This window comes from Salvelinus alpinus, chromosome 22 (genome assembly GCF_045679555.1).
Source record: "Salvelinus alpinus chromosome 22, SLU_Salpinus.1, whole genome shotgun sequence".
Taxonomy (NCBI): domain Eukaryota; kingdom Metazoa; phylum Chordata; class Actinopteri; order Salmoniformes; family Salmonidae; genus Salvelinus; species Salvelinus alpinus.
The window spans coordinates 15553091-15841448 of record NC_092107.1 but is presented as its reverse complement, the minus strand read 5'-3'; the positions used below and the strand labels follow the sequence as shown (position 1 = coordinate 15841448).

At 43.3% G+C, this 288358-nt stretch overlaps 2 protein-coding genes across 3 annotated transcripts; both read left to right on the top strand.

Moving 5' to 3' along the window:
- Window positions 1–91518: 91518 nt before the first annotated feature.
- Window positions 91519–232835, top strand: LOC139549117 (leucine-rich repeat and fibronectin type III domain-containing protein 1-like protein). 2 transcript variants are annotated; one of them, XM_071359255.1, is made up of 7 exons: window positions 91519–92657; window positions 174739–174936; window positions 212596–212664; window positions 220010–221383; window positions 225097–225752; window positions 231428–231481; window positions 231761–232835. In XM_071359255.1, exons 2-5 carry the CDS (start codon window positions 174872–174874, stop codon window positions 225659–225661), a joined length of 2073 nt encoding a protein of 690 aa, XP_071215356.1. In that variant the 5' UTR covers window positions 91519–92657; window positions 174739–174871; the 3' UTR covers window positions 225662–225752; window positions 231428–231481; window positions 231761–232835. The 2 variants fall into 2 exon arrangements, with proteins under 2 accessions (XP_071215356.1, XP_071215357.1); XM_071359256.1 differs by lacking the exon at window positions 212596–212664 and having other exon boundaries at window positions 91520–92657.
- Window positions 232836–268314: 35479 nt separating this feature from the next.
- Window positions 268315–271342, top strand: LOC139549116 (mRNA decay activator protein ZFP36L1-like). Its single transcript, XM_071359254.1, has 2 exons — window positions 268315–268479; window positions 268855–271342. The coding sequence occupies exons 1-2, from the start codon at window positions 268426–268428 to the stop codon at window positions 270001–270003; spliced, it is 1203 nt and encodes a 400-aa protein (XP_071215355.1). The 5' UTR covers window positions 268315–268425; the 3' UTR covers window positions 270004–271342.
- Window positions 271343–288358: the final 17016 nt, after the last annotated feature.

Below are 288358 nucleotides of genomic sequence, written 5' to 3'. Positions count from 1 at the left end.
AGTTTAGGGAATAATAACTATTGATATGGCGACAAACGGCTCCGATTCTCCCCATAATATGGAGCTAGAGGGTTTTAATAAAGCCATGGAGGCGCTGAAAGAAGCGCACCAGCATTCTACCAATTTGGCTCGAATATGGATAAAATTGGGCAACAATTCCCTGCTGACGGAGAATTCAAATCAAATAAAGATTTCGGGGAGGCAATTTTGACTTGGCACAAAGACATAAAACCAGAATCAAAAGCTCAACATACCAGCGTTTTGATGTCAGCATTCTATCAACAAAAAATACATCACGATAAACCCGGAATGAGTACCAGTACGCTGTCACAGAAAGATTGGGAACTTGAGGGTATTGATAGAATTTGCACTTCTGCTTTGATGGCCGGTTTCAACCCTGTGATCAAAATGGTAATGGATTCAAAACGGTAGTGGATTCAATTCAAGAGGATGTTTTGAGAGTGGAATATAACTCTGTTCACTTCGCAGATGTGCGAGGTGTTAATAGGGCCATAGGGAAAATCACAAACTATAGTTTCAATGGCCAAGATAAGTCAAAGAAACGTAGCGGAAAAGCATCAAAGCGTAGGGAGACTTTCACCTAGCGGTATATAGGTTCTGTTCGATCGATAAGTGGTTCATAGAGATTACAGTTTCTATGTGAAGGAAGACATATGAGATCACGCCTTACTTAATATTTTAGTAGAGGCCAGGGATCAAATATTGCGGATTCCTTGCGATGAGAAATTGGCAAAATTTGCCACAGGAAAAGGTATTTTGGGTTGAAGAATCTAGGCGAAATCCCAGGGGAATGGATTCTAAAAGGTAAAAAATTTACATTTTATGGCCAACCACTCCTCGCAAACTCAGAATGCCTTGTTTTTTTTTTATATCATGAGACATTTTATGTGGTTTTATTTTTAAATAGATTCACGTTTTATATTGTCTAATTCTGGAATAGATTTCTAGAATGGATGAAAGGGTGGAGGGGTCATGAGGAATTAGTACCAAACCTAAAATTAACTGGGGTCACAAGGAATTAGTATAGGGGTTACCAAACCTAAAATTAACTTACATTTTTTTATGTGGTGTGGTGGTTATGGAGAATCATGGGGAAGAGACCAGTGAATCGTTAGACTCAGTGGCAAGATAATGTCACTGTGTCTAAGGGTAGTACATGCTAAATAAAGGATGGGGTGGATGAAAACAAACATTTAATGACTGGAGTAAGGACAGTGGATTTACAATTAACAGGTTTGGTTTATAATTAATACTTTTGGATTGCTGATTAAAATGTAGCATAGTGAATGCTAACGAAATGTGCACTCTCTTTTCCAAAAGAGGGGGTTTCATTATTTTTCGTAGGAAGGTCCCCGGAGACTGTGGGGAGAGAGCAGTTAGTGATATTCGGCAGTTTTAAGTATAAAAGTATCTGGATTAGGCCATAAACGAGTTCCAGATAATAAGTGAGGCCTGTTCATGTGTGTTCTGGACCTACGGTTCACCAGCACGCACACACTATTTACTGGTTAAGAATGTGCGTTAGTGGTGTGTTGATACTGTGGGATTTATTGGATGGGGTCTTTTCAATCGGGTACGCAGAAGGATGGAAATGTTTTGAAATTGTATTTAAATGGTTTCTGAAGGACAGGGAAAGAAAAGGGAGAGTAAACATTTTAATGGTGTCGAATGCCCTGTATCCCGACTTTTTCTGGTGAGGCCTGATAAATTTCACAAGAAATTATCGGAACAGGGGGATTTAATTATAAAATGAATGAGAAACACCACTCTATTCAAATCGTACCATTACTTTAAGAGATTATTATTATTTCCGTTGGGAGTTATAAAGAGTTGTTATTCTAATTTGTTTATTTTTGATTTAACATGTTTTTGAATCACGTGTTTGAAAGGGGAAAATTACCCGTTCCCTGGGGTCCTGGTCTTTGGGTAAATATACAGAGGTACTGGGGGGGTCTGCGGTTGGTCTACACACTGCGAACAATTTAGACTAAGGATGCATTGAAATACTGATCTCCCATTACCAGGCCACTTTGGTTATTGAGGAGCTGGAATTTGAGTAAGTAAGCACTAAGGACTGTCATTTTAAATTTGGGTTGGATCATTTATAATATGTTTTAGTTATGACTTGGATACAGTGAGAGAGAGTTGCTACAGAACTGTGAGGGGTGGGGGGCGCTGCTAAAATGTATCTGGTCGAGGGAAGCTCCAGAAACCTTATCTCCAACTGTCCTCCTAAAAGGAGGTGGTTTGTTAGGGAATCACTGGATGATAGCTTGGGACAACCATGAACGTGTTTTTGTTCTCTTTCGTTTTACCATGTACTCAGAATTATGTTAGTCGAATTAATGAGGGGGGTGAAGTTATTAAATATGTACTTTTTTTTCTCTTTCCTTTTCAAGTCAATATGTTGTTAGGTTTTGTGGAACATGTGAGTGAACATTGTTCCAGAGGAGGGACTGTTGTATATTGACTAATTGAGTTGAGAATGTTTTGGTATGTTTATAACTGTAGCAATGCATTAGGAGTAATGACTAGTGTGTTATGGCTTAGATGTAATGATAGAGGAGTATCATTCCCAGAGACTGTATATTGTTACAGTAGATAGCTCATAGAAGGGGGAGGACAGCTAACTGTACAGTACACAATATGGGGGATTAATTGAACATTGCACATACCCATGGTGAGAATAGAAGAGATAGGGTGGCATTTCAGACACTATGAAACCTGTGACTCAGAGTTTTGTTAGGTTGGATATTATTCCCAACTCATTCATCTTTTTCCAAATTTCTAACAGCCAGCGAACACTTGACAGATTAATTGAAGGTGGTTATAGTCATGGTCCATGTTAGTAGTATCAGGGGTTACTTTAGTAGCATTGTTGGGATATCAGTTTATGAGTACTCATGCCTCATGGATTGGTAACTGGTAACTGGGAGATCGATGGGAGTACAGGGGTGGATGTTATATAAATGTCACAAATTAGTGATCTTGCCATAAGAGGAGAGTTTATGTTGTCAGGAAATGACCCATGTGTTGCAGTGTGTATATCCTCAGGTGAAAGCAGAGATAACCAAGGGCACGGGCTGAATTCTGGAGATTGAGTGTGCATCAAGATGCACCAGGCGGGGGTGTTGGGACGGCGTTGGTTTGGGCCACACACACTACTCCTTACAGCACCTGCAGCGGTAAAGATTGTCATGTCTCTCCTTGGGGGGGGTACATAGTTTTCACGTGAAGTGAGGTCCAGCTGCATAAAGGGGGAGCTTGAGACACCATGACAGAGGAAGCGGAGCAAAAGAGAGAGAGAGACTAGATTCCATTGTAAGACATGCAGATGGGTAGGGTCTGGGAGCTACTTTAAACATCATAGTTGGGTTCGGGTTAGCTGCTTTATTGGTTAATGCATCATATGATAGAGGATAGATGTTGGGGTAATTGTACTCTAAACAACATGTTGAAGTCATTGATGTGAAAGCATATACAATGCTGAGTTACCTCAAGAGGATGTAATGTTGATTAGGGATACACACTTGCATATCAGGTGACGTGCCTATCAGGTGTAATGGAGGAGATGGGGAACAAAGTGAAAATGACATGTCTTGGGAACACCTCTCGGAACCTGGGTCCGAAAGGGGAAGACTGGGCGAAAGCATGAGGAAGCTATTTTAGGGATTTCATTTTTGTGGAATCCAGCAGAAAAGTATCCTGGAGGCATAGAGTCAGGTGAAGGGAGAGTGGGAATTGTCATGGTCTCAGACTTTGGTTTTCATGCATATATAATTATGCATAGCTTATCACATTGTTAATTAAAACCTCTTTGGGCTAGGAGGCAGTATTTTGACATCCGGATGAAAAGCGTGCCCAAAGTAAACTGCCTGTTACTCAGGCCCAGAAGCTAGGATATACATATAATTGGTAGATTTGGATAGAAAACACTCTAACGTTTCTAAAACTGTTAAAATAATATATGTGTGTATAACAGAACTAATATGGCAGGCGAAACCCAGAGGACAAACCATCCAAAACATATATATTTTTTCAGCCTACCACTGTTTCCAATGGCTGTCATGTTTATTATGAGGTGAAATCCTCCCAGATTGCAGTTCCTATGGCTTCCGCTAGATGTCAACAGTCTTTAGAAAGAGTTTCAGGCTTGTTTTTGGAAAAGTGAGCTAGCATTTGTGATGTAGATGGGACCTTTTGGAGTGCCAACAGAAGAAGATCTTCAAAGGTAAGGCATTTATTATATCGCTATTTCTGACTTTCGTGGCGCACCTGCCTGGTTGAAAAATGTTTTTCATGCTTTTGTATGCGGGGTGCTGTCCTCAGATAATCGCATGGTGTGCTTTTGCCGTAAAGCCTTTTTGAAATCTGACACAGCGGCTGGATTAACAAGAAGTTAAGCTTAATTTTGATGTATGACACTTGTATTTTCATGAATGTTAAATATTTCTATTTCTGTAATTTGAATTTCGCGCTCGGCAATTTCACAGGATGTTGTCGAGGTGGGTCGCTAGCGGAACGCCTTCACCAGAAAGGTTAACTTCTCTAGGGTAGGGGGCAGCATTCGGAATTTTGGATGAATAGCATGCCCAAATTAAACTGCCTCCTCGGGCCCAGAAGATATGATATGGATATAACTGGTTTGGATTTGGATAGAAAACACGCTAACGTTTCCAAAACTGTTAAAATAGTGTCTGTGAGTATAACAGAACTGATTTGGCAGGAGAAAACCTGAGAAAAATCCATTCGGGAAGCAGTTTTTTTTGGTTTTGTAGTTTTCTATTCAATGCCATTACAGTATCCATTGACTTATTACTCAAATTGCAGTTCCTATGCCTTCCACTAGATGTCAACAGTCGTTAGAAATTGTTTCAGGCTTGTATTCTGAAAAATGAGGAAGTAAGAGCAGTCTGAATGAGTGGACCCTAAAGTGTCACAGAGCTTTTTCATGAGCGAGACCGAGAGAGTGCCTTTCTTGTTTACCTTTTATATTGACAACGTTATTGTCCGGTTGAAATATTATCGATTATTTAGGCTAAAAACAACCTGAGGATGGAATATAAACATCGTTTGACATGTTTCTATGAACTTTACGGATACAATTTAGATTTTTTTGTCTGCCTGTTTTGACTGCGTTTGAGCCTGTGGATTACTGAAGAAAACTCGCGAACAAAATTGAGGTTTTTGGATATAAAGAGACTTTATCGAACAAAAGGAAGATTTATTGAGTAAATGAATGTCTGCTGAGTGCAACCACATGAAAATCATCAAAGGTAAGGGATTAATTTTATCTCTATTTCTGACTTGTGTAACTCTTCTACTTGGCTGGTTACTGTTTGTAATGATTTGTGTGCTGGGCTATGTTCTCAAATAATCGTAAGGTATGCTTTCGCCGTAAAGCATTTTTTAAATCTGACACCGTGGTTGGATTCACAAGAAGTTAATCTTTAAACCTTTGTAAAATATGTTTTGTTTTCAGAATTTTTATAATGAGTATTTCTGTATTTGAATTTGGCGCCCAGCAGTTTCAGTGGCTGTTGAAGAGGTGGGACGCTAACGTCTCACGTACCCGAGAGAGGTTAATATTGTTATGTTTTGTGTGTCTTTTTGTTGCTTTCCAAGTCTTATGCTATCAGTCTCTCAGGAACCAGAAGGAGAAAGTGGAGAAACAAAAAGCATTCCAAGATGGCAGATTCAGCTGGAATGGTATTTTGTAATATGATGAGAGATGGAAATAAAATTGTGTATGGTGTGATATTAGAACAGAGGCCTTAAGTCTCTGAGTTTCTAAACCTCACGGTGAATGTTTGTTATCATTGTTTGTTCATTTATAATAATTTGCAAGTTTATATAAATTGAACATTAGGAAGCTATTGTTCAAGAGGGGGGACTGTTGGATTCAGGGTAAACTTTGAACATTGACACACTAAAGACATGAGAGATCAGAAGCATCGTATATATTGGAGTGAAAGAGACTGGTTTTTATATCAGAAGTTAATGGTTCTCTGTAGAAAGACAGATTGGCTGTGGAATGTGCTGGGTGGACGGGAGGGAGTCACGGGAGTGTGATAGGTGATACGGGAGGACATCTGTGGATTAGGCTAAGGAGGGGTTAAGGTCAGGAGGTCAGATCACCTGAAGGGAGAAATAACAATTTATTATCCTATTACCCTCTTCCTGTCGAACCATAAGATGTAAGGACTGGAGAGAAGGAGGAGTGTCTATAAGTGGAGTATATCTACTTGTGATGGTGGGAACATGTCTTGGTCTGAATTACAGCTGTAACGACCCTTTGGGAAGAATTAAACTTGGTTAAGCTTCTCTTGTGTCCGTGAGTAATTTACTCTGAAAAATTAGAACCTAATAGCTTTAAGCAGTATGTAGACGCAAGCCTTGTCTTTAAGATCCTGCATGGTCTTGCCCCTCCACCTCTATGTCGGCATGTCATGCTCAAGAAAAACACCTCCAGGACAACAAAGGCAGTAACTAGAGGGGATTGCGTTGTCCCTTTTGGACACAGTAAACTCAGTCAATCGGCTTTCTCTGTTAGAGCTACAATATACTGGAATGCAATCCCCATGGACTTGAGAAACTGCACTGATTATTGTACTTTTACATTTAAATTGATAACATGGCTCAATTCTACACAAACCTGTACACAAGTTATCTGTGGTTCCTCACATGTACAGTGCCTTGCAAAAATATTTATCCCCCTTGGCGTGTTTCCTGTTTTGTTGTATTACAACCTGTAATTTAAATGTATTTTTATTTGGATTTCATCTAATGGACATACACAAAAGAGTCCAAATTGGTGAAGTGAAATTCAAAAAATAACTTGTTTCTAAAAATTCTAAAAAAGTGCAATCTAAGTGTCACATGATCTATTCTGAAAGGCACCAGAGTCTGCAACACCACTAAGCAAGCGACAATATGAAGACCAAGGAGCTCTCCAAACAGGTCAGGGACAAAGTTCTAGAGCGGTACAGATCAGGGTTTTATAAAAAAATATCCCAAACTTTGAACATCCCATGGAGCACCATTAAAATCCATTACAAAAAAATGGAAACAATATAGCACCACAACAAACCTGCCAAGAGAGGGCCGCCCACCAAAACTCACAGACCAGGAAAGGAGGGCATTAATCAGAGAGACAACAAAGAGACCAAAGATAACCCTGAAGGAGCTGAAAAGCTCCACAGCGGAGATTGAAGTATCTGTCCATAGGACCCCTTTAAGCCGTACACTCCACAGAGCTGGGCTTTACGGAAGAGTGGCCAGAAAAAAAGCCATTGCTTGAAGAAAAAAATAAACAAACACATTTGGTGTTCACCAAAAGCCATGTGGGAGACTCCTCAAACATATGGAAGAAGGTACTCTGGTCAGATGAGACTAAAATTGAGCTTTTTGGCCATCAAGGAAAACGCTATGTCTGGCGCAAACCCAATACCTCTCATCATCCAGAGAACACCATCCCCACAGTGAAGCATGGTGGTGGCAGCATCATGCTGTGCGGATGTTTTTCATCGGCAGGAACTGGGAAACTGGTCAGAGTTGAAGGAATGAAGGATGATGCTAAATACAGGGAAATTCTTGAGGGAAACCTGTTTCAGTCTTCAAGAGATTTGAGACTGGTACGGATGTTCATCTTCCAGCAGATCAATGACCTTAACTTCTCTAGGGTAGGTGAGACGCTAACGTCCCACCAGGCCAACATCCGGTGACACTGCAGTTAGCTAACATTTTAAATACACCATTCGTTGTATTAAACATTCTTGTAAATACATGTATCTTACATCATTTAAAAGATGAACGTCTTATTAATCCAGCCGCTGTGTCAGATTTCAAAAAGGTTTACTGCAAAAGCAAACATGCGATTTTCTGAGGACGGCGCCCCACACACACAAGTATTACTAGCATTTTCCAACCAAGCATTAGCGTCACGAAAGTCAGAAATAACAATAAAATAAATCGCTTACCATTGAAGATCTTCCTCTGGTGGCAATGCCAAGTGTCCTAACTACACAGTGAATGTTCGTTTTGTTTGATAAAATCTATTTTTATAGCCTAACACGAAACATTTGTAAAACGGTTGCGTCGTGATTTCCCTCTCATTCAACTTTGGACAAAGCGTTCGTGGTAATTACACACACTAAACAAACGTTTATCCAGTAATGGTTGATTTCATTGCAATCCTCTGGTTGTTATTAATACAACCATACATGATGGCTCTTTTCCTGGGACGTATTGACCGAAACAAACCGATTTGAAGACACCAGTCAATGACCTCATTGCGCACCAATGGTAGGACCGGTCTATCGTTGATTGACTGTATTTTGGCCCAATGACCACTGATCATCTTGAAATCTAGCTTGGAAGATAGCCAATGAGCTGAGGTAAACGGCAATATGTAATGGTTATACGTTTGAAGACCAGCCTTTGTCGTAAACTCTGGCGTAAAAGAGGTTCATTCGCCATTGCAAATCCTACTTGACGGAGCCAAGAGTGTTACGCATAGCAGTACATATTCAATAGCATTTTCAACAAGTTTATATATTTAAATTATGGCGAATAAATCAGGAAAAGCTAAAACAAAGTCTAGGTATACAGATTTAACCCAAATTATAGAGGAAATTGATAGAGACAGCCCCCCATCTCACAGCTAGCCTTCAGGGAGCTGCTCATCCAGGAGCTTGCTAGCTACAGCAAGTCCACTGCAGCACCTTCTGCTCCGTCGACCAGTGGTGTTCACCTGCCCAGATTCATCTCTGCAGGCATGAATGTGCCTCAGGGCAAAAAGGGCACAGTGGGGAGGCGACGTTGTGCCCTTTGTCACAGGAAATGCCCCATCACCTGCACCACCTGTTCAGTAAGCCTCTGCTTTACAGCAGAAAGAGACTGCTATGGGCCATGGCACCAGGACTGAGGGCTGAGGGTCTTCACAATATTTATCTATTTATTTATTTATAAAATATACAATATTGTAAATAGAAAATGTGTAAATAGTTACCCTTGTTATTTGTTTGTTTATTATTTTTTATTATTATTATAATTTTTTCATATACAGTGGGGAGAACAAGTATTTGATACACTGCCGATTTTGCAGGTTTTCCTACTTACAAAGCATGTAGAGGTCTGTCATTTTTATCATAGGTACACTTCAACTGTGAGAGACGGAATCTAAAACAAAAATCCAGAAAATCACATTGTATGATTTTTAAGTAATTAATTTGCATTTTATTGCATGACATAAGTATTTGATCACCTACCAACCAGTAAGAATTCCGGCTCTCACAGACCTGTTAGTTTTTCTTTAAGAAGCCCTCCTGTTCTCCACTCATTACCTGTATTAACTGCACCTGTTTGAACTCGTTACCTGTATAAAAGACACCTGTCCACACACTCAATCAAACAGACTCCAACCTCTCCACAATGGCCAAGACCAGAGAGCTGTGTAAGGACATCAGGGATAAAATTGTAGACCTGCACAAGGCTGGGATGGGCTAATAGTAGTTATGCATGCTCAAGTTTTCTTTCTTTTTTGTCTCATTTCTTGTTTGTGTCACACACTAAAAATATTTTGCATCTTCAAAGTGGTAGGCATGTTGTGTAAATAAAATAATACAAACCCCCCAAAAATCTATTTTAATTCCAAGTTGTAAGAAAACAAAATTGAAAAAATGCCAAGGGGGTGTAACGGCTGTCGCTCTCCTCATCCTCGGATGAGGTGAGGAGAGAAGGATCCTCAGACCAAAACGCAGGCTTTGGGAAATAAGCCATCTTTATTTAACAACGATGATGGCAACACGAAACGAAACAAAACACTTTCAAACTACAAAATAACAAAACGACGTTGACGAGACCTGAACATAAACTTACATAACTAAACATAAACTTACGTACAGGTAACAGACGACATCGAAACGAAACGAACAACCGAAACAATCCCGTATGGTGTAAGACATAACACAGACACAGGAGACAATCACCCACAACGAACACTGTGACAACGCCTACCTAAATATGACTCTTAATTAGAGGAACGCCAAACACCTGCCTCTAATTAAGAGCCATACCAGGCAACCCAAAACCAACACAGAAACAGAAAACATAGAATGCCCACCCAACCTCACGTCCTGACCAACTAACACACAAAAACTAACATAAATAGGTCAGGAACGTGACAGTACCCCCCCCACAAGGTGCGAACTCCGGACGCACCAGCACAAAATCTAGGGGAGGGTCTGGGTGGGCATCTAACCACGGTGGTGGTTCAGGCTCGGGGCGCGGTTCCCACCCCACCATAATCCATCCTAACTTCCTCCCTCCAAGAATGTCCACCCTCTTTTGACCCCCACAAAATTCCCTTAACAACATATCTAATAGGGACAACCCCGGGACAGAGAGATAAATCAAGAAAGAGGGATAGATAAGAATATAGAGATAGATGAAGATAGAGAGGGAGATTAGGATAGAGGGGCAACTCCGGACTGAAAGGCAGCTCCGGACAGAGAGACAGCTCTGGACTGATGGGCAGTTCTGGGTATCCAGCCTTTTCAGGCTGAAGGGCAGCTCATGGCTGACTGACGAATCTCGATGCTCATGGCTGGCTGACGGCTCTCGACGCTCATGGCAGGCTGACGGCTCTCGACGCTCATGGCAGGCTGACGGCTCTCGACGCTCATGGCAGGCTGACGGCTCTCGACGCTCATGGCAGGCTGACGGCTCTCGACGCTCATGGCAGGCTGACGGCTCTCGACGCTCATGGCAGGCTGACGGCTCTCGACGCTCATGGCTCTCTGACGGCTCTCGACGCTCATGGCTCTCTGACGGCTCTGGCTGCTCATGGCTCTCTGACGGCTCTGGCTGCTCATGGCTCTCTGACGGCTCTGGCTGCTCATGGCTCTCTGACGGCTCTGGCTGCTCATGGCTCTCTGACGGCTCTGGCTGCTCATGGCTCTCTGACGGCTCTGGCTGCTCATGGCTCTCTGACGGCTCTGGCAGATCCTGTCTGATTGGCGGCTCTGGCAGATCCTGTCTGGTTGGCGGCTCTGGCAGATCCTGTCTGGTTGGCGGCTCTGGCAGATCCTGTCTGGTTGGCGGCTCTGGCAGATCCTGTCTGGTTGGCGGCTCTGGCAGATCCTGTCTGGTTGGCGGCTCTGGCAGATCCTGTCTGGTTGGCGGCTCTGGCAGATCCTGTCTGGTTGGCGGCTCTGGCAGATCCTGTCTGGTTGGCGGCTCTGGCAGATCCTGTCTAGTTGGCGGCTCTGGCAGATCCTGTCTGGCGGGCGGCTCTAGCGGCTCCTGTCTGGCTGACGGCTCTAGCGGCTCCTGTCTGGCGGATGGCTCTGTAGGCTCATGGCAGACGGGCGGCTTTGCAGGCTCATGGCAGACGGGCGGCTTTGCAGGCTCCTGGCAGACGGATGGCTCAGATGGCGCTGGGGAGACGGATGGCTCAGATGGCGCTGGGGAGACGGATGGCTCAGATGGCGCTGGGGAGACGGATGGCTCAGATGGCGCTGGGGAGACGGATGGCTCAGATGGCGCTGGGGAGACGGATGGCTCAGATGGCGCTGGGGAGACGGATGGCTCAGATGGCGCTGGGGAGACGGATGGCTCAGATGGCGCTGGGGAGACGGATGGCTCTGGCCGGATAATGCGCACTGTAGACCTGGTGCGTGGTGCCGGAACTGGAGGCACCGGGCTAAGGACACGCACCTTCATACTAGTGCGGGGAGCAGGGACAGGGCACACTGGACTCTCAAAGCCCACTCTATACCTGGTGCGAGGTACCGGCACTGGTGACACCGGGCTGAGGGCAAGCACATCAGGATTAGTAGGGGGAGAAGAAACAGTGTGTACAGGGCTCTGGAGACGCACTGGTAGCTTAGTGCGTGGGGCCGGAACTGGAGGCACCGGGCTAGATACACGCACTACAGGGAGAGTGCGTGGAGGAGGAACAGGGCTCAGGATACGCACTGGTAGCCTAGTGCGTAGTGTAGACACTGTAGGTACTAGGCTGGGGCGGGGAGGTGGTGCCGGAAATACCGGACCGTGGAGGCGTACTGGCACTCTTGAGCATTGAGCTTGCCCAACCTTACCTGGTTGAATACTCCCGGTTGCCCGACCAGTGCGGGGAGGTGGAATAACCCGCACCGGGCTATGTAGGCGAACCGGGGAAACCATGCGTAAGGCAGGTGCCATGTATGCCGGCCCGAGGAGACGCACTGGAGACCAGACGCGTTGAGCCGGCCTCATGACACCTGGCTCAATACTCAATCTAGCCCTACCAGTGCGGGGAGGTGGAATAACCCGCACTGGGCTATGCACTCGTACAGGAGACACCGTGCGCTCTACTGCGTAACACGGCGCCTGCCCGTACTCCCGCTCTCCACGGTAAGCCTGGGAAGTGGGCGCAGGTCTCCTACCTGCCCTTGGCCCACTATCTCCTAGCCCCCCCCCAAGAAATTTTTGGGAATTACTCACGGGCTTTTTTGGCTTCCGTGCCAGACGCGTTCCCTCATAGCTCCGGTTCCTCTCCCCGGTAGCCTCTGCTCTCCTCCGTGCCTCCAGCTCAGCTTTGGGACGGCGATTTTCTCCTGCCTTAGCCCAGGGACCTTCTCCATTCATTATTTGCTCCCATGTCCAGAAATCCTTTCTATCCTGTCCCTTACTCTGTTTAGTTTTCCCTTGCCGCTTGGTCTTAGCGTGTTGGTGGGTGATTCTGTATTACTAGCCGCTTGGCTCTGGATTGGTGGGTGGTTCTGTAACGGCTGTCGCTCTCCTCATCCTCGGATGAGGTGAGGAGAGAAGGATCCTCAGACCAAAACGCAGGCTTTGGGAAATAAGCCATCTTTATTTAACAACGATGATGGCAACACGAAACGAAACAAAACACTTTCAAACTACAAAATAACAAAACGACGTTGACGAGACCTGAACATAAACTTACATAACTAAACATAAACTTACGTACAGGTAACAGACGACATCGAAACGAAACGAACAACCGAAACAATCCCGTATGGTGTAAGACATAACACAGACACAGGAGACAATCACCCACAACGAACACTGTGACAACGCCTACCTAAATATGACTCTTAATTAGAGGAACGCCAAACACCTGCCTCTAATTAAGAGCCATACCAGGCAACCCAAAACCAACACAGAAACAGAAAACATAGAATGCCCACCCAACCTCACGTCCTGACCAACTAACACACAAAAACTAACATAAATAGGTCAGGAACGTGACAGGGGGTGAATACTTTCGCAAGTCACTGTAAGACGACAGTTGATGATAGTGTTTTTATTACAAATAAGTTGTTGTTATAAACATTTTGTATTGGATGTAATGTATTTTGTATTATTTTAGTGAGTATTTGAATTTGTATTGTGGCTGTGTAATTGCCCTTACCTGCCCTGGGACTACGGATGCAAATTAGCTTTTGGCTAACCCACATTTACAAAGTTAACGTAGTTCTTGTCTATTAATTTTCTGTACTATGTCATGTTTCATGGTCTGTGTGGACCCATGAAGAGTGACTGCTACTTTTGCAACAGCTCATGGGGATCCCAATAAAATACAAAATATATGGATGTTGTGTTATTGTAATATTGATTAATGTGCAAGTTCACTTCGAGAGTCTGGAGGGCGTTCATGGAACGTCTGGGGGTCTCGATCAGCCTCACCTCAGGTTTTCACCCCGAGAGTAATGGGCAGGTGGAAAGAGTGAACCAGGAAGTGGGCAGGTTTCTGCGGTCCTATTGCCGGGACCGGCCGGGGGAGTAGGCGGCGTTCGTGCCCTGGGCAGAGATGGCGTAGAACAAGCTCCGCCACTCCTCCACTAACCTCTCCCCCTTTCAGTGTGTATTGGGGTATCAGCCGGTTCTGCAACTGTGGCATCAGAGTCAGACCGAGGCTCTTGCGGTGGACGATTGGTTCAGGTGCATGGAGGAGACATGGGAAGCCGCCCATGGTCACCTCCAGCAAGCCGCGCTGCGCCAAAAGACCAGCATGGACCGTCACCGCAGTGAGGCACCCGGTGTTCGCACCGGGGGACAGGGTCTGGCTCTTGACCCGAAACCTGCCCCTCCGTCTGCCCTGCCGGAAGCTGGGCCCGCGGTTTGTGGGGCCATTCAAAGTCCTGAGGAGAGTGAACGAGCTATGTTACAGGTTACAGCTTCCCCCCGATTACCATATTAACCCCTCGTTTCATGTGTCTCTCCTCAGGCCAGTGGTGGTTGGTCCGCTCCAAGAGTCTGAGGTACGGGAGGCCCCGGCGTACTCCGTCCGTTCCGTCCTGGATTCGAAGCGTCAGTTAGGGGGCCTTCAGTACCTCGTGGAGTGGGAGGGGTACGGTCCGGGGGGGAGGTGCTGGGTTCCGGTGGCGGATGTGTTGGACCCTGAACTGCTGCGGGAGTTCCACCGTCGCCGGCCAGATCGTCCTGCGCCTCGTCCCCGAGGCCGATGTCGGCGCGCAGCTGGAGTCGGCTCCTCTCCTTGTTCGGGCGGCGTTCGGCGGTCGACGTCACCAGCTTTCTAGCCATCGCCGCTCCATTTTTCATTGATCCATTTGTTTTGTCTTGTTTTGCACACCTGGTTTGCATTTACCAATCACACTGCATGTATTTATTCCTCTGTTTCCCCTCATGTCTTTGTGTGATATTGTTTGTGTTACATGTAATTTTTGATGCGCCAGACTGGTGATCGTATATTCCGTGTTTGGTCACGAGGTATGTTTATTTCTTTGAACATAATTATTGTGACTGTGTGCGCGTTTTTGCACTTTTGCCAATTGGCTGGAGGTTGACGCAGTGGCGTCTGTCTGTTGGTTTCTCCTGCCTCAATAAAGTATGCGCCCGTTCACAACTCTCTGCTCTCCTGCACCTGACTCCGCTACCAGTACCCACACCCCTGACAGAAGCCTCACCTCCTCTCAATTAAGTATTTTTATTCCCTGTGTGACGACCCTCCCACTCTGTCTACCGTTTTGTCTCTCTTTGCTCTTGTTTCCTTATTAGGATGCCGGTGGGCGGAGTTGGGAGGGTCGTCAGCTACATGGGAAACACCTGGGCCCACTCTCCCAGGATAAATACACCACTTCCCCATTCATGGAGGAGACTCTCTCCATGTAGACACCTTGATAGATTCGGTTATGTTTCATGGTGCTTTTTGGTTGTTTGTTTTAGCATCTTTCAACACCCTGCATTATCACATTCATGCATGCAAAACATTCACTTACACTGCTGATTACACACACCATTGTATATTATACCTAGTTTCTTTATCTAATAAATATATTTTGTTACTCCTTATTTCCACGTGGTCTCCCTTTTGTTACGGGCTCTGAGCCGGTTCGTGACAAGTGGGGGCTCGTCCGGGATCATTGGGCGTGTTGGTTTGGGAGAACGTGGAGGTACGTGTTTGGTTTGCATGTTTTGTTTGAGTTTGATAGGCCCAGTATTGGTTGCCTTTGTTGTTTGGTTTGTGTGCTGCGTTGGAGAGAGTACATTGGTTAGTTTCCAGGGCCCTGCCCAGCCTGGAAACCCTTGTTCTACTTTCTGTTGGGACATCGGTCTGAGGTGAGTAATCCGCTGTGTACCTCAGTGGGAGATTTGGGTAGGGTAGTGGAACTTGCTACCTGGAGCTATAGCCTTTTACCCCTGATAGGCTTAGCGACGTGTTTCCTTTTTGGAATATGTTGGGCATGGTTAATGTTTGTTATTTTTGTGTGGTGTCTGTGGACTGAGCAGTTGTCTCGGGGGCACATCCGTGGCTTGGTGGAATCTGCCAGCGTGCTGGGGGGTTTATTACCTTGCCAGCGGGCTACAGTGCGTAAATACCCACCGCAAATCCGCACGAAGACTAGGGTTGAGTTATTGTAGGTTTTGGGGAAGCTCCGTATCTCATCTCTCTTCTGTGGTGCTCAGGGTGATTGTCATTTCTCTGGTGTGCTCAGCAGAGGGGAAGAGTGATAATATTTTTTTTTTTGACTATGGCGTCTTATGTAGATGAGTTCATTCGCTTTCCATCAGAGGAATTGTTAGAATTAGGTACTAAAGAACAGCTGTTGAAAATCGCTGAACACTACAAGGTTGAAATTAGTGATAAACGTCTAAAGAATTCTATTAGGTTGATATTGAAGGCCAATCTGATGGAGAGTGGTATTCTTGAAGTTATCACTGGGCCAGTCTCTGCTGAGGGGTCATCTCCCCGTAACGTTGCAATGGCCATTCCATCGGTTAGTCCTAGTAGTCTTCTTTTTGAACAGCAGAAAGAACTGCTTCTGTTACAGCTAGAGTATGATCGTGTAAAGTATGAAAAGGAATTAGAATTTAAACAAGATATGGAGCATGCTAAAATCAAGTTGCAACAAGAACGGATAGAGTTGGTTAGGGAAGGAAAGATCTCAGGGGAGAGTTTGTTCTGGGAAGGTGATCCAGATTTACCTAGGGGTCGTTCCTCTTTTGGTCGTGCCCCGGACACATTTGATATTGTTGGGAACTTACGGTTATTACCTCAGTTTAATGAAAAGGACCCTGAGACATTCTTTTCGTTGTTTGAGCGTGTTGCTGACGCTAGGAGTTGGCCTGATTCTGATCGCAGCTTAATGTTGCAGTGTGTGCTGACTGGTAAAGCGCAGGAGGCATATTCAGCTCTTACTGTACACGACAGTGCCTGTTATGATAAGGTTAAAACGGCTGTGTTGCAGATTTATGAGTTGGTCCCTGAGGCTTACCGCCAACGATTTAGAACTTTAAAAAGGGATGATAAACAGACTCATGTTGAGTTTGCGCGACAATTATCTGTACAGTTTAATCGCTGGTGTTCTGCCTCTGCAGTTGTTACTTTCCAAGGGCTGTGTGATCTGATTATGTTAGAGCAATTTAAGGACACAAACCCTGATCGTATTACCACCTATATTAACGAACGAAAAGTAAAGAATGTCGCTGAAGCTGCGGTTTTGGCGGATGAGTATGTGTTGACTCACAAAAGAGTCTTTGCAGAGCCCCGTATTCGGAATGAGTGGGGGCGTTCGGATAGATTTGGGCTTCGCTCACCGAGATATTTTGGTTCACGGGCAGAGTTTAATTCAACTCGGGTTGAGCCTGACTCCCGTGGTAAAGCTGACTTTGGGCAAGAGTGTCACTACTGTCAAGGTTCAGGTCATTGGAAAAACGAATGTCCACTTCTCAGATCAAAGGGTGCTTACGCTAAACCTAAGCCTACCGCGTTAGCTGCGCCTGTTCTACATCAGTTCATTCATGACTCATTGCCTCAGGTCCAGGAGCATGTGAAAGTACATATTGATCCAGACTATTTACCTTTCATTACGGAAGGTTTTGTGTCTATGTTAGGAAGTAAGGAATTAGTGCCAGTGAAGATCTTGAGAGACACAGGTGCCTCCGAATCGTTTGTGTTGGAGTCTGTGTTACCCTTTTCAGCTGAGACTGATTCGGGGAATAGTGTTCTAATTAGGGGAATAGGTTTGAACACTCTTTCAGTTCCATTGCATAAACTGATGTTAGATTGTGGACTGGTGAAAGGTGAGGTTGTTGTGGGGGTGCGTCCTTCGTTGCCTATTGAGGGTATCGACGTTATTCTTGGGAATAACTTGGCAGGTGAGCGGGTGTGGCCTGTCGCGTTTCCATCTCTAGTGGTTTCCACAAAGCCGTCAGTTGTTGAGATTCCTGATGAGAGTGTACAGAGCTTCCCAGAGGTGTTCAGTGCGTGTGCAGTGACCCGTTCTATGAGCCGTGGCGAACTGGTCACTGTGCCGACTAATGAGAAGTATGCCACTGCTTTCCCTGTTATTCCGTTATCTGTTAACCGCTCAGATCTAATCAATGCGCAACGGACTGACTCCACATTAGAAGAGTTGCGTGACCAAATTGTGCCTGTGGAACAGTTGGGAGATGTCGCCCATGGCTATTTTCTCCAAGAGGATGTCCTGATGAGAAAGTGGGTGTCTCATGGTAGTTGTTTTCTAGGGGAGGCGATTAGTCAGGTTGTGGTACCAGTAAAACTTCGTGAGTTGGTGTTGACAACTTCTCACAATGATGTTGCTGGACATATGGGTGTAGGGAAAACATACCATCGCATATTAAGACATTTCTTTTGGCCTAGATTAAAGAGGGATGTTTCTGATTTCATCAAAACTTGTCACACCTGTCAATTAACTGGGAAACCTAATCAAGCTATTAAGCCGGTACCACTGTTTCCTATTCCTGTACTCAGCCAACCTTTTGAGTATCTGATTATTGACTGTGTGGGTCCTTTGCCTCGTTCTAAAAAGGGTAGTAGTTACCTGTTCACTGTGATGTGTCAGACCACAAGGTTTCCAGCAGCCTATCCTCTCCGGTCTATCACGACTAAGTCTGTGTTAAAAGCTTTGACTCAGTTTCTGTCACTGTTTGGAATACCTAAGGTCATTCAGAGTGATCAAGGGTCTAATTTCACCTCTAATCTGTTTGGTCAGGTTCTCCAACAGCTCCATATTAAGCACAATCTGGCTAGCGCCTATCACGCGCAAAGTCAAGGAGCACTAGAACGTTTCCATCAAACACTTAAGTCTTTGTTGAGAAGTTATTGTACTGAGATGGATAAGGATTGGGAGGAGGGGTTGCCTTGGTTATTGTTAGCCGCTAGGGAGGTTTCACAGGAGAGCACCGGTTTTAGTCCAAATGACCTTGTGTTTGGACATAGGGTGCGTGGACTTCTATCTGTTCTTCAGGATGACTGGAAGTCTCCCGAGCCTCCTCAGTCTTTGTTATCGTATGTGTGTGATTTCCGGCGCCGCTTGTATGCCGCTGGCGAAATGGCTAAAGAGAAGCTATCATCTTCACAGGAGAGGATGAAAGGCATATTTGATCGCCGAACTGAGCCACGTCACTTTAGTCCAGGTGACCAGGTTCTTGCTCTGCTGCCAATTGTTGGTTCTCCTTTTGAAGCCAAGTTTCAAGGTCCATATACAGTGGTACGCAAGTACACTGAGCAAAATTATCTAGTTGCCACTCCAGAACGGAGGAAAGCACACCAGCTGTGCCATGTAAATTTGTTAAAACCCTATTATGCACGTTCCTCAGAGACTGAACAGTGGGAATCTATAGAGGACGGTAAACCTGTTCTTTTGGCTGAAACCGTTATTCCCTTGGATTCTTCTCAGGATAGGTCTACGAATGAGGAGGAAGATGTTCCTGGTCCCGACGATTGCATACTGCAGGGTAGATTGAAAAATTCAGAGACACTGGATAATTTGGGCAGCATTCTCACTCATCTACCCGTTGATAGGCGGGAAGAGATGGTTGGTCTGATTCGGAGATTTCCAGGTTTGTTTTCTGATACACCTACACGTACAAACTTGATAGAACATGATATTGACGTTGGAGATGCTGACCCCATTCGTCAGCGGTTCTATAGAGTTTCTTTAGAGAAACTGCATTGTCTGGATGCTGAGGTCAGATACATGCTGGAGAGTAAGATAGCAGAGCCTTCTTTCTCCAGTTGGGCTTCTCCCTGTATCTTGGTCAGAAAACCAGATGGAACAAACAGATTTTGTACAGACTACCGTAAGGTCAACAGTGTCACTAAGCCAGATTCATTTCCTCTTCCTTGGATGGAGGACTGCGTTGATCAAGTCGGGGCAGCTAGATTTGTGAGTAAATTTGACCTGTTAAAGGGCTATTGGCAGGTGCCACTGACGAGTAGGGCACGTGAAATCTCTGCCTTTATTACACCCTCTGGTCTGTACTCGTATTTGGTTATGAGTTTCGGACTGCGTAATGCACCTGCCACTTTTCAGCGACTTATGAACAGGGTTATCGCCGGTCTGACAGGGTGTGCTGTTTATCTGGACGATGTAGTGATATATGCAGATACATGGGAGGAACATCTGGCCCGTATTCAAGCCTTATTCGAACGCCTGGCTGCAGGTCACCTCACGATCAATCTGGCTAAATGTGAGTTTGCTCAGGCGACTGTTACATACCTTGGAAAGGTGGTTGGGCAGGGGGAAGTGCGTCCTGTTCGAGCTAAAGTGGTAGCTATTGATGCGTTTCCTCCACCAACTACTAAAAAGGAACTGATGCGTTTCTTGGGCATGATTGGTTATTACCGTGGATTTTGTAATAACTTCTCTACTGTGGTCGCTCCATTGACAGATATGCTGAAAGCAAAGGCTGTTTACATTTGGTCTTCTCGTTGTCAACACGCTTTCGAAGATGCAAAGAGGTTGCTTACCTCAACTCCGGTGCTGGCTGCTCCTCGCGTGGAATTGTCATTTACCTTGCAGGTGGATGCTAGTCATGTGGGGGCAGGGGCAGTTTTGCTGCAGGCAGATGTGTCTGGGGTTGAGAGACCTGTCAGTTTCTTTTCGAAAAAGTTTAACCATTATCAGTTAAACTACTCGGTCATTGAAAAAGAAGCGTTAGCACTCATCTGGGCGCTGCAACACTTTGAGGTCTATGTCGGGTCGGGAGTAGTACCTATTACGGTCTACACTGACCATAACCCTCTCACCTTTTTGAGGTCCATGATGTGTCCTAATCAGAGGATAATGAGATGGTGTTTATTTTTACAATCATTCCATCTCGATGTGCAGCACATTCGTGGAACGGATAACGTGATTGCTGATGCGCTCTCTCGTGCGCCCTGTTCCTGAATGTTTGTATGGTCAGGTTCTGTCTTTCCTGTCTATTCCGTCCTGGTCTGGGGAGTCTTCTTTCCTCTTAAAAGTTGCTTCCTATGCACTAATGTTGCTGAGGTCTGGGGAGTCTTCTTTCCTCTTAAATGTTGCTTCCTATGTATTAAGGTTGCTGAGGTCTGGGGAGTCTTCTTTCCTCTTAAAGGTTGCTTCCCGTGCACAAAGGTTGCTGAGGTCTGGAGAGGAGGTTGGCTGGGGCAAATTTGGAAGTGGGAACACGTAACCCCTCATCAATTTGGGACGCAAGTGCTGTGTCAGTTTGGGACGCAGAGGCCGGTATGTTGTTCCGGGGTCCTTGTTGGTCCCCGGTTTTATGGGGGGGAATGTGACGACCCTCCCACTCTGTCTACCGTTTTGTCTCTCTTTGCTCTTGTTTCCTTATTAGGATGCCGGTGGGCGGAGTTGGGAGGGTCGTCAGCTACATGGGAAACACCTGGGCCCACTCTCCCAGGATAAATACACCACTTCCCCATTCATGGAGGAGACTCTCTCCATGTAGACACCTTGATAGATTCGGTTATGTTTCATGGTGCTTTTTGGTTGTTTGTTTTAGCATCTTTCAACACCCTGCATTATCACATTCATGCATGCAAAACATTCACTTACACTGCTGATTGCTGATTACACACACCATTGTATATTATACCTAGTTTCTTTATCTAATAAATATATTTTGTTACTCCTTATTTCCACGTGGTCTCCCTTTTGTTACGGGCTCTGAGCCGGTTCGTGACACCTGCCCAATGCAATCGTGACGTAGTCAAGACTATCAATAATGGGTTTGGCTCCTGAGACCACTTGGAAATAAATGTTAATCACCAACGTTTTATTAAATATTAATAAAATAAAACATTGAGCTGACATTGTCTTTTTATCTATGCATTGTAGGCAGGCCCACATTATTTAAGCCAAGCAGTTTGCGTTGTTTTAATATTACATCCCTACCTTGAGAAATGCTGGTGCCTGAAAGTCTGACATAGCCTATTTAAAACAAGTTGTTGTTTCGTTTTGTTTAGAATTTGATTGGAATTATTTGTTCACTTTTTTTGTCTTATCAATAGTAAATTTCATCTTGACAATGTTTGGCATGTCCATGCTCAGCCATAATGCAATTTATTGCAGGCCTAGCCACAATGCTAGTGGATGCTATTGAAGCCATGCAATTACATAGAACAATGTGGACTATGACAGACTAACATTGGATTTGGAGTTGATTCCAAGGCAATACATAGAAGACTGTAAATACACAACTTGAAGCAACCACATATTTCACAATGGAGCATGCTCTGATTGGCCAGTAACTTGTTTATTCATCAAACCCAGCCCTCTCGTGCCAATGTCAGCAAGTGGGCCGATTGTTATAATAGTGAAAATAGGTCAAATATTTCTGACACACCCCTGAACCTACAGCTCTTCCACCTGCGCTTAGATTTACCATTGCGTTGGTTTGTTAAAATGGAGCCCTAAGTCTGTAGGCCACTGGTTTGACTCAGAGCTTTCTCTACCATTCCTTTGCACAAACAAAAGATGGCCCAGGCAAACAAGCTTCCATAATGTGTGCTTTGGGAAATAGACAGAATCACCTTGCGTACAATAAGAAGCCTATCATGCCAGGTACTAGGAAAAATCCCCCATTTAAAAAAAGGAGGCAATATGCTGCTGCTCAAGGCTGTGAAGTGAAGACGCTAAATCATCCATAGAAGCACTACTTGACTTTACTTACCATGTTAAGTAATGATGACTTTTCTCACTCGTCTCTGACTGTCTCTGCTTATGAAACTATTTTAATATGACAATAGAATGCACTCCTAATGCACACTAGCTGTCCTAATGCACACTAGCTGTTCTTTCCCCAAAGTGTGAAAATTGAAAACAACAGAACATTCTGTTTTCATGATATTACCTGGAGAAGAATTAGATGGCTGCAGAGGGATAAGTAGGGAAACTGTCAGATGCGGCGTGAAAAGTTACATCAATCCTTTTCAGATGGGAGACTTGATTTCAATCCCAAAGTGTGGTTTGTAGACCGGTTTCAACATGCATTATTTAATATGTTTGTTTAAAGGCTGAGCTATCTTTTAGTTTTACACAGTTGCAGACTCCCTTTGGGACCTCTGCTCTGTGAGCACTGCCCTACTTTCCAACGTTACTGAGCCAGAGAACAATAGCTTATGAGCCATGCCAGGAAGATCAGGCTAGGGAAAAATGGAGACTAAAGCATGGAGTTGGAAATGACACAGTCTGAAAACATGTGATCTGAAGTGGTGAGATTTCTCAGAATGTATGTCACACTTCAAATCTCTCATATGAGGACTGTTTTCTGCCACAGTGTCAGGTTCTAATTTGACAAAACATATCTGGAACTATAAAGACAGTCAGGAAAAACAAGGTCACTCAAAGACAAAGGCATACAGTACTTTGATCATGAAAAACATCCCAAGTATTGAATGTCCTCTGAGATATTCTACAGTAAGACAGATGCCCATCTATCCTACAGCATAACTGCTCTGTCACAGTAATGGTATGGAGACGTGACTAGAACTCTCGTGTTTTTGTGGCGCAGTGGTCTAGGGCACTGCATCGCAGTGCTAGCTGCGCCACCAGAGTCTCTGGGTTCGCGCCCCGGCTCTGTCGCAGCCGGCCGCGACCGGGAGGTCCGTGGGGCGACGCACAATTGGCATAGCGTCGTCCGGGTTAGGGAGGGTTTGGCCGGTAGGGATATCCTTGTCTCATCGCGCTCCAGCGACTCCTGTGGCGGGCCGGGCGCAGTGCGCGCTAACCAAGGGGGCCAGGTACACGGTGTTTCCTCCGACACATTGGTGCGGCTGGCTTCCGGGTTGGAGGCGCGCTGTGTTAAAGAAGCAGTGCGGCTTGGTTGGGTTGTGCTTCGGAGGACGCATGGCTTTCGACCTTCGTCTCTCCCGAGCCCGTACGGGAGTTGTAGCGATGAGACAAGATAGTAATTACTAGCGATTGGATACCACGAAAATTGGGGAGAAAATGGGATAAAAAATAAAATAAAAAAAAGAACTCTCGTGTTTTTCATTCTGTTGCGTTCCTCCATATCGTAACAAGAACAAAAACAGTCTGAAACTGTATGTAAAATACAACAATAACAACATGCTACTGCAGTTTGTACTCCTCCAGCGCTGATAGAATTTCGAGAGATCATTGAAATGTAGTGTGTCCAAGTTCAATAAAACACAATTTCCCCAGAAGTTGTCTGCTCTTGCGAGATCCAATCGCAGGGTTTTAGTGGGATTGTTCTAAGAACCAGCTGTATCTGATCTGATATCTCCCAATGACACGAGTTAGCTGAAGCTCTCTAGGGGCTTTCTCCAGAGTGCCGAGAGGGAAGAATAGTAGCGTGAATCATCCTCTTCATCTTGCAGTAAAGAGAGGTTGGCAGAGTGACAAGAAGAACTTAGTACAGCCATACTGTGGCATGCACTGCAGTGGCTTGCACATGTCTTTGTGCCCAATAGATTGCTTTTTAAAATCACAGGTAGAATACTTTGTGGAGGCCCTCTTGAGAGAAGCCGTCAAATGTAATGCTACAGAATATTGGACCAACTGGGTACATCCTATGTAGATGAATGATAGGTATAAATACACAGGGGATAATGGGGAAAATAGGAGACACCAGGTGGAGGGTGGAGACAAGCACATTTTGAAATGGATGCGTATTTGTCACACCCTGATCTGTTTCACCTGTCTTGTGCTTGTCTCCACCCTCCACCTGGTGTCTCCTATTTTCCCCATTATCCCCTGTGTATTTATACCTGCGTTTTCTGTCTATCTGTTGCCAGTTCATCTTGTCTCGTCAAGTTATCCAGTGTGTTTTACGTGTGTTACCAGTTCTTGTTTTCTAGTCTTCCTGGTTCCTACCTTTCTGCCTACCCTGAGCCTGCCTGCCGTACTCTGCCTTGGACTACGAACCTCTGCCTGCCCTTTGCATGCCCATTTGTTATAATAAATATTCTGAGAACCGAACCATCCGCCTCCTGTGTCTGCATCTGGGTCTTATCCTGAGTCGTGATAGTTTTACGATTATAAAAGCGGAAAATGTGTTGTAAAGCAAGGATATACCTGGTTTGCAAGGGTATACCTGTTCACATTATTGGCGTTCTGCAGCACTTATGTCACACCCTTACTCTTTGACCACAATAAGTAGACCCTGTTATATCATCCAGAGCAGTAACTGGGGTTTGAGTGTTAGTGAGGTCCGAAAGGGGTGGGGGGAATTTGTTGAAAGTTGAAGCTCATTTACTGCATTTCTATACAATTAAAAAACCTTAAAACGCTATTTGGAGAACACAAAAACAAGCAAAAATAACCCCAGCCATTATCACCTTGGCAGCTGTAAGTTCATTCACCTCAGTCGATCTACAAACACATAGCTTATTAGCTATACAATTGTAATAATATACCCCTGAAAGGGTGGAAATACACCAAAAAAATGGAGTTTCCTCAAGTTTTGATTTTCAAGTTTTACATTTTAATGTCACATGCACAAGTACAGCGAAATGCCTTTCTTGCAAGCTCCAAACACAACAAAGCAGTAATCAATAGCAATGTTGAACAAAAACACCATAAATATTTGGACATTAACCAGGTTATTTTTATTTTAGCTGTCTACCACAGCATACTGGAGGTGAAATTAAATAATTAATATGCACTGAAAGTGTAGACTTTCAGCTTAAATTTGAGGGTATTACATCCAAATCGGGTGAACTGTGTAGGAATTACAGCACTTTTTATAAACTCAGCATAAAAATAAATGTCCCTTTTTCAGGACCCTGTCTTTCAAAGATAATTCGTATATATCCAAATAACTTCACTGATCTTCATTGTAAAGGGTTTAAACACTGTTTCCCATGCTTGTTCAATGAACAATTAATGAAAATGCTCCTGTGGAACGGTCGTTAAGACACTAACAGCTTACAGACAGACGGTAGGAAATTAAGTTCACAGTTATAAAAACTTAGGACACTAAAGAGGCCTTTCTACTGACTCTGAAAAACACCAAAAGAAAGATGTTCAGGGTCCCTGCTCATCTGCGTGAACGTGCCTTAGAAATGCTGCAAGGAGGCATGAGGACTGCAGATGTGGCCAGGGCAATAAATTGCAATATCCATACGGTGATACGCCTAAGACAGCGCTACAGGGAGACAGGACGGACAGCTGATCATCCTCGCAGTGGTAGACCACGTGTAACAACACCTGCACAGGATCAGTACATCCGGACATCACACCTGTGGGACAGATACAGGATGGCAACAACAACTGCCCGAGTTACACCAGGAACGCACAATCCCTCCATCAGTGCTCAGACTGTCCGCAATAGGCTGAGAGAGGCTGGACTGAGGGCTTATAGGCCTGTTGTAAGGTAGGTCCTCATCAGACATCACCGACAACAACGCCTACTATGGGCACAAACCCACCGTTGCTGGACCAGACAGGACTGGCAAAAAGTGCTCTTCACTGACGAGTCGCGGTTTTGTCTCACCAGGGGTGATGGTCGGATTCGCGTTTATCGTTGAAGGAATGAGCGTTACACCAAGGCCTGTACTCTGGGGGGGGATCGATTTGGAGGTGGAGGGTCCATCATGGTCTGGGGCGGTGTGTCACAGCATCATTGGACTGAGCTTGTTGTCATTGCAGGAAATCTCAATCTCACACTGGGCTTTAAAGGGAAGACATCCTCCACCCTCATGTGGTATCCGTCCTGCAGGCTCATCCAGGCTCAACCCCCCAGCATGACAATGCCACCAGCCATACTGCTCATTCTGTGCATGATTTCCTGCAAGACAGGAATGTCAGTGTTCTGCCATGGCCTGCGAAGAGCCCGGATCTCAATCCCATTGAGCACGTCTGGGACCTGTTGGTTCGGAGGGTGAGGGCTAGGGACATTCCCCTCAGAAATGTCTGGGAACTTGCAGGTGTCTTGGTGGAAGAGTGGGGTAACATCTCACAGCAAGAACTGGCAAATCTGGTGCAGTGGTTATTCCCTCATTAGTTCATTTACAAGTAAGCAGATAAAAGGCTGATTGCAAGTGTGGAATTGCATTTGGAATATGTTGCTGTTAACCCTCAACATGATGTCCAAAGAGGTAACGCTGCCAGTGAAACAAGCATCATTAGGCTGAAAATCAAAACAAAACCATCAGAGAGATAGCACAAACATTAGGTATGGCCAAATCAACTATTTGTTCCATTCTTAAAAAGAAAGATGAGCTCAGGTGAGCTCAGGAACAACAAAGGGCCGGAAGACCACAGAAAATAACTCTGGTGGATGACAGAAGAATTCTTTCCCTGGTGAAGAAAAAACCCTGAACAACAGATGGCCAGATCAATAACACCCTCCAGGAGTTAGGCGTATCTGTGTCAAAGTCAACAATCAAGAGAAGACTTCACCAGAGTAAACACAGACGGTTTACCACAAGATGTAAACCATTGTTAAGCCTCAAAAACAGGAAGACCAGATTAGAGTTTGCCAAAAAACATCTAAAAAGCCTGTACAGTTCTGGAACAACGTCCAATGGACAGATGAGCCAAAGATCAAAGTGTACCGGAATGATGGGAAGAGAAGAGTATGGAGAAGGGAAGGAACTGCTCATGATCCTGCTCATGATACCACCTCATCTGTGAAGCATGGTGGAGGTAGTGTTATGGTGTGGGCATGTATGGCTGCCAATTCAACTGATTCCCCTGTATTTATTGATGATATCACTGCTGACAAAAGCAGCAGGATGAATTCTGAAGTATTTAGGGCTATATTATCTACTCAGATTAAGCCAAATGCTTCAAAACTCATTCACAGCGCAGATGGACAGTGACCCGAAGCATACTGCGAAAGCAACCCAATACTTTTTTAAGGCAAATAAGTGAAATGTTCTGCAATGGCCAAGACAATCACCTGACCTGAATCCAACTGAGCATGCGTTTCACTTGCTGAAGACAAAACTGAAGGCAAAACGCCCCAAGTACAAGCAGGAACTGAAGACAGCAGCAGTAAAGGCCTGGCAGAGCATCACCAGGGAAGAAACCCAGCATCTGGTGATGTCTATGAGTTCCAGACTTCAGGCAGTCATTGTCTGCAAAGCACTTGCAACCAAGTATTAAAACTCACAATTTAATTTATGATTATGTTATGTCCAATTACTTTTGAGCCCCTAAAATTGGGGGGTGATGTTTAAAAATGGTTGTAATTCCTACACGGTTTATACAATAATTTTGACAAAACCCTTAAATTAAAGATGAAATTCCACACTGAAAGCACATCTTGATTGTTTCCTTTCAAAAATATTGTGGTGGTATACAGAGCCAAAATTATGCAAATTGTGTCACTGTCCAAATACTTATGGACCTGACTGTATATACAGGGTCAGTTCCAATAGCATATTTACAATGTGCAGGGGTACTGGAGTGATAGAGGTAGATATGTATAAGGGTAAGGTGACTAGGCATCGGGATGTATGATAAACAGAGTCGCAGCAGCGTAAATTAAGATTGTATAATGTAGTCAGTATACATTTTTTTACCTTTATTTAGCCAGGCAAGTCAGTTAAATAACAAATTCAAATTTTCAATGACGGCCTAAGAACAGTGAGTTAACTGCCTTGTTCAGGGACAGAAAGACAGATGTATACCTTGTCAGCTCGGGGATTAAATCTTGCAACCTTTCGGTTACTAGTCCAACGCTCTAACCACTAGGCCACCTGCCGCCCGAAATGTGTGTGCATGTTATGTGTGTGTTTGAGTGTCAGTGTGTGAGAGTGTGTAGAGTCTTGTGAGTGTGCATGGAGACAGTGCAAAAAATAAAATACAAGGGTCAACTCAAATAGTCCATGTAGCCATTCTGTTAGCTATTTAGAAGTCTAATGGCTTGGGGATAGAAGCTGGAGGGTTCTTTGGGGAACCATAATGATTCAAATTACTCTTTCACCTCTTCAATGGTCCTTTACAGTTTACAAAAGGTTATTTTGTTCTTATGGTGATAATATGTAGGGGAGGCAGCTCATTAGAATATTTCGGGGATAACATACGTTTACATACACTCAATTAGTATTTGGTAGCATTGCCTTTAAATTGATTAACTTGGGTCAAACGTTTCGGGTAGCCTTCCACAAGCTTCCCACAATAAGTTGGGTGAATTTTGGCCCATTCCTCCTGACAGAGCTGGTGTAACTGAGTCAGGTTTGTAGGCCTCCTTGCTCACCCACGCTTTTTCAATTCTGCCAACAAATTTGCTATAGGTTTGAGGTCAGGGCTTTGTGATGGCCACTCCAATACCTTGACTTTGTTGTCCTTAACTTTGGAAGTATGCTTGGAGTCATTGTTCATTTGGAAAACCCATTTGCGACCAAGCTTTAAATCGATATAGGACTCGTTTTACTGTGGATATAGATACATGTGTACCTGTTTCCTCCAGCATCTTCACAATAACTACAACTTCCGGCGCCGACAGAGATGGCCGCCTCGCTTCGCGTTCCTAGGAAACTATGCAGTATTTTGTTTTTTTATGTGTTATTTCTTACATTGGTACCCCAGGTAATCTTAGGTTTCATTACATACATTCGGGAGGAACTACTGAATATAAGAGCAACGTCAACTCACCATCATTACAACCAGGAATATGACTCTCCCGAAGCGGATCCTGTGTTTTGCTTTCCACCCAGTACAATGGATCTGATCCCAGCCGGCGACCCTAAACAACGACGCCATAAAAGGGGCTAACGAAGCGGTCTTCTGGTCAGGCTTCGGAGACGGGCACATCGCGCTCCACTCCCTAGCATACTACTCGCCAATGTCCAGTCTCTTGACAATAAGGTTGATGAAATCCGAGCAAGGGTAACATTCCAGAGAGACATCAGAGACTGTAACGTTCTTTGCTTCACGGAAACATGGCTCACTCGAGAGACGCTAACGGAGTCGGTGCAGCCAGCTGGTTTCTTCACGCATAGCGCCGACAGAAACAAACATCTTTCTGGTAACAAGAGGGGCGGGGTGTATGCCTTATGATCAACGAGACGTGGTGTGATCATAACAACATACAAGAACTCAAGTCATTCTGTTCACCTGATTTAGAATTCCTCACAATCAAATGTCGACCGCATTATCTACCAAGGGAATTCTCTTCGATTATAATCACAGCCGTATATATTCCCCCCCAAGCAGACACATCGATGGCCCTGAACGAACTTTATCTGACTCTTTGTAAACTGGAAACCACACACCCTGAGGCTGCATTCATCGTAGCTGGTGATTTTAACAAGGCTAATCTGAAAATAAAACTCCCTAAATTCTATCAGCATATCGATTGTGCTACCAGGGCTGGTAAAACCTTGGATCATTGTTATACTAACTTCCGCGATGCATATAAGGCCCTCCCCCGCCCTCCTTTCGGAAAAGCTGACCACGACTCCATTTTGTTGCTTCCAGCCTACAAACAGAAACTAAAACAGCAAGCTCCCGCGCTCAGGTCTGTTCAACGCTGGTCCGACCAATCTGATTCCACTCTTCAAGACTGCTTCGATCACGTGGATTGGGATATGTTCCGCATTGCGTCCAACAACAACATGGACGAATACGCTGATTCGGTGAGCGAGTTCATTAGAAAGTGCATTGACGATGTCGTACCCACAGCAACAATTAAAACATTCCCAAACCAGAAACCGTGGATTGATGGCAGCATTCGCGTGAAACTGAAAACGCGAACCACTGCTTTTAACCAGGGCAAGGTGACCGGAAACATGACCGAATACAAACAGTGTAGCTATTCCCTCCGCAAGGCAATCAAACAACCTAAGTGCCAGTATAGAGACAAAGTAGAGTCGCAATTCAACAGCTCAGACACAAGAGGTATGTGGCAGGGTCTACAGTCGCGGACCAGGATGTCTTGCTCCCAGACAGACTAAATAACTTTTTTGCTCGCTTTGAGGACAATACAGTGCCACTGACACCGCCCGCTACCAAAACCTGCGGGCTCTCCTTCACTGCAGCCGAGGTGAGTAAAACATTTAAACGTGTTAACCCTCGCAAGGCTGCAGGCCCAGACGACATTCCCAGCCGCGTCCTCAGATTATGCGCAGACCAGCTGGCTGGTGTGTTTAAGGACATATTCAATCAATCCTTATCCCAGTCTGCTGTTCCCACATGCTTCAAGAGGGCCACCATTGTTCCTGTTCCCAAGAAAGCTAAGGTAACTGAGCTAAACAACTACCGTCCCGTAGCACTCACTTCCGTCATCATGAAGTGCTTTGAGAGACTAGTCAAGGACCATATCACCTCCACCCTACCTGACACCCTAGACCCACTCCAATTTGCTTACCGACCCAATAGGTCCACAGACGACGCAATCGCAACCACACTGCACACTGCCCTAACCCATCTGGACAAGAGGAATACCTATGTGAGAATGCTGTTCATCGACTACAGCTCAGCATTTAACACCATAGTACCCTCCAAACTCGTCATCAAGCTCGAGACCCTGGGTCTCGACCCCGCCCTGTGCAACTGGGTCCTGGACTTCCTGACGGGCCACCCCCAGGTGGTGAGGGTAGGTAACAACATCTCCACCGCGCTGATCCTCAACACTGGGGCCCCACATGGGGGGGGTTCTGAGCCCTCTCCTGTACTCCCTGTTCACCCACGACTGCGTGGCTATGCACGCCTCCAACTCAATCATCAAGTTTGCGGACGACACTACAGTGGTAGGCTTGATTACCAACAATGACGAGACGGCCTACAGGGAGGAGGTGAGGGCCCTCGGAGTGTGGTGTCAGGAAAATAACCTCACACTCAATGTCAACAAAACAAAGGAGATGATTGTGGACTTCAGGAAACAGCAGAGGGAGCACCCCCCTATCCACATCGACGGGACAGTAGTGGAGAGGGTAGTAAGTTTTAAGTTCCTCGGTGTACACATCACGGAAACTGAATTGGTCCACACACACAGACAGCGCTGTGAAGAAGGCGCAGCAGCACCTCTTCAACCTCAGGAGGCTGAAGAAATTCGGCTTGTCACCAAAAGCACTCACAAACTTCTACAGATGCACAATCGAGAGCATCCTGTCGGGCTGTATCACCGCCTGGTACGGCAACTGCTCCGCCCACAACCGTAAGGCTCTCCAGAGGGTAGTGAGGTCTGCACAAAGCATCACCGGGGGCAAACTACCTGCCCTCCAGGACACCTACACCACCCGATGTCACAGGAAGGCCATAAAGATCATCAAGGACAACAACCACCCGAGCCACTGCCTGTTCACCCTGCTATCATCCAGAAGGCGAGGTCAGTACAGGTGCATCAAAGCAGGGACCGAGAGACTGAAAAACAGCTTCTATCTCAAGGCCATCAGACTGTTAAACAGCCACCACTAACATTTAGTGGCCGCTGCCAACATACTGACTCAACTCCAGCCACTTTAATAATGGGAATTGATGGAAATTATGTAAAAATGTATCACTAGCCACTTTAAACAATGCCACTTAATATAATGTTTACATACCCTACATTACTCATCTCATATGTATATACTGTACTCTATATCATCTACTGCATCTTGCCATCTTTATGTAATACATGTATCACTAGCCACTTTAAACTATGCCACTTTATGTTTATATACCCTACATTACTCATCTCATATGTATATACTGTACTCTATACCATCTACTGCATCTTGCCTATGCCGTTCTGTACCATCACTCATTCATATATCTTTATGTACATATTCTTTATCCCTTTACACTTGTGTGTATAAGGTAGTAGTTGTGGAATAGTTAGGTTAGATTACTTGTTGGTTATTACTGCATTGGCGGAACTAGGAGCACAAGCATTTCGCTACACTTGCATTAACATCTGCTAACCATGTGTATGTGACAAATAAAATTTGATTTGATTTGATGTCCTTTGCTGTTGTTCTGGGATTGATTTGCACTTTTCACACCAAAGTACGTTCATCTCTGAGACAGAACGCGTCTCCTTCCTGAGCGGTATGACTGTTGTGTGGTCCCATGGTGTTTATACTTACGTACTATTCTTTGTACAGATTAACACGGTACCTTCAGGCATTTGGAAATTGCTCCCAAGGATGAACCAGACTTGTGGGGGTCTCCAATTTTTTTTCTGAGGTCTTGGCTGATTTCATTTGATTTTCCCATGATGTCAAGCAAAGAGGCAGAGTCTTCTTGGTTTGACGCTACAAGCTTGGCACACCTGTATTTGGGGAGTTTTCCCCATTCTTCTCTGCAGATCGTCTCAAGCTCTGTCAGGTTGGATGGGGAGTGTTGCTGCACAAGTCCACATTCAGAGACTTGTCCCGAAGCCACTGCTTAGGGTCGTTATCCTGTTGGAAGGTGAACCTCTGCCCCAGTCTGAGGTACTGAGTGCTCTGGAGCAGGTTTTCATCAAGGATCTCTGTGTACTTTGCTCCGGTCATCTTTGCCTCGATGCTGACTAGTCTCCCAGTCCCTTCAGCTGAAACCCATCCCCACAGCATGATGTTGCCACCACCATGTTTCACCATAAGGATGGTGCCAGGTTTCCTTCATACGTGACACTTTGCATTCAGGCCAAAAAGTTCAATCTTGGTTTCATCAGACCAGAGAATCTTGTTTCTCATGGTCTGAAAATATTTAGGTGTCTTTTGGCAAACTCCAAGCAGGCTGTCATGTGCCTTTTACTGAGCAGTGGCATCTGCCTGACTACTCTACCATAAAGGCCTAATTGGTGGAGTGCTGCATAGATGGTTGTCCTTCTGGAAAGTTCTCCCATCTTCACAGCGGAACTCTAGAGCTCTGTCAGTGACCATTGGTGTCACGAACGCCGCCGTAGTGGAAATGACCGGACCAAGGTGCAGCGTAGTAAGCGTACATTTTTCTTTAATAAGAATGTCGCCAAAAAAAAAAGAAACACCAAAAACTAACGTGAAGCTTACTAGGGCTATACAGGCCACTAACAAAGACAACTACCCACAACTAAGGTGGCAAAACAGGCTGCCTAAGTATGATTTTTAATCAGAGACAACGATAGACAGCTGCCTCTGATTGGGAACCATACTCGGCCAAACACACAGAAATACAAAACATAGAATGCCCACCCCACATCACACCCTGACCTAACCAAATAGAGAAATAAAACGGCTCTCTAAGGTCAGGGCGTGACAGTACCCCCCCAAAGGTGCGGACTCCCGGCCGCAAACCTGAACCTATAGGGGAGGGTCCGGGTGGGCATCTACTTCGGTGGCGGCTCCGGTGCGGGGACCCTCGTCGCCGACCCCGGACTGGGGACCTTCTCCGCAGGCCCCGGACAGGGGACCCTCGCCGCAGGCCCCGGACTGGGGACCCTCGCTGGAGGCTCCGGACTGGGGACAGTCTCAGGAGGTTCCGGACTGTGACCCGTCGTTGGAGGTTCAGGACTGTGGCCCGTCGTTGGAGGTTCGGGACTGTGGCCCGTCGTTGGAGGTTGCGGACTTTGGCCCGTCGTTGGAGGTAGCGGACTGTGGCCCGTCGTTGGAGGTTCCGGACTGTGGCCCGTCGTTGGAGGTTCCGGACTGTGGTCCGTCGTTGGAGGTTCCAGACTGTGAAACGTCGCCGGAAGCTCTGGACTGGGAACTGTCGCCGGAAGCTCTGGACTGGGAACTGTCGCCGGAAGCGCTGGACTGGGAACTGTCGCCGGAAGCGCTGGACTGGGAACTGTCGCCGGAAGCTCTGGACTGGGAACGGTCGCCGGAAGCTCTGGACTGGGAACTGTCGCCGGAAGCTCTGGTGTGTGTAGGCGCACTGGAGACTTGATGCGTGGGACCGGCACCGGTGGCACCGGGCTGATGACACACACCTCAGGGTGAGTTCACAGGACGTACTGGACTGTGGAGGCATACTGGAGGTCTAGAGCGCACAGCTGGCACCACTCGTCCTGGCTGGATACCCACTTTGGCCCGATAAGTGCGGGGCGCTAGCACAGGACGCACTGGGCTGTGCAGGCGCACCGGAGACACAGTGCGCAGAGCCGGCGCAGGATATCCTGGGCCGTAGAGACACACTGGAGGTCAGATGCGCTGAGCCGGCACCATCCGTCCTGGCTGGATGCCCACTCTAGCCCGGCCGATGTGGGGAGCTGGAATATAGTGCACCGGGCTATGAGTGCACACTGGAGACATTGTGCGCATCACTGCATAACACGGTGCCTGACCAGTCACACGCTCCCCACGGTAAGCACAGGGAGTTGGCTCAGGTCTCCAACCTGACTCAGCCAATCCCCCCGTGTGCCCTCTCGTGCCTGCTCCGCTGTGCCAACTTCTCGTACTGTCGCCGCTCTGCTTTCGCCGCCTCTATCTCCTCCCTTGGACACCGATACTCTCCAGCCTTTGCCCAGGGTCCCTTGCCTTCCAAGATCTCCTCCCATGTCCATTCCTCCAGAAAACGCTGCTCCTCCCGGCCACGCCACTTGGTCCGTTTGTGGTGGGTAGTTCTGTCACGAACGCCGTCGTCGTGGAAATGACCGGACCAAGGTGCAGCGTGGTGAGCGTACATGTTTCTTTATTAAGAATGTCACCAACAAAACAAGAAACACCAAAAACGAACGTGAAGCTTACTAGGACTTTACAGGCCACTAACAAAGACAACTACCCACAACTAAGGTGGCAAAACAGGCTGCCTAAGTATGATTCCCAATCAGAGACAACGATAGACAGCTGCCTCTGATTGGGAACCACACTCGGCCAAACACACAGAAATACAAAACATAGAATGCCCACCCCACATCACACCCTGACCTAACCAAATAGAGAAATAAAATGGCTCTCTTAGCTCAGGGCGTGACAATTGGGTTCTTGGTCACCTCCCTGACCAAGGCCCTTCTCTCCCGATTGCTCAGTTTGGCCGGCCGGCCAGCTCTAGGAAGAGTATTGGTGGTTCCAATTTTCTTCCATTCAATGCCAAGAGTGTGCAAAGCTGTCATCAAGGCAAAGGGTGGCTACTTTGAAGAATCTCAAATATAAAATACATTTTGATTTGTTTAAAGCTTTTTTTGGTTAGTTCATGATTCCATATGTATTATTTCATAGTTCTGATGTCTTCACTATTATTCTACAATGTACACTGCTCAAAAAAATAAAGGGAACACTTAAACAACACAATGTAACTCCAAGTCAATCACACTTCTGTGAAATCAAACTGTCCACTTAGGAAGCAACACTGATTGACAATAAATTTCACATGCTGTTGTGCAAATGGAATAGACAAAAGGTGGAAATTATAGGCAATTAGCAAGACACCCCCAATAAAGGAATGGTTCTGCAGGTGGTGACCACAGACCACTTCTCAGTTCCTTTGCTTCCTGGCTGATGTTTTGGTCACTTTTGAATGCTGGTGGTGCTTTCACTCTAGTGGTAGCATGAGACGGAGTCTACAACCCACTCAAGTGGCTCAGGTAGTGCAGCTCATCCAGGATGGCACATCAATGCGAGCTGTGGCAAGAAGGTTTGCTGTGTCTGTCAGCGTAGTGTCCAGAGCATGGAGGCGCTACCAGGAGACAGGCCAGTACATCAGGAGACGTGGAGGAGGCCGTAGGAGGGCAACAACCCAGCAGCAGGACCGCTACCTCCGCCTTTGTGCAAGGAGGAGCACTGCCAGAGCCCTGCAAAATGACCTCCAGCAGGCCACAAATGTGCATGTGTCTGCTCAAACGGTCAGAAACAGACTCCATGAGGGTGGTATGAGGGCCCGACGTCCACAGGTGGGGGTTGTGCTTACAGCCCAACACCGTGCAGGACGTTTGGCATTTGCCAGAGAACACCAAGATTGGCAAATTCGCCACTGGCGCCCTGTGCTCTTCACAGATGAAAGCAGGTTCACACTGAGCACATGAGCACATGTGACAGACGTGACAGAGTCTGGAGACGCCGTGGAGAACGTTCTGCTGCCTGCAACATCCTCCAGCATGACCGGTTTGGCGGTGGGTCAGTCATGGTGTGGAGTGGCATTTCTTTGTGGGGCCGCACAGCCCTCCATGTGCTCGCCAGAGGTAGCCTGACTGCCATTAGGTACCGAGATGAGATCCTCAGACCCCTTGTGAGACCATATGCTGACATGCACATTTGTGGCCTGCTGGAGGTCATTTTGCAGGGCTCTGGCAGTGCACCTCCTTGCACAAAGGCGGAGGTAGCGGTCCTGCTGCTGGGTTGTTGCCCTCCTACGGCCTCCTCCACGTCTCCTGATGTACTGGCCTGTCTCCTGGTAGCGCCTCCATGCTCTGGACACTACGCTGACAGACACAGCAAACCTTTTTGCCACAGCTCGCATTGATGTGCCATCCTGGATGAGCTGCACTACCTGAGCCACTTGTGTGGGTTGTAGACTCCGTCTCATGCTACCACTAGAGTGAAAGCACCACCAGCATTCAAAAGTGACCAAAACATCAGCCAGGAAGCATAGGAACTGAGAAGTGGTCTGTGGTCACCACCTGCAGAACCATTCCTTTATTGGGGGTGTCTTGCTAATTGCCTATAATTTCCACCTTTTGTCTATTCCATTTGCACAACAGCATGTGAAATTTATTGTCAATCAGTGTTGCTTCCTAAGTGGACAGTTTGATTTCACAGAAGAGTGATTGACTTGGAGTTACATTGTGTTGTTTAAGTGTTCCCTTTATTTTTTTGAGCAGTGTATAAAATACAAAAAATTAAGAAGAAACCCTTAAAAGAGTAGGAGTGTCCAAACATGATATCGTCTTGACTGCAAAACATTGCACAAAGTATATCACATATCAGGAAATCTCAGACAGCTAAAGTAATGGCACCAGATCATTTTTCATCCCCCCTGGTTTCAGAGAATGACTGACTTCATCTGTTTGTCTAGGGGAATCTGCACAATCATTTCAGCTCAACTTTTAAATGTTTCCAAAGAGTCCGTGGCACAAGATAAATGCAGTGGCATTCCTTCCGGTGCCATTGAGTTTACTTAATTGATTGCTCCCCCCTATTTGGCTAACTGAAACATCCCCATGTAATGTAATTGGGATCCTTCATTGACCTTCATCTTCTTTATTTAATTAACTATTTTCTTCTCTCCCTCTTCTTGCAATTCCATTTAACTCCGAAGACCCTCGACGGTCTCAGACATTGATGGGACCTGTAAGACAGACAGAGACTTAATGTCAAATAAGGGATATCACCTTGGCTCCTCGGTCCAATGTGTGCCACAGCCAGCTTGTTTGTCAGGGACCTTCTAATCCGTGAACGTCATCTATCACTTAGCCACGGCCTTCATGCCTGTCAAGAGCCAAAGTGAAGAGTCAATAGGCAGTCCTTGCTGATGTGGATAACATCCAATACATCAGGAAATAAACCACCTGGAAAGCATATTGAGAAAATATGACAAGCTCAATTTAACGTGTATTTCCTGAAATTATCACACAGTTTGGATAAATTAGAATTAACCAGCTTTTAAACATGTTAATTTTTGATGTGCAGACAATTACAGAGCTTGGTCCTTTGTAAGGAATAAGTCTATTGAGGGTTCTTAATTATAAAAGTAATACTTATCTTCATTGTGCTAAATATGGCTATAGGTGGGTTATGTTATGCTAATAGTGCTATTAGTCGACAGCCAGCTTTTAATATGAACTCATAGGGTTCTCACAGCATACTCATTTATTAACATACCCTCAACGCACCAACACACTGTTTGATAAATCTGCACCATGGTCTTACATTGGTTCTCTGGACCCTCACGGAAAATCACTGTTTTTGAATTAAGTTTTCACTGTAGCATTAGAGTCCATTGTGTTCATCTCTGCAGGATAATTGCTTTATGTAGACATAGGCACAGATAATATATGTTTGGTTACCTAGCAAAGACCGACATCACTGCAGGAATTTGCCTCAAGGTCTCCCCCACCATCTCTTTCAATTGATAATCAACTTACCAAGGCAGTTGCTAACTATTAATCTTCAATGGTAAAATTGGAAAAAGTTTAAAGATAATGACAATTTAGATAGTTATCACCTTGTGTAAAATTGTTGTATCAGCTTTAAAAATCGTTAACAAATCACAGCTTTGTTCAAGCTAATGGCATGTAATCTTTCAACAACAAAGAATTCAAAGGTTAAAATAACCCTATGTTTTCTCTTGGTTCCTGCCTACTGAACATGGCCTCATTTAGAAATTAATTGAAACGGAAAGTACCGTACTACTACATGAATTTGACCAATAAGAACATTCTCGTTATCCGTAAAAAAAATGGTTTGCTACATTTTGCTGACTTGTAGAACAATGCACATATAAGCAATGTCATTATACATATCATAAATTATTCACAAAATAACAGACTATTTTCTATTTGACCCTCTCACCTATGAATTAGTAAACACATTTGCCAGGCAAATGAATAATACAACATTTTGTAATGCACAGACACCTGACATCTGTCACGTGTCTGGGAAGTAGAGCGCGAAGTGCTCCAGAGGGTCTTGGCATACACCATGCATTAGTACACTGCAACATGTGATGTCAGGCCACTGAGAGGACAGAGTCACAAGAGGTGAGCCCTCAGGAGAGGTTAAAGAGCTTCACATTTGGGTAGTGGGCCAATGGATTCCCAATGGACACTACTTAACATGAATTTAAGTGAGTTCAAAGGTCAATAGTTCCAATCCAGTGCTATTCAGTTCAAGGCTTTATGCTTTGAAAGAAGGGTAGCACTTTATAAATACTCCACACAATAAAGCATTTATAAAGGATTAGTAAATTGTTTATTCATAATTTATTAAGCATTACTTCATTCATAAGATGCTTAATATAGGTTCTTATAAACTGTTTAAACGTTTTTCTCTAGTGGATTTTTATTCCTTCATTACTACTGATATGTGATTGAGGTAGAAATGTTACATGTACAGTATTACCTTTAAATGCTTCCAGTGCTTCAGTCTTTTAAATGCAGACTATTTTCACCCGTCGCTTTGTTTGGCTGAACCTTAACTGAGCCTTTAAACGTAAATGGGATAGTTCAGCTAAGTAATGTCTTCCGATAGTCTGTGGACTGCTCTTAATCTCTTGTGGACAGATTCTGCGTTTAAATGGGATGGAATGCATAGGATAACAAGCAGCAATACTTCTGGTGTTTGTGTTTTCTTCACTGATTATTTGGACATACTAGGATTGGGCAAAGGCAGTGCTTAAACTTTGACTGCGTCATGCATGGGGCTGAGAGTTTCCTTTTGTGAGGGTGGAGACTTCATAAACCAGAACTCCCAATTTTGAACACGTACTGTATGGACCTAGAATTTAATCATGCAGCTGACCAAATGACTCTATCTTAGTTCTGGGTTAATTAACCAAGAGTACACTTTGGTTTTCATAGAAAATTTCACTGCCAATAAACCCTTATGTTAGCATTTTCTGACTGAAAACGTTATTTTACTCAGCATAGAGAAGTTACACATCACATTATTACAGCACTGTGACTGTTATGGGTTACTAACATTTATAAATGTGGGAGTAATGATTCATGTATTATGAATAACAGGGGTGCAACTTTCACTGGGGATGGGGGGAGGACATGTCCCCCGCACGTTCTGAAATATAATTTTTGTCCCCCCCAGTTTTATCATTGTAATGTGATACAAAACGTGGCAAAGGTGTGCTTTAGGATCAACCGGACGCCTCCGAGCGGCCGGGTAGGCTGTTTAGAGTCCTTATTCGACTGGATTAAAAATAAATAAACATTGTCCCCCGCACTTCTTAAACCAAAGTTGGGCCCCTGATGAATAAACTATTTACTAATCCATTGTAAGTGCTTTATTACGTGGAGTTATTATAAAGTGCAACCAAAATAAGAGTGAATAATGGACTTTGCACAGCATTTGTTGATTATAGCCTGTGTGTCTGATAATATAACTAATTATAGACCTATACGGTGAAAAAGTCTTTAGAGCATGCTCTGTTGAAACTGACAGCTTGGTCAACCCCTGTGGGCGACTGAACAACTGTTTGATGCCAACAGACTGCATCCTTGTGTGAAAAACATCAAGTGATACAGTACGATTTGTACAGAAACAACACCAATGTGGCAGCCAGAGCAAGACAGAGGACAAACTCAAGGGGCAATGGGAGTGAGGCAATATTGTTTCATATGCCGGCTTAATCACCTCTTCCAATACCAATTAGTACGGTTGGTAATACAGTACACATCCTCATATTATTACAGAAAAGCTACACAACAAACTACAAAGAGTCATGAATTACTATCCTCTGTTATAGTTGCCCAAAATCTATTTTCTCATTGCCAAAATATATTCCTTAACGGTTTCCCTCTGCCAAGTCCCCGTTGATCCCTGCAGCCAATGAGGTTGTTGCTGGAAGCTAAAGACCCCCCCCCCCCCAGCATCAGAAACCTCCTAAGAACCACGCTGTTATCAAAGCTTCCTACTCAAAAGACCAAGGTATACCCTGCCCACGTTCTCCTTCACAAAGAAAAGACTCCTCACGAAAATCCCCTCTGGTCTGGTGAGGATGGTCTGTGTGTGTGGGCTGAGAGAGAAAGAGAGAGAGAGAGAAAGTAGAGAAACGTAAAGAGAGAGAGATCCTAACTGTTAAGAGTACGTCTCTGACCATTATTGCATAGCCACAGGGCTGTATGTTTGTTTTGGTATATTCATGCCTCAGACATTTTAGATTTTATTAGGATCCCCATTAGCACATGCCAATGGCGACAGATAGTTTTACTGGGGTCCGACACCACGAAAAAGACAACAGACAAAATACTAATATTTACAAACATTTAAAACGTTAACATGTAGTGTGTGTGTCTGCATCTATCAGTTACATGTACAAACCATGCATTAGGAAAGTATTTTTTTTCCTCATCAAACTACACACCATACCCCATAATGACGATGCAAAAAACATTTTTTCAACAAAAAAACGAAACAAACTGAAATATTCAGACCCTTTACTAAGTACTTTGTTGAAGCACCTTTGTCAGTGATTATAGCCTTGAGTATTCCTGGATATGACGTTACAAGGTTGGCACACCTGTATTTGGGGAGTTTCTCCCATTCCTCTCTGCAGATCGTGTTAGATGCACTATTGTAAGTGGTTGTTCCACTGGATATCATAAGGTGAATGCACCAATTTGTAAGTCGCTCTGGATAAGAGCGTCTGCTAAATGACTTAAATGTAATGTAAATGTGTCAAGCTCTGTCAGGGTGGATAGGGAGCGTTGATGCACAGCTATTTTCATGTGTCTCCAGAGATGTTTGTTCGGGTTAAAGTTCGGGCTCTGGCTGGGCGATATTTCCCGAAAGCCACCCCTGCTTTGTCTTGGTTGTGTGCTTAGGGTTGTTCTCCTGTTAGAAGGTGAACCATTGCACCAGTCTGAGGTCCTGAGTGCTCTGGAGCAGGTTTTCATCAAGGATCTCTCTGTACTTTGCTCCGCTCATCTTCCCCTCGGTCCTAACTAGTCTACCAGTCCCTGCCGCTGAAAAACATCCCCACAGCATGATGCTGCCACAAGGAAGGTGCCAGGTTTCCTCCAAACGTGACCTTTGGCATTCAGGCCAAAGAGTTCAAACTTGGTTTCATAAGACCAGAGAATCTTGTTTTTCATGGTCTGAGAGTCTTTAGGTGTCTTTGGGCAAATTCCAAGCGGGCTGTCATGTGCCTTTTACTGAGGAGTGGCTTCTGTCTGGCCACTCTACCATAAAGGCTTATTTCGTGCAGATTTGATCTCCACACAATCAATGACAGAGCTTGAGACGATCTGCAGAGAAGAATGGGAGAAACTCCCCAATACAGTTGTCTTAAGCTTGTGGCGTCATACCCAGGAAGACAAGGCTGTACTCGCTGCCAATGGTGTTTCAAAAAAGTACTGAGAAAAGAGTGTGAATACTTATATAATAGTGATATTTCCATATACATTTTTTTTTTAAATGGGCTTTGTCATTATTGTCACACCAGTCTTGGTTTTGGCTCCCCGTCCTGTCCAGCTCAGGCATTCGGCATCGCTGGCCTTCTAGCTGCTGCCAAACCTACTGCTGGCAAACGCCCTTCACTCGTCAACCCCGGACTTGTCTTGTCATCACTGCACACATCTGGTTCCAATCCGCACTTTATCACTGTATATATGTATATATGCCTTTTTGTTTATGAGATATATTTTGAGCACAACAGCGTTTGGGTTTCGTCCCGCTTTGGTCTATGGTGCTTAAATAAATTCAGTAGTTCAAAACCCGCGACTGCCTCCTGCTTACTCCTCTCTACACCAGTGACAGAATGACCGACCCAAGAAAACAGGAAGCAGCAGGACATCCCGACCTCTGTTGGAGCGAAGCTCCGCCACCATGACTCGTGCTTGGAGTGCCTCGGGACTGCCATGAACGAGGTGCATCGGGCCATACGCCAACTGCAGGCTACACCACCACCTTCCCAGCTTCCCGCAGTCGTTCTAGCCACCCCACCACCATCTACATCACCCGGACCGATTTCTGGACTGTGGCTACGTCCACTGGCTGGAACGACCAAGCCCTGTTGATGGTTTTCCGCTGCGGGCTACAGGCTGATGTCCAGACCGAGTTGGCCTGTCGCGATGAGGACCTCACGCTGGACCAGCTCATTACCATGGCCATCCACCTGGATAATCTCCTGCGTGCCCGTCGTCGCCCATCCCGGGGGTTCGGGTCTCTCCCAGGAAACTCCAGCCAGACTGAGCCCATGGTGGTGGGCACGACGCACCTCCCCTGAGTAACGTCAATGCCGCCGTCAACAGGGTCTCTGCTCCTAATGCGGGGAGTCAGACCACACCTGGAACACCTGTCCCAGAAGGAGAACCAGACGAGGAAGCAACAGGCCCGAGGAGTGCTCCTACACCTTCCCAGGTAAGCGTGGACATGCCTTGCTCCTCTCTGTCCACCCAGCCCGTCCTCCTCTCTGTCACCTTCCCTGGCTATCCTGGCCCCCCACTGAGTCTTGCCCTAGTGGACTCCAGTGCTGAAGGCAATTTCCTAGACCAGTCAGTGGCCTTATATTTACGCATTGCTCAAGTCCTTTTACAACCCTCTATCCCAGTCCTTGCCCTAGATAACCTACCCCTAGGAACAGGACTGGTGCGCCATACCACGATTCCCATTTCCCTCACAGTTACTCACAACCACCAGGAACGCATCACTTTCCTCATCTTAGACTCTCCTGCACACCCCGTAGTTTTTGGTTTCCCCTGGCTACAGTTGCATAACCCCAGTATATCATGGACAGAAAGGAGGTTGTTGGGTTGGTCACAGGAGTGTCAGGGTAGGTGTCTCTCAGTGTGCAAAAGATTCATCCATCAGACCATCTCTCTTTTTGCTGAAGAAGGAGGAGAGAGGTCTGCGCCCCTGTATCGATTACCAGACACTGAATAAGGCTACTGTTAAATTGTTATCCCCTGCCTCTCATACCAACTGTGATCGAACAGATGCACAGTGCTAAATACTTTACTAAATTGGGTTTACTCAGTGCCTACAACCTGGTGCGCATCAGGGAGGGGGATGAATGCAGGACCGCCTTCAGCACTGGGCACTATGAACACAGGGTAATGCCCTATGGCCTGACAAATGCACACTCGGTTTTTCAATCATTTATTAACAAGGTGTTTAGAGACATGGGAGTTTACATACACCTTAGCCAAATATATTTAAAAACAGTTTCACAATTCCTGACATTTAATCCTAGTAAGAATCCCTGTCTTAGGTCAGTTAGGATCACCACTTTATTTTAAGAATGTGAAATGTCAGAATAATAGTAAAGATAATTATTTATTTAAGCTTATATTTCTTTCATAACAATCCCATTGGATCAGAAGTTTACATACACTCAATTAGTATTTGGTAGCATTGCCTTTAAATTGTTTAACTTGGGTCTTCCGCAAGCTTACCACAATAAGTTCGGTGAATATTGGCCAATTCCTCCTGACAGAGCTGGTGTAGCTGAATCAGGTTTGTAGGCCTCCTTGCTTGAACACTCTTTTTCAGTTCTGCCCACAAATGTTCTATAGGTTTGAGGTCAGGGCATTGTGATGGCCACTCCAATACCTTGACTTCGTTGTCCTTAAGCCATTTTGCCATAACTTTGGAAGTATGCTTGGGGTCATTGTCCATTTGAAGACCCATTTGTGACCTATCTTTAACTTCCTGACTGATGTCTTGAGATTTTGCTTCAATATATCCACATAATTTTCCTACCTCATGATGCTATCTATTTTGTGAAGTGCACTAGTCCCTCCTGCAGCAAAGTACCCCGACAACATGATGCTGCCACCCCCGTGGTTCACGGTTGGGATGGTGTTGTTCAGCTTGTAAGCCTCACTATTTTTCCTCCAAACATAACGATGGTCATTATGGAAAGACACTTCTATTTTGTTTCATCAGACCAGAGAAAATGTATCCAAAACATACAATCTTTGTCCCCATGTGCAGTTGCAAACCGTAGTCTTGCTTTTCTATGGAGGTTTTGGAGCAGTGGCTTCTTCCTTGCTGAGCAGCCTTTCAGGTTATGTCGATATAGGTCTTGCTTTACTGTGATTACAGATACATTTGTACCTGTTTCCTCCAGCATCTTCACAAGGTCCTTTGCTATTGTTCTGGGATTGATTTGCACTTTTCACACCAAAGTACGTTCATCTCTAGGAGACAGAACGCGTCTCCTTCCTGAGTAGTATGACGGCTGAGCAGTCCCATGGTGTTTTTAATTGCGTACTATTCTTTGTACAGATGAACGTGGTACCTTAAGGCATTTGGAAATTGCTCCCAAGGATGAACCAGACTTGTGGAGGTCTACAATTTCTTTTCTGAGGTCTTGGCTGATTTCTTTTGATTTTCCCATGATGTCAAGCAAAGAGGCACTGAGTTTGAAGGTAGGCCTGGAAATACATCCACAGGTACACCTCCAATTTACTCAAATGATGTCAATTAGCCTATCAGAAGCTTCTAAAGCCATGACATAGTTTTCTGGAATTTTCCAAGCTGTTTAAAGGCACAGTCAACTTAGTGTATGTACATTTCTGACCCACTGGAATTGTGATACAGTGAATTATAAGTGAAATAATCTGTCTGTAAACAATTGTTGGAAAGATAAAGTAGATGTCCTAACCGACTTGCCAAAACTATAAATTGTTCACAAGAAATTTGTGGAGTGGTTGAAAAACAAGTTTTAATGACTACAACCTACGTGAATGTAAACTTCCGACTTCAACTGTATAATACTTTAAAAAATGACATTCTCCAATCCCCTCCTCACAGCTTTTAAAATTCAACACCCCCAAGTGGCAAACTTGATGGACAGTTTAACTGTCACTTAACCCGTCACACAAGCTATTTCAAAGAATACTAGACTGAGGTGCACCATTTGTAGTGCAACCATATAGCTCACTTTAAAGGCAAAGTTAAGCGAGTGAATCGTTGTGTCGTGGTACAACTCTGTGACCTTTTAAAATCTGACTTTTCCTCGTATTTATCTAGTTATCATCCAGGACATTGGACATTACAGTTGTGAAATGGAAAAATGTCAAGCTATTAATAGAGGGAGAGATGACTGACAGTGGGACTGGAGACAGCTATAGATCTGTCATGCCTTTCAACGTATTTAAATAATTTCCTGACATTTAAAGACGTGCTGTGGCCCTGAAGTTAAGAGGTCATTGCTTTTTTTTCTCCTTTACTCATCTTTTCCTACTCTTCAGTCCTGATTCTATTTGGTCCCTTTATTAAAGTGTTTTAGCTCACCGGCAGCCATCCAGAGGCAGGTAATATACAGAGTCCATTACTGGGCCAAAATGAATTTTGATGGTGTGAGACAGCGTTTTGTCAAAGTGGATATTAAAACCAGAAGGTATACTCGAAGCCAAAGAATCAGTAAACAGAAGATACTCTGCAGTGAGGCACAGCGTTGCCATGAAAAAAAAGGCGAGGTGTCCGAGATTTCTCTAGACATAATGTCAAACGTTATCGGGCAACTTGACAGAGCAGTCTATGTTCTAGTCTTAGAAGAGCAATATGGCATTGTTCAAACTGCTGAGGTCCCCTCATGAAGGCCAAAGAACATTATGGTAGACGTCCTCTACAGGACTGCAAATTGCTCCTCACAATGAAATACAGACATCTGTGCAATAACAAAAAACTGTGAAAGAGTGATAAAGTCTAGACAAGCTGAATGCCACTTCACTGTAAAAAGCAGGGCTGTTTAAAAGAGTACACATGAATCATTTCATAGAACTCTATAAAGCAGTTTTCACAGCCAGTCTTCGATGGAACACCAAAAAAATGGCGGCTCACTTTTGCAATATTTCAACCTGACTCCTCTACTTATGAAATGGTAGCAATCATAATGCTTGAATTGAATCTGCTATATTTTGATGATTACATCATATCTTATGTTACGTTTGACTGATGCCCATACAATACCAAAATGGTAGTGATACACTACATGGCCAGAAGTAGGTGCTCGTCGAACATCTCATTCCAAAATCATGGGCATTAATATGGAGTTGGTCCCCCCTTTGCTGCTATAACAACCTCCACTCTTCTGGTAAGGCTTTCCACTAGATGTCGGAACATTGCTGCGGGGACTTTCTTTTATTCAGCCATTAGAGCTTTAGTGAGGTTGGGCACTGATGCTGGGTGATTAGGCCTGGCTCGCAGTCAGTGTTCCAATTCATCCCAAAGGTGTTCGATGTAGTTGAGGTCAGGGCTCTGTGCAGGCCAGTCAAGTTCTTCCACACCGATCTCGACAAACCCTTTCTGTATGGACCTCGCTTTGTGCACGGGGGCATTGTCATGCTGAAACAGGAAAGGACCTTCCCCAAACTATTGCCACAAAGTTGGAAGTACAGACTCGTCTAGAATTTCATTGTATGCTGTAGTGTTAAGATTTCCCTTCACTGGAACTAAGGGGCCTTGCCTGAACCATGAAAAACAGCTCCACACCATTATTCCTCCTCCACCAAACTTTAGTTGGCACAACGCATTTGGGCAGGTAGCATTCTCCTGGCATCCACCAAACCCATATTCGTCCAGATGGTGAAGCGTGATTCATCACTCCAGAGAACACGTTTCCACTGCTCCAGAGTCCAATGGCGGCGAGCTTTACACCAGTCCAGCCGACGCTGTTAGGCTTGTATGCGGTCATGGAAACCCCTTTTATGAAGCTCCCAACGAATAGTTATTGTGCTGACATGGCTTCCAGAGGCAACTCGGTAGTGAGTGTTGCAACCGAGGACAGACCATTTTCTTACACACTACGCGCTTCAGCACTCGGCGGTCCCGTTCTGTGAGCTTGTGTGGCCTACCACGGGTGTGGCTGAAATCGCCAAATCCACTAATTTGATGGCGTGTCCAACATACTTTTCTATATATAGTGTTTTTTCTCACCCCATGGCAGGGCATTTTCTCCACTATTTTCTTTGAATTGTTTCACCAAATGGAATGATGTCACTTAATTTACCCGCAGGCTGTAATCAAGACACGCTTAGTCAGCGGAAGTCTGAACCCCAAGTCTGAAATATTCAACAGACATATTTTGAGGTTGTGTAACACTTTCCCAGGTAAAACCATGTTGGGACTCGTGAGAACTCAAAACATAGATTCACAACCTATAGGCCTCAGCAATAAAAGATACTAGATAAAACATACAGCGGACACTGTCACCAAATACATGCAATTGAAATGGTACTGTAGAGTTGGTCATCAACAAATAAAATACCCCCCATGCCAGTTGATAACCATCCTCCTTTTAGGACATCACATCTCCTTACACCTTAGACTATCACAGTGGCTTCGTAAAAACCACGTGATGAATCTGGGCTGTCCTGAAAATCCAATGGCGCAAGATATAGCCTAGTTCTACAGACATTTAGACTGCATTATCTCCAGCACTGTCTGCGAGGTCTATGAATCAGACATTTAGACTGCATTATCTCCAGCACTGTCTGCGAGGTCTATGAATCAGACATTTTCTGTTGTGACTGACTGTCCTCCACTGTGGCTTCACTTACACAGGGTTCACAGCCCACCGGCTCCTGAGGGAGTTGTGCCTCCCATCTGGAAAGGTCACAGCCACCACCAGTGTATCTCAATTATACAGCTTGGCCTAATAGCCTCCCTTGCGATGCAAAACACAATGGAGCATGTTCACTGTGCATTAAGCCCATGTTAAATATTCACAGGCTCTAATATTGTGCTATATGCATTTAATGTATAGTTGAATGGACTTTGTATACACATACAGTATGTCTATTGTAGCACCCTCTATTTGGTACCTCCCAGAATATGGCATGTCATATTCAACACCTCTCAACAACACCCCTCTCATGTGATTACATCGGAGAATGTTGGCACTGTCGTGACTCAGGTAAGTGCTAGCCTTTTCAGTGGGTTTCATTTCCTGTGATGTTGGCAGAAACACGAGAGACTTGGGTATGAAATCTCTCTCTAGTCGGCTTGTGAGACAATGGGAAGCACGGAGAAGAATCGTTTGGTGGCGGGTGTTGGACAGTTAGAGAAAAGAACACAGGTCTTTGTGGGCTGGGACAATAATGTCTCTCTGAGGCGATAGTAGAAAGGGATGGGAGTTCCAGGATTGTTGTCCTGTTAGCCCTGTGTATGGTGATGTGGGATGTCCCTGTGGGTGACAGTAGCCCTATCTCCTGCCTTAGAGGATCACAGATTGGGCTCTATTGGAGAGCAGCAGGCCCCTTGCGGGTATTTTGATGACTGGACAGGTGAATAAGCTGTGGACGAAGCCTGTTGCTACTTTGCATTATTAATCATTAGCAGCCACTGGGTCGTTCTGCTCTCAGGCAGGGGCAAGCAGACCTTCTGGGAGAGAGGAGACTGTATGTGTTTCTGTATGTGTGTCTGTGAGTGAGTGTGTGTGCATCCTCTCAAGTATTTTTAAACAGAGATCCAATTGAATAGCAGTATTACAAATTAATATCATATGTAAACTGTGTGAAATCCCGTTTGAGTATGTGGGCGTGTGCACACTATACACAGCATTGCATCTGAGCCCTGAAACCCGATACTGCAGGCCTTTTCTAAATATTTATCCAGTAATGGCCTCAGCTTTTAAATGAACTGAAATGCCTTAGCTTACGAAATTCCTTTGTAATGTACAGTAATTGGGTTAGCCTTTCAAGTCCTAATTCAGTTACCCAGACATTGACCTCCTTGAGCTTTGCTTTTGAAGCTAGCTGCAGACTGAAGGTTTCACCACTTCTCAACCCATCACTTGGTATTGCTATAGTCTGCTAATTACTTTGGCAAATGGTTTTGCGCTAATCTGCATGTGTGAGCATGCCCTCATTCCTGGTGCGCTTGGAAGTGTGGTTACTGCTGTAGGCAATGGCGGGTGAAACACAACACAGCTGCAGAGGTAACCTGTTATTGAATTAATTTAATTGGCCCCCAGTTCTTGGTTTAAACAGATGAGTTCACAGGACCATTAATGAGTTGATTGACAACAGTCAGATCAACAGTCAACAGTTGTAACAGATTGTAATCAAGGAGGAATGTTTTTTTAATTTTTTATTTCACCTTTATTTAACCAGGTAGGCAAGCTGAGAACAAGTTCTCATTTACAATTGCAACCTGGCCAAGATAAAGCAAAGCAGTTCGACACATACAACAACACAGAGTTACACATGGAGTAAAACAAACATACAGTCAATAATACAGTAGACAAAATAAGGATATACAATGTGAGCAAATGAGGTGAGATAAGGGAGGTAAAGGCAAAAAAGGCCATGGTGGAGAAGTAAATACAATATAGCAAGTAAAACACTGGAATGGTAGATTTGCAGTGGAAGAATGTGCAAAGTAAAGATAGAAATAATGGGGTGCAAAGGAGCAAAATAAATAAATACAGTAGGGGGATAGGTAGTTGTTTGGGCTAAATTATAGATGGGCTATGTACAGGTGCAGTAATCTGTGAGCTGCTCTGATAGCAGGTGCTTAAAGCTAGTGAGGGAGATAAGTGTTTCCAGTTTCAGGGATTTTTGTAGTTCATTCCAGTCATTGGCAGCAGAGAACTGGAAGGAGAGGCGGCCAAAGGAAGAATTGGTTTTGGGGGTGATCAGAGAGATATACCTGCTGGAGCGCGTGCTGCTATGGTGACCAACGAGCTGAGATAAGGGGGGACTTTACCTAGCAGGGTCTTGTAGATGACCTGGAGCCAGTGGGTTTGGCGACGAGTATGAAGCGAGGGCCAGCCAACAAGAGCGTACAAGTCGCAGTGGGTATATGGGGCTTTGGTGACAAAACGGATGGCACTGTGATAGACTGCATCCAATTTATTGAGTAGGGTATTGGAGGCTATTTTGTAAATGACATCGCCGAAGTCGATGATCGGTAGGATGGTCAGTTTTACAAGGGTATGTTTGGCAGCATGAGTGAAGGATGCTTTGTTGCGAAATAGGAAGCCAATTCTAGATTTAACTTTGGATTGGAGATGTTTGATGCGAGTCTGGAAGGAGAGTTTACAGTCTAACCAGACACCTAGGTATTTGTAGTTGTCCACATATTCTAAGTCAGAACCGTTCAGAGTAGTGATGTTGGACGGGCGGGCAGGTGCAGGCAGCGATCGGTTGAAGAGCATGCATTTAGTTTTACTTGTATTTAAGAGCAATTGGAGGCCACGGAAGGAGAGTTGTATGGCATTGAAGCTCGTCTGGAGGGTTGTTAACACAGTGTCCAAAGAAGGGACAGAAGTATACAGAATGGTGTCGTCTGCGTAGAGGTGGATCAGAGACTCACCAGCAGCAAGAGCGACATCATTGATGTATACAGAGAAGAGAGTCGGTCCAAGAATTGAACCCTGTGGCACCCCCATAGAGACTGCCAGAGGCCCGGACAACAGGCCCTCCGATTTGACACACTGAACTCTATCAGAGAAGTAGTTGGTGAACCAGGCGAGGCAATCATTTGAGAAACCAAGGCTATTGACTCTGCCGATGAGGATGTGGTGATTGACAGAGTCGAAAGCCTTGGCCAGGTCAATGAATACGGCTGCACAGTATTGTTTCTTATCGATGGCGGTTAGGATATTGTTTAGGACCTTGAGCGTGGCTGAGGTACACCCATGACCAGCTCTGAAACCAGATTGCATAGCGGAGAAGGTATGGTGGGATTCGAAATGGTCGGTAATCTGTTTATTGACTTGGCTTTCAAAGACCTTAGAAAGGCAGGGTAGGATAGATATAGGTCTGTAGCAGTTTGGGTCAAGAGTGTCTCCCCCCCTTTGAAGAGGGGGATGACTGCAGCTGCTTTCCAATCTTTGGGAATCTCAGACGACACGAAAGAGAGGTTGAACAGGCTAGTAATAGGGGTTGCAACAATTTCAGCAGATCATTTTAGAAAGAAAGGGTCCAGATTGTCTAGCCCGGCTGATTTGTAGGGGTCCAGTTTTTACAGCTCTTTCAGAACATCAGCTGACTGGATTTGGGAGAAGGAGAAATGGGGAAGGCTTGGGCGAGTTGCTGTGGGGGGTGCAGTGCTGTTGACCGGGGTATGGGTAGCCAGGTGGAAAGCATGGCCAGCCGTAGAAAAATGCTTATTGAAATTCTCAATTATAGTGGATTTATCGGTGGTGACAATGTTTCCTGTCCTCAGTGCAGTGGGCAGCTGGGAGGAGGTGTTCTTATTCTCCATGGACTTTACAGTGTCACAGAACTTTTTTGAGTTTGTGTTGCAGGAAGCAAATTTCCGCTTGAAAAAGCTAGCCTTGGCTTTTCTAATGTGTATATTGGTTTCTAGCTTCCCTGAAAAGTTGCATATCACAGGTGCTGCTCGATGCTAATGCAAAACGCCATAGGATGTTTTTGTGTTGGTTAAGGGCAGTCAGGTCTGCAGAGAACCAAGGGCTATATCTGTTCCTGGTTCTACATTTCTTGAATGGGGCATGCTTATTTAAGATGGTGAGGAAGGCATTTAAAAAAAATAACGGGATGACGGGATGAGATCAATATCCTTCCAGGATACCCCGGCCAGGTCGATTAGAAAGGCCTGCTCGCTGAAGTGTTTCAGGGAGCGTTTGACAGTGATGAGTGTAGGTCGTTTGACCGCTGACCCATTACGGATGCAGGCAATGAGGCAGTGATCGCTGAGATCTTGGTTGAAAACAGCAGAGGTGTAATTTAGAGGGAAAGTTGGCTAGGATGATATCTATGAGGGTGCCCGTGTTTACAGCTTTGGGGTGGTACCTGGTAGGTTCATTGATAATTTGTGTGAGACTGAGGGCATCAAGCTTAGATTGTAGGATGGCTGGGGTGTTAAGCATGTTCCAGTTTAGGTTGCCTAGCAGCACGAGCTCTGACGATAGATCGGGGGCAATCAGTTCACATATGGTGTCCAGAGCACAGCTGGGGGCAGAGGGTGGTCTATAGCAGGCGGCAACGGTGAGAGACTTGTTTTTAGAGAGGTGGATTTTTAAAAGTAGAAATTCAAATTGCTTGGGTACAGACCTGGATAGTATGATAGAACTCTGCAGGCTATCTTTGCAGTAGATTGCAACACCTCCCCCTTTGGCCGTTCTCTCGTCTGAAAATGTTGTAGTTAGGGATGGAGATTTCAGAATTTTTGGTGGTCTTCCTAAGCCAGGATTCAGACACGGCTAGAACATCCGGGTTGGCAGTGTGTGCTAAAGCAGTGAATATAACAAACTTAGGGAGGAGGCTTCTAATGTTAACATGCATGAAACCAAGGCTATTACGGTTACAGAAGTCATCAAAAGAGAGCGCCTGGGGAATAGGAGTGGACCTAGGCACTGCAGGTCCTGGATTCACCTTAAAGAGAGGCATGCTTAGTCGAGTGATCATAAGGGTCCAGTGAGTAGTGAGGTTGGTTGGGGTAACGGCGATTCAGACAGCTAGCTGAGCCATTGGTAGCAAGCTAGCATAGGATGGAAGTCTGATTTTAGCCACCCCGTGCGTTTCCGACGGTAGATTAGTGGGGTCTTGTGTGGTGGAGGGGATCAATCCAATTGGCAAAATAGATATAGTTATAGTGACCCAAGAAAAATTGTCCGATAGATAGACCTATTCAGATAGCAGCCGATAAGACGGCTAACGATTAGCGGGCCGCAGATGGGCGTTCAGGTAACGTCGCAACGAAAGTGCCAGTTGGATAACTCCCTCGGGCAGATAACGTCGGTAGTCCAGTCGTGAAGGCCTGGTGGGGCTCCACATCGGCAGTAAAACGGGTCCGGATAGGTGATTGTAGCCCAGGAGTGGCTGATGGAACTCTTCAGCTGGCTAGCTCTGGAATAATTGATGTTTGCTCCGGGATCGACGTAGGCCAATAATCACACGGATAGCAGCTAGCTACATGCGAGTTCCAGGTGTAAATGTCCAGAGCTTGCGGTTGAAATCCGGGGATATGGAGAGAAAAATAGGTCCGGCATGTTCTGGTCTGAGTCGCGTTGCACAAAACTGGCGATAGCTTTTCGAGCTAATGGATAGCTGATGACCACAAACCGTGGTTAGCTGAATACTAACGTTAGCCAGTAAACTGGCTAGCTTCTGGCTAGCTTCTGGTTAGCTTCTGGTTAGCTTCTGGTTAGCTTCTGGCTAGCTTCTATTGTGGATTTCAGATTTGAGGTAAATAATACTTTTAAAAAAAATAATTGGTGAGGCGGGTTGCAGGAGAGTGTTTTGAAGTTGAGTTTTAGGAAAATAAAATATATAAAAGATATGCGAAGAAAGATGTAAATATATATATATATACACGGGACACGACAAGACGAGGACAAAGGACGTCTGACTGCTATGCCATCTTGGGAAGAGGATAGAGGATTATACTGCTACTGCTACTGCTATCCTCTTATAGAGGATAGCAGTAGGCCTACACAATGGTTTGTTATTCACAGAAATATGAATGTTGGTAGTAATCTAAGCTATGTTTCAAAATGTTGCTTACAACCACACATTTGCGTAACTGTGCATAGCAATGTTCTTATTCAAATTTATACAGTACAATGCATAGTTTTCATTTTCTTTATCTTATTCTCAACAGGGCGAACACAACATTGCACTCAACAGCTAAATCTTCTCCATGAAAAGGTAATGGACTGACTGTCATGGTTAGTTGGCACAACTTCCAATGCTCTCTTTGAAAATGGCAACGAAAAATGGCTAAACACGGAAAATTATGATTATACATATTTTTTCATATTAGTGATGCTGTCCAAATCAGAGTGACAGGCATTGCAATGCCATAGTGATGTGGCTTTTCATATATAGTACTGCTTGTTGGAATGCAAAAGGACAATTTTGAAGGTTCTCCCAAAACCTTAATTGATGGAAAACATTAAAGTTGGGGGGGGGAATTGGTGTGAAGTTGTGGAAAGTTGAGTATGTGAGCATATGTTTTGCAACATACTATACATTTTTGCTTTGGTGTTAGTTCAAAAGTTGCTATGGTTTAAAATAAGCACTTTAATCACTAAATATCATGACCAAAGCAAAAGCAACTGCAGCAACAAGATGAGAAAGGAAGGAAAGGAAGGAAATCTCTCGAGTTCACCCACCCAACAAACACTTAAAAAATCAACAATGTCCATCTTTCTGCTCCTAGTTACCGATATCTGTTGTTTCTTCCCAAGACGAACCATGGAGGCCTGTGGCTGTAGCCCACGTTTTAACAAGAAAAAGGATGAAACAAAGAACAGTAAATGTCTGTAGGGGGCAGGTTCACAGGAGAAAAGTTGAACTTCCAAAAAACAACTGTAACGATGTACGCTGAGAGTCGGGAAGCAAGTTCAGGGAGTGAAAACATTTAATAAATAAATGAACAAAACAAGAAACACAAACAGTGCACCGACATGAAACAATGACGACTGGGGAAGAAACCGAAGGGAGTGACATATAAAGGGCAGGTAATCAAGGAGGTGATGGAGTCCAGGTGAGTATCATTATGCGCGTAACGCTGGTGACTGGTGTGCGCCCTAACGAGCAGCCTGGTGACCTCGAGGCCGGAGAGGGAGCACACGTGACAACAACAAACATTTGGCTCCACTTCATAGGGAATCTTTCCGTTATAAGAGCTTAACCCATTGTGTGGTGACATCCTAAAAAAAGTCCGAAAAATGATGCCTCAAACATGGTTTACTAGGAACACAGAATCAAATGATACTGCTGCCACAGCAGGCAGCAGCGTATTTACTTACTACTCATTTTCATTTTCATTCTAGCATGTTGGGAAGGGAAGCAATGCTCTCTCTGTGACTGTTTATTTGTGTCAATATACTGCGCCTTGCATAAATTGACCTAACCTGAAATGTAATACTCGTTGGCAGTCTTGTTTTATTAGTTTATAAATGGATTGCCTCTTCCAGTAGCTGGGTTTTAAATATGTCAGGAAGGGCAAATGTGTCTCCCTGTATTTCCCAAAGTTTCACTTGTACAGATCTGGGGTTTTTAGTTTCACTTTTACAGATCTGGGGGTTTTGTTTGATCTAAAATATTTCAAGGTGCCCAGAAATAATATTAAAGACAATAATCCATCTACTACACTTGAATAATTCACAGTAATAGCGATGCATTCAGCTTATTTTTGTTGTGATCAAGAGCTGAATATTCTCCTAACGGTGTTTGATTCCTCAGTTGGTGAACTTGAATAATTGTGAACTTGAATAAGTGAATAAGAATTGTACCACTCTATCAACCAATCTTTTATAGGGTCATGGAGAAATGTTAAAACCCCTCAGGTAGTTTGGATATAAATCCTTTATACATTTTTCAGGGAAAATAACATGTTCTTTTAATTTGAAGACATTTCTATGGTTATATTTGTCTCCATAATGGCCAAAGTGAGCGTGTGGACTGTTGATCTTATCAATCTTATGAGAGAAGATTATCTTAAAGATCTCTTAGATGGATTCTGAAGGAAAATAACAAATAGTAGCTCCTTTAGGAACATGTGGCCTAACTTCCCAGGCTGCCAAGGACAGGAAGTACATGGACGCTCTGAACAATAGCAATAAGGGAAATGATGAGTGGAAAGAAAAGGTAATGAATCCTTTCATTTGGGCTATTTTGTTGAGAGGACATTTTTCCCCTCCATATAGTGGTCATTTCTGTAAGTCCCTCAGTGATAAACTATGTAAGGAACCCATCTGGGGAAAGCTTTGTTGATCAACCAAAGAAATTGATTTCTTAATGATTTCTGTGAATGAACAACTCAAAATGAGCTTGCTTCATTGTTCATAATAAAGTCAGGCCCCCGTTTGTAGGAATATCAGAGAGCACTTTGATATACGAAGCAGATGAAGAAGTGTGAGAGGATTTTAATCTTGTTGTTGGTGGAATTATGCTAATGAGGTCAACATTTCAATGCTAGTTTGTTGAAAATCGACGTTTACGACTTTCTCATCTCCCTGTGTAGGAATGTATATTTTAATAATGAATGTTTGCACCGTTCATTGATCCCCACTTAGCTCCTCTCCTAATTTTCTCTGCCATGTGCTCATGGTCTTATTCACCCCAAAGATGTTTCACAGTCATTGCTGCCACGCAAGATGAATAGGCTACCTTGGATTTTACAGTGGCTTTAATAGTTGATTGAATAAAATGGTGTTTTACATGTCCCCAACCGATTAGTTTTTTTTTGTTCGTTTATTTTAGTTTTTTAGTTTATTTGTAACTTATTTTGTACATAATGTTGCCGCTACCGTCTCTTATGACAGAAAATAACTTCTGGACATCAGGACTGCGATTACTCACCACGGACTGGCAGAATCCTTTTTTTTTCTTTAATGAGTCTGATGAGCCCGACGCGAACGATATACTGCTTTCTCGGAAACAGGCCCAGATCTCCGTGATTTGCGTGAAGAGGCAGAGAATAAGGGGCCAGATGGCGGGGATGCCTTCTGAGAATTTGTAGGCGATCAAATAAACCCCCACTTCCTTCCATTCTGCTAGCAAACGTGCAATCCTTGAAGAATTAAATCGATGACCTATGCGGAAGATTAAACTACCAACGGGACATTCAAAACTGTAATATCTTATGCTTCATGGAGTCGTGGCTGAACGACGACACCATCAACATACAGCTGGCTGGTTATACGCTGTACCGGCAGGATAGAACAGCAGCCTCTGGTAAGACAAGGGGCTTCGGACAATGTATTTTTGTAAATAATAGCTGGTGCACGATATCTAAGGAAGTCTTGAGCTATTGCTGGCCTGAGGTAGTGTGGTCTACAGCTTATCATGAGATCCTCTATCTACCTAGAGAGTTTTCATCTGTATTTTTCGTAGCTGTTTACATACCACCATAGTCAGAGGTTGGCACTAAGACAGCACTGAATTAGCTGTATTAAAACACACACCCAGAGGCGGCGCTCCTAGTAGCTGGGGACTTTAATGCAGGGAAACTTAAAACCGTTTTTCCAAATTTTTATCAGCGTGTTAAATGTGCAACCAGAGGAAAAAAACTCTGGACCACCTTTACTCCACATACAGAGACGCATAAAAAGCTCACCCTCGCCCTCCATTTGGCAAATCTGACCATAGTTCTATCCTCCTGGATCCTGCTTACAAGCCAAATTAAAGCAGGAAGCACCAGTGACTAGATCAATAAAACGTGGTCAGATGAGGCAGATGCTAAGCTGCAGGACTGTTTTGCTAGGACTGGAATATGTTCCGGGATTCATCCAATGGCATTGAGGAGTACATCACATCAGTCATTGGTTTCATCAATAAATGCATCGATGACGTCGTCCCCACAGTGACCGTATGTACATACAGTGGGGAGAACAAGTATTTGATACACTGCCGATTTTGCAGGTTTTCCTACTTACAAAGCATGTAGAGGTCTGTAATTTTTATCATAGGTACACTTCAACTGTGAGAGACGGAATCTAAAACAAAAATCCAGAAAATCACATTGTATGATTTTTAAATAATTAATTTGCATTTTATTGCATGACATAAGTATTTGATCACCTACCAACCAGTAAGAATTCCGGCTCTCACAGACCTGTTAGTTTTTCTTTAAGAAGCCCTCCTGTTCTCCACTCATTACCTGTATTAACTGCACCTGTTTGAACTCGTTACCTGTATAAAAGACACCTGTCCACACACTCAATCAAACAGATTCCAACCTCTCCACAATGGCCAAGACCAGAGAGCTGTGTAAGGACATCAGGGATAAAAGTGTAGACCTGCACAAGGCTGGGATGGGCTACAGGACAATAGGCAAGCAGCTTGGTGAGAAGGAAACAACTGTTGGCGCAATTATTACAAAATGGAAGAAGTTCAAGATGACGGTCAATCACCCTCGGTCTGGGGCTCCATGCAAGATTTCACCTCGTGGGGCATCAATGATCATGAGGAAGGTGAGGGATCAGCCCAGAACTACACGGCAGGACCTGGTCAATGACCTGAAGAGAGCTGGGACCACAGTCTCAAAGAAAACCATTAGTAACACACTACGCCGTCATGGATTAAAATCCTGCAGCGCACGCAAGGTCCCCCTGCTTAAGCCAGTGCATGTCCAGGCCTGTCTGAAGTTTGCCAATGACCATCTGGATGATCCAGAGGAGGAATGGGAGAAGGTCTTGTGGTCTGATGAGACAAAAATAGAGCTTTTTGGTCTAACTCCACTCACCGTGTTTGGAGGAAGAAGAAGTATGAGTACAACCCCAAGAACACCATCCCAACCGTGAAGCATGGAGGTGGAAACATCATTCTTTGGGGATGCTTTTCTACAAAGGGGACAGGACGACTGCACCGTATTGAGGGGAGGATGGATGGGGCCATGTATCGCGAGATCTTGGCCAACAACCTCCTTCCCTCAGTAAGAGCATTGAAGATGGGTCGTGGCTGGGTCTTCCAGCATGACAACGACACGAAGCACACAGCCATGGCAACTAAGGAGTGGCTCCGTAAGAAGCATCTCAAGGTCCTGGAGTGGCCTAGCCAGTCTCCAGACCTGAACCCAACAGAAAATCTTTGGAGGGAGCTGAACGTCCGTATTGCCCAGCGACAGCCCCGAAACCTGAAGGATCTGGAGAAGATCTGTAGGGAGGAGTGGGCCAAAATCCCTGCTGCAGTGTGTACAAACCTAGTCAAGAACTACAGGAAACGTATGATCTCTGTAATTGCAAACAAAGGTTTCTGTACCAAATATTAAGTTCTGCTTTTCTGATGTATCAAATACTTATGTCATGCAATAAAATGCAAATTAATTACTTAAAAATCATACAATGTGATTTTCTGGATTTTTGTTTTAGATTCCGTCTCTCATAGTTGAAGAGTACCTATGAAAGAAATTACAGACCTCTACATGCTTTGTAAGTAGGAAAACCTGCAAAATCGGCAGTGTATCAAATACTTGTTCTCCCCACTGTATCTCGACCAGAAGCCATGGATTACAGGCAACATCGCAATGAGCTAAAGGCTACAGCTGCCACTTTCAAGGAGCGGGACTCTAACCCGGAAGCTTATAAGAAATCCCGCTATGCCCTCCGACGAACCATCAAACAGGCAAAGCGTCAATACAGGACTAAGATCGAATCGTACCACACTGGCTATGACGATTGTCGGATGAAGCAGGGCTTGCAAACCATTACAGACTACAAAGGGAAGCACAGCTGAGAGCATGAGCCTACCAGACGAGCTAAACTACTTCTATGCTAGCTCCGAGGCAAATAACACTGAAACATGCATGAGAGCACCAGCTGTTCCGGAAGACTGTGTGATCATGCTCTTCGCAGCCGATGTGAGTAAGACCTTTCAACAGGTCAACATTCACAAGGCTGCAGGGCCAGACAAATTATCAGGACATGTGGCAAGTGTCTACACTGACATTTTCAACCTCTCCCTGTGCGAGTCTGTAATATCAATATGTTTTAAGCAGACCACCATAGTGCCTGTGCCCAAGAACACTAAGGTAACCTGCCTAAATGACTACCACCCGTAGCACTCTGTAGCCATGCAGTGCTTTGAAAGGCTGGGCATGGCTCACATCAACACCATTATCCCAGAAATCCTAGACCCACTCCAATTTGCATACTACCCCAACAGATCCACAGATGATGCAATCTCTATTGCACTACACACTGCCCTTTCCCACCTGGACAAAAGGAACACTTATGTGAGAATGCTATTCATTGACTACAGCTCAGCGTTCAACACCATAGTGCCCTCAAACCTCATCAATAAGCTAAGGACCCTGGGACTAAACACCTCCCTCTGCAACTGGATCCTGGACTTCCTGATCAGCCGCCCCCAGGTGGTAAGGGTAGGTAACAACACATTTGCCACGTTGATCCTCAACACAGGGGCCCCACAGGGGTGCGTGCTCAGTCCCCTACTGTACTCCCTGTTCACTCATGACTGCACGGTCCGGCACGACTCCAAAACCATCATTACGTTTTCCGATGACACAACACTGGTAGGCCTGATCACCGACAATGACGAGACAGCCTATAGGGAGGAGGTCAGAGACCTGGCCGTGTGGTGCCAGGGCAACAGCCTCTCCGTCAATGTGATCAAGACAAAGGAGATGATTGGGGACTACAGGACAAAGAGGACCGAGCACGCCCCCAATTCTCATCAATGGGCTGCAGTGGAGTAGGTTGAGAGCTTCAAGTTCCTTGGTGTCCACATCACCAACAAACTAACATGGTCCAAGCACACAAAGACAGCCGTGAAGAGGGCACGACAAAACCTATTACCCCTCAGGAGACTGAAAAGATTTGGCATGGGTCCTCAGATCCTCAAAAGGTTCTACAGCTGCACCATCGAGAGCGTCCTGTCTGGTTGCATCACTGCCTGGTATGGCAACTGCTCGGCCTCCAACCGCAAGGCACTACAGAGGGTACTGCGAACGGCCCAGTACATTACTGGGGCAAGCTTCCTGCCATCCAGGACCTCTATACCAGGCGGTGTCAGAGGAAGGCCCTAAAAATTGTTAAAGACTCCAGCCACCCTAGTCATAGACTGTTCTCTCTGCTACCACACGGCAAGCGGTACCGGAGCACCAAGCCTTGGTCCAAGAGGCTTCTAAACAGCTTCTAACCCCAAGCCATAAGACTCCTGAACACCTAATCAAATGGCTACCCAGACAATTTGCATTGCTCTCTCCCTCTTTTACACCGCTGCTACTCTCTGTTGTTATCATCTATGCATAGTCACTTTAATAACTCTACCTACATGTACATATTACCGCAACTAACCGGTGCTTCCGCACATTGCCTCTGTACCTGTACCCCCTTGTATAAACTCAGCAAAAAAGAAATGTCCTCTCACTGTCAACTGCGTTTATTTTCAGCAAACTTAACATCTGTAAATATTTTTATGAACATAAGATTCAACAACTGAGACATAAACTGAACAAGTTCCACAAACATGTGGGGCGGCAGGGTAGCCTAGTGGTTAGAGCGTTGGACTGTAACTGTAACCGAAGGGTTGCAAGATCGAATCCCTGAATCCCCGAGCTGACAAGTTAAAAAACTGTCGTTCTTCCCCTGAACAAGGCAGTTAACCCACAGTTCCTAGGCCGTCAATGAAAATAAGAATTTGTTCTTAACTGACTTGCCTAGTTAAATAAATAAAGGTTAAAAAAAGTGTCTAACAGAAATCGAATAATGTGTCCCTGAACAAAGGGGGGTCAAAATCAAAAGTAACAGTCAGTATCTGGTGTGGCCACCAGCTGCATTAAGTTCTACAGTGCATCTCTTCCTCATGGACTTCACCAGATTTGCCAATTCTTGCTGTGAGATGTTACCCCCCTCTTCCACCAAGAAACCGGCAAGTTCCCGGAAATTCTGGGAGGAACGGCCCTAGCCCTCACCCTCCGATCCAACAGTTCCCGGGCTCTTCGCTGGCCATGGCAGAACACTGACATTCCTGCCTTGCAGGAAATCCCGCACAGAACGAGCAGTATGGCTGGTGGCATTGTCATGCTGGAGGGTCATGTCAAGATGAGCCTGCAGGAAGGGTACTACATGAGTTGCTGTTGTCAACTCTCTAGAGACAGCAGGAGCGGGAGAGATACTCTGAATGATCTGCTATGAAAAGCCAAGTGACATTTACTCCTGAGGTGCTGACCTTTTTCTTAGCCATCGTGCTTCTACACCTGCATTGCTTGCTGTTTGGGGTTTTAGGCTGGGTTTCTGTACAGCACTTTGTGACATCTGATGTAAGAAGGGCTTTATAAATACATTTGATTGATTGATGAGGGAGGAGGATGTTAATGACAACAAGCTCAGTCCGATGATGCTGTGACACACCACCCCAGACCATGATGCAGACCACCTCCAAATCGATCCCGCTCCAGAGTACAGGCCTCGGTGTAACGCACATTCCTTCGACGATAAATGCAAATCCGACCATCACCCCATGTGAGACAAAACCGCGACTCGTCAGTGAAGAGTACTTTTTGCCAGTCCTGTCTGGTCCAGCGACGGTGGGTTTGTGCCCATTGGCAACGTTTGTTGTCGGTGATGTCTGGCGAGGACCTGCCTTACAACAGGCCTACAAGCCCTCAGTCCAGCCTCTCTCAGCCTATTGCGGACAGTCTGAGCACTGATGGAGGGATTGTGCGTTCCTGGTGTAACTCGGGCAGTAGTTGTTGCCATCCTGTACCTGTCCCGCAGGTGTGATGTTCGGATGTACCAATCCTGTGCAGGTGTTGTTACATGTGATCTGCCACTGCGAGGACGATCAGCTGTCCGCCCTGTGTGGTGGTTAATTTCTTTACTATCAAATGAGGAGGGACAAACTTATCACAGCAGTCAGAGTTATACTTAAACTAAATCTTTAATAATAAGAGCTTTGCAATAGCAATGACTTTCAACGATTCACCATCTCTAATGATCCGTTGAGAGTGGCAAAACAAAAGTACAAAGGTCTTTTATAACCAGGAAACACCCCTTTCAACCTACATGACGGACAACAGATCCATAGAATGGTCACAAGGTTAAGATTTGTATGAAAGATATCTATAATACATAGCAGACAGCATCTGCTGTGTCAACAGTTTTCGTTGTATAGACCAGTGTCTGGCTCTCCTACTTCAAACAGGAACCGTCTCTTCCTGGTACGGTATAGAACAGAAACATTAACTCATGCTCTCTGGAATGCTCTTTAGGTTTAATCACCCAAAGACATTGATAATCTCCTCTGTCAGTGTTCTCATAGAGGCCCATCCTCAGTAGAACACACACAAAATAGTTAACAGAATACTCTATTCTGTCGAATAAAACAACCATTATAATGCAATACAGACATTATAACATAATCTTGCAATTTCCCTGACACCTGTCTTACAGACATTGCAATTTATTGCCCTGGCCACATCTGCAGTCCTCATGCCTCCTTGCAACATGCCTTATGCAAATTCACGCAGATGATCAGGGACCCTGGGCATCTTTTTTGTTTTGTTTTTCAGAGTCAGTAGAAAGACCTCTTTAGTGTCCTAAGTTTTCATAACTGTGACCTTCATTTTCGACCATCTGAAAGCTGTTAGTGTCTTAACGACCGTTCCACAGGTGCATGTTCATTAATTGTTTATGGTTCATTGAACAAGCATGGGAAACAGTGTTTAAACCCTTTACAATGAAGATCTGTGAAGTTATTTGGATTTTTAACAATTTTCTTTGAAAGACAGGGTCCTGAAAAAGGGACGTTTCTTTTTTTGCTGAGTTTATATTCTCGCTATTGTTATTTTACTGCTGCTCTTTAATTACTTATTATTTTTATTTCTCATTTTTATCCATGTTTTTTAAAACTGCATTGTTGGTTAGGGGCTCGTACTATTAGTAAGTATTTCACTATAAGGTTGTTGTTGTTGTTGTTGTATTCGGCGCATGTGACTAAAAACATTTGATTTGATGATTCTTCCAAAGTTGAACATGACGCCTCACTCCTGGCCCATGTCCAGCTCCAGCTTAGTCAATAGCTAAGCCAGATGGGTAAAGCATGTACTGCAGTTGTCAGGTCAGGTGGGAATTGATGAACACATCATTAATCACCCGCCGCCCACTGCTCACATATTTAAATGAGGTTTCATCTTTAAACCATTGAATCAATTTGAGAAACCATCGAGACACTCATTTATCAAGATAGAATGCCCTTCTTGCCAGAATGCTGTACATTGTTTCCCAATTGTTTGACCCGATTCAGGAAACTAAGCGTATGTCGCAAGTCACGACTTCACAGGAGAACTGTTGGAACGTAAAAAAATATTTTTTCATCAAAATTCATTTTTTTGCCAGAAATGCCTTCTCGAACATTTGAACTTTCATGTGCCTTAATATCAAACTTTTATGTAATCTGTAAATACGAATAAAATTGTTAAATTACGAGCCTAGTTGGTTTAGCCACAGAAAAGGTGAGTAACCTTCCTGCTAGCCATGATTGGCTGAGATAATGAGCGGGCTGGACATGCCAACAGATGGTCTGCCATATTGCACGCCTCTGTCTATTGGAGATGGTCAGTATGTCTAGTTAATCATGTAAAATGCTGCTTTTTTAAACGTATCGCATAGTAAAACTGCATAAATCTAATGTGAAGTTAAAGTGTACTGTTAGCTAGCTAATGTTAGCTGGCTGGCTTGCTAGCTAACGTTATGTGTATGCTCTCCACTTTCTGGAGGACCGAGTTTTGAAAACAGTGGAATTTGAGTATGATAGCTAAGGAGATGGAGAAAATACCAGTCTGGATTATATTGTCAAACTAACGGCAACCATGCATGGCATCAGACAGGAGACACGTCCAACCATGATGTTTACTGGTAAGATAGTGTAGCTAGCTACATTTTCAGATATTACAAGTTTCTCATTTTGACAGAAGGTGGTTTCATTTAGTTAGTTACCTGCACATTCATGTAGGGTAGTAACGTCATGAGTTGTGATTAAGGTCCATTGTTTAGCTACCTAGCTACATGTCTTAACAAAAGACTCCATGCAAATATCCATTTCAATAGAATGTCACTGCAACTGTTGATAGACGTAGTAGCTGGTAAATTCGCTATGGCTATCTACGATTTCATACCACGGGTAAGAAAGTCTAGCTAGCTACATTTTCAGATATTACACATTTCTAATTTTTACAAAGTGGTTTCATTTCAAGTGTACTGTTAGCTAGCTAACGTTATGTGTATGATCTTATTCTTTGTATCGCAGACACATTTGCTTGACTAGTTATAGCAATAGAACATGGTTGGTTAGCTACCTGCAGATTCATGCAGGGTAGGAACGTCATGAGTTGTGATTATGGACCATTGTTTAGCTAGCTAGCTAATACATTTCTTAACAAAAGACTCCTCTAATTTTGATAAAGTGTTTTCATTTCAAGTTAGTGTACTGTTAGCTAGCTAGCTAACGTTAGCTGGCTGACTCACTAACTAACGTTACATCATGCGTTGGGATTCATTGTTTACCTAGCTAGCTATCTAGCTACATTTCTTAACAAAAGACTCTCGTCTTAGTGTGCCAGAGTGCAGAATAACTGATTAATTTCTGAACGTTCAACACCGGTTGAATATGTCTGGTGTCAGTAAACATCGGCAACAAAGCAGAATTCAATTGTTGCCAGCAGCACTGTTACAGTCACCAACGCTCTGGATAACATGAAAACTGCCTAACCAGCTCTGCTAGAGGGAGTAAAATGGTCAGAGTGTGGTGTTCTCTCATTATGTGTCTGGAAGTAGCTAGCCAATGTTATCCAGTTAGCTTGGATGCTTGACTGTTGTTGTGAGGTCAGTTGTGAGGTCAGAACTTTCGGAACTACCCTATTATAGGCCAGAGCGTCCAGTGTGCGCTCTGAACGCGAAACACTCTGAATTTACGAATTAACAACCTGACAGCACAGTTACCAACGCTCTGGATAACATAACAGCCTAACAATCTCTGCTAGGATGAGTAATGTTCAGTGAGCTGTTCTCTATTTCTTAGATGTCTGGAAGTAGCTGGCAAGTTAGTACAGACACCACAGATCCACCCTCATAGAGACGGGTGGGGCTAAGGCTTAAGAGTGTGTGAACAATGCTGAATAAGTGAAGACAAAGAGGGGCTCTCCAGTACTAGTACCAAAACATTGAAAGACGTTTTTCTCAAAACAGAGTTTTCCAGTTTAAGCATAATTACTTTCCCATTGTTTCCTCAAATGCAGTGTATGATATACAATTTTTTTAGCTCATAGTCTCTACTTTTATCCAATGTAAACAACATAAATTCAAATTTAAGACCGAATCCAGGTGGTGAGTCACGTATGTCCTTCATCTTCTCTGCGTCTATGGCACATTCTAAGTACATTACAGCCACCTACAACACTTATTGAGGCAAATGGCTGTCAAGTTTGCAATTCCTCACTCTCTACACTACAAGGGGAATCTATTACACCGTCCCGAGGACAAACGTCTGCCACTCTACTATACATCCATGCAATGTTCAACAGTGCTGAAGTCTGTGTCCCTTTCTAACATGATGCAACAACTGTAATGTACATCTCCCAGCACCTCCCATGACTTTCCTCTCTATCTTGGCTATCGGGAAAATATGGCTATATTTGACTCACTCACTCAAAGGGTCTCCACTTCTGTCGGTCTATGGCCATCTTTTCCACCATACCCTAGCTCTGCTGATGTTGCTGAACTCTATGGTCTAAGTATGCAAAAGTAAGAAAGCGAACAGTGTCAGGCAAAGTGTCTGGTCTGGAGACACTGGTGACTATGCATGTGGATCCGTGAGAATAGAGGCTCTGAGGCAGTGGAGGCCAGGGTTGGGCTAGATCCGAATATAATTGCCTCTGACAATTCCCTATAAAATATGTCTGTACTGTGTTGTGGTGTCAACAAATTGCATCTCTGCTCTCACTGGATATATTCAAAGGTTTTAAAAAATTATCAGAAATAAACAGCACAATGCAGAAGGGTCAATTATCAATTTGCAACTCCCATGGAGAAGAAAGTGGCGTTCTCGGGAACGTTCAGTCAGAAAAAAAAGACTCTCTCGTAATCAAATCAAATTGTATTTGTTACATACACATGTTATTGCAGTTGTAGCAAAATGCTTGCGCTTCAAGTTACGACAGTGCAGCGATAGCTAACAAGTAACATCTAACAATTTCACAACAAATACCTAATACACACAAATCTAAGTAAAGGAATGGAATTAATAATATATAAATATATAGACGAGCAATGTCAGAGCGGCATAGACTAAGAAATAGTAGATAGTATAGAATACAGTATATACATATGCCATGAGTAATGCAAGATATGTAAACATTATTAAAGTGAAATTATTAAAGTGACTAGTGTTCAATTTATTAAAGTGGCCAATGATTTGAAGTCTGTGTATGTAGGCTGCAGCCTCTCTGTGTTAGTGATGGCTATTTAACAGTCTGATGGCCTTGAGCTAGAAGCTGTTTTTTAGTCTCTCGGTCCCAGCTTGATGCACCTGTACTGACCTCGCCTTCTGGATGATAGCGGGGTGAACAGGTAGTGACTTGGTTGGTTGTTGTCCTTGATGATCTTTTTGGCATTCCTGTGACATAAGGTGCTGTAGGTGTCCTGGAGGGCAGGTAGTTTGCCCCCGGTGATGCGTTGTGCAGACCGCACCACCCGCTGGAGAGCCCTGCGGTTGTGGGTGGTGGAGTGTACCAGGCGGTGATACAGCCCGACAGGATGCTCTCAATTGTGCATCTATAAAAGTTTGTGAAGGTTTTAGGTGACAAGCCAAATTTCTTCAGTCTCCTGAGATTGAAGAGGCGCTGTTGCGCCTTCTTCACCACACTGTCCGTGTATTGCGTTGTCCATGTTTACTCCAATGCTTCCTACAGTTGTGTCAAGTTGGCTGGATGTCCTTTGGGTGGTGGACCATTCTTGATACACACGGTAAACTGTTGAGCATGAAAAACCCAGCAGCGCTGCAGTTCTTGACACAAACCGGTGCGCCTGGCATGTACTACCATACCACATTCAAAGGCACTGAAATAGTTTGTCTTACCCATTCACCCCCTGAATAGCAAACATACACAATCCATGTCTCAATTGTCTCAAGGCTGGTCACCTCCCCTTCATCTACACTGATTTGAAGTGGATTTAACAAGTGACATCAATAAGGGATCATAGCTTTCACATGGATTCACCTGGTCAGTCTATGTCATGGAAAGAGCATTTGTTCATAAATGTTCTGTCCACTCAGTGAATATGACTCTGGGTTGGGATATCCAACCACTCAGCTGTGCATCTACAGTAAAGAAACAGTTGCTCACTGCAAAAACAGTTGCATTGGATCGCTCAGCCTCCGCCTCTGCTCTGAGAAGCTTCCTGTTGTCAGTTGCATCAGTCACATGCCAGCCCTGCTTGACAAAACCTTTAGAGTTTAGACAAATGCCTCTCTGTGTCACTGACAAAAAGCAGCGAGCTGTAGAACAGCGTTCTAGTCTTTAAATAAAACCACTCAGTGGAACAATTATTGTCTTCTACAATGAGACATTGTGGCTCTGTAATGACTATCTTAGAAAACACAACTTTTGCAGTCAAACAAGGAGTTATTAAAACACGGAACTTGGGTAAATGTGTATTGGTGCATGGTGCATTAAAGGAGGAATGCGGAAGTGAATGAGAAGTGATCTGAGAGTGCTGCGTCCGTGTGTGTGTGTGTGTGTCTGCGTCCATGTCTGAGCCGTGCGTGTGCGTGTGTGTATATACACGGCCTGCGAGAAAGTTTAAAGGTGTGGCCTATTCCCAGCTATTTGCAGATTATCAAAGGGGCATGGAGGGCGCAGGATCAGTTTTCGATCCAAGCTGACCTTCAGTCCTGACTCCAAGCTTTCACTCCCTCTATCTCTCTCCAGTAAATCCTCCACTCCCTCTCTCCACTCGAGTGGCTAAGGCCTAACAGCAAGAGCACATCCAATCCTCCTGGATCCTCTGGGTCAGAGGGGCTTCCCACTGCCATCAGAGCAGCTAAGCTTCTCACCGTCCTCAGAGGCTGCTGCAAAGCATGGGCCTTTATACGGAAACAGACGGAGCCTCTGACCCACATGGCACAGACACAGCATTATTAGATTGGAACACAGAATTTGATTGGCGTGCGGTTTGCCTCTAAGTTATGAGTGTCTGGCTGCACTCAGAGATCTGACTCTGAGGTCTCTCATATAGAAACCAATACTGTAGATGAGTGGAGGTCGGTGCTGTTTTTTTATGAGCATGGTCTTATTTCTATTACAGCATATTGGATGATTGTCATTCATATTCCAATCACCTGGCTCAATGTAACATCGATAGGTTTAGGCTACGACACATTACACTCAATTTTCCCATGATGGGAACATCATGAGGTGGCTACAACCTAGCCTATGAATGAAAAATGTAACTGTAGTTGCACAGGTCGAAATAACAATTTGACTAATCAAGGTGACAGACAGTGACACATCTAATACCACCTTGCACACTCATGCCTCTATCTAGCTGATCTAGGCTGTAATCTTTAGTCCAACAGTTGCAAATTTGAGTTTCTATTCCCCGTTTCGTTCTATTTGCTTCTGTTTAAGAAACCTTTTTTCAACAGAATCGGCTGAACGAATACACCCCTGATCACACGCAAACACAGTTCTCTTTGCTCATTGTATTCTTTCTCGCATCTACGCACTCTCCTCCTCTCACCTTTCTCCTTCACTTTTGGACTTCAGTGCACACCACAAAAATCCAAGCCAAACCTTCATATCATAACCGCTACACACAGCCTACATCATTGTCACCATATTAGCTAACGTCATAGTCAATATAGCTACTAAAACTAACATGTTAGTAAACCCGCTACAATCATGCAGTACAGTGTACAGTCAGAAAGGAGTTTAGCAGTTACACCGGCGGGCCCTGATGGCAATAAATTAATAAAACCAAAAGCTTACCTTGACTTGGAAGAGTTAGTGTTGGATTGCCATAGCCAGCTAGCTAACAAAAAATTCCTCTCTGTTTGACTCAGGTGTTTGAGTAGGCTAAACTAGCTAGCTGCATTCGCTAAGTAAGTGGAATATATATATGGCTTGTAGAAATCCCAACAGGATGGCCAGCAGAGATAGGTGGGATTGGCTGAGGGAAGCTGAGGGTTGGGATGTGGAATTGGAGACAAGTGGGAGTGGAGTTCCTGGGTGGGGGATAGAATGACAGTCAAAGATAAAAGTCAAACAAAAAGTCACGTGGGATCGCCCAAAAAAGATGGCAACACTTTATTGTGCTGCTAATACCCGCATGTACACAACCATTCAATGGTTTGGGGTCACTTAGAAATGTCATTGTTTTTGAAAGAAAAGCACATTTTTTGTCCATTAAAATAACAACAAATTGATCAGAAATACAGTGCAGACATTGTTAATGTTGTAAATGACTGTTGTAGCTGGAAACGGCAGATTTTTTTATGGAATATCTACATAGGCCCATTATCAGCAACCATCACTCCTGTGTTCCAGTGGCACGTTGTGTTAGCTAATCCAAGTTTATCATTTTAAAAGGCTAATTGATCATTAGAAAACCCTTTTGTAATTATGTTAGCACAGCTGAAAACTGTTGTTCTGATTAAAGAAGCAATAAAACGGGCCTTCTTTAGACTAGTTGAGTATCTGGAGCATCAGCTTTTGTGGGTTCGATTACAGGCTCAAAATGGCCAGAAACAAAGTCCTTTCTTCTGAAACTCATCAGTCTATTCGTGTTCTAAGAAATTAAGGCTATTCCATGTGAGAAATTGCCAAGAAACTGAAGATCTCGTGCAACGCTGTGTACTACTCCCTTCACAGAACAGCGCAAACTGGCACTAACCAGAATAGAAAGAGGAGTGGGAGGCCTTAGTGCTAACTGAGCAAGAGGACAAGTACATTAGTGTGTCCAGATTGAGAAACAGACGCCTCACAAGTCCTCAACTGGCAGCTTCATTAAATAGTAGCCGCAAAACACCAGTCTCAACGTCAACAGTAAAGAGGCAACTCCGGGATGCTGGCCTTCTAGGCGGTGTTCCTCTGTCCAGTGTCTGTGTTCTTTTGCCCATCTTAATCTTTTCTTTTTATTGGCCAGTCTGAGATATGGCTTTTTCTTTACAACTTTGCCTAGAAGGCCAGCATCCCGGAGTCGCCTTTTCACTTATAAAGTCCTTTTTACATGAGCAGATGTCACAAAGGGCTATACAGAAACCCAGCCTAAAACTGGGATTATAGTACATGGCCATCAAGGCCAGATTGTTCTTCAAGATGTTTAGTGCATAGATGACCAGCAGGGTCAAATAATAATCACAGTGATTGTAGAGGGTACAACAGGTCAGTACCTCAGGAGTAAATGTCAGTTGGCTTTTCATAGGCAAGCATCCAGAGGTCAAGACAGCAGGTGCGGTAGAGAGAGAGATAAAGTCGAGCAGGTCCGGGACAAGGTAGGACGTCCAGTGAACAGGTCTGGGTTCCACAGCCGCAGGTGGACTGGACAGCCAGGAGTCCTCAGGCGAGGTAGTCCTGAGGCATGGTAGTGGGGCTCAGGTCCTCACCGAGGGGAGGGAGATAGGGAGAGAGATAATTAGAGGGAGCTTGCTTAAATTCACACAGGACACCAGATAAGACAGGAGAATTACACCAGATATCAGACTGACCCTAGCCCCCTGGCACAAAGACGATTGCAGCATAGATACTGCAGGCTGAGACAGGGGGAAGTCGGGGGGACACTGTGGCCCCGTCCGACGATACTCCCGGACAGGGCCAACCAGTCAGGCCCCCACACCACTAGAGGAATATCAACAGACCACCAACTTACTACCCTGAGACAAGGCTGAGTATAGCCCACGAAGATCTCCTCCACCACATGAGCCCAAGGAGGGCGCAAAATTGGAGATCTGTGGGAGACCTTGTAGGAGATCTGTCGATGTGCCTTTGCTCAGGGCGTTGACCCTGGTTGCTTCTGTGGCTCGCTCTGGATGGAAGTCTGTTAGATGACTGAATGTAATGTAAATATTGAGTGGCTTCACTGCAAGTAGATTAGTATGTTTTTAATAATAAAAAAAAATATGCAATTTTTTTTTAAGTATGTGAAAGTTTTAAAAAATACAATGAGAAATATAGCTAGTTCTCTTTCTCTCTCTTGCTTCTCCTTCATTTTTGAATAAATTATTTTGTTCAAAACTGTTTAACTATTGTCTTTCTCTCTCTTTGAGTCAACTACTGGCCACATGTTATGCAGTGCTAGCTAGCTGTAGCTTATGCTTTCAGTACTAGATTGATTCCTTTGATTGGGTGGACAACATGTCAGTTCATGCTGCAGGAGCTCTGATAGGTTGGAGGAAGATGTTATAATTACTGTGTAAGTCTATGGAAGGAGGTGAGAACCATGTATTGAAGTCAACGTACCCAGAGGAAGATGGAAACTAGCTGTCTTCCGGCTACACCATGGTGCCACCCTACAGAGTGCTGTTGAGGCTACTGTAGACTTTCGTAGCAAAACTGTGTTTTAATCCATTATTTGGTGAAGTAAATATATTTAGTATAGTTTTATCTAAAAAAAAACTACTTTTTTTAATGTTTCAATTTTTTTTTTTTCATAAAATTCACTGAGGAGGATGGTCCTCCCCTTCCTCCTCTGAGGAGCCTCCACTGCTGTAGATAGGGCTGACTTTGACTCAGTACCTTGGCATACTAAACAGTTCAGGTGCATCATTGTAATGTATGAGACTTTCACAAAAACTGGTAGCAAAGGACATGATTCTATATTATGCTAATAATTCACATTTAGCTGGGGATCTTGGCAGAAATATATGCAATTAAACTCCAGTGAGACTAGAAAAATCCTGCACCAGTATCGGATATTTGTGCTGAGGCAAAAAAAAAGAATCCTGTGTTTAACTGTAAGTTAAATTACCCAAGAGTGTTGTTACAATGCCTTGTTACAATGTATATGCTCCATAAATTATTTAATTTGGAATCTCCCAAAAAAAGAGTATAACTCTGAATAAATAGTATTTGCCTCCACTAACATCATTCAATGCATAGTAAGGGTTGACAGGTTAAAGGTCAAATATCTTGGGAAACAAGAACCAATTATTTAACTTCATATACAAAGGACAACAGAGCTATAAGATTTCCCATTGCTCCTGCATTACTTTGCAACTTGGCCTCGCCAACCAAACATCCTCCACTGGCACTATAGAACTAGGCCAAACTCATCCACCCACTGTGGCATGACAGAGTTGCATGGATATGGCATGGTAGGAGGAACCATCCAAGACGGCATCAGCTTTCTGCTAACCTCCATTGAACGGCTGAAAAAAACTCTTTACTTCTAGGGCTAGGCCCCTTTTTTCTCAATTTCCGCCTGAATGACGTGCCCAAAGTAAACTGCCTGTAGCTCAGGCCCTGAAGCCAGGATATGCATATAATTGGTACCATTGGAAAGAAAAAACGTCCTTTGTGAAAATGTTAAAATAATGTAGGAGAATATAACACAATAGATATGGTAGGAGAAAATCCAAAGAAAAACCAACCAGAATAATTTTTTTTGAGAGTCCGTCCTCTCGGAAGCGCAAGAGAAAGGTCATATTGTAAAAAACTCCCTGGATGCAATTCCCATGGCTTCCACAGGGTGTCAGCAGTCTATGTTCAAGGTTTCAGGCTTGTAAATTCAAAAACGAATAAGAAATAACAGTTTTAGTAGAAGAACACAGTCTTGGAAATCCGTGTTTGCGCACGCCATGAAGAACTTGTTTCCAATTGAACATACTTCTTTCCGAAATAAATATTATTTGATTACATTTTAGAGTATCTGAGGAGTAAATAGAAACGTATTTTGACTTGTTGAAACAAGGTTTAGGGGTAGATTTTATGATTCCTTTTTCTGCAAGTTGATCGAGTGGATTACTCAAATCGATGGCGCCAACTAAACTGACTTTTTGAGATATAAAGAAGGATTTTATCTAACAAAATGATACTACATGTTATAGCTGGGACCCTTTGGATGAAAAATCAGAGGAAGATTTTCAAAAAGTAAGTGAATATTTAATCTTTACATGTGAATGTATGAAACCTGTGCCGGGGGAAAAATATTTCGCTGTAATAGCTACTGTAAATCGGACAGCAGAGTTAGATTAACAAGAATTTAAGCTTTCAGCCGATATTAGACACTTATATGTACCTTAATGTTTAAAATCCATAATATTTATTAGAATTTATTTGATTTGCACGCCCTCCAGTTTCACTGGAAGTTGTCCCGCTACACCGATCCTTATTAACTCTGCCGAGGTCACAGCAAAGTGAGCCATGGTCCCCCTCACTTTCACTCTTATTTTGTACACCCTCATCTCGCCTCATGAGAGTGTGGGTTCTTTAAAAGACGGACTCAATTTTGCTGTGGCTATGGAGAGAAATCCCACTCAGGCATGTGGGCGTTTGGGTTTCCAAATATATATTAAACACAGAAAGTATCAGGCTAGTCAGAATGCCGAGTCAAGATACCAAGTCAGCTTTGTTTCAATGTGGCTGGGTGTAAATATTGGGGAGTTGACACATTCAACCTTGTCAGCAGTTCAGTTTTGTCTCTGTTACTCACCCTAACACTCTCTAGTGTCAGATTTCACTTAGAAAGTGAACACTGAGCGCTCCAGTCATACAGACACATGCAATTTCCCAGGCGAATCTGCTCCCATTCATGTGCTGATACAGTCCGTACACCCTGGCAGTCAAAGAAAGAGAGAGGAGATTAGTGAACCGTATCTGCGGACTGCATAATTAGCCATCACCTTTACTGTAATACTTTCTTTATCGCCCTGCTCCTTAGCACTTCTTTTAAGCAGTGGTTTTGAAACGTGAAGTGTGTCTGGGTTCTTAATTTCAGGACGAGGAATCAAGAGAAAAGTTTAATATAAAATGGATGAGGTTACAACTGTGCTTTTCACTGTAGTTCATTCTCCATAATTGTGTAAAACCATATTTCAGTGTTGATGTGTTCCTAAGTGAGGTGACATTCTGCTATCAGCCAGCCTTATAAATCACGAGAACTGGAACGTGAGTAGTGTTTCAATTCACAGGCATACAAGTTCCTTATAGTATATTGAGCCAATGGAGGGCTAGCTAATGGGGTCTCAACTGGGAGATGCAAATAGTGTATAATTAAACACACAAAGTCATGGGATTTAACATTAGTTAACCAGTAGTACTGTGGGTCTACATGATAGGAAATCTTTGTGTAGAACATATTCTCACTCTACTGTACATTCCTACATGGAGCAGTAAGGCACTCAACACAGCAGACTACAATATGCATGGGGCATTTAGCCTATAGATGAGATAGGCCTTGTGCTAGAGTGTGATTTCCCCTACATAGGCCTACAAACTCTCTCACATTGCTAAAGAGTTAGACGTCCACTATTGAAATGTAGGCCCTAGGCTGCTATAGGCTACTTTACCCTCCACACTAAAAACATGTTGTTCAGAGTTTTGAAATTGTTATTGCTGCTAATGTCTACACTGTAGGCCTAGCCTAGGCAGCCGATAGTGGGCGCTAGAGGGTTCGAGTTGCACTATCATCTAGGATTGATGTGCATTCCTGGCAGTGTTGCCGACTTTGTCGCTATATTTAGCGAGTATTCAGACCCCTCTAGCGACACATTTTCAAAAAAGCGACTAGCAACTTTTTCTGGTGTTATTGTTGACTTGGAGACTCTGACGTGAAAGCACGTGTTCTTACTCTTCTCAACGAGCCACGGGTGCTGCCGTGGGCCCCACCCCCGTCCCAAAGCACTCACAGGCAGCCCAGTCCTCGCACAGCAGTCCCTCCCAGCTGCAGTCAGAGCAGTAGATGTTCACCCCTCCGAGTCCAGACTGCAAAATGAATCGCGCATGCGGGAAGCTGCCGCTGGCTGATCCTGCCCTGGTTTACATTCAGGGCGGGATGTAAATGTAAAAATATAAAATATAAAAATACGAAGTAACTCCGCCAGAGTGTCTCTTTTGGGTCACTTTTGCCGGTCCCAAGCTCGGATAAAGGAGGGTTGGAATTGTGACATAAAAAAAAACAAGAATCGACAGAAGTTAATTTGTAGTTCTAAACATATTTACGGTGTTTTTTACTCACTTTTTGTCTCTCCCACAATGTTATTCCTCTCTCCTACAGCGTCCATCATAATTACATGGACATGGTCGATTATGCAAATTAGGTAATGACGTCATTTAGCGACTTTTAGGACAGCCAATAGCTACTGTCCTTACTGAGGAGTTGGCAACACTGATTTCTGGTAATACACACGTGTCCCCCGTGGACCGGCTGGTAAATAAAGCATCCTCCACTCAGGCCGAAAAGGCATAATTGTCCTTCATAACTAGCTTTAGTAGGCGAGAAAAGGGGAAAAATGTGTACTGTCTTAATAAATTAAAGATTTCCACCACCGTTTTCGGATTTTCCTGTTTTTATTTTCGGCAGCTCGCCATTTAAAAGGTGGCTAAGGAGGGAAAATGTGCCTTGCAGCCTGAATGTAGTTACGGTTTATGTATGAGCCAGTGCACGGGGGACATGAGTGTATTACCGGGAAATGACATCAAACCTATACAACAGTGCAGATCTAGTGCCCACTATTGGCTGCCTAGGCTACCGTAGACCTAGTTGATTAGCCTACATGTCACATTGATTTTGCAAATGCCGTTTGCCGCAATTTGGCAACATAGCTACTAATATGTCAGTCTCTGCCATATCCCCTGTAGATCATTACAGTAACGTTATTGTCGATATCTTCCTTACCTTTGAATAATTTGAGTTGATTTCTTAGTAAAAAAAAATATATATTTTTAGGCTACCTTTTTCACTTCCTTTTTCTCCAGGGCGCCGGGGTGCCTTGCCGCGAGGGAACGCAATTGTCACTAGATACCACAGCCACAAAGTCATGAAATTGTATGTATGCAAACGAAAATGTGCTTTTTGGTATTCATTTAAGGTTAGGGTTACGCATATGTCTAGCTGTGTGGTTAAGTTTATGTTTAAAATCTGATTTTAAAGGTCAACTTCCCCTTAGAACTTGCCTTGGCAGCCGATAACCACTGGGAACACACTAGTTGTTTCCACGTCATTTCAATTAATTTACTTTGAACCAACATGGAATAGACGTTGAATTTACATCTGTGCCCAGTACATAGTGTATCGCTGCCTAGGCTACCTTAGAATCAACTTCCCCAATTTTAAACGGCCTACAGATATGTCGCATCGATATGAGTCAGAAACATGAATTTTAGTGTGAAAATGTGCCACAAAGTGTAAATAGGATAATTTTTGTCATAAAGTCAGTCTCGTCCAAAACTGTGTTTTGTAAGTGAGTTCGTAACGACTTAGCCTACTGGAGAGTTGGGTTTGGATTACAATCATGGCCACTTGCCCAGTGCCCACTAACACGAGAGAAGCAGCTGTGCTGATTGCTCTCTATCAACTGAGCTCACTCTATCCAATCATAGCAGCCAGAACTTCCAGACAGTGAGACAGACATAGAATTAGGAATTAGAACACTAGTTTGGTCATAAATCTTCTTATGATGGGATAAAAGGTCAGACATTTTGGTCAGGGAGATGGTTAACCAATGATTGCCAGATATTGGCAAAGATATTGTGTAAAATAATCAGTGTTGGGGAAGCGACTCTGAAAATATATTTTACCAAGCTACCAATTACTTCACACTGGAAGAAGTTAAGCTACACTAAAGACACCTTTAAGAAATATAGAGTTTTCTGAAAGATGCACTGTCACGCCCTGACCTTAGAGATCCTTTTTATGTCTCTATTTTGGTTTGGTCAGGAAGTGAGTTGGGGTGGGCATTCTATGTTTTGTGTTCTATGTTTTCTATTTCTGTGTGTTTGGCCGGGTGTGGTTCTCAATCAGAGGCAGCTGTCTATCGTTGTCTCTGATTGATGAGAACCATACTAAGGTAGCCTTTTCCCACCTGTGTTTTGTGGGTAGTTGTTTTGGTAAAATTCATTGGTAAAATTCTAAGAAATTTAGTTGGCCTAATTTCAGTTTGTGACAAAACAAGCAAGTCTAGTTTAGAGCACGTGTCAAACTCATTCAACAAAGGGCTGAGCATCTGGAGTGTCTGGAATGTCTGGAGTGTCCGTGGAATGAGTTTGACACCCCTGTTGTAGAGAATCATTGTACCATCTAAACCGCTGTGAAATATCTTTTCTAAAACCAAAGATGTTGTATTTTCAGCTGTTTGAAGCTGGTGTACCAAACCGAAAAAAACAAAACTTAACAATGGGAAGCATAGAAATAATGCACATAAAACAGGTATACCGCTTCTTAGACTTGCTTTTAGAATGACAGATCTATAACTCACATTCCTATGTGAATTTTGTCATGTTGAACAAAAAGTTAAATTTTGCAGCTTCAACTAAAGTTACTTGGAACAAAAATTGTTAATTACAAACTACTAAAATATCTTTATCTGAAATGTCAGACTACAAATTGCAAGAATAGATTACCCTGCAGTCAGATGTTAACAGAATGTGGGATTTAGCCTATTAAACACATGAAGTGAGAATTAAGCAGGTCCAATGCCAAAAAAGAAAGGAAATGACTGCCTACTTCACCCATATTTTACTTTATTTTTAGATACATCACTGCACTACATGGCAAAACAAGTAATTAACTAATGAACACTACCATGATTTGAATTTACTTCAAACACCAAGCTACTGCAAAATGTAATTAAATGACCAGTTGAACTACATGTAACTAGTTAGTTCACTACTCCCAAAACTGAAAAACAATGAATTTGAATAATTTATATGCAGTTATCTTTGTGTCACGCCCTGGCCTTAGTTATCTTTGTTTTCTTTATTATTTTGGTTAGGTCAGGGTGTGACATGGGGGATTTATGTGTTTTGGCTTGTCTAGGGGTTTTGTATGTTTATGCGGTGTTTATCTAGTCTAGGTGTTTGTATGTCTATGGTTGCCTAGATTGGTTCTCAATTAGAGGCAGCTGTTTATCATTGTCTCTGATTGGGAACCATATTTAGGCAGCCATATTCTTTAGGGATTTCGTGGGTTATTGTCTATGTGTAAGTTGCCTGTGTCTGCACTTTTCGTATATAGGTTCACGTTTGTTTGTTGTTTTGTATAGTTTGTCAAGTGTTCTTCGTTTTCGGTAAATAAATAGAAGAATGTATTACTATCACGCTGCGCCTTGGTCCTCCTCTCTTCCTCCATACGACGAACGTGACAGAATAACCCACCACAACCGGCATTATGAGGAGCTAGCTCGGCAGCGCGGCTGGAAGCCTGAGAGGCAGCCCCAAAAATGTATTGGGAGGGGGCACACGGGGGTGTGGCGAGTTCAGGTAGGAGACCTGCGCCAACTTCCCGTGCTTACCGTGAGGAGCCGAATATGGAACCAGAGCCAGTCGGGGTGGAATTGGAGGTGAGCAAGGGGAGTGAAGAAGAGACTGTGAAGGAATTAATGGGGAAATTGGAGGAGAGTGAAATGAGGGAGTTGCTGTGTTGGTGCATGAGGCACGACATCCGCCCGACGGAGCGTGTCCGGGATTTGATGTTTCCTGAGTCAGCTCTCCATACTCGTCCTGAGGTGCGTGCTAACCGTCTGGTAATGACAGTGCCAGTCCCACGCACCAGGCCTCCTGTGCGCCTCCCTAGTCCTGCACCTCCTGTGGCAGCCCCACACACCAGCTCTCCTGTGGCAGCCCCTCGCACCAGTTCTCCGGTGCCGGCGCCACGAACCAGGCCTCCAGTTCCAGCACCCCGCACTCGCCTTGAGGTACGTGTCCCCAGCCCAGTACCACCAGTGCCAACACCACGCAGCAGGCTTCCTGTGCGTCTCCAGAGCCCTGTACGCCCTGTTTCTCCTCCCCGCACTCGCCCGGAGGTGCGTGTCCTCAGCCCGGTACCACCAGTGCCGGTTTCACGCACCAGGCATCCAGTGCGTCTCCAGGGTCCAGTACTCCCTGTCCCTGCTCCTCGCACTCGCCTTGAGGTGCGTGTCCCCAGCCCGGCACCACGCACCAGGCTTATAGTGCGCCTCGGCAGTCCAGTATGCCCTGTTCCTTCTCCCCGCACTCGCCTTGAGGTGCGTGTCCCCAGCCCGGTACCACCAGTTCCGGCACCACGCACCAGGCCTACTGTGCACCTCCAGGGTCCAGTATGCCCTGTTCCTGCTCCCCGCACTAGCCTTGAGTTGCGTGTTCCCAGCCTGGTACCACCAGTTCCGGCACCACGCACCAGGCCTACTGTGCGCCTCCAGGGTCCAGTATGCCCTGTTCCTGCTCCCGTCTGTACAGCGCCGCCTGAGCTGCCCGTCTGTCCTGAGCCGCCCATCTGTCCAGCGCCGCCCGTCTGTCCAGCGCCGCCTGAGCCGCCCATCTGTCCAGCGCCGCCTGAGCCGCCCGTCTGTCCTGAGCCGCCAGAGCCGCCCGTCTGTCCTGAGCCGCCAGAGCCGTCCGTCTGTCAGGAGCCGCCAGAGCCGTCCGTCAGTCAGGAGCCGCCAGAGCCGCCCGCCAGTCAGGAGCCGCCAGAGCCGCCCGCCAGTCAGGAGCCGCCAGAGCCGCCCGCCAGTCAGGAGCCGCCAGAGCCGCCCGCCAGTCCGGAGCCGCCAGAGCCGCCCGCCAGTCCGGAGCTGCCCGCCAGTCCGGAGCTGCCCGCCAGTCCGGAGCTGCCGGAGCCGCCCGCCAGTCCGGAGCCGCCCGCCAGTCCGGAGCCGCCCCTCAGTCCTGAGCCACCCCTCAGTCCTGAGTTACCCCTCAGTCCGGAGTTACCCCTCAGTCCGGAGCTGCCCGTCAGTCCGGAGCTGCCCGTCAGTCCGGAGCTGCCCGTCAGTCCGGAGCTGCCCGTCAGTCCGGAGCTGCCCCTCAGTCCGGAGCTGCCCCTCAGTCCGGAGCTGCCCCTCAGTCCGGAGCTGCCCCTCAGTCCGGAGCTGCCCCTCAGTCCGGAGCTGCCCCTCAGTCCGGAGCTGCCCCTCAGTCCGGAGCTGCCTTTCAGTCCGGAGCTGCCTTTCAGTCCGGAGCTGCCCCTCAGTCCGGAGCTGCCCCTCAGTCCGGAGCTGCCCCTCAGTCCAGAGGCGCCCCTCAGTCCAGAGGCGCCCCTCCGTCCAGTGGCGCTCTCTACAATGGTCTTCAGTCCGGGACCCGCTGCGAGGGTCCCCGCTCCAGAGGCGCCACCAAAGCGGGTAATGACTATGGTGGAGTGGGGTCCACGTCCCGCACCCGAGCCGCCGCCGTAAGAAGGCCCACCCGGACCCTCCCCTTCTGTGTCAGGTTTTGCGGCCGGAGTCCGCACCTTGGGGTGGGGGGGGGGGGGGGTACGTACTGTCACGCCCTGGCCTTAGTTATCTTTGTTTTCTTTATTATTTTGGTTTGGTCAGGGTGTGACATGGGGGATTTATGTGTTTTGTCTTGTCATGGGGTGTTTTCTATGTTTATGGGGTGTTTTCTAGTCTAGGTGTTTGTATGTCTATGGTTGCCTAGATTGGTTCTCAATTAGAGGCAGCTGTTTATCATTGTCTACTATATTTAGGCAGCCATATTCTTTAGGGATTTCGTGGGTTATTGTCTATGTGTAAGTTGCCTGTGTCTGCACTTTTCGTATATAGCTTTACGTTCGTTTGTTGTTTTGTATAGTTTGTTAAGTGTTCTTCGTTTTCGGTAAATAAACAGAAGAATGTATTACTATTACGCTGCGCCTTGGTCCTCCTCTCTTCCTCCATACGACGGACGTGACACTTTGTTAGTTAATTAGCTAGCTAGCCAGCCGGTTTAGATATAATTTAAAAGTAATTTAATAGGATCTCTATGGAAACAGACCTGCCCATTACGCAGTACCTCAGACATTTTTACATAAGACAACATGTCGGACAATGTTATGTTGAAATAACTCTTGGCCCTAAGGCCTTTATGGAGTGGCCACTAGCTGATGTGTTTAATATTGTCAATCACTCGAGTCTGACACTTTGGGGCAAAATTTGAATTGAGACGATCAGAGCGCACTTGTATCCCAACTGCAACTTATCAATGTTTCAAACCCATTCACGGGCATCTTGTGTCCTCTCACGACCTGTTTTGTAACATGATTCCCTATGAAACACTGCCAGACAGACGCACTCTGGTAACAGATAGTGAGAACGTGATTCCCTATGAAACACTGCCAGACAGACGCACTCTGGTAACAGATAGTGAGAACGTGATTCCCTATGAAACACTGCCAGACAGACGCACTCTGGTAACAGATAGTGAGAACGTGATTCCCTATGAAACACTGCCAGACAGACGCACTCTGGTAACAGATAGTGAGAACGTGATTCCCTATGAAACACTGCCAGACAGACGCACTCTGGTAACAGATAGTGAGAACGTGATTCCCTATGAAACACTGCCAGACAGACGCACTCTGGTAACAGATAGTGAGAACGTGATTCCCTATGAAACACTGCCAGACAGACGCACTCTGGTAACAGATAGTGAGAACGTGATTCCCTATGAAACACTGCCAGACAGACGCACTCTGGTAACAGATAGTGAGAACGTGATTCCCTATGAAACACTGCCAGACAGACGCACTCTGGTAACAGATAGTGAGAACGTGATTCCCTATGAAACACTGCCAGACAGACGCACTCTGGTAACAGATAGTGAGAACGTGATTCCCTATGAAACACTGCCAGACAGACGCACTCTGGTAACAGATAGTGAGAACGTGATTCCCTATGAAACACTGCCAGACAGACGCACTCTGGTAACAGATAGTGAGAACGTGATTCCCTATGAAACACTGCCAGACAGACGCACTCTGGTAACAGATAGTGAGAACGTGATTCCCTATGAAACACTGCCAGACAGACGCACTCTGGTAACAGATAGTGAGAACGTGATTCCCTATGAAACACTGCCAGACAGACGCACTCTGGTAACAGATAGTGAGAACGTGATTCCCTATGAAACACTGCCAGACAGACGCACTCTGGTAACAGATAGTGAGAACGTGATTCCCTATGAAACACTGCCAGACAGACGCACTCTGGTAACAGATAGTGAGAACGTGATTCCCTATGAAACACTGCCAGACAGACGCACTCTGGTAACAGATAGTGAGAACGTGATTCCCTATGAAACACTGCCAGACAGACGCACTCTGGTAACAGATAGTGAGAACGTGATTCCCTATGAAACACTGCCAGACAGACGCACTCTGGTAACAGATAGTGAGAACGTGATTCCCTATGAAACACTGCCAGACAGACGCACTCTGGTAACAGATAGTGAGAACGTGATTCCCTATGAAACACTGCCAGACAGACGCACTCTGGTAACAGATAGTGAGAACGTGATTCCCTATGAAACACTGCCAGACAGACGCACTCTGGTAACAGATAGTGAGAACGTGATTCCCTATGAAACACTGCCAGACAGACGCACTCTGGTAACAGATAGTGAGAACGTGATTCCCTATGAAACACTGCCAGACAGACGCACTCTGGTAACAGATAGTGAGAACATGATTCCCTATGAAACACTGCCAGACAGACACACTCTGGTAACAGATAGTGAGAACATGATTCCCTGTGAAACACTGCCAGACAGACGCACTCTGGTAACAGATAGTGAGAAAGTTATAAAAAAACTAAACGGCACAGAAGCACGCACGTCGCCACTCGCCAGTGACTTGATAAGCTTTTTGTGCCCTGGCTGCTCCATGTGCCTGCTAGTTACTACTTTCTAGCTTTATTGACAAACACATAGTTAACATTGAGCCAGATAACACTTTCGACACTGATAAACAGCATGTAGCTTGTGCTTTATTTTACAATAGTTTGACAGTTTGTAGATGATGAAGTTGTAGACATGTTATGTTCTCATAAATCAGTCCTGCGCACGCAACCAGACCTTCCCGAATTGATAGACTGTATGCAGTGCACTGACTAGTTTTTCAATCAAATTTTTTTACTTGAGAAATATTGCACCCAACACCTTAGTTAGATGTAACATTGTGCGACTGACTTCCTCCGCAAAAACGTCTTAATTAATTACAGATTTCTTGATTTATCTTAGATTATTTCAGACTATTAAGCTATTTACTATTTTGAGGAAGTGGTTATGGTGTTGCTACGTAAATGTTTTTGATAAAATATTGAATTTGAACTTTACTACTATAGCCCATAGAAACGCATTGAATAACACATTCATAAATGGCAAAACAGACAGTCAAAAAATGTATCATAAGGAATAAGGTTTTGAAATGTCTGTCCTATATCTAGGAGATACTGTATATGAAAGCTGTCACGCCCTGATCATAGTTTGCGTTGTTTGTTTCTATGTTTTGTTTGGTCAGGGTGTGATATGAGTGGGCATTCTATGTTGTATGTCTAGTTTGTCTGTTTCTATGTGTTTGGCCTGATATGGTTCTCAATCAGAGGCAGGTGTTAGTCGTTGTCTCTGATTGGGAACCATATTTAGGTAGCCTGTTTTGTGTTGTGGGTGATTGTTCCTGTTCCTGTGTTTGTGTTCACCATACGGGACTGTTACGTTTTCGTTCGTTTGTCGGTTTATTGTTTTTGTTCGTTGTTTAACCCCCCCACATTCCACTGAAAAGGCAGCGCGCGAAATTCAAAAAAATATTTTTGGGAAATATTTAACTTTCACACATTAACAAGTCCAATACAGCAAATTAAAGATAAACATCTTGTGAATCCAGCCAACATGTCCGATTTTTTAAATGTTTTACAGCGAAAACACCACGTATATTTATGTTAGCTCACCACCAAATACAAAAAAGCACAGACATTTCTTTCACAGCACAGGTAGCTTGCACAAAACCCCCAAATAGAGATAGAATTAGTCACTAACCAAGAAACAACTTCATCAGATGACAGGCTTATAACATGTTATACAATAAATCTATGTTTTGTTCGAAAAATGTGCATATTTCAGGTATAAATCATAGTTTTACATTGCAGCTACAATCACAAATATCACCAAAGCAGCTAGAATAACTACAGAGAGCAACGTGAAATACCTAAATACTCATCATAAAACATTTATGAAAAATACATGGTTACAGCAAATGAAAGACAAACATCTTGTGAATCCAGCCAATATTTCAGATTTTTTAAGTGTTTTACAGCGAAAACACAATATAGCATTATATAAGCTTACTACAATAGCCAACCACACAACCGCATTCATTCACCGCAAAGGTAGCGATCGCAAAAAAACAGCAAAAGATATAAATTTATTCACTAACCTTGACAAACTTCATCAGATGACAGTCCTATAACATCATATTACACAATACATATATGTTTTGTTCGAAAATGTGCATATTTAGCGGTACAAATCGTGGTTTTACAATGTGAATACGTAGTCAAAATGCACAAAATTGTCCGGAGAAATCATGGACAGTCACCTAATCTAATCAAATAACTCATCATAAACTTTACTAAAAAATACATGTTGTACAGCAAATGAAAGATACACTAGTTCTTAATGCAACCGCTGTGTTAGATTTTTTAAAATAACTTTAGTACGACATACAGCTTACGTTATAGCGAGACAGCGCCCAAAATAAGGGCGGAAAATATGACTAAACATTTTCAATAGAAATACGAAATAACATCATAAATGGTTCCTACTTTTGATGAGCTTCCATCAGAATGTTGTACAAGGGGTCCTTTGTCCAGAATAATCGTTGTTTGGTTGTAGAATGTCCTCTTCTCCTGTCGAATTAGCAACCAAAGCTAGCCATGTGGCGCAAACGTGCCCAACTTCACATGACGCAAAGAAAAGAAAATTCAGAAAATCGCAATTAAATGTTCAATAAACTGATATAACTCGGTTTAAAATAACTACTTTATGATGTTTTTATCACATATATCAAATAAAATCAGAGCCGGAGATATCTAACGTCTATACCGAAAGCTTTTCAGAACGCAATCTTGGGTTCCTTCTCGCGCCTTCCAAGACAATGAAAATTCCAGACACGTCATTCCAAAAGCTCTTGTTCGGCCTCAGATCAAGCTAGACACCCCATTCCACCTCTCACTGCCTGTTGACATCTAGTGGAAGGCGTATGCAGTGCATGTAGATCCATAGATTTCAGGCAAATTAATAGGAAGGCCCTGGAACAGAGCCTCGATTTCAGATTTTTCACTTCCTTACAGGAAGTTTGCTGCAAAATGAGTTATGTTTTACTCACAGATATAATTCAAACGGTTTTAGAAACTAGAGAGTGTTTTCTTTCCAATAATAATAATAATATGCATATTGTACGAGCAAAAATTGAGTTCGAGGCCGTTTAAATTGGGCACGATTTTTTCCCAAAGTGAAAATAGCGCCCCCTATCCCAAAGAAGTTTTAAGTATTCCTATTAAAATGAATACTCACCACGCTGCATCTTGGTCCTCCACTCTTTTGCCCGACGAAGAACGTTACAAAAGCTCAGGAAATATTTAAGTTTTATGGACACATATTTAACCCCTTTGCTTTTGGCACAAAACTACTTACATACTCCCAATTATTTTTTAAACCAATACTGGGTTACTATCAAATGAGTCCTGTGACACCATTGTATTTGTTAGAGTGTCCCCTTTACATAGTTGGATCATATTAATTTGTAGTCCAAGCGGTTCGGACACTACAGACAGAAGTTGGCACATCGGCGGTACCGACTTCAGACAAGTCCCAAAGGGCTTGGAAAGCAAAACGGAAAATATCTTTGTGTTTGTGAGAGTCTCATCTTTCCATAGAGGGGTCATATTAGTCTGTAATATAGTGGACATATTAGTCCTTTCTGACGTGAGAAGACTGATTTTCGGGACAAACCATTTGTTATGCACAAATTCATATATTCAGTGGATTTGTGCCAACATGGTAATGCAAGAGAAATGTGGGGATAACATTCGTATCTGAAGCCTGCTGTTTATATGTGGGGATAGCATATTCCACTAGCGAGGTCTTCCTGACACAGAGGCAATTTAGAAGTCCAATGCAGCTGTTTTTATCTCACTATCAAATTATTTCTGGGTCACAATCAAGTACCTTACAGTGATTGTTTTAAAATAAAAAAGCTTCTTAGCAAAGAGCAATTCCTCAAGCAAGAATGTTGCTCGGACTGGGTTGAGAGGGGAAAACTTCAAACTAGCTATTTGTTATTGGCATAGAGGTTTGGAACTCGTTATTATTGGTCTATTAACTAATTTACTGCCTGGTGATGTCACCAGGCAGGCCAAAACTCCATCCCACCAAAACTGTGAAATTTCAGGCAGTCTTTTCAAATAGCTCTTACTATAAAAAGGCATTATCATAATTTTCACAGTATTATTCCAACCACATAGTGTGGAAATATATATAAAACAAAGGATAATCACGTTTTTGACTGCACTGGGCCTTTAAGTCAATTGGATTCTTTCTTCTGATGAGAAACATGTGTATGGTAGTCTGTTACGTCAAGTATCAGATGACTTAAGACATTTCTTTTGTTGCTACTAGCTAAGTGCAAAGTGACACTGGGCCGAAATGTATTTTCTTGTAAAAAAAAAAAATACACTGCTCAAAAAAATAAAGGGAACACTAAAATAACACATCCTAGATCTGAATGAATGAAATATTCTTATTAAATACTTTTTTCTTTACATAGTTGAATGTGCTGACAACAAAATCACACAAAAATTATCAATGGAAATCAAATTTATCAACCCATGGAGGTCTGGATTTGGAGTCACACTCAAAATGAAAGTGGAAAACCACACTACAGGCTGATCCAACTTTGATGTAATGTCCTTAAAACAAGTCAAAATGAGGCTCAGTAGTGTGTGTGGCCTCCACGTGCCTGTATGACCTCCCTACAACGCCTGGGCATGCTCCTGATGAGGTGGCGGATGGTCTCCTGAGGGATCTCCTCCCAGACCTGGACTAAAGCATCCGCCAACTCCTGGACAGTCTGTGGTGCAACGTGGCGTTGGTGGATGGAGCGAGACATGATGTCCCAGATGTGCTCAATTGGATTCAGGTCTGGGGAACGGGCGGGCCAGTCCATAGCATCAATGCCTTCCTCTTGCAGGAACTGCTGACACACTCCAGCCACATGAGGTCTAGCATTGTCTTGCATTAGGAGGAACCCAGGGCCAACCGCACCAGCATATGGTCTCACAAGGGGTCTGAGGATCTCATCTCGGTACCTAATGGCAGTCAGGCTACCTCTGACGAGCACATGGAGGGCTGTGCGGCCCCCCAAAGAAATGCCACCCCACACCATGACTGACCCACCGCCAAACCGGTCATGCTGGAGGATGTTGCAGGCAGCAGAACGTTCTCCACGGCGTCTCCAGACTCTGTCACGTCTGTCACATGTGCTCAGTGTTAACCTGCTTTCATCTGTGAAGAGCACAGGGCGCCAGTGGCGAATTTGCCAATCTTGGTGTTCTCTGGCAAATGCCAAACGTCCTGCACGGTGTTGGGCTGTAAGCACAACCCCCACCTGTGGACGTCGGGCCCTCATACCACCCTCATGGAGTCTGTTTCTGACCGTTTGAGCAGACACATGCACATTTGTGGCCTGCTGGAGGTCATTTTGCAGGGCTCTGGCAGTGCTCCTCCTGCTCCTCCTTGCACAAAGGCGGAGGTAGCGGTCCTGCTGCTGGGTTGTTGCCCTCCTACGGCCTACTCCACGTCTCCTGATGTACTGGCCTGTCTCCTGGTAGCGCCTCCATGCTCTGGACACTACGCTGACAGACACAGCAAACCTTCTTGCCACAGCTCGCATTGATGTGCCATCCTGGATGAGCTGCACTACCTGAGCCACTTGTGTGGGTTGTAGACTCCGTCTCATGCTACCACTAGAGTGAAAGCACCGCCAGCATTCAAAAGTGACCAAAACATCAGCCAGGAAGCATAGGAACTGAGAAGTGGTCTGTGGTCACCACCTGCAGAACCACTCCTTTATTGGGGGTGTCTTGCTAATTGCCTATAATTTCCACCTGTTGTCTATACCATTTGCTCAACAGCATGTGAAATTTATTGTCAATCAGTGTTGCTTCCTAAGTGGACAGTTTGATTTCACAGAAGTGTGATTGACTTGGAGTTACATTGTGTTGTTTAAGTGTTCCCTTTATTTTTTTGAGCAGTGTATATATATACTGTATATATACAGTAAGATGTTTAGACACACCTACTCATTCAAGGGTTTTCTTTATTTTTACTGTTTTCTACATTGTAAAATAATAGTGAAGACATCAAAACTTTGAAATAACACATGGAATCAGTTTTTAACAAATCAAAATATATTTTCTATTTGAGATTCTTCAAAGGTGCCACCCGTTGCCTTGATGACAGCTTTGCACACTCTTGGCATTCTCTCAACCAGCTTCATGAGGTAGTCACCTGGAATGCATTTCAATCAACAGGTGTGCCTTGTTAAAAGTACATTTTTGTAATTTATTTTATTCTTAATGTGTTTGAGCCAATCAGTTGTGTCTTGACAAAGTTGGGGTGGTATACAGAAGATTGTCCTGTACCAAATAGGGCTGAGTCCATATTATGGCAAGAACAGCTTAAATAAGCAAAGAGAAACGACAGTCCATCATTACTTTAAGACATGGTCAGTCAATTCGGAAAATGTGAATAACTTTGAAAGTTCTTCAAGTGCAGTCGCAAAAACCATCAAGCGCTATGATGAAACTGTCTCTCATGAGTACCGTCACAGGAAAGGAAGACCCAGAGTTACCTCTGCTGCAGAGGATAAGTTCATTAGATTTATCAGCCTTAGAAATTGCAGCCCAAATAAATGCTTCACAGAGTTCAGGTAACAGACACATCTCAACATCAACTGTTCAGAGGAGACTGTGTGAATCAGGCCTTCATGGTTGAATTGCTGCAAAGAAACCACTACTAAAGGACACCAACAACAAAAAAGAGACTTGCTTGGGCCAAGAAACGCGAGCAATGGACATTAAACCAGTGGAAATATGTCCTTTGGTCTGATGAATCCAAATTTGAGGTTTTTGGTTCCATCCGCCATGTCTTTGTGAGACGCAGAGTAGGTGAACGGATGATTTCTGCATGTAAAGCTGGATGAGAGAATGCCATGAGCGTGTAAAGATTATCATCAAGGCAAAGGGTGGCTACTTTGAAGAATATAAAATATATTTAGATTTGTTTAACACTTTTTTGGTTACTACATGATTCCATATGTGTTATTTCATAGTTCTGATGTCTTCACTATTCTACAGTGTAGAAAATAATAAAAAATAAAGAAAAACACTTGAATGAGTAGGTGTGTCCAAACTTTTGACTGGTACTGTATATTTATTTGGTGTTGGGAACTTGAATGCATTAGTCCATGATTTAAGCTACTTTCTGCAACTTTATTCATTAAATCTTGCACCTTGGAAATAATATAGCCTTCTGTGCCTAACTCTCCTCGGGTGAGACATGGTACCCTTTGCCAGGCCTATACAAATAATAATGCAATAATTGAATATAAAACTTAATTTAAATGGTATTAATGGCAATTAGAGATATATGATGACAGCCTGGGCATAATAATCAGCATCAAATCTATGGGAGGTCCATGTAGGCCTACAAGGACCAATGAAACATTATGATTTAAAATCATGAGGGACTGAAATTATTATTATTAGGCTACACATTAAAATGCTGAATTCAATACATTTCAACTCACAAGCGCATATCTCATTTAAATTCACAAGTGCATTGCCACCAGTGAGTGCATTGTTCCCTCCCTCCCGTGCACAATTCTGTTCCCCTCCCTCTCTGCATCTCATGTTTTAGTGAAACCTATTAGCCTACATGGTATTCCCAACGAGGCACAATGCAACACCTCCACACCAGCTCAAATTAACTAAATTCACGGTTTGACTTGAAGACATAGAGGTGGATAAGATAGGTTTCTCTCTGCAAGCTACTTACTTGGTCAGCAAGTAGGCCTATGGAGAGACACGGAAAGTACTCGCTGGTGGGAATGAGGAGGAAAGACATCGGACTGGGCGTGCCGCTGCAAGTCCGGAGCTGAGATTGCATCTCACCCCACCCGCTCGCTCACCTAGGGGTGATCCACAGAATTGTTGTGTAAATCATTCACGGTCATTTGACATTCGCCCAATAACCTCATTGGGACGTATATCAGGTGACAGCGATGTAATTCATTGATATAGGATATTCCTTCGCTTGATAGGTTGTTTTACTTTCACTGGATGTATTTTTTTTTAAGTGTTGGCTTTGTGGGAGGTTGTAGGAACCCAACTCTGGATTTTGGAGAAACGCTGGACACGCCTGCACCTTGTATTTTGGACAAAGTTCAAGGTTACTGCATAATTTTTCTCCAAAATGCATGCGTGATTGTTTTTGGATAACGGTACCGTCCGTTTCAATTCACTGCAGTGTGTTTCTAACAATTGTACGCTTTCTTTGATCTTTTGGGGAACGGACAACACAACGTTTCAAAGAACGCTGTGCCAGGAACCATTGGATAAATGTGATCAGCATGTTAGTCAAGGACATTTTGCACTGCAACCGAGGTGCGAAGAGGCATTGCTACCCAGCACAGATGAAACCGAATCGATTGACTAAAACCCCCTTATAGTAGTAGCTTGATTTACTAAAACCCCCTTATAGTAGTAACTTTCCACTATTATATATTTTATTCCTGTGCGTTTTCCAGTGTGTGTTTGCTATACCTGTGGCCGGTGGTGGTACCTGAAGCCTGTCTCCTGTCTGGGTGTGCGTCTTTTCGCGCTCAGACATTTCCCTGCGCTGCCCGACTGGCGTTGCTATAGAGCAACCCTACGCCGTCTCTGTTTCACCCTGGGCAGGAATCGGATCCATCCGTGTGGGGACAGAAGTGCAAAATTGGACGCTAATCGCCAGGCACCGTGCGTTCGAGAGCGGGATCTTTCGACTTTGAGGGACTGGAGAGAGGGCTCAAACCAAAAAGGTAGGCTAATTGATAACGTATTAATCATGTAAACGTGTTCGAAAATGAAATGGCGGTTTCTGCGACTTGGAATGCAATTTCGCATGAGAACAGCCCTGAACATTGCTGCATTTTTATTAGTTGAAGAATTACCGGCATGCACTACTGACGATAGCCTGCACCGCCATCCTTGTGCCAACATGCATTCTAATATCTGACGTCCATTTGATTAAATATAGTCTATTTGTGCACGAATGAGTATGTTTTCCATTCTAGCTAATAATGCACGAATATGTGAATTTGTTTTGTAAGCATATTTACGTTATCAAAGCAAGGTATTTTATGCAGTGTCTCAATGATGTACAGAAATTAGTGAAACACTAAAACATGTTTAGGCCTAATTGGTGTAATTTGGTGTGGAATGGTGTGCTTTGTGGTTGCCAGAGCTGCCTGCAATCCTGACCGCATTGGAATGCGTTAACTCTGTTTGAATGAGTACACATTTTAGGTATGTACACATTTTAGGTATGTTTCATTTGCTTCTGTGCTTGCAGTGACTAGCTATATAGGGGCGAAAGAAACTGCGAGGAGTGTGGTTGGTAAGGTAGGCTGCACTGAAATCAGAACTAGCACAGTTTTCGCACAGTTTTTTTGCTCTACTTTATATCCCTCGCACTTCACACCCACACACTTAATCTCACAGAGACGGCCTCACACACAGACAAAAAACCACTCAGCACCTAGCCTACACACTCTCATGTACGAAATGTAGTGAGTGCACTTCTATCTAGGCTACAATGTAATTAAAAGACAGCTAAGTCACTAATCTTCATGCATCAGCAATTAGGGCGTCATTTGATTTGAAGGTCATATCTGACACAATTCTGATAGCCTTTTTGAAATATGACGTGTCTCTAATGTGCACCAATTAGCATTTTCGTCTCCATTGTGACATCCTTGCCTCTAGGTCAGCCAGCACCTGTGGTGGCCTGTTCTGGTGCCAATATGGATAGGTTTGTATTTAGCATAGAGGATGACTATTGCTGAGCTGAATATGAAAGGCTCTGAATAATATTCAGGCCCTGTAGACTAATAGACACGAGATAGATTTTTGCAATCTTCATTTTAAACCTCATAAAAAGCCCAAATGACTTTATTGACCAGTCAATAGCTGAAGACCACTTTGCTGCCTGGTGTTAGAGTTTGTGCCTCCTTGGGGAGGGACTGCGCAGGATGAAGGCTGAATCATTGTCATGGGAGAGCCTGTGTGTGTGTGTGTGTGTGTGTGTGTCTGTTTTTTTCAGTCTAGGTTATATTTTATGTACTGCTGTAGCTCAAAAAAAGCATGTTGACACCTTCCTAGCAGTGTGTGTGTATGCTTGTGTATGTGTGTGTTTGTGTGTGTGAGTTCCAACTCATAGCCCATGGGTGGGATTAGGTGGACACGGCTGGTGCTAACAAAAATGCATTTGTACCTGGCTACTCCAGGCTCTCTGGTGTTCTGTGCCTGCCCAGAGCGGGCTCTCTGTCAGTAGGGTGAGAATTAGAACAGAGTAGCCCATTATGGTGGAATAGACATCCTGAGGCATACGGATCTGCTCTCTCTCTTCATTCCCTCCCCAGTCAAGACCACGCCTCCCCAGCCCAGCTCAGCAATGATTCATGCCCTTGACTATCCCACATTGTGGTAAGTGAGGGCTGTGCAGTCCTATTGTGTCTGTTAACATTCGAGGCAGCTGTGAAGTTGAAGTTAGTGGGTTGGTAGGGACCTAACAGGGCCTAGTCTTGCGCTTTTGTGAGGCAGGTCAGGTTGTAGTGGATTAGCGTCACTGTTACTGCCTGCTTTGATCAATAGAGTCTGGCATCCAGCAAGCAACTCTCTCCATGCGCTACTGAATGAACTTCACCTGTAGTCACACAATGGAATACAAACTGAGACTTGCTGTTGGTTTAGCGTGGTTTTATTACAATGTAGGTGTATTATTGTGAATTACCCATGCAGGGAATTATTTAGAACAGCTAGGTTGGTAAGGTGAATCCTTTGTAGAGTTAGCCTTTTTGCCGTCCATCATGGCCTGTCAAACACAATACACACACAGCGATAGCTCAAGGGAGTTTCTACTTTAACTCCCAGCCTTCCCTTCTTTCCATCAAAGCTGAAGACTTGGCACATGTTAAATAACTTGTCTGAACTACCCCGCATGGTAATAAACCTGAAATAGGCACACTCACTCATTGCAGTCTCTTCCCTGCTTTCAGGGTGAGTAAATATCGCCCTCTGATTCAACTCCTGTAAACAGGTTCCCCATGCTGGGGCACTATATAGATTAGAAAAGGGGAATTACAAGGGGAGAAAAGGGATAGAATGCATACCGTTGCTACCATCGTTGCACCATAAGGCATCATGGGGGAAAACGTCTAAGGCTTTGAGCGAGACCGTGGATAAATGGCACCCAATTATCTCAATCACCGTTGTGTGAACAGTGGCGTGGTTGCTGTCAGCATTAAGATAAAAATAGACTGTGTGAACAACAAATCTACAGCATTGCGGCTGCAGCCAATACTGTACTGTTGTACTTGGCTGGGGTTTGTTTTCTCATTGTTTTGGGCAAGTGTAATCCTCTTTTGCAACTGTTATAGAGAAAATGTATATGCTCCAGTCAGTAGCCTAATCGGGTTGATGAACTTCAGATGTGGGCAGAACTCATGCAGAAAGGGTGACATTTCCCATCCGCAATAGGCATGAAATTAATGTGTAAAGCAAACTCAACGGCTTGCAAGCATGAGCTCATACACAATTTGATACATAAAAAAAATAAAATGTTTTGTGACACACTTGATAGGTGCATCGAAACATGATGTTTTACAGCCATAGTAGTATGGCACCCCTGGAGCAAATTAGGGTTAAGTGCCTTGCTCAAGGGCACATCAACAGATTTTTACTTTGTCAGCTCAGGTATTTGAACTAGCAACCTTTCGGTTTCTGGCCCTATGCACTAACCGCTAGGCTACCTGCTGCCCTATAAAAGCTATACATGCATAAGCATGAGGTCATTAACTAGTAATTATCAGGAATCAAGGAAAGACCCAAGTGCAGACTGTGTGAAGTGTTTATTGTTTATTGTAACCACAGGGGCAGGCAAACGACAGGTCAAGATAGGCAGGGGTCAATAATCCAGAACAGAGGCCAAGGATGGCAGGCAGGCTCTGGGTCAGAGACAGACAGTGGTCAGGCGGGCGGGCATAGGCAAAGGTCAAAAACCAGGAGGATGAGAAAAAGAGACTAGGGAAAAACCGGAGCTGAGACAAAACACTGGTAGGCTTGAACAAACAAGACAAACTGGCAACAGACAGAAAACACAGGCATAAATATACAGGGGATAATGGGGAAGATAGGCAACACCTGGAGGGGGGTGGACACAAGGACAGGTGAAACGGATCAGGGTGTGACAAGTAATGATGTGTGTGGGGTTCATTTGCTGGAAATACCAATGCAGATGGGAAAAGATAGGGTAGGGACTGTATGATTGAGCCATGATAAGTTTCCATATTATTGTTAGTTCAGTGAAATTTATGTTTGCCTCATCATTGGTTAGAGTGGTGGCCTTTAATTGCATAATGGAAATACATTACATAACACATGTATAATGAAATTATACCACGTGTAAATTGTTTTGTTTTCAAACAGGCTTACTCACAGATATTCAGGATATGGTATACCTTTTGGATTAGTTGATCTCTCTGTCCATCAGAAGGTCTACAATCATACATCCCTCTGTGTGAATTAAGGTGTGTGGCCATCACCACCTGAGCTTTGGTCCTAATCCCCATTTGATGACGGTTTGATCCACGTGCAGTGAGGCCTTGCTAGACCTTTTCAGTGAGTTGGCAGGGCCTCAATACCTCATCAGGGCTGCTGGCTGTTCTGTTGTGATATAGCTGCCCACTGACCCTCAGTAGTCTCCTCCACCATTGATCCCACTCTCACCCCAAGCTCAGCCATCACTTTCACCTTGAATATCCTCCTCTTTGTCCTCCTCCTCTTTCCATCTTTCTTTACCCTTAATGTACATTATTGGAGAAGTTGGAGCATTTTAAACAAACAACTAGTTATAAATGCTTTAAAGAGCATTACTCATGACATATTCTTCAAAATAATGTATGTTTGTCTTGCTGTATAAAGTGTGACATAACAGCTCCGGCTCCAAAACCTTAACACGTACAGTAGTTGTTTGTTTAAAGTGGGACTGAGCTTTTTTTTTTAACACCAACATTCCTCTGAGCTTCAATATGCACACACCCATACTCTCACGTAGTGTAGGTTACGACCCACATTAGTCAGTGACTGGAGCCGACAAGCTTAGTTTTATGGATTCTGAAATAGGCCATGGTTGACATCATTACAGAAAATAATGTTGCCGCATCCAGTACAAGGCTGTGCTTGTGATGATATGAGCTGGCAACAGTGAAAATATCCAGCTCAGTAAATATGATGTTGTTCTAAGGATGAATGCAATGGTAGGTCGGTCACCCCTGGTTAAAGGAGATACTCAATGGCAAGAAATCAAAACAATAAGACCATCATGGCTGGCATTGTACATCAGAGAGTAATCAGCAAGGAGAGAAAAGACACGGTGTGAATGAGAGGTCATGATTACCTTTCCCTCCAGCTCGTAAATCACCACAGCTGGCACAACCCTCCAGATCATATTTCCACCAGAGGCAATAGAGAACTTCAGAGGGGAGATTAAAGTGGGGGATAATACTTTCTTGAGCTGTCTGCCTTTATTGTTGGCTAACAGCCTCGTTATCCAATAAAAATGATTCATAAATAGTTCATGGAAATACATGGATAGTCAAGTCCCTACTGGTTGCTTCATGAAAGGTTGATATGCAATTCAATCTAAACTGCTTTTGTCTTTTTTGGGGATCACACAGTGAGTTGATCAATGCAAGATCAACAATGTGTAATGAGTGAGATGATCTTTTATCAATGTGTCTGTGTGGAGGGTAACAAAATTGACCCTGTATGTACTGTAAGCAATAAGTATTCCTCTCCTGTGCTTCCTCGATCATCAATTTCTTAGTCCAATGCTGCTTGGCTCTCCATGCTCCACCCTCCCACTCAGAGCCAGGTCAACGGTAGAGGAAACAAGTGCTCGCCAGGGTCAAGGCAGGGGCGTCCCTGCGGTGTCACCCAGTGTCGGCCTAGTGGGAGGATGATGGGGCCATGATGGGGCCCTATAGATGGCCGATGCTTCCGTTCTCAACCACTGCCATCCATCGTCACGGCTCCGGCAGATACGGAGTGACGCCATGGAGGTAGTTTCACTATTACGTCAAGATGTGGACAAATGGCTGCTCTGGCTAATAAAGAGGAGGAAACCCCATTTTCCTCCTCTCTCTCTCCCCCTGTGAGAGCCTGCAGGACAAAGGTCAGGGATCATCCTCCAGACCGTCATCCCACCCCAGCAGACGTTCATGGACATGATCTCCAAGGAGACCAGCTAGACCCACCAACCACAGACTAGTCTAGAGACTATAGCTGCAGGTGCAATATACAGATCCTTAATGCTGCAGTATAGTTCCAGTCTAAGACACTAGCTAGGCAAATTGACTCGTCTTTCAATCAATGGCTTTCATCAATTTGTAGCTATGAAACTGGAGAGGTACTGCATCCATTGTGGACAGTAGAGGAGCGCTGTAGTAGCCTGCATTATTTAATCCCTAGTTTTATACCTCACCACTGTTCTTATGTGTAATATGTTTGCTTTGACTGTAACCATGGCCAGGATATGTTGTGCATCTGCGAACAAATTTGTTCTCAGACGAATAGAACATGAATGAGTGTCCCATATGTGAGAGGAGTGCACACCTCCAGTAGCCATGCCTGCCTCTGCATACTGTATGTAGGTCTAAGGTCTCGAGATGAGCAGCCGAAGGCGATCACGTCCGGGTGGAGAGAGGCTTGATACTACATGAGGTTTTAACGAGCGTGTTTAACAGCACAGTAGCCTGGTCATGTAGTAGCAGACACCTGGAAAGAGAAGCAATTAGCCATGGAGCACAGCCTCAAAATATATTAGACCTTCTAAAGACAACTGGATTATTGAACTTCTCACGTGTGTATGAATATGTACATGCACATGGATGTGTGTTGTTTGCCAGCTACAGCAACATATTAACCAAAGATGGTTTAGTTTTTCATGATGCATTAACATTACACACTTACCCCATTGTATTGTAATGACTGTGGCGTTGATAAGCACAATTACAGCTCCCACCAGGGGAGCTAGCTTTCTTGCTAATGTGCCCGTCTCTGGACCCCAAGGTTCTATTCACGCCTTAGATCTTGTGCTTCTCCCTTATTTCATTAACCTTTTACTGCAGTGGGCTAAATCAGGTTGTTTCTTGGTAGTCTTAAACAAATCTACTTTGAACAAAAGTACACACCTCATGTCACGTTGTTCGTAATGAATGTCGGACCAAGGCACAGCGTACTTTGAGTTCCACATAATTTTTCAAAGTGATACTTTAGCAAAGACAAAAGAATAAACGAACCGTGACGACAATGCAGTGCTAACAGGCAACTAAACATAAACAATATAACATAACCCACAGGTGGAAAAAATGCTACTTAAGTATGATCCCCAATTAGAGACAACGATAACCAGCTGCCTCTAAATGGGAATCATACAAATCACCAACATAGAAAATAAACCTAGAACCCCACATAGAAAATATAAACTAGAACAACCCCCCCCAGTCACACCCTGACCTACTCTACCATAGAAAACCTACAAACCTCAGATTTCCCACTTCCTGGTTTGATTTTTTCTCAGGTTTTTGCCTACCATATGAGTTCTGCTATATTCACAGACATCATTCAAACAGTTTTAGAAACTTCAGTGTTTTGTCTATCCAAATCTACTAATAATATGCATATCTTAGCTTCTGGGCCTGAATAGCAGGCAGTTTACTCTGGGCACGCTTTTCATCTGAATGTGAAAATAGCGCCCACAGCCATAAGAAGATAACATTGAAAAGTGTTCAATTTTGATTTGGCTTCAAAATTGTTTCTTTGAAGGAATGTTTATTAACCTTTTCACGTGTGAGTTCCAAATATTTCTAATGGTCGTCCCAGCATGAGTTTTTTTTGTTATGTGTATGTAATCGCAGAATGCACTCACCGTTCCAAAATGTGATTGTTACACAACTTAACCCACGCCGCCCTCAAGCAAATTCACGCCGCCTGCTAATTATCTATAGGCTATGTTTCAACTTGCCAATTTGAGTTTGATTTTCTGACAACAGTTTAATTGAGGTGTGTTCGGCTTCCTCGTTAATTCACATCGAGGTAGCCCATTTCACTGTTGCGGACAATTTACATTTGAGGCATTATTGAGCAGGACAAACTTTTTTATCTTCGCCGAGAGCCCAAGCACAAACTTTTTCCTCCCTGGCACATGTTACGGCTTGCGCCCACACTACTAATAATAACTTGTGTGTGTTCCTGTGACAGTAAGTGTTTTATTAAGCTATCATCATCGTTTCTGTATGTTGTGATGTCATTTCTACTGTAACACACCATATGTATGTATGGAGCATAATGTATTTACTGTTTTATTCACGTTTTCAAGTACTGGTGACAAATCATGTATTGCGATTCTTGCATAGATTGTCATAGACACAAATTATACTTTTTTGAAGGTTGTACTGATTGTGATGAGCTAATGCGAAGCCATTTGCCAGCTGTGTGTGGCGCCATGTATGTTGACATCATACAATGCATTCCGGTTGTCACGTAAATGTCTGTCCAAAGATATTATAACAAAACGAGGTGAAGGGATGGTTCACTCATCTTTCAATTAAACATCCGGAAGTGAATGAGGGAAGTGAATGATGGTAGATGACACACCCCCTTCAACATCCATATACAAACAGACCCAACTCATCTTGTAACCTCTTAGCTTTGGTTGACGAGAAAAAACAAACATGGCGGCGAGCAGAAACTACCCATTATCGGATTACTTTAGATTTTTCTAGATTTTTTTTTTTGATCACTGGTGAGGTCACCAGATGGTGGTGATGAATTTTAAATAGCAATTGCTATTAGCTAATTCACATTATGGTTTCTGTCAGCTGAGAGTTGACCGTTTGTGTCACTCTTTCCCCAGTTAGTGCTACGACTAATGTAACCTACATTTTCCGGTTTGGATGAGAATTGTGTTATACTGTTGCTATTTCTGTGAATGTCTGAATATTGCATCCAAAAATAAACTGGTCACATTAAGGACATAACCTTGTAAAGACTGTTTGTGCAATATTTTTCTGTGAAAAAAGTTTGGCCAGCTCAAATACTGACTGTTGCGTCAATCGTAACTGGACGTTCTAAATAAGTGTTCTAATCACACTGGTTTAAGCGTACGCTGCAGGGACCACTGTAGAACGATCACACCCGTGTGTTCGTACGAGTCAAAGGGTTAATTATTCAATTCTGAAAAATATGATTAACATTCCACCCATGAGGCCACTAGAGGGCGTTTTTGTCATTTCACTGCAAGATCAGTATCATAGTAAATGGATCTCTTTTCCACAAAATTCTGATCACATTTGAATTTAATGTTAGTTCCAATCACATCATTCTAGCTTTGCTTCAGAGTGCGTCATATTTTTCCTGCGTGTGTCAGAATGCAGTTTTCAATCTCATCTCGGTGACAAGGAAATGGCATATCCATTGCTCATTCGTGCTTCAATATCCAAAGGCGCAATGCACTCAAATAGCTTGAGATTGAGGACAGGAGAGAGAGTGAATGAGGATTCTGAGCTTCTCGCTCTGATCTCAATAAACATGCATTTTCTAACTTCACTTTGTCAGCACTTTGATATGACCCGCAGCCTTTCAAGTGCTAGTCACTAATTTGTGTCTCCACTTTTTTCGACAGGCGAAAAGGACTGATAACCGCCCCATTCTTGAGATTCTCAGATAATTTAAAATTCAATACAAAAGGATAAAGTGTATTGGATAAAAAGAGGGAAGATTCGTTGCCAAAGCTCTGGGTTTTGCGGCATTAAAGTGTAAATGACACTTTATCCCACACATAAAAATTGGAATCTAATTAATCTAGCTAGCAGACTTGCACTACAGCAATTTCACATATAATGTGCCCACTATGAAATGATCATTGATTTAATATCTTACATATCAATTTACTCTGTTGGCTATTTACTGTAGGCCTTCGTTGTAAATAAGAATTTGTTCTTAACTGACTTGTCTAGTTAATTAAAGGTTAAAAAAATTAACTGTGGATAATTTTAATACCTCTCTGAACAGCGGTCCAGTGAAATATGCCCAGGGTAATTAAAACCAGCTTTTTTCTACATCCTCTTGTTTAATCTAATAAAAAAGGGATAAACTGAAAAGAGTAGAACACACACACACACATCTCCTTGTCTCTCGTTCTCTATCTCTCACTATCTCTACCTACCTCTCCCTATCTCTCATAGCTACAGCATATGACTTCTCCTAAACCTATTTTTCTATTAGGGCCATGGTGTAATCCATGTGTCAGAGAGAAAACAAAATAATCAGTAGCTGTGAGCCTTGAGTCTTTGGAGTGTGTCTTTGGAGTCTTTGGAGTAATTCTGCACTTGATGTATTCCCCATGAAAGGGGTCCTCATTAATTTTTCATATGAGACTCTGCAATGCATTGTGGGTTGCTGTAAGGAGAGAGTAACGGTGGCTCAGCAAACTTGTTTCAACCATTAATTGCTTCAATTGATCATCTGATCAATACCTGATAGCAAATATATTTCGAAAACCTCACACTCCCATTTCCCATGTCCTCCTTCTCCCCATCCTTTCAGCGCAGCCTTGCGCTCCCATGTCACACACACACACAAATGCACACACAAATACGCACGCATGCACACACTCTTTCGCTCCTACTCTTTCCTGAACCTTAGCACTCATTGATCAGTTGGTGGGTGGGGTGAAGCAGGCTTTTACTACCTGCAGCCCGAGTCCATCCAGAGTGGCTGTGGTGGCTGAGCTCCCTGTTGAGACTGGGGTGATTAGATTCCTACTGGGCGCTGACACTGTCTGGCACCAACCACTGTTTCCCATCATGCACTGAACGCTGAGGAAAATGGTTTCCCCCACCCAGCAACAGCACACAGATAGAGCTATGTAGGCCACCCTGCAAAACGTTGTCAGAAGTCAGGCTGCCCTTTAGACTCAATGGAGTTGTAACTCTGGTGGAGGAGATGTCTCTGCAGGTTGATATTCAGTAGTTATGTTACCTGTTGTGGAGTATCTAACTCACTCTTGAGATGCTTGCACATGGGGAGTCGATAACATACATCAATGTGGGGCGTACCACGGCTGTGGAGACACGCAGAGGATTAGAATAGCACAATCAGAGTAATCATTCAGATGTTATATTGAGTATCTCATACTATTTGCCATTTGTCTACTCTCAATTCAATTAGTTACTACTACAGTAGGTCACCTATCATGGAACATGAATCAAATAATCCAGCATTTACATGTGTGTGTATTGCACTACATACATGACACGTGTTCCGTTTATGTTTCTGGAAACTCTTCCCTGGAGCAATACAGAAAAGAGTCTACACTCTTTTCCCTGGATACATATTATATGGTAAACCCCAAGGCAATAATCTCAGGATATCTGGTTGCTCTGAGGCAGCACATAAGCACATCAGGGATTACAGACGAGCAACATTGGCAGATAAGATTTTGGGCTGTGCTTGGGTAGAGGCAAGGTCAAGAAAGTACATTTTTGTTGTTGTCCTCCCAAGACCACAAATTGATTTCATAGGAGTATGTGAGTGTAACCAATTAAAAGGAAAATAATAAATTGAATAATGTTTTCAGAGTAGTGAACAATGTAACATTCGATCTACCCTTGCAAATCGCAAGACTATCTGCCAAAGCTTTGGTCAAGGATTTAGCTCCATATACCCCCAAAACCCCTCCCCAGTAAAAATCAATTCCCATGTACCATCAAATGAAAAACAATCCTAGTAGCTCTCATTGTCACGGCTACATCTCAGCTCTGCAAAGCCCTCCACCAAGGAACTGCAGAGGGAGGCTATTTGGAATAAAAACTTAGACTGTAGCATTTCAACACCACCATGTTCCTCCTTCTGCCTTCTCTCCCATCCCTTGTTTTCTACATCTCCTTTTCGAAAGCAACTCAATCTCTCCTTCCCATCAACCCCCCCCCCCCCCCCCCCGAAAGGTTTCCACTTTTGTTTCCCTTTCAAGAGGTAAATAACACATTCAATCAGATTGAGAGACTCAATGTTATTGCTGGCTGACAGGTGGCATCATTTTTTTTTCTTCATCCTCTCTTGTTTGCTTTCATTGTTCCTAGTGTCAGAGCTGTCAACACTCCCACCCCCTCTCTCACGTCCCCATTGCTCATCAACCCCATCGCCATCAGCCACAAAAATTGCAAGGAGTGTGAGACGACTCATGCGCAACGAACGCGAGTCAATGAACACACACACTTTATATTCATGTGGGCTAAGTAGAAAATGGAAGAAGGAAAGAGAGAGAAAGGGGGACAAATGGTGATTGATTCGCCGTACTGAAGAAGTTAAGCAGTTTTACCTAATACTGTATGTGTTGAGGCATACTATATGTGACCGACCAACTCGACTCGGTCTTAAGTAGCAAAATTTGAAACTGTGTTTTTTTGCATTCAATAAAAGTATGATTCTGAGCTAGAAAATGGTATATCACACACTGCAGTTGAGGAACAATTGGAAAGTAATTCTGCTTTGAAAGTTGATCAACTTGTAAACTCACTTTTGAGAAAATGGCCTTTGAATGTTTTAGTAAACCTACTGGAGAGCTCTTCTTTGTCTACACCCATTCAGCATCGTTCACACCCTCTTAGGCCTTTGTCCCATTCATCTCTTTAAAGATTCACATGTGAGGCCATGTGGTAAACACACACTATATCAAGTAAAATCTAAGTTCATTTGTCACATGCACGGGATACAGAAGGTGGAAACGGTACAGTGATAGTACTTGCATAGGAGCAATATCAAAAACAAAGTGTCAAGAAAAAAATATTTTTTCATTATTAGATGACGCTTACCCAACACACTTGTCTAAATTGATGGGTCATGTGAAGGAAATGCTATAACCACCAATAGTGAATGGGTCACTATTGTCTAGACATGTGCACATGTCATGAAATAGAATCGATGGCCCGTAATCACCCCCAGACAAACCTGCTAATTTGATGGGTCATGTAATAATCCGGCCGAAGTAGCTAGCTAGCTAAATAAAGAACCGGCATAACCCCAACTCATACTACTACCAATACAAACATTACAAACAAGCTCTAGTATGAATCTTCAGGTAGCTAAAGCTAACAAACTAGTTAACTTTTACTTGGTACTCATCCCGGATCCGGGAGCACCCCCCACAGTAAAAAAGCTGACTAGCATAGCCTAGCATAGCGTCACAAGTAAATACAAGCATCTAAATATCATTAAATCACAAGTCCAAGACACCAGATGAAAGATACAGATCTTGTGAATCCAGCCATAATTTCTGATTTTTAAAATGTTTTACAGGGAAGACACAATATGTAAATCTATTAGCTAACCACGTTAGCAAAAGACACCACTTTTTTTACTCCACCAGTTTTTTACTCCATCAGTAGCTATCACTAATTTGACTAAATAAAGATATATATAGCCACTAACCAAGAAACAACTTCATAAGATGACAGTCTGATAACATATTTATGGTATAGGATATGTTTTTTTAGAAAAATGTGCATTTTTCAGGTATAAATCACAGTTGTACATTGCAGCTGCAATCTGAAATGGCGTTGGAAGCAGCCGGAATAATTACAGAGACCGACGTCAATTACCAAAATACTCATCCTGAAACATTTCTGAAAAATACACAGCCTACAGCAATCGAAAGACACAGATCTTGTGAATCCAGATAATATTTCAGATTTTCTAAGTGTTTTACAGCGAAAACACAATATATCGTTATATTAGCATACCACATGAGCTAACATCACACCAGCATTAAATCAAGGCAAAGGGGGCGATAACGTTATCGCCACCAAAATATATTAATTTTTTCACTAACCTTCTCAGAATTCTTCAGATGACAGTCCTGTAACATCATATTACACAATGCATATAGAGTTTGTTCGAAAATGTGCATATTTAGCATCACAAATCGTGGTTATGCAATGTAATCTGTCAAAACATGGCATGCATTCGGGCCGGCGCCATCTTGGAAAGGCACCTATGTTTACGATTATTTATCGATTAGATTGACTAAAAAAATACAGGTTGGACAGTTAATGAAAGATGCATTGGTTATTAATGCAACCGCTGATTTTTAAAATTTACGTTACTAGACATACATTGTGAGTTACAGCCAGACTAGTGCCGCAAAAAATGGCTGACAACTGCGTTTACATTTTTCCACATAAATACGGGATAAAATCATAAATAACTCTTACTTTTGGACGAGCTTCCATCAGTATCTTGGGCAATGTGTCCTTTGTCCAAAAGAATCGTTGCTTTGTTGTAAAACGACCTCCTCAACTTCGAAACTAGCAGCTAACGATAGCTACACGGCACACACATGCCCAAATCCTCAAACGCAATACTAAGGAAATTCAGAAAAATAGCAATATACTCGCATAAACTGATATAAATCGGTTTCAAATAACTTCGTTATGATGTTTCTAACACCTATATCGAATTAAATCACAGACGGATATATCTTTGATCAATAACGAGAGCTTTTGAGCATGCGATTCTGATGTCCTCCCTTGCGTCCTGGCAAGCGTCGAAAAGAAGGGACATCTCACTCCATTCCCTTTTAAAAACTCTGACAAACACGTAGAGACACCATTCCACTTCTCATTGGTTACTGACATCCAGGGGAAGGCGGGTGCAGTTCATGTCAAGCCATAGGGCACACACAGAGTTTTAAACTGATCCGAGATCAGAGACTATTTTTCAGAGCTTCGCATGTCCTGTCATGAGTTTCGCTGTAGAAAGAGTTCTGGTTCACCCACAGACATAATTCAAACGGTTTTAGAAACTAGAGATTGTTTTCTATCCAATAGTAATAATATTGTACGAGCAAGAATTGAGTATGAGGCAGTTTAATTTGGAGACGATATTTTCCAAAGTGGAAACAGCACCCCCTGTATTGAGAAAAGGTTAACTAGCTAACAGTATGCTTTAACTTGCAATATAAATGACTTCATGACAAAATGAGAAGCTTAAATCTGTAAAATGTAGCTAGACTTACCCATATAGATGAATGCTTCACGGCAGACTGGAACCATTTAACTCTGTTTTGTTTGAAGCAACATTTTTGTTTGGCCAGCTTTGTGTCAAGTCACTCCGGTTCACACTGAATGTGGCGTGTGCAGAAAGTAGCCCATCACCTTTTCCAACTGATCTGTTGATAGTGCCTGCTATATTCAGGGCATCAATGTTGTTGAGAAAAGTAGCAACATTTTTGTAGTTCTCGATGGCTAACGTTATATCTTTCAAAAACGTTGCGGTAGAAAGGACTGTCAACACATGCTGACTTTATAGACAGAAGCGAGCTACGTGGCAGACCAATCCAAACTCATCTCCGGGCATGTCCAGCCCATACATTATCTCAGCCAATCATGGCTAGTGGGAAGGATCCTGCCTTTTTCTGTTGCTAAACCAACTAGGCTCGCAATTTAACCATTTTATTCATATTTATGGATGGAATACAAGTTTGTTATAAAGGGACATGAAAGTTCACATGTTCCAGAAGGCATTTCTGCCAAAAAACATGTTTATGTTCAAATACTGCTCCTGTGTAGTAGTGACATGAGACATAAACCTAGTTTCCTGAAACAAGTCACATATGTGGAAGAATGAACACATTATGCTGAGAAACATGTGCTGTAATGTATGGTGCAGTGCATATAGGTACTGTATGGTGAAGGAAGGATAGTGGGAGAAGTAGAGTAACCTAGATTCAGCAATTCCTTTTTCGAGCTCACCTTGCTTTCGATGCAGCGTCCTACAAGTTATGTCCGAAATGGTTTACTTTCTCAAAGTTTAATTTTTTTTATTTAACCGGGTAGGCCATTTGAGATCAAGTTCTCATTTACAACTGCAACCTGGCCAAGATAAAGCATTGCAGTGCAACAACAACAACAGAGTTACACATGGGATAAACAAACATACAGTCAATAACACAATAGAAATATCTAAATACAGTGTGTGCAAATGAAGTAAGGAGGTAAGGCAATAAATAGGCCATAGTGGCGAAGTAATTACAATTTAGCAATTAACACTGGAGTGATAGATGTGCAGATGAGGATGTGCAAGTGACATGTGACATGAATTTGGCTTTAAAAACGTAGTAGCTGATTGGTTGGTCCAATTTCAGGGACGATCTGGAAGACGGAGTAGTTCTGTGGCTTCTTCTCGGGATTGGCTGAGAAATTGCTTATCTGTGAGGTAATCCTGCATGCTGCTCCTATTATATCATGTCTGCTCACCGCATCACCGTGGGCAAACTACCTGCCCTCCAGGACACTTACAGCACCCGATCTCACAGGAATGCCATAAAGATCATCAACCACCCGAGCCACGGCCATTTCACCCCGCTATCATCCAGAAGGCGAGGTCAGTACAGGTGCATCAAAGATGGGACCGATAGACAGCTTCTGCTGTATCTCTCTACTTCCATCACACTGTTAAATAGCCAATACTAGACGGCTTCCATCCGGTTACGCAACCCTGCACCTTAAAGGCTGCTGCCCTATATACATAGACTTAGAATCACTGGCCACTTTAATAATGGAGCACTCTTCACTTAAATTAATCATGTTTAGATAATGTTTACATACTGCTATACTCATCTCTTATGTATATACAGTATTTTAGTCAATGCCACTCCGACATTGCGCAATGTAATATTTATGTATTTCTTAATTCCATTATTTTACTTTTAGATGTGTGTGTATTGTTGTGAATTGTTTTTAGGTACTACTGCACTGTAGAGCTAGGAACACAAGCATTTCGCTACACCCGCAATAACATCTGTTAAATACTGTATGTGTATATGACCAATAACATTTGATTTGGATTTGATATGGTATGCATTGGACTTTGGGACTGTGTGTAATGAAACGAGCCCTTTATACCAATCAGATATGGCAGTGGCTTTGCTGATAAGACTGAGGTCATTACTCGAGATGGATTTTCTGCCCTGCGAAGTGGATTTATCCAAGCTCTGGGACACTTACCTACTCATTTCTAGTGACAAATGCCCGCAGCACCCCGACGTGGCATCACTGCAAACAAAAATTTGTCATTAGGACGTCCCCGGAATGTCACGAAATGGTCGCCTAAAGTGGTCAGGACGTTGTGTCATGGTCGCCTGGAGGTTTTGCCTAATTCCTGGTTGGTGCCGGGGACAACCCTGAGGATGTTTTTAGGATGTTCTTGGGTCGGTGTGTCATGCTCCCCTGGAGGTTTTTGTCTAGTTCCCAGGTTATTTAATGAAGCTCCCATGAAACTAGACACTCTAATGTACTTGTCCTCTTGCTCAGTTGTGCACCGGGGCCTCCAACTCCTCTTTCTATTCTGGTTAGAGCCAGTTTGCGCTCTTCTGTGAAGGGAGTAGTACACAGCATTGTACAAGATCTTCAGTTTCTTGGAAATTTCTCACATGGAATAGCCTTCATTTCTCAGAACAAGAATAGACTGACGAGTTTCAGAAGAAAGTTCTTTGTTTCTGGCATTTTGAACCTGTAATCGAACCCACAAATGCTGATGCTCCAGATACTTAACTAGTCTAAAGAAGGCCAGTTTTATTGCTTCTTTAATCAGCTGAGCTAACATAATTGCAAAAGGGTTTTCTAATGATTATTTAGCCTTTTAAAATGATAAACTTGGTTTAGTTAACACAATGTGCCATTGGAACACAGAGTGATGGTTGCTGATAATGAGCCTCTGTATGCCTATGTAGATATTCCATACAAAATCAGCCGTTAGTCATTTACAACATTACCAATGTCTACACTGTATTTCTGATCAATTTGATGTTATTTTAGTGGACAAAAAAAATGCTTTTCTTTCAAAAACAAGGACATTTCTTATTGACCCCAAACCTTTGAACGGTAGTGCATATATTTTTTCACATCAAATAAGAGCTAAATAAGAGTTTGTCAATACATGTCTATTGCAGTGGACACACCGATGCCGCAACTATGTTTTTCACGTACTGTACCAATTGACTGTAATATAAATGTGTTCATATGTATGTCCTAATGACCACTACAGAGGACAATTTTGCACATACAATAAAATAGAAATATAAAAGTTTTTTTAGGGGTGGGGTCTCAGGAGCATATTGTTGTATTTTTATTTTATTTGTGTGACTATTCTTGTCTATCAGTGTTTTGTTACTTGTCATGTTTTGTGTGGACCCAAGGAAGAATAGCTGCTGCTTTGGCAAAAGCTAATGGGGATCCGAATAAACCAATATTATTGCTGATGAATGTTTAGGATATTCTTCAGGCTTTGTAGTGCAGCACAAAGATCAGCAAACTCCAAATCCAGAAGTTGTGAGTTTAAAACCCATGTTGGGTAATATTGAAATGTCAGTACTAATTGATCATGACAAATGTAATCATATTGTCATCGATTAAAGATTTTTACACTATATTTTAGCTGAACAGCGTACCACTTACCTTAAAACCCCCCATACCATTTCATTACTTTTCTTATAATGGTTTGGGATACCTGGGACCATCACGTGACAAAAACCTCTATGGGACCATGATGAAATGTCCCAAGAATGTTCTAAAATCATCCTTGTGACTGTCTCCAGATAACCAGGAACTAGAAACAACCTCCAGGTGACCATTACACCACGCCCAAAGAATGTCCTAAAAACCTCTTTGGGGACGTCCCTGGGACAAACCGGGAACTAGACAAAATGTCCAAAGGACCATGACACAACGTCCCAAGATCGTTCAAAAAACATCCTTGGGACAAACCAGGGACTAGAACAAGGTCCCCCAGAGAATGTTCGCTTGGGACCATCACGCAGTCCTACTTACTAGTAAAATCTAAGTCTTGAGAACGTCCTTAAAAGGTCCTGATATGGTCCTCATTGACGTCCTGGTAACTTACAGGGAACTAGACAAAGGTCCCCCAGATAACGTTCCCTTGGGACAATCACGCGACGTCCTAGGGATTAGTAAAAGGAAAATCCTAAGAACGTCCTAAAAAGGTCTTGACATTGTCCTCAGTGACATCCTTGGAACTTTAATGCTCCTAGAACATTTTCAGAAGGTCAATGGGTCGTATTGCGCTTAAAGCCTTAAGGAACCTAATGGGAACGTCGCCAAATGTCCTCAGGATGTCCTTTGTTTGCTGGGATGTGCCACCTCCAGCAATTCAGAAGACTCTTGCCAGAGACCATTTTGTATTTTGCCACTATGAAGGAATTGATGGAAAATCTTCACAATATCAATCTGGTACACCTCTATGGTGCAAAGCCTAATTTTCAGTCCCTGCACCAGCTGTCTTCTAAAGTAAATGTAGCATTTAATTCAGTATCCTTCTCCCGTAAATGAATTTCCGATGTCACTTCCTTGCTGGTAGAGAATGAATGAGCTGAACAGACCTTTAGTGTGGGTAGGTGGCAGGAGAAGTGTGCCTGTATATTATACAAGGTGGTGTTCTGTAGCAGACAAACAAACACATTCATACAGATGGAGAGACATTCATAAACACACAAACACATACAGTATATACATGCAAACATCCATCAATTCCACTATCAATCATCTCGCTGTCTGTCTCTCGCTGTCTGTCTGTCTGTCTGTCTCTCTCTCTCTTGCCGTGTCTCTCTCGCTGTCTGTCTGTCTGCAAACATTCTAATTCTCATCCATAAGACAGTTGTTTTGCCTTGGCTGTTGCTCATCCTTTTAGTTTTCTTTCTTTGATTACTTTGGAATGTATGCTTATTTCATTTGTTTGTATGCGTGTGGGTGTGTATGCTGTAGTGTCTCATAATCAGAACACACGTAATAAGATAAAAAGCAGCACATAGAAATAAGGCAAAAAGCACGAATAAGCAAAGCATTGGTTCTAGCTTGACAGTGATAAATGAAACAATAGCAGTGCCTAGAAATTGGTTGTTGCAAGCTCCAGAGATTGTGTTGATAAAGTTTCTAATTATTGTTCTCACCTGGGTACAGTAAACACCATACCACGGTAAGGCATCTTTACAAAGCTAACGCATTTGCCCAAAGATAAGCAATATAAAGTGCTTGTGTGTCATGACGAATTATAATTGCATCATAATGAATTGTTTATCTTCAGACATTTCATGAGCAGAACAACATTTGGTTATTGTCATAATTGCTGTGCATACCTTCAGGTTGTTGTAAAAATTGTAATATAAACAGAAACGTTTGTTACCCTTTAGCTTGTGTGGCCCAACAACCCAGAATGGAACACCCGTGACTGTGAGAGTGTGTTTAGATGTGATACTGTCTCCTGGTTTCTGTGGCCAGGTCCCCAAGCTCTTCCAAATGCTAATGCATTCAACCTGAAGGAGCATCAGCAATTTACTTGTTTTCTACTTTTTAAAACAAGGAAGAAACAGTGAAGATAGTTTTTTATTAGTTCTACTGTCATCAGCATAAAAACTTTGCCAATGCATATAATTTTCTACTTAATTAAGCTAATGCTTGATCTTTAGTGTATCCTCCCACTGATCACAGAACTCAAGACATGATCTTAACCTTGGATGTGAGAGGACATGCTACTGGCATGCTGTTGATATCAGTATTTAGCAAGAACCTGCAAGGAACAGTTTTTATTGCCTAAAATGGAACGAATGCACCATCTAGCATGGCCCGTATCATACACAATGGCAATGTAAATGAGGTCTCTTCTTGTAAGTAGCAGGATGCAAACCTACGAATCGGGTGACTGCACTAGGGGAATATAATTGAGTTATGGTGATTGTCAAAGAGCCAAGCAAAATCTCGAAATCACAGGCTTTTTTCGCTTTCACTTCTAAAAGCTCAAGTTCTGCAATTTCTGAGGAAGTTAGGAGGAAGGCATCCTTTGATAAGGTGCAATGTCTAATAGATTTCCAGCACTCTGAGTTGTGTATGGGGAAAAGCGAGCAGAAGTGCTCCGTGCAGGAGTTGACACTGCCATGCATCAAAAACAGACACTTCAAACTGGAGCCAGTCAATGTAATTTATTCAATCGTTTATTGCATGAATTACAGTCATTTCAGGTGCAACGCTCCTCCAAATGATTTTATGTTACAAAGACCCATTTTAAAACATGTTCCCTACAAGAGACACGTTTAGCATGGTGGATTATGTTAGAGATGAATAAGGAGGACAGGGAAAATATCTAGTCTGGCCTTGCTAGTGGCCTCCTGGTATTGAATGGATGATGGTTGGTTGATTAGAGTGTGATTGCTAAGTTTTAAGTCAAGAGGCAATGACTGGTATCAAAGACGGATGATGGTAACAGCCGTGTAGTGAAGGCTGACCTTTCTGCCCTGTGACTTATGTCAATACTGTGTTTATCTATCAATCCATGCTCAGTCTTCAATGGGATATTTGAAATTGAATGTGGCATTTGTTCATCCCGTCTTGATTTGGAATTCAAATGGAACCCATCAGTACTATATATTCCACAGTTATTCTTAAGGCTGATCTTGTTCAAGGTCAAAAGATATTAGAATAACCAATTGAATTTCGAGTTAGTCTTGTGGCAGTTTCCCACCTGGCACTCTGGCACAGGGAAGTCAAACCAGAGTAGCCATGAAAAACACTGGCAACAACCGTTATCCAGCGGACACCTCACATGAACAGAAAACCACTATTCTTGGCCAACTGATTCAGACAGCTTGGCACAGACTTAGCTACAGCAACAATTATGCTGGTGAGGGTAAGCCAAACAGACCAGAGAAGACAAACGCATGGTCAGATCCAAAAAGGCTGAGGCAACAGTTGTTCCCCTCTCTCTCTCTCTCTTTCTGTTTCTGTTCCTCTCTCCTAATAATAGCGAAAGCAGTCAGCCATTTTTATGAGCGATATATATAATTGCGAGTGGAGAGATAGGAGTATATTTAATGGCACCGTTGAGATTACCTTCATATTCCCTCTCCGCTGGACATGGAAGTGCCCTTCAACATCCAAATAAAGGAGTATTGGGGCTATGAAATGAGCTAGGGCTTTTCCCAGCCCTGCTCTTGAGTTATAATCCATCAATAAGTATATATCCACTTAAGACAGTTGGGGCATCTATGCAGTGTTATTGTGGCTATGCTGCATAACAAATACTCCTATTATGGCACTTCTGGGAAGATGCATTGCAGACTACCTCGTTTAAGTCTATGGGCTCTATCCCCTCAAAAGGTCTATAGCTTTTATTAAACAATGAAAGTAGCCTACCCCTTTTTCACCTGTTTCCTGCTGTATTGCACCTGTATTTGAGGAGAGGGAAATTACCACTATACAAAACAGAATTTACTTTCTGAGAGGTATTCAGCAAAGAATTGGCTCTGCCATGCAGCAATGTGGCATTCCCTTAGACAAGCACGGCCTAACATGACAACCTAACAGCACCATGTTGTAAGACAAACTGAGACCTACGTTTTCTTTGAAAATTGAACCATTGCTGACATTGATGTGACCGTCTGTGACTTAGATTTACATCGCATTGTTCAGTAGTGAAGAAGCACAGCAGTTGTCTTGTACGTGCTGTTTCTCATATCACAAAGGCTATTGTACTTTAGTGTGTAAGACAGTGATTGCATCCTTGGGCTTTGTTTCTGAATTTGACACTCTGTTGTGACATGTTGTCACCCAGTGTTAATACATGACCAAACAAGACAACCATCTCAAGAAATATTTGACACCAACTACTTCAGGCCAAAATTGGATTATCATCAAACTCTTAAAGAATATGGGGCCTGGCCTGGAGTGATCCTTTTAAAAACCTACTACTGTAACACACTGCAATATGCCCTTGGATGACTGATTTCTCTCAACCAGGCAATGTTTACCTTAAATGAATGATTATTTCACGCATCCTATAACAGACAATGGACCTTATTAAAGCATTGGGCTGTTCGTATTCAAGCAAACACTATAAAACAACACAGATCCATTTTCTATGTCATAAAATAAGATGAAATGGGCCCTGGAATGTCACTCAGCCATTCAGACTACATTCTGATTCCACATTGGAATTGCCTGGCTTTTAGAAAAACGGTCAGATGTGATCCACAACTCACAACTACAGTATGACGTGCACATGACATACACTGAGTATACAAAACATTAAGAACAGCTCTTTCCATGACATAGACTGACCAGGTGAATCCAGTTGAAAGCTATGATCCCTTATTGATGTCACTTGTTAAATCCACTTAAATCAGTGTAGATAAAGGGGAGGAGACAGGCTCAAGAAGGATTTTTAAGCCTTGAGACAATTGAGACATGGATTGTGCATGTGTGTCAATTCAGAAAGGGAATGGGTAAGACAAGAAATGTAAGTGCCTTTGAATGAGGTATGGTAGTAGGTGCCAGGCGCAATGGTTTCTGTCAAGAACTGCAATGCTGCTGTGTTTTTCATGCTCAACCGTTTCCCATGTGTATCAAGAATGGTCCAACACCTAAAGGTCATCCAGCCAACTTGACACAATTGTGGGAAGCATTGGAGCCAACATGGGCCAGCATCCCTGTGGAACGCGTTCGACACCTTGTAGAGTCCATGCCCTGATGAATTGAAGCATGTGCATGTGAGTGACGGGGTCTGGAGGTTTAGTCTATTGGAATAGTAATTCATTATTGCTGGATAATTGCCAGGCCATGCTGAAGAAATACCTTTGACAGAACCCATTTCTTTCCATCACTGTCACCCTTTCCATTTGTGTGATAATACATCTTTCATCATTTATGAGGGGACATTTACATGGCTGATAGGCCCCGATAAGGCATGACAGTTCCACCCTGTGCTCCTGTTCTCCATGTCATTTCCCCTTCCTTAATTTATACCTAACCCTCCTCACGCCTGAGCAAGGGAGGCTACTAGGCCTAGCAGACGAAGGTTGCATGCACACCAACTCCAGTATCACCTCTGCGAGTGTTTAAAAATACATGGAATGGATAGCCAGACCAGTGGCGGCGGGCAGCCTTTCATTTTCTATTCTCAGCCAGGGAGACTGGCCTTCTTTCTGAGGAATTAGGAACCATTAGGATGAGTTGCAGATTTAAAGGTGTCACGCACAAGACCAGAGAAGCCGCAAATTGTCGTTATTTAGATGAGGGGGAAAACTTGGGAGCCACATTACCCGTGGTGCGACAAGTCAGCCGAATTGAGGCGCAAATGATTGTTTGACACAAATATTTGTGTGGAGGAATCATAGAATTTGGCCATGGACCAGGCTGTGAGCTCAGTTTGACTGTAATGAAAGGTAATGAAAGGAGGCAAGGCCTGGAGAGTACACAGAAAAGTAAAGCACATCCACAATATTTAAACAACAGAGAGTGGAAACAATGATTACATGTCTGATCTACTGCCTTGTGTTCAGGGGTCCCCACTTGCAGTTGCCTTTGACTGTGTTGTCCTTAATACAGATGTTCATGTCATGGGGAATTACAAACAGCTCTTAATGAGAACTGACATTTTACAAATGACTATAACTGGTTAAATGATATTGTGACAGTGACGGTTATGTGCTGAAAGTTAAACAGTCAATGAATCATGGGTTGTCTGTCTCCGGTGGCCAGCAGTTGGTTTCCAGGTAATTAATTTGTAGCATTCTATATTTTGAGCCATTTTGTCTTGTTGGTTCAATTCTTATCTCCTTTATTTTCTGGTTGTAAGCATGATGCTATCTCTAATTGTAAAAAAAAAAAAAAGCACAATAATTGCTTTCAACGGTTGGAGACAATGGACATTGTCAACTAATTGCCACAAAACATATGACCCTTCACAGGATATAACATCAAGATTATATCATTTATATTACTTTCCCAACCGCATGTGCCTGCATTTGCCTTATTGTCGTAGAGGTTACGAATGGAACAGCATTGTGTAGCAGGATTGTGACAGACATCAAGACATGCAGTTGAAAGAGAGGACATCTCTTCCACATGTAAGAGTCTTTGTCTTTCCACAACAGGCATTGGCGTGTGAAGGGCAGTCTGATGCTGAATAGGCCCCATACATCACCCAGATGGATGTTACACATGGGTGTCGAAGAACAAAATTACACCCTTTAAAGCGGAAGAGTTATGTGAATGTACTGTACTCGGTAGCCTTTTGTATTAACTATTGTAGTAGTTGTGAAGGTAGTGGTTGTGGTAGTGGTAGTCATTTGTTATTTATCCTTATGTGGCGTAAACAAACATGATCTGTCACGACTTCCACCGAAGTCGGTTCCTCTCCTTGTTTGGGCAGCGTTCGGCGTCACCGGTCTTCTAGCCATCGTCGATCCACTTGCCATTTTCCATTTGTTTTGTCTTGTTTTCCTACACACCTGGTTCTCATTTCCCTCATTAAGTGTTGTGTATTTAACCCTCTGTTCCCCCCCGTCTTTGTGTGGAACTGTTTGTTGTAAGTGCTTGCGCACATGTTTGCTGGTGTGCGTCGGGTTTTGTACCCATGTTGGTTCTTTCTTTATGCCGTTGGTTTTTGATATTAAACTTCTCCGGCTATTACCTAGTTCTGCTCTCCTGCGTCTGACTTCACTGCCACCAGTTACACAGCCCCTTACATGATCTCATTGGAATATCAAAACAATTACATTTAACCATCATTTTTTCACCTTCAACAGACACATAAGTTTGTATGTCTCTTGTGGCAACATACTGTACTTCTATATCTCACAATAATAGCATATTATTTATACAGTGCATGTATGTCACAAAGCATGGTTAGGGTTAGAGACATACAGTACAAAGGTCCATTTTGTGGAAGAGATTGTCTGTTGGATTTCTCTTAGTCATGTCTGTCCAGAGGCTGAGTAATGCCTTTACAGTGAGCCCATTAATTAAAACTTGGGTCAGCTGGCAAGCCAGGACACTTTACCAGTTGAAACTTCATTGTTAAGGTCAAACGTGCTGTAGTCAGTTTGGATTATCCACGCGTAGCTGCCTTCCTCCTTACGACGTGCATCTTAAAATAACAGGGCCGGGGCGCTTTAGTGCCTTTGTGTGTCACTCCAGTACTCGCCATTTAAAAGCCAATTAAAAGCGGCACAAAATAGAAACTAAGAGTTATTTTGGTGTCAGCGATGATGTAACAGTAAGGGCTTATTGAGAAGGAAAACAACCTTTAGGGTCACATAGCAGAGCTTCAACACCGCACGGGCCAGAAGAACACATAGTGCCCTGTCACACGCATAAGATGCTAGCATAATGCAGGAAAAATGTTGCATCAGATATCTCTGTTAGAGAAGTGAAACAGATTTAGAGATCAGCACTCTCACATTATAATTCATCTCATTGCATACACTGATCACGACCTATGTATTATATAAGATAAACAATGTACAGTGGGGCAAAAAAGTATTTAGTCAGCCACCAATTGTGCAAGTTCTCCCACTTAAAAAGATGAGAGAGGCCTGTAATTTTCATCATAGGTACACTTCAACTATGACAGACAAAATGAGAAAAAAAATCCAGAAAATCACATTGTAGGATTTTTTATGAATTTATTTGCAAATTATGGTGGAAAATAAGTATTTGGTCAATAACAAAAGTTTATCTCAATACTTTGTTATATACCCTTTGTTGGCAATGACAGAGGTCAAACGTTTTCTGTAAGTCTTCACAAGGTTTTCACACACTGTTGCTGGTATTTTGGCCCATTCCTCCATGCAGATCTCCTCTAGAGCAGTGATGTTTTGGGGCTGTTGCTGGGCAACACGGACTTTCAACTCCCTCCAAAGATTTTCTATGGGGTTGAGATCTGGAGACTGGCTAGGACACTCCAGGACCTTGAAATGCTTCTTACGAAGCCACTCCTTCGTTGCCCGGGCGGTGTGTTTGGGATCATTGTCATGCTGAAAGACCCAGCCACGTTTCATCTTCAATGCCCTTGCTGATGGAAGGAGGTTTTCACTCAAAATCTCACGATACATGGCCCCATTCATTCTTTCCTTTACACGGATCAGTCGTCCTGGTCCCTCTGCAGAAAAAACGCCCCAAAGCATGATGTTTCCACCCCCATGCTTCACAGTAAGTATGGTGTTCTTTGGATGCACCTCAGCATTCTTTGTCCTCCAAACACGACGAGTTGAGTTTTTACCAAAAAGTTATATTTTGGTTTCATCTGACCATATGACATTCTCCCAATCTTCTTCTGGATCATCCAAATGCTCTCTAGCAAACTTCAGACGGGCCTGGACATGTACTGGCTTAAGCAGGGGGACACGTCTGGCACTGCAGGATTTGAGTCCCTGGCGGCGTAGTGTGTTACTGATGGTAGGCTTTGTTACTTTGGTCCCAGCTCTCTGCAGGTCATTCACTAGGTCCCCCCGTGTGGTTCTGGGATTTTTGCTCACCGTTCTTGTGATCATTTTGACCACACGGGGTGAGATCTTGCGTGGAGCCCCAGATCGAGGGAGATTATCAGTGGTCTTGTATGTCTTCCATTTCCTAATAATTGCTCCCACAGTTGATTTCTTCAACCCAAGCTGCTTACCTATTGCAGATTCAGTCTTCCCAGCCTGGTGCAGGTCTACAATTTTGTTTCTGGTGTCCTTTGACAGCTCTTTGGTCTTGGCCATAGTGGAGTTTGGAGTGTGACTGTTTGAGGTTGTGGACAGGTGTCTTTTATACTGATAACAAGTTCAAACAGGTGCCATTAATACAGGTAACGAGTGGAGGACAGATGAGCCTCTTAAAGAAGAAGTTACAGGTCTGTGAGAGCCAGAAATCTTGCTTGTTTGTAGGTGACCAAATACTTATTTTCCACCATAATTTGCAAATAAATTCATTAAAAATCCTACAATGTGAATTTCTGGATTTTTTTTTCTCATTTTGTCTGTCATAGTTGAAGTGTACCTATGATGAAAATTACAGGCCTCTCTCATCTTTTTAAGTGGGAGAACTTGCACAATTGGTGGCTGACTAAATACTTTTTTGCCCCACTGTATATTAGCATATACAGTGCATTCAGAAAGCACTCTGACACCTTGACTTTTTCCATATTTTGTTATGTTACAGCCTTATTCTAAAATGCCCAAACTGAGCAATCGGGGAGAAGGGCCTTGGTCAGAGAGGAGACCAAGATGGTCACTCTGAGAGAGCTCCAGAGTTCCTCTGTGGAGATGAGAGAAACTCCCAGAAAGACAACCATCTCTGCAGCACTCCACCAATCAGGTCTTTATGGTAGAGTGGCCAGACGGAAGCCACTCCTCAGTAAAAGGCACATGACAGCCCGCTTGGAGTTTGCCAAAAGGCACCTAAAGACTCTCAGACCATGAGTAACAAGATTTTCTGGTCTGATGAAACCAAGAATGAACTCTTTGGCCTGAATGCCAAGCGTCACTTGGAGGAAACCTGGCACCATCCCTATGGTGAAACATTATGGTGGCAGCATCATGCTGTGGGAATGTTTTTCAGCTGCAGGGACTGGGAGACTAGTCAGGATCAAGGGAAAGATGAACGGAGCAAAGTACAGAGAGATCCTCGATGAAAACCTGCTCCAGAGCACACAGGACCTCTGACTGAGGAGAAGGTTCACCTTCCAACAGGACAAAGACCCTAAGTACACAGCAAAGTCAACGCAGGAGTGGCTTCGGGACAAGTCTCTGATTGTCCTTGATTGGCCCAGCCAGAACCCGGACTTGAACCCAATTCAACATCTCTGGAGAGACCTAAAAATAGCTGTGCAGCGACACACCCCATCCAACCTGACAGAGCTTGAGAGGATCTGCAGAGAAGTATGGGAGAAACTCCCCAAATACAGGTGTGCCAAGCTTGTAGTGTCATACCCAAGAAGACTTGAGGCTGTAATCGCTAACAAAGGTGCTTCAACAAAGTACTGAGCAACGTGTCTGAATACTTTTGTAAATGTGATATTTCTGGGGGGGGTTTTCAAACATTTGCAAAAATTTCTGCAAACCTGTTTTTGCTTTGTCATTATGGGGTAATGTGTGTAGATTAATGATGGGGGAAAAAACAATTTAAGGCTGTAACGTAACAAAATGTGGAAAAAGTCAAGGGGTCTGAATGTTTTCCGAATGCAATGTACACCTTGTAAAAATGCTCATGTAACCACACAAAAAAAACCTTCTCAATTTTTTCAATTGAGTTAATTCCACCAATGTAACTTTCGTAATTAAATCTGTCCATAGATGCCTGTGTGCTGTTTGAGTGGCATTTGGAGCTATCCCAAGTACCCTAGGTCACTCTTTGTGCTACTTCTATCAGATTAGGATAGGATAATCCCACTGTTTATTTCTCAATGGAGACAGTTTTCTCGTCATGAATGTGGAAGGGACATGACAGCCTTGGGCTCTCGCGGTAAAGACAACATTCTTTTGGATCTGTTACAAAGCAAGCAAACAGAGGAGTTGATCCTCTCACAAAAGAGAGTGGCTTGTTTCCCCTGCTGAAATGTGTATGAGCTGCTGCACAGAAACCATTTTTATTTTAATGGGCTTTACTTAGCACCCTTCAGAGAACTATTCTACTTTAATCTGTTTATAGCCCTGCCTCCAAGCATCGACGCACAATGAAGCCTGCCGGATGGGTGCAGTTAAATAGTTTATCCTGCCCGAGCCCCTGTGTGTTAGCTTGAGCTTGTGTGGCCCATCTGAGATTCTGTAGCAGGCGCACCACTATAGGAACGCCCTCACCACACAGCCTGCTATGAAAGATTACTTCATGCTTAACGGAAACTCAATTAAGACTCGGTTAAAAAAGCTACCCTTTATAGAGAAGTGCAGTCGTGGACAAAAGTTGAGAATGACACAAATAAAATGTTCAAAGTCTGCTGCCTCAGTGTCTTTAGATATTTTTGTCAGATGTTACTATGGAATACTGAAGTATAATTACAAGCATTTCATAAGTGTCAAAGGCTTTTATTGACAATTACATGAAGTTGATGCAAAGAGTCAATATTTGTAGTGTTGACCCTTCTTTTTCAAGACCTCTCCAATCCGCCCTGGCATGCTGTCAATTAACTTCTGGGCCACATCCTGACTGATGGCAGCCCATTATTGCATAATCAATGCTTGGAGTTTGGCAGAATTTGTGGGTTTTTGTTTGTCCACCTGCCTCTTGAGGATTGACCACAAGTTCTCAATGGGATTAAGGTCTGGGGAGTTTCCTGGCCATGGACCCAAAATATCGATGTTTTGTTCCCCGAGCCACTTAGTTATTACTTTTGCCTTATGGCAAGGTGCTCCATCATGCTGGAAAAGGCATTGTTCGTCACCAAACTGTTCCTGCATGGTTGGGAGAAGTTGCTCTCTGAGGATGTGTTGGTACCATTCTTTATTCATGGCTGTGTTCTTAGGCATAATTGTGAGTGAGCCCACTCCCTTGGCTGAGAAGCAACCCCACACATGAATGGTCTCAGGATGCTTTACTGTTGGCATGACACAGGACTGATGGTAGCGCTCACCTTGTCTTCTTCGGACAAGCTTTTTTCTGGATGCCCCAAACAATCGGAAAGGGGATTTATCAGAGAAAATGACTTTACCCCAGTCCTCAGCAGTCCAATCCCTGTACATTTTGCAGAATATCAGTCTGTCCCTGATGTTTTTCCTGGAGAGAAGTGGCTTCTTTGCTGCCCTTCATGACACCAGGCCATCCTCCAAAAGTCTTCACGTCACTGTGCATGCAGATGCACTCACACCTGCCTGCTGCCATTCCTGAGCAAGCTCTGTACTGGTGTTGCCCCGATCCCGCAGCTGAATCAACATTAGGAGACTGTCCTGGCGCTTGCTGGACTTTCTTGGGTGCCTTGAAGCCTTCTTCACAACAATTGAACCGCTCTCCTTGAAGTTCTTGATGATCCGATAAATGGTTGATATAGGTGCAATCTTACTGGCAGCAATATCCTTGCCTGTGAAGCCCTTTTTGTGCAAAGCAATGATGACGGCACGTGTTTTCTTGCATGTAACCATGGATGACAGAGGAAGAACAATGATTCCAAGCACCAGTCTGTTATTCGAACTCAATCAGCATGACAGGGTGATCTCCAGCCTTGTCCTCGTCAACACTCACACCTGTGTTAATGAGAGAATCACTGACATGATGTCAGCTGGTCCTTTTGTGGCAGGGCTGAAATGCAGTGGAAATGTTTTTGGGGGATTCAGTTCATTTGCATGGCAAAGAGGGACTTTGCAATTAATCTGATCACTCTTCATAACATTCTGGAGCATATGCAAATTGACATCATACAAACTGAGGCAGCAGACTTTGTGAAAATTAATTTGTCATTCTCAAAACTTTTGGCCACGAGTCCATGTGACTTTTGAAAATTGACCTGCTGAGGACAGAGATAGGAAAGGTGCGTGTAATGTTGCATAAGGAGTGTTATGTTCTGTTTGAGCACCAGTGAACTGGAGTAGTGTTTACTTTAAGTCCCAAAGCATGCACACTCCAAAGGTCAGAGGAGGAAGAGCACACCTTCAAGCCCTTAAATCATTCAGCGCCATTGTGGATGCCTGCATGTTTCTCCATTCCATCCCTCCATCTAAAAATACATCCTTTGTCTCCGGGAAGAGGAAAAGTCTGAAACGTAAAGGACGATGATGATCAAAGTTCCATCAAACTGTAATACCCACTGTACTGTGGTTTGCTTCTGACATGGGCAACAAAAACACATTGTTCACAAAATAGATACAGTGCGTTTTGTCTTAGAATGCCAATCTCAATCCGTCTTTAGCATTCTTATTGTCCGAGCATGAAAATGTATCGATGTCGCCACGCTTACAGCTGTGCTAAATTGATTTTGACTGCATTCTGCATTGTATCGATTGGTACATAGACATTTGCCAACGGTGGTTTTGCCGGTATTATGGAGGCTAAAATGAGACTGGCGGATAAAGCTGACGCATAATGTCTTCTTGGATGAAAAGCTGCGTTCTATGAAAATAACCAGAGCAACACAAACACACCACACCCACTCCATGCCGAATCCGCAAGCGCTGAAGATCAATAGTGTGATAAATTACCTTACTATCAAGATTGACTTGCATTCAACTCCAGCTCTTCGTTTGAATAACCTCCTGAAATTGTCCACCTTAACTATTGAAGGATAGTAGACACCAGGGAGAGAGAGAGGCGGGGTGATGGAAAGTTGAGAGGAGATATAGGCACTCATCTGTAATTCCATTTTATTCCACTGTTGTTTTGTTCGTCAATGTCATTATGGTGAAAAGGAAAACTCGAGCGAGGTGAGTGAATGCAGCCAAGCCTTTTACGGTGCAGTGCACATCATAAACAAATCAGCATATGGGGAGTGTCCTGTTCACGGATGCGCCGTAAACGCGCAAGACCTCATGACTTATGGGTTTGAAACATGTTGTTGATTTTAGCCTGCAATTATGCAAGAGAAGTTGACCTGCATTAGTATGGGCTAAAACACACATTGTGTGTGCCTGTCATTTCTCAAAATGTGATATTCACGCTGGCAAGGTACTAAATGGAAAATACAGAGAGTGCTTTCAAGGATAAGAAGCCCTTGAGTTGTGTGCTCTGTTGGTTACTATGGAGAGTAGGGGTATTGCATTGTAACATACACAATAGAATTTGCTCAATGGACACTGCTTACAATTTATTTCACCACTACTGGATATTTATTTGTGTGTTGCTGTGGTTTTCGATATGGACATTTCTTCCTAGAGGTGCAGTGTTCTGCACATTAGTGCCATTTATACATCTAACCAGAGGGATGAGAGACATGTGATCCATAAATAGTTATCTAAACTGTTCCTGCATGGTTGGGAGAAGTTGCTCTCTGAGGATGTGTTGGTACCATTCTTTATTCATGGCTGTGTTCTTAGGCATAATTGTGAGTGAGCCCACTCCCTTGGCTGAGAAGCAACCCCACACATGAATGGTCTCAGGATGCTTTACTGTTGGCATGACACAGGACTGATGTAGCGCTCACCTTGTCTTCTCCGGACAAGCTTTTTTCTGGATGCCCCAAACAATCGGAAAGGGGATTTATCAGAGAAAATGACTACCCCAGTCCTCAGCAGTCCAATCCCTGTACATTTTGCAGAATATCAGTCTGTCCCTGATGTTTTTCCTGGAGAGAAACCTCAAGACTCTCATTTGAAACGAATGATGTGTGTCCAAGGGCTTTGTTTCTACTTCAAAATATTTGTATGTTATACTGTAATAATTCAATGTTGTACACTCCTCTATGTTACTTCACTGGAATCACATGCGTCTGTCTCTAAATGCTTGAAAAGTACAAGAATAGTTCAGAGAACGGGGCGTTCCAGTACCTTGAGATTTCATTATGCCTTGATCGGCCTTCAGTCAAACTGTTAAATACAATGAACATTGTTTTACAAAAGCGTATAGCTAACTTCTGATTATGAATGATGTTTGGAGTGCTAGATTAGTGTTATACGCCGCTGACTTCCTGGGAATGACATGATACAGTGTTGCTCGGGCATACACTGGGTAATAGTAGGTTATTGCTCGGGCATACACTGGGTAATAGTAGGTTATTGCTCGGGCATACACTGGGTAATACTAGGTTATTGCTCGGGCATACACTGGGTAATAGTAGGTTATTGCTCGGGCATACACTGGGTAATAGTAGGTTATTGCTCGGGCATACACTGGGTAATAGTAGGTTATTGCTCGGGCATACACTGGGTAATAGTAGGTTATTGCTCGGGCATACACTGGGTAATAGTAGGTTATTGCTCGGGCATACACTGGGTAATAGTAGGTTATTGCTCGGGCATACACTGGGTAATAGTAGGTTATTGCTCGGGCATACACTGGGTAATAGTAGGTTATTGCTCGGGCATACACTGGGTAATAGTAGGTTATTGCTCGGGCATACACTGGGTAATAGTAGGTTATTGCTCGGGCATACACTGGGTAATAGTAGGTTATTGCTCGGGCATACACTGGGTAATACTAGGTTATTGCTCGGGCATACACTGGGTAATACTAGGTTATTGCTCGGGCATACACTGGGTAATAGTAGGTTATTGCTCGGGCATACACTGGGTAATAGTAGGTTATTGCTCGGGCATACACTGGGTAATAGTAGGATATTGCTCGGGCATACACTGGGTAATAGTAGGATATTGCTCGGGCATACACTGGGTAATAGTAGGATATTGCTTTTGGATACATGCGTTTATTTCCTCACTTATGGTTTGCGTGCGTATCGATTCGTCAATGAATCTGTTGCTAATTATGTTTGTAAGACAGGTGGTTTCTGCTTGATATTAAGTGTTGTGTGCGTTCGATCTGTGTTTCTCAGGTTGTTTTCTCCCTGTATGCGCTGCCCTTCAATAAGACATGCTAAAGGGTGAATGAGAGAGAGAGCGAGAGAAACAATTCCCCCTGTGGGAAGGCCATCTTCTCCGAGACAGAACACTGCTGTCATGCTGTCTTGGCTGTGCCTTCCCAACAAGCTACTGTACAAAGACACAACGTGAAAATGGATAAATGAAAACCGTTTCTCTGTTTTGTTTTGTCTTTTCTGTGGACATGTTCAAACTCCTGTGCTTGGTTCCCATTTAGACATGTTACTTGACAGTTCCTGTGAAAAAGCCCAACGTCGTGACCGAGAGACCCATGAGGCGGCGCACAATTGGCCCAGCGTCATCCGGGTTAGGGGAGAGTTTGGCCAGGAGGGATGTTCTTGTCCTATCGCGCTCTAGCGACTCCTGTGGCGGGCCTGGCGCATGCACGCTGACACGGTCACCAGGTGTGCGGTACTTCCTCCGATACATTGGTGTGGCTGGCCTCCAAGTTAAGCAGGCATTGTATCAAGAAGCAGTGTCGCTTGGTTGGGTCGTGTTTCGGAGGACATATGGCTCTCGACCTTCACCTCTCCCGAGTCTGTACAGGACCTGCAGCGATGAGACAAGATTGTAACGAAATTAGGGAGATAAAGGGGTACAAGTTATTTTTAAAGTACATTTAAAAAAAAAATGCCCTCCAAGGCTGTTCTCAGGCCCAACCAGGCTGTTTGTCTCAGGCCCAACCAGGCTGTTTGTCTCAGGCCCAACCAGGCTGTTTGTCTCAGGCCCAACCAGGCTGTTTGTCTCAGGCCCAACCAGGCTGTATGTCTCAGGCCCAACCAGGCTGTATGTCTCAGGCCCAACCAGGCTGTATGTCTCAGGCCCAACGAGGCTGTATGTCTCAGGCCCAACAAGGCTGTATGTCTCAGGCCCAACAAGGCTGTTATCACAGGCCCATCTCCTCCCTAATATCCTTCACCTATGCTTTTGCTGTTCTCAGTGCAACATTAATTGATGTCAGGGTGGGTTGCCATTTTCTTTCTGGCCCTGCAATGCTGAACAGTTGAACAGCAGAACATGTTGTTGCGGGGATCTATAGTCCTAATAGGAGCCCAGTGTGCTCCATTAAAGTAGGAATATCCCCCACCCATAACCCTACTGGGATTTGTCTCCATAAGCACAAAAAGAGCAAAACGTTTTTATTCTTCTTAAGGCTAGCGCTCCTGCAGGTTATTGTTCTGCCTAACAAGCAAGCAATACCTCACTGTAATAGCTCAATTAATATGCCAGTTTTTCCGTGCATGATAAAGCCTCGGCAACGAGGATAAAGAGACGCCAACCCAGGCTCCTAGTTTTCTACAGAGAGTACATGGGGAAATAGATGGACAATCGTTGACAGCTTGGTGTGACTTAATGACCCCCAGCCAAATTGCTTTGCAGGATCCCTGCACATGGGAGGCTTAAGATAGCGAGGACTTGTATCATACACGTCCCATGGGGAAGAGAGACACGTTGTTAACGGTGTTTCCGAGGGATTGGAGGGATCTTAGCGCCGCTATCCTCATTATTCACACCCCTGCATGTCCCGGGCGTCTCTCTCTCTCTCACTTTTCGCGCTCACTTCAGCACAAGTTTATAGTCACCGCTCTCTCTTTGCTTCTTTTTTTTTACTTCATCCATCTCGCACAAAGACAGATGGAGGTGTGTACGTAGATAGTGACCCCGGTCTGACACTATCTCTCTTCTGCTAAATCTAGATCTCTACCTCAGAAGATAAATGGATCAATGGAAGCCGAGCAGCAGAACAATGGAGACCTAGTGACTCATGATCCCACAGTTGCGAAGCAGTTTATGGTTGATGTCTTCTATGGATGTTCGCTGACTGAGGAATAGGCCGGCAGTCTGTTGTGGAGTCAAACCTCCTCTCTCACCTGTCCTAATCACTACTGTACCTTTAAATGGCCCTATGTCTTCAGTCTATGTTGTTACAGTGTGTATATGTGAATTGCCCCTAAGAGAAGCTTCAGTAGCAGGATGACCCTGCCCAGGATGATCCTGCCCAGAAGTTCCACAGAGAGGTGGTGTGCTAGCTACTGTAGAAAGTCCTCTGCAGCTTTCACATATAACATGTACATGGAGATTAAAGGCACAGAACTACAATGTTGCCACAAGCTCACTATAGGAAAGGACATGAGCTGAAGGCGTTAGATGTTAATTAGGCCATGCATGTCTCATTTTTGTGGGCTTTGCTTTTGTTCAAGTTTGACAGTGTCTGGGTGGTTCCTGGGGTAATACACGAGCCCATACTGAGCTGTCAGTGTGGATGTGCGAGTCAGGGATGATTACTAAAAGGAAAGAGCTCAGCCTGGCTGTGATGGAGCATGCATGTGCCAGATAATGCAGGGCTCTTTGCATATAACATCAAAGAGATTCGCATATTGAAAGAGGATTTGCAATGTGAACTTTAGCTGGGGTTCTTTGTGAGCATTAGATTAGTCTCGGAGAGAGAGGAGGATAGACCATTGCAGGCCAGAGGGGGCAGTGAAAGATGTGCCTCAGACGGCCATTGTGGCAAAAGTCAAGTAAAATACGATATGTTCAAATCATAGTAGATTTTTTGCATACAAAGATTAGCAGATGTTAAAGCAGATGTTAAAGCAGGTGCAGCAATATATTTTATGCCCTTCCATTTCTGGGGCGTTACCTAGTGGAAATAATTCTCTCTAACGCTTTTTCAGCAGTGGCTGACAGGTAACAAGGCTTAACCAATCAAGAGCTGACAGCTTGAAAGGCAGGGATTATCTGTCATCTATGGCTGATCTGGACACATTTTTTTTTATATATATTTATTTAACTAAGCAAGTCAGTTAAGAACAAATTCTTATTTTACAATGACGGCCTACCCTCTATGGACGACGCTGGGACAATTGTGCACCGCCCTATGGGACTCCCGATCACGGCCAGTTGTCATACAGCCCAGGATCGAACCAGGGTCTGTAGTTATGCCTCTAGCACTGAGATGCAGTGCCTTAGACATCTGCGCCACTCTGGAGCCCATCAGCAGCAGTGTTGCAACAAACTCACCAGTGGCTATTATTAGTCAGGTAAAGCTTTTGACGTGTGCTACAGTATGTGGTGAAGGAAGGGAAGTTTTTGGTTCCCTGCATCACATGGTAATTGATAACTATGGCTTGGGAAATTGATATCCTATCACTGGGAGACAATTACTTTAATGAGCATATTGGGGGCCTGACCTGTCATGAATTGTAATTGTATTGCCTCCTATATGATCAACACAGAATCACGCGTCTTATTATTTATTTAAGATATTTTTTGGGGGGGATTTTCCCTTTAAACATTCCTGAATAACTGGGCCTGCTGGGAGTATATGTGGCCATATTATTATAGGGTGACTTAGGAGAATGATATCCGCAACAGACAGCCCATCTCAGTACCAGAACTTAAAATACAGCCAGACTGACCTGCTCACAGTAATGTTGCGCCATTTTTCAAATGACATTTTCACTGCAGTTTACAGCCTAGAGTAGAATTTTCTACTCATTTGAAAACAATAATGCAATTATTCATTGCATTGTGCTGTTGTAGGCTAGTCTAGATAATTGTATTGTTCTTAAACAAGATCAATAGGGGAGCTTTTTGAGCTGACTCAAAAAGTGGCCTCTCCGGTCATATTGAACATGGGTGCAGCTTTGAATGATTTTGTGTGTGGTATGATGCTAGTTAGCCTATTGCAGATCTGGACAAACGATCCACCTACCACTATTGTCAATATGAATGGTGGATAGAGGGCAGGATAGACAGTTAGACTGGTAGACTATACTCACCCGTGGTATATTAAAGCAATAAGGCCCGAGAGGGTGTGATTTATGGCCAATATACCAAGGCTAAGGGCTGTTCTTAAGCACGACACAAAGCAGAGTGCCTGGACACAGCCCTTAGCCGTGGTATATTGGCCATATACCACAAACCCCCAAGGTGCCTCATTGCTATTATAAACTGGTTACCAACGTAATGAGAGCATTGAAAAACAAATGGTTTTGTCATACCCGTGGTATATGGTCTGATATAACGCGGCTGTCAGCCAATCAGCATTCAGGGTTCAAACCACCCAGTTTATAATAAAAGTTAGCATGAGGAAAAGCGTAGTGCGTAAGTGAAGTACCAAAACACCTTGATCTAGAGGCACATGCAAGCAGAAGAGGAAATTTGGCTAGGATGGAAGAAATTATATTGTGAAACCTCCAAAAGGGTGTATGTAAACCTAGGAAAAAACACACTACCCTCCCCTGTGCCCAATAAAAAAACACAGTCCCCAAAGTATAAAATAAGTTAGACAACCCCCCATAGAGTGCACAGTGAAGTAACTTAAAAGCCAAACAGTGAAAAGGCTTAAAAAGCAAACATTGAAGAAGTAATTGATATCGTCTGAATGCTACTATTAGTGGTTGGATCAGCTCATTTGCATCCTAAGATACTTACTGCCTCAGGAGGAGATTCTCATCATGGCGCCTGGCAATGCCATCCTGTGAAATTATGCAGAAGGATTGCTATTTTATGCAGAAGAACCATTGCTTTTTTAGCAGTGTAATTCCCCCAAACCCTCCAATTACATCCTTTGTTTGTGTGTGTGTTTGCCTGCGTCCGTAGGTACCTACGTGTGTGTTCTGTAGGTAGTCCATTATTGTCTAACACCCTTGTTGTAGGTGTTTTGTTTTTGACAGAAGCCTCTATAATTGGGAGTGTGACTTTGTTCAATGTTGTCACACCTTGAAACCCTGTCTGTTTATTACATTGCTTCCACTCATCCTACAGCTTAAGCTGATGTGAATGACTTGTAATACCTCAGATTCATTTAGATATCTGTCAGACTGTCAGAGTTTAATATATCCATCAGATTTCCTTTAAAACTGTGAATGTCACTTTAAACATCTCACATGTCATTTCCTGTCACCTTAACTCAAATTGCAAACCAATTATCAGTGATAGTATAATCATATTAATTTAATTTTTGCATTGACTGAAGCAATATCCAAGTGGGATAAAGTGGTAGATTACAGCTTGCATTAGACTATTGTCCAGTACCCAGCATTATTGTAATAAGGTATAATGAGTCCCTAATTGACTAGCTTGAAAAAGGTGTGAAATAGAGGTCTGAGAAAACATGTTGTATAAGTAGAACTCTGTTCTGTGACACAAACTAAATTAATCGTGTTGCACATATTTTCGGGAGCAATAGTTATACATAAATAAATCACACAGTCTGATATTATACATTTAATTTAAAGTATAGCCTACTTTTTCTGTATCTCAGAAGATAAGTGGACATTTTCTTTCACAGTAAGCTATTTTATGGACTTTGAAGGGAAAGACAGTGAGGGGGAAAAGAGAGAGAACCATTTTGAATGGCAATGAAAGATGTGATGCAACATGTTAATTTATATTTTGCATGTTTCTGCCTTCTGTGACCTTCAATGCTTCATAGTCTTTTTCATACTCAGACTGGATAATCAGACATGGCCAATAAAGTCGTTGAGTATACCTCAGTTTCTAAATATAGGTTGTATTGCAACCACACTGAGGGTGCAAAGGTACAAACATACATACTTTAGTGCACCTTAACATCAATTACACAGCTGTTTGCTTGCAAAATGACCTATGAGCTTTGTTTGAACGAGTTGGCCCTAAGCCCGGTGGCATCGTCTTTGTAAAAAAAAAAAGTTTTTATGTTAACCCATTCACCACCACCCCTTTTCGGAGGACACAAATCCTTTTTTGTTTTTACAGCTTTTCCGCTACATATACATACACTACCTTTCAAAAGTTCTAAGTTCACTTAGAAATGTCTGTGTTTTTGAAAGGAAAGCACAAGTACATTAGAGTGTCTAGTTTGAGAAACAGACGCCTCACAAGTCCTCAACTGTCAGCTTCATTAAATAGCACCCGCAAAACACCAGTCTCAACGTCAACAGTGAAGAGGCGACTCCGGGATGCTGGCCTTCAAGGCAGAGTTCCTCTGTCCAGTGTCTGTGTTATTTTGCCCATCTAAATCTTTTCTTTTTATTGGCCAGTCTGAGATATGGCTTTTCCTTTGCAACTCTGCGTAGAAGGCCAGCATTTCTCAAACTAGACACTCTAATGTACTTGTCCTCTTGCTCAGTGGTGCACCGGGGCCTCCCACTGCTCTTTCTATTCTGGTTAGGGCCAGTTTGTGCTGTTCTGTGAAGGGAGTAGTACACAGCGTTGTACGAGATCTTCAGTTTCTTGGCAATTTCTCACATGGAGTGATGGATGCTGATAATGGGCCGCTGTACGCCTATGTAGGTATTCCATAAAAAATCTGCCGTTTCCAGCTACAACAGTCATTTACAACATTAACAATGTCTACACTGTATTTCTGATCAATTTGATGTTATTTTAATTGACCATTTTTTTAGTTTTCTTTCAAAAACAAGGACATTTCTAAGTGACCCCAAACTTTTCAACGGTAGTGTACATTTGACATATACATGTTACGTATGTGGTATTTTTATATACAGCAATCACATAATAATACATTACCGAACATAAGCTCTCAGACCCACCCCTCAGCCACTCTCAGCCCATCCCACCTATCACCATAGACCACCCTTGTTTTGTTTCCATCTGCGATATATTTTTCAATTGTGTTTTAATGTTTTATATGAATTTTGAACTTTTCTATTTACATAGTATCCACAGACTGTGAGATTAAGATGAAAACCTGTCCTACGAGTATTATTATATTATTGATTGACTTATTGACTATGGCTTTCCAAATCTCCGACACTGCTATTTATAAGGTTCATTTTAAGTGAATGTTTTTTAAACCATTCCTGAACCTGCGACTAGAAACAAGCTACATAGGGGCAACACCAGAATAAATGATCGACTGATTCTGTCTCTTTGCGGCAAAATCTACAGAGCTGAAATTTGTTGTATGCCCCATACAGTATATATGGCAATCTGTTTGTGGCAAAAAAAAATGTGTATAATAATTTCTCTACATCAAAAATCTCTTCCCATTTATTTTGCAACCTGTATGGTGCAGCTGTCAACATTTTTGTCCTCAATCCTTTTCAGCCAATTTGTATCTTTAATATATGGCATGCAAAACAATTCCCTACCTTCTCCCTCTTGCCTCCATTTTTGTGGTAATGCTGCAAGCAGTTGGTTATAACTTTGGATTGAGCAGACATTCGATAGCTGCATATGTGACAACTCCACCGTTTCTGTTCATAATATTGTTCATTATTTATTGAAATAAAAAATATATATATATTTTTTCAAACAGTATATTTTAGTTTTTCTGGAGGATACAATTTTTATTGTACACAGCTTTGTATGGGTTCTTTAAGAAAGGGTGATACTTTAAACAAAGTTTCATTTAGAATGTCAGAAATTAGAAGTTGTAATCTGTATAGAGGCAAAAAGGCAATTTTTTAGCAAAGGATGAGCCTTTTAATAATCTACTGGAGAACCATTTTGGGTTTAAGTATAACTTATGTATGAGTGAAAAAAATCCTTCAATTCTGACCAGTTTCCCAGTCCCTGCAGATGGAATAACATCCCCACAATATGATGCTGCCACCACCATGCTTCACTGTGGGGATGCTATTCTCGGGGTGATGAGGTGTTGGGTTTGCTCCAGACATAGCGTTTTCCTTGATTGCCAAAAAGCAAAATTTTAGTCTCATCTGACCAAAGTACATTCTTCCATATGTTTGGGGAGTCTACCACATGCCTTTTGGCGAACACCAAACGCGTTTGCTTATTTTTTTCTTTAAGCAATGGCTTTTTTCTGGCCACTCTTACATAAAGCCCAGCTCTGTGGAGTGTACGGCTTAAAGTGGTCCTATGGACAGATACTCCAGTCTCCGCTGTGGAGCTTTGCAGCTCCTTCAGGGTTATCTTTGGTCTCTTTGTTGCCTCTCTGATTAATGCCCTCTTTGCATTGTCCATGGGTTTTGTTGGGTGGCCCTCTCATGGCAGGTTTGTTGTGGTGCCATATTCTTTCCATTTTTTAATAATGGATTTAATGGTGCTCCGTGGGATGTTCAAAATTACTGATATTTTTTTTATAACCCAACCCTGATCCACAACTTTGTGCATCTTGCTTAGTGGTGTTGCATACTCTGTGGCCTTTCAGAACAGGTGTATATATACTGAGATCATGTGACAGATCATGTGACACTTAGATTGCACACAGGTGGACTTGATTTACCTAATTATGTGACTCATGAAGGTCATTGGTTGCACCAGATCTTATTTAGGGGCTTCATAGCAAAGTGGGAGAAAACATATGACCGCACCACTTTTCAATTATTTATTTTTTGAATTTTTTGAATAAAGTAATTTTTTTCTTTTCACTTCACCAATTTGGACTATTTTGTGTACGTCCATTACATAAAATCCAAATAAAAATCAATTTAAATTACAGGTTCTAATGCAACAAAATAGGAAAAATGCAAAAGGGGATGAATACTTTTGCAAGGCACTGTACCACTTCATAAAGTTTGCTTTGTGAAGTGTTCTCCCCTCAGAGTCCTCTATTAAAAAGACATGATGCCATGGTCTTAGTGACAACAGACCTAGATAAGGGGGGAAGATTTTAGTGGGTGAAATAGTAAGGCAATTCGATGTTTTCACAGTTGCAGCTACAGTACATTTTGCTTAACAGTGTACATATTATGGTACAGCTAAATGGATACTTAATCATCATGGTACTTTTTGATGGTAAGTTCACAAACATTGGTTGTGTTAAGTATAATTGAAACTTGGGTAACATTATGGTAAGTGGGGAAATAAGTGTAGCCAGTTACAATTAGTAGATCCTAAAAAAAAGATACATTTTTACATAGCTTAAGAAATCATATATAGCTGAGGTTGGGTGAAAAAAGGACTGGGAGGGCAAAATATATATTTTTGTCATGGGCAAAGAAACTCAAAAGGGGTGACTTTATTAATTAACAACAATATTAATCCGATTGTGTAAACTTTGCAAACAGATTCTCAAGGAAGATGGATCCTTTTAAATATGTTATTGGACATTAACAAAACAGATCTGGCTAATTATTCTATATGGGTCAAATAATGATGATCCACACTTCTTTGAAAATATATATAATAATCTATTAAACTGAAAAGTAACAAATTAATCTATTATTATGGTGGGAGAATATAATACGGTTTTAATTACCAATGGATCGTATTTGAAATCACACTACAAACGATCATTCTCATGCACTTAAGGAGATCACGAACATCATGGATACATAAGAACTAGTGTGTATATATGGAGGCTGAAAAACCCTGAACAAGTGAGATGTACACGAAGGAGGCTTAGTCAAGATAGACGTCTTGTCACGTTCCTGACCTATTTTTATGTTATTTTGATTATGTTTAGTTGGTCAGGGTGTGAGTTGGGGTGGGCATTGTATGTTGTGTGTGTTTTGGTTAGTCTATGGGTCTTGTATGTGTATGGGATAGAGTATTGTTAGGTTGTCTAGTCATGTCTATGGCTGCCTAGATTGGGTCTCAATCAGAGACAGCTGTCATTCATTTGTCTCTGATTGGGAGCCATATTTAAGGTAGCCATAGGCAGTAGGCTTTTGTGGGTAGTTGTCTTGTTTAACGTTTGTTGCTTGTCTGGGCACTTGCGTTATTTAGCTTCACGATCATTTGTTGTTTTGTTTGTTTGTAATAGTGTTTTCGTTTCATGTTCATCTTCGTTCGTTTAATTAAAAGAAGATGGCTTATTTTCCTCATGCTGCGTTTTGGTCCGTCTCTCCTCCACACGATCGTGACACGTCTTGACTACTTCCTGGTCTCATTCTTGCTGTCATCAAAAGTTTAAAAATTATTCATTGGAGACAGAGTGCGATTGGACCATCCTCTAATTGGCCTCCTCATAACGCTTGCAGAATTTCAAAGTGGACGGGGATATTGGAAATTTAATCAAAGCCTACTGGATGACAATTTGTTCTCAACTAACGTAAAACAATTCATAATTTACTTTTTTTCTGCACAACATAGGTACAGAAAATCCCCTTATTGTATGGGGCACTTTTAAAGTACTTTTAGGGATTTCAATGGCGCCGGAGGGATGGCTGCCGTTTTACGTACTCCTAACCAACTATTTAGTTTTCACATTGTTTGTAACTTATTTCCCAACTTATTTTGTACATAATGTTGCTGCTACCATCACTCATGACCAAAACAACTTCTGGACATAAGAACAGCAATTACACACTTCAAACTGGACGAGGAAGATTTTTTCTTTAGCGAGTCCGACGCGAAGGATATACTGCTTTCTCGTGAACGGGCCCAAATCCCAGTCATTTGCGTGAAGAAAATACGAGACATTAAAAACTATAATATCTTGTGTTTCACCGAGTCGTGGCTGAATAACAACATACAGCTGGCGGGGTTTTTGGTCCATCGGAAAGATAGAACAGCTGCCTCCAGTAAAACAAGGGGTGGCGGTCTGTGTCTATTTGTAAATAACAGCTTGTGCATGAAATATAATATTAAGGAAGTCTCAAGGTTTTGCTCGCCTAAGGTAGAGTATCTCATGATAAGCTGTAGACCACACTATTTACCAACAGAGTTTTTATCTATATTTCCCGTAGCTGTCTATTTACCACCTCAAACCGATGCTGGCACTAAGACGTCACTCAACGAGCTGTATATGGCCATAAGCAAACAAGAAAATGCTCATCCAGAGACGGCGCTCCTAGTGGCCGGGGACTTAATGACGGGAAACTTAAATCCATTTACCTCATTTACTACCAGCATGTTAAATGTACAACCAAAGGGAAAAAAACAAGACCACCTTTATGCCACACACAGAGACACGTACAAAGCTCTCCCTCACCCTCCATTTGGCAAATCTGACCATAACTCTATCCTCCTGATTCCTGCTTACAAGCAAAAACTAAAGCAGGAAGTACCAGTGACACGCTCAATAAGGAAGTGGTCAGAGGACGCAGATGCTATGCTACAGGACTGTTTTGTAACACAGACTGGAATATGTTCCGGGATTCTTCCGATGGCATTGAGGAGTACACCACATCAGTCACTGGCTTCATCAAGTGCATCGATGACGTCGTCCCCAAACTGACTGTATGTACATACCCCAACCAGAAGCCATTGATTACAGGCAACATCCGCACTGAGCTAAAGGCTAGAGCTGACGCTTTCTAGGAACCGGACTCTAACCCAGAAGATTATAAGAAATCCTGCTATCCCCTCCGACGAACCACCAAACAGGCAAAGCTTCAATACAGGACTAAGATTGAATCGTACTACACCGGCTCCGATGCTCATCGGATGTGGAGGGCTTACAAACTATTACGGACTTCAAAGGGAAGCACAGCCGCGAGCTGGCCAGTGACACGAGCCTACCAGACAAGCTAAATAACTTCTATGCTCGCTTCGAGGCAAGCAACACAGAATTATGCATGAGAGCATTAGCTGTTCCGGATGACTGTGTGATCACTCTCACCATAGCCGACGTGAGTAAGACCTTTAAACTGGTCAACATTCAAAAGGCAGCAGGGCCAAACGGATTACCCGGATGTGTACTCTAAGCATGCGCTGACCAAATGACAAGAGTCTTCACTGACATTTTCAACCGGTCCTTGACCGTCTTTAGTGCTGTCGTTAGGGCGGCAGGTAGCCTAGTGGTTAGAGCGTTGGGCCAGTAAACGAAAGGTTGCTGGATCACATCCAAGCAGACAAGGTAAAAATCGGTCATTCTGCCTCTGAACAAGGCAGCTAGCAGCTAAAAAGGCAGCTAATTTGTTCTTAACTGACTTGCCTAGTTAAATAAAGGTTTAATTGTTTTATTTGTTTTACTTAATACCAACATGTTTCAAGCAGACCACCATAGTCCCTGTGCCCACTAACACCAATTTCACCTGTCTAAATGACTAAATGACTACCGTGTACTCACGCCTGTAGCATTGAAGTGCTTTGAAAGGCGGGTCATGGCTCACATCAACACCATTATCCCAGAAATCCTAGACCCACTCCAATTTGCATACCGTCCCAACAGATCCACAGATGATGCAATCTCTATTGCACTCCACACTACCCCTTTCCACCTGGACAAAAGGAACACCTACGTGAGAATGCTATTCATTGACTACAGCTGAGCGTTAAACACCATAGTGCCCTCAAAGTTCATCACTTAGCTAAGGACCCTGGGACTAAACACCCCCCTCTGCAACTGGATCCTGGACTTCCTGACAGGCTGCCCCCAGGTGGTAAGGGTGGGTAACAACACATCTGCCAGTCTGATCCTCATCACAGGGGCCCCTCGGGGGTGCGTGCTCAGTCCCCTCCTGTACTCCCTGTTCACCCATGACTGCATGGCCAAGCACGACTCCAACACCATAATTTAGTTTGCCGACAACACAACAGTGGTAGGTCCAATAACTGACAACAATGAGACAACCTATAGGGAGGAGGTCAGAGACCCATCTCCCTTAATGTGATCAAGATAAAGGAGATGATTGTGGACTACAGAAAAAGGAGAACCAAGCACACACCCATTCTCATCGATTTGGCTGTAGCGGAGCAGGTTGAGACCTTCAAGTTCTTTGGTGTCCACATCACCAACAAACTATCATGGTCCAAACACACCAAGACAGCCGTGAAGAGGGCACGACAACGCATATTCCCCCTCAGGAGACTGAAAAGATTTGGCATTGGTCTCCAGATCGTCAAAAAGTTCTACAGCTGCCCCATCAAGGGCATCCTGACTGGTTGCATAACTTTCTGGTATGGCAACCGCTCGGCATTACCCTACAGAGGGTAATGCGTACGGCCCAGTATATCACTGGGGCCAAGCTTCCTGCCATCCAGGACCTCTATACCAGGCGGTGTCAGAGGAAGGCCCAAAAAATTGCCAAGGGATCCAGCCACCCTAGTCATAGACTGTTCTCTCTGCTACCGCACGGCAAGCGGTACCGGAGCGCCAAGTCTAGCTCCAAAAGGCTTCTTAACAGCTTCTACCCCCAAGCCATAAGACTATTGAACAGTTAATCAAATGGCTACCCGGACTATTTGCATTGTCCCCACCCCACCCCTCATTTTTACACTGCTGCTACTGTTTATTATCCATGCATAGTCACTTTACCTCTACCTACATGTACATATGACCTGAATTACCTCGACTAACATGTGCCCCCGCACATTGACTCTGTACCGGAACCCCCTGTATATAGCCTCGCTACTGTTCATCTATTGTTCCTCCTTAATTATTTGTTCTATTTGTATTTTTCTTTTTTTCTTAAAAATGCATTGTTGTTTAAGGACTTGTAAGTAAGCATTTCACTGTAAGGTCTGTTGTATTCAGCACATGTGACTGTCATGTTCGTCATACGGAATGGACCAAGGCGCAGCGTGCGTAGAGTTCCACATATTTTAATAAATAGAAACTCACCAAACAAAACAAACCAGCACAAACGAAACGTGACGTTCTGGACTACTCACAGGCAGCTACACAAACACAAGATCCCACAAAGCACAAAGGGGAAATGGCTGCCTAAATATGATCCCCATTCAGAGACAATGATAAATAGCTGCCTCTGATTGGGAACCATAACAGGCCAACATCGACATATAAACACCTAGATGACCCATCCCAAATCACACCCCGACCTAACCACCATAGAGAAGAAAAGCTCTCTATGGTCATGGCGTGACAGTGACAAATAACATTTGATTGATTGATTGATTTTAGAGGCCATTCAACACAATTCTCATAATTTAAACAAAAGCAGTTTAGGTAAAAAGAGGTTAGAGTAATAAAGGAAATAACAGCACAGGGTAGATGGTAATGGAAACTGTACCTTAGAGGCACAAAATAGATTAGAGGAAAAACTAAAAATTGGAGGAACTTATTCAAGAACGATCAAGTACAAAATGATTACTAAAATAAAGCAAATTGGATAGAAAATTCTTGAATCTTCAACATAGAAATGCTACCAAAAAGAATTCACAGAATTTAGTCATCCACGATTCACCAAAATATATTTTATTTTCAGTGTCCTCCCTCTCCACTGAATGATGTTAACTGTAAGGATTTTCTTTACTACTAACAATAATGTAAAATTAACACATGTACAGATATACCTGTGTGAAGGCCAACTTACAGAGCAGGAACTTCTTGAGGCAATTAAATATTTTCAGTCTGGGAAAAACACCAGGGCTTGATGGTATACCAGTAGAGGTATATCAGACCTTTTTTGATGTCCTCAAAGATCCATTATTAACATTTTTTAATTACTCCTATAAAAATGGCAGACTTTCAGGTACTCAACAAGAAGGTCTGAATTCATTACTACTGAAACAGGACCCAGGGGATAAGTTTAAAGATCCAGTCCATTTAAAAAACTGGAGGCCTCTTACACTTCAATGGTGTGATGCGAAAAATCTTGGCGAAATGTGCAGCACATAGAATAACCAAGGTTTTACCAGATATTGTTCGTCCTGATCAGACAAGTTTTTTACATGGACAATATATTGGAGATAATATACAACAATTACCTGAAACAATTGAAGATTATGAAACATCAAAGATACCAGGCTTGGTCTTCATAGCAGATTTCGAAAAGGCATTTGATAAATAATGACTAGAATGTATATATAAATAACTGGACTACCTTAATTTCAGTGAAGTTCTTAAACAATGGGTTAAAGTTCTGTACAGCAACCCCAGGTGTAAAATAGTAAATAATGGTTACTTCTCAGAAAGTATTGAGGTTTTAAGAGGAGTAAAACAAGGCTGTCAGTTGTCTCAATATCTATTTATTATGACCATCGAAATGCTAGATATTAAATTCGATCCAACAAGAACATCAAAGGGTTAGGAAAGAGTCAATTTGTGTCTGCAATTTGGATCCTTGTCTCATTGAAGATCTTGATGACTTTTCTAGCCTCTCTCGACTAAAACCAAATTATAACAAGTGTGCCATATTAGGTATTGGATCCCGTAGAGGTTAACCTCTTTGGGCTAGGGGGCAGTATTTTGACATCTGGATGACAAGCGTGCCCAAAGTAAACTGCCTGTTACTCAGGCCCAGAAGCTAGGATATGCATATAATTGGTAGAGTCGGATAGAAAACACTCTACAGTTTCTAAAACTGTTAAAAAATAATAAAACACGAGGACAAACCATCCAGAAAAAAAAACATTCAGTCCACCATTGATTCCTATGGCTGTCATTTTTAATACGAAGGGAAAACCTCCCAGATTGCAGTTCCTAGGGCTTCCACTAGATGTCAACAGTCTTTAGAAAGAGTTTCAGGCTTGTTTTTGGAAAAATGAGCTAGTATTTGTAGTTTTTCTAAGTGGCTCCCATTTTGCCTTTAGTGTTTGTTATGCGTACTGGCGAATGCGCGCACTTTGTTGTTTATCTCCGCTAATGACAATAACGATTCTCCGTCTTAATTTGTATCGTTTATTTACGTATTAGGGTACCTGAGGTTTGATTATAAACGTTGTTTGACTTATTTGGAGAAGTTTATTGGTAACGTTTGGGATTCATTTTGTATGCATTTTGAAGGAGGGAAACCGGTGGATTATTGAATGAAGCGCGGCCAGCTAAACTGAGTTTTTGGGGATATAAAGAAGGACTTTATCGAACAAAATGCTAGCGTCCCACTGATCCACAGGAATTAAGGGGAAATGTTAAATGTCTTGCAATGGCCTAGTCAAAGCCCAGACCTCAATCCAATTGAGAATCTGTTGTATGATGTAAAGATTGCTGTACACCAGCGGAACCCATACAACTTGAAGGAGCTGGAGCAGTTTTGCCTTGAAGAATGGGCACACATCCCAGTGGCTAGATGTGCCAAGCTTATAGAGACATACCCCAAGAGACTTGCAGCTGAAATTGCTGCAGAAGGTGGCTCTACAAAGTATTGTTTTGGAAGGGTGAATAGTTATGCACGCTCAAGTTTTCATTTTTTTGTCTTATTTCTTGTTTGTTTCACAATTAAAAATATTTTGCATCTTCAAAGTGGTAGGCATGTTGTGTAAATGAAATTATACAAACACCTCAAAAATCAATTTTAATTCCAGGTTGTAAGGCAACAAAATAGGAAAAATGCCAAGGTGGGTGAATACTTTCGCAAGCCACTGTATGTGAGCTATTTTCCTTAAAGTAGTATATTCCCTGTCCATATACAACACATTCCCAGGATTTTAGTAGAAGTGACAAGATTTCATGCTTACTCATGTGTGTATTATAGCGACATCCTTTATATTCAGTTTGTTATGACAGACAGTTTAAGTTTACCCAGAAATCACTGAGCTGAGATACACATGATTGCAATCTCATTCATACCGTACCTGACTGCCCAGGAGGGAAACCTCAGGAAAAATAAAGGTAAAAAGGAACAGAACAGAAAAACTACACACTGAGTGAAAATAAAAGTAGAAGTACAGAGAAGTCAAGAGGGGGTGAGATCCAAAGAGAGGCCCAGACTGCCCAGACTTGTCTTCCTTCACCTATGATTCTGACCCTGAATCTCCGAGTTGACAGGCTGTCGACTTCCAGCCCAACCCCCCGACCTCCTACTCCACAGACGCCGCGTATCACAGAGAACCCAGTCCCTGCTCCGGACAGATTAAGGTTTATCAATCGACTCGGGACAGGCAGCACAACACCACAGGCCTATCCCAGCAGTATCAACTGCAGCTCATGGAAAAATATACAGTACCAGTCAAAAGTTTGGACACACCTACACATTCAAGGGTTTTTCTTTATTTGTACTATTTTCTACATTGTAGAATAATAGTGAAGTCATCAAAACTATGAAATAACACATATGGAATCATGTAGTAACCAAAAAAGTGTGCCAGCTTTGAACACTCTTGGCATTCGCTCAACCAGCTTCATGACGTATTCACCTGGAATGCATTTTAATTATCAAGTTAATTTGTGGAATTTATTTTCTTCTTAGTGCATTTGAGCACGTCAGTTGTATTGTGACAAGGTAGAGGTGGTATACAGAAGATAGCCCTGTTTGGTAAAAGACCAAGTCCATATTATGGCAAGAACAGCTCTAATAAGCAAAGAGAAACGACAATCCATCATTACTTTAACCTTACAGGATCGGTGTGTCCCCGCGGGACAGTTGAGCTAACGTATGCTAATGCAATTTGCTTGAGGTTGTAAGTAACAAGACATTTTCCCAGGACATAGACATATCTGATATTGGCAGAAAGCTTAAATTCTTGTTAATCTAACTGCACTGTTCCATTTACAGTAGCTATTACAGTGAAAAAATACCATGCTATTGTTTGAGGAGAATGCACAGTTTTGATCATGAAAAGTTATGAATAAACAAATTAGGCACATTTGGGCAGTCTTGATACAAAAAAAAATACAGAAATGCAATGGTTCATTGGATCAGTCTCAGACTTTGCACATACACTGCTGCCATGTAGTGGCCAAAATCTAAATTGCAGCTGGGCTGGAATAATGCATTATGGCCTTTCTCTTGAATTTCAAAGATGATGGTAAAAAAAATACAAAAGAACAGTTGTTTTTTTCTTTGTATTATCTTTTACCAGATCTATTGTGTTATATTCTCATGCATTCCTTTCACATTTCCACACACTTCAAAGTGTTTCCTTTGAAATGGTACCAAGAATATGCATATCCTTGCTTCAGGGCCTGAGTTACAGGCAGTTAGATTTGGGTATGTCATTTTCAGTGAAAATAGAAAAAAAGGGGCGGATCCTGACATGAAGGTCAATCAATCTTTAAGTGCAGTCGCAAAAACCATCAAGCGCTATGATGAAACTTTCTCTCATGAGGACCGCCACAAGAAAGGAAGAACCAGAGTTACCTCTTCTGCACAGGATCATTTAATCAGAGTTAACTGCACCTCAGATTTCAGCCCAAATAAATGTTTCACAGAGTTCAAGTAACAGACACATCTCAGCATCAACTGTTCAGAGGAGACTACATGATTCAGGCCTTCATGGTCGAATTTCTGCAAAGAAACCACGACTAAAGACACAAATAAGAAGAAGAGACTTGATTGGGCCAAGAAACATGAGCAATGGACATTAGACCAGTGGCAATCTGAGTCCAAATTTGCGATTTTTGGTTCCAACCACCATGTCTTTGTGAGACGCAGAGTAGCTGAACAGAATGTCTGGATGTCCGCATGTCTGGTTCCCACTGTGAAGCATGGAGGAGGAGGTGTGATGGTTTAGAATTTAGAATTCAAGGCACACTTAACCTGTATGGCTACCACAGCATTCTGCAGCGCTACGCCATCCTATCTGTTTTGTGCTTAGTGGGACTATCATTTGTTTTTCAATGGGACAATGACCCAAAACACACCTACAGGCAGTGTAAGGGCTATTTGACCAAGAAGGAGAGTGATGGAGTGCTGCATCAGATGACCTGGCCTCCACAATCACCCTGCCTCAACCCAATTCAGATGGTTTGGTATCAGTTGGAGAGTGAAGGAAAAGCACCCAACAAGTGCTCAGCATATGTAGGAACTCCTTCAAGACTGTTGGAAAAGCATTCCAGGTGAAGCTGTTTGGGAGAATGACTGTGCAAAGCTGTCATCAAGGCAAAGGGTGGCTACTTTGAAGAATCTAAAATCTAAAATATATTTTGATTTGTTTAACACTTTTTTGCTTTCTACATGATTCCATATGTGTTATTTCATGTTTTTGATGTCTTCGCTATTATTCCACAATGTGCGAAAATAATAAAAATATAGAAAAACCCTTGAATGGTGTGTCCAAACTTTTGACTGGTGCTGTTGTTTACCATAGATGATTAAGGAGTTATCAACCCTCCGGAGAGGTTGGACTTAAACCTCAACGGCCAACCCCTCTTCTCCTTGCTTCCAGTGAGCCATCCATGGGAAATATGTCGGCTTCAGATGATAGCAGGTCTGAGGAGAGATTCTAAAGGGAATGCAAATGAGCTCTTTGCCTCATGTAGCTCCTTTCGCACCGCTTTATTTCTGTAATGAAGCGTTTCCCATCAGTTGGCTGCAGGGTAAGAGTCCGAATCATGAAGGAGGAGTACGTTTCAGCTTTTTTTAAAGTGGGAAGATGGATGAAGGCACTAAAACAGCACACCGAGGCATGTCCAGGCCTTCTATTACGCTCTCTTGTGTTCTTTAGGGAAAAGGCTGGCCCTAGGCATAAGCGACCGTTTTTTTTGAGGAACTCAGGCGGGGTCTCAACTTAATGTTGAGAGTCAGGGCTGGATTCAATCCGTTTCACGAAAGTATCGCTGAAGATCCGCTTAGAAATGTGAAGGTCATTTCCGATTTAGCCGCTGAAAAGGCAGAGCGTGAAGAATTTTTATTTTTTGTTGTTGAAATATTTAACTTTCATACATTCACAAGTGCAATACACCAAATTAAAGCTTAACTTCTTGTTAATCTACCCATCGTGTCCGATTTCAAAAAGGCTTTACAGCGAAAGCAAACCATATGATTATGTTAGGTCAGAGCCTAGTCACAAAAAACATACAACCATTTTCCAGCCAAAGAGAGGAGTCACAAAAAGCAGAAATAGAGACAAAATTAATCACTAACCTTTGATGATCTTCATCAGATGGCACTCATAGGACCTAATGTTAGACAATACATGTATGTTTTGTTCGATAAAGTTCATATTTATATCCAAAAATCTCAGTTTACATTGGCGCGTTATGTTCAGTAATGTTGTGCCTCAAAAACATCCGGCGAATTTGCAGAGAGCCACATCAATTTACAGAAATACTGATCATAAACTTTGATAAAAGATACAAGTGTTATGCTCAGAATTAAAGACATACTTCTCCTTAATGCAACCGCCGTGTCAGATTTCAAAAAAGCTTTACGGAAAAAGCACACTATGCAATAATCTGAGTACAGCGCTCAGACACAAAAACAAGCCATACAGATACCCGCCATGTTGTGGAGTCAGTAAAAGTCAGACATAGCGTTATAAATATTCACTTACCTTTGATGATCTTCATCAGAATGCACTCCCAGGAATCCCAGTTCCACAATAAATGTTTGATAAAGTCCATAATTTATGTCCAAATACCTACTTTTTGTTCGCGCGTTTAGTTCACAAATCCAAATTCAAGAGGCGTGTGCAAGTCCAGGTGAAAGTTCAGACGAAAAGTCCAAATAGTTTAAGGCAGTGCTTCTCAATTATATTCTGTTACGCCCCCCCTAGGAAGAAGTAAACATTTCGCGCCCCCCAATTTGTCTATAAAATTGTTATAAGTACACCTCTGCATAACATTGTATCCTTATTAACATTAAAGAAAACAAAAAAACAAAAAAGAAAGAAATATAGATCAATTTACAACAAAGAATAACTTTATTAACATTGTTTTTTAGTCTGTAACAGAAAAGACTTAAAGTGCATCGATTTGCCTGAAATTTAAAAAAGAATTCAAGCCTTATGTAAAAAAAAAAATACCATTTGATACTGAAAATTTTAATTAAATATAATCAATAAATAATACATTCAAATTGATCAGCAACATTAACTCAGGAGCACAATATATGAAACACTTTGACCTATAAAACAAAAATGAATAAAACAATTTGTGCAGATTTTGTTTTTATCAAAATGAGGAAGTCATAGTTTTTATTTTTGCAGCACTTGCGTCATCCAGCATGACAGAGACCATGTCTAATGCTGCAGGTAGTATCAGCTTCTCTGCTATGGAGTGGTTTTTTTTGCACTGAGCAATTTGGTACGCCACCTTATATGATGCTAACAGTGCTCGCTGGTTGACTGAAGTAGCATTCACAAAGCAGGACGATTGTTGGCAATATTCGCCACGTTTTCGCTGAAAACACTCAAGCGGCTTATCAGCGTGATTGGGGTGTAATGTCTTTAAGTGATGCCTTAATTTATTTGGCTTCATGCTGTCCGCTGCCAACATTTTTAGACACAGTAAACATACCGGTCTTTCCTCGTCTCCCACCGTAGTCACAGTGAAGCCAAGCGCTACATACGCGTCGTCATATTTCCTCGTCTTAGCTTTCGGGAGACTTACGTTTGTCTCATTATCTCCGTCTCTCTCCGCCTTTCTTTTCATCCCTGTTAAATATTTTTCCATGGCGTCTCTTAAGGGTTTGTTATCTGCACTTCATATCTCCTGCTCTGTGCTGTGTGCTCTTGTTCGGTGCAAAACAAACCTACTCCCTGCAGCAAAAACAAGCATGTTCCCCGGGGTCACACGCGCCCCCCCTGGCATCGCTCCGAGCCCCCCCAGGGGGGCGCGCCCCACTCTTTGAGAAGGACTGGTTTAAGGATACAGTCTATACCGGCGTCCATGAAAATGGCTTTAATTTTCAAGGTGTAGAGACCAACTTAACATGGAAGTCCCCTTACAAAACATTATCCTCTTAAAAACTCCTTATTCGCACCACTTGAACTGTTGTCTTGGATGCACCCACACGAAGGTCCTTGCATCCCACATCCTCTTCTCACCAACCTCGCACTATTGTCACTATGGAAGTCCTGAGAGCTTAAGATTTAAAGCAGTAGGCTTCCTCCTCGATGAGAAATGCACAGACAACAGGGTCCACACTCTATGATCATAGCAATTACCCAATAAGGTATTCCAGAGCTTGAAATAATTTTCCCATTGTTCCACATATAAAAGCAAGGGAATGCCAACACAATGAAAAGCCCGGTAAAGCACTCCCAGGCTTTCTTCTTGTTCATATCTGTGTGCGTGTTCCTTAATAATAACTACCATGGAAAGTTTGGTAAGTCCTGTGAAACTCAGACAATTAATGAATGCAACTGAGGCATAATTTGGCTAGTAGTCAAAACACATCTGAAATAACGCATGATTAAAATGCAATCAGAAGACAACAACTTTAACAAGAACTATACCAACAACGTTATAGCAGCACGTCATTTCAAAGAACAAGAGGAACCATTCCTATTGACTTCATAGCACTCAAAATAAGTGGTGGATTCTTGGACAGTCCAGGGGTCTCTTTATGTTATGGGGCATTTGGGAAGGATTTTCCCCCTGTTCTGATGCAATTTCCCCTCCTCTCTGCAGCGCAGCACTATAGGGATGTAAACTGCATCAGAGAGGTTTGCAGATAGGGCTTGGTCTTTTTCTGCTGAGCCTCCAGTCTCCATTTAACGAGATCAGTATACGATGTGGATGGGTGTTCATGCTCATGGCTGAAGGCCATGTGTCTGCAAATCACTTGAGATTAGGGCTGGCAGGGGTCTGCTCAGCTGGGTGACAGGACATACAAAGACGCCTGTACAACATCAACTTCAGAAATGACATCATAGGAGAGAATATCAACTGTCATTGCTCATTTTAAGGGGGTTTCACAGGGCTACCAAGGGTTCCCAATTGATTTGATTGATTTTCTACTCCATCGCGGGTTTCCAAAGGGCTTATATCCACTGTATATCCAATGTCGAATACTATTGGGAATGACTGTACTTATGTTGGGGAAGGGGCATAATGTGTAGTCATTCTCGGTAACATCTACTTGATTAATGCATATTGAATAATGGACAGTGAAACAACTCCTCTGATTGACCTCGGTTTTTTGCTGTTGAGTAGTCTATTTTTGCCCCTTCCTATACAACATGTCCAGGGTTCAAAGTAACAAGCTCTCTGCTTAATTCTTTCCAGATGATTTATCTCAGAGAGAATGAGTCACTGTTTTGTTTTGAATGTGAAGCGATGGCCAGAATAAATAAAAGACAAAGGGAGCATATTATCTTTTCAGAATATAGAAATTCAGTCTCTCAGTGGTGTTATCCATCAGACATTGTTTTCGTTGTCTGTGCACTACAAACACAAGTGAGATTTGGGTACTTATTGAGTCGAGCAGAGACTGATTGAGGGGCCAATTGTGTCCTCGGATTGTTTTCACAGCTTTGTCTTTTTTTTCTAGGATGTGCTCTCAACCGACATAGGAGGAGTAGCATACCCATGCCCCCTCTCTGTTTGTAAATTCGCCTACCATTCAAACAAATCATATCTCTGCTTCATTGATGCTGAGTTATGGCACGGATATCCTGTTATATTGAATACTCACGATACTAACTGAGAGGAAGAGTACTACAGTGCCAATTCATTTGCCAGATTTTTTTCAGTATCGTATAGGTTAAATTAACTCATGTATTGGGACTTAATTATTGATCTCTCGCTTAATGTTGAAAGGAGGGAAACGGCTAGGAAATTCACTCTGCATTTCAAAGTGTTGTTTCTCGAACGCAGGTTAATGCATTATATATCAGGTTGTTGATGCTCAAGGCCACAACATTAGATACAAATCATCAATAACTTATTAAACCTTTTGATGGCTGTCTGTTTCCCTCATTTTGCCCTGAGATAAACCATGTCGTGCTCACCTGTTAAAACGTATTGCTACCAGCAACGCTGATTCCAGAAAACGATCTCATCACTAATTAGCCTGTGCTAACCACACTTTTCCCTCGTTAGTCTCTCATTTAAATCAGCAGTGTGGTCATGCATGTAAGTGCTTGTGTTTTGTGTGTACGCACATGTCAACATACGAATATAAAGAGAGCGAGACGGGATGGAACACGTCTGAAAGTACAAGACCTTATCTATTTATAATCCCTGTTTTATTATAGAGAGATCAAATAAATTAACGATTAGCCTTTTATCTGATACAAAGCTGTGGGAATTCTGACTGTGAATTCCATCAAAGGGATCCTCAGTGATTAGCCAAGAGTGGAATGCGAGTGTTTACAATACTGCACCACTGTAAATTTAGATGCTCTAAATAGGTCACGCACAGTGGTGCTATCAAATGTCTTCTCTCGCTAATATGGCTGTTTTTGCCAGGAAATTCAATCGATAACCTGCTGCAGATACATCAGACAGTGATTGAAGAAATTACAGTGCTTTCAGAAAGTATCCATACCCCTTGATTTATTCCACGTTTTGTTGTGTTACAGCCTGAATTCAAAATGGATTAAATAGCTTTTTTCCCCTCTCTCACCCATCTACACGCAATACCCCATAATGACAAAGTGAAAACATGTTTTTAGAAATGTTTGCAAATTTATTGAAAATTAAAGTATTCACACCTCTGAGTCAGAAGCACCTTTGGCTGTGATTACAGATGTAAGTCTTTCTGGGTAAGTCTCTATGACCAACATTTACCCATTATTATTTTCAAAATTCTTCAAGGTTTGTCAAATTGGTTGTTCATCTTTGCTAAACAACCATTTTAAGGTCTTGCCATAGATTTCAAGTAGATTTAAGTCAAAACTGTAACTCGGTCACTCAGGAACATTCACTGTCTTCTTGGTAAGCAACTCCAGTATAGATTTGGCCTTGTGTTTTAGGTTATTGTCCTGCTGAAAGGTTAATTCGTCTCCCAGTGTCTGGTGGAAAATAGACTGAACCAGGTTTTCCTCTAGGATTTTGCCTGTGCTTAGCTCCATTATGTTTCTTTTTTATATACAGAAAAACTCCCCTGTCTTTGACAATTACAACAATACCCATAACATGATGCAGCCACCACTGTGCTTGAAAATATGGAGAGCGGTACTCAGTAATGTGTCGTATTGGATTTGTCCCAGACATAACACTTTGTATTTAGGACAGAAAGTGAATTGCTTTGCCACATTTTTTGCAGTATTACTTTAGCGCCTTGTTGCAAACAAGATGCATGTTTTAGAAAAATGTTATTCTGTACAAGCTTCCTTCTTTTCACTGTGTCAAATAAGTTAGTATTGTGGAGTAACTACAATGTTGTTGATCCATCCTCAGTTTTCTCCTATCACAGCCATTAAACTCTTTAACTGTTTTAAAGTCACCATTGGCCTCATGGTGAAATCCCTGAGTGGTTTCCTTCTTCTCCAGCAACTGAGTTAGGAAGGGCGCCTTTGTAGTGACTGTGTATATCGATACACCATTCAATGCCTCATTAATAACTTCACCATGCTCAAAGGGCTATTCAGCTTCTGCTTTTTTTACCCACCTACCAATAGGTGCCATTCTTTGCGAGGCAATGGAAAACCTCACTGGTCTTTGTGGTTGAATCTGTGTTTGAAAGTCAGTGCTTGACTGAGGGACCTTACAGGTAATTGTGTATGTGGGGTACAGAGATGATGTAAACATTTTGAAATACATATTTCCACTTTGACATTATGGGGTGTTGTGTATAAGTGACACAAAATCTCAATTTAAAGCATTTTCAATTCAGGCTGTAAAACCACAGAATGTGGGGGAAAATCTTGGGGTTTGAATAATTATTGAAGTCGCTGGAACTCATTCACTGTTCAATAGAGCAGGTCTCTATTATATATATATATTTTATTACATTTGCACACCTTCGTCCAGCAACACGCCACAAATATCAGTCTGAATTATCGAGGTGCTGATTAGAGCTGCGTGATGAAAATGCAGATGGGAGCCAAGCAGAGGCTTTGACCAGGACGACTCATCTACTATTAATCTGATTCAGGTCCTGAGTAACAGTAAAACACAAATCGTACCAGGTTAAATATAGATTTGATCGAAGTTTGTTGATAAGCCCGTATGAATGTACAGTATATCTTACAAAGGTGTTTTGGGCTGCATGTCATTTGGTTCTACAGTATAGTCTTTATCAAAGGCTCCTCCTCTATAGTGCTTGTGGAAAAGTGGTTCCCATAAAATATGATATACAGACTCACAGACACATTGAATAGCTGTCCTCTTTCAACAGGATAAATGACGAAGCTCGGGGCAGGCTGAAGTGGGCCAGGGTGAGGTAGGGATGGGGGGTGAGGGGGGGGGGGTGCAGCCTCTGCAATTCTGCTAGATGTGGCAAATGAATGTACTTAATTAAGCAATGAAACAGCCAAGTCTTTAATTATTCAATGCTTGCCAACTTTAACTCCGTACAATACTCATAGCTATGGGCAATATGGACTTATATAGCACATAACACACTACAGTACATTTACATTTACATTTAAGTCATTTAGCAGACGCTCTTATCCAGAGCGACTTACAAATTGGTGCATTCACCTTATGATATCCAGTGGAACAACCACTTTACAATAGTGCATCTAACTCTTTTAAGGGGGGGGGGTTAGAAGGATTACTTTATCCTATCCTAGGTATTCCTTAAAGAGGTGGGGTTTCAGGTGTCTCCGGAAGGTGGTGATTGACTCCGCTGACCTGGCGTCGTGAGGGAGTTTGTTCCACCATTGGGGTGCCAGAGCAGCGAACAGTTTTGACTGGGCTGAGCGGGAACTGTACTTCCTCAGAGGTAGGGAGGCGAGCAGGCCAGAGGTGGATGAACGCAGTGCCCTTGTTTGGGTGTAGGGCCTGATCAGAGCCTGAAGGTACGGAGGTGCCGTTCCCCTCACAGCTCCGTAGGCAAGCACCATGGTCTTGTAGCGGATGCGAGCTTCAACTGGAAGCCAGTGGAGAGAGCGGAGGAGCGGGGTGACGTGAGAGAACTTGGGAAAGTTGAACACCAGACGGGCTGCGGCGTTCTGGATGAGTTGTAGGGGTTTAATGGCACAGGCAGGGAGCCCAGCCAACAGCGAGTTGCAGTAATCCAGACGGGAGATGACAAGTGCCTGGATTAGGACCTGCGCCGCTTCCTGCGTGAGGCAGGGTCGTACTCTGCGAATGTTGTAGAGCATGAACCTACAGGAACGGGTCACCGCCTTGATGTTAGTTGAGAACGACAGGGTGTTGTTCAGGATCACGCCAAGGTTCTTAGCACTCTGGGAGGAGGACACAATGGAGTTGTCAACCGTGATGGCGAGATCATGGAACGGGCAGTCCTTCCCCGGGAGGAAGAGCAGCTCCGTCTTGCCGAGGTTCAGCTTGAGGTGGTGATCCGTCATCCACACTGATATGTCTGCCAGACATGCAGAGATGCGATTCACCACCTGGTTATCAGAGGGGGGAAAGGAGAAGATTAATTGTGTGTCGTCTGCATAGCAATGATAGGAGAGACCATGTGAGGATATGACAGAGCCAAGTGACTTGGTGTATAGCGAGAATTGGAGAGGGCCTAGAACAGAGCCCTGGGGGACACCAGTGGTGAGAGCACGTGGTGCGGAGACAGATTCTCGCCACGCCACCTGGTAGGAGCGACCTGTCAGGTAGGACGCAATCCAAGCGTGGGCCGCGCCGGAGATGCCCAGCTCGGAGAGGGTGGAGAGGAGGATAGGCTGCAGCGTTAACCCTTTCTCGGTCCTCTCACTCTCAGTATTCCCGTTGGGTGTCAGAATGCCCCGTTATACCATTGCTGCTGTACCAAAATAGCAATGATCGAGTGTTCACGCTCGGAGATGAGGTTTGACTTTTACGTAAGACTGGATAGGGTAAAGCAATCCTTTCATTCTTATTAAACAATGATTATTTTGTTGATTTCCTATACAATCCGCCTCATGCTCATTATCTTAGTTGAAAGTCATATAGATTATTCCTTCTCATTACTTAAACCCACATCTGGCTGGCATGTCGGATCCAGCATCTGTTCCTCCTGTTCTTCTGATGAACACAATTCTCACTTAATTGGTGAAGCAAAAAAACATAAGCTGCTGTGTGCTGCAGTAGACTACATAACAGAAGAGATATACTCTGGCCATGCAGCCATTCGATTGGGAACCCTGTTTCATCTGTCTGTTTTAAACCACACCTAGTGCCTTGCAGTGGTCAGGATGAGTGAGGCCATATGGTCAAGTGGCCCAGCAGGGGAGAAAGAAACATTAGCCACATCTGGAGAGGAGCACTTAATTGAGCTGCGTTAGAGGAATTCCAACCTCTCCTCTGAGGCTGCGTTTACACTGACAGTCAAATGCTGATATTTTTCCACTATTTGGTCTTTTGTCCTATCAGATCAGTTATTTTGTCCATAATTGGGAAAAAGATCAGAATTGGGCTGCCTGTATAAATGCAGCCGAAGACGCTAAGGGGCTGGGATACACCACTGTCCCATTTTATATCTCATTATTCCCCCGAGTGAGTGTGCAATATTCTGTCCATGTGAATGAGCATGCAGATGTGTCTACGTGTTGTTAGATTGCATAATGAACATACTAAGTGGAGAATGCAGTTGCACATTGCAATGTGTGCTTTTGGTCATTTCACCATGTGCTTACAGTAACTTTTAAAGAAATGTATTGTGGTTGCATTCCTGGCAAGGTATCAAGGGTGTGAGTGGTGTGTGTGCGTGTGGTGTGCGTGTTTGTGTATCTGATATACATTGTGTGTGTGTGTGCGTGCTGTGTGTTTGTGTATCTACTATATATTGTGTGTGTGTTGTGTGTTTGTGTATCTGCTATACATTTTGTGTGTGTGTGTGTGTGTGTGTGTGTGTGTGTGTGTGTGTGTGTGTGTGTGTGTGTGTGTGTGTGTGTGTGTGTGTGTGTGTGTGTGTGTGTGTGTGTGTGTGTGTGTGTGTGTGTGTGTGTGTGTGTGTGTGTGGTCTCCCTCCTGTGCTCCTCTGGCATTGACCCTAAGTCATCCTTCATCCTCTAATCCCCTCTCTGCATGACACTGCGGGGAGTGGACACTGAGAGAATAATTGATAGAGTACAGTAACCAACGAGCTGGTAATTGCACTGAAGGCTGTGAATGACATTACGACAGAAGAGTAAGTGTGGCTCAACACCTAAAATTGTTTGTGATTCAGAGAAAAGGCGCTCAGAGGGGCGGTATTAACCTTTTAAAATAGCCTTGATTCATCATTAGCACACAGAGGTCAATATGAGCACATTCAATGAAAAATACAGGTCTACAAATCCTAGATTTCCCTGTTGTAAATCTTCTCAGGGCCTGAACAGATTGGCACAGTGAATACCAGCCACTGTATGGGGCGGTTTAAATCAAGGCAGAATATCTCATATTGAGTACAATTTCATAAGCGTTGGATATTGAATATTATTCTACTGCCCTCAGCATGCTTTTATAGTGGGATAATACGACCATTGACTGCATTTCTCTGCATCATGCCTTGTGAGACATGGAGGTTGCACTAGCTACAGCATGTTGTTTTTATTGTGGAAATCTATTCCATGCACACTTGGATGCCCTTATCTCGCAGGGATTTCAAATTGAAAGAGAGTAAGTATTGGACATACAGTGGCAAGAAAAAGTATGTGAACCCTTTGGATTTACCTGGATTTCTGCATACATCGGTCGTAAAAGTTAATCTGATTTTCATCTAAGTCACAACAATAGACAAACACAGTGTGCTTAAACTAATAACACAGACAATTATATGTTTTAATGTCTTTATTTAACACACCATGCAAACATTCACAGTGCAGGGTGCGAAAAGTATGTGAACCCTTGGATTTGGTAACTGGTTGACCCTCCTTTAGCATAAATAACCTCAACCAAACGTTTTCTGTAGTTGTGGATCAGACCTGCACAATAGTCAGGGGGAATTTTGGACCATTCCTTTTCACAAAACTGTTTCAGTTCAGCAATATTTTTGGGATGTCTGGGGTGAACCGCATCTCAATCGGGTTGCCGTCAATGATAGCAAGCTATCCAGGCCCTGAGGCAGCAGAGCAGCCCCAAACCATGATAATCCCTTCACCATACTTTACAGTTGGGATGAGGTTTTGATGTTGGTGTGCTATGCCTTTTTTTCTCCACACACAGAGTTGTGTGTTCCTTCCAAACAACTCAACTTTAGCTTAATCTGTCCACAGAATATTTTGCCAGTAGCGCTGTGGAACATCCAGGTGCACTTTTGCGAGGCTGTGGTGTCCTCCAATGAACACCATTCTTGTTCAGTGTTTTACGTATCGTAGACTCGTCAACAGAGATGTTAGCGTGTTCCATAGATTTCTGTAAGTCTTTAGCTGACACTCCAGGATTCTTCTTAACCTCATTGAACATTCTGTGCTGTGCTCTTGCAGTCATCTTTGCAGGACGGCCACTCCTAGGGAGAGTAGTAACAGTGTTGAACTTTCTCCATTTACGAATTTGTCTTACCGTGGACTGATGAACATCAAGGCTTTTAGAGATACTTTCGTAACCCTTTCCAGCTTTATGCAAGTCAACAATTCTTAATCTTAGGTCTTCTGAGATCTCTTTGTTCGAGGTATGTTTTTTATAGGGCAGGGAAACTTTAACCAGCATCTCCAATCTCGTCTCATTGATTGGACTCCAGGTTAGCTGTCTCCTGACTCCAATTAGCTCATGGAGAAGTCATTCACATACTTTTTCCAACATACACTGTGAATGTTTAAATTATTTAGTCAATATAGACAAGAAAAATACAATAATTTGTGTGTTATTAGTTTAAGCACACTGTGTTTGTCTATTGTTGTGACTTAGATGAAGATCAGATCACATTTTATGACCAATTTATGCAGAAATCCAGGTCCTTCAAAGGGTTCACATACTTTTTCTTGCCACTGTACTAGCTAACTGTCTGACGGTGTTCCTCCAAAATAATGCACTCAGCATATTCCTTAGAAGACAGGAGGTGAACATTATTGAGAAATATTCCACTATTACACTAACCAGAGACAGGCAGTGCAAAGGAAAAAGCTCCTCTCGATATTTCCAGAATTGTTTGCCTCTCGACTTCGTGATTTAATTTCACAGCATTTATTACTGTTTATAAACCCTGAGCTGGGGACCTGTAAGCAGTGTATTGTGAAATGAAATCATGCTGCAGAGCCTAGCAGGAAAACGCCACCCTCTGTAATTTAGCATTTACACAACAAATGAATTGTGAATTCATTCCCCATCTAGAATGGAGTGCCAATCGTCGTACTTTAACTGACTTTAGAAAAAACCACGACTTTTTATCATAAAAATGGCGTCATTGTTGAAAGTTAAATAGTCATAGAGCAATACATTCATTTTGATGCAATAGTCATTTAAACCAAGGTGACCAAACTCCCTTTCAATAAGGTTGATGTTGTACTGTACAATACCAGTATACTGTAGCGTATTGGAATAAGACGGATGTATTACATACATACATACATACATTACTTACTTGGGCTACAAACACAATATGACGAGTCGTACCTGTGCCGTATGCTCCTTGTCTCTCTACTCCATCTTCAGTTCCCATGGGAGCAAGGCCAAGCCAATGCCATCACCCACTTATGCAAAGAAGGTAGAGCTGTATTTAATTGTGTTTTTAGAGTGTTGCTAATTTGTGGCAGTGATTGGAGCTTCCCGCATTACACACAAGTGTGTGTGTGTGTGTGCGTGTGTGTCAAATCAAATTATTGGTTGCGTACACAGATTTGCAGATGTTATCACAGGTGTAGGAAAGGCTTGTGTTTGTAGCTCTAACAGGGCAGTAATACCTAGCAAGAAAAAATTAAAAATACAAACATAATCCCCAAAAAATATAATTATGAGCCATGACTAGAATACTGTACATACTGTATAAAGTTGGTGAAACAGTATGTAAATATTATTAAAGTGATCAGTGTTCAATGACTCTATGCACGTAGGGCAGTAGTCTCTAAGGAGCAGGTTAGAGTACTGGGTGGTAGCCGGGCTAGTAACAGTGACTAAGGTTCAGGGCAGGGTACTGGGCTAGTAGTGGTGACTGTTTAACGGCCTTGAGATAGAAACTGTTTCTCAGTCTTTCGGGCCCAGCTTTGATGCAGGCCGTGGCTCGGGTGGTTGGTGATGAGGCCCTTGATGATCTTCCTGACCTTCCTCTTACACCGGGTGCTGTAGATGTCCTGGAGGACAGGCAGTGTGCCCTCGGTGATGCGTTGGGTTGAGCGCATAACCCTGTGGAGAGCCCTGCGGTTGCAGAAGGTGCAATTGTCGTACCAGGCAGTGATACAGCCCGACAGGATGCTCTCATCTGTAGAAGTGTGTGTGCAAGAGTATGAGAGATAAAAAGGGAGTGCATTTTGTTAGTAATATGTGTATTATGTGTTTTAGTATGAGTGAGTATGTGTTTGCGCCCGCCCTGCATTTAGTCTGTGTGTAATGAAGCAACGCTCCACTGTTTGTCCTTAATTCTCTCAGTGAATCTGCTCCTCCTGAGCTCATGGGGTGGGTTCTATGATATTCCCGATGAATATTGAATTAGCCTTTAATATCATAAGATATGGGGCTCAGGATTGGAGGAAATCAATGTTGATAAGTGCTGTTGAGTGTCACTTACCCCCAATGCATCATTGATGCACTAATTCCCTTGAGAGGACTAAATGATGCAGTTATTTTGACATCAGACCAGTCCAGGCTAGAGCGAGCTCTTTTAACTGCCAGATTAGGAGTGTGTCAATGTTTCAAGACTTTCCTAAGGCCCTGCTTTTGGAGGTTTAAGGCAGGCAATACAAGCATTTAGTATAGTGCATTGATGCCCCATATTACATTTGGCACATTTGCATTGCCTACAGTGTGTGATCATTGCTTATTGCAATATTGATAGCTTTAAAATGAATTGTTATGGAAATTCACAAGAGGACTATGGCCCAATGTCTTATAGTAATATTGTCATTCATCAAATTGCATATAAAGACTATAGCACGTGTTATTAATAGCATTCATATAAAAGAGATTGCATAGACCAACTGTGCCCAATTTATTATGGATATTTTTGTTTTGTTTTTCTAGTGGCTCAGTCTCCTTGTAAAATGACATGTGCTTATCTATATTTATGGTTAAATGGATTCACCTTGACTTGGCATTATACAATTCCATTTTGGACAAAGAATTTTTTTTATTTTCTTTATTTCACTTTTATTTAACCAGGTAGAGCAGTTGAGAACAGGTTCTCATTTACAACTGCGACCTGTCCAAGATAAAGCAAAGCAGTGCGACAAAAACACAGTTACACATGGGATAAACCAACGTACAGTCAATAACACAATAGAAAAATCTGTGTGCAAATGTAGTGTGATTAGGGAGGTAAGGCAATAAATAGGCCATAGTGGCGAAATAATTACAATTTAGCAATTAACACTGGAGTAGAGGTACAGAAGATGAATGTGCAAGTAGAGATGCTGTAGTGCAAAGGAGCAAACACATAAATAACAAAATGGGATGAGGTAGTTGGGTGGGCTATTCAGAGATGGGTCGTGTACAGGTGAAATGATCGGTAAGCTGCTCTGACAGCTGATGCGTAAAGTTAGTGAGGGAGATATAAGATTCCAGCTTCAGTGATTTTTGCAATTCGTTCCAATCATTGGCAGCAGAGAACTTGAAAGAAAGGTGGTTAAATGAGGAGTTGGCTAAGGGGATGACCAGTGAAATATACAGTTGAAGTCGGAAGTTTACATACACCATAGCCAAATACATTTAAACTCAGTTTTTCACAATTCCTGACATTTAATCCTATTAAATTCCCTGTCTTAGGTCATTTAGGATCACCACTTTATTTTAAGAATGTGAAATGTCAGAATAATAGTAGAGAGAATGATATATTTCAGCTTTTATTTATTTCATCACATTCCCATTGGGTCAGAAGTTTAAATACACTCAATTAGTATTTGGTAGCATTGCCTTTAAATTGTTTAACTTGGGTCAAATGTTTCGCATCCACAAGCTTCCCACAATAAGTTGGGTGAATTTCGGCCCATTCCTCCCGACAGAGCTGGTGTAACTGAATCAGGTTTGTAGGCCTCCTTGCTTGCACATGCTTTTTCAGTTCTGCCCACAAATGTTCTTCAGGATTGAGGTCAGGGCTTTGTGATGACCACTCCAATACCTTGACTTTGTTGTCCTTAAGCCATTTTGCCACAACTTTGGAAGTATGCTTGGGGTCATTGTTTATTTGGAAGACCCATTTGCAACCAAGCTTTAACTTCCCGACTGATGTCTTGAGATGTTGCTTCAATATATCCACATAATTTTCCTGCCTCATGATGCCATCTATTTTGTGAAGTGCACCAGTCCCTCCTGCAGCAAAGTACCCCCACAACATGATGCTGCCACCCCCGTACTTAACGGTTGGGATGGTGTTCTTCAGCTTGCAAGCTTCCCCCTTTTTCCTCCAAACATAATGATGGTCATTATGGCCAAACAGTTCTATTTTTGTTTCATCAGAACAGAGGACAGTTCTCCAAAAAGTACAATCTTTGTCCACATGTGCAGTTGCAAACTGTAGTCTGGCTTTTTTATGGTGGTTTTGGAGCAGTGGCTTCTTCCTTGCTGAGCAGCCTTTCAGGTTATGTTGATATAGGACTTGTTTTTACTGTGGATATAGATACTTGTGTACCTGTTTCCTCCAGAATCTTCACATGGTCCTTTGCTGTTGTTCTGGGATTGATTTGCACTTTTCACATCAAAGTGCATTCATCTCTAGGAGACAGAAGGCGTCTCCTTCCTGAGCGGTATTTTATTTTGATTTCTTTTACCATTATTTAACTAGGCAAATCAGTTAAAACAAATTCTTATTTTCAATGACAGCCTAGGAACAGTTGGCTAACTGCCTTGTTCAGTGGCAGAACGACAGAATTGTTTTACATTGTCAGCTGTGGATTCGATCTTACAACCTTTCGGTTACTAGTCCAACGCTCTAACCACTAGGCTACCTGCCACCCCGGTATGATGGTTGCGTGGTCCCATGGTGTTTATACTTGCATATTATTGTTTGTACAGATGAAAAGGATACCCTCAGGCGTTTGGAAATTGCTCCCAAGGATGAACTGGACCTTTGGAGGTCTACAATGTTTTTCTGAGCTCTTGGCTGATTTCTTTTGATTTTCCCATGATGTCAAGCAAAGAGGCACTGAGTTTGAAGGTATGTCTTGAAATACATCCACAGGTACATCTCCAATTGACTCAAATTATGTCAATTACCCTATCAGAAGCTTCTAAAGCCATGACATAATTTTCTGGAATTTTCCAAGCTGTTTAAAGGCACAGTCAACTTAGTGTATGGACATTTCTGACCCATTGGAATTGTGATACATTGAATTATAAGTGAAATAATCTGTCTGTAAACAATTGTTGGAAAAATTACTTGTGTCATGCATAATGTAGATGTCCTAACCGACTTTCCAAAAAAAGAGTTTGTTAACAAGAAATTTGTGGAGTGGATGAAAAACGATTTTTAATGACTCCAACCTAAGTGTATGTTAACTTCCGACTTCAACTGTACCTGCTGGAGCACGTGCTACGGGTGGGTGCTGCTATGGTGACCAGTGAGCTGAGATAAGGCAGGGCTTTACCTAGCAAAGACTTATAGATGACCTTGAGCCAGTGGGTTTGGTGACAAATATGAAGCGAGGGCCAGCCAACGGGAGCATACAGGTCGCAGTGGTGGGTAGTATATGGGGCTTTGGTGACAAAACGGATGGCACTGTGATAGACTACATCCAATTTGCTGAGTAGAGTGTTGGAGGCTATTTTGTAAATGACATCGCCAAAGTCAAGGATTGGTAGGATAGTCAGTTTTACAAGGGTATGTTTGGCAGCATGAGTGAAGTATGCTTTGTTGCATAATAAGAAGCCCATTCTAGATTTAATTTTGGATTGGAGATGCTTAATGTGAGTCTGGAAGGAGAGTTTACAGTCTAACCAGACACCTAGGTATTTGTAGTTGTCCACATATTCTAAGTCAGAACCGTCCAGAGTAGTGATGCTAGACGGGCGGGCGGGTGCGGGCAGCGATCAATTGAAGAGCATGCATTTATTTTTATTTTTATTTAAGTGCAGTTGGAGGCCACGGAAGGAGTGTTGTACCGAATTGAAGCTCGTCTGGAGGCTAGTCCAAAGAAGTGCCAGAAGTATACAAAATTGTGTCGTCTGCGTAGAGGTGGATCAGAGAATCACCAGCAGCAAGAGTGACATCATTGATGTACACAGAGAAAAGAGTCGGCCTAAGAAATAATCCATGTGGCACCACCATAGAGACTGCCAGAGGTCCGGACAGCAGGCCCTCCGATTTGACACACTGAACTCTATTTGCGAAGTAGTTGGTGAACCAGGCGAGGCAGTCATTTGAGAAACCAAGGCTGTTGAGTCTGCCGATAAGAATGCGGTGATTGACAGAGTCGAAAGCCTCGGGCCAGGTCAATGAAGACAGATGCACAGTATTGTCTTTTATCGATGGCAGTTATGATATCGTTTAGGAAGTTGAGCGTGGCTGAGGTGCACCCATGACCAGCTCGGAAACCAGATTGCATAGCGGCGGAGAATGTACGGTGGGATTCGAAATGGTCGGTGATCTGTTTGTTAACTTGGCTTTCAAAGACTTTAGAAAGGTAGGATAGATATAGGTCTGTAACAGTTTGGGTCTAGAATGTCTCCCAATTTGAAGAGGGGGGTGACCGCAGCAGTTTTCCAATCTTTAGGGATCTCAGATGATACGAAAGAGAGGTTGAACAGGCTAGTAATAGGGGTTGCAACAATTGCGGCTGATAATTTTGGAAAGAGAGGGTCCAGATTGTCCAGCCCAGCTGATTCGTAGGGGTCGAGGTTTTGCAGTTCTTTCAGAACATCAGCTATCTGGATTTGGGTGAAGGAGAAATGGGGAGGCTTGGGCTAGTTGCTGTGGGGGTTGCAGAGCTGTTGACCGGGGTAGGGGTAGCCAGGTGGAAAGCATGGCCAGCCGTGTTTCCTAACCTCATTGCAGTGGGCAGCTGGTAGGAGGTGCTCTTATTCTCCATGGACGTTAGTGTCCCAGAACTCTTTGGAGTTTGTGCTACAGGATGCAAATTTCTGTTTGAAAAAGCTATCCTTTGCTTTCCTAACTGCCTGTGTATATTGGTTGCTAACTTCCCTGAATAGTTGCATATCGTAGAGGCTATTCGATGCTAATGCAGTATGCCACAGGATGCTTTTGTGCTGGTCAATGCTGGTCAAGTCTGGAGTGAACCAAGGGCTATATCTGTTCTTAGTTCAACATTTTTTGATTGGGGCATGCTTATTTAAAATGGTGAGGAAAGCACTTTTAAAAACAACCAGGCATCCTCTACCGGACAGAATGAGGTTAATTTCCTTCGGGGATACCTGGGCCAGGTCGATTAGAAAGGCCTGAAGTGTTTTAGGGAGCGTTTGACAGTTATGAGGGGTGGTCGACCACGGACCCATTACGGACGCAGGCATTGAGGCAGTGATCGCTGAGATCCTGGTTGAAGACAGCAGAGGTGTATTTAGATTGGTCAGGATTATATCTATGAGGGTGCCCGTGTTTACGGATTTAGGGTTGTACCTGGTAGGTTCCTTGATCATTTGTGTGAGATTGAGGGCATCTAGTTTAGATTGTAGGATGGCCAGGGTGTTAAGCATATCCCAGTTTAGGTCACCTAACAGTACAAACTCTGAAGATAAATGGGGGGCAATTAATTCATATATGGTGTCCAGGGCACAGCTGTGGGCTGAGGGTGGTCTATAACAAGCGGCAACAGTGAGAGACTTATTTCTGGAAAGGTGGATTTCTAAAAGTAGAAGCTCAAACTGTTTTGGCTCAGACCTGGATAGCATGACTGAACTCTGCAGACTATCTCTGCAGTAGATTGCAACCCCCTTTGGCAGTTCTATCTTGGCGGAAAATGTTGTAGTTAGGGATGGAAATTTCAGAATTTTTGGTGGCCTTCCTAAGCCAGGATTCAGACACGGCTCGGACATCAGGGTTGGTGGAGTGTGCTAAAGCAGTGAATAAAACAAACTTAGGGAGGAGGCTTCTGATGTTAACATGCATGAAACCAAGGCTTTTACGGTTACAGAAGTCAACAAATGATAGCGCCTGGGGAATAGGAGTGGAACTGGGGGCTACAGGGCCTGGGTTAACCTCAACATCACCATAGGAACAGAGGAGGAGTAGGATAAGGGTATGGCTAAAGGCTATAAGAACTGGTCGTGTAGTGCGTTGGGGACAGAGAATAAAAGGAGCAGATTTTGGGGCGTGGTAGAATAGATTCAGGGTGTAATGTACAGACAATGGTATGGTAGGATGTGAGTACAGTGGAGGTAAACCTAGGCGTTGAGTGATGATGAGAGAGGTTTCGTCTCTGGAGACACCAGTTAAGCCAGGTGAGGTCTCCGTATGTGTGTGGGGTGTGACAAAAGAGCCATCTAAGGCAACAAATGAGGGATCTACAGTGAAATAAAACAATAAGAACTAGCCAAGACAGCAGTAGACAAGGCATATTGACATTAGAGAGAGGCGTAAAGCAATCACAGGTGTTGATCAGGAGAGCTAAGACAACAACGGGTAAATGGCGATGAATGGGCAGAGCGGGTCAGTTAGGTACATACAGGACCTGAGTTCGGGGCTGGGGCCAACAGGTAAATAAAATGAGGTACCGTGTTATTGAGCATCAGCTGTGTAGCCGAGTAATCATAGGGTCAAAAGAGCAGCAATAGGTGAGTCAGGGTGCCGTTCGGTAGTCACCACTATGCTAGCCGAGCAGGGGACACAGCGTTCAGAAAGCTAGCAGGCCCTTGCTAGTAGATTGTTCTTCGGCGACATCGTAACAGAATAGCCTGTTGAGACCACATACGTCGGCAGCCCAGTCGTGATGGATCGGCGGGGCTCCATGTCGACAATAAAGGGTCCTGGCCAATTGGCAAAGGAGGTATTGTAGCCCTAGAATTATCTGGTATATGGGCCTAGCTCGAGGCTAGTTCAAGGCTAGCCGGTGCTTGCTTCAGGACAAAGGCGTTAGCTAATAGTAGCCACTTGTTTGCAGCTAGCAAGCTGCGATGATCTGGTGTAATGATCCAGAGCGGCAGGAATCCGGTGATGTGGTAGAGAGAAGCAGTCCGATATACTCTGGGTTGATATCTCTCTGTGCAGACTGGTAGGTATTGTCCGAGCTAAGGCTGGCTGCTGACCGAGAAAAAGGTGAAGACCGCTAGCCGTGGCTAACAAAGACTAGTAGCTAGTTAGCTGGCTAGCTCCTGATGGACGTTCCAGTTATAAGGAATAAAAATAGCAGATCCGTACCACATTGGGTGAGGCGGGTTGCAGGAAAGTATATTTAGTTAGTAGATAGAAAGTGAGATTAAGATATATACGAAAAAGACCGGCTATTTACACGGGATAAGACACGGGATAAGATAAAGACAAACACACACGTCCTACTGCTACGCCATCTTGGATACATATTCCCTGTGATGAGTCTAAGCCCTTGAGTACACTTAATTTGATAATTTTACTGCCTTTAAGCCCTGTTTGATAATGACTGGTATCCTTGGGTATTTATATATAGTATAAGTCCTCATTCTTTGTAGAGACGTTTGGTATTTGAAACTCTGGGGACAGCACCCTTAATGATGACCTACGTAGTTCCCTTCAGCTAACACAGACATGGTAATTTACCACATGAGCGAGATTTCTCTCCTGTCTTCTTGTCCTCTAAGGAAGAGAAATGTAACACTAAGTAATGCTAATACAGGTTTGCTCTGTGTGTAGTGTGGAGGTGCAGTAGCTAGTTACTTCATTATCACGCAACAATGGGATGGAATTTCAAATAGCCTAGTACAAATACTTCCCACTGGGCACAGACATCAATTCAACATCCATCCCACATTGGTTCAACTTAATTTGATTGAAAGGATATGGAAACAATATATATTCGACCAGTGTGTGCCCAGTGGGCTCTCTCCCTCTCTCTCTCTTTCTCTCCCTTCTCTGTTTTACGGGTGGTTTGTTTTGTTTCGATGCATTGTCGCTGTTTTCTTCATTTCCCTGAGAAAATTATGTTTTCTCTTCCTCTGTAATTTTGTCTTTTTCCTTTATCGCAACTAATTTCCTCACAAATGTAGTCTTTTGTAGTCTTACGTGGCCTGTATATTCACTGAGCTCATTTTGAAAGTAATCCACTTTTTCATGGGTTTCATTCTTTCCTGTAATGAGGTGATGGGCTGGAATCATTTTTGAAACAATCCTGCTAAAGTAGCAGTATAAACTACTCTTTCCCATCCTATACCCAGACGGAAGATAATATTAACACAGAGGGTGGTGTGAGACACAGTTGATTGTTCTTTCTATAGTCAGAAGGACATGTCAGTGTCAATACAGAATATGTCTTTCTGTGGTCTAAAGACATTAGTGTCACTTCATGGTGCTCTTTCTAAGGATGCAATACTTACTACACAAATGTTCTTTCAATAGTCTAAAGGACATATGCCTTTGCAGGAGGTTATTTCTATAAGTAGGCCTACTGTACATATCTCATTGTCACTGGAGAATGTTCTTTCTTCTTGTAGTCTAAAGAACTAGTGTCAGTGGCACATTTTCTTACCACAGTCTTAGTGGTGTGAGTGACATGCTCTAGTCTTCCATTTGATGTGTTGCAAATTGAGGTTGGTCTACACCCAGATAGGCATCTGAGAGCAACAGGAGTGCAGAGGAGGCTGACATCAAACAGCGGTAGCGCCAGGCCCCCACCATCACTCTTGACTAAGTGCTTATTACGCGATGCTATATCACTCCCTGGGAGGAAGATGAGGAGGGGTTTGGGTGGGCTTCACAGGCTTTACAGCATGTCCATCCATCCGCACGACCTACCACTTGATCCCAGATCTGATCCCAGAGCAGCCATTCATAACAACCCTGCTGTGATGAAAGTTCCAACCTGCCACTGCATGGGGGGACGGGAGCTGTCTCCGGGGGTTTGGAGGCCCCATCTCAAGGAGGCGGGAGTTTTCCCAGCTAATAATTGGGAGAGAGTGGGAAATTGGTCTTGATGGATGCCTAGTTAGTGTTGTATGGATGTGCGAGTGGTGTGAGCATGCCCCAGAGTGTTGAAGGGGATTGTCCGTGTTGAGGTGCGATGGTGTTTAAGAGCTCTTGTGAACAGGCGTTTGGACAAAATTACTGTTCTTAAGATTCCGTTTTTTCCAATTTCACAAGTACTTGGCCAAGATTAGATGAAGATAATCGCTCTTCTTGGTCTCCTGGAGAAAATCAGGACTGCTTGATTGGGATTTGTCTTTCAGGGTGAAGCAGACATCTTGAGCCAGATATTCATTTCACTGCCATTTCAGCTGAAGGTTAGGGTCAGATCGCATTTGAGATCCACTGACTCCCTCTTTGCACTGACTATGCAATGCAATATTATATCTGACTATGCAATGTAATATTATGTGGCACTATGCCCAATGCCACCCAACAACTAAAAAAATATCTGACTATGCTAATGTATGCATCCTCACCAGAGTGCATGCATAATGTTAGCCTACCTGTTATTGAGAGTCACTTCACCTGCTCATGTCTGTTATTATAATACCGGTAAGTATTCTTCAAGTTTTGGATACCACATTGAATTTTGTATATGGGTGAAATTTTATCTCTCGCAGGAGGGGTCAATGAATTCGGAGAGCATGTTGAGGCTTGAATGACAAGCAATATCTAGTGATGAGCATTATAAGCGCACAGGCATGTTGCCTCCATTTCCCTGTGCTCATATGATATCTCATTACCATGCTGAGCTTTATCATCCGCTCCTTGTAAACACCTCTACACTGGCTAGAGTTTTAGGCATGTTGTTGTTCAAATGTTCACGTGGTTCAGAAACTTTTCTGTATATTTTGATATACGTTATGTTGATCTTATGATTAGACCTAGCCTATTTACAGAAGAACATGTATTTCGTAAGCTGAATATGGCCAGTCTTCACCAATTACTAGTGCAACTGGATGCCTGTCATACTGGATAATAGCCATGCTGCATTGTACAGCACACATTCCATGACAGTGTCTTTATTAAATGTCCCTTTTTATAAGGAGTTAATGGAATCTAATATGGTGTGCCCACCAATCCAAGGATAGTGTGACTCATATACTGTATTCAAATGGCCCATTTAATATCCTGTAAAAGACAACCGTCTGTCTGCATCGTGACTCAGTAGACGATATTTACATGTGTATGTATTATTTCGTTATTTGATTGAATTTCTAATAAATATGGCATAACGTCTTATGTGTGCTTGACATTTTGCCATGCCCAATGATTTCTGTACAATCTGCCCTCCTTTCCAATATGTACCAATCTGATGATAGACAGCCTTGTTAAGAACGGTAAATTGTTTACTGTTTCCCCTCCCACCCATTTCCCCTTCACCGAGACAAGGTAATGGCGCCGGGCTACATCATTCTCAAGTAGACAGAACATGCACCTTGGCAAAAGTAGCTAGGACTCGGAGGAAGTTGTGCAATACAATCTGTTCCACTGACTAGCCAGTCCTGATGTGGCTGCACTTCGCAAAATAACTGCCAGAGATTCAGGGGAGGATAACAATTTAACGAGGTATTGAGGTTTCAAATCCCTTTCTTCCCTCTGCCTCATAGTATGAAGTCAGTTCTTCCATGGACTTAAATGCACCATCTCTCTCTCTCAGACAAGGGAATGTGGTGCATTATTAGGAAGGTAATTAACTAAAGACTGTATGACAGTAATTCAGTTAAGTGCTCTTAGATGGTACACTTTGGCAGCGGTGTAAATCTCTCAGTATCTGAGATGAATACGGCATGTCAGGGCAGACGGGAGAAATCAATTAATGCCTACAGGGGAGTAGGTAAAGTCTTGAACCCAGGCCGACTTCCTGTCAAAAAGATTTGAGGAGGTTTTCTGCGTCAGCTTCCTTATTGGATCTGACATCAATCACAGGAGGACACTGAGCTCCCTTTGAAGAGGGGAAAAAGGAGATAGAAATTGATACGAGGGCTTTGACAGTGACACACATTATTTTAGGCTTCTTCTGAATCAGTTCTCAAATAAGGGGTTTCTGGCTGCACACTACTCTGTGACGCAGGTCGATTCAATCATTTATTAACTAATAAACACCACTACAAGAAACTGATGGTATTCATTGGAAAAGCAATCTGAATGACATGATACTTATGGCCCCGACCCATGAATGACACAGTCTCTTCAGTCATGAAGTATTATATTTAAATGTGTATTTTCTAGAGATGTGACGATTCACCGATACACATCGGTCCCCGATTGAAACGTTTAAGATACGAGTGCATCGGTCCACGTATCGTTCATGTATTGTATGATACGTGTATCAAATTTTCTTGAAAGGGAAAGGTGAACATTACTACTATTTGGACATGCATTAGCATGACTTTGAAGATGTGCACAGAAACACATGTATTACTGTGTGTCACCCACTCCCAGATTAACATTTAAAACTGTCTTTTTGGGTTATCTGAAAAGCAGGAAAGTCAGCAGAATACACGATGATGCGATTTTTGGCCTGTGACCAAATAAAGTTTGTCTTCAAAACTGTCTGGTGGAGATTACTACTGTCTGAAGTGTGGTGGAGTGTGTCTTTGGTGGCTGCCTGTGCTTGTTACTGTTGTAAGCCTAGCTGTACAGGGAATGTGATTGTGTGATAAACCTTCTACCTTCTTTCTCACCCACTTCCCAGACACAGCAGGAGGGGGGAAGCATGCCTCACCCCCATCTTCACCCCACCTCTTAAAATAGCAGCTACCACGTCTTTGTTTGACAAGGCTCATCTCAACCCAGTTATCCCGAGATACCCTGGCATGAGATCGAACAAACGTCACGCTGCTTTCTCTCTCCTCTTTTCTAATTTCCCCTTTTTCTACATTCCTCTTGAAGCACTGCACAGCATTTTCTGACATGTCTTCCTACACTCTTATAAAAAAAAAGATGCCATCTAGAACCTAAAATGTTTCTTCGGCTGTCCCCATAGGAGAACCCTTTGATTAACGCTTTTTTGGTTCCAGGTAGAATCATGGTGGGTTCCATGAAGAGCCCTTTCTACCTGAAACCAAAAATGGTTATTCTATTGGGACAGCCGAAGAACACTTTTGGAACACTTTTTTCTAAGAGTGTATGAGCTCAAGGTCACCTGCCTCCAGCCCACTTTACTGAGGCAGTTGTGGCTCGACTGGGCGACGCCATTGTGAGTGCAGCACTAATTGAATTGTATCTATGTGGTTGATATAAATTGATTGGAGAATGAGACTCAAGGTCTGTCGCTTGTCTTATGCAATGAGGTTCATTGGCCCTGCCTTCCACCTGCAATTCAATGCCTATTGGAGGCTCTTAATGGTTTTAATTCTATTTGATATGTAGCGAGGGCATATGTTTCTGGCAGTAATCAAGTACATGTTTTATGTGGTGCTGTGGGTTTAAACTGTGTAGCATTGATCATCCTCTTCACTGTGTATTTCATCTCTCACCCATCCACCCATATCACAGACAGACAGCCACACACACACACAAACACAAACACGCACACTCTGTATTCACTCCACGGAGATGCAAGGTTGAGTTGAGGCAGCAATTTGAAAGTGTAAAGAAATCTGAGCATGCTTGCTGTTCCTCTCACGTCTGGATTGGAATTGAGAAATGATAGAATTGCTAAACTCTAGTTCCCCTAGTTTACTCTCCAAAGTTTTCCTCAGAATACTGTAGCTTAGGCTCCTTTCAGAATAAAGCTTTGAAAAAATGTGATTTCCTTCCAAATCATGATTCAATTAAACCTCTCGACATAGGCAAATAAAATTACTTGGCAAAGTCACGATCAAAGAGGCTTGCAGGTAAATCCAACAATGAATGCAAACTTAAACAGGATTTGTTCACGGTAAGTCAAGGCTGGGCCTGCCATACAAAACCAGACAGACTTTGTCTTTAACATTTGCCATTGGCAAACATCATGTTAACCTGTATGTGTTTTTTTATGCAAATTAAATGTATGTGGACAACCCTTCAAATTAGTGGATTCGGCTATTTCAGCCACACCCGTTGCTGACAGGTCAAGTACACAGCCATGCAATCTCCATAGACAAACATTGGCAGTAGAATGGCCTTAGTGACTTTCAATGTGGCACCATCATAACATTTAGTGGAAAGCCTTCCCAGAAGAGGGGAGGCTATTATAGCAGCAAAGGGGGGACCAACTCCATATTAATGCCCATGATTTTGGAATGAGCAGATGTCCATATACTTTTGGCCGTGTAGTGTATTTTTATTACATAACCGCTAGTGTGATTGATTGACATTTCATTTAATGTAATGTAATGTTGCCTTGACTTTACCAAACCACATTTCAACTAAATGGGAGGCTGGAACTTCAATTCATCACACAGGTTATTTTACTATCCATGGGAAAGCAGTGCTTCTTTCTCTGGCAGCAAAGGGCAGACAGTGTACATACCTCCCTCTCAGCTGCGTTCTGACCTCCATAGGAACAAAGTACAGGCTCCTCTGCACTCCAGAGCAGGGGGATTTGGATTGGAGCGGGGTGTTTTTTATAGCCCATCACTCATACGCCAGGTATCTCTCTGTCTCACTCTCTCTCTCTCTATATATATATATATCTCTTTCTCCCCAAGAGTGAAACAATTCATGCTCACTCCTGGCTCTGTGGTCAGGGTGGCTCATCATCTTTATAATATAGAGAAAATTGCTCTTTGGACAGTGGGACCTACGGCGAATGGGAGCCATTTTCTCCTCCCAAAATCGTGAAATAGCAATTAGATTTCTCTCTCGTTGTCACTCCCACCCTAAATCTATCTGATTGTGCTTTTTGGGCGAGGGCGGGTGTGTGCAGTGGATTTGAGGTACAAAGCATGCTGGGAAAACTCTAAGTAAGTGCTTTCCCCCTTTCTCATTCTTTTTCTTTCTTGCTTGCTCTGTTTTCTCTCTCTCTCTTTATCACACATACACATTCTCTCTCCTTGTTTTCTCCTGAGGTTAGCTATTTGGGGGGGGGGGGGGGGGTTATGGGGTTGGCTTGGGCAAGGCAAGACTGAATTCAAAGACTGACAGGGTCGCAAGCTGAGAAAGTGCTTAAGTGAAGCTCTCTCTCTCTTTCTCCCTTGAACTCAAATGGGCTGAGCATCTTGAGGATTGTCAATTGTCCATCCAAGACTAATAACGTTTGGATTGCCTTGAAGTCAGCATATGTTGTTTTATCCCTCATGGAGAGGAAGCCGGGGGGGGACTGGCTCTTCTTAGACTGTTTGGTTTAGATACACTCTCCGACACTCTTGTTTACCTCATTGTGTTTACCTCGTGGTTGGAATGCACTGGTCGGACTGACTAATGTGTGTAGAGTGATCATTGCTTACCTAGGCTGTTAAGGAGAGCCAAAGGAAAGCATTTTGCAGTGAGCAAATCGATCTGCATTCACATCGACCCTTTTGTTTCTGCACTATGACTTACCCCTGGAAGCCTTAAAGCCAGAAAACACCTTCACAATGGAGTGGCTGTTAAGGAGCACTGTCCATAACATAGTCATTCATTGCTTTAGCACAGCACTCAAGCTTTTGTAGTAGCCTACTAGGCCCAATGTACATCTATTACCTGTAATTCAATATCTTCAGAAGAACCATATGTCATACTGACAGTGAAAGGAGACATGGACATGTCGAAGTGTTGTAGCTTGTGACAAATCCCTTCGTTGAAGAAATAACAGGTGCATCTTCCACACAAAAAAAACACTGTAGTAACAACATGACAACCTGTTTCCTTTGCTGACTACACACTGCATATTGGCTGGTTATGGAGGAATGTTTGCAGGTTGCAGCCATTTCTGGTTCTTTTGCTTTCCTCTGCCCTCCTCTCTGTTCCCCAGATGTCAGGTTGGCTTCTTGCCTGCTCCTGCCGGGATTTCTGGTCATCAGATGACCATAACCACCCATCTGACACCCATCCATGACACCCACCCATGACACCCATCTGCTGCAAATGATTGGGTTGTGGCGAGTTGAGACAATCAGAGCCACGAAGTCAAGGGAACCGGGTGTCACTTCTTTGCACCCCCAGTGTCATGACTAAGCCTGTTGCCATGAAAATCTGAGCCCCGAAGTTCCATTTTAGAAGACAGTTCAGTTGACTCCATCCTAATGCCTTTGTTGCGGAGAGGTCTGACACTGTGTGTGACCGCTGACCACTGAACACCACCGGAGGCATCAGTATGAGCAAGACCTGCTGGACTGATAAATGTTGCTCTTTAGCTGCCTCGGACAGGTCGCAGATGAGGAACACAGCAACGGGTCCACAGTGGGGCGACCAACCATTAAAGGAAACCCCAGGTGATGAATCTTGTGCAAATAGAGGGATGGTTGATTCCACGCTCTCTGCTAATTTTGTTTGATTTCCACGTTTGAGCCGACCTTGAAACCCCTTGCCCTAAATGTCAGATGTGAAAGATTTTAAAAAGGAAGAGGGGGAGAATGTCCAACTGATAAGCCTGAGCAACCATTCTACTAAGATCTGCTTTGACCTTTCCAGCTATTAGCAATATCAGAGGGTTGTAAAGCACCAGAGTGTTAGGCTCGAATCCTGGCTGCTGTACTGCGAGATAGGAGAGCTACGCAGGGTTGATGTATATAGTGCGAGGGAGCGATTACATGAACTGTAGAAGGAAAAAAACGGTGACACTGTCTCCTGCTTGCCAGACTGGCTGCTCTGGCTGTCAGATGGAGCTGATTTGAGACAGTGCAGGGGAGGCTGTTACTAGAGTGGAAAGATTTCATTTGATGTTGTCTTTATGACACGGCCAAGATGCCAAACCTCAGGGTATGTGAGTGAGTATGCACACGTGAGTCCATGTTTACGTGTGTGTGCCTCGTCATGTTTCGATTTTATTCTCTAGTATCATGTCTGACGCTGTCTCTGATTAAAGGGGATAACATAACTCACTAGTGTGACTAATTTACAACTCAGTAGCTGCCTGTAGGGATGCATGTATGGCTAAACGAATACATATCCAGTCGATAGAGCAGAAAATCCTTCAATATTCATTAATGAATAGGTTTAATCAGGTGTTGCTTCGTTTGTTTATTTAACAGCAATATTAGCATGTTAATTTGTCTGATTAGACAAACACTACAAGTGTTTTAGTTTCCCACTGAGGGAAATTCATTCAAGGTGCAAAGGCTCTAATGCTGTAGTGATCAGTTCAGCTGTCCAGTTCAGGTCCCATGCAGTGTAGTTCAGTGTGTATAGTGTCTACTCTGTAGGGTTTGCATGACAGATATAAAACATGCTAATAGATACAGGCATGACTGAGCCCTCCTGAAGTCTGTTTGAAATGTATATTCAAGCCCTGAAGGGCCACAAGAAAAATTAAGACGCGACGATGAGCTGCCAGAGATTTCAAATGAGCGCTTGATCTCACAGGCTTTGTAAATGCAACCATTACCCAAATCCCCTGTAGCAGTCCAAATGCCCCCCCCCCCCAAAAAAAAAAAATCCCATATAATCTGTGTGAGAACATGACCTTATTACAAAGCTCTATACACAACGTTCATGACATTGTCTCTTGTGAATATGCACAGTCAGCTACCACAGTCAAATCATTTAAATCTGTTGGGATTTTTCATTTCAATTCAACATAAATTGTTTATCATTTATCTCCCACGCTGCTCAAGGCCATCGCGTATTGATGAATGAAAAGCAATTTCTGAAACGTCTCTTATACTCAGCTCCGGTGGAAAATGAGTTATTTTTCAACTTCTTGTGTTTTTCTGTCTGTTCTAAGACGTAATCAGTTTGCTGTCGTGGTCGAGTTAATTAACTTTATATGTAAATGTATCTGTAAAAGTGACAGTTGGTGTGTGTTTTTCTTTTCCTCATCTGTGTTTTTTTTCTCCCTGTCACTCACAGGCAGATTGGCAGGTGGCCCGAACTGAGCCAATGACAGGCGGAGAGGAGTCTTAACGTCGGGCAGGCTTGAGTCCAGCCAAAATAGGCTGTCAACATAGAACAAAGTGGAGGCTACCCACACACACATACACGGATGAGAGCCCAGGCCGCCGGCTTGTGGACGGCGCCAAGTGGCGGCTTCCCCTCCACGTCTATAAGGTACGCTGAATAGCATGGCCTTGGTGGAGTTTTTTTTCTTTTTACCCTCAAGGACAGAACATGACGTGGCTGTGTTCCGATACCTTCCCTAGAATACTATCTACTTCGAGTTCATGGCCAAAGCATTTCTTCATTCTAAGTGGTAGGCTAGTATGCTAGTGCGGATATTGGAACATAGCTGACTTCTATACAGTCTGTGGGAGACTTTGACCCTGTGTCACACAGCAGCTGCAGACTAACTTACTGTAGGAAATGTTGATGAAATAATGACTTGCTCTACCCTGATATCCCCTAGTTGAATGTGTAAACATGATAAACGACTTGCTATTAACTGCTTGTTACATGATGTGTACGCAATTAAGACTCCCGGTAGTTGATGCTTAATGCACATTCTGGATCCAGGTTCTCATATTTCACTGTACACACTGCCAGGTAAACACACTCATTAGCTGGATGATGTCATGTGACTAGAGGAGCACGCCATTGACAAGTGGGTGCTTAATTGGAAAATACAGGCACCAGAACTAAAACTCCTAATTAGAGTAAATGGGCCACATCTTAGATAGCAACAGTGGCTTAATTAAATGTCACTGGAGTATACAGTATGGTCTAGTGCATGAGTACTCAACTCTGACCCTATGAGGTCCGGACCCTGCTGCTTTTCTTTTCTACCTGATAATTAATTGCACACACCTGGTGTCCCAGGTCTAAAGCAGTCCCTGATTGGATGGGAATAATGAAAAAATGCAGAGGAACTGGCTTCGAGGTCCAGAGTTAAGTTTGAGGGGTCTAGGGATTAAGACTGATATTAGAATGTTTTATTGGCCTGTGTCTGAGAGAAGTCCCAACCTCACCCCCCCCATATTCCAGTCTCCCTAGGCAGCCAAGGGCAACTTCACTTTAGCTGCAGCAGGGGAGTGCCGGGCCGGGTAAAGTGATGGTTGGGACAGGAAGGCTGTACATGAGGAGGCTACATGGCTGCTTCCCTCCCAGGGAGAGTTCCTGGCCTATTCTTAGAGAGGCTCCTTTGACCCACTTCACATTGATTAGAGTCATGTTAGATGGCAGAGATAGAGAGACAGCTTGGAATGTGAACATAAAGTCCCCAGAGTCATAGAAAGAGACACTGTACTTGAACCCTTTCCAGGGAGATTTTTTGCCACTATTCCCCAAGTGTTAGGGTGTAGGGTAAACAATCTGGAGAGCAAGGAGCAAGCCCTGGAAGTCAACATGCAGTAGTGCAGTAGAACTGACAACAGCATTCATTCATTGGTTTGCCATTCATTAGGCACACCAATGGTGATACTGTATGAATTTGAAAAGTCCTTGAGGTTTCTCCATCAAGCTACACCATTAGAAAAAAGGGTTTGAAACGGGTTCTTCTGCTGTCCCCCCCCTTTTTGGTTCCAGGTAGAATCCTTTTCGATTCTATGTAGAACCCTCTGTGGTGATGGTTCTACCTGGAACCAAAAACGGTTCTTAAAAGGGTTCGAAATAGCAAATTTTTTCTAAGAGTGTAAGCAATCTTATTTGCCACCACTTCTTACAGTATAATGTGTTCTGAATATGCCCTAAAGACAGATGTGAACCAGTAAACTTGTTGTGACTGTCACTGCAGTATTTAGTTATTTTGTGTGTGTGTGTGTGTGTGTGTGTGTGTGTGTGTGTGTGTGTGTGTGTGTGTGTGTGTGTGTGTGTGTGTGTGTGTGTGTGTGTGTGTGTGTGTGTGTGTGTGTGTGTGTGTGTGTACATGTGTGATACAGCCAGAGCTATTCTCCTGATAAACTCACCAAGCAAAAGGTGTTTTACACATAGATCAATTCATTAACTAAACATCTACTGTCATAGTTGAATCTCGAGCTATGTCCATATACTTTCCTGATTAAGGCATTTTTCCAACAATTGTTTACAGACAGATTATTTCACTTATAATTCACTGCATCACATTTCCAGTGGGTCAGAAGTTTACATACACTAAGTTGAATGGGCCTTTAAACAGCCTGGAAAATTCCAGAAAATGATGTCATGGCTTTAGAAGCTTCTGATGGGTTAATTGACATCATTTGAGTCAGTTACACCAGCTCTGTCAGGAGGAATGGGACAAAATTCACCCAACTTATTGTGGGAAGCTTGTGGAAGAATACCCGAAACGTTTGACCCAAGTTAAACAATTTAAAGGCAATGCTACCAAATACTAATTGAGGGAATGCAAACTTCTGACCCACTGGGAATGTGATGAAAGAAATAAAAGCTGAAATAAATCATTCTCTCTACTATTACTCTGACATTTCACATTCTTAAAATAAAGTGGTGATCCTAACTGACCTAAAATAATTTTTACTAGGATTAAATGTCAGGAATTGTGAAAAACCGAGTTTAAATGTATTTGGCTGAGGTGTATGTAAACTTCCGACTTCAACTGTATATGCACAGACTTTCACCAAGGCCTTTTTACATGAATTAAAATGGATAAATAGAAAATACAATCCCTGGATTCTATTTGATTAATGCATTCATTCTCAAATGGGCACTGCATCCTAAATATCAGGGGCTCAGAGAAATCTTAAAAAGGGTTAATAGCCGTGAAATGTGGGAGCAGCAGGGTGGAATGATCATATTAAGGAATTACTTAGTCTAAGGGCAAAGTAAATAGCTAGTAATTGCTGACTCCACTGTGATAAAACAAAGAAGCAGAAAAACAGCAAATGCATGGACATTGTTTAATCTATACACTTATAGGCAAATCCGGGCTAGATGAAAGAACATAGAAAGTGGTATTTGTATGTGGTTCGGAATAATATGACCATCTATATTCAATATCTGGCTCATCCCCTGAAGCGATGATGACACCGGGCGGTAGGTAGCCTAGTGGTTAAGAGCCTTGGGACAGGATCTGAAATGTTGCTGGTTCAAATCCCTGAGCCGGCTTGGTGAAAAATCTGTCGATGTGCCCTTAACCCCAATTGCTCCTGTAAATTGTTCTGGATAAGAGTGTCTGCTTAAATGTAAATGGATACAAAGACTTGGCCCTTGGTTGACTGGGCAGCTGGATAGCAAGGACATGGTGTGGTGTGAGGGCATGGTGGCAGACCAAGGGTAACACTGGGCAGGCAGGTCGGAAGGGCACCCCAGAGGTACCAGCTGCAGCCAACTAGCCAGAAGAGCTCTCTAAGGGACGCCCTACACAGTGGCCCTACGGTAATTAAGTGTGAGACATTCAGAGATAATCCCTGACAAATGTGTCCGGCTGGAATCATAATGAAGCCCAATGCACATCTCTTTTCTCCTCCATAGCCACAGCAGCTGCTGTATATGGAAATGGGTTGGTTGGGATGGTTTTAAATCCACCTAATTTTCAATGAATTATCGCCTTCCTTGATTTTCTATTCATTTATGCATAAAAGAGAAACGAGGTGTAGATGGAAGAGTCAGAATTATTCCTAAAACAGTGGATATCAATTCATTGTAATTTGTGACTGACAATCTGACAAGGCCTCTGAAGATGGCCACCAACCAACCGCTGACCAAACGCCTAGACCAGAGGCACTCAAAAATCAATCTTGGTTGTTCTTGCGTTGTTGTTCAGTTATTCTAACCACATTGTTTGGTAAACTAATATAAATCTGCTTGTGCCAGGGGGGCTCTATTCCATGAGCCTTCATTTCACTGAAATGGATCGTTCAAATTGCATCTATGAGCTGACAGCTGCTCCACGACGCCCACACACCAATGGAGCAGTAGTGTTTTGCTTTCACTGCACATCCACACTACTTTATTGGACATTATAAACTGGGTAGTTCAAGCCCTGAATGCTGATTGGCTGACAGCCCTGGTATATCAGACCGTATATCACGGGTATGACAAAACATTTGTTTTTACTGCTCTAATTACGTTGGTAACCAGTTTATAATAGCAATAAGGCACCTCATGGGTTTGTGGTATACAGTATGGACAATATACCACGGCAAAGGGCTGTGTCCAGGCGCGTCGTGGCTAAGAACAGCCCTTAGCTGTGGTATATTGGCCATATACCACACCCCCTTGTGCCTTATTGCTTAAATGTTTTTCTCCTCCGTCTTAGATAATGGACCCACTCTATTGATTCATATTCATGCCTGTGTAATGTCCGGGGCCCCATCAGCGCTCATTGCAGTCTAGGGAGTGTTAAGGGGAACAGTACAGGATGTAAAAGTGACCGCTATTAGAGAGAACACAAGAAGCGGAGTGGGACCAGTAGCCATTAGCCGATGTCCATGCAGCATTATTAACAGCAATGCACCTGGCTGCATGGTGCGCTGACAACAACCTGGTCCTCAATGCAAAGAAAACCAAGGATCTCATTGATGATTACATGAAGTCTAAAAGCTGCAGTCACACCCCAGTTCTCATTGATGGCATTGAGGTGGAGCGTGTGCCCAGCTTCAAATTCCTGGGTGTCTACATCTCCGAGGACCTCTCCTGGACGCTCAACACCTCAACCCTGGTCTAAAAGGCGCAGCAGTGCCTGTACTTTTTGAGGAGGCTGAAGAAGACCCGCCTGTCTCTCAAGATCCTGGTGAACTTTTACCGCTGCACGGTCGAGAGCATTCTGACTAACTGTGCCACAGTGTGGTTTGGCGGATGCTCCGTGGCCGGCCGGAAGGCCCTGCAACGTGTGGTGAAAACCGCCCAGCACATCACTGGTGCCCAGCTCCCTGCCATCGTAGACCTCCAGCACAAGCGGTGTCTGCGTAGGGCGCGCGGCATCATCAAGGACCCTTGACATCCATGCCACAAACTGTTTGCCCTCCTTCCATCAGGCAGGCGGTACAGGTCTCGACGTTGTCGCACTAGCTGGCTCAATAACAGTTTCTTTCCAGCTACTGTAACCCTGCTGAACTCTTTGACACGACACTAGCCATATCCACCCGCCCACCGCTTAGTACTGCCTCTCAGGGACCTTGTTGCATTACTCTCTTTGTACTCTTCACAGTACTACTGGACTCTGATATTGCTTTGCAAAGTCTGATTAAGGACATTATTCAGTTGTACATGTACATGTCTACCTTGGTAACCTCATTGCTGCTATCCCTGTATTTCAGTTGTATGCCTCCTTGCAATTTTCAATTTGCCTTCACATTTAGACTTGCCATTTGTACTTGCCATTTGCCTTCATTGCACATTTATACATCCCACTTAATAATATACATTTTATTTAATTGTTTCACTTGTACATTTTTTGTACTCTTTTATTTGCACTTCTGGTCAGATGCTAACTGCATTTCGTTGTACTGCACTTGCACTTGTTCAATGACAATAAAGTTGAATCTAATCTAATCTAAAACGAGTGTTGGGTGTCATCATAAGCATTAACTCTCTTTCCCAATCACATACAGTATAGATTCCATACGTCTAGGTGAATTATATGGAAAAGGGGGCATCCCGGTTCATGGCTTGCATAGGGTTGGTAATCTATTTAGTGTGAAGAATAAATTACATTTGAAATGGAATTGTCTCACCTAGAAGCAAACATGTCACTACATGAAATCTTAATAAAGACATAGCAATATATATGCATGTTTTATGGTGTGGGGGTGTTATGCAGTGTCATTTTTATGGCCAGAGATAGAAATAAATGTGAGGCTATTGAGAGTTTCAATTGGATGGTGACAGTCTAATGGTGATGGTGAGAGGAGATGTTGTTGCAGAATAGAACTGTTAAGTGCTGTACTCAGATGACATATACATTTGAACACACATCAATGCATCAGAATAATAGTGTCAGTGATTTATCTTTAGCTTGGAAGAAGGAAGACCATTATTTAGAATAGGCAGATGTAACGATCTTTTATGCTTTTGAACAACCCCCAATACACAACGTACTCTTTCATAGTATTTCATCTGTCTGGGATAGGTTAAATCTCTGGTTCTTTCTCCCCATTTAATTTGGGAGGATATGGGGGTGTTTGCTTAATGATTGGGTTGTTTTGTTCATTGTTTGGTTGCAATCATGAGCCTTCATTATAAAAATATATGTAATACCTTTGTTCCCCAATGATTTCGCAAAGAAGCCAATTCTGAATTGTACTCCCACTGTTTTTGTATAAATGTTACTTCTGAGACAAGATGAGGGTTTTTGAAGGCTTTTCATCTACTGTCAGCCCATTTGTGTTTGAGATAGAGGGAGTTTGTGTGTGTCTGTGTCTGTGTGTGTGTAAGTGTGTTTTTTAAGGAGCCCATTTGAAAAACCTGCCCTCCCCCGTCTATCTATCTCTTGCTATGTCAGTACTGTACTAAATCTTTCTTACGGTTTACCTTCCCTGCTCTATTCAAATCTTTACGTCGTTTTTGTGCAACTCACTGGCCTCCTCTCAACTTCATTTACCCTCTGTTTTTGTCAATAGCGACGATACATGAACAAGTGACTGTCATATTTTTACCCTAAGCATAACACTCCAGCCATGAATGTCAATTGGAAGAATTAGCAGTCACACAATCTTTACCATTTGAAGTAGGTGTGATTTGTGGTAATTATAAATAGCTAGCTAATTAATCACATTTGCATTGGCAATGTTTTAGTCTACAGTGTGTCAGCCTCAGGTAGGCTACACCCACCCACACACTAACACACGCTGTCGCACACACACACACACACACACACACACACACACACACACACACACACACACACTGCCACACAAACACATGCGTCTATACACCCCTCTCCACTCCCCTTGCACCCACTCATGTGCTGCTCAGATGGGTCTTATGTGTCTCCATCACCAGTTCTGCTCTAGCTGGGTGTATGCAGTCTCAGGCTCCCAGACGTTGGCGCCATCTGTTGAGCTTGATTGCCCTGCTGGTGGGGGCATCCTCTGTCTTCCATCTTCCACATGCCAGGCCTGCGAGCCTGGGAGCTCTGATAGGAACCCCCTCCGCTCCCTCTATGCTCTCTCTCCCTCTTCCTCCTGTGACGTGTCAGTGTCATGGCAGACCATGATGAGGTGTCAAAGCGCTCTCTCTCTCCCTCTCACACCCTCCCTCTCTCTATTTCTCTCCCTTTCTCGCTCTCTCTCACCCCCCCCCACACCCCCCACCCCCTCTCTCTCGCTGTCTCATGTGCCACTCCCGGTCTCTACCGTTCTGTGATTATTGGAGTAGCTGACAGATTTGCCTCGTTCATGTTTTGTTTTCGTGGACAGGACATTTTTTTCATGTCTTCAATAGGTTTGTGGTTATTTTACTTCTGTAAATTTTGTTCTGCGTGAAAGTCCCTGTTTTCTCGATCGCATACAGTAAATGGCACCAGGCGTTATGGTAAAACCATTTACGCAACGCAAGAATGGAAAGCCACCATGTCAGGTTTTCTCCATTATCAACCAAAGGTATTTGTGATAATGGAGCTGGGAAGACGTGCTTGGTTATGAATGAATTATTGAATTATTATGGATCCTTTAGCTATTTAGAATTTTAGGACCCCTTTAGGTATATAAAACAAATATTTACAAAGGATTTGATAAAATATTGAATATGGCCTATACTACTATAGCCCATAGAAATGCATTGAAAAAGACAGTAAAAAAAATGTATCTTAAGGAATAAGGTTTTGAAGTGTCTGATATAAGAACATTCAGGGCATATATTTAACCCACTGGCGATTGTAGCATGTAAATCTTGGTGGGGTAAACTCCCCCAATTTTTTTGTCTGCTGACAACTGAGATGTACAAACTATGGCATAAGGGAACGATGAGCGGATAAAAGGCCATCCTTAATTTCGATTAAGACATTCACGAGCGAGCTAAGATGGATGTTGTCAATATAACTATTTCTTCAGCACTTTCAAAATGTACAGCAACAGAATTCAGAACATTCTCTCTGTACACCAAGTCAGAACTGTGGGATAAATCAAGGGGGGCATATAAGCAGACAATGAACGCTCCTACAATATCTGATGATGACATTTCTCTAAAACAGGCTTTAGGCTAAATGTGCACCACCAAGACAGAACAGTAGGCTAAGTTTGTATTTGTATTTATTATGGATCTCCATTAGCTGCTGCCAAGGCATCAGCTACTCTTCCTGGGGTCTGGCAAAATTAAGGCAGTTATACAATTTTTTAAACATTACAATGCATTCATAACAGATTTCACAACACATTAAGTGTGTGCCCTCAGGCCCCTAGTCCATTACCACATGTCTACAACACAAAATCCATGAGTACGTGTGTGTGTATAGTGCGTATGTTATCGTGTGTTTGTATGCATGTGTCTATGCCTACGTTTGTGTTACTTCACAGTCCCCACTGTTCCATAAGGTGTATTTTTATTTGTTTTTTATATCTGATTATATTGCTTGCATCAGTTACATGATGTGGAATAGAGTTCCATGTAGTCATGGCTCTACTGTATGTAGTACTGTGCGCCTTCCATAGTCTGTTCTGGACTTGGTGGCATGTCTTGTGTGGTATGCATGGGTGTCTGAGCCGTGTGCTAGTCATTTAAACAGACAGGTTGGTGCTTTAAACATGTCAATACCTCTCACAAATACAAGTAGTGATGAAATCATTCTCTCCTCCACTTTGAGCCAGGAGAGATTGACATGCATATTATTCATGTTAGCTCTCTGTGAACATCCAAGGGCCAGCCGTGCTCCTTTGTTCTGAGCCAATTGCAATTTTCCTAAGTCCTTCTTTGTGGCGCCAGGCCACACGACTGAACAGTAGTCCAGGTGGGACAAAACTAGACCCTGTAGGACCTGTCTTGTTGATAGTGCTGTTCAGAAGGTAGAGCTGCGCTTTATTATGGACAGACTTCTCCCTATCTTAGCTACTGTTGTATCAATATGTTTTGACCAATCCAGGGTTACTCCAAGCAGTTTAGTCACCTCAACTTGCTAAATGTCCACATTATTTATTACAAGATTTAGTTGATGTTTAGGATTTAGTGAATGATTTGTCCCAAATAAAATGCTTTTAGTTTTTTTTTAAATATTTAGGACTAACTTATTCCTTGCCACCCATTCTGAAACTAACTGCAGCTCTTTGTTAAGTGTTGCAGTCATTTCAGTCACTGTAGTAGCTGACGTGTTGAGTCATCCGTATACATAGACAAACTGGCTTTACTCAAAGCCAGAGGCATGTCGATAGTAAAGATTGAAAAAAGTAAGGGGCCTCAACAGCTGCCTTGGGGAAATTCTGATTCTACCTGGATTATGTTCAAGAACACCCGCTGTGTTCTGTTAGACAGGTAACTCTTTATCCACAATATAGCAGGGGATGTAAAGCCAAAACACGAACTGTACGTTTTACCAGCAGCAGATCAAGATCAATAATGTCAAAAGCCGCACTGAAGTCTAGCAAAACAGCCCCCACAATCTATTTATTATCAATTTCTCTCAGCCAATCGTCAGTTATTTGTGTAAGTGCTGTGCTTGTTGAATGTCCCTCCCTATAAGTGTGCTGTTGTCAAATTGTTTACTGTAAAATAGCATTGTATTTGGTCAAAAAAAAATATCCCAAATCCTTCTGAACCATACCATTTTTCAATTCCTCATCAATCCACAGGGATTTAACAGTTTTTACAGTCATTTTCTTGATGGGTGCATGCTTATTCGTAACTGGGTTAAGCAATTTCATGAATGTGTCAAGTGCAGTGCCTGTTTGCTCCTCATTACACACCAAGGACCAAAAAAATATTCTTTACATCAACAACATAGTAGTCACTAAAAACGTATTGTATGACCTCCTATATACTATATTAGGCCCAGCCTTTGGAACGTTGGTTTTCCTAGAAATGGCTACTACTTAGTGATCACAACATTTGATAGATCTGGATACTGCTTTCAAGCACATTTCTGCAGTATTAGTAAAGATGTGATCAATGCATGGTGATGATTTCATTCCTGTGCTGTTTGTAACTACCCTGGTAGGTTGACCGATAACCTGAACCAGGTTGCAGATACTGGTTACAGTTTGAAGCTTTTTCTTGAGTGGGCAGCTTGATGAAAGCCAATCAATATTTAAATCACCCAGAAAATATACCTCTTTGTTGATATCATATACATTATCAAGCATTTCACACATTTTATCCAGACACCGACTGTTCGCACTTGGTGGTCTATAGCAGCTTCCCACAATAATGGGCTTTAGGTGAGACATGAACCTGTAGCCATATTACTTCAACAGTATTTAACATGATAGCCTCTCTAAGCTTTACAGGCATGTGATTCTGAATATAAACAGCAACACCTCCACCACTGGCAAATCTGTCTTTCCTGTAAATGTTACAACCTTGTATTACTACCACTGTATCATCAAAGGTATTATCTAAGTGAGTTTCAGAGATAGTCAAAATATGAATGTCATCTGTTACTAGCAAGTTATTTTTTTCATGAACCTTGTTTCTTAAGCTACATATGTTAACGTGGGCTATTTTGAGAACTTTTCTGGGATGCTTGCTTGTTTTCATTGCTTTACTGAAAATCTTAGCAGAAGTAGATATTCTCATGTTATTTATGTTAGTGCAGGGTGAGCTGCACACAGTGCACGTCCTACTAGTGCTAACAGCATAAATCTGGTCAATAAACACATGATTGCTGCATACAATAGCTGTAAGATCAGCAGAGGCATTCATGGCAGTTAGAGGGACATGAATTAGATTACTTACATTGTGTCTACCAACGCCCCGGGTATAATGTACATTTGCTAAAGCATTATCAATCAAATGTTTTTGATTTTTTCTGTGCTGTACAGAAACCCAGCCTAAAACCCCAAACAGCAAGCAATGCAGGTGTAGAAGCACGGTGGCTAAGAAAAACTCCATAGAAACTCCTATTTTGACGCCTCAGCGACACAATGGCAGGGATTAACTGAGCTGGGCTTGGGTCATTGATAAGTCATTGTCTCAACTCAGCCGTATAATGCTGTGAAAGGATCCACGAACCCAAATGATTTGGGTAGATCCCATCCCATTATAAAACGTGTTTTGTTTCCAAAAGGTATTGAAATTGTCAACAAAAGTTACACCCACTGAGCAGCAATAATCAAGTAGCCAGTTGTGAAGAGAAAGAATCATGCTAAAGCATTCATTGCCACGATTCAGAGGGCACACGGACCAGATATGATGGTGTGTCTAACAGAGAGTCAATCAGCTCTTTAAAATCTAGTTTCAACTGTTCAGATCTGCCCTTCATAATGGGATTAAAACCCACATGGACTCCCATGTCCTGACGTAGTACATTCAGTAGCAGCTTAGTAATGCAATTTACTGGAGCTCCGGGATAGGACATTGTTCTCGCACCAGGAACAGTCACATTTCTTATGATCGAGCTGCCCAAAATCATGGCTGGGGAGAAAGAAGAGGAAATCTGCCCACTCCCAGGCTTCACAGGATTCCGAGAACCCTTTAAGGGCGGCCGAGAAGCAGTAAAAACCTGAGCCCGCAGCTCCCGGCGCCTGGTGCAGGCCTCTGACAGATAGAGAAGCCCCGCTTGATCCAGAGCAGGGACGGAAGGTTGCCAACGTCGACTTAAAAATCAAAGGGGTAGGAGTAGGCATAGCAGCCGCAGACACAGGTACTATCAGCTATTAAGGTGCAGGAAAATCAGGCTCCAGGGGTGCGAAACTGTTCGTTGTTTGTATCCGCTCCGGACCTCTTGTTGGGACAGCTTTGCGGGTGTCTTCGGATTCCACAACTTGTGACATGCGACCATCGTTGATTGCCATGCTCCTCTTGCTGTCCTCCTTTGACTCCGCTATCAAATGGGGGAGGAGAGGCAGGAGATGGCTCCCCTGGCAAACACCGGCCTGTCGGATAGTGACAAATGACAAGGCGGAGATGCATCCAACAAGCGCAAATGCGTAGGCTGGCGACATGCGTGATCAAGGAAGCCACCTCAAGTCTATAATCATCGGCAAACAAACAATTGCCACATTGGAACTCGGAGTGATCCAGTTTGTCCCGAAACAAAGCTTAGTAGATACAGCTTCTAGAGCGCTGGAATCATTAATTTACTTCTCCAGACAAAGAGAACTCAATTGTAAAACTTATCTTGGACTAACTTTGTTAGCTTGATGGCTAGCAGCTTAGTCGGGTTAGCGGCTATGTCAAGCAGACTTCAACCTGTCAGTTTAGTGGGTTTCCGGGATAAGAAATAGCGGTACTAGCTATTAAAAAGTATCCGTGTCGCGGAATTCATGCAAAAACAAGTTCGGTATTCATATTTAACAAAGATTGGTTATGTTTTAGTCAAAAATAACAAACCGAGTGTTTCCAGCACACAGTGTTAAGCTGCGCACTCTGATGACGTGTTAGGTAGTCACAGAAACTGTGTGATCATGTTTAAGTTATGAGGGGGAAAGGGAACCAATTATTAGGGTGAAGCACATGGGCTACTGACAGCTTACAACACAACATACACTTATTATTACTTTCTTAGCTACTCTATATATATCTCCCTGGAATATTACATCATTTATGTAGCAACATACAAGACATTTTTGGACTCACAGTTTTTCTGTGTTCACTTGAACAGGAAGGTGGTGCGGCCATCCTTCTTGTGGGCAAACTTTGTTATGAAACTTTGTAATCAAAGTCTGGCATTTTCTGGATTTATGGTGCTTTCAAGATAACTGGGAAATCAGGAAAAAAAATGGTTGAATCATGACGTCAGTTGGAGTTGGAGCTCTACAAAGAGGGCTGACTTCTCAACTTGGTATTCCGAGTTGGATGACCTGTCACGCCCTGGCCTTAGTTATCTTTGTTTTCTTTATTATTTTAGTTAGGTCAGGGTGTGACATGGGGGATGTATGTGTTTTGTATTGTCTACGGGTTTTGTATGTTTATGGGGCAGTGTCTAGTCTAGGTGTATGTATGTCTATGGTTGCCTAGATTGGTTCTCAATTAGAGACAGCTGTCTATCGTTGTCTCTGATTGGGAACCATATTTAGGCAGCCATATTCGTTGGGTAGTTCGTGGGTTATTGTCTATGTCATTACGTAAGTTGCCTGTATCTGCACTTGTCATAGTATAGCTTCACGTTCGTTCATTTGTTGTTTTGTTAGTTTGTCAAATGTTCTTTGTTTCGTCTTCGTTAAATAAATTCAAGTATGTATTCAAACCACGCTGCGCTTTGGTCCTCCTCTCTTCCAACATACAACAATCGTGACATGACCGTTTAAAACGTATTTTCCCAATCGGAATTCATTTTTTTTCCCGAGTTCCCAGTTGTCTTAAACTCACTGATGTCTGAGATTTCCCAGTTCGAAGTTTCCAGTTGTTTTGAACACGGAAGAAGTCATGCTGGCTTGACAGCATGGCCAATGCGTTAAACCTTTTCTGGCCCATGGTGTTGCGTGTGAATGTTTGTCCTTAAAAAGCTTGGAAAAGAGACCCTTAAACACAGACTTGGACCACACTACCTTTCCACCGAATAGCAGGCAGGGGAGCGGAAATAGGGATTTCTTTGCAACACGTGTAGTTAGCCACTGATTCCTTCCAAATCAGTGCTGAATTTGTGATTTCCAACTTGTTGTGTAATGTTTATGTCCAATGGCTGATACGCACCGATGTGTTTTCTATAATTGAAAAGGATTTTCCAGTAGATTGTCGACATGATTCATGATGATGACTGCTTGTCTAGCTTGCTAGCAAAGATTTTGAAAGTATGATGTTGCCATAATCAGTCCAATCAAAGCTACGGTAGATATAACGTGATTTGACTTAATTTTATCTGTGGCCAATGACCTTGAGCCTTCTTGAATGGGCACTTCTAATGGAAATCTATGGCAACACCCAAGGGGGCTTCAACTTTCAAGCTCTCCCTGTAGAGTCCCCATGATTGACAGAACACATTCACGGTGCAACTTAAGAAGATTACCAACCCCTACGCTCTGTATGTTCCGCTGGCTGCCCCTCCAACACAGAAAGCACTGAGCTAGGCTGAAAAACCTGCATTTTGGAGCTGCCTTACTCAAGAAAGCAAAAAAGAGACCATGTTTGTATGCAGCTTTATTAATAATTTTGCCCCACCTGCCCTGAATGAAGGGTCGCCACTGATTTAACCCCTAATTTTTGTTGGCAGAAAACTACCTCCATACTCCCATTCACTTGTATGGGTTACCTTCAGATGAGTCCCATGACACTTGTGGGGGTCATAGAGCAAAAGGGAGAACACCATCGTGTTTGTGAGAGTCTCATCTTTTTATAGAGTGGTCATATCTGCTCTGACAAACAGCGCTGTAGCTCTGCCACTTTCCACCGCAGATGAGGAAGGGCGACGTGGGCGGATGCGATGGATTGAGAGAGAGGTCATGCAAAAAAATATATCTAGCTTAAAGCTAGTATAAACTGACAGATTTTGATGGGGATTTTTTTATTATGTTCATTAGATTGACACCCAGGTGCGCCGACTCCTAAGGTTTCTTTAAGCCCTCATGTTGTAACTCTTGATGAGTGGGAAATACCTTTGTAAATTCATTATAAGTATTATTAGGATGAATTAAGTCTGACGTAAGGACACCAAGTCTTAGCTGACATGTCAGTATGCATCGTTATATTATTGGGCATACCCTAAAACCAACATTTCTCAAGCTGGAACCAGTGGAATAACCATCACATTTATGTGCACATATTCCAACATATTCCGATTATCTAATACATATTTCTGTTTGGCTCTCGCAACAGAGTTAGCCACCCAGGACATCTACCACTTTTCACTCTCTTTCTCTTGTTCTTTTCTCTTTTCAAACGGTTTCCAAGGCAATCTGTGAGTGAGGCTTTCACAGCAGCCGGGCCCATCTGTTTAAACACTCTGTGAAGCAGGCTAGGATTAGTATCGCAATCCCTGCCGTGCTGTCCCCACTGAGGCAGGGCTGCTCAGACAGACACTGTCCATGTCACCATCAAGTCAGTCTCTCTCTCTCTCTCTCTCTCTCTCTCTCTCTCTCTCTCTCTCTCTCTCTCTCTCTCTTTCTCTCCTTGTGTTGTGTCACAACGACGTCACTCTAACATTCATGACTATCCCTCTGGCAATGTTACATAAAACTGTCCTCAAGGCAGAGTGTGCTTCCTTCCACCCAACTCCTGAAGTGTGTGTGTGTCTGTGCATTTGTGCGTCAGTGAGGTCTACTCCCTTTCACAGTCTGTTTAAGTCCAAATATATCACATACCTCCCTCTCAAATGCCTATGTTGCCTATAATAATAATGTCCAATCATAATGTTGTTACACAATAGACATTCAATGTATGATTGTTATATAATTACCGTTTTGTCTCCAAGCAGATGGCTCTATTCACTGTGGATTATACTATATTGTTCACAGTGGGTTTTTTGTTTTATTATAAATATCAAAAACTGTTGAGGACCTGCTTAAGGCTAGCCTAACAAAGTCAGTCAACTGATACCCTACATCTGCAGAATGTCTTGTAGTGGTGATTATAACCGGTCGATAAGAAGAGGCTCTCCTCTAGTCTGTCATTTCTCCATTTAAAGCCTCACATTCAGCCATGAAAAAGGTGTGTGCTATGTACAAGCTTCAGCACAGAAGAAAAAGCTATCAATTTCCCGACTGAAAAGGGAGTCATAAGAGCTGTAGAAACTCCACTAAAAGAGTTGTTTCCTCTGATCTCTGGTAAAATACATGAACCACTTTCCAAAGATCACAGACAAGATGAACACTAAGAGAGAATTGATCCAGCTCAATTCTGCCATTTTTCACAGACACGCTCTGGGAAACACCTGCTCAAGCAGGAAATGGATTATGTGATAAGAGGAAGATGTTTTCGGCATCTGCTGGCAGGCAGCATAATATTGGCAGATTTCTCCCAATGTGCTAATACCTTTCACAGTTCCACACTACCCCCTGGCCAATAACAACCTTTGAGTCTCTCTCTCTGTCTTTCGCCTCTCTCACTTCATCTATCACACTGTCTCATGCTCCCTCTCGCTCCCCCCCCTATAGGGACAGTCTGGAGGGATTTAATTTGGGTCTTGGTAGATTCAACCTCCAGTACCTTCTGACTGGATGGAGTAAGAGGTACGTGAAGTGTTGGGAGAGGAGCTTGTTACCATGTGTGCTACTTTGCCCGGTAGAACCACCATAGTCCTGGCCAAATGTGCTGCTCCTTTTCCTGGAATCTGATCACTGAAGCATCCCCGATCTGAGCTTCAACAAAGCCTATTGTTCTACTTGGTTTCTTTTATTGAATTCTATTGTCCTCCAAGTGTTGCTGAATCTCCTCTCTCCTTCAGTTTGCTCCTCAGTTCGTGGACCTTGGTTGGAAAGCGAGGTAGCACCAGTGATCCCTTCCCTTAAGACCTATTGATCCCCTTATGTGTTGCATCGCCCACGGTTCTCAAGCACACCGTAGACTTTTAGCCACACTGAGGATTAGGGACCGTGGGATTTGCATTCTTTGTTTGAGGACAAAGGATGAGATGTCAGGCAGAAATCTCGCGGTCCTGCGGGTAATTAATTACTGCGTGTAGAATGATGACTTTGATTGAGCAGGTGTTGAGCAAAATGTTTGATCAATATCGACCCATCATTAGAAATCACAAATCGTTAGCTGTTAAGTTGCTGGGTTTTGGTATAGAATGCAAAATGTATCATATGTTAGGGTTGACCGATTTAATCTATAATCATGTTGAATATAACGTACTGTATGTTCATCCACCACTGCACATGGAGCACATAACTACTGTATGTTCATCCACCACTGCACATGGAGCACATAACTACTGTATGTTCATCCACCACTGCACATGGAGCACATAACTACTGTATGTCTAGACAGTCAGTTTTAGACCTACTCTTTCACCATCTAGCTTTGTAGTTTCATCAAAATGACATGGATGGAGGATAGCTAGACTCCAGAGCATTCTGTCTCTCACAACATTGTAGCCCACTTTGTGAAGAATAGTATCTCCTGATGATTTACAACCTCAGACGAACTTGGCAAATCAATACAGATTCATCTTCCACCAACAGGTCCAGAAATCACAGGGTTTTGACACGGCCACTGGCTTTATTGACCACAGATCATGTCGAATCGAGCAAACCCTTGATCGATGCTCGAATGGCGCTTTTGAAGTGAGCAGTGACAGCGGCCACTATATATTTATTCCTGGTTCTTGTTGTTGTCTTCAAAGGGAGTAAACATCAATGTGTGGAATACTGGAACAACGTGAAACAGAATGCTATCACATCAAAGTGACTGACATTCTTGTCTAGAGTAGTTACATATAATGATCTCCTGTCGCCAGTCAATCTCTCCTGTCAGAAATTGAGGCAGATTCATTCCGAGGTGAATCTCATAATAATCACATGGGGGTATGGTGGTGGTGGTGGTGGAGGGGGGGGGGTGTAGCAGTGTCGATATTTTTCCTCATTTGGAAAAAGAGATGGCAGCGTGGTAGCAGTGTCAATATTTTCCGGTGTGAATTGTTTGTTGACAATTTAAATGTAATAGGTGAACTAGATTTTTCACGTTGTGTTGCATTTCAGCTCTTGAGTATGGAGGCTCTGAGTCTTCAGGGTGTAAATCCTGCAGGGATTTAGACTCAAATTGAATCAGGGGCCAATTCATTCAACTGGGATATTGGCTGGATTGACTGAAGTCTGAATCTTTTGAGGAACTTAAGTAACCCTAATAGAAGAAGTACTTATGAAGCCAGAAGAACCAGCTACCCTTGAAGAACTTGAATGGCCGTCACCGCTCTCTGACAATGATATGGCTAATGTCTGCTCTTCAGCGTGAGTGTCCGATCATAGCTGTGAATGAAAAAGCGAATGAGGCATTAGTGATCCAGTCATTGCGTAGATCACTCAGTGGAGAGCATCAAGAGGAAACCTTTAATGTAACAGCGAGAGAACTGCCATGTCGGACACAATAAAGATGAGTCACTGAAATGTGACCTAAACTGACTGGGCCAGGATGTTTTGATTGGTGCAGCAAAGGAACTCACCTGTCACCTGAGTTCATCACACCATTTGTTTCTGTCAATTGGACAATTGGACAATTAGGGCCAATTGGACAATTAGTGAGCTATTGGAAGGCTTTTGATTAGAATTTCCTTCAACCATTTAGATGTTACAAAACAATCTATTTTTTATTGAGTCAAAGAGATAAGAGTAGACAGTAGCTTTGGATGAAGAGAGCCATCAAGGAATGTTTTCTTGTCTCCTGAAGCCCAACATGAGGCACTTTAGACTGGCTTGCAGGCAGAAAGATCATCCCTTCTGCCTGGCACTACCAGGGAAACCATAGGGGACAAGGAATCAGCACAGTCCATCTGCCACTGCAGCCACCCTGCCAAGACAACATGACACTCCAACACTCTCAGAATTTTGGGTATGGGTCCGTTTGTGTGAGCATTTGGGCGCGTACACGTTTGAATGAGTGCACACATATAATCATGCAAGTATGCAATGCTGGCAACCTAGGGAAGGTGTGCTTTGACTCTACCTTCTGGCTGACTTTTTCCACGTGCTCATCTCCCATATCGACAGCAACAACAAAGGCACCATGGGAATTTGGTCCCCTCCCCACACTTCCCCTTCCTTTCTCCTCCCTTCCCCTCCCCTCTCCTCCCACTGGTCCTGGGGTTGGCAAGGTTTAGGGCTCTTGCTGGGTGGCTGTAGTGTTTGGAGGGCGTGTAGATGAGGTACTCTTCAGATTGACAGCTGGTGGGTGAGCACGGACCGGGCCACTCTCCAGGCGAGGCCAGTATCATCTCAGCCCTTCAGGCTTGATTTTCCCTTCATTGATCCGCCCAGTGCTCTGCCACGTTGAAGTCTTAATGATCAGTTTACAAAGACGCTTGGTGAGTAGGTGGGTGGGAGAGAGCCATCGGATCAGATTGGATCATAGTAGGGGTTTGCGCTATGATGTTTTAATAATAACAAAATTGGAAATATAAACATTGACGATTACCAGGGTCAGCAATGAAAGATAAAATGTCAATAGACCCCCTCTTGAGATTGTGTTGGAGGATGTCATCTTTAGAGAACAGACACTAGAAATCTTACCCTCAGCCCTGTCCTCTCTCTCTCTCTCTCTCTCTCTCTCTCTCTCTCTCTCTCTCTCTCTCTCTCTCTCTGTCTCTGTCTGTCTCTGTCTGTCTCTGTCTCTCTCTGTCTCTCTCTGTCTCTCTCTGTCTCTCTCTGTCTCTCTCTGTCTCTCTCTCTCTCTCTCTCTCTCTCTCTGTCTCTGTCTCTCTGTCTCTGTCTCTCTGTCTCTGTCTCTCTGTCTCTCTCTCTGTCTCTCTCTCTGTCTCTCAATCGTATCTCTTGGGTTTAGCTCTGTAGCAAATCTGAGGGCTACAGACATTGATGAAAGATGCAAGAGAAGAGTAAAGGCAAGAAAGACAGGGGAGAGTGAAGCAAGACGCAAGAAGAGCGAAATAAGAGGAAAGAGTGTGTGAGAGACAAGTTGACTTATGGGAGAGAAATTCAGAGAGCTGAAACCACTTATGCAATTATTCTCCTAACAGATAGAGAGAGTGACAGAGCGAGAGAGAGAGCAAGAGAGGGATAACAGAGGAGATTTCTAGAGTGTGTTGGAGCTTTAATCTGGGATTTGGGAGACATCCGCTGGGCTGAGAGGCGAGCAGCGGCCCGCGATGCAGGCCCTGTGTCTCGACTATACGACTGTTTTTGCAAAACCTCTTCGCCCCCTTTCCCTCCTCCGTCTTATCACCCTGCACCAACGCCACTGCTGCGCTACTGTTGTTGTCATTAGCGACACTATTTTCAGACTTGGGATGGTGCCATGTCCATATTATCTCCACATCGAGGAGACGTGGAGGGTTTTAATATAATCATTACAATCACACAGAGAGAGAGAGGGATGAGTCACTGAGCCCAGCATATGTCCAGGTAGAAGCTGTTCTGTGGATCCCAGGGTGATTCTATGATGCGTTATGCTATATAACTGGCCACCTGCAAGGTTATATAACATGTTGTTGGTGGTTGAATGTGTATGTTAAATAAAACAATGCAAAAACCATGAAATGGTACATCGAGTATACTATGGATGCAGGTGAGGCACATAGGAAGATGTTCATCACCTGTTAACTCGGGGTCGATGACTCTGTATTCATGACTGGTTGAGCTTGATGCTGTTGTCAAGAACAACAGCAGTTTTTATGTTGAGTTTATCATTTATCTCTGTTTACATCCTCTGTCCTGTAGGTAGGAGTATCCTGGCTGTGCTCCAGGAACACTCACGGAGCTCCAGCATGTCATTATTACAGCACAGTGTTCCCAGCCTGCCCAGATTCCATCATGGCTGTCCCAACGGGGCATAGATCCTCGTAATTACAGCCTTGTACCCTCCTCCTCCTCCCCACCACCACCACCTCCCCTGTTCCTCCTCTATGGCACATCGCCTAATGTTAGGCCTGCATACCCCCTGCCGACTTCCAAGTCACACGCAGAGACTTTTGCTGTGCAAATCAGAGAGAACTCTTTATTGTGATATGCGGAATGTGTTCTTCGGGGAGCCCAGAAGAGAAAGAAGGCCACGTCTCATTTCCATAATTCAATTAATATCTTATCTTATATTGTCCCCTCATTATTGGCATTACCATTCGAGGCAAAGCGTAGTTATGCCACGGGGGATTTCCTCCACAAGATGAACGTGTGAAGATTGTTCTGGCACCAAGAGACCTGCCTGCCACTGAAACAGCCTATCTGCTATGTATTTTATAATTAGCCTGGAGTGATAATTGGCATCATCAGTCCTGAGGAGTGTGTTCATGCTAGTCTGCCGCCGTTATTCTTTCTGACTACAGTTCAATGGGCCCCGTCCCATACATATAGAAGTCTGGGTTTACAGTGCTGCATTTTTTTCTGGGATTTGTAGTTCAGCAATCTACTTACAAAAAGAGCTTCATGAAATACAGTAAGAAGTTAGAAACGACATCAAATTGTATTTGTCACATGTGCCAAATACAACAGGTACAGTGAAATGCTTACTTACAAGCCCTTAACCAACAATGCAGTTTTAAGAAAATATCAACAACAAAAAAAGTAAGAGATGAGATTAACAAATGATTAAAGAGCAGCAGTAAATAACAGTAGCGGGGCTATATACAAGTGGTACCTGTACAGAGTCAATGTGCGGGGACAAAGGTGTCGAGGTAATTGAGATAATATTTACATGTAGGTAGAGTTAATAAAGTGGCTACGCGTAGATAATAACAGAGAGTAGCCGCAGTGTTCCAGAGGGGGGGGGGGGGGCAATGCAAATAGTCCGGGTTTCCGTTTGATTAGCTGTTCAGGAGCCTTCTGGCTTGGGGGTAGAAGCTGTTTAGAAGCCTCTTGGACCTAGACTTGGCGCTCCGGTATCGCTTGCCGTGCAGTAGCAGCCAGAACAGTCTATGACAATTTTTAGGGCCTTCCTCTGACACCGCCTGGTACAGAGGTCCTGGATGGCAGGAAGCTTGGCCCTGGTAATGTACTCTGCTGTATGCACTACCCTCTGTAGTGCCTTGCGGTCGGAGGCCGAGCAGTTGCCATACCAGGCAGTGATGCATCCCGTCAGGATGCTCTCGATGGTGCAGCTGTAAAACCTTTTGAGGATCTGAGGACCCATGCCAAATCTTTTCAGTCTTCTGAGGGGGAATAGGTTTTGTCGTGCCCTCTTCATGACTGTTTTGGTGTGCTTGGACCATGTTAGTTTGTTGGTGATGTGGATGCCAAGGAACTTGAAGCTATCAACCTGCTCCACTATAGCCCCGTCGATGAGAATGGGGGCGTGCTTGGTCCTCCTTTTCCTGTCGCCCACAATCATCTCCTTTGTCTTGATCACATTGAGAGAGAGAGGTTGTTGTCCTTGCACAACACGATCAGGTCTCTGACCTCCTCCCTACAGGCTGTCTCATCGTTGTTGGTGATTAGGCCTACCATTGTTGTGTCACCAGCAAACTTAATGATGGTGTTGGAGTCGTGCCTGGCCGTGCAGTCATGAGTGAACGGAGAGTACAGGAGGGGAGCACGCACCCCTGAGGGACCCCCGTGTTGAGGATCAGCATGGCGGATGTGTTGTTACCTACCCTTACAACCTGGGGGCGGCCCGTCAGGATGTCCAGGATCCAGTTGCAGAGGGAGGTATTTAGACCCAGGGTCCTTAGCTTAGTGATGAACTTTGAGGTCACTATGGTGTTGAACGCTGAGCTGTAGTCAGTGAATATAGGTGTTCACATAAGTGTTCCTTTTGTCCAGGTGTGAAAGAGCAGTGTAATAGAGTGCAATAGAGATTCCATTATCTGTGGATCTGTTGGTGCGGTATGCAATTTGGGGTGGGTCTAGGATTTCTGGGATAATGGTGTTGATGTGAGCCATGACCAGCCTTTCAAAGCATTTCATGGATACAGACGTGAGTGCTACGGGTCAGTAGCCATTTAGGCAGGTTACCTTAGTGTTCTTGGGCACAGAGACTATGGTGTTCTGCTTGAAACATGTTGGTATTACACACTAAGACAGGGAGAGGTTGAAAATGTCAGTGAAGACTCTTGCCAGTTGGTCAGCGCATGCTCGGAGTACACGTCCTGGTAATCCGTCTGGCCCTGCAGCCTTCTAAATGTTGACCTGTTTAGGCTAGGCGTTCCGCTAGCGGGACACCTGTCGACAACATCTGGTGAAATTGGAGGGTGCACAATTCAAATAAGTAATCATAAAGATGATAGATATTAAACATTTATGAACATACAAGTATCTTATATCGGTTAAAAGCTTACATTCTTGTTAATCTAACTACATTGTCCGATTTACAATAGGCTTTACAACGAAAGCATACCATGCGATTGTTTGAGGACGGCGCTCCACATCAACATATCTTTCAACCAGCACAGGCTTCATAAAATCACAAATAGCAATTAAATAATCACATACTTTTTGAAAATCTTCCTCTGATTTGCAATCCAAAGGGTCCCAGCTACAACATTCATGGTCGTTTTGTTAGATATAATTCTTCTTCATATCCCAAAAAGTCTGTTTAGTTGGCGCCATCGATTTGAGTAATCCACTCATTCAACGTGCAGACAAAGGAATCCAAAACGCTACCACTAAACTTTGTTAGAAAGTCAAACTACGTTTCTATTTAATCCTCAAGTACCCTAAAATGTAATTAAACTATAATATTTCATACAGAAAGAAGTATGTTCAATAGAAAATTAAAATTAGCAAGTGTGTGCGCGCCCACAGACTGATTTCAAACTGTGACTCCCAATACCTAAACTCAAAATTCTTCCTCGTTTGGGAAGAAACCAGCCTGAAACGTTGAACAAAGACTGTTGACAGCTAGAGGAAGCCATAGGAATTGCAATATGGGAGCTGGAATTGCATAGGACCCATAGCTTTCCATTGTAAGAGCATGGGATCTTTGGATTTTCTCCTACCATATCAATTGTGTTATAGTCTCAAACAGTATTTTAAGATTTCCACAAACTTCTAATTGTTTTCTATCCAATGGTACCGATTATATGCATATCCTGGCTTTTGGGCCTGAGTAACAGGCAGTTTACTTTGGGCACGTCAGTCAGGCAGAAATTCTGAAAAAAGGACCCTAGCCCTAAGAAGATTTATTTATTAATTAACATGCTGATAGAAATTAGGTAGAACTGATTTAAGTTTCCCTGCATTAAAGTCCTCGGCCACTAGGAGCACCGCCTCTGGATTAGCGTTTTCCTGTTTGCTTATGGCGGTATACAGCTCATTGAGTGCGGTTTTAGTGCCAGCATCGGTCTGTGGTGGTTTGTAGACAGCTACGAAAAATACAGATGAAAACTCTCTAGGTAGACAGTGTGGTCTACAGCTTATCATGAGATACTCTACCTCAGGCCAGCAAAACCTCAAGACTTCCTTAGATATCGTGCACCAGCTGTTGATTACATTAATGCATAGGCCCCCGCCCCGTGGCTTACCAGAGGCTGCTGTTCTGTCCTGCCGATAAAGTGTATATCCCACCAGCTGTATGTTCATAATGTCGTCGTTCAGCCAAAACTTGGTGAAACATAAGATGTTACAGTTTTGAATGTCCCGTTAGTAGGATAAACGTGCTTTCAGTTCGTCCCATTTATTTTCCAGCGATTGAACGTTAGCTAGCAGGACGGAAGGCAAGGGCAGATTAGCCTCTCATCGCCTGATTCTCACAAGGCACCCTGATCTCTTTCTGCGAAATATGCGTTTCCTTCTCCAGCGAATAACGGGGATCTGGGCCTGGTCGGGTGTCTGTATTATATCCCTCTCATCCGACTCATTGAAGAAGAACTATTCATTGAGTTTGAGGTGAATAATCACAGTTCTGATGTCAGAAGCTCTTTTCGATCATAATAGACGGTAGCAGCACCATTATGTACAAAACAAGTTACGAACAATGCGAAAAAACTAACAAAATAGCATGATTGGTAAGAGCATTTGGGGCAGCCTTCCCCTCCGGCGCCATCATTAGACTTACCATATGCAGTATGTTACAAAGAATACCCGTCAGAGTCATTCATCAAACTTTTTGAACAAGTTTTAATTACCGTGGCTACTTTTTTAAATTATATTGTGAGGCGATCAATAACATACTATAAATGATGTAGTCGTTTTGTAAATTAACATTTTAGATGAGGGAAAGTTTTTTTCTTCCCCCCTCTGAAATGTTTGTGTGACTCACCCAAATGTTCATTATTTCCGGCGACATTGCGCTGATTTAAAACAGACAAATAGATAGGATTTGTCTCAATTTCTTCTTCCCCCTCCTTTCATTGTCATAATCTCTCGGAGCCTACTCAATGTGTCTGTGCTTTCTGGAGCTGTCACCATGCTTTGGGCAGACTCATGTATAATTTCCAACATTCAATTAAGTCCTGAAATTTTAGATCTCAGTCTCTGCCCCCAATCCTCAAAAATGAATAGGAATGGCAGGAGGCGGACAGGGTGTGTAGGGCCAGCATCGGACAATGGAGTGATCATCTCTGCTCTCCCTCTCTCTCCATCAAACCGACCCGTTACTAGCGATAATTCCGCAGGAAGGCAGATATTATAGGCCGCTCCTCTGTCTCCATTCGATAAATATTGAGCCACCTCCTTGTGAAGATGTCACCATGACAGGCTTAACAAGCATGGCGTGACTTTGATTGCTTACAGACGGGGGGGACAAACAAGCCGGTGTATCTCATTGACAGGCGTGTAGTTTATGGTCCGGTGCTGGGCTGGCTGCCTCCGATGCTCATTACATACAGGCCAGACATCCTCATACTGAATACACAATTGACAAGTTAAAGTGACTGTCAGGACTCGTCTCGTCAAGGGCATGTAGCTTGTAAAAGATCCCAGTCAATTGACAATATAAAAAGGTTACAGTGGATGTCTGTAGATCAGAAAGTGAGACTAGACAGTATATGAGCTTAGACATGTTTAGAAATTGACTCAGTGCTTGTGAAATATAATAGATGGTCTTAAAATATGAATAATGGTTCTCATCAGACCTATTATGTCGCTGGGAAATTATAATCTTTATGTACACGTTAGAAGTAGAATGTTTAATAAAGGGCTCTATACTGTAGAGAGGCCTCTTCAAGGCCTTGCAAAGAATGAAGGCCCTATCACAATGAAACTTTATGAAAGCTCAATTTCAAACGCCCGATAAAGTAGAAGAGACATAGGTATAAGCTTGGAATGAAATAAATATATAGCCATTGTGTTGTAGCATATTCACCCAAGGTTGTCTGTCGCTCATCTACTTTTTATAGTACCGGGTAATTTGGATGAACGAAGCTGGATAATTCATTTAATGAGATGGTTTGGGGAAAGAGGACAAAAGGCAAAGGACAATGACACACCACTTGGCCACGGTGCGGCTAAGGCGGCCTGAATCTGATGACATGATGGGAGCTGCCCTGCAGCATTGCTAAAGAGAAGCTGAGAGTTTCACACATTGGATGGCCCTCTGTGTCATCTGGGTCTGTCTCTCTGGCACAACCTCCCTGTCCCCGGAGAAGGCAGTACTGCACGGCCATGCACGTATTACTCTGAAAGGCTAATCAAATCAGCCTTTTGCTGGGCAAGCCATTTTGAATGGTTCGGAAAAATATTATATTACCATTTCCTCGCCGCATTTTGGGGGGGGGGGTTATATTGGAAGTCATCTGTGCTTGGCTAAATGGACTGGAGATGGAATAAAAATTGCAGACATCAGAAGGTCTGGGATTTTAAATGTGCCGTTTTCAACAATAAAATCTTCTTGTTAACCATTGAAAATGTTTTTGTGAGTCAGCAAAAAAGTCTCAAAATGGATACGAGGCATTGCAGGGCTGGATAATTGCCAGCTGCTAGATGGTAAGCACAACACACACACACACACAACACCTGTCTAGCCAGAAACTGCAGGATAGAACTCTACCCTTGACACTGCACTGTACTGCTCTGTGCGGTATGTTCATCAGCTGGCTAACTTTAGCCAACCGTATGTACACACAGTTTAAGACATACAGTGCCTTGAGAAAGTATTCACACCCCTTGACTTTTTCCACATTTTGTCGTGTTACAGTCTGGATAAAAACAAATATGAGTTGAGATGTTTTGTCACTGGCCTATACACAATACCCCATAAGGTCAAAGTGGAATTATGTTTTTCGAAATGTTTACAAATGAATAAAAAATTTAAAGCTGAAATCTCTTTGTTCGATATTTATTCAACCCCTTTGTCGTGGCATAAGTTCAGGAGTAAAAATGTGCTGAACAAGTTATAATAACATCACATAATAAATTGGATGACTCAATCTGTGAGCTATAATAGTGTTTAACATGATTTTTGAATGACTAGCTCATCTATGTACCCCACACATATAATTTTCTGTAAGGGCCCTTAGCTGAGCAGTGAATTTCAAACACAGATTCAACCACAGAGACTAGGGAGGTTTTCCAATGCCTCACAAAGAAGTGCACCTATTGGCAGATGGGTATAAAAAAAGCAGACATTGAATATCCCTTTGAGCATGGTGAAGTTATTAATTGCACTTTGGTTGGTGTATCAATCCACCTAGTCAATACAAAGACGCAGGCATCCTGAGAGGAAGTAAACCGCTCAGGGATTTCACCATGAGGTCAATGGTGACTTTAAAACAGTTACAGTGTTTAATGGGTGCGGTAGAAGAAAACTGAGGATGGATCAACAACATTGTAGTTAATCCACAATACTAACGTAATTGACAGAGTGAAAAGAAGGAAGCCTGTACTGAATAAAATATTCTAAACCATGCATCCTGTTTGCAACAAGGCACTATCTAAGCCTTTATACTAAGGCGTAAATGAATCCACATACTTTCAGAAATGTATCTTCTCCAAAAATGAATGATTTCAATAGATATCCTTACATGATATGTAAGGTACTAGGGGTAGAGTACTAGGGGGAAACTAGTAAAGGACACCAATAAGAAGAAGAGACTTGCTAGGGCCAAGAAACACGAGCAATGGATATTAGACCGGTGGAAATCTGTCCTTTGGTCTGATGAGTCCAAATGTGAGATCTTTGTTTCCAACCGTGAACGGATGATCTCTGCATGTGTGGTTCCCACCGTGAAGCATGGAGGAGGAGGTGTGATGGTGTGCGGGTGCTTTGCTGGTGACACTGTCAGTGATTTATTTAGAATTCAAAGCACACTTAACCAGCATGGCTACCACAGCACACTGCAGTGATACACCATCCCATCTGGTTTGTGCTTAGTGAGACTATCATTTGTTTTTCAACAGGACAATGACCCAAAACACATCTGTGTAACGGCTATTTGACCAAGAAGGTACGTGATGGAGTGCTGCATCAGATGACCTGGCCTCCACAATCACCCGACCTCAACTCAATTGAGATGGTTTGGAATAAATTGGACCGCAGAGTGAAGGAAAAGCAGCCAACAAGTGCTGTAGAAAATAGTAAAAATATAGAAAAACCCTGGAATGAGTAGGTCTGTCCAAACTTTGACTTGTACTCTACATCAAGTTGAAATTCAGGGATGAGCCTTTGCACATCAAATGTACTATTAAGGTCCCACTCTTTTCTATTTTCCCTCTATTTTCCCATCAATCAAAGACAGACTGTCTCGGGATGATGTTAACGTAGAATCCAGTGTTGGAATGGAGCCCATGTAGTGTATCACACCTGATTGGGACACATGTTCTGAACTCGTGCGGGAAACCTAAACAAGGCATCGTACCTGGCTTTGTGGCACCTGTCAGCAACATGGGCCTCCTGCAGCAGCGCCAGCCTTCCTCGCCAAGGTCAAAGCCTCCGCATCATGCTGTTGTTTGTTCCGCATGCATATGTTCCCCTACCTACAAGCTGTCATGTCTCTAGAAACACGCCCAGCGGAAATTTCCACAACCGCTAACACTTCCACACATCCTTTGGATCTAGCTCACTGTACTGTACACACAGTAGCAACTGTATTACTGGGGAATTTTCCCACCTGCAAGCCGTTCTGTGCTCTATGGCTGCCAAGCTTCTCCCTGGGTGGCGGATGATAAATAGAAGTCATTCTCTGAGAATCTACGGCAAATGTGGAGGGCCACTTCTGGCGGATAATGCGGGAGGGAGATCCCTGCCGTTACCTTGCCTGCCGGGGAGAAATCCCTCTGGCATCGACTCTTCACTTATCCCAGATGAGGTCCTAGTGTATGGGGAAAAGATTAGCCAATCTCAAGTGTCTCCATCACTATCGTATTTCTATCATCTCCATGATCTAGAGTCAAGGGAGCAGAAAGCTGACAAGAGTCTCTCTAGTACCTTCCAGGGGCTCGGTAGAGAAGCACTCACCAAACATTTGCCAGTAAGGCCACATACTGTATACCTTGGATACATGCTGCGAGGACTGCGTGGAGAAGCTGTGTGTGGTCATGAATGCATAATTAACGTGTGAAGAAGCCTAACTTGCTGGAATTATGTGAGGAAATTAACCTGTGATACACTGAACATTCTTATGATGAAGTTGGTTCACTTTGCTTAACATGCTTTAGTGTAAATCTGTTTTGTACGATAAGTTAATAAGGAATTATTTTCCTGCAAAGTGTAACCATTAGAAAGTGAATCCACTATTATGACAAAATATCGCCAAATGTTCAACGGTTGCTAACCTTTGTTTATTGTGAATATGAGAAAGAGACTAATTTGATCATTTAGCTACAGCTATGGAGTGATAATGGCAGCTAACATATCAGTGGTCTGATAATCTTCTGCTCCTCCGTTTAGAGATGTTTTAATGCGTTCACCAGTCATGGAACTCACTGGGCTGAAGTTGTACACATGGTGTAATCTTTAACATTCTGGCATTCCGTCTTGTGGCTGATATTCATGTCATGCTGGCATTGTCTTGTGGCTGATATATTCACGTCATGCTGGCATTGTCTTGTGGCTGATATATTCACGTCATGCTGGCACTCACATCCTTTGTTCGATTTCAAGACATCAAACAATGCAACTGGAATTTTAGAGCACTTTTTACAACACAATTTGTCGCTGAATGCTTTACACAAACAAAAAAAGACACCTTGACAGAAAGAGACCTTGACAGGATTCAACCCCTGCTATGAGGTAATCTCAATAGGGGAGAGGTTTCTTTATTTTTCTCAATGATCGTAACTTCCCTATGTGGGTCGCATTCATGTTGTTGCATTGTGATTTGTACATTTCGACCCACTACCATGGGTAAGTATGGAGCATTATTCCATGTAATTTAGGTGCACAAAGCAGAAGGTGCCTCTGTTGGAATGCTGTGTGTTTGTTCTTGTTTACACGTTGAAGGCCAGTGGTGGGCATTCCGGCAGTGAGGTATCCAAATCATGGTGCTATCCTATCCTCCCCACACAATATCATAGAAAGGCAGGGAAAATAATGACGCTTATAGTCTGAAAGCTGCCGAAGTTTGGTCAATATCCTACATTTCTCCATCTAAATGAGCCTCTTGAGCTTTACTTTGAGTCTAAGCACAAACCTATTCAAGGAAAGGTGATATTCCTGTTGTGTGTGTGTGTGTGTGTGTGTGTGTGTGTGTGTGTGTGTTCGTTAGCATTAGCGTGTTCATGTGTGTAGTCTAGTGTTTGTCTTCATAAGCTAGAGTGTTGGTTCTGCTGAGTGTGTGGGTGGAGGTGTAATGCAGTCCCTGGCGTGGAGCAGTGTGGGGGAATGGGGAGGCAGACACAAATTGACTGGGCCCTGAGTCACCTCAGTCTATTAGCAGTGAGACTGGAGAGCTCAGCAGACTGCAATGGAGCAGGTCCAGGACCAGCTTAACCAGCCCTGCTTCTAACCCAAACCTTCCAGAGCACACATCTCAAACTGATCCAGAAACAACACTTGGCCACTCTAATCGCCTGCGTGCCTAAACCTCAATCTCATGAGAAAACAGTAAAGTATTACTACCAGATTATGCTATGTACTTGTCATACTTTGTCCAGTTGTTCTGCATAAATTATGCTTCATAGAGTTGAAATGAAGTGATCCTACAAGAAAACGCCTGAGACTTTTTTTCAATTAAGGAGGAGGGGAGTGGAAAGGGAGGTGTAATGTCTGCCAAGGCAGAGTGAGGGAGAAAGGGAGGGAGACCGAGGGTGTACGAGATGGCAGCTCCCTCGCTTCCGTCTCAGCTGTGGCTTTCCGAGCTGTGGCTTTCCGAGCTGTGCTTCTCGCTCTGACTGACTCCAGGGCTAGCCACACATTAGCATTCACATCTACACCAACCACAGCACAGCAGTAGCCTTTGAAGGTAGTACAGGATGTCAACATGTAGCAGCCGTCCTCTTCCTGGCTGAGGGGCGCCTGTCCGTGAGTTCACTGCCCAAACTGGCAAAAGCCTCTGCACTGTGATGGAAATAATGCTGACAGGAGACTCTCGCTGCTGCCTCTTAAGAGGTGATGTTTCCAGCTGCCCCGGTGGCAGGCTAGGCTGTACCCCAACGATTTAGTAGATGTGCACTCAGAAAATGGGACAAACCTCACACCATAACAAAAGCACTTAAACCCTTGTAGCATTCATCACACCCAGCACCTCGCTGTCAGCAAAAGACAATAGCTAAGTAAGGTGAGATTTGGCTAGTGCTTGGATAGGAGACACCTTTGGGAATGTGTCTCAGTGGGCCAGTATGGGAGATTCCTATGGAAGATCCAAAGTCCCATAGCAGTTGTAGGGACACCGTGCTGTGCGGACATCATTGCTGGGACGGATGTGTCTTAAAAACAAATGTTCTGATTCTGGGTCATAAAGATCACCTTGCACTTCTTTAGTGAGCCAGGGTGTTCACCCAGCTGTCATGGCCATGTTCCCAGAGTATTATTCCAGTCCCCCTCCTCTTCACTTCCATAACTGATGATTGGTGAGTGTTCTGGCAAAGACTGGCTGCCAACCTGTACAGAATATGCTCACACTGCTACAGAATGATGATGCGTGAGGTGACATGCAGCTCAATGCAATGTTGTGTAGTTGTTTAAGATCTGAGGATTTATTTTGACCAATGCATTATTATCGTACCATCATTATATGTTATAAGTGGTCATAGGCCAGTGGTGATAGATGTGCAACTCTGTTCTTTCATGCCAGGCGGGTGTCGACTACAACCCCGGCTGCCTTTGTCCTGGAGGCAGAGCCTCGTCTCCATGAGCACATCAGGTCTCCAGTCCTCACCACCAATATCACAACAACAACAACAACAACAGCAACAACAATAAGAGCTATGTCACTGCAGCGGAGGTCTACACAGCTAAGCAGAGTGCAGAGTGTTCTTCTGACCAACGTCTTTGAACAGCTCATCTTTGAAAAGGAGGCTATGTTCAGTGGAGGACTAGTTCGAGAGAGCATGGAGTTTGGTTTCTAATGGGTGGGAGACACTTAGCCGTTAACATTAGTGATAGGGGGAAAAATCTATACAGTTACGTATCGGGATATTAATTTTGACAATAATCGTATTGTTTTGACAATATCGCAATATTATTTTTTGAGCTAGTTGTACCTGCACCAACATTTTTCCTTCATAGCTGTTTCTCTATCTTCTTTTTAATTTGTTTTCAGCACTTTTATTTCCATGACTGATCGAAACGTGTTTCCTCTCGTCCCTCCGCGGTAGACGTATGGTAAGCAATATCTTTGGAACATCGAATTGCAATAAAATCACAGTATGGATTCTCAGTACATATAGAATGGTGAGAATCGCAATGCATATCGTATCGGCACCTAAGTATCGTCATATCATATTGTGAGGTCCCTGGCAATTCCCGTCCCTAGTTAACATGTGTAAACTTTGACAGCCTTTAGTGTCACAAGCGACAGAGCAGCTCGCAGTCACTGTCATGGTGGCTTTGTCTGGCTGTAGTCATTGTGTGCGTGCGTGCGTGCGTGCTGGTACGTGTGTGCCTGCTTGCCTCTATGTGTTTGCATTAGTGTGTGCCATTGCCCTAGCAGTTCGCCCCGTGAATGCATCATGTTGCTTTGACAGTCAGGGTAGAGGAGAGTGAGAGAGGCGGGAGATGGAGCGAGGTGGAGGAGGGAGCGGGCGTACACAGCTTACTCAGGGAAAGGTCAATGGTGTTAAAGTGTACGACAGAGGGATCATGGGCTAATTACGAGCTCTAACTGTCATTAACTGTTTTGGCACTGGGAGTGGATTACCATGTTCCTGCTTCACCTCAACAACGTTATCCTGTTAACCATCGCCAACAGTTGACAATCTGATTGGGGAGTGGAGGGTGTCCAGTGATGGGAGTGAAAGGTGGGGGGTAGAGGGAGGAGAGGATAGAGGAGGTGGGGTGTATTTGCCTGCTTGGGTAATCAGAGTGACAGAGGCACTCCGCCAGCCATCTTGCCATTGTCTTAAAAGAAGACAGCGTTGACATTTCTGTCAACTAGTTGGCATTCTCTCATGTGTACTGTCAGACTTGTTGCCTGGCTGCAATCCGCCACCACCTAGCACCTCCCATTGTATGTGTTATGGCTGTGGGTGAGATATGCTGCAGAATGTCCTGTACTGTAGCGTCTGCTCTGCCTGGTTAGGTGTTGCAGGGCAGGAACTCGCTGCTGTGTTCATTTATGGTGATGTGGAGGTGAAGTCCCCCGTCATTGCACTGGAAGTCAAACATGATAGGCCCAATGGAGCACTGTGTTTCCTGAACATTGTTGTAATGCTGCCTGGTTTCGTGTGTGTGTGTGTGTGTGTGTGTGTGTGTGTGTGTGTGTGTGTGTGTGTGTGTGTGTGTGTGTGTGTGTGTGTGTGTGTGTGTGTGTGTGTGTGTGTGTGTGTGTGTGTGTGTGTGTGTGTGTGTGTGTGGAGATATGTGATGGGCATAGGGTTACAAAGGGAGGGTATATTACTGGACCCTTTGAAGTTTGGTAACTTTCAAGTTTTATTTTGAATTGTATAAGATGACATCTAATGGCCTTTTTGGGTACTACAGATTAGCAAATGCATCTGTAATTATGTCTGGCTCTCTGTGTGTCCTTACCACACTTACAAATAATGAAATAGAATGACAAAGCTGTAAAACATTATCATAATTATAAACCATCAACTTGTTGAATACCATTGGTGTTTAATATGAGTGTTTCAGCATGAAATTAGTTACGCCCCCCCCCCCCCCCCCTTTGCCCTCAGAACAATTCGTCGAGGCATGGACTCTACAAGGTGTCGAAATGCTTTTCACAGTTGTGTCAAGTTCGTTGGATGTCCTTTGGATGGTGGACCATTCTTGATACACACGGGAACTGTTGCGCTTGAAAAACCCAGCAGTGTTCCAGTTCTTGACACACACAAACTGGTGCAACTGGCACCTACTACCATACCCCGTTCAATGGCACTTAAATATTTTGTCTTGCCCATTCACCATCTGAATGGCACACACACACACACAATACATGTCTCAATTGTCTCAAGGCTTAAAAATCATTCTTTAACATATCTCCTCCCCTTCATCTACACTGATTAAAGTGGATTTAACAGGTGACATCAATAACCTTTCACCTAGATTCACCTGGCCAGTCTGTCATGTTACTAATGTTTTGTACACTCAGTGTATATTTATTATTTTACACACTTGTATTTATTTTAATATGTCAATAGGTATTTGTTTTCTATTTTTTGGCATCAAACTGGTGGTAGTTGTGAGAAAAAGTCAATAATTGGAAGACTATTAATGTAAAAAAAATGTAATTGTTGATTAGATGCTTTTTCCAGTAATTAGGATATTTTCTCTTGAACCATATAGTCTATCTACTAGAAACGTAATGACAATATGAACACAGGTATAAAAAAATATATACTGTATATATGAATACATTTTTGTTTAAGTTATTCAAGTATAAATAACCAACGTTACCATAGATGCTAATTATCAAAACTGCAGAAGATTCCGCTATCTTGGGCATGATTGTTTACTTGTATATTAAATACATGTTTGTATGAAAGATTTCAAAGTTCAAGGTTGACTCATACCATGCATGATGTACATGTATGCTTTAGTGTTTATGCTAAAGTGGTATAAACATATGTGTGTGGGTGGACGGTTGTTTTAAGTGAAAATGTTGTGACTATAGTAAATGTGTATGATTATATGAGGATTTGGTTAAAGATACAGGCTTATCCACTATCCAGTGTATTGGCATGTATTGGAGTGTTTTCCACGTACACAATACACCCACTATAACCTCCAGCATAACCACTGTTTACTTAATAGGTTTCTTAAGAAATCTCTGGCGAGCTAACAAAGGACATAGAATTCAGTAATGTAACATCTGTCCCACTGAACGAGCCCCCTTGGGAGAGTTCAACCACTGTGCTACAATGTTCGCACAGAAAACGTCTCAAAATGAACTGGAACAAACATTTCTCTGCCACGCACAATCCCATGAAAGGCATGCTTATGCAAATCAAAATGGGCAATTACATTTATGGCCAACAGCAATGAGGAAGAAACAAAACAACAAAAATAAAATGTTTCCCATTAATCGAAAAGATAGTTATGCTCTCCATTCATTAGTTTCTCGCTTTCAATTTGCACTTAGCAATTACAGGTTAGTCGCGCACAATGGAAAGTGAAGATCATAAAATGTCTAGTACATTCCATTCGGTCCAGGTGGACTCCCGTTCAGGCCACATAGCGTGTGGAAATGACGACGCAAGAGTGGCTCAAACCTTCAGTAAACAAATACATGGCAACACTGTCACAGCTGCGATGCATCACCTATAAATACCATGTCAAAATCAACAATAGGTTGTTGTTTTAATTCCTGCAATGCAAATCTCCATGGACAAAAAAACCCACACAGAAATGATAGGAGCTTTGGAGAACGCCTGTTACAGTAAGAATCCATTGGCCTGCCACCACAGCAAAAACATTACCCTCCCCATCTCCTCTTTAAAAGGCAACAGGCTGCAATTAGTCACCGTGTGACTCCACACCAATAAAACAGCCTCCCTACCCAGCTTTCCTAAGTTAGCCAGGTCATTTAAGTCATCAATGGGGGGCCTTTATGACCCTCCCCAGCCAAACTCTACTGTAGTATTGACCAATCAGCTTGATCCTCTTGATCACGCTCCCTGTCGTTAGGAGATAGCATGCAAATGACTCTCCTGCTGCTGATGTCCCGATAGCACAGCTGATTTGTGTCACAGGCTCTGTCTTGTAATGGAAGGGGGGTGTTTTGCGTGTGCCATGAGGGTGGTGTATAGACGTGACCCCCGCCCGCCGTTGCGTGCCAACCGGGCAGGCAAGCAGAGGCATTCAGTGAGAGCGTTTGTTGGTTAAGCCAGGCTCAGTGACTCGTCTGTTCCGGTAGCTCCGGTAAGCCCCGGTGACAGCACGGGGAGTGAACACCGCAGGCTGCAGGCCCTTGTTGATCAAATACAGTTGCCCTACTTACTCATATTTACAGTGCTGATCACAGGGGTGATTGTACCCACGCACTGAGACCAGGGAAAGCGCTTTGTCTCTTTTCTATCCGGCACTGGGAGAGGGATGCTTTTAGAGGGCTGGAAGGTGGAAGGGGATTGGGTGGCATGAGCGATCCCTCCCTCTCTACCTTTCTCTCTGGAGGAGGGAGGATGCAGGGTTGTGGATGGCTAATATACCCTCAGAAATGTTATATTGTGCTGAGAAGTGGAGTGGATTGTGGAGGAATCCGCTTTCACCACACTCGTTTCACACACTTTCACTCCCTCCCTGTCTCTTTATCCCACTCTCTCTCTCTTCCTCACTCACTCACGGTCTCTCTATCTTACTGTTCCTTACTCCTTCTCTCTGTTTTCCATTTGTGCGCACACACGCCGCACACACCATCCCTTCCTCTCCCGTGAGATTGTGTTGGTGAAAAAGGAAGCCCGTTCTAAGAGTAGGATATCTACTAACCAGCAGTTTCTGTGTGCTGCCTGTTTTTATCACCTCCTGATCATTATGCCGGCAGGAGCTTGTCGGTAGCGTGTCACTCCATCTCGATCTTCCGCCCACTACCTCATGTTCTGACAATCTCTCCTTTCTTATCTTCATTGAAATGGAAATCCCACTGTTCACAATAGCAACAATGGCTGTGGGTGATCAGTCGCTGTATTCTGTATTCATAACCTATCCTCCCCTTTTAACCACCTGTGCATGTGTATCTTTATCAGTTAGCATGTATTTACCAGCCCTCCTTACATAGTGAATGCAGGAGAAACACGTCACGTACAGCTTGATCCTTACACAATGCAGTGATTGTAAGACATCCATATGACAGTATGCTGTGTATTTACTCTTGAACGCATTAGTCTCTTATTAAATGCCTAACATTGCAAGAGGTTACCCACTCTGCTCCCCCTGTCAAGCACTCATCAAATAATGCTTCCCCGAGATTTTGATGGCGCTGATCAGTGCTGTGTGTCCCAGTGCTGGAGAATGGATTGAAAGTTGTTGAACTATGCACAACATGAGATTCCTGTCTATCTTTGCTCTTCTCTGCCCAGACGTACTGAGCTGCTACAGTTTTACAATGTTCAAATACAAATAATGCCATTTTATGTAATTGATAAATAGTGACATACTGTAATTAAAGCATTGAAATTCCTTGAAACAATGAAAACACCCACCCGTAGCACGCGCTCCAGCAGGTATATTTCAGTCATTCTGAATTCAAGTTGAGGCTAGGAACATGCAATGAAGGAACTGCCAGATGGTCATAATGGCCCGGTAGTAAAGCCACACTGGGAGCCCAATTTGAAATGGAAAACATGGAGCAGGGTGGACAAATCTAAATAAAACATGATTTAAATGTATTTTCAGAAGGGCTGTGGTCACCATTCATGCAATAAATTAAATTTATAAAATGGTATCTATTATTTTAGTATTTCAGTGTGGATTCAGCCTATGTTTAATGAAGCCATTAGAAGACTGTTGCTGACTGAGAGGAAGTATGTACAATTATTTATAATAAATGATTGTAAAGTAAGTCTTGGTGATTAAATAGCCTTGTTCAGGGTTTCCCAAACTCACTCCTGGGCTCCCCCTGGGTGCACTACGCAGCTGATTTAAATAACCAACTCATCATCAAGCTTTGATTATTTGAAACAGTGTTGTAGTGCTAGGGCAAAAACCAAAACATGCACCCAGGGGGGCCCAGGACAAGTCTGAGAAACCCTGGCCTAGTTAATCATTACATGACTTTTAACACACTATCTGTTTTTTGCTCAGTCTGGCAGTAACCCAGAACTATCAGAGACAGAGGAGCTCTCTTTCGGCTGCTACTGACAACAACTGCATGTAAGTTGTTATTCTACATCATAATAATTATGTCTGCATAGCATTAAGGAAGATTAGCTCATACTTATTTCTGAAAATGAACTTGTGTTTTTGCTATTTTTTTCTTCTTTGCTAAAACCAGTCAAGCAGGTAGCCCAGCGGCTAAGGAGTTGCGCCTGTGGCCGAAAGGTGACCGGATTTGAATCCCGGACTGGGTGCTGTAAAAAAAAAAAAAAATGGGAGGAATTTATCTGACAACTGGAGGCTGCTGGGTTCACATCCTCAAAACATTCCCCTACTGTTGGGCCCTTGAGCAAGGCCCTTAACCCCACAACATGCTTTCTGTCCAGGGGCGCTGCATGCAGCTTGAACATGTGCTTGAAATGAGCAGAAGACACATTTTTGTTGTTCACTGTAACTAATGGACAAAGTATATTGTTTTGTATTGCAAAGAAGTCCGCCAGAGTTGACGTGGACCATTATTCAAACAAAGACATACCTCCCTGTCCACCAGTGCATATAAAGACAATAAATTCTAAAAACTATGATGGTTTTCTTTTGTCCCTTATTTAATTGTTTATTAACTTATATTCTTAGCTCAAAATACTACTACTGAAGAGTATTTTGATATTACAGTGCCTCATGAACTTTTAAACTTGTCTAATAAAACCAAAAAAGATATATGGTGAGCTAACGCTGTGCCTGTTCCTGTACAATGATATTTAATATTCGTAGCCACAATTCATAAATACCACCATGCAGGGTTCTATATGGAACTATTTTAGGTGAAGAAGAACCTCTAGGGTTCTAATCAAATAACTCTATAAAAGGGTATTATATAGAACTTTCAGGGGCTCCGTATATAAAACAAGCAATAGAACCCTTTTTGGTTCTAGAAGGAACCATTTTTTAGAAGAGTGTAAGCTATGACACATGTCACTGGAGTAGCCTATAGGCATATTATTTCATTTTTTTCACGGCATCTAAACTGATTGGATCCCCATCACCTACTATACAGCGCAAAGCCCGCCACATGATCTCCAGCCCAGACCACTCGCTCCACCACTGCTTTGATCTCCCATCATGTCGGAGAAATCAGACAATTAAATGGCATGCTCTGCACGCTTCGGGAGGAGTTTCATGCCAGGGGCTATCATTATTATGAACAACTCCACATGTGAGCAGGCGTGGGGTGGGATGGGAGGGTATTTGTCTGACCGTTCATATTGTTTGTTTACTGTTGTGTTTTCTATATGTTTTGCTTAGGCCTACAGTACGGGGTGTGTGAGAAGTGCTAAGAATTCCTCCTGTAGGACAAACGTGAATCGGAATTGTCTTTTCCGTCATATGACCGTCATGATTCACATGCATTGATATAGTTTTATTCAATCAATTAATCTAAGTTTCATGCTGGTATTATTTTCTCCTTCGTGGCATGAGGAGTGATAGCTCATAAACCGAAGAGAACTTATAGGATAAGATTGATTGGCTTCTTTCTCTCGTTGATACGTTTCACACCTCCCCAATCCAGACCCAAAAACATGCGGCCTTCATTAACATAATGTGGGATGTGATGGATATATGGTCTTCTCTATTCACTACAGAACATTGTAAAGGAATAACTTTCGGAAACATGAATCTCAACCCACAGCAGTCAAATGATTTGGCATGAATAGAAGGAAGCACCAACAGCTTGATAAAAAGTGTAAAACACATGTGAAAGCTTAATTACAATATTAGTGGGAACATGTCCATGATAAAAACAAGATAATGGTATATACTGTACTTTGATAAATTAGAAAAAGATTATTTGAGATTCAGCCACCGCTCGCGTGTGGATCGCTATTTCTAAAATGGATATGGACAGCGCCCAGTGCTGAAAGTTGAGTAGACAAATGAACAAACAAGAGGACTTAGCTGGAGCACTAAGAAATAAGACTTAGACTTACCTGGTTGACAGACGCAATTATGTTATCCATATATTTGTCGGTAGAGTTACTTCCCCCAATCCTGTCACCATGTACTCCTTAAACAGGCCTACCTTCCGGCCTCATGTCTGGGGTTGAAAATCTCCTTCTGAAGAAAGTAGGATTAGATTCATAATGACATTTGAGATTCAATTCTTTGCAAACAGTAAGAGTTTTGTTGCAAACAAGACACACTGGTTTGGAATTGGAGAAATACGATAAAATGACTATATTTTAATAGAGTACAGGTAGGCCTATAATAGAAACATTACCACTGTAATTAGATCAAAATTATTATGTTATTCTCATTACCTTGGTGAGCCCACTAACCACATGTGTTAAATGTGTAAGTCTAGGGCTATGAATTGGGCAGCTAGTAGGCTATTTGCTAATAAGCTATTTATGTTCAGGCCCTCCATCTAGCTACGTTCTCAGGAACAAATCGGCTGGAGGCCAAACCTATTGTAGTTGCCAACCCCTGTTGTATATTTAAGCAATAAGGCATGAGGGGTGTGGTATATGGCTAATATACCACGGCTAAGGGCAGACGCATTGCAAAGTGTCTGGTTACAGCCCTTAGCCATGGTATTTTGGCCATATACCACAAACCCCCCCAATGGTGCCTTATTGCTAGTATAAACTGGTTACCAACGTTATTAGAGCAGTAAAAATAAAGCTTTTGTTATACCCGTGGTATACGGTCTGATATACCACAGTCTGATATACCACGGTCTGATATACCACGGCCATCAGCCAATCAGCATTAAGGGCTCGAACCACCATAATATAAATTCAATCACCCCCTTCACCATCATCGTCATTATTTAGATCATTAAAAAATGTGTGGATATAGTGCTAAACTTGAAGAACTTGTGGATGTCTCGGTGAACAACCTGGTCTCAGAGCATTTCATATTATTCTGAGACACTCCATATAGTATGATATGTTATGTTTGGTATGATTACATAAGACAGATAGTTACTTAAGGCAACAACCAACTGAGGGTGGTTGGTCGGGTTGGAAGAGTATGCGTACAATGCAAATGTTTAGCAAACCAAATGTTGCTAGTTCAAATCTCATCACGGACAACTTTAGTATTGTAACTAATTAGCAACTTTTCAACTACTTGCAAGTTTTTAGCTACATTGCAACTACTTAGCATGTTAGCTAACCCTTCCCCTAACCCTAACCTTAACCCTTTTAGCTAACCCATCCCCTAAACCTAACACTTTAACCTAACTCCTAAACTTAGCCCTAACCCCTAGCCTAGCTCAAGTTAGCCACCTATCCACCTAGCTAGAATACGTATTGTAGGATTTGCAAATTCGTAACATATTGTACCTTTTTCAAATTTATAACATATCATACGAATTGTAATTAATAACATATCAAACTAAATGGCTGATGGACATGCACAAATTAATACATACAGTTGAAGTCGGAAGTTTACATACACCTCAGCCAAATACATTTAAACTCAGTTATTCACAATTCCTGACATTTCATCATAGTAAAAATTCCCGGTCTTAGGTCATTTAGGATCACCACTTTATTTTAAGAATGTGAAATGTCAGAATAATAGTAGAGAGAATGATATATTTCAGCTTTTATTTCTTTCATCACATTCCCAGTGGGAAGTTTACATACACTCAATTAGTATCTGGTAGCATTGCCTTTAAATTGTTTAACTTGGATCAAACGTTTTGGGTAGCCTTCCACAAACTTCCCACAATGAGTTGGGTGAATTTTGGCCCATTCCTCCTGACAGAGCTGGTGTAACTGAGTCAGGTTTGTAGGCCTCCTTGCTCGCACACGCTTTTTCAGTTCTGCCCACAAATTTTCTATAGGTTTGAGGTCAGGGCTTTGTGATGGCCACTCCAATACCTTGACTTTGTTGTCCTTAAGCCATTGTGCCACAACTTTGGAAGTATGCTTGGGGTCATTGTCCATTTGAAAGACCCATTTGCGGCCAACCTTTAACTTCCTGACTGATGTCTTGAGATGCTGCTTCAATATTTCCACATAATTTTCCCTCCTCATGATGCCATCTATTTTGTGACGTGCACCAGTCCCACCTGCAGCAAAGCACCCCCACAACATGATGCTGCCACCCCCGTGCTTCACAGTTGGGATGGTGTTCTTCGGCTTGCAAGCCTCACCCTTTTTCCTCCAAACATAACGATGGTCATTATGGCCAAACAGTTCTATTTTTGTTTCATCAGACCAGAGGACATTTCTCCAAAAAGTACGATATTTGTCCCCATGTGCAGTTGCAAACCATAGTCTGGCATTTTTATGGCAGTTTTGGAGCAGTGGCTTCTTCCTTGCTGAGCGGCCTTTCAGGTTATGTCGATATAGGACTCGTTTTACTGTGGATATAGATACTTTTGTACCTGTTTCCTCCAGCATCTTCACAAGGTCCTTTGCTGTTGTTCTGGGATTGATTTGCACTTTTCACACCAAAGTACGTTCATCTCTAGGAGACAGAACGCATCTCCTTCCTGAGCGGTATGACGGCTGCGTGGTCCCATGGTGTTTATACTTGCGTACTATTGTTTGTACAGATGAACGTGGTACCTTCAGGCATTTGGAAATTGCTCCCAAGGATGAACCAGACTTGTGGAGGTCCACAATTTTTTTTCTGAGGTCTTGGCTGATTTATTTGGATTTTCCCATGATGTCAAGCAAAGAGGCACTGAGTTTGAAGGTAGGCCTTGAAATACATCCACAGGTACACCTCCAATTGACTCAAATTATGTAAATTAGCCTTTCAGAAGCTACTAAAGCCATGACATCATTTTCTGGAATTTTCCAAGCTGTTTAAAGGCACAGTCAACTTAGTGTACGTAAACTTCTGACCCACTGGAATTGTGATACAGTGAATTATAAGTGAAATAATCGGTCTGTAAACAATTGTTGGAAAAATTACTTGTGTCATGCACAAAGTACATGTCCTAACCGACCTTCCAAAACTATAGTTTGTTAACAAGAAATTTGTGGAGTGGTTGAAAAACGAGTTTTAATGACTCCAACCTAAGTGTATGTAAACTTCCGACTTCAACTGTACCATATGAAACTTAACATATCATGCTAAATGGAGTGTCGGATTTATGTACAGAAAAATACGAAATTCTCTGAGACCAGGTGAAATTATGTTGTTGCTCACCAGTGTGCTCTGAAGCAGAAGATACAATGTAGCCTAACAACATCACTTGCAAATGGCACAGATGTGAGATTCATTTCTCTATAGAAGCACTGGTCCTCCTAAATACCTACATTTTTAAGGGCATATCGGATGGTCTGCTCTTCCCATAAGAGTCACGACAAGTAGCATAGGGTTGCTATTAGATTTAAATGGAAAAATAATGTACCCATGAAAAATCTGTGGAATACAGTAGCTTCCCAATACGTTGATGTATGTATTGCATGAATGGTGACCACAGCCCTTCCGAAAATGCAATGAAATCCTGTTTTAATGCAATAATTTTTTAACCCTGCTCTAAGTATTGAACATATTCGATTTCAAATATGGCTCCCAGTGCAGTTAGTTCCTGGGGATATTGTGACGCATCTGACAGTTCCTTCTCTGTATGTTGCTAGGGTTGCGGGTGAATAAAAACTCTGTCTGGATTCCAATAAGAATTACACATCACTTTGCAAGCAAGCGTAATGTGACATGCAGGCCTCATGTGGCTTGTAAACCATGAGTTTCAGGCCACTGTATTAGGGTAAAACTAGGCCCTGATGTATTGCGCTACCCCATTTTATTTGAATGATAACCTACTGTATTCGCTTAGGATCCCACTTGGGGAAGGCCACATGATTGAAAATGGATGAATCCAACAACCATGTCTCAGTCACTAACAAATACAGTCAAGGGTGATAACTCTACAATTCACTCGAAAGGCACTGTGAAATATTCCAAAAAGGCTTTATACTAAGCAATGTGTTAATTTAAGTGTGGAGCCATATAGTCACCGGACCAGTGTTCAATTTAACACTCTCAGTGTTGATTTAACACTGGAGAATGTGCTGTGTAGGTACTGTATGTAAATTGCACTTGGCAACTCATTAATATGAATGCCATGACTCAAGCATCCTTTACTGTTTAGTCGAGTACATATGCCTCAGTGGAGGCTGCTGAGGGGAGGACGGCTCCTAATAATGGCTGGGATGGAGTCAATGGAATGGTATCAACAACATGGAAACACGTGGTTTCCATGTTGTTGACACCACTCCATGAACTCCATTCCAGCCATTATTATGAGCCGTCCTCCCCTGAGGAGCCTCCACTGACAGGCCTGTGGCTAATGTGCCTGCATGAAATAGTCCACCATTGGCAGGCGTTGACATGGGTACCTTTTCCCGTTGCGTTTTTCTTAGTTAGTTGTAGAGAGGTATTGGCTCTCTCTCCGGGGGTGCTGTGACTTCTCATCCTCCCTATAATGGAGAGCAGGGAGCTCAGCCCTGCCTGGGCGTGTCACTGAGACACCGCACTGTCTTTTTCTCTGCCTCTGATATATGGCTCGACTTAGCAGAGCAGAGAGCAGCTCTCCTCTCTGTCCGTATTGATATGCCATGTGTGTGGCTCGGTATCTCCCCCAACTGGCAGAGAGCCATAACTGCACTTCCATGTTTTCTCCACCTTCTCCCTCCTCCTCTACCCCACTTGACAGTCCCTCTCTTTCATATCCCTGCAGTTAGCGCATTGATATTCAGAGTGGGTTCGCTGGAAGTGGGAAATAATTATGTTCATGCATTTCTATGTAAACGCTATGAGAATGGAAGGGTGTGCACAAACAATAAATAAAGGATCTGGTATCAGATATCCATTAGCTATTCTGGAGCAGTTCTGAATATATTCATAATGGATTCCCTTGTGAAATACTATTTTAGTGTGTGTTATAGACAGATGAGGTGTCAGATATCACTTCTTTGAGGTGGTGGGGTGCGGTGGAATGAAGTGCAGTGTCAAGGGAGCAGCACTCTCTCTGCAGCCTCCACAGATTTCCCTGTTATCTTGGGGCAATCTGCTCCAAATTCACATCATGACATTCTGACTAAACTGTAGTAAAGCGTGCATGTTTTCATATCCAAGCACACCTTTAGGGAACAGGTCTGGGAATGGAGTAGATCTCTTTTCTTGAAAAAACCTGCCTTATGTAAATATTTTTTCCGTTTTTCTTTTCCTGATAAAGACGTAAGCATTTCATTTGACAAATATTTAACATTTGCGGCTCTATCTATCCATCGCAATGATGACAGTGTTGTAGCTTTCATTGTTGTTGTAGCTTTCATTGTTGTTGTTGTTTTCATTGCTGTTTTCATTGTTGTTGTTGTTGTTTTTGTTGTTGTTCTTGTTGTATGCTAACAGCCTTTCCCCTCCCCTTGTCTTCCAGGAGCCTAGCCATGGCGAGCCTGCTCCTGTTCCTGGCACTCTTCGCTACGCCTGTCGCCTCCATGCTGTGCCCCAAGCGCTGCACCTGCCAGAACCTCATGCCCTCCTACACTGTCCTCTGCACCAAGACAGGCCTGCTCTTCGTGCCGCCGAACATTGACCGGCAGACGGCCGAGCTGCGCCTCATGGACAACTTCATCACCACCCTTCGTCACCGTGACTTCGCCAACATGAGCAGCCTCATCCACCTGACGCTGTCGCGCAACACCATCAGCCAGATCAAGCCGTACGCCTTCGCCGACCTTCAGGACCTGCACGCCCTCCACCTGGACGCCAACCGGCTCACCATGCTGGACGACACCCACTTCCAGGGCCTGGTCAACCTCAGGCACATGATCCTTGCCAACAACCAGCTGCACAGCATCTCAGAGGGGGCCTTCCAGGACTTCCTGGAGACCCTGGAAGACCTGGACCTGTCCTACAACAACCTGGTGAACATCCCCTGGGAGACCATCGGCCTGCTGGCTAGTGTCAACACCCTCAGTCTGGACCACAATCTCATAGAGATGGTCCCCGAGGGCATCTTCTCCAACCTGCACAAGCTGGCGCGTCTAGACATGACCTCCAACAAGCTGAAGAAGATCCCTCCAGATCCCCTGTTCCTGAGGATCCCAGTGTACGCTAAGCTGAAGGGTTCTCCACTCACGTCCCTGGTGCTGAGCTTTGGTGGGAACCCGCTGCACTGTAACTGTGAGCTAATGTGGCTGAGGAGGCTGACCAGGGAAGATGACCTGGAGACATGCGCCTCTCCCCGAGAGCTCGCCGGCAAGTATTTCTGGACTATCCGCGAGGAGGAGTTTGTGTGCGAGCCGCCCATGATCACGCGGCACACCTCCAAGATGTTTGTGATGGAGGGTCAGGAGGTGAGCCTACGCTGTAAGTCAGTGGGTGACCCGGAACCATCCACGCATTGGGTCAGCCCAGAGGGGAAGCTGATTGGGAACACGTCCCGCACCATCTGCTACGAGAACGGCTCTTTGGACATCCTCACCACCACTGTGAAGGACTCTGGGAAGTTCACCTGCATTGCCTCCAATGCCGCTGGCGAGGCCACAGCGCCGGTGGAGCTGGTGGTTAACCCCTCGCCACACTTTGACCCCAAGCTGGAGCCCGAGCCTGGCCCTTCGGACATCCCCACCTCCATCAAGTCCAATGCCAGCGGGGGCCACGCCCGCACCGACCATCAGAGGGTCAGCGTGTCGGAGCTGAGCTCGACCTCGGCCACCATCCGATGGCCCCCTCAGGACCACATCCCGGGGGTCCGCATGTACCAGATCCAGTACAACAGCTCCTCCGACGACATCCTCATATACAGGTGAGTTGGTCACCGCATGCTTTTACATGAGATCAGATAAGATGACATGCATCTCTATGGGGAGTGGTTGATGTTACAATGGGGAGTGGTTGATATACAACTATCCCTATGAAGCTGACTGGTATTTCTGTGTGGAAGTTGATCTTCACGTTTGCCCTTGCATACTATGGGTTTCTTGTTGTTCTTCGACAGTTCCTGAGCCTCCAAATTGATTGTCATTAACAGCCTGGTTCAGAGAGGCACTCGATCACATTGATAATGAATTTAGTGGCCGACGACATCATCAGGGGACTGTAACTCATCGCTAAAGAAGTCACAGAGCGAACTGCAGAAACACAAGAGCATGATGCCCACAGGGAAAAACTCATAAAAGTTCTGACATAATGGGTTGGAATGACTCAGTATGCGTACATCTATTGGCACACCAACCTATATAGCCTTACTGTGCAGTAGCCATTAGCTGTAATGGGTTTTGCAGTGACATAGAGTGAGGAAGAGAACCTATAGGACGAGAACTTGTTCCCATCAATCATCTCCATGGGACTGAGAGGACAATCCAGTTACATATTGACCTTACTGATATCAGATTCAGATATTATATTAGGTGGGTTGACTCCCAAGTATCAAAGGCCAAGCATTCATTGATACGATGGACTGAATGTTGCAATGCCTCACTCGTACTAAGTGTCGTGGAAGGGTTTTGAAAAGTGTTGAGTTTGGCATTTGGAATGCTATATTGTTCCTATCAGAAATATTAATATACTGTGCAAGCTTTCAAGTGATTGTGATTATTTGTAAGCTGTGGACAATAGAGGTATTATCTTCAGTGAGAGAAAATATTACATATTTTCAATAGCACCCAAAGGAATTCCAGTGTGGAGTTGCGCTGATGTAAACACATTACACCAGTGAAGTGCAATCCGTTCCAGAAGGCAATGTTTGATAACTGATTTTAAATGAAGCACAGTTGAGTTGAACCCTTCACCCCAACTTTAGTGATTGAAAAGAATCTGTTCTTATGGGAACAGTGGTGCCTGAGCCTCCTCCATTTCAGAGATTTCAGAGAATGACTGTTGAAGAGCATAAAACACCTGAAACATTCCGATTTACACAGAGAAGAAAGGCGGGTCACTCCCGCCGTAACTACAGTCCTCTGTTTGTCTCTGCTAAGAATCAAGCGGAACATTAACAGAAAAAAAACGGAATTCTCTCCTCAAAATGAAAACCACAGAAATCGCCGGCCATTAAATTCCCCCGGAGTCGGCTGCAAACCCCTTTCTTCTCCTAGGGCAATATTCGCCTCTTGAGCTTTCAAATATTTCCTTAAACTCGCTATTCAGCGGCTCATTATTTTTTAAAGGCGGTACAGAGGAAACCATCACCATGAATGTTGGAGGCTTGACTGCAGCGCCGGCCCTTGTTATTACAGAGACATAGAAGTGAGAGCACTGTACAGTATTAGAAGTCTTAAGGGGTGTTTCTTATTTTTCTTGCCCCACGGCAAAAGAAGTCAGCGAGCTCAGTTCCGTCCACCTCTCTTCTTCCCGGCACTCACACAGTGGATTATTCCACAAGCCTATAAAGACGGAAATGTATCTATTGATTTGTTTGTTTTTTATTCCGCCACGGCCCTTTTCGACATTTCACTGTGGAGAGATTCTCTGTTAAAGGAGCCCCATTAGTACTTCATTAACTTGCGGCCTTTCCCTGAGGATGGATTAAGAAAAAAAAAGACACGTAGGAGAAGTAATTTGCTGTTAATTATGTAAAAAGCACATGGATGCCTTTGGTTTATGGCACTGCAAAGTAATCGGAATGCGTTTTTTAATCAATTAGGCACACATGAGTCCTGCTCTGTGTGGACTGACAGTTGTATTGAATTTGGGAGGTGGCAATGGAGGGATGGAGGGATGGAGAGAGGGGGGAATGAAAGGATGAGGGGGCTGAGGACAGCTAATATACACTCAGACAAATTAACATTGTGCTGAAAACAGGAGAAGATTGGGACGGTATCAGCTATCCTTTCAGTCTCTCTCTTCGTTCTTGTATCAAGTCGACTGCACTCTCTATTTCTCTTCCTTTCGTTCCCTCTCTCTGTCCAATTTTCTTCCCAAATATCACTACCTAATTGCCTTTATGTTTGTCTGGCCTCTTCGGAGACAGCCTTATATGAGAAGAGGACCATCCTATATCAAAGCCATTATAGACAGCATGTGGTAGGCAGGTTTCAGCGCACACTCACATTCATGATCACACACACACGCGCACAAGAGTACACACATGCACACGCACCCACACAGTTCTCCATGTCCCCCTAACCCTTCCCGGCCCCCGTGCCTGTAACATCCATATTCCCATCTCTAATGTGACAGACTGGTGACAGGAGATGTGGCAAGGTCAGGTCTGACCGTGTCAGGGAGGGCTCCTGCTCCTCATTCATCATACCCACCACCTCCTCCCCATGGCATGCAGAGGACCCAGCCTTCCCCTGCATGTCCATCAAAGCCACACCAGAGGAGATGGATGAGGACACATCTGAAGATACAGTATATTGGTGCCTATTATTTTTTGACCCGGGCGACCTCCCTTTTTATACCTAGACTGTATGCTAGGCTCAGAGCTAATGAAATGGCTGGACCCATCTGTGGGCGTCTAGTGACCTCCACTCATCCAGAGCATCCACTAATGATGAGTGTATATGCACTGGGGCGAACAGAACAGATTCGACATCAAAACTATTCCCCCTAATTAGTGAGATTTCACCTTTCTTAGTATTTTGATCATCTCTCTTCTCTTTTCCTTTTTTCTTTCAAGGAAATGTTCACGGAATTGAAATTCACATCAAATCTAATTGTATTCTTCACATGCTTCGTAAACAACAGGTGGAGACTAACAGTGAAATGCTTACTTACAGGCCCTTCCCAACAGTGTAGCGAGAGATAAAATAGAGAAATAGTAGAAAAGTAATAACACGTAATCATAAAAGCAATATCTCATCATGAATCGTTTACTTCATAGTAAAGCACCAGACCATAATGTGACCCTGACTTTATGGGTGGAAGATATTCTGCATGCTCCATAAATGTATTATAATGTGTAAAGGAGAATACAGTGGATAAACAGCATGCCAAGAGAAGAGTAATGGCAGTAAGTCAGTTAAATGGAAACAGCAGGTTTAACCTGTGGATAAGGCAGGGTAGAGGAGGGTATGCTGAGACAGTATGAATCCCGCCGTGCAAGGGTAGAGGTTGAAATGCACACACTGTCACCCACGCTGTCAACCCTTGGGCACACCGCACTTTCGAATTCCGCTCTGTGTCTCCTCACCTCGGAGCCCCCGGGCCCCTATGTCCCTGTTGATAAATGGAGCACTTTGGCACGCCGGGGTAACTACAAACACACACATACACACACACCGTAGCCCCTGTGTGTTCTAGCGTTTGTGAGACAGAAAGTAAACCTGTCAATGGAGAGAGGAGAATGAGAGGAAAGGAGGAGCGAAGGTGTGTTTGTGTGTCTGTGTGTGGTTGGGATAGTCAAGGTTAAATGTAATCTCCAGGTACTGAAAGTATAGGTTGTTGAGTTCAGTGCCTTCGTGGGAGCTCTCGGTTTTCAACAGTTTTCGGATTACTGCCAGAATGTTCACTCTATCAACAACCTTGTTTTCTCTCAAATGTTCTCTCTCTCTTCTATCTCTGTCTCTCTCTCTCTAGGATGATCCCTGCGTCTCATAAGTTCTTCCTACTCAGTGACCTGGCCTCTCAGCGGGACTATGACCTGTGCGTGCTGGCGGTGTACGACGACGGCGTCACGGCCCTAACCGGCACCCGCCTGGTGGGCTGCGTGGCTTTCACCACAGAGCGAGAGTACCGCCAGTGCCGCTCCCTCCACGACCAGTTCCTGGGCGGCACCATGATCATCGTGATCGGCGGTATCATCGTGGCCTCCGTGCTTGTCTTCATCTTCATCCTCCTCATGAAGTACAAGCTGCACAGCAACCACTACAAGCAGAAAGCGGCAGATGTCAGCAACGTGTGCTCTCAGACCAACGGGGGCCAGGCTACGGGCGGGGGAGGCGCTCCCATCCCACCCACCTCCTCGTCCTCAGGCTCGACCAATAGGCCCATGCCTTCTGGCCAAGTGGACAGGGTAGGGCACGACGGACCCCATCAGGCCTCGGAAGGGGGCTTCGGAGGGCCCTTGAAAGGGACCACGGTAGTGGACTTGAACCCAGACTACGGGAAGTCAGTGAAGGACGAGGATGCTATATCACAATAACACAGGATCTGGGACTGCCCCAACGCCACCCACTTTTTATTTCCTGGTGCTGGGGTCCCTCTGCCTTACCAAGGATTATCTCGTGTTCAAGGTGGGTGATTCCTGTCAGACAAGGCTGGGGTTAAAGCTGACGTGTATTCATTAACATTTCTGCAGACTGCTTCTGTAAGAGCTTACAGATGTGTGTGTGTCTGTGTGTGCATGTGTGTGTACATGCTGTGTTTATTCCTGTAAGTCTAGGTGCATCTGCATGCAGTGTCTATTTCGAGGGACAGTACTTATGCTGCATAATCCTTTCCTCTTTAAATGAAGCGCAGTAAACAGTGCAGTGAGCCGGTCCTATTGAGCTGCAGCTGTGGCTGCAGGCATACAGGTAGGCTTTGCTGGTGCCCCACGCCAGGCCCCCAGTGCTGATGGGAATAGGCAATCATCATAAAATCACACAGCACATAAACACTAAAGGAGGGCACGCCGTGCTCACTCGCTCCATGCCTCCTTCCCTCTCTCGCTGCCCGATGGGACTTCCCCCACTCTCTGTTTCCATGAAACTAATCATAGCTGCCTCCGCTGGCCCTGAGGTATTTGTTGTAAGTTTAATATCCGCAGTATAGCACAATCTTCTCTACATCTGCGCTCTCCAAATACAAATGAACTGAGCGGGGCCCGGGGCTGCTCTGTGGTGTTTTGAACACCATCATCAGTGTCTCTGCCGCCCACCAACTACATCACGTCGTCCCGCGCATTAGTACACTCAATTGTCTAGTGAGGGTGTAATCTTTGGGGTTTCCTAAGGCATTTGTGTTATTCTGAATAGTTTTTGGAGGGCAAACTACAGACTGTGTCAGTATCAGCTGGAATCAGAATCTGTTTGGATTAAAAAAGGCAAATGGCAGCCACAGGCATAATAGCGACCCCTATGGGTATGATTAATTAGGCCCTTGGTAATGTTAGCCTAAGCCAGCAGTTCCCAAACTAGGGGCGGCGACCCCATGTGGGGTCGCCTGATGTGAAAATGTCGTCGCAGGAGAATTTCTAAAATCCTGAAGAAAAAATAATATAAACACTACCGTTCAAAAGTTTGGGGTCACTTAGACATTTCCTTGTTTTTGAAAGAAAAGCACATTTTTTGTCCATTAAAATCATATCAAATAGATCAGAAATACAGTGTAGACATTATTAATGTTGTAAATGACTATTGTAGCTGGAAACGGATGATTGTTTTATGGAATATCTACATAGGCGTACAGAGGCCCATTATCAGCAACCATCACTCCTGCGTTCCAGTGGCACGTTGTGTTAGCTAATCCAAGTCTATTATTTTAAAAGGCTAATTGATCATTAGAAAACCCTTTTTCAATTATGTTAGCACAGCTGAAAACTGTTGTTCTGAATAAAGAAGCAATAAAACGGGCCTTCTTTAGACTAGTTTAGAATCTGGAGCTCAGCATTTGTGGGTTCGATTACAGGCTCAAAATGGCCAGAAACAAATAACTTTCTTCTGAAATTCATCAGACTATTCTTGTTCTGAGAAATGAAGTCTATTCCATGCGAGAAATTGCCAAGAAACTAAAGATCTCATACAACGCTGTGTACTACTCCCTGCACAGAACAGCGCAAACTGTCTCTAACCAGAATAGAAAGAGGAGTGGGAGGCCCCGGTGCACAACTGAGCAAGAGGACAAGTACATTAGAGTGTCTAGTTTGAGAAACAGACGCCTCACAAGTCCTCAACTGGCAGCTTCATTAAATAGTACCCGCAAAACACCAGTCTCAACGTCAACAGTGACGAGGCGACTCCAGTGGACTCCATCATTCTTAGATGGAAGAAGTTTGAAACCACAAAGACTCTTCCTAGAGCTGGCCGCCTGGCCAAACTGAGCAATCAGGGGAGTATGGCCTTGGTAAGGGAGGTGACCAAGAATCCGATGGTCACTTTGACAGAGCTCCAGAGTTCCTCTGTGGAGATGGGAGAACCTTACAGAAGGACAACCATTTCTGCAGCACTCCACCAATCAGGCCGTTATGGTAGAATGTCGACACGGAAGACAGTACTCAGTAAAAGGCACATTACAGGCCGCTTTGAGTATGCCAAAAGGCACCTAAAGGACTCTCAGACCATGAGAAACAAGATTCTCTGGTCTGATAAAACCTGAATGCCAAGTGTCAAGTCTGGAGGAAACCTGGCACCATCCCTACTGTGAAACACGGTGGTGGCAGCATTATGCTGTTGGGATGTTTTTCAGTGGCAGGGACTGGGAGACTAGTCAGGATCGAGGGAAAGATGAACGGAGAAAAGTACAGAGAGATCCTTGATGAAAACCTGCTTCAAAGCGCTCAGGACCTCAGACTGAGGCAAAGGTTCACCTTCTAACAGGACAATGACCGTAAGCACACAGCCATGACAATGCAGGAGTGGCATTGGGACAAGTCTCTGAATGTCCTTGAGCGGCCCAGCCAGAGCCCAGACTTGAACCCGATCGAACATCTCTGGAGAGACCTGAAAATGGCCGTGCAGCGAGCATGAATCCCGAGCATGAATCGGCATAGGGGATGTTCAGTGTGCTGTGTGGCTATATTGACAAAAAACAGATTTCATATGGGATCAAATGGTTGTCTTTTGCACAGATAGGGCTCCATCTATCGCGGGACAACAGGCAGGCCTCTGCACGCTAGTTATATATGTGTCTCCGTCTGCCATATGGACGCATTGTATGATACACCGAGAGCAACTGGGGGCAAAAGAGCTGAGCACGGAGCTCTGAGATATAATGCAACATGTAACTTCGATTGTAAACGACATCAAACCACATCCACTGTGCGCACACCTGTTCGCAAAACTAAGTGGAGATATGGGATTAGAGCATGACAATGTTCTGTTTCACACCGAGGCTTGGTGGTTATCGAGGGGGAGTGTTGGAAAAATAAATTGCATTGAGAGAGGAACTGGTTTACTTTCGTTTTAATGAAAAAGAAATAACAGAAAACAGCATCAGTAACTGTCCCACACTAGTGATGAATGCTCACCTCCAATGCTTGTGTAACGGATGTGAAATGGCTAGTTAGTTAGCGGTGCTGCGCGCTAATAGCGTTTCAGTCGGTGACTTCACTTGCTCTGAGACTTGAAGTAGTGGTTCCCCTTGCTCTGCAAGGGCCGCGGCTTTTGTGGAGCGATGGGTAACGACGCTTCGTGGGTGTCAGTTGTTGATGTGTGCAGATGGTCCGTGGTTCGCGCCAGGGTCGGGGCGAGGGGACGCCGTAAAGTTATACTGTTACACTTGGAAGAGCACTTTGGGACGGACCTACTTCCCAATCCAGTTGACTGTGATCCTGGCTCAGTTGACAGTCGCACAGCTGATCGAGCTGTCATGTGACCGAATGCTGCAGGCAATGCATTCACAGGTAACTACAGAAGAGTTTTGGTTCCTGACTCAAAGGGAATACCCTGCCGTCTCCCTCTGAGCATTAATGCCACATTCAAAACAACTGCGTGCTCGGAAATCTCCGACTTCTGACTTCAGTGCGTTCAAGACAACTGGGAACTCGGAAAGAAATGAGCTCCGACTGGGAAAAATAATTTTGAACAGTTATCCGACTCGGAATTCTAACTTGGGAACTCGGGCTTCTTTCTAGAGCTCTGACTTTCTGACCTTAAGATCACTGACGTCATGATTTGACCTCGTATTTTCCTGAGTTCCCAGTTGTCTTGAAAGCACCATAAAACTCACGGTAGGCTACTCTTCGCCAGCTCATATCTGTGTCAAGCTGGTTTCAGTGCTCTCGTCTGCATTAAAACCAAATATCAATCCAGGTTGGATGTGACAGCAGAGATGAGGTGAGCACTGTTGACCACGCCCCCTGACTTTAAAAAGCTCTGACGCGACATGCATCAAGCACTCTAATTAGTGGTGGTGAGATAAGGGACATTATGTCAGACTAATTTGCAATTGACTGCCCCACATTAATAGTATGTGATGGTGAGTTGAAAAGACAATCAGAAATACTGTCAGAATGTTTTTCAATCGAATGCCATAGCCCCAAATAAAAAAGTAAACATTGACTGTTAATTACAATTTTTTTCACATGGGTGAGAATTTTCAGATATCAAAATGGGGTCGTGGGCCAAAAAGTTTGTGAACCCCTGACCTAAGCTAAGAGATTATCAACATTACGATCACTGTCTTCATTTACCACATGTAATAGCTTGCAATATGAGTCATCAACAGCTGCAGCAGTGAAGCAATCCATGCAGCTCTCATTTGGGATCAATTGTTTTTGTTGTTGAGCAGTTTATGAGTCCTGGTTGCATTACATATCCATTCAGGAGAAAGATATATTTTTGTCTCAGACGGCCGAGTGATTAGACCTTGGTAACATATGGTTTACAACCCTATCGATCATGGTCTTACTTCTTGAAGAAGACAGTTTAGTTGGCTCAATTAATGGCCGTCTGTCCCGGTACCATGTGTGTTTATAGCTGTGGGCAGCAGCAGTCAGTGTTCTCCCTCTGTGACAGGCCTGGATGAGGTAGATGAGGTTGCATCCTTCCTCAGCCTCAGTATTCAGCATTTAGCTGTGAAATACCTGCAGTGTTTGCATCCATAATTCATCTAGGAGCATCAGACAGCCAGCGAGGAGATGACAGATCACTCATTGTGTCGCTCTCACAGCGATGCAATGAGGCTGACAGCGTTACCGGCGACAGGAGGGAGGGAGAGCGGTGGAAGGGAGAGAGAGAGAGACGGGGGAGAGAGATACAGATGTAGGGGAAGGGCAAAAAAGAAAGAAAGAAAGAGATCAACAGAGTCAAGGAGGACAAAGACGAAGATAGAGAGATTGATGAGAGAAGACGTGGTGTACAGAGGGAGAAAGACATGGAGGGCTTGAAAGAAAGAGAGTGAGAGAAAGAGGTAGGGATGGAGAAGAGAGTGAAAGGAGATACAGAGACAGTGAGAGAGAAAATAAAGCAGCACAGGAGAGAAACAGGTAAGGAGGTGCAGATTCAGAGCTTGTTCTAACAAAGAAGTGTAGGAAGAGAGGGGGGGATCTGAGAGGAGAGGGGATGAGGTGTCAGCGGGAGACGTGATCAGCAGATACTCACCATTGGTGGGGCACTGCTAAAAGTAGTACGCAACCTCCCTCCTTTCTACCTCCACCCCGTCTGTGCTACCAGGAGAGGAGCAGACCCTTTCCCCCTTAGACTGCGGCACAAGCAGCCATGCTATGAATGGAAGTATGTGTGCATTACATAATTGGGCCGTCTCCATACCGTAGCATATCAACCCTCTGAAAAGAATTACCTCGTCGGATTTATTAGCATTAGCATTGCTTTGTATGGAAGAAAAGGACTTTCCAAATCAGTCAGCGAACCAGGTTCTTAGTGAAGCTTTGTGGTGGTCTGTGGCGGTCTTTTATCATCTCATTTTGAACAAGACATATGTGTAAGACACTGTCAAATACTGGTAGTTGTGTGGCCTGTGAAGATCTAGCGGTTATTGCCATTGCCTTCTGTTCATACAGATATCCCAGTTCTGGAGTGGGTTTGGATCTGGTCCATACTATTCTAGCACACCATCTTACCCTCCTTACTTTCCTGTGTCTCTTCACTGTCTAAAAGGAACTGGTAGGTGCAGCCACCTAGCCAGATGTGATATTCATATCTACAGACTTGTACCCCCTTGGGTCAGGTAAGACATATGGAAACTTTCCAGGTATTCTTAGCTCAGGTGAGAGGTTCGTGCACTGATTCCTGTGTCCTGTCTCTTCCAGATTTGCACATCACCCATGCTCGTCCTCTGAGGTGGAGGGATGGAGAATGGAAAGGTGAGTTTGGGGACAGAGAGCTATACATTTGAATGCTATATTAAAGTTCTACATGGAGATGGGGAAATGATGACGTTACGCAAGTCTGCTTTAAAGGGCGAATGAGAAGGGAAGAAGGGACAAGTAGACCACAAATAGTATATTTTCACTGAACTTTCCTGAAATGTCATGTTTTACCAACATTCTGATGGATGTAATTGTTTTTCTATTGCATTAGATTTTCTAGTAGACAGCAGGTTGTCACTACTTAATGACATTTACTCTAATTCTCTCCTCCAGGTGAAGTCCCCCTGGTTCAAGGAAGTTGGAAAAACACAAAATAATAAATATGAAGCCAAGAACAGCATTGGGAGTAGAGATGGGGTGGATGCCATGGAATCGCTGTGCTCTGTCACTTATGCAATTCTATCCGGAACTGGGACGTAATCCAGCCCTGTGGAGTGGAGGGAAATGTATTCCAAAACCTGGGGCTTCTTTTAATGCGTGAGGAATGAATTGACCTTAACCCAGACGCCTAACATTCCTTTCGGAATACTTTTTGGGATTCCCATTGAAATTGCCTACTACAGAGGAACACCCTTGGATGGTTTTGATGATGTGTTGTGGGTTCCATAATAAAGCTCCACTCTCCCTTAACGATCGGTCATTTGCCAAAGGAATACAGTAAGAGGAAAAGGCGATACAGTGTTTTGTTTTCCTCCCCGAGGGCCTTGGAAGTGTTAGCACACAGCGATGTCGCGGCGATGCGCCAATATCAAACGGTTGTTCTTTGATCTCTAGGGCACTTTATAATCTTTATAATCCTCTCTCGCTCTCTCTTTCTCTACCCCCCCCCCCCCCTCCCCCCATCTCTCTCGCTCTCTGTCTATATGGACAATTGAATAGTATATTCATCAATTAAGAGATCAAATACATCCATTTTGGATGATGGTGAAAAAAATATCATATTATTTGGCCATGGATATCCCAACTTGGAATAAAAACATGGGCTCTCAAGATGAGGTCAAAATAAGAACCTGGATCTGGTTTGGTTTGATTACATGAACTTACAGCACAAGTATTGCGTTTTGGTTTGATGGTGAAATGGTGAGTTGTTTCATTCTGACACAAGAAACTGACCCTATTGTATAACACTTTCCAATTGAAAAGATGGACACAGATCAAATACAATGTTTCCCTTACTGTTGACTGTGTACGTATTTGTATGTGAGATATACCTTAAATTTTCTCTGATTTGATACCCATATTTCCTTTGAATTATGAAACAACAAGAAAAAAATACGTGAGATGGAATTGTATGCTTTCATAGGTAAAATATGTGGATTTATAAAGAAATAAAATTATTTTTCTTGAAGCTGTGCAGCAACATTATTCACACAATTTCTGAAGCGAATCATATTCATAGATTAATAATTGCATTGTTAAGTGTCAAACTTATTTTACATGAAGAAAATGCATTAGAAGCAGTGTTTTCATCAGCTTGGTTGGTCAGTTTTTAACCAAAACTGACCTCATGACAATGTAATGACAGTTACAGAAGTATGGTTTTGCCACTAAGGGTCGCCAGAGGCCTTTTTAGTGACGTTAACAAGTCCCCCTCAGCTCAAGTCAACTCAGACATAGATTAGTCTGGGAAAGACATATGAGAAGCAGGCGTCTCTATCTTGGTTGAGTTCATTGTTACCTGTACAGGGGTATTTCTCAGCAGTTTAGGCAAGATATATACAGTAATACTACTTGAACCCTTTGCCATGAAGTTGTCCTGACTTACACTGCCCATGTTAATGAAATACATGCTGTAGTATGCTCCAAAATGCTCCTTTTGCCATAGCCTGACAGTTTTGTCTTAAACATGGGACGTGACATGCTAACAACAGACTAAGTAACAGGGATATAGATGCTAGTGGTTCTATCATAGCCAGACACCCCTAATCTCTGAGACCCTTGTACTTTCCACAGACTCTGTTGACGTGATTAACTGTAGTTGTTCTTCTGCTTTCCAGCCTGTGGTCAGACAGTCCATCTATGCCATTGTTTAAATATGCTGTGTCATTGTGCAAGGCAAATGTCCATGGGCAAACCATATACTGTATATGCAGTATGTATTTTAGTAAAGCAAAAAGCATCAGCAGGATTGACAACGTTCATTGAGATTCATTTGCAATTGCTTATTAGCATGTTTTACAGAAGGGAGCCCAAAAGTTGCTTTGCAAGGTAACCAGTGAAGTGGTTCCCCTCTCACATATTGTTGTCAGCTTTGCCTACATTATGGTAAATCTTTACTATTATTGATATGTCATTTATCAATTTTGATGCTTTTACAGCAGATTCCTATTCATGCGAGTGCTGATTTACGCAAAGAATATCTGCTTGTCGAAGATAATTTCTGAATGGATATAGAGCTTTTCAAAAAGGCTGAGATTGCCCCTCACTACAAAACACTGCACATCACCTCCATGTGATTATTCAGGAGAAAGTTCTGGATCCCTTTTCTAACTTTCCTCGTCACTTTCCATTAAATGTATGACTACCTTTAACTCTACTACTAGGCCTACCTTTTTGACGTTGACATTTTGAAGAGTCCCTGTTGAAAATGAAATCACACGAGTACTCCTGGTGCTTTTCTATCTAAACTACTTTTGCCAGATGTGTTGCTCATCAATATTCTCCAAAGCAAATAAAACATTCATCACGAGCCTGTTTACACCTGGAGCTAACATACGCCTGATGTCCTGATCTTGTCCACATTCTGATTGTGTCAACCGGTGTAGACAATTAAAAGACACATTCTGATCTGATTGTAATCAGGACGAAGGACGCATGTGAGCAGCAGGTATAGACGGGGCTTAAGATCCAAAAGAAAAACATAGACCATGAGGTAAGAACATTAGCCTACATCTGGATTCCTCTACTTTAATCATGGTATGTTTGTGAGTCTTGTAAAATGGATGAGCAATGATACAGCATTTTTGCTAGATAGAATTAAATCTAACATCATTGGTCCTTCAGGCTCCAAGCAAGTGGTGTAGAATACTAAACACCCCGGCAGACAGATCTCTGGGCCTCAGATAACGTCAAAATTCCCACAATTGCTCAGGCAGACAGCTTACATTCTCGGGAATAGTAATGCATTTGATATGTAATTCTGCCTGAACCTGTGACTGTTGTGAGATTGAATAACCTCTATGGGTTTTTAGGACTAGTCTGTCCTCTAAGTGAGTGAATACAAACCTCATGTTGTATTAACTGTCCCCCAAAACTCACTGATATTATGAACTTTCAGTGTACTCAAGTCAAATGCACGGCTGGACTTTTCCTGGTGATTTGAGCCATGTAACTAAATGTTCAAACAAAATCTTGAGAGAGATGTATGTGATGTGCCTCTTTGGGGGTATGAGTGAAGGCTTTTTTGGACTGCAAGAGATATTCCCCTGCGTCTGTGAGTGTCACTTGTCCTCCATGAGCCAGTTGAAAGTGATGGCAGAATACCCAACATGCTCACTTCTCATCCCCCCAAAAAACAAAAGCCACAGACAGAAAGAGGTTTGTATAATGACAAAGCTCTTATTCTCTTTTTTTTGTAGTGCTTTAATTAGTAAGCTGTAATAACAAAATCTAGCTGACCACAGAAATTCCAGTGAGTTTATCACTACTCAAGGAGAGTAAACAATGAAGTGTAACATCCAGGAAACAGTCATAAAAAACACTTCCTGTTCCTAGTGGATGAAAGCGGTGGTGATGTTGCTGAGGTGACATTCTGGGAGGACTAGCAGGGACATCTCCTATGGATGAAAGGCCCACACTGTCAGACAGAGAGGCGTAACCACCGCCACTGGAATATCAGAGAATAAAGCTACAATGTCGGCACTTGGCACATCCACCGATTCCACTTCCTTTACATTTGGCCTAAATGCATATTCATTCAGGAAAGAAAAGCTGAGCAGTCGGTGCCTAACATATCTGGGGAAGGACCGTTATGCTGCCACATTTTGCTCCTGTCATGTTTGTCAGACAAGGTTGCCTGAGTACTTTGGCAGATTACCTCTCTGCTTGCTATTTTAATTGTCACCAGGCATTGCACGCAGCACTCTGTTGCATAACCTGGATTTGTCAAACTCAACGAAGATTCAGACAATTACTACCTGTGTGCTTGATTCTCCGTTCTGCCCTGTAAATCTGGGAAAAGGGACAGAAGTGGAGCTGTCGCTCAACACTGCTGGGCGCCAAATTAGTTTCCTCTGTCTGCATATTTTATCTGTCTCCTCACCTAGATCCATTGGTGAATTCTTCCATTATTACACTGAAAAATATTACATAAGACAGACCCATCTTGTATTGGTTTGGGTAACTAGCATGTGTGCATGTGCCTGTGTCCATATGAGTCTGTCAATTTGTGCGTGCAATCATGTTTGCATTTGTGTACACATTTGCCCTTGTGTGCACGTTAGTGAATGTGTGGGTATGTGGACAATTACATTTAAGTCATTTAGCAGACGCTCTTATCCAGAGCGACTTACAAATTGGTGCATTCACCTTATGACATCCAGTGGAACAGCCACTTTACAATAGTGCATCTAAATCTTTTAAGGGGGGGGGGGGGGGTGAGAAGGATTACTTTATCCTATCCTAGGTATTCCTTAAAGAGGTGGGGTTTCAGGTGTCTCCGGAAGGTGGTGATTGACTCCGCTGTCCTGGCGTCGTGAGGGAGTTTGTTCCACCATTGGGGGGCCAGAGCAGCGAACAGTTTTGACTGGGCTGAGCGGGAACTGTACTTCCTCAGTGGTAGGGAGGCGAGCAGGCCAGAGGTGGATGATGACAATGGAAATGCAATCCAAGTATGAATACATGCGTGCACTCATTTGTCTACATGCTGAGCGTGAAGATTTGTCCGAATATATGTGTATGTAGAGGTGATCAAGTAGGCCTCCCTTTGATCCCGTCCCCTCCAAATCCCGGCGGCTAGTTTATGAGCTCAAGGGTCCTTTCACACCAGCCAACATCTGTTGGCTTCTCCACAGACCCAGGAAGGACGTAAGGGGAAATAATGGCAGGGGCTGGTGCTGTATGGGACGGGGTGAGAGGTGGTGGTGGTGGAGGGGGTTGGGAGGGGAGGCTGGTGGGTGTCCCATCACACTTCATTATGCCCACCCTGCTTCACTCCACTTCAAGGGGAACTTCATCCCCAAAGCGAGACCCCTACCTGGCCCGGGACAAAAGAGAGATTAGGGCGTCCTCCCTCTACGAGCAGCACAGGCCCCTGCACAGCATTTGTTTTGCCTAGCTCTTTCACAGGTTCATTGAAGTGTGAAGTTTTCCCAATTCTGAACGAGGCTGGAATTTTTCTGTTTTTGTCTTCTGTTGGTGACCCAATTTTACCGACACATCTACCCATAGAAATAGAATGAATCTCCGTTCGAGTCAATAATGGCATAATGGGTGGACTGGCAGCCATTTGAGTGTTCCCATAGGTTGAAGATGACAAAGGTTAAGACAACGGGATTCTAATATCCCATAACTCTTTGTAACAATGGCTATGCTAGTTAGCAACGGCGCTGGTCCCAGATTTGTGAAGACGTTGCCTTAACCTGCATATTTTTGACCTAGACCCATGGCAGGAAGTAAACGCAGGAAGTGTACCCTTCAATCTGTGCTGTAATTTGTTGAGTCAACTCAACTGACATTACAACAAATACATCCCACTGCATGAGCCACATAAGTTAGCATCATTTGAATGAAAATTCTACATTATCATGGCGACATTTTATTTAACATTCCAAATTACCATGGAAATTATTGCATCGCAATACAGCCATTGGGAGTGTACCCATGATTTCACCAGTCAAATTATCAGCATTAGAGGCGGCAGGTAGCCGTGTGGTTAGAGCGTTGGGCCAGTAACCGAAAGGTTGCTAGATCGCATCACTGTGCCGACAAGGTAAAAATCTGTCATTCTGCCCCTGAACAAGGCAGTTAACACAATGTTCCTAGGCCATCATTGTAAATAAGAATTTGTTCTTAACTGACTTGCCTAGTTAAATAAAGGTAAAAAAAGAGCTCCCAAGCCTGTTCTATTCATTCTACTTCTATGCATCTACCACCCTATTATAACTTCCTCGGGCTTTGTGGAACGTAGGAATTGAAGTTGCGAAAGCTCAAATCAGGACATAGTTCTGTCTGGGTTGTAGACCTATTAATGTTTGCTTGATAATACTTCAAGTCCTGTACAAACAAAGTGTGTTTTACTGCATTTATTTCATGAGATGATGAAATAAAACAATAACCAACCATTGGAAATATATCAAAAGAAAGGGAAGGAGGAGTATTAGAATCCACTTGACACTCGAACCAATTGGAAAACAACGCTAGAGGCATTATTCTGCTTGCCTTGGGGATCCAAGACACATTATACATGAAAGCAGCTTCAAATGCTCCAAAAAAGTTCCACATTTTTGGATACCACAGGAGAAGGGCAGACAAACAGTCCGGCCATTGTTACATTCCCATTATGCCACAAGCAGACTGAGGCACAATTAAGAGTGACTTGTCAGCTAATTGGTCATTCATTTCAGTGTGTTTTGGAAACAGGACACAAGTCTGCATGTTCTGCTATTATGACGTTCCATATGCCCAGCGGGCATGACAGACAGCTGATATAACATCCACATCTTTAGGGGTACGGGCATTGTCTCCGAGGAGTTCTATCCATAGACTGAATCCCCGCGCTGACAAGTTCAAAATCTGTCATTCTGCCCCTGAACAAGGCAGTTAACCCACTGTTCCTAGGCCGTCATTGTAAATAAGACTTGCATAGTTAAATAAGGGTTAAATAAAAAAGAAAGTGTTTAACTTCTGTCACTTTATCACGAAGAGGGAATACGCTGGCAATTCCGTACCTCCAAATCTTTCAATTTTCAACATGTTTCTCAATTGTTGTAGAAAAACGAGCTAATAACAGCACATTGTTGAAGCATGTTAGTTCACAGAAACAGTATGAAACTAAGAACATTCTAAAAAGAGACAATTAAAGATGTGGTCAATAAAACAGCCCAAAACAAAAACAAAGTAGAAAAAAATAACAAACAAATCATCATTAGTAATCAAGGAAATTAGACAGAAACTTGCTCTCTGTCTGTGAGCACAAGACAAAAGAAGTGGGACATAGACTGGCCCAGTGTGCCAGCATTGTCGCTAGGCTCCTCAGTATAATTGATGTTGTCGACGGAGCCGGCCTCAAACACCAGTGGGATGATGGATGCTCTGGCCCCGGGGCCCGGGAGGCTGACCCCTCTGTTAGAATGGGCAGTATGGGGGCCAACCGCCATCTGAAGAACACAAAGAATGGGACTACAGCCTACAGCCCCCTCAGTAGACTCACACTCCTTTTAGTGATACACACATGGAGGGACGCACTGTACATTACAATCTACACTGCAATCACACAGATGGTTTGTTGAGCACATGGAGAGTCTTTGAGAGGTGTGAGGACATGAGCTCATTCTATGTGTGTGTGTGTGTGTGTGTGTACATGGTTTCGTGCGTGTGTGTGTGGGGCTACATTGACTCACACACTCAGATAAACAGCCTCACAAACGCACCATTACCCTGAGGCACGCTGTGACATACAAGGGAGACACATGTTAATATGTTCTTATCTATCATACTACACACAGAAATGACACAATGATCTCAAAGTATCCCGGGGGTTTGAGAGAGAGAGAGAGAGCGAGCGAGAGAGAGAAAGACAGAGAGAGATCATTAAAGAGGTGGACATATGTGCCTATTTAAATGGCTTGGCCAGAGGGTCCATCTTTCCCACTGAATGAGACAGGGAATCTCTGTGAAATAGACTATAAGTTGTCCCACCAAACAGCTAGCTCGACATGACCATTTAAAACCTATCTTCTGGGAACCTATAAAAGACCAATGAATCGACCACAGGGTGATTTAAGGGATGGGAAATATACTGCATGACCAAAAGTATGTGGACACCTGCTCATCGAACATCCATTCCAAAATCATGGGCATTAATATGGAGTTGGTCCCCCTTTGCTGCTATAACCTCCACTCCTCTGGGAAGGCTTTCCACAAGATGTTGGAACATTGCTGCGTGGACTTGCTTCCATTCAGCCACAAGAACATTTGAGGTTGGGCACTGATGTTGGGCGATTAGGCCTGGCTCGCAGTCGGTGTTCCAATTCATCCCAAAGGAGTTCGATGGTTTAAGGTCAGGGCTCTGTGCAGGCCAGTCAAGTTCTTCCACACCGATCTCAACAAACCATTTCTGTATGGATCTTGCTTTGTGCATGGGGGCATTGTTATGCTGAAACAGGAAAGGGCCCCCAAACCGTTGCCACAAAGCTGGAAACACAGAATTGTCTAGAGTGTCATTGTATGCTGTAGCATTACGCTTCCCTTCACTGGAACTTAGGGGCCTAGCCCGAACCATGAAAACAGCCCAAGACCATTATTCCTCCTCCACCAAACTTTAGTTGGCACTATGCATTGGGGCAGGTAGCATTCTCCTAGCATCTGCCAAACCCAGATTTATCAGTCGGACTGCCAGATGGTAAAGCGTGATTCCTCACTCCAGAGAACGCTTTTCCACTGCTCCAAAGTCCAACGGAGCCAAACTTTACACCACTCCAGCCGACACTTGGCATTGCGCATGGTGATCTTATGTTTGTGTGTGGCTGCTTGGCCATGGAAATCCATTTCATAAAGCCTCCGACAAAGAGTTATTTTGCTGACGTTGCTTCCAGAGGCAGTTTGGAACTCAGTAGTGAGTGTTGCAACCGAGGACAAACGATTTTTATGCGCTACGCGCTTCAGCACTCGGTGGTCCCGTTCTGTGAGCTTGTGTGGCCTACCACTTTGCGGCTGAGCCTTTGTTTGACGTTTCCACTTCACAATAACAGCACCAGGGCAGCTCTAGCAGGGCAGAAAGTTGACGAACTGACTTGTTTGAAAGGTGGCATCCTATGACGGTGCCACGTTGAAAGTCACTGAGCTCATCAGTGAGGCAATTCTACTGCCAATGTTTATCTATGAAGATAGATAAATGCTGTGTGCTCGATTTTTACACCTATCAGCAACGGGTGTGGCTGAAATACCCGAATCCACTAACTTGAAGGGGTGTCCACATACTTTGTCCACATACGCACAGCTGCTCCAGAGTGGCGCAGCGGTCTAAGGCAGCGCATCTCAGTGTTAGATGTATCACTACAGACCCTGGTTCGCTTCCAGGTTTGACAACTGGCCGTGATAGGGGGGCGCCCAGTATTGTCCGGGTTATGGTTTGGCCGATGTAGGCTGTCATTGTAAATACACATTTGTTCTTAACTGACTTGCCTAGTTAAATAAAAGGTCAAATAAATACATGTCTTGGTGTCAACCTGCATGGTTTGTCAGCACCGGCAGCAGCACAGTGACACGAAGGAGAGAAGCTGGAAGAGTTATGCCATACGACCTCTGACGTATAATTATCTACATTTGCATTGCCGAGTCAGAAAAGCAAGGCCTTCATAGTTCATTGTCCAGTCATACAGAAAAAAAGTTACCCCCCTCCGGGCACCCCACCTAGCCTAACTCTGAGTGGAAAGACTCAGCGGCGTCCATTTTAAGAGCATTCATCTGCAAGGCTGGCATTGACAGCCACTCCTCTGTAATTATCATTAGCGGCTTGAAGAGAGGATGCCTGGACCTCAGGCTAATGGTAGCTAACGAGGAGAAACCCTGAAGGGCTCAAGCCAATCATAGATGGATAGGTAGCCAGGTAGCCACAAATGAAACTCTCGATTGGCCCAATTTGGGGGGGGTTTATGGAGCGCATGAAGGCAATGCATAGCATCTGTTTTCATAAATCTGTCATCTTGACATCAAGTTTGTGTGTATGTGCATAATCTTGATATAAGATTATGCGTAATCTTAGTATCAAAAGGATCTACTTTTTCAATTAGTGTGTAAACCAGATAAATTAGCAAGGGCTCTATTCAATCCATATCGAGGAAGTTCAGTGTTACATTGTGTCTGAAATGTAAAAACAATGTTCCCGCATTATCAGCAATTGCATTCATGGTAAACGCTGCATATGTCGGCTCAATCTGAAATGACCACATTTCAATCGCTCAATCTATAACGCTTCAGCAATACAGATTAAATAGAGCCATACATGGAGATAATAATACCATGGTAACGGTCACACCTACTGGTGAAATTCTAGAATTGAAGAGTTTCGTTCCAAAATGCTACATCCACCAATTTTTCCTTTAAACAATATAAGCTAATTTATCAACATTTCTGAAAATGGATATGTTTTGGAATGAAACTCTTCAATTAAAGACTGCTTTGTTAAATTGTAAAAGAAAAAAAAAGAAAACTCATTTCACTTTGAATGGAGAAATGATTTTGTTTTATTTAACTAGTCAAGTCAGTTAAGAACAAATTCTTATTTCACAATGACGGCTACCCTCCCCTAACAACACTGGGCCAATTGTGCGCCGCCCTGTGGGCCTCCAGATCACGACCGGTTGTGATACAGCCCAGGATCGAACCAGGGTCTGCAGTGACATCTCTAGCACTGATATGCAGTGCCTTAGACCGCTGCGCCACTCAGTCCCAGACGAACCTCATAATGCAGACTGCTAATGAAACAATGAGTCGCCTCTTGGTGGCTTTCGAGTTCTTCTTCAGCACCGTGAAAGGGAACCACTTTTGACTCACAGCCATCGTGTCTGCGTGTGAAAATACGTTTTTAATGAATTGTATTACCATCCAGCAGCGTGCCGATCCCCTCTCTTTGCATTCAGCCCACAGCCAGAGAGAGAACAGAGAGAGAAAAAGCCTGCTTTAAAGTCAAATGAGGTGGGAAGCCTTGCCAGCCCTGGCCCTGGCCCAAGTCCTTCCTGTTGTGTCTTTGGCAGATACCAGGCACGTCAACACATTGAGACACAAGGGGATTTAACTCTCAGCAGATGCACTAAGAAGACAATGGTGTATGTGCAAGAGAGAGACAACAGGGGAGAAAAGAGAGAGAACGTGGTTGAGAGTGGGTGACAGAGAGACAGTGAGAAGGAGAGAGAAGACGAGATATGGACTGGAGTAGAGAGGGGTGAAAGGGAAATAGTTAGATTCAGGGAGAGGACTAAGACAGAGTAGAAGTAATAATTATTTTCTCTCTCATATATATATATATATAGAAAAGAACAGAGAGAGTGGGATAAAGAGAGAACATTTAGTTGTTAGACACATTAGAAGTAGAGCGTTGGATGTGAAACAGAAGGGTGAGAAGCTGGGCAATGAGATGAAGCAGAGCGACGAGCGGTTGGCAGGGGCTGGGGGGTTGAAACGGTGGTTAGGGGATTATTCTATTGATTGATGACCCTTTCTAATCCCTGGTGTTGGGCCATGGCATAAGAATGTGGTGCTCCAGGATAACTAAATACATCTGTTTCTCTAACTGACTGTAACCCATTGGGCCCACTGCTGCCCGTGGTGGGCTGCGTGTATATGGGTAGGAGGGGTCTGGTTGAAGGAAAATAAATGATGGATGAGGAACCCACATGAAATAATACAGTTTACTATAGAATTTTGTTGTGTACTGTAGAATGCTATATTGTACACTGTACTATCCCTTGACCATGTGTAGTGCTTACTATAGCATTTGGTAGTATAGCAGATAATACTATACTAGACAATGTAGATAGCCCGGTTAGCCACTGTGCGGTAGCACTGGTTGGCCGGCCCAATTGAGATAGTATGTACATGAATGTACAGTTAAAGTGACTATGCATATATGATAAACAGAGAGAAGCAGCAGTGTAAAAAGAGGGGTTGGGGGGGGGGGGGGGCACACAATGCAAATAGTCCAGGTAGCCATTTGATTACCTGTTCAGGAGTCTTATGGCTTGGGAGTAAAAACTGTTAAGAAGCCTTTTTGATCTAGACTTGGCACTCCGGTACCACTTGACATGCGGTAGTAGAGAGAACAGTCTATGACTAGGGTGGCTGGGGTCTTTGACAATTTTCAGGGCCTTCCTCTGACACCGCCTGGTGTAGAATTAGAATGTATGTTTTAGTGTGAAATTCCAAATACCTGTATTGCAAAAATTGTTTATTTATTTTTTCATGACCGTCCACTTGTTCTCATTTTGGTCTCCTCTCCTTTGCTCCTTCTGTGCTGTGCACCTTTCAAGAGCATGCTTTCTGCTGTGCTCATAGGGCACTTTCGGTACTGCAATTTACCTAAAGTTGAGCCCAAAAGGCAGTGGTGTAAAGTACTTAAGCAAAAATACTTTTAAATACTACTTAAGTCGTTTTTTGGTGTATCTGTACTATACTATTTATATTTTTGACAACTTTTACTCCACTACATTCATAAAGAAAATAATGTACTATTTATTCCTTACATTTTCCCTGACACACAAAAGTACTTGTTACATTTATAATGCTCAAGCATGACAGAATTATGGCACCTATCAATTTAACGCTTTGTCATCCCTACTGCCTCTGATCTGACGGACTCAAGAAACACAAATACTGTGTTTGCAAATTATGTCTGAGTGTTGGAATGTGCCCCTTTCTGTCCGTAATTTAAAATACGAAAATAGTGCTGTCTGGTTTGCTTAATATAAGGAATTTGATGCAGAGTGTTTACTTTTACTTTGTACTTTTACTCAAGTATGACAATTGAGTACTTTTTCCACCACTGCCAAAAGGACAATTCCCATTGACAAGTCCAATTAAAAAAATCTAAAAAAGACAGTTTAGTCTGACAACAATTAGTTTCAATTCGCTATTTGCATTTGAGGTTTGGTCAAACAGAATTGATCATATGGACACTTAAACACATTGAGACATTATTTTACTTTATACCATGGCATTGTTGAATACTCGTTTCTGATTGGCTTGAAGGGCATTCTTGGGCATCCATTATAACGCACAGTATATCAGCACGGTAGAATTCAATGGCTATAGTTCATTCTTACATGTTCTGTGTTTGTGCTGCTTCTGAAAACATAATTTGAATTAAAAACATTATTGAATTTGATTTGCATAATAGACCAAATCATAATGTTTTTAATCAAAGCCGTGGTTTGCGAACATCATGAAATCTGGACTCGAGAACGCATAGGACACCATATGCAGACCACCGCCGGACTAGCTAGATTACCTAATGAATAATTACTATACACCAGTTTTTCTATAAAATCATCAAAACTACTCTCTTGTTATCAAGCCTCCATTTTTCTAGGTTGTCAGCGAGATAGATAGTTTTCTTCGTTCATGGAGGAAACGCCAACTAGCTACAAAGCTATTTTCTTTTTATTTAACCAAGCAAGTCCGTTAAAAACACATTCTTATTTACAATAATGGCCTACCCCGGTCAAACCCTTCCCTAACTCAGACGACGCTGGGCCAATTGTGCGCCGCCCGATCACAACTGGTTGTGATACAGCCCGCGATCGAACCAGCGTCTGTAGTGACACCTCTAGCACTGAGATGTAGTGCCTTAAACAGCTGTGCCACCCTGGGAGCTTACATTGCCTTGGTTGCAGCTGACCTGTATGATAGCCACAGCCATGTATTTTTATTGAAATGCATAGCCAGCCAGTTAGCTCTAATTGCAATGTTGGATAGATTGCTAATCGATTCCATTTATTTAGCGACAATTATCCAATCTCACAGTGTATTCATTTATCCAATCTTCACCCACCGGCACTGTGCAGCATGCATGTATTCAAAAATAGTAGCTAGCTAATGTTAGCTAGCCCATCTGTAGCCCCCAACTACCTAGTTAGCTGAGTTCCAGTTATTGTTTAGTTATTTTTCAGCTATCTTGTTTGAACACCGAATGACAAGCTGCCTGACATTGGGTGCGGTAGCTAGCTAGCTAGCTATCCATGCCTTGCCATTGCATTGGCTATCTTGCCAGCATAGATGGATGCATGCAGATGTCAGTCATGTAACGTTAGCAAGAAAAGACAACCCTTGTTTTCAATTAAGATGGCTTGGTAGCTACCTCAGCACAGAAATATTGCCTTACCCGATGCCGATGATGGTTCCATAGCCTGCCATACGTGAGTTACTGAGCTGGGGCTACGAGGTTATCAGAAAGTGTACTAGCTAGCTTAGCAAGCTACCTGTCTGGCATAAGCCTAGCCTAGATGTCGACACAATTTGAGAGTTGTTTTCCTCTGCTAGCCATCTACCTACCAGGTTTGGACTAGGTGCCTGCTTGCTTGTTTGCAATTAGTTAATGGTATACATAGAAAATAACAGCCTCTGTTTAAAATATGATATTATTGCTTGACTGGGATATCCTTCATCTATTTATTTTACTAGGCAAGCTAGTTAAGAACAAATTCCTATTTTCAATGGAACAGCGGGTTAACTGCCTTGTTCAGGAGCAGAACGACAGATTTTTACCTTGTCAACTCGGGGATTTGAGTTTGCAACCTTTCGGTTCCTAGTCCAACACTCTAACCACTAGGCTACCTGCTGCCACTAGGTGGCATGACGTGTGTGTAGGTGGCAGGGAAGTCAGGCGCAGGAGAATCAAACTTGGTATAATGGAATATAATATAAGTCCATAATAAAAAAATAAACGTAGGTACAAGAACCCGTCGCACACCAATCCATAAAACACGAGCATAACAATAAACAATCTCTGACAAGGACATGAGGGGAAACAGAGGGTTAAATACACAACATATAATGAATGGGATTGGAACCAGGTGTGTAGGAAGACAAGACAAAACCAATGGAAAATGAAACAGATCAATGATGGCTAGAAGACCGGTGACGTCGACCGCCGAGCACCGCCCGAACAAGTAGAGGCATCGACTTCGGCAGAAATCGTGACACTAGGGTACCTGCCGCCCCATCTATGAGTGAGTAATTAGGCACGGGCTATCAATGCTCATTGCTTATTGTAAACAAACCGTTTAAGACATGGCACACTAACCTCACATAGCAAGCTATTGGAAGTAGTGGCTCAATGACATCATCTGCTGGAAAATGTTGAGATTACACCATAAAATAGCCCTGCGACATTGACAATGGTTCATGTTATTGGAAAGTCGATTTTGCCAGCTCCTTACCGTACTGTCAACTACATTATGTGGTTACTGATTTGTAAATACAGAGCACAACCACGCAGAGAACCATGCCCAGAACGCAACTTTCTCCACCCGGAACTAAATTTGCTCGCTAATGTTGCATCATGTGGATCTCTCCTGTAGCAAGCTAGGACTGGTGGTTTGGTTAGCTAAACTAGCAAGTTTGTTTGTTTGGTTACCAAGGCAACTACTGTAGCTTTCTAGTAAACTTTCTAGCTACTTCAGTGGACGTTATAGAAATTTCAGAGGTTTTGAAACACTTGTTGAACAATGTTGCTGCAAATGTGTTCAATTATAGCCATGCTATAAAAGGCATAATCAACTTGGGGTTCTATGCGTTCTCTGGAAAATAATGCAACTCAGTGGAAGGTGAGCTCCACTCTGCTAGCGTAACAGTATAGCTTCCGTCCCTCTCCTCGCCTCGAACCAGGGACCCTCTGCACACATCAACCACAGTCACTCACGAAGCATCGTTACCCATCGCGCCACAAAAGCTATTAGCGCGCACCACCGCTAACTAGCTAGCCATTTCACATCGGCCTCACTAGTACATCGTGTAATTCACCTTCCATATCGTTCATTATTTTCAATAGAACGCATTGCCCATCATTGATTATCCCTTAATGTACATAATAGAGGATACTTAGCCCTTCGAACAATGCCTTTTTTATGTCTCAACTCTCAAAATGTACGGAGAGCTGGCCCTACTAAAATGGGAGTGTCAATTAACATTGTTTCTGGAAAATGAATGCTCAGTTTCTGTCGCACCCGAAATTGCGGTTTAGCCACAGACTTTTATGTGCTAGGTGTCTAGTTTGTGTTTTATAAATGTGCAATGAGCATAAAAATACAAATTTATATAAGGAATTGGCAACTCGTTCTCATTCTGAGAAATAAGCATCTTCCTATCCAGGTAGGCCACTTGATTTCAAAATCTTAACAAAGTGGAAAGGCTGGCATGCTGTTCAACTGTTCTACCTTGTTAGCTAGCAAATAGATTCCAAGTTGGCTAAACTTGAAATAAAAAGGATAGCTGGCTATTCACTAGCATGTGGACTTGTGCTTGAGAGATTGTTTGAGATTCGTTCCAACGTTTCTTGTTTGACATTTTACTGCATTGTTAGTAGCTAGTAACATTTCAATGCACCTGCTATAACATCTTCTAAACTGTATACGTGTAACAGTTTAACTTTAGTCCGTGCGAACCAGGGACCCTCTGCACACATCAACAACAGTCACCCACGAAGCATCGTTACCCATCGCTCCACAAAAGCCGCGGCCCTTGCAGAGCAAGGGGAACCACTACTTCAAGGTCTCAAAACGAGTGACGTAACCGATTGAAACACTATTAGCGCGCACCACCGCTAACTAGCTAGCCATTTCACATCCGTTACATACGCAACCAATACATTTTGATTTGATGAGACCTGTGTTCATTTTCGATTATTAGTGGGGATGTGCGTTGTGCATGGTTCTGATTGCAAAAAAAAGCAGGTTAAAACTATTTTGATAAAATCATTAAATTTGTTGTGTTTCTTATGGTTGTGGAAGGCTTATACTTCGCCTAGGTATAATTTCAGCCCTAAATTCATTTGAATATTGCTGACTGTTTGAAATTCAGTGTATTGAGCTTTAATTGTGCAACAAAGCTTAGATAAAACATTTTACAGAATCTATATATATACAGTAACAGTCAAAAGTTTGGACACACCTACTCACTTCAGGGTTTTCCCTATATGTTTACTATGTTCTACATTGTAGAATAATACTAAAGACAAAACTATTAAATAAGACATATGGACTCATATAGTCACCAAAAAACTGTTAAACAAATCAAAATACATTTTACATTTTAGTTCTTCAAAGTAGCCACCCTTTGCCTTGATGACAGCTTTGCACACTCTTGGCATTCTCTCAACCAGCGTCATGAGATAGTCACCTGGAATGCATTTCAATTAACAGGTGTGCCTTGTTAAAAGTTAATTTGTGGAATTTCTTTCCTTCTTAATGTGTTTGAGCCAATCAGTTGTTTTGGGAAAAGGTAGGGGTGGTATACAGAAGATAGCCCTATTTGATGAAAGACCAAACCCATATTATGGCAAGAACAGCTCAAATAAGCAAAGATAACTGACAGTCCATCATTACTTTAAGGCATGAAGGCATTAAAGCAATCAAAACTTTGAACGTTTCTTCAAGTGCAGTCGCAAAACCATCAATGATGAAACTGTCTCTCATGAGGACCGCCACAGGAAAGGAAGACCCAGAGTTACCTCTGCTGCAAAGGATAAGTTCATTAGAGTTACCAACCTCAGAAATGGCAGCCCACATAAATGCTTCACAGAGTTCAAGTAACAGACACATCTCAACATCAGAGGAAACCGCGTTAATCAGGCCTTCGTGGTCGAATTGCTGCCAAGAAACCACTACTAAAGGACACCAATAAGAAGAAGAGACTTGCTTGGGCCAAGAATCACGAGCAATGGACATTAGACCGGTGGAAATATGTCCTTTGGTCTGAAGAGTCAAAATTACAAATGTTTGGTTCCAACAGCCGTGTCTTTGTAAGATGCAGAGTAGGTGAACGGATGATCTCCGCATGTGTGGTTCCCACCGTGAAGCATGGAGGAGGATGTGTGATGGCATGGGGTGCTTTGCTTGTGACACTGTCTGTGACTTATTTAGAATTCAAGGCACACTTAACCAGCATGGCTACCACAGCATTCTGAAGCAATACGCCATGCCATCTGGTTTGCGCCTAGAGGGACTATCATTTGTTTTTCAACAGGACAATGACCCAACACACCTCCCGGCAGTGTAAAGGCTATTTGACCAAGAAGGAGAGTGATGGAGTGCTGCATCAGATGACCTGGCTTCCACAATCACCCGACCTCAACCCAAATGAGATGGTTTGGGATGAGTTGGACAGCAGAGGGAAGTAAAAGCAGCCAACAAGTGCTCAGCATATGTGGAAACTCCTTCAAGACTGTTGGAAAAGCATTCCAGATGAAGCTGGTTGAGAGAATTTCAACAGTGTGCAAAGCTGTCATCAAGGCAAAGGGTGGCTACTTTGAAAAATCTAAAATCTAAAATATTTTGATTTGTTTACACTTTTTTTCTTACTACATGATTCCATATGTGTTATTTCGTAGTTTTGATGTCTTCCCTATTATTCTACAATGTAGGAAATAGTCCAAAAAAAGGAAAACCCTTGAATGAGTGGCTGTGTTCAAACTTTTGACTGGTAATGTATATATATTGTGAATCAAAAAAACGGGATATGATTTTTAGGACATATTTCCGAGCCCTATACTATAAACTGTGGAATGCCTTGTTCATGTAGTGCTTATGCTAGCCTACCTGCTGCCCCCTACATGCCAAGTATAGACCATATATTGTGTTCCCTACAGGTTATAGAAAAGAGCAGAAGCTCTGAACTATCCGTTCAGACTCCAGTCCTACCTACCTACAGGATATGGAGAATTTGCTCTTTTCGTTTCTGTCCAGTAGGTTTCCACTTCTATGTCAAAGATAATAAAACAAAAACACGACAGCAAGTAATACAGTATACTACAGTCATGTCCACAAAAACACTACAGCAAATACTACAGTATACTACAGTCATGTCTGCAAAAACACTACAGCAAATACTACAGTATACTACAGTCATGTCCGCAAAAACACTACAATAAATACTACAGTATACTACAGTCATGTCCACAAAAACACTACAGCAAATACTACAGTATACTACAGTCATGTCTGCAAAAACACTACAGCAAATACTACAGTATACTACAGTCATGTCCGCAAAAACACTACAATAAATACTACAGTGAATACTACAGTAAAGTCTGCAAAAATACTACAGTGAATACAAGCATATGAATATAGTAATTCAAATCAAAATCAAATCAAACTTTATTTGTCACATGCGCCAAATACAACAAGTGTAGACCTTACCGAGAAATGCTAACTTACAAGCCCTTAACCAACAGTGCAGTTCAAGAAGAGTTAAGAAAATATTTACCAAATAAACAAAAGATAAAAAATAATAAAAAGTAACACAATAACATAACAATAATGAGGCTATATACAGGGGTACAGGTACCGAGTCAGTGTGTGGGGGGTACAGATTAGAGGTAATGTGTCATGTAGGTAGGGGTGAAGTGACATTGCATAGATAATAAACAGTGAGTAGCAGCAGTGTACAAAATAAATGGGGGGGGGGGGGGGTCAATGTAATAGTCCGGTGGCCATTGATTTACATTGATTTAGCAGTCTTATGGCTTGGGGGTAGAAGCTGTTAAGGAGCCTTTTGGTCCTAGACTTGGCGCTCCAGTACTGCTTGCCGTGCGGTAGCAGAGAAAACAGTCTATGACTTGGGTGACTGGAGTCTTTGACAATTTTATGGGCTTTCCTCTGACACCGCCTATTATATAGGTCCTGGATTGCAGGAAGCTTGGCCCCAGTGATGTACTGGGGGTACGCACTACACTCTGTAGTGCCTTACGGTCAGATGCCGAGCAGTTGCCATACCAGGCACTGATGCAACCGGTCAGGATGCTCTCGATGGTGCAGCTCTAGAACTTTTTGAGGATCTGGGGACCCGTGCCAAATCTTTTCAGTCTCCTGAGGGGGAAAAGGTTTTGTCGTGCCCTCTTCACGGCTGTCTTGGTATGTTTGGACCGTGATAGTTTGTTGGTGATTTGGACACCAAGGGACTTGAAACTCTCGACCCGCTCCACTACAGCCCCGTTGATGTTAATGGGGGACTGTTCGGATCGCCTTTTCCTGTAGTACACGATCAGCTCCTTTGTCTTGCTCACATTGAGGTAGAGGTTGTTGTCCAGGCACCACACTGCCAGTTCTGACCTCCTCCCTATAGGCTGTCTCATCATTGTCAGTGATCAGGCCTACCACTGTTTTATTGTCAGCAAACTTAATGATGGTGTTGGAGTCGTGTTTGGCCACGCAGTTGTGGGTGAACAGGGAGTACAGGAGGGGACTAAGTACACACCCCTGAGGGGCCCCAGTGTTGAGGATCAGCGTGGCAGATGTGTTGTTGCCTACCCTTACCACCTGGGGGTGGCCCGGCAGGAAGTCCAGGATCCAGTTGCAGAGGGAGTTGTTTAGTCCCAGGGTCCTTAGCTTAGTGATGAGCTTCGTGGGCACTACGGTGTTGAACGCTGAGCTGTAGTCAATGAACGGCATTCTCACATAGGTGTTTTATTTGTCCAGGTGGGAAAGGGCAGTGTGGAGTGCGATTGAGATTGCGTCATCTGTGGATCTGTTGGTGCGGTATGCGAATTGGAGTGGGTCTAGTGGTATCTGGGAGGATGCTGTTGATTTGAGCCATGACCAGCCTTTCAAAGCACTTCATGGCTACTGATGTGAGTGCTACGGGGTGGTAATCATGTAGGCAGGTTACCTTCGCTTCCTTGGGCACAGAGACTATGGTGGTCTTGTTGAAACATGTAGGTATTTCAGACTTAGTCAGGGAGAGGTTGAAAATGTCAGTGAAGACACTTGCCAGTTGGTCCGCTCATGCTTTGAGGATACGTCCTGGTAATCCATCTGGCCCCGCGACTTTATGAATGTTGACCTGTTTAAAGGTCTTGCTCACATTGGCTAGCAAGAGAGTTATCACACAGTCATCCAGAACAGCTGGTACTCTCGTACATGCTTCAGTGTTGCTTGCCACGAAGCGAGCATAAAAGGCATTTAGCTTGTCTGGTAGGCTCGCGTCACTGGGTATCTCGCGTCTGGGTTTCCCTTTGTAGTCCGTAATAGTTTTCAAGCACTGCCACATCTGACGAGCGTCAGAGACAGTGTAGTAGGATTCAATCTTAATCCTGTATTGATGCTTTGCTTGTTTGATGGATCGTCTGAGGGCATAGCGGGATTTCTTATAGGCGTCCGGATTAGTGTCCCGCTCCTTGAAAGCGGATGCTCTAGCCTTTAGCTCGATGTGGATGTTGCCTGTAATCCATGGCTTCTGGTTGGGATATGTACGTACGGTCACTGTGGGAACAACATCGTCGATGCACTTATTGATGAAGCCGATGACTGAGGTGGTATACTCCTCAATGCCATTGGATGAATCCCGGAACATATTCCAGTCTGTGCTTGCAAAACAGTCCTGTAGCGTAGTATCCGTGTCATCTGACCACTTCCGTATTGAGTGAGTCACTGGTACTTCCTGCTTTAGTTTTTGCTTGTAAGCAGGAATCAGGAGGATAGAATTATGATCAGATTTGCCAAATGGAGGGCGGGGGAGAGCTTTGTATGCATCTGTGTGTGGAGTAAAGGTGGTCTAGTGTTTTTTTCCTCTGTTTGCACATGTGACATGCTGGTAAAAAATTGGTAAAACCGATTTAAGTTTGCCTGCATTAAAGTCCTCGAACACTAGGAATACCGCTTCTGGGTGAGCATTTTCTTGTTTGCTTATGGCCTTATAGAGTTTGTTAAGTGCAGTCTTAGTGCCAGCATCGGTCTGTGGTGGTAAATAGACGGCTACGAATAATATAGATGAGAACTCTCTTTGTAGATAGTGTGGTCTACAGCTTATCATAAGGTACTCTACCTCAGACGAGCAATATCTCGAGACTTCTTTAATATTAGACATCGCACACCAGCTGTTATTGACAAAAAGACACACACCTCCACTCCTCGTCTTACCAGACGTAGCTTCTCTGTTCTGCCGGTGCATTGAAAATCCTTCCAGCTCTATATTATCCATGTCGTCGTTCAGCCACGACTCTGTGAAACATAAGATATTACAGTTCTTAATGTCCCGTTGGTAGCATAATCGTAATCATAGGTCATCAAATTCATTTTCCAATGGTTGCATGTTAGCAGGTAGAATTGATGGCAGTGGGAGTTTACTCGCTCACCTATGGATTCTCAAAAGGCAGCCTGATCTGCGTCCTCTTTTCCTCCATCTTTTCTTCACGCAAATGACGGGAATTTGGGCCTGTTCCCAGGAGATCAGTATATCCTTCTCGTCGGACTCGTTAAAGGAAAAAGCTTCTTCCAGTTCGTGGTGAGTAATCCCAGTTCTGATGTCCAGAAGTTATTTTTGGTCATAAGAGACAGTAGCAGCAACATTATGTAGAAAATAAGTTAAAAAATAAGTTACAAACAACGCAAAAAAACTAACAGAATAGCACAATTGGTTACGGGCATGTAAAATGTCAGCCATGCTCTTCGGTGTCATCTTAGCAAGACAAATACTACAGTGTGTGTGTGTGTGTGTGTGTGTGTGTGTGTGTGTGTGTGTGTGTGTGTGTGTGTGTGTGTGTGTGTGTGTGTGTGTGTGTGTGTGTGTGTGTGTGTGTAGAGGGGCAGGACCAATCTTCAGCATTGGATGGCAGGCTCCAAGCAGCGTGAGAATCTTCTGACCTGCTTTGTTGTGGAAATGAAATTGAAATGGGGGGGACAGACTGTTACACTGTCGCAGGGGGCTGCTGCATTGTCCCTGTCCCTTGGGAGCTTGGGTGAGGAGAGTTGGTGTGGGGGCCTGAGGGGTATAGAGAAGGTTAGTACTGCTCTGCCTACATTCACAGTGTCCAGTGCAGAGACTCGTATTGGATGCAAGAATTTGTTTAAAAAAGAAATAAAACATTTAAAGAGTATTGCAGGATTGAAAGGGGTATACACAAGGGGGAAGTATAAGAAGTCGTTTGAATAAATAGAAAGTGAGTTATTGCTAGAAAGGAGAAGAAGACTGGAGTAGTATGTTAACTGAATGACACATTCAGCATCAATACGACATTTCTTTGCTGAAGGAAATGCATGTGGTACAGAATACCAGATACTGATGATGAAAGCGTTACGAAAATATGTAAAAGCACAATTCCAAACTCTGCTAAACTAGAGAACTAGAAAAGACAGATAACACATAAAACACGAACAGCAAGTGTTGATCACATGGTGTGGGAGCAGACTGAGCAAGTGTGGGAACTCAATTGCAGGTGAAGCATCCTTCTGTGAGAGACAGATGAAGAAAAGGAGAGAAAAGGAGAGAAGGAAAGAAAATATCAGTATAAATCAGAGCTATTGTGTCTTTCATTACTCTGCAGATGCACAAAATTAGCTGTTCAATCAAGCTCAGGGAAGAATTCCCATTTTAATGGGCGAGACATGAATTCCCATTTTAATGGGCGAGACATGAATTCCCATTTTAATGGGCGAGACATGAATTCTACAAGAATTGAACAAGGACACATGAAAGTCAAATTAATTGCCTAGTTATTTTCTAATTACTTCTTCATCTCTCCTTTTTATTGTGTGTTTGAAGATATTTCAATATTTAATATGAATATACTGTTTCATATTCAGTGATATTTTCCTTGCTAAGATTAGACAACACAATAACAATTTAAACTAACTTAAAAGGATATTTCGGGACTTTGGCAATGAAGCCCTTTACCTATAGTATACTTCCCCAGCGTCAGATGAACTTGTGGATACCATTTTTATTTCTCTATGTCCAGTATGAAGGAAGTCAGAGGTAGTTTTACGAGCCAATGCTAACTAGCTCAGCGCAAAGACTTGAGGTCTTCAGGATCTGCATGCATGCAACATCCCAAACTATCCCTTTAACAATTCAAACTGATATAAACAAAGAACAAAAGACTACTACTATTTCAATTGGGGAAAGTTGATGGAATCGACAGTATCAAAGTTTGAATGGAAGAGGAACTCTGAAATTATATGGACATTAACTCTCCCACTCTGCCCAAGAGGTCAAAGATGCCGAATCTCCCTGACTGTTTCTCTGTGCTTCCCTGTGAGATTGTTTGGCATAGAATGTCAGCTTTTGAGCATTCACACGCCGGCCTGGGTTTTGGGCTCTGAAGACTCAGCTCCTTGTTCTCCCCTTTCGTGACCTTCACCCCTGGAGTGAAAAAAGGGGGGGGGGGATTGTGGGATAGGTGCTGGTGCAGAAAAACAGCTGTGAGAGGTCAGGGGTCATCGCCCCCAAGGACTGCAGCGTTGCCGTGGCTCCCAGCTTTGTGCTGCCGACTCAATGCGCTGCCGGACCATGAAATTCAGAGGGAGTGCAGATGTGAGAGAGGAGTAGAGAGGGGGATAGAGATAGCTGCTCGTGAGAGGAATAGAAGGGGGATAGAGAGAGTTGTTAGAAAGGGGAATAGAGAAAGGTGATGTGGGACTATTGGGAACAGAGAGGGGGTGGAGCAGGCTAGTATATTCTATACTGCATGTGTTCCCATCTAGAGTGAGCATGAATTGATGACCCATTTAATAAGCCAGAGCATTGATGTTAATCAAACACACAGAATAATCTTGTCTAATTAATGCAGTGTATTATTTCCGTAATCTCGTAGTGCTGAAGAAATCTACTGTTGCTTGGAAACGTTTGATCATTTCTAAAAGTACAACCAACAGACAGCATTACCACAAAACCCCAGGCACTAGAGAAGTGTAGAAAAAGAAAAGTATAATAAAAGAGCATAGAAGGAAGAGAGAAGTAAAAAAAAAAAACGGAACATCAAGAACTCTTTGTCTTTTACATCAAACACCCTCTAAACGTTTGTGGCTTTGCATCATAAAAACGCAACTATAACACCCATCATTCAACGAATCCCCCCACCGTACATACTCTATAGCTAACACACTTAGTCGCAATCCACAAACAATCTTGCCACTTTTCTCACGGTCTTCTCAGATCATGGTCCACTTTGTACCTAGTGATGGGTCAAGCTGTCCTAAAACTATAGTCCTCCTGGCACGTTAGGGCTAGAGAAAGCCATTGTGGGCCTTTGTGTGGACAGAGCCAGTGGGACTGGCAGGGAGAATAGGCTGGGGAGGAGGCGATTTAATGGGGGTTGGTAGAGGAGTAAAGGGTATTTAAAAAATGAGATGCCAAGTCATTGGAAGAAACCTCCTAAATGAATAGCAAACTAAGGCCACAAGTCGGTTGCTAGGGAGTAGGAGCAAATGTCACCTAATGCCCATGCATACACAAACACCACAAACACCAATTGTCCCCAAGTGAGCCCTGTAGCATAGCTAGGGCCAGAGGGGCAGTGAAGAGGCTGCTGGGAAACAGACGTGCTCTGGGGGCGAGTTTCTGATCATAACAAACAAAGAGGGGGTCCCAGGACCCAGCATTGGAGAACCCGCTGCGGTGAATACATCATTGTATGGAGCTCCTCAGTGTGACAAGGTCCTAAGAGGACACAGCTAAATGGGGGCTTTTCATTATTCAGCATTCCCCATTGGGAGAGAATGCTTGTTGTAGGGGTTGTTGTTTTTAGAGATTTATGTAAAGTCATTTTTTTCCAAGTACAGCCAATGCTATTGTGGAAGGGCCCTGCGGGTAATTAAGCAACAGATAATGAACTTAATTGAAAATGAGTGGTGAATGGCGGCCTTCTTGTTGCTCTGTTCTGCTCTTGTGCAGGCTCCCCAGTCTTGTGGAAGAAGAAAAAGTGGAAAGAGAAGCAGAGACAGAGAAGAGAAAAAAGACAAGGGCACTCTAGAAGCATTCGCCTCTCAAGCTTTTTGTCTTCAGAACAGGAGTCCTTTCAGGGAACCCTTTTTCCTTTTCTAATAGTCTTTTCATGTGATAGTCATCTGAATTAAATACAAGATTGTCAGCTCACTTACTTTGCAGGTTATATTATATTTCAAGGGGTTACTCGGTTGGGAAAGAACCAAATATCTATAAATGTGGTTTGAGAAATAGTTCAAACCAATAACCTCCCTTCAATTTTAACTGTCATTCAACATTATACGGAAAGAACAAGGTTTTTGTTATGCTGTTAGCTAAACAATGTGTTAGATTAAACATAATTTTGACGTGGTGAAAAATACAGATACTGTACTTGCTATTGCACAATTCAGATACTGTGCTTCAGAGAGACAGAGTATATTTCATGCGCACATCATGTCAGTGCGAACCATTAAACGTTACACACATTACTGCCAGTCACGCATTACACCAGATATGTCCACCATGGGAGCAATCGTAGCCTACCGTTTCCCAACCTCAGATATCAAATATTTGAGCTCACTCTTGTCAGTCAGCAGCTCTGGTGTTGATAGTTCCAGCCTGAAATATGAAATGCTGCTTTGCCAGATGGGAAAGGTCCATAGGTAAGCTAACTCACAGACCTTGTAGCTGAAGCCCACCCACATTTCATTGGACCTGGGCTAAATGTCAGGAAAGCAAAAGAGGCATAACCTTGTATAACATATGCCAGAATATATTCTGCCGTACAAGTACCAGAAATACAAAATATATTATATGCTGTACCACAGACAAAAGCGTGTTCATGTCTCATCTAATTGCAAATGGAATCCCTTTTCTTAAAACCACTTCTTGTAGAATAGTGTAATACTATCAATGCCCAGTGTTAACATTGATTATCTCTCCTTTTTGGGCAATCTCACCCATACAGGCAGCAGCTGTCCACTCCACTCCAGAGGTATGTGAGGAGGGGGAGCTGAGGTTGGCGCGCTACAGTTACAGGCAGTTACACACAGACCGCACAAAGAGGAAGTTGGTGCAACATGACACTAATAAAAGCAGATCTCTTTAGGCAACTGTGGGAAGGGAAGGTCTGAGTCGAACCCAGAGCACGCAGGCTCGTACCATAACGTGATTAGGATGAGGGCTGTGAACTTGGCTGGAGGCATGTTGAGTGTCAGAACAAAACCATGCTTTGCTGCAGCTCCCGCTGTGAAAGAGACAGATGTATTCCTCTCGACAACAGGCGTCATTCAGTCCCCAGCCACCTTCCACAGTAACCACTCAGCGAATTCTCCGTTTCGATGTTACACTCTTTTCTGCTGTCCTTATATTCATCCCATTTTCTTCCTTCCTGTTATCTGTTCTATACATCTCAAGCCTGTTTCGGTCATGGCAAGCATTGTTCTGTCATGGGTGTCCTCATCTTCTGTACAAATAGCGTAATACTATTTTAGAATGTTTGGTCAGTCTTTTTTGTAGATATCCTCAAAAAACTATTATTCTGTGTGTCTGATTTAAATAAATGACTATGCTATAAGTAGTTGTAACAGGACATCTTTATGTTCATTTGGAATCACCTCAGACAGCTTTATGTGACTTGACTTTGACGTGTTCAAACCTCTCTGGTCTACACAAACCTAGATGTTAACCCACTCCCAGCGATGTTGTTGTAGCGCTAACTGACAGTGGTTGGAGCCGTTTGCCCCGAGGCATCACCCGTTACGGCTGGGCTAACCACAACATCTTGCACAGTGGATATCAATTTGAGCGAATGGAAGTGGGCATAGAGGGGAACCTGTTATCAGCACCACAAGCCTTCACACTCTGTAACCCCTCTACTCTGACATTCCACCACATCTAGATGACACAATTCAGAAAATCAACATGAGTTCTCCATTTATGACAGGTTAATGGTAATATATAATCAGGCAAAATAGAGGGTGCGTGCGTGTGTGTGTACTCATGGGAGAAAGGGTGACTTTGTGCCTTTAACTTGTATGTGTTTGCATGTGTGTTTGTGTAAAACGCTTACTCCTACCAGTATGTCGACTCTCATCGTGTGTCCACAAAGCTCGATCATACTGTATGTCGTCATTCATACAAAGTCAGAAATTTGTGAAAAGGACATGTAAACAAACAAAAACAAACAGAAGTGGTTGTGTTTTCTGTAAGAAAGCCAAGTTTGTCTGCTTGTCTGTGTGTGTGTCTGGGCAGCCGTGGGGGTGAAGCGGAGCAACCAGACCAGAGCTCCAGCCCTTAGACCGCACCATCACCCGGTCTAGCCCCCAGTCTACCACCCAGCAATTATGTCACCAGGTGCTTGCGGCTGGGGACCTGCTGACAGGAGGCACGTGTGACTGTACAGACCACCGTCCCCTATATGCCCCAAACCACTCGGACTTACTAACTATCCCACAGCCAGGCGCTCCATCATTTTACTAGCCTATTAATCTCAAATGCTGAGCTCATTTAAAAGGGTTAAAGAACCCCACCCATCCCTTCCACACCACCTTACTTTAAAGTCCCTGCTCTGCAACTGGTGTTGAGTTACGAGGTGCCCCCCTACCCCTCCGCTTTGGGACAGTAATGACAACATTAACTGTAAAAGGCCTGTGTTGACTTTTCACTGTACGGCCCCCTTCAGAGCCCTATGAGGCAGGACCAGTGAAGGCTATGAGGGAATATGTTGACCTTGGCCTCAGCTAGAGGTGGCTGCACACGCAGGCCTCCAGGATAGAAACAGAGAGGCCCAAAGTCAAATATGTTCCCAACCCCATCTGGAGAGGGGGTTATACACAGTGTTTAAAAGGATAGCTATTGAGAATGTCTGGCACATGTCGAGAGCCCACGTTTACTAACCCCACACGTTCTATCCAGTGTTTTTTTACTTTGGATGTAATGTTGACATTCCAAACATTTGGAACAAGTACCAAGCAACGGGCCAGGCGGCCGGGGACTTTCAAAGAAAATACATATTGGAGGATATATTTTAAACCAAATATGAAGTCACCTCGGCGGAAGCCAGAGAAAATAATAATAACTTTCATAATGTAGTATGTCCAGGTGCACTCTCATTAGTTTCGTAAAGAATAACAATTAAATCCCCTCAGTGTATAACTTTTCAACCATGTCCTCTCTCATGCACTCAGGCATCGACTGACTTGACCGACTTGAAGACAAAACACATCTTCAAGACAGTCAAATGTTCCATTTGGTATATGAGTTATGATTGTGCTTCCTCTAAACTTCCCGAATGTAATACTTAAAGGAATTCAGTATTATTCGGTTATTCAGTGTTATTCGGTTTCACTGTTCACATTTGTTAAACCCACTTTCTAGTAAGGTGCTGTTTGGAGAAGGCGAGGCATGAAAGATTAGCATGACGAAAATGCTGGATTAGCCTAACCAGCCTAACTACCTACATCATTCCTGCTTAGCACACAGGAAAAAGGGGTCGGGAATTCTCATAGGCAACAATGCACTGTATATTAATGCCATTTATGGTGAATATGATGAATGTTCACTACTCCACCATTCTGACAGCCATGGTTGGCTTGTTAGTGTTCTTACACTAACTGCCTACGGTTACACTGACTAAACACATACGTGGTCTGTAGCCTGTGTACACAGATAGGCTTTATCAGAGCACAGACATCATTCAAAGGTAAAAAAAAAACAGAATCTCTTTAGGGCAGCGTTTCTTAAACTATGGGTCGGGACCCAAAGTGGGCCCTGGGCATGATAGAGGTGGGTTATGAGAATAAATCTATAATCACACACTATGTCTTCTTAATTTGGGTCAACGGAGGATGATTTTGGCTCATGGAGACGGTCAATTTCTCATTTGGGTATCGAGCTGAAAAAGTTTAAGAGCCCCCTGCTCTAGGGGACACCGTTGAACACTCCCAACTGTTATTTTAGATGTGCACTTTTCCTGAGATGAGGCGTTTCCTCCGGTAGTACTAGCAGATTCATAACTGCCACTGCTGCAATACAGTCACTTCGAAACCACAGGGGACTGCACTGCTAGCAAGTATCTTATTCTGTTGTCTGTTATTTATTTGACTTACGGTCATTGCTATGTCCCAAATAGTCAGACCCAAATGATGCTGGATTACTCTTGCATCTGTTCGTGAATGTATAACAGCCAAATAGAATACTGAGAGATCAAGTAACCTTTATCAACATCATAACAAAATCCTCAGTGGTGTTTAACGGCAAACTGTAATCTCTCTGATTTGCACCATGTGGGCAGTCTGCAATTTGACTCTGAAGTCACAGTGTCCAACTCCCGAAAGCACATCACATGGCCATCTGACAAACTTGGCCTGTCACTTTGGGGCCTTAACAGGAAAGGGAACGTGCTATCAACAGCTGAGGGCGATGAAAGAACAGACTGGCACAGACAGAGAGACAGGCCCCCATTAGAATAACAGCAACAGCTGCTCAGGAGAAGGAGACTGGTCTCCTTTAGCACCAAACAACACCTCACTGATTCTCACACCCAGGGAACCCAGACTCTGTGTAAGCGCTCCAGACAGCACCAGTCCTCAATAATGGCGCGAGCACCGAGTGCCTTAACTGAAGTACACCAGTTGTGAAAAGCAACTGCTTGGAGGTTTGAGCCAGGGTCCCTGTGCAGATGGACATTTGCTGGTTTAGGGGCATGATTAAAAAATATTTTTTGCCAATTTTGTGGCTGATGTCTTGTGTTCCCTTGTGTTGCTGTTTACGGAGCGTGTGTTTCCATTGCTAACTTTGATGTTACCGATTTGTCCGCCAAAAATGCCTGCATAGTGAACAGTTTGTCTCAATAATGCAGACAGATATGTGGGAAAGCAATTGCTTATTTAAAATGTTTGTTTTTATGAAATCAAATCTGCAATTCCACCACCACAACAAGCACATTGTAAACCAACCAGAGTCGTCTCGGTCCTCCATGGTCAGCAGTGTTGTGTCACAGCAAGCAGCAGTTTGCAGGATACGGCAGGGAGGCCCCACAAACTGAGTCCAGCCAGGCTGGAGCTGTTTCCTGGAAACGGGAAAGGGTCTGGCGGGAAAGAGACGAGCGAGGATGAGGGGGTGGCACTTTGGTGTCTATACACTTCTGTGAAAGCAGTGTGTGTGTGTGTGTGTGTGTGTGTGTGTGTGTGTGTGTGTGTGTGTGTGTGTGTGTGTGTGTGTGTGTGTGTGTGTGTGTGTGTGTGTGTGTGTGTGTGTGTGTGTGTGTGTGTGTGTGTGTGTGTGTGTGTGTGCAGCCACCTCCTCGGCTCTTGTCCAAACACATTCCACAGTTCCTTGTCACGCTTTTACTGGAAATAGAGGAAGCTAGGGCTACTGTGATGGGAGGGGCTGTCATTATTCCTGATTGGGGGGGGGGAACACTTTAGGAAGTGGAGTGGAAGAAGGGGGGCTGAAAGTAAAGAATCTGGGGAACTGTGAAAGAAGGCCTGGAGAATAGGAGAGAAAAGGGAGAGCGAGATGGAAGAAGGGTAGTGTTGTGTAGCAAAAGCCAGAGGAGCTTTGTAGGGCTTCACATCATCGAAGGTCATATGTTTGCAGGTGAGAGTTTTTTGTCATGATTCTTGTTCTGGATGCAGCTCTGCAGAGTGGTCACTAGTTGGCACAGCCACAAACCTAATCTTAACCACACTGCTAACCCTAACCATGAGTTAAGACCAAAAAACAAATGTTCGCTTTCATGAATTTATATAATATACAGCAGCCAATTGTGACTTTGCAGCTTGCCTATCGAAGGGAAAATCACTCAGTTCTGCCTCCAGGACAAGACTCATGACAATAAACGTCATCCTGCTGTATGTTTGTGGTGTGAAAAGTGTGACAGGGTTCTGTGATTGAGTGGACAGTTGAATAAATCTGTTGATCCAGTTCTAAATGTTAATGTGTAAAAAGAAAACTTGAAAGGGATAGACAGACCTCATTTATGCACATCAGTGAAACATATGATATAACATAATATTCAATAACATTAATATTATAATATAACATTTCAAATTGACAACATACCACAAAGCACAGGACTTACAAACGGTGGTATGATGGCTCGGTGGAAGTGTTCACACATAGCATTGGCACATGATTGTCACCCCATTTGCTGATCATCAAAGGTCAGTGCCTTTGTCATTTTTAACACACCACTAAAACACTGATACGAGGAGGACCCCCATCTGAAACCTCAAAATAAAATATTTGCATGTTTAGTAACTGTTTTTATACTTTAAGTTACAATAATGACTACAATGTAGTAGTTACATTTACATATTTGGAGGGGAGGTACTTCCCTTACCAATAAGAGGCTGTCAAAAATTCTAGCCTATTGACTGCCAGGAAATATTTGTAGGAGAGTTGGTTTTCTAGTGTAGGGATAACACAAATTATTTCACAATTTACCTTCTATGCATTGCTGTTAAATCCCACATAGGCCCATGCTTACATACAGTGCATAGAGTGAGATAGCCTTCTGTGATCCCTACTGGGACCACCATACAACACTGGGTGACAACAATAGGCACTACCTATGCAAACAGAGCCATTCACATCCATTCAAGTCCACCTGAATATGGAAATGCCCCAATTGACACACAATCCATGAGAAAGGCCAGGTAGGGAAGGCTCAGGAAGGGTTTGCTGAGCTAAATCGTCAGTGAGAAAGGCCAGGTAGGGAAGGCTCAGAAAGGGTTTGCTGAGCTAAATCGTCAGTGTGGCCCATCTATTGCCTAAAAATGTGCATATGCGTGGTGTCATGCCCTTACCAATATCTCCATATTGTTTTCCTAGGGTGGACTTGCCATTCTGAGTCTCATACACTTATTACATCCAAGCATTTAATGGAGGCTTCCATCTAAAGGGATGCTTGGCGCACATAAGATGATATTGATAAGTGGTTACCAATGCCAGTAGAGGGAGTAACACATAACTTGTGTTGCAGAAATACTCCCCCCAACTCTCAAAGTTTATCACGTGTTTGTTTGGGTCTTCTTGAAGTCAACATGTTGGGACATATACTAGCCCATTATGGCTAAGCTTAAAATGTAACATCCACACATGCAGTAGACAGGGGCTATCTCTGTGATTAAAGGAGTTAAGTTCTTATTCGTACACTGACAAGAGATTTAACGTACCGCCTGATGCTCTCTCTGACCTAACATCAATGTTGCCATTGGTTTCCCTTTCAAATGTACCATGTATCATACCAACCCTAGTGCATCCAGAAACAAACACACGTGTGTATGCACGCAGAAGAGAATAGGGACCCGGACAGGGAAGTCAATGCCAGGGAAGTTCCTGTCTGTCTATGTGTTCTGGACATCCCTGACACATGCTAAATAGGGAACCTCCAACAACGTCAGGGTGTTTTACAATTGTTGCCGCTCTGTTGACATTGTTGTTTGTATGAGCTAATCCTTCACCTGTGTGTGAGTGTACGACTGTTTGCTGTGAAACTGTGCCCCTGCGTTAAATGAGGGGCTTGTTTGTCCCTGAGCGGATGTCTGTGGGAACCTCACGTTATCCTGTCCCCCGGAACAACACAGACAGGGACACATCTCTGAGGACTTTACACACAGGAAAGAGCCCTCATCCTACAGGTATATGTGCCTGTTCCTGTAGCTATTGACTGTGCTGAGAAGGTGAGCTATCTCTCGGGCCGGCCGGCATCTGAGCCCTGGCATGGTCCTCCTTCCCCATCCGGCCCTCCGGAGCTCCAGACGTGTTAACAGCCAGGCCACTGCCAGGGACATGTTTATCTGAGCCGCATAGCGTATTTCTGTCCTGGCATACGTAGGGCCACAACAAAGGGCCTCTTGTGAGGGCCGCACAATGAAGGCAGGCCCGGGTCGTTTGGGGGGGGCGAAGGCTGTGGGGGCGGGGTTTGGAGCTCCAACAGAGGCTCTGGGGCTGTCAAGGGGGGGGACTGGAAGATCCAGTGAAAGGGGGGAAGAAAAAGGAGGAGAGGGAAAAGGAAAGGGAAGGGCAGCAGGATAGTTTGTGCATTACTAATAAATGACACTGTGGATGGCATTTCAGACACAAGCCGCAAAAGACTTCCCTTTGTAACAACAAGAAAGCTAGCCGGTAATGCTCGTGCAATTATGGCTTGGAATAACCATATCGTGACTTTTTAACCATTTCTTCATTATCATCACATACAATGATGTTATTTAAACATGTTTTAAATTGACAGAATCATGTCAGAACATCAAGATTATATTATGTGTAATGAGAAGTAGCATGCCGAGGCAACACATGCCAAGATGTGTCTCCCTGTCATAAAAGCATTTTATTTATAGTTTCAACAGTTTCTCTTCTGCAATGTGACCGTTCTCTGTCGCCCACAACTGCTAAAATTTGACAAACTAATTCACAGACTCGGTTAACCGTATTGCCTGTATAAAAACTGCCCATCAGGCTTTGCCCACTTGTTTTCATCTCCTGTGGGGAGTGGGTCCTGTTCAGGTCCAAAACCTCACTGCTACCGTTTACCTCTCTGAGCCCTGATAGCCAGGCAGTGGGTTACGTAACAGCCACCGCACACCGGAATCAGTTTCTAAGTCATTCCTTCCTGCAAGAAAAACAATACATCTACCAGTCATGATTATGGGCAGATAAGGGCTAAGACCAAACAGTTACAGCAACTGACCACAAACGCTGTCGGGCAACCACTGAGCATCACAGTTATTTAACCGTGCCCACACTGTAATTCTCATGAAACACTCACCGTGGTCATAAATGTCATAAATAATTACTGGCGAAAACACAACATTTTACTGGCAAAATGTTGCTGCGGCTTTGCATAAGAGTATGTCTATTGAATAGCAGCTTGGAGACGCATCAGTGGGCTGCTTTACTAAGACAAAAAAGGTCCTAGGAGTCAGACACAATGAAGAAGCTGAGACGTACCCATTGAGGGTCAAAGGCAAATGTGAGACATTTGTGTGATGCTTACTTTAACAGCTATTGCACTCCCTCTTCTGTGATGGCTCTGCCATTGTGACCTGATTGTCTAATCATTAACAAAGCCCTTTCCCTCCATCCACCACTATAGATCCATGCACAGGAATCTGTGACAGAGGCCTGCTGGTTTGGCTCACATACAGCATGGCCAATCAGAGGGAGAAGGGTCCATCTGCATAATCCCATTGTTGCCCAGTGAGCACCATCGCTCAAGCATAATTGGGGGAACCATACCAGTCCTCCAGGAGGACATTGATTGTGCCTTGATAATTGTCACTTTTCAGAGTTGGGCCATCATTGTCTATTTTCTCTCTGTCTGGGAGGCTATGGATGCCCCTCCATCTTTCCCTCCACCTCCACAGCCTCACAAAACAACACGAGATAAAATAAACCGCTTCAGGAGAGTGGTAGAGTGCACAATGTCTAATAGACAGATAGCAACATGAGGTAAAGCTATAAAATAGCATTTAAAATGAGCCTATAGTACTATGAATCAGACTCCCTCATCAGACAGTCCTTAAAACAGCAATATACTGTCACCTGGCAGTATAGTGAGTTTTTTCTCACTGTTGTCGCTAAAGACAATTGACACTGTCTCTTCATTGTGTAGATAGACTTTAATCTGGTTTACTGACACTGTGACTCGACAAACAGCAACCCTGGTTTCAGTTGCTTGTCTTTTCATGCCCTAATTAAACAACCCTCCTCCTTATCTACTTCAAAACAAGTGTCATCATGGGATAGCAGACTTTTTGCTGGGCCCTATCTTCGTTCTTACAGAATGGTATGAAGTGTTGACTCTACTGTTGACGATAAGGCATCATAGTGGTTTAAAGGGACAGTGCTTTCTGTTGACTGAAGATTCTACGTAAATGTTTACAGAGTGTTTTAGATGTTTTTACTCAGGCACTATGCATAATGATGTAGGTTTTACGGTTGTTTTCAGTCCGCATCATCAAATGTCAGGTAGGGAGGGAGAGAGCGAGTCAGAACGAGGCCTACGTTCATGCAATGACAGATCAGGAGACATACAGATGTAGGATCTTCATTTGAGGCAGTTTTCTAGAGCAGGAAAATAATCCTGTAGCAACAGGAAATGTGTATTATAATGTGAATTCGAATTAATTGTAATTTTTGTAATGGTCTTTTTAAATCTCAAATTAAGGTTAAACCTTGTGTGATCAAATTAAGGTCGTACATCTGTAGTGAACTAAACACCAAATGAATTAAGTTGCCGTTCAAAGTGTTGGAGTTTGTAAGCTTTTCCCATCCCTTGTAAGAATTTGCCCTTGGATTTGCCTTCACTATCTTTCAAACGTTTGAGTATGCTCTCCCACCTACTGTGAACATAATAAACCTGTCTCGTTGGACTTTTCTCCAAGGTCTCTGGTAGAATGTGTTCTGTTCTGTGCATAAGGTTTAGAAAAAGAGAACATAAGCCTGTAGTCAGCCAGCAGGGTTCGGATAGTTAGGAAGCATATTGCATTTCATACAACCACCTCTGTTGTCTGCCAGACAGGTGAATGTGTCATCTGCCCTCTATTTTCCTGTAAACATTCAAAACAATACTCCCATCACTTTACCTCCAAAAATCCCAAACAGTTCAACTGCTTCCTCTCCCTCAGCACCTTGTTGTGGTTTGTGCTTGTGTTATGGCATCCATTTACAACTGAATACCTGAAATAACATCATGGGTGAAGGGCATTGTACATTTCCTCTCTCCTGCAGACATGGTTTCATATTCAAATCTGGGCCTTTGACGTGCCAAGCAAGACACAAAATACATCCCCATATTATATTAGACCATAATGACCCACAGTTCAATGGGTGAAAGAGATGAACGTGTGCTCACCATTGCATGTGGCAGCAGTCACATCCAATAAAAACAAACAAATAATTATATTGATGCTTCACTTTCCCATGATTTACAGCCACATCATATATCATGAATTAATTTATGGCATATATCAATTTATTTAGACCAACATAACTAACCCCACTAATAGACCGCTAGTGCAAATATGTGGCTTTTTGGAATTAGATTTAAACTAAGAGTTATAGGCTATAGAAGACCTATATGTTCAACTTCGACATGTTTGTTTAATGTTTCCGGATTAGAGTATCAAAGTGAATGGGGGGAGAGAAGCCTACGACTACAACTCAAGAGGAGTCCCCTCCACGCGAGACACGCCTTGTCACCAAAATGTGGGTGGAGCTAGGCCTCCTCAACTATTTATTGGGATTCCAACAGATGGCTGAGAAACTTCAGAAGCGCTTGATTAGAGCGTCTTCCTGCACCAACACAGAACACACTCTACTGTGAAGTGGGATAACCTGCCAGAGGCATCAGCACAATGCCATCCGACTTCCTAACGCCGTTTTTGGAACTGGAGGATGAGTTCTGCAAGGTAAGAATACGTTTTTAAATGTGTATTAATACATTAGGCTATGCAGGATATGTCTGAAAGTTATACTGAGGAATTAAAATGGTAAATAATAAAATACAACATTTTATCATTTTAACTTGGATTCGTATGTGCATCTTTTAATCAGTTTTTGCCTAAAAAGAAAAGGCTTCAAACTTTCTCATTCACGTGCGTAACGGTATCCATTAGTCATTCATTCCTTGCCAAACCAAGCGCATTATAGTCAACTTTCGGGCTATTGTGTTTGATTGCAGTTTACAGTTTATTTGGTTCAGCATATATTTACATTTTATTATCTTGACCATGGCTTGAATCCCCGGTCTTGGAATGTGACTTCATTCCTCTCTTGTGTGATAGAATTTCCGTGGTCTGGACATGCCAGATGGCGCACCAGCCACCACGCAGATGCAGCGCATCGTGGGATTTCAGCGCAGACACTCACTATGCCCGGTCACCCTGCCCAACTCAAAGTTCAACAGCAGCATTGTGGACCCAATCGGCGAGCCAGCCTACTGGGCCCTTACTAACACTGCTAACCAGCAGTGGAGCCTGAAACATCAGCAACAGTTGCCCCGCTCCTCTCTCAACAACATCCCATTCCGTGTAGACCGTTCGGTCAGCATGATAGAGGGCCATGTTAGCAGCCTCGGGTACAACGAGCAGCAGCTCCCCACCACCCCTCCTCTGATGCCCCCACCCGGTCTAAGTATCAGCACCTGCTCCCTGTCATCTCCAAAGTCCCTCGCCCCCTCCCCTCCCATCTCCACCCGGTACAAAACCGAAATGTGCCGCACTTACGAGGAGAGTGGCACCTGCAAATACGGAGCCAAGTGTCAGTTTGCTCACGGCATGGATGAGCAGCGTGGCTTGAGCAGGCACCCAAAGTACAAAACCGAGCCATGCCGCACGTTCCACACCATTGGCTTTTGCCCCTATGGCGCGCGATGTCACTTCATCCATAACGCAGACGAGCAGCTCGGGCCGGATGGAGGAACGCCACCTCAGCGACTAAAGATAAGAGAACGCCCACAGCTGCTGCGTCACAGCATCAGTTTCGCTGGTTTCTCCTCTCCCCAAGCACTGACCGGATTCCATCCCGTTCCAGAGCCCATGCTGTTCTCTAGGGCTTCCTCAGTATCATCCCCGCCCTCCACAGGTAGTCCAGAACTGCTGTCCCCATTGTTTCCAGAACCTGCTACACTGAAGCACAACTATCCGTTCTCGTCTGACTGCGGAAACGACCAGATTAATAACAACCCTCACTTTTATACTATCACTGACTCTAAGTGCCAAACTGTCTGTGCGCAAAAGTCAGCCGCACAGAACTCTCACCGCAATGCCTTCTCATTCACTGGACTGCCTGCCCTGCAGCGGTGTGCTTCACCGGACTCTCTCTCCGACCAGGAAGGCTACACCAGCTCCAGTAGCCTGAGTGGTTGTGAGTCCCCTGGACTTGAGGGCAGACGTCTCCCCATCTTTAGCCGCCTCTCTGTCTCAGATGACTGACCTTCAACTGCATATTACTGTCTCATCCTAGCAGGAGTTCTGACCAATGTTTTAAAGCTATAGCCGACATATTTAAAACAATATATCATAACGTCCATGTATACTGTTGTATACCCGTATTAGCTACTATGGGTGGCTCAACTAGCTTTACAGTATCCGTGATGTCTTTGCTGAGAGAGTTCTGTTGAGGAATTTTCTGTACCCATTTTGAAAAAAAGCGTGCAGGTAATGATCATTTTGGGCTTGGTATAAGGACAAAATTATTGTCTACACGTGTGCTTTTTACAACTCCAATGGTTCTTCTTATAGCCTTGCCCTTTTAGCGTGTAACCAAAGCTGAACATAGTACCTTGTCTTGTAGGCAGAGTAAATGTTGAAACGTATCCCAAAATGTAGCTAGGCCTACTGTAAACAAAATGTAGCCTTCAGTAAAGGCAACTAATTGACAGTATTATCAAGTAGTCTAACCATAGGGCTTTTTGGAGATTTATTTATTTTGTATGTTTTGCAGAGTTTGTTTACGATTGTGTTATGCATTTGTATGTGATGCAGAAGAATATGCTCTACTCTTGGCTCTGTTTGAGCTATATAGCTTTAGAACTCTGAGTTGCTTGAGTGTAGACACTGCCAGGACCATGTCCACCAGCATCTCCTTATGCCAGTGAAAGCAATACTTGTGTTACAAGTTACCTTGTTCAATCAGTAAATACATGTATTGCCCTCACCGGTCATAATAAGTCATATGTCCTTACCCAACAAGTGCATTTCAGCATTTAGTTTGGGTTCAACGTTTCAACGTTCAAGTTCCTGATACATTCATCCAGTTTTGCTTACTCAGCGAGACAGGATTCTCATACACAATTTTGTGACTGTTTATAACATATTATAAACATGCTCTGTGGTGTTACATGAGCTAATAACATAGGCAAGCAATGTTGCCACAGTGACAATGTATGAGTAATATGCGTTACGTCAACATGTTGGTCTCTTGCACACTAACTGTTATTAGACAAAGTGGCATGAATTACTATGTGTATTTTATCTTACGAGGAACTTGTCTTTTGTGAGCCAAGAGTGTTTTTTGTAGCTCATTTGCAGCAAGAAAGGACTGTGATTGTCTTTACTTTTAGCCTTAACTGTGATGGAAAAACAAACAAGGCTTTGCATTTGTTAAATTAAAACTTATTTATTTTGCTTTTTCAAAGCAAAAATGATACTTTCGGTTTTGTTGGTTTCTATATAATTTAAGTGTATTGTTTACATTCTATGGGATATGAATCCCTGTCTCTATCTTAATATATTTTTACCTGTTTTGTTCAAAATAAAACTCTGTAGGAAATTACTGTCTCACTGACTTGTTTAACTTAGAGGCACACTGCACTTCATACCATCACTGTTATGCAATAAAGTGATATTATTACTCATCTTAGAAAAAGTGACAATAACAAATACGAAAACTCGTTTTAAATGATTTATGCTTTCTAAGAGGGATAAATAGTAGGATCACATGTTTGTAATGGAGATTGAACAAGAATGACTCTCTGCACAAAATGAGAACATGATACAAACATTTTATTTTATTTGGACAAAGACAGAGGGGAACAGACAGAAGGGTTTCATGTGTGTATTGTTTGGCTTTGTTTTGGCATTCTGGTGTTAGCAGATTGAGAACATCCCACTGCTGAATAATCTCAGACAATAGCGATTGGCCATTCTATTGAAAAATTGGGGTGGAGGGGGTTACTGCAAGACATGAAAAGGCATGGGGCTTTTGTGAGACTGCTCTCTCTTTCTTACTAACATCTGTATGCTAATGCTAGCCCATGGAAATGGGCTGAAGCAGGGGAGGGAGATTTGCAAGTCCATTGAGGAGTCATAGGTCCAGGGAGCAGATTTATTGGGGACTATGAGAAGGGAGGGGGGGGGGGGGTGTAGAGGCTTTCAGTTGAATTGTTTACCACGAGGAGGAGGTGTAGCAGAGAATGGGTGTGTGCATTTGTCTGAGAGTTATAAGCAAAGATCATTTAGGTAATACTTGAGACATCGAAGAGAGTAACTGAAAAACCACTGCAAAATTTCCCACCTGTAATCCATAAGAGGATTCTAATGCACTGTCTTCAACAATACACCTTGTGATAATATGCATTATAAATATATGGACCTAGACCTATACATGTATTCACATTATTTGATAGCCTTTTGACCTACTTGCATATGGATAACTATGGAAGTGATGTAGTTGCCAATAGTTCTGGTAGTATATGACATAATCAGAGTGATGTTGTTTAGCATGTATGAGGCTAATGTTGAAGTGCAATTTACTTGTTCTACAATCCCCTGGTTTATTGCAGATGTGCTGCCCTCTAGTGGCGAATAGAATAAAGAGTTTACCTTTGGCAATAAGTAAGATTTCCACTGTATGCAATGTTCAGGGATTCCTCGTGGATGATTTAAACTGACATTGATACGTTTATTCAAGTCATAATTGCAACATATTAATGGTCTCTATTCATCTATTTCACCATCACCCTAACAAGGCACTCAAAAAAAGTGTGATCCTTACCACATATGCAACATAGCCTTTGTCACCTTATATTTGCTAAATGATTTGTGAAACAGGGGGGTTGGAGAGGAGGCAGAGAGGGGGCATAATATTGTCCTGGCGGCATATCAATTCAAAACAGACTGACTGCACAGAGGTGTCTGGGGTGAAGGTTTTCCGTTGGGGACTAGTGTGTATGTGTATGAGGGGAGGTATCCTGGCCATCAGCCAGGACTAGATATTGGGCCCATCCATCCTTGTGCAAATAAGCACACCTCTCCAATGGTTACAACTGTATGAGCAAGCACATGGCAAGTCAGAATCTTTCAGGCATGTATAAATGACTGTGTGTATTTAGATTTTTTTTTGCATGCATTATCTTACGTGCATGAGCCTGAGGGTGGATGTTTGTGTGTGTATATGTTTGGGGGGGGTTAACAGTATTATATCTACTCTGAACCTGAAGCAACACCACCACACGGGGTGCTCACTATTTGTTGTTCCTATTTTGTATTTAATATTTGCTTTATTTTCTATATGTCCTACTTACAATCCATACTGACTGTCTACATTATATCTCAAACTATTAGATGTCCCGTCTAGACTATACAACTTTAAATGTGTGAGGGTTTAACTCGCTTACAAAAAGAACAAGATGTTTGGAGCTACTTCGACGTACATCTCTTTAGCTCACCATTCAAGACTCACTTATAACGACGTCAGATATGAATCGATTTCAAAGTAAACACCATAAGGTTATATCTTATTCATGTGCTGCTAACGAAACTAAAGGTGTTTTGATTGACTGCCATCAAGGGAAATGTGAAGATTGGGGTGTATGTTAGAGATAATGATGGAAGGTGACTAAACGGATGACAGGCAGAAGAATTTAGCCATCATGAAAGCTGAATACAAAAGTATTACAAGTTCTGAGGAAGTATTTCTCCACTTGAGAACAAGGCAGAAACCTAGTAGACTGTTGGCATGGAGACTAAACCAATCAGAACAGCAGGCAGCAATGAATAGAACAAAAGAATAAGGATAATGCACTCTTTACCCTCCCTTCTCAAATCATTGAAGCCTTAACTACCTTGTACTCTAGCTTGTATACATCTGAGCTCTCATGAGCTCTCTCATGAGCTCTCTCTATCTCATGAGATCCTGTTCTTCCTTACTGCTTTGGATCTTCCATCGCTTGTCGATCAAGCAATCCATCTAGATGCCTCCGTTTCCTTGCAGGAACGTAAAGACGCTCTTGACTCAAAGCCGAAATCTACAGTGCCTTCAGAAGTATTCACACCGCTTTAACTTTTGAACATTTTGTTGTGTTACAGCCTGAATTTAAAATGGATTAGAATGAGATTTTGTGTCGCTGGTCTACACACAACACCCCAAAATGTGAAAGTGGAATTAGGTTTTTTATCTACTGTCAATAAATATTCAACAAGTATTCAACCCCTTTGTTATGGAAAGCCTAAATAAGTTCAGGAGTAAAAATGTGCTCAACAAGTTATATAATAAGTTGCACGGACTCTGTGTGCAATAATAGAGTTTAACATGATTTTTGTCTACCTCATCTCTGTACTCCACACATACAATCATCTGTAAGGTCCCTCGGTCGAGCAGTGAATTTCAAACACTGGTTCAACCATAAAGACCATGGAGGTTTTCCAATGCCTCGCAAAGAAGGGCACCTATTGGTAGATGGGTAAAAAAAAAGAAAAAGAAGCTGACATTGAATATCACGTTGCAAATGTTATCCATGAACAAAGTTTCAACCCAGCTTTTATTCTTCCAAGAGTGCCAAATACCAGTATCTCCCATCTTCTAATTAACATCACTTTGTTTGGCCAAAACAACGAACAAAAAGTAATAAAACGAATCATTCCAACTCTTATCTATATTATAGGAACGCACGTCTGCGTCTCTTTGAACTATTGCTCCTCTTAGCTATCCACTGTTTGACAAACAGTGTAACAATATATCCATAGCACTTACAGTACAATAAAACATTTCAAAATTCATATCTCGCTAAGAAACGTTGAAACAATCCAAACATGACAATTCCATTCACACAGTAAGATCCATTTGGTGCATTTCATCTGTCTTCCCACAAACCAATATGTCCGCGCTCTCAACTTGTCCATGCTTTGTCATCATCAACAGGGCAGCAGGTAGCCTAGTGGTTAGAGCGTTGGGCCAGTAACCGAAAGGTTGCTAGATTGAATCCCCGAGCTGATGATGTAAAAATCTGTCGTTCTGCCCCTGAACAAGGCAGTTAACCCGCTGTTCCTAGGCAGTCATTGTAAATAAGAATTTTTCTTAACTGACTTGCCTAGTTAAATAAAGGTCACATTTTTCCACTACGCTAATAGCTCTGACCCAATGAGAATGTAGGGGGGGGGGGGGCGGCACTAATGATATTCCAGGTGGGGCCCCTGCCACCCCTATGACAACACCGCTGGAGCTAAAAGCCTATTATTCAAGCATGTCATTACAATAACAAAGAGAAGGCCAACAAAACGTATTTCGTTCAACCATGAGAGCTCAAGAAAGGGATGAAGCAACAATAGAGAGAGAAGAAGTGATAGGCACGACGTGTGGGAAAACACTATGAAAGGTCATGTGTCAGTCGACTAATTATAAAAAAAGAATTATTTAAAATGTCATTCAAATTGACTAGCCTATAATTGTAACTTTTGTAGGCTGCATGTCCTGCACAAATCAATGAACCAGCAGCATCACATGTTCTCTTCCAGCTTCTTTGATTAAAAGGGGTGCTTAATTCCAGTCCATATAATAAAGTATAATATAATAGTGCACAGTAATACATTCCACACTCAAAGAAGAAGATTACTAGAACATCTTCATTTATTTACCCAAGAGAGCGTACATCTATGGGCTTTTATGTTTTTCTGTCGCGCTTAATGTATGGTATAGCTGATCATATGTATTGGATAACGGCACAATCATTTGGGCTTTTTAAAGCTTGGGATCATAAAATGTCTTTGATGTAAGGCTTATCGGGCTCAGGTAGCTTCAGGTTTGAATTTTCAGCCCGATCATAGCTAAAACAAAAATACATATTTAAGAGTACATATAACAGTACACTAGCTGCATTTTTGTTTGTTAGTATTTTTTCTATTAGCATTTACTCGGATATATCCATAATATTGATGTTGACGCGCGATTTCGCTTGGCTCAGAAAAAGTCAAAAGTGAAACAAACCTGCTGAGGTCGGCCAGGCAGACAGCGAGGTTTATATCAACTCCCACTGTACCGAACTAAATTCTATACTAGAAGCAAGGGGAAATAATGTGCGAGTTGAGATTGTGTGTGTTGCAGTGATTTACTGTTTATTGAACTGTTAGCAGCTATAGTGTGCCTGTGACGACCAATACAGCACGGCTTGGAACGCTGCTCATCCAATCAGCATCCAGGATCCAAACAACCAATTTTAAAATACAAGTTGCGACAGGAAGACACATCCAGAACATAAGCATACCGCGCTGAACACACAGCACCGAAGGAAGTCACAACAGCAGCTGCTACAGAACCACCCAGTGTGACAGATACATTACCAGTGTGCCCTCGGCTCTGTCTGGCGTCAAACGTTAACCGTAACATTGGCAGACATTTGATAGTGGCAGTTAAACATGTCAAAGGTAGGAACATCAGTACTTAGTTACAACAGATCATTTAAGACTAACAAGTATAAATTAAAATGGTAAATGTGGTACTCTGTTATCGTGACTGCTGTATACATTACACCTCAGGACAACAACAACAACAACAACAAGCTGGCACTTAACAAACTGTACGAGGCTATATAGAAGCAGGAAACCATGCATCCGGAGGCTGCTGTTCTTGTTGCCGGCGATTTCAATTCTGCGTCACTAAGACATGGGATTCCCAACTTCTATGAACACATCTCCTTCGCCTCTAGGGGCGATAAAGTCCTAGACCACTATTAATGAACCCACACGCAAGCATACAAGACCCTCCCTCGTCCCACCTTCGGAAAATAAGATAATGTCTCTATACTCCTGCTTAATGTTTCCAAACAGGAAGTGCCCATGATGCGCTCTGTAAAGAAATGGTCCTTCTAATCAGAGGCTATGTTGCAGGAATGCTTTGCTAGCACTGACTGGAATATGGTTCAGGACTCCAATATCATCGACAAGCTAACCACCTCCATCTCGGGCAATGAAGGTTCACTGCTTCCCAATCAAAAGCCCTGGATTAACACTGAGGTATGTAATAAACTAAAGGACAAAGCTACCGCACACAGGTGTCAGGCATATTCACAGTCATTTTCAACCTCTCCTTGTCTCAGTCTACACCATAGTTTCCTCCAAGCTCGTCACCAAGCTCGGGATCCTGGGACTGAACACCTCCCTCTGCTACTGGATCATGGACTACTGGCCGACCCCAGGTGGTGAGACTAGACGACAACACCTCCAGCATGCTGTCCCTAAAAAAGGGGACCCCCCAGCACAGTGTTCTTAGCCCCCTCCTATACTCCCTGTTGACTCACGACTCAAGTTTGCTGACAACACAACGGTGGTAGGCCTGATCACCAACGGCGATGAGAAAGCCTAAAGGGAGGATGTCAGAGAACTGGCAGTGTGGTGCCATGACAACAACCTCTCCTTCAACGTCAGCAACACCAAGGAGCTGATCATGGAGTACGGGAAAGATGGGGATGGGGATGGGGGGGGGGGTCAAGAGCTTCATGTTCCTCTGTGTCCACATCAATGAGTGCATAACATGGTCCTCTCACACCAGAACAGTTGTGAAGATGGCACAGCAATGCCTCTTCTCCCTTAAGAGGCTGAAACGATTTGGCATGGCCACTCAGATCCTACGGAACTTTTACAGCTGCACCAGTAAGAGCATCCTGACTGGTTGTTTCACCGTCTGGTATGGTAACTGCACCGCCCACAACTGGAAGGCTCTAAAGATGATAGTGCAGATGGCCAAGTGTATCACTGGAGGCGAGCTCCCAGCCATCCAGGACAATATATGCCAGGCGGTGTCCGAGACATGGAATGTTCTCCGTTTTCCCGTCCAGCAGTAGGAACCGGTACATCTGTACCCACTCAGACACAACCTACGCTGCTACTAAAAGTATTATTGATTAGATGTATTACTCCATTACACTGCTGTCCATTGACTATTGATTTCCATTACCATTTGTATTTATCTATTTATCCTGCTACAGGTCACTATTACTGCTGTTTACATGTATATATTACCATTAGTATTTTACCATAAGTATTTATATATTCCTGCTACCATTCATTTTCCAGCCCTGTTTACATGTACTTTTATCCTACTACCAGTCACTGTCTATGTATAAACCCACCTCAACCACTCCAGAACCCATGCACATTGAATAAGGTACAGGCACTGACCTGTATATAAATTTACTTGCATTCTCATTTCTAACTCACATCGTAGTTCTGTGTGGTTTTTATAAAAAACATATTTTATAATATGATGTGTTATTATTATATTCACTGCATTGTTGGCAAGGTGCTCTCGATATAAACATTTCACTGTACTGTTTTACACCCGTTCTATCCTGTGCACGTGGCGAATAAACTTTGAAACGTGTAACTTACTTAAACATACATGGTTAACGCCTCTTCCTTCCCCAAAGGAATGTATCTGTCTGTGTTTTCCCACTCATACAATCATGTTTATTATAAATCAATCCACATAAAAAGTAAATCAATTACAAACATTTATCAAATAATTTCCCGTTACACAAAATGATATCAGGAAAGGTCTATACCCCATTACAACAGGGAAGTATACGGCTACTGTCACAATAAATGGGAGCGTTACAGGTTATTTTCCCATTACATACAGTGCATTGGGAAAGTATTCAGAACCCTTCAATTTTTCCTCATTTTGTTACGTTACAGCCTTATTCTAAAATGGATTCAATTGTATTTTCTCCATAATGACAAGACAAAAACAGTCACATTTACATTTACATAAGACCCTTTACTTAGTACTTTGTTGAAGCACCTTTGGCAGCGATTACAGCCTTGATTCTTCTTGGGTATGAGCTTGGCACACCTGTAATTGGGGAGTTTCTCCCATTCTTCTCTGCAGATCCTCTCAAGACATGTCAGGTTGGATGGGGAGCGTCACTACACAGCTATTTTCAGGTCTCTCCAGAGATGTTCGATGGGGTTCAAGTCCGGCCTCTGGATGGGCCACTCAAGGACATTCAGAGACTTGTCCCGAAGCCACACCTGCATTGTCTTAGCGTCATTGTCCTGTTGGAAGGTGAACCTTCATCCCCAGTCTGAGGTCCTGGGCACTCTGGAGCAGGTTTCCATCAAGGATCTTTCTGTACTTTCCCTTGATCCTGATTAGTCTCCCAGTCCCTCCCATCGAAAAACATCCCCACAGCATGATGCTGCCACCACCATGATTCACCGTCGGGATGGTGCCAGGTTTCATCCAAACATGACGCTTGGCATTCAGGCCAAAAAAGTTCAATCTTGGTTTCATCAGACCAGAGAATCTTGTTTCTTATGGTCTGAGAGTCCTTTAGGTGTCTTTTGGCAAACTCCAAGCGAGCTGTCATGTGTATTTTACTGAGGAGTGGCTTGCATCTGGACACTCTACCATAAAGGCGTGATTGGTGAAGTGCTGCAGAGATGGTTGTCCTTCTGGAAGGTTCTTCCATCTCCACAGAGGAACTCTGGAGCCACAGTATGTCAGAGTGACCATTGGGTTCTTGGTCACCTCCCTGACCAAGGCCCTTCTCCCCCAATGGCTCAGTTTGGCCAGGTGGCCAGCTCTAGGAAGAGTCTTGGTGGTTCCAAACTTCTTCCATGTAAGAATGATGGAGGCCACTGTCTTCTTGGGGACCTTCAATGATGCAGAAATGTTTTGGTACCCTCCCCAGTCTGTGCCTCTACACAATCCTGTCTCTGAGCTCTACGGACAATTCCTTTGACCTCATGGCTTGGTTTTTGCTCTGGCATGCACTGTTAACTGTGGGACCTTACATAGATAGACAGCTGTATGCCTTTCCAAATCATGTCCAATCAATTGAATTTACTACAGGTGGACACCAGTCAAGTTGTAGAAACATCTCAAGGATGATGAATGGAAACAGAATGCACATGAGCTCAATTTCGAGTCTAATAGCAAATGGTCTGAATACTTACGTAAATAAGTTTTTTTTTTTAATGGTTTAATACATTTGCAAACATTTCTAAAAACCTGTTTTCGCTTTGTCAATAAGGGGTGTAGATTGATGAGGATTTCCTATTTATTTAATTCATTTTAGAATACGGCTGTAATGTAACAAAATGTGGGAAAAGTGAAGGGGTCTGAATACTTTCCGAATGCACTGTATTAGGATTTTTTTATCAGTGTTAATTTCATCAACAATAACTATGACGAAAAATATTCACCAACAACCTATTTTTTTGTGATGAAAACAAATGATGACACCAAGACAAGATGCTTTGAAAAAAATGATAACGTCACCAAATAAGTTTTTATTTTAGTTGAACAAAATGTGATGAGACGAGAATTCCACGTGAGACATTTGACATGAAGCTCCTTTTCATATGTTTTGTCCAATCATATGGGTGTCTTTGCTATTTCAATGTATCTTGATTAGTAATCTACTACTAGCAGATAAGTGTAATTTTCCAAAAGAACATATCTGCCCCTACCTTTTGCCATGGCCGTTTTGGCAGCTTTTGGCAGCCCTTTTGCCATGGCCGTTGCCATCATTGGCTCCGGATGACATGGTTGACATTATCTACACACCTCACACTGGGCCACCAGTTTGGCAATCTGAGTACTCAGTCTGCATTTGGTTATCCCCATGTGTCCCTCATGCACTCTGTCTAGCATTTCTGGTTGTAGAGTCTCTGGGATAACTATCTGTTGTCCTTTCATGAGAAGGTCTCCATTACAGCAGAAGTCACTTTGGTGCACCCAATAGGGCTTCAGCAGTTGAGGCAGTTCCTCCTGCCTGGGCTATCCCTTTTTGCACTGCTGCGCTATCTGTCGGCAGGTGGGGTCTCATTGTTGCTCCTCTGCAATCTGCTGCAGTTTGGTCTGAGATGCAGGTAGGCTGTCTCTTACTAAATTAATGGACACCTGTACCTCACCCTCTAGACATTGCTCCTCCTCTGTTAATGGACGTTTAATTGGGGCCCTGGAGAGTGCATCTGCTGTGATCAGTGCCTTCCCTGGCACATACACCATCTTGTAGGTGAACCTCAGTAATCTGAGGCGGAAGCGCATAACTCTGGGAGGCAAGTCGTCCAGTGCTTTTGTCCCTAACAGAGCCAACAGTGGTTTGTGGTCATGACGTCTCTGCTGTAAACTGCAGGCCAGTAAGGTATTGTCTGAGCCTTTCACATGCCCATGTGATAGCCAACGCCTCCTTCTCCACTTGAGCATACCTTTGCTCTGTGTCAGATAAGCTTCGGGAAATGTATGCTATTGGATGCCACTCCATGTTGTCCTGCATCTGTGTGAGGACCGCCCCTAGCCCAAAGGATGATGCATCTGCTGATACCTTTGTCTTAGTGTGGGGACGGTTCTGGGCCAGCACTCTCTGTGAGACCAGGTCTCCTTTGATTTTGTAAAATGCCACCTGTTGCACGTGACCCCATGACCAGTCATTCACTTTGGCTAGTAAGTCTCTCAGGGGGTTGGTTAAATCTGAAAACTGTGGGAGGAACTTACCCACATATGTGGCCATGCCTAAGAAGGTCCGGACTTCAGCCACGTTCTGGGGTCTGGGCATATCTGTGATGGCGCTGATCTTCTCCGGGTCCGGCTCTATTCCAGCTGCACTGATTTTGTGACCTCTGACTGTGCAAAAGTGCATTTTTCATTGAGTGTCAGGCCAGTCTCCTGGAGTCTGGTCAGAACTGCTGTGAGCCTTACATCATGTCCTGCTCTGTCCCGTCCGCACACAAGCACGTCGTCCGTGTGGACTATGACGCCACTCAGCCCACCCAACAGCTGGGACATGAGTCTTTGGAAATGCTCAGGACCGGAAGCGATTCCAAATGGCAAAACGTTAAAACAGTACCGGCCAAGCAGTGTTATAAACGTTGTGAGCGCCCTACTCTCTGGTGACAGCGGTATCTGCCAGAAGCCTGAGCGGGCATTCAGCTTTCTGAAGATTTGTGAGCCATCCAACTGAGCCAGTGACTCCTCCACTGATGGTAAGATGTGTCTCTCTCTGCAGAGTACCCCATTCAAGTTAGTCATGTCCACACAGATCTTTATGTCCCCATTGGCTTTTGGGACCACCACCATACCTGCACACCAATCAGTGGGACTCTCTATTTTAGACACCGCCCCAATTTCTTCCATCCTCCCCAACTCTTCCTTTACTCTGGCCAATAAAGGGAAAGGCACACGGAAGGGGGTGGTAAGGTCATAGGGGACAGCATCCTCTGTCATGTGGATTTTGTAGTCACCTTCTATCCTTCCTAGGCCAGAAAACACTTTGGGGAATTTCTTTTTGAAAACCTCACCTGGGTCCTCCAGTTCGCTCACTCTCTCAATGAGTTGCAATGCTTCAATCGCTGGCAGCCCCAGCAACGGTCTGGCCAGAGAGTCAATGACGAAGACAGGCTGGATGCCACTTTTGTCTTTACTCTCCAGTTTAATCACCAACTGCCCTACCACTGGAAATATCGTATTACTGGGCCCGTACAGTTTTTTGTTTGTAGAGAGCAAAGGGCCATCTCTACTATAGCTATACAGCCCAGTTGGGATTGCTGTCACTGCTGCCCCTGTGTCTAGTTTAATGAGTTTAATGTCTGAGTGCCAGCCAGCATTGTTTTCACTTACTTCTCCCAGAAAGATGCTGTCCTGCTGTACCTCCTCTGAGACCTCATGCATTTGCTTTAATCGACAGACAGCTGAAAAGTGTCCTCTCCTGTGACATTTCCTGCATTCTGCATCCTTTGCTGGGCAATCTTTACAAATGTGGAAAGGGGATTTCCCACATTTGCGACAAACACTTGAACTAGCTACTGGTGCTGTCTGTGATTGTTTGCTCCATGTCTGTCACTGTTCTGTGTTCCCCTCTGTTTTTTTTTAGCTCGGTATGAAAATGCATTTATTTCTTCACTCTCTTCGCTCTGCAAGGAGCTGCTGTCGCGCAGCACCGTCTGCTGTCTTTTTACTGTCTCACTCTGCCTAACCTGGTTTACAGCTTTGGAAAAGGTAAGCTGGGAATCCAACTGTAACTTTTCAGAAAGTGATATATTTCTTAATCCTACTACAATCCGATAAAACTGTCGGTGGTTTCACCCTGCTCCTGTTTGCGCACATTAAACCTAGCTTTCTCAGATATAATATTGTGTCTCCCTACAAAATGCGTTTCAAAACAGTCTTTAACGGCACTGTAGTTAAGTTTCTCTTCCTCAGTCAACGGTGAAGCATTTAATATATCCTCAGCTACATCACCCATAGAGTAGATCAGTGTATTAATAACTTGAAATGCCTCATTTTTTCACATTTAAGCCTGATGCTACTCTGTACCTTACAATGAACCTGATCCATTTCGGCCAGTTTTGAATGTCCATACAATCAAAATGCTCCAGGTTACTAATGCGAAATCCCTCAGCACTAGCCACTGGCCTGTCCATGTTTGCGCGAAAGCCCGTTGAACTTGGAGTCGCAAACCTTGAAATCCCGCAAGTTTCTTTTTACTTGCAACTTGTTGCATAGTCCTTGCTCGTTAGCTAGCACAGTAATGATCTGCGCTGTTTATCTCCAACACTGTGCCCTCCCTGCTTTGAAACAGCCTGTCGGCCTGAATGTATGATTTACTTGGTACGTCCTTCACGTTTATGTGATTATTAAACCCACTTCTGACACCATGGAGTATTATCTAAAATAAGGAGGCAAGACAACGAGGTTCTAGCTTCAGCATGTTTACAAACCTAGTCTGCACATGTCATACATAGATATGGATACCCCCAAGGGACATTCTACTACAGCTAAATACTGTACCTTGTTATAACCTGTCATAATATGGTTGTAACACTATCCTGAACCATATATTTACACCTGTTGTGACATACTGTTTATTGCATTATTTTATGGCTGGTTAGGACACCTACATAAAACCCACAGTTATTCAAATATGTTTTTTTCCCTGCCAAGATGTTTCCTTTTGTTTGAAAATCTGTTTCTTAAGTCCTTTGTTGTTGTTGCAATTCATTCTTTACAGTCATGTTTTTTTCATCCTATGTTAAATAACTTGCAGCAATACACTTTATGACACTGTCATGAAGCATTATGACCATCCTGTGTCACTTTACTTGGACTAAGAAAATGCACTTTATGACTCTGTCGAGAAGCATTATGATAACCATCCTAGGTCACTTTACACGGACTAAGGAAATACACTTCTTGACACTGTCAAGAACCATTATGACAGTCATAATCATATAAGCCAGCAGTGGTGGAAAAAGTACTCAATTGTCATACTTGAATATAAGTAAAGATAAAAACACCAATAAAAAATGTCTCAATTAAAAGTAAAAGTCACCCAGCAAAATACTACTTGAATAAAAGTCTAAAAAATATCTGGTTTTAAATGTACATAAGTACAGTGGTGGAAAAAGTAGAATATTTTCATACTTTAGTAAAAGTACAATGTAAATGCTATACATCAAATTCCTCATATTAAGCAAACCAGACAGCACAATTTATTTACTGTTTTTAAATAATTTTTTATGAACAGACATGGGAACATTCCAACACTCATCATTTACGAACGCAGTATTTGTGTTTATTGAGTCTGTCAGATCAGAGGCAGTACATATGACAACACGTTATAATGATAGGTGTGTGAATTGGACCATGACTCTGTCCTGCCTGAGCATTCAAAATGTAACAAGTTCTTTTTGGTGTCAGGGAGTAAAAAGTACATGTTTTCTTTAGGAATGTAGTGAAGTAAAAGTAAAAGTAGTCAAAAATATAAATAGTAAAGTAAAGTATAGATACCCCAAAAAACTGTAGCACTTTAAAGTACTTTTACTTAAGTACTTTACACCACTGTAAGCCAGACAGGCCTATCACGTACATGCCCTTATGTCAATCATCAGTCGAAAAGAGCGTGTCTTGTCCTGCTCCTGAAATCTGCTCCTGCATTCATCTCAGTCATCAGCGAGAAAGCATACGGGTAGGTGCATGTCTGACATCAATGTGTGCGCAATTAATTGAATATGGTCAATTTCAGAAAATGTTATATAACGTAAACAAACTGTTGACCAGTAGTCTATGGTTTAATTGGATGTTTGCTTTGTGTGCTAGGTTTTGGTGTTTTGGCACTCTTATGTAGTTGTCATAACCAGACATAAATTAACACAATATACCTCACAACAGGTCTAAGTATATGTGTCATGACAGTGTTATGACCATATTATGACAGGTTATGACAAGTTGTCACCTGAAATGACATATTATCATATGGTTATGACTGTGTCATAATGTGTTATGACGCTGGGTGTCAAGTAAAGTGTCACCAAATTCTTTTCTCTCAAAAAGGTAGGGGTCAACATGATTGACACCTTCAATACCTTTCAATACCTCACATCGCGAGGATGATAGCACTGAGCCTTTATTCTAACAAAAAATGATGAGTGGGAGAACACATTGGGAGGGATCTTAGACCATTCCTACATACAGGAAGCTAAAGACAACCATAGCATCATAGATCCACCACCATATTTTATAGTTCTTTTCGGTTCTTTTCGGCTCATGCTTTCTCATTGACACCAAACCCACCATCATGTCATCTAAACAAATGTAAACAACTGGAGTTTGCTAAACAGCATTGGCACTTGTATTGGGACCGGTGCTTTGGTCAGATGACATGAAAATAGAGCTCCTTGGCCATGCACACCAGTGGTGGGTTTGGCATCAACATAAGAAAGCATGAGCAGAAAAGAACCCCATACCTACTGTAAAATATGGTGGTGGATCTATGATGTTATGGGGCTATTTTACTTCCACTGGTTCTGTGGCCTTTGTTAACGGCGGCCAAGCATCAATCATAATGTCACCAGAATAAGACCCTCGATAGTTATTGGAAATGAGCATCAATCTCATCACGTACACTTTCACCACCCTGTGATTAAAGAGCCACTGAACACGGCAATTGGCACGTGTGTTTTTCTGTTGCTAATGGAGGTGTGTTTCCTGACCGATTTCATGTTTGGTTAATGATGTTTGTCCCCCATGAGACACCATAGACGAGGAACCATATTTCACTTCCTCAAAATCTCCAGAATTAATCTAAGATAACTCAAGAAAACTAAATAATTTTAACGTTTTTGCCAAGGATGCTTTAGTTGCACAATTTTACATTTAACTAGGGTGTTTGGTGCAGCATTTCTCAAGTTAAAAATAAGTGTGACTTGTTGTTTTATGTAAAAAAAGAAGTCAGAGCTGTTGGGCAGGTCTGGACATTGGTGGTTCCATTCTTCTTTCATTTAAGAATGATGGAGGCCACTGTGTTCCCTTCCCCAGATCTGTGCCTCGACACAATCCTGTCTCGGAGCTCTACGGACAATTCCTTTGACCTCATGGCTTGGTTTTTGCTCTGACATGCACTCTCAACTGTGGGACCCTATATAGACAGGTGTCATGACTCCCACCGAAGGTGGCTCCCCTGCCTGTTCGGGCGGTGCTCGGCGGTCATCATCGCCGGTCTACTAGCCGCCACCGATCCCTTTTTCCTTTTCTGTTCGTTTGGTCTTATTAGGTGCACCTGTTCCTTATTGTGTTTCTTGATTTTTGTCTATTTAAGCCTGTTAGGCCCGCCTAGGTTTGTGCGGGATTGTTATTCTGTTAGTTTGTGGATGTTCAATGGTATTTTGTTTTCCCGGTTATTTTGGGTCCTGTGTATGGGCCGGTCAGTTTATGCGCCTTGTGTTTATGGCGTGACCGTTTTTCCCGGGAATAAATATACATTTATTCGAACCCTCTGCTCTCTGCGCCTGACTCCAACCCACTGTTCTTTAAGGACTCTGACAACAGGTGTGTGCCTTTCCAAATCATGTCTAATCAATTTAATTTACCACAGGTGGACTCCAATCAAGTTGTAGAAACATCAATGGATGATCAATGGAAACAGGATGCACCTGAGCTCAATTTCGAGTCTCATAGCAAAGGGTCTGAATACTTATGTAAATAAGGTATTTCTATTTATTTTGTATATCTTTTTGGCAGAAATGTCTAAAAACCTGTTTTCACTTTGTCATTACGGGCTATTGTGTGTAGATTGATGAGGACATTTTTTATTTATTTAATACATTTAAGAATAAGACTAACATAATATGTGGGAAAAATGAAGGGGTCTGAATACTTTACAAATGCACTTTAACATGCATTTGACACTTATCGCCAGCCGAAAATAGAGCCCACAGTGTCAATTCAGCTTGAATGACAAATTGCTTTGCATGTTTCCACTTTCCAGACTACAACTCAATGATGAATGATATATGATAGGATTCACCTATTTCACTTAATCCCAGCACTGATGAACTCACTAATCCAGGATGTAATTAATCAAGGGAGTGTCTGAACAGTGAAAATAAAAAATAATATTAACTTTTATCAGTGAGAAACTGTGCACTAAATAACCAAATAAGCTTTCGATTGCAGTTATGTACTATATATTTTTTTTAAATTGTATTTCATTTTTTATAAACAATACAAACCATACACATACAAACAACATCATACAAACATCACACATGCCCAGACCCACTAGGTCACACCACATCCCACATCTCCAGTCTCCGCATCACTCTCCGCCACATGGCCTCAAACTGCACCATTTTGTTTCTCTCCATCACCCAAGCACCTTTAACTTTTTTGACCTTTCCATTGCGTTAATGTCTGAGGATTGGTTGAGTGTGTGAAGCTGTCATCAAGGCAAAGGGTGGCTACTTTGAAGAATGTAAAATATAAAATATATTTTGATTTATTTTACACTTTTTTGGTTACTACATGAATCCATATGTTTTATTTCATAGTGTTGATGTATTCACTATTCTACAATGTATAAAATTGTAAAAATAAAGAAAAACCCTTGAATGAGTAGGTGTGTCCACATTTTTATATGGGACTGTATATATACATATTTGTTTTCTGTAGTCACTTATTAAGCATCCTTGTCTAAATATTTTATATTTTTTGTGGTCCACTTAAACAATTTCTGTAGATCATTATTTCGTTTTTTTCTACGTTAATTGCATATCCTGAGATTTTAGAGTATTCTGAAATATTAGTGCATTGAGATTTAAATTATGGTCAGGTATATCAGGAGACAATCTGTAAATAAGTTTAGTTTATATTTATGTTTACCAATACCTGTTATGGTTGGGTCCTGTCTAATTATTTCTGCAAGCAAAATACAATTAAAAGTAATTTGTTTTTAAAAATGCAACCAATCAAAAGGGCACTTTTTTCATAGGAGGGCAAAAGTGCAAAATCTGTTCACGTGTCTGCCTTGAGAAGCAATACACACTTTACTACAATTGTGAATGAATGCATTGGCACATACTGTATCATGGTATGGTCCACATAGTTACTATTAAAACCGCCTCCTTCCCTCTGTCCTTCTGTTTGCACTAGCAGTCGAACCGCTTGCAGAAATAATTAGACAGGATCCAACCATAACATCAGTACCGTATATACAGTGGGGAGAACAAGTATTTGATACACTGCCGATTTTGCAGGTTTTCCTCCTTACAAAGCATGTAGAGGTCTGTAATCTTT

Excerpts from the sequence above, each read along its gene's own strand:
- LOC139549117 (XM_071359255.1), top strand. The coding sequence starts at position 174,872 with ATGAGAGCCCAGGCCGCCGGCTTGTGGACGGCGCCAAGTGGCGGCTTC. Across the intron at positions 212,665-220,009 it reads GCTACTGACAACAACTGCAT|GAGCCTAGCCATGGCGAGCC; the intron begins GTAAGTTGTTAT and ends CTTGTCTTCCAG. Across the intron at positions 221,384-225,096 it reads GACGACATCCTCATATACAG|GATGATCCCTGCGTCTCATA; the intron begins GTGAGTTGGTCA and ends CTCTCTCTCTAG.
- LOC139549116 (XM_071359254.1), top strand. The coding sequence starts at position 268,426 with ATGCCATCCGACTTCCTAACGCCGTTTTTGGAACTGGAGGATGAGTTC. Across the intron at positions 268,480-268,854 it reads TGGAGGATGAGTTCTGCAAG|AATTTCCGTGGTCTGGACAT; the intron begins GTAAGAATACGT and ends CTTGTGTGATAG.